Source organism: Conger conger, chromosome 6 (genome assembly GCF_963514075.1).
Source record: "Conger conger chromosome 6, fConCon1.1, whole genome shotgun sequence".
NCBI lineage: Eukaryota > Metazoa > Chordata > Actinopteri > Anguilliformes > Congridae > Conger > Conger conger.
In genome coordinates, this window is record NC_083765.1 from 60,083,498 (window position 1) to 60,287,168 (window position 203,671).

A 203,671-nucleotide genomic window follows, 5' to 3' on the forward strand; every position below is an offset into this window, starting at 1 on the left:
AGGTCAATCCATATCCGACCCATGGCAACGGACCCAGTATATTCTTAAATGTTATTCTGCTCTGTTCTTGTACGGAGGATAATAATGAACCCTACTAATGTTCTCCCAGCAACGCCAGAAGGACAAGCACGCAAAACCCCCTTCGGCCCCCGCTAAATTCCGTCATTGGGTTAGCGTGGGGTTTTACATTTTCAAACACTGAGATGTTTTCAAGTTGGGTTTTTTCATTATTCTAGTCATTAATTTACAATAATACTAATAATACTTAAATCAATTATACTGATAACCAATTTTTACAGTCACACATATGAGCAGATGTCTATGTTTATTTGTACTTAAAAAACAAATGTAAAATAATGTTTTAATGTCTTCATCAGTGTAGGACTCAAACAGGCAGAACTGTTCATAGCTGTGAGAATATGCATGTGTAGGAATAATAAGTCTGAACATTATTCATGTATGCAACATGGTTAATTTGGTATTTCCATTTAAAAAGAAACACCATAAAAACCAATGAAAGTACAGTATATGTAATAATGTGCATATGCCATTTCTGAGATAACTTGCGTTTGCTTTGTGCACATAACATACAAATAAATATTTTTTGTCACTCCTGCTGTGCGACCAATCTGTAGATTTCTGTTGGCATATGTTGCCTTACAAAGTGTAATCTAGTGTTGCTTGGAAACAGGGATTACACCATTCATTGGCAGATAAGAAATCAATATGTGTTTTTGTATGAAATGTTGTATTCGGGTATTCATTTGTGGGGTACGATAATAAGTAGGTCCTACTACTGACAAATTAAGATTACATTAAATATTCACATTAGCAATCTCTGGCTGTCAGAATGAGGAGTTGCATGTTTGAAATAGCTTGCAAACAAACATTTATTTGAATATATATTATAATATAGCTAACTGTACAGATCTCATTGTGGGTAGTTATAAAGCTTTTAGTTGGGCACTTATTCCTGTGTTAATGTTTGTGCCTGTTCATTGCAGGGAATAACTGCCTCTTTGCTATGGAGCAATGGTATATAAATATACACTCTGTGATCACTTTATTAAGTATACCTCTACTCCAGCTTGTTACTGCAAATATTTAATTAGCAATCATGTGGCAGCAACTAAATGCACAGAAGCATGAAGACATGGTCAAGAGGTTCAGCTGTTTTTCAGACCAAATGTCACAATGGGGAAGAAATGTGATCAAAGTGACTTTGGCCATGGAATGATTGTTGGTGCCAGGCAGGGTGGTTTGAGTATCTCAGAAATACACCATGCTGGAAAAATTCCTTTGGGATGTTGGTCCATGCTGACCTGCAAGCATCCTGCAGGTCCTTCAGATCTTTTGGCCACACATTCATGCTGCTCACCTCCCATTGTCAGTGTCATGTTCAGGGAACCAGCTGAGATAATGTGTGCTTTATCCTGCTGGAAGTATCCATTTGAAAAAGGCTGTAGACTGTGGCCATAAATGGATACAGATGGTCTTGCAACAATAAGAGAAGATTTTATTGAACCCTGTGGGATGATTTGTTCTTTGCCTTTGACTCATCCTAGTTACTTAGGGGGCAGCCTCAAAGCAGTGCCCGGGTGGCAATACGGGGTTAAAGGCCTTGCTCAACAGCTGTGCAGATCTTACTGTGGCTACCTCGGGGCTTGAGCCTCCAACCTCCTGGGTCACAGTCATGTACCTTAGCCAATGGGTCATTCTACGAAAACGTGCCATTTTATGTCCCTGGCACAAAAACTACCTCATAAAGCTATATTAACAACAAAACATTTAAAAATTTAGTTGGTATCATTTGGTAAATAAATAGTCTTCATTTTAAAAATGTATACATTGATTTATTTCATGAATTTTAAAGACTTTTTGTATTGTATATCTTGTAAAAATAGCTAAAAATGGCTTGTCCCTGGGTAAAATATTTATATTACAACAGGCTTTTAAGGAGGATGAAATCAAATTATCTGAAAACAAATTATACTTATGAAAAGCTTCAATTGTCAGTTTACCTATAATGCATGTATTTCATTCTTCACCTTTTTGGAATATTGAAAAAAATAACATTTTAGTGCTGTCCCTGCGTTTTGCATCAACCCTGTTACTTTGGATAAACACCCCCCTCAGGGACAATGGACTATCCCAAAAGTGACATAATTTTCAGGAAGTGATATCCTCTGCCTTTTATGAAGATGATGCCAAGCAGACAAGTAAGTGCTCCTCTCTTTTGATGGATTTTCATTGAGTTATGTTTAGTCTGACAGAAGGGGACAGTCATAGTGTGTCAATCTTGTTACCATGATATCATGTATTAAAAAGTTATTTCATGGAAAATTTAAATGTACATATAAACAAGAATATTAGCCTCTCTAGAATGCACATCATGTGGTGTCATTGTGTTAACCACAAGGCTAGTAATGGCTGCCAAAAACATATTTCGTCAACCCTGTTACCATCAACCCTGTTACTATTAACCCTTTCCCTGCCATGTCCCAATGTTTACTGTGTGTTCAAAACCAGAATTATTTATACAATACATCATTTTAAATAATATTTATACTACAAATAGCATGTTTTGTCCCTAAATGTGTTTATTTCATTGTGTTGCAGGCAACATCGTGAGGGGCGTTTAAGATCAAAGAAGGAGAGAAAAAGGCTCTGACTTGAACTTGAGGAATCTGGCTTGGCCAGATTGTTGAACTTGCAGCTCAGTTTGTTAATGGGGAGGCTGCTCTGCTGTCCATTCCTGGGACAATCATTCCTGGGAGATGATTGTATTTGAGAGGATGCATCAGATAGCATCAAAAATTATTTTAGTTTTAATTCTTTCATAATGTTAATAAAATAACTGTTTTACGTATATGTCTTTAGTGTCCTCATTCATTTCCATAATGTTCTGTGCCAAATCCACTTACTACAGTCTAAAAACAAACTCGTCTCCTGAACAGGTATGCTACCGTCAATCCTGTTACTCTTATAATACTCTTATTTAATGAATAGAAATAAAAGTCAAATATACATAAACTCTTTTGATATGTTAAGTAAAATATAACAATACCCCCCTTAAGTAGTTAGGATATGATTATAAACACATTAGTTTGTTTTCATGATTTTTTCCGTAAAGATACAGTGACTGGGCAGATTGCATGTAAAAAAAATATATTCCTCATTATTTTAATTTATAAACACTCTTAATATAAACAGGGATGATGTATCTTTCATAATATACCAGATTTATTATAAGTATGACTTCAAATAATTTTAAATACAATTTGATGTGTGTAACAGGTTGACAAAACACACTTGTGCATGTTGATTATTTTAAGAAAATAAATAAATAAGTAAGATAGCCTGAGATGGCACCACATATTTTTCTGACAGGTAAGGGTCTACTTAATCCAAATAAGTCCTTAAACACAACAAAAGCAATACTTTGAAAATCTGATTTTCCGAATGCAAAATGGCACGTTTTCATAGAATGACCCCAATACGTGAGTGTTGTGTGTGTGTATGTATGAATGGGTGAATGAAAAGCATCAATTGTACAGCGCATAGGATACAGGCACTATATAAATGCAAACCATTTACCATTTAATGTGTGCTAAGAAAACATTCTCCTAATCATTACACCACTAGGCAGGAATCGACACCATTGACAAAAGGCAGGATGAATCCATGGACCCACTGTAGCCTTATCTTCCAGTTCTTAGATGGCAGGAATATAACTCGGCATGGTCTTCTGCTCCTGAAGCCCATATGCTTCAAGTTTGATGCATTGTGCATTCAGAACACAGCACTATTGTAAACCACTAATATTTTAGCATTTCTGGCCTTTCTGTTGGCTTGAACAAGTCTCCCAATTTTCACATTTACATTTTAGTTATTTTTTACCAATATAACTGCCACTCACTGGATTTTTTTATCGCACCGTGGTCTTCAAACTACAGACAGTTTTGCATGACAATCCCAGGAGGGCAGCTGTGTCTGAAGTGTGGGAACTACCACATCTGCCACCAACAATCATAGCATCATCAAAGCTGCTTGGATCACATTTCTTGCCTATTAATAATTTTTGGTCCACTACTAAACCTCTTCACTATGCTTAAATATAATTTACATCAGCCACATTAATTACTCTTCAGAGGAACAGGCTATTTGTGTTAACAAGCAGGAGTCGATAACCACTGACCACTCAGTGTATACTCTGAGGTGGCCTTATTAGACACAGTCAACTGAACGTGTTGGTGCAAAAAACATTTGTGTGCATGCTGCATTTATAACACAGCTACTCATAATGCATCTGGACATTTTTGCACTAGTTCTGCACTACACTGGAGTGGACCATTGCTGCAGCTACACAGTAGAACACAGTTCACAAACAGGTCATCTACAGTGAGAAATTCCAGAAATACCATTCATTTTTCTGGAGCCAGCGTAAGAAACAGCCAATAATCACTCATCTTTGTCTATTAGAGATTCAGTGCCCATTTGGTGGTAGTTTTGGGAGCGAATAGTGAATAGTTTGTACATGAACTCCATACCAAATAAATTGTACAAGACCATTGAGACATGATGGATTTTCATCTACTAGAGTATGGGGCAAATTAATACTATTGTATTAGGACAACCAGGAAGAACTATTGTTATGGTCAAACATATGCCGTTTCTTTAAAACGTTGTGAAATAAATCGGCTGTGTCCAAAACCGAAGTCAGTTGATTTGATTCCTCGTTGCCTCGCTGCCTGATTACTCATCTGTCCTTCAAAGGCGACTTCGGAGGTGCCTTTGCAGCACGCGATTGAGAGGCACTTTGAAAGCGGAAAGACGTCAAGCGTCATGTTATTTCAGCGTGTTAAGTAATTCAAATGTTATTCAAAAAGTATAACTAAAACAGAATATCGAGCTCCCTGTGTACTTGCAGTTGAGGACGGGCTCTTTTACAGTTCTTTGCTAACTCTGCCGCTGCTTTCAGTCGCCATTAATTTACTGGAAGAAGAAGCTTAAAGTTAATCGCATATATCCTGCATATATCGCATAGGATACATCGATGCTGCCTTCAAAATCAGTCAAATGAAGGCACCTTAGAAGGCATTTCTTACACACTTTGAAGAAGGCAGCATTTCTGCAGGTTTCAGACACAGCCACTAGTGACAGGGTCCTTAACATTATCTATTCCTAGACTACCTGGTCCACAAAGATTGTAGTGATGCCGACGTAGAAAAGAACACTAGTTATAATTTAAATCAGACATGTACAGACTTAAGTATGTCCATTAATGTTACAGTTAAGAGATATTTCACTCTTATTCTGCAAACCATTGTCTTTATTGCATTAAAATGTACATCATAATGCAAACAAAATCACAATGGTAAACATATTTAAGCAGGTTTGGTCTCTTATCACAACAATTTTACTCAACAATTATACAGCAGCTAAACTTAAGATCAATAGACAATGTTACAAACACTTCATTTAAAATCTTTTGACCTGTCACAAAGTTGTAAACATAAGCCTTTGTAGATTTATTGTGCAAGTCATTTATTGTGCAGTATATCCATAGGGGACAAAAGCCTTGATCATTTTCTTTCATATCCAATGTAGTTTTCCAATGTCTTCAGCAGCAACTCCGTATCCTGTAAGATTAAAATGACACTGTAAGGCAAGAGATATGAGCAGTGTATTATCGAAAGTGATTAATGAATGTGTGTTCACTCACACGGAATTAATGCATCAGTGTGAGGGACCCCTCACGACTAGCACCTGCTAAGGCTAGGGGAGACCGAGGATGGTTGTCACACTTTTACTCATTTATGACTCACTCAATTTCAGCACATCTTATGAGAGTCATTTCAACACCAGTGCATCCCTTTAAGTCTTAGGTTATAGTAGGCATACCGTTTATCATCTTGCATTAATATAAGATAAAATAGAAACTCACAAAGACAACCTGCTCATTGCGATATGGGGCTGGTTGTCACAAAAATAAAATCATAAATATTGTAGTCATCAAATAAGTTCTGAATTTGTAGAAATGCTAAATATATATTAGATCCAAAATGTTTATTTAGAACACACTGCCTTTTCAAATTAAATAAAAAATATGCCAAAACGCCTAGGTTATTCACCAACCTTTCATAACAAAATTGTCTCAATGAGGTAAGGTATTGCTTAGGTAAAAAGCACAAGTCTTTATGGTCCCTACCAATGTGTAGGGACAAACATTTATTTTATACTATAGATTTGTCATGAAAAATGACGTGACAACCAACCCCAAAGTAAATCTGACAACCATCCTTAAACAGTGTTTTTTTTCTAGAATTGTAGCTAGTGACCACATGTTGTAGTCTAATGAAAGAAGAAAGTATATAAATGATAACCCTCCCTTCATAGTTTTCACCGTTGATAATTGTTTGAAGATTAATTAATAGCATAGAAGTATAGAAGAAAAACATCAATGAGTTGAAATTTGAAATGACTTTGGGTGAACTATGAGCCCAAAATAGACATTTTGATTTAAAAAAATCTTTCAACGGCGCCTACTAGAGAGATATATAAGCAGTGTGACAACCAATCCGTGTGACAACCATCCCCAGTCTCCCCTACCCCAGCAGTGTTTGACAACATAATCCTAATTCCCTTTTTTTCTTTTCTTTTTTTTTGTCTTTGTAGGGTACAAAGCATGCATAAAACTAAGATATAAATTACATGAACAGATAGGCCTACTGTTCGCCCATGCTAGCCTATCACTGAAATTAGATTTTTATATACACGTTTTTAAACAAACAATGGCAGGCCTGAATTATTTTTTAATTATAATATCAGGTAACCCATCATTGTCCATAGGCTGAATTTCCACTTCATCCAGTCCCCGCGTATTTTAATCAGCTATAAAAATTAATTCGTGTTGTTTTTGTTGGTAAATATATTCCATAACCATTTTATTTTGATATGTGCGTTGGCTTACATGATTTTCCTGTCTCCTCTGAGTGTCCTGTAGCTGAGTCTGCAGCGCGAATTTCAGGACCTCTTGTGTGATCAGCTCTCTCAGCTCCTCCTGCTCATCATGTTGGTCTGAATTCAGAGCGGCTTGAATTGCGTTCAGAGACGGTTCATCTGGAGACTCCAGCAATGAGCTACCCACGACGCTCTTCTTGCCCATGAAGTGACCTTCATGATTGAATCAAGAAAAAAGAAATGATAGCAATTTCCCTCAATCAGAGAAATAGTGGAGCACAGAATCGTGCCTATACGAATATCAAGACTGAAGCAAATTGAATTACGCAAATTTGCACCTCTGGAAGTATGACCATGTAGTCTAAACATATTGATACATATATCACTGTAGTTAATATTAAGTTATACCTCCAAACAAACTATTGCGAATAATATTTAATTTTGAATGTGGAAAGAATCTACTTTAAAATGTTCATATTATACAACCAAATAAACTAAATTTCGGAGCGAACTGGGGAAACAATACGTGTACTATAAAGGCCATGCCATACAGCAAATGTCGATATAGAATACAGTCAAAATATCTCACCTGTTGCCCATAAATTTCCCCTTGGATTGACTTTAATCTTTGCTACCTTATTTCTTAGCTCGGTCAGGTCGAGACTCACTGAAGACGTCTTAGAAATGTAAGAGAAGAGTAAAAGATGTATCAGGAGCCCAAACTTGCAGATACTGCTCCAAATAACTCCAGCCATCTCCACAGAAAATATGACAAATGTTAAAAACTTCAATAATGTGCCACTTCGTCGCCTCTGACCGATGGATACTTCTGGTGAACGCAAAATAGCAGTTTATTGAGTCCGCTTCCTCGCCCTTGACTCTCTCTCTCTCTCTCTCTCTCTCTCTCTCTCTCTCTCTCTCTCTCGCTGTTGCGTTCATGCATCAGCATTTATATGACACCAGTTGGGTGGGCTTTGTTTCGGATTGGCAGGGTGTCGTTACTTTTTACGCACGGTCCCTACGTAGGTGAACACAACTTACTAGTATTCCTTATTCTATGGACTGTGTTATAACATGATGCATGAATGTTTATTAAGTGGACTGAGAGTTGTTTCCAGCAGACTCACTCTAGTTAATGTAACCAGAACGTTATGAAATTCTGGCCAAATTCAAATGAGGAAGATTAGCATAACAATTAACAAGACAATTCGAACACGGACATCCAAATACAGTAAGAGTAAACCATAAAACAAAGGCATATTCACGTGGCAATAATATGCCTGTTAAAAATATATAATTATAATCTGATTATAAACATAGTCAGTGCTAATTGCCATAAAAACACACACAACGCACGCACGCACGCCAGTAATCATGGACAAACGATTACACAACAGCATAATGTGCTTCAATCGTGGTCTCTGTCTGAAAATGTGTCACAGAGATTATTTCCACATTTCCACAACCCTGGTTATGACTCTCCTCAAGTCTTATGCACGCACTGCCCGTCAGTTAAGTTACATGAGGAAAATGCATCCCATGACAGCAGATGCTAAACTGCTCTCCGTGGAACCACGACTGTTTACACTAATTATCACGATTGACAAAAAGAATACTTGTAAAGGATCATACAGCAAACATCCATGTATATTTCTCATCCCATGATCCTCCAGGGATTGCAATTGAGTGTATTGTGCCATTTGACCAGTTGTGGTCCCGAGTCATACTTCTCCTTTGGTAATTGGCAACGTTTATCACCAGCTGGAAAACCATATGGTTAGTGATCACCTTTGTCTGTCTGTCTGTGGAAAACTGTTAATGAAAAAGTTCTGATAAAACTGGATTTTGTGAAATTATTATTTTATGAACATGGGAGAAATTAATAGGCGTAAGCATTGCCCTAACAACTGTTAAAGCTGGCAGACGCTTGCGCTTTATCAAGTGAGTCTTGATTTCATGTGACTTCCTTTATAAAATTAGAACTGTTAATAGTCTCCTTGTCACCAATCATCTACTTCAGATAAAGGTGATAAGAGTTCAGCAGGGGAGTTGCAGATTATTCTTGACCTAGCCTTGACCTTTACCATTTTAAATCAGACCAAATTTATAAAGTTGCAGTAAAAATGGCAATTATCTAAATTCTCACAGCATATAGAGAGGGGGCTCGAAGAGCTAATTATTAGTTTCTTCGGATTACACTCTACGCACCCTCAGGCTAACATTGCTAGTCAGCAAGAGATCAATGCTTATTGTACAATGTGGTTGTGCATAATTGTGTTGTGCAGCCAGATACTCCCGGATCTTTCAGAATGAACTGGACATATTTATTTCACAGGATACAGATCCAATTTTCATAGTCGCTTCCTGTGGAGTACCTGAAACATTTGTCCAATTCATTTATCCATTATTTTGTATGTATTGTTTTGTCATAGAAACGAAATTGTAATGTACTGCATAATTCCATTTTAAGGGCCACACTTGTTCTAGAATGTGGAGTCAATATGAGCTGGTCAGCCTTTCCTCGTCATCTAAAGGCTCTCATCTGTGAAGTGTGGTGGTAAAGAAGGATACATTACATTATTTAGCTGATGCTTTTATCCAAAGTGACTTACAGCTGATTGGACTAAGCAGGGGGCAATCCCCCCTTGAGCAATGTGGGGTTAAGGGCCTTGCTTGAGGGGCTTGAACCACCAACCTGCCGGGTCCCAGTCATGTACCTTTGCCACTAGGCTACAGGGTCGGCCCACTCCGTTGGTTGCTATGGTTTCCTAAACCCATGGCAGGCTGCAGGACCTTGGACACTCGCACTAGTTTCAACGTTCACGGACACAGCCTGTGTGTGGTCTGGTTCCCTTTGATGAGGCTTAAAGGGATAGTTCACCGTTTCATATTTTTAGTCTTATGCGAGATGTGTGCTCCTCTTACTGGTGCAGCTGTTGGGCCGTAGAGCAAGGCCCTTAACCCCACATTGCTTCGGGGTTGAGGGCCCCAAAGCATAACTGTAATGTTACATACTTACAATATGTTTTGATGACCAGCCAGCCTCAATGGCTAGTATTGGGTCATTTCAAGTACTCCAAAGCAACATTTACAGTGATGTTGTTTTTCAGGTACATGTGAGTATATATGAACACAAACATTTTACAGTGTCTGTTCACAATTCAGTAGGGTAACATTCTCATATACTGGGTAAGCAAAAAATGTGTTTTATTGAAGCATGCTGTACTTGCATTTGCAATTATTGATTATGAGTCTGGAAGTAGGGTCACACCTGATCGTACGACAAGGTTTCTGACCACCATGAACATCAATAAAAGGGTAAGAGGAGACAAATTAAAATATTTATTTTTTGGAGGTGAGAACATGGGTGAAACAGAAATATGATGTTTATACTTAAAAACCAAGTTAGGCAGACTTAGGTAATAGCCTGAGGGACTGTTTGAAAATTCCTCCAAAAATCAAAAAAATTGTATTTTCTCTTTAAAAAATATCCCAATTATAAATGAAAATATTGGTTTTTAGATAGCACCAGAATCTATTTATTTGATACAGCTGTCTCAGGTTGCATGCACCATAGGAAATCTAGTTCTACCGAAAGTGAGTTTGTGCATCTTCTGAATAATCAATACGCATACAGTACATAACGTTTGCAGGCGTAACTGTACAAGCATCTTTGTAGTAAGGTCAAGTGTGTTCCCTTGCTGTAGATCATCTTGACCTCCCAAATAAAGCCAGCCACTGTACACGTCTTCAGAAAGTCTGGAGCAAGTATCCAATATATCCTTCTGAGAAAATACAAATTCTCGAGGCCAATCAACTGAAAATATATTTAAAACCTGCCAAAAGTTAACCCTATCTTTGTCCTCTCTGCCTCTGGAAGAAGACTGCTGAGTGAAATAAAGTAAGTTACAATGAATATACCTTCCGATCATATGACCAAGGATGGTTGCAGAATAGAGGATAACCTTAATATAATTTTGAAGTGATTGCTTTCATTTTACTGCTCTAAACAGTCGAGCATTGCTCCAGTAGGCACCACACCAACACAGCCAATGCCCTAATGAACCATTGGGGGTTCGGGTTTAATTTAAGCCTCAAACAGGAAGCTCATTTTGAAAATTATAATTACAAAGTCATTCAATAGCTAGTAATATTGTAATGTCTCGAGCTGGTAGGTTGTGCTGGGCCACACATTACCACTTCTAACAAAGTCACTTTAGATGCAGTGCATCTGTAGCACTGTGAAATTGATGCAAAGCCACTCATTCTCATATAGAGGAACACCCTGGAGAGCAGAAAGCTCAGTGTGGCTGAGTTCTGCTATAACCTTTGTACATAGAAAGCCTCCTCCGGCCTAGTGGTTAATCTTATTTTCTGTCTTTCAGTCCCAACCTCTGAAAGATTTATGTGAAATAACCCTGCTCAGCAGGTTGATTTATCCTCGTCACCGTCTCTCTGGGTTACACTGTGTAGTGAGTCTTGGGTTCACAAGATTTGTGAACCTTTTTTAGTATAATTTTACCACCACATCTTGACCAATTTATCCATCGCAAAACAGGCAATAAAAAAAGGTTCAAAACAATTACTGCAAATATGACCGGAAAGAATCGTACTTGAAATAATGTATTATTACTTGCACACACATTGGGTTCGTTCCAGTCGCTCACTTTATCAGTCCTTGTCTCCTCTTTCCACAGAAATCTCATGCTCTCATCGTTCCCTCCTAAGGAGCGAGGAAAGGACACGAGGAAGCAATGGCAGGAGTGAAATTAAACCACTGTGATTCTGCCCAACAGGGGTGAACAGCAAGGGCTGATCCGCTTCAGGATTTTGTACCAAATTCTGCTCTTAATTATTTACTGAGCGAAATCATGTCTTGATCAGACATCTGTATATGTACCAGCTACAGCTGTAGACTGCAAGTGTACCCTAAAGATTTTACTCTGCTAAAGTACAGGAGTGAACCAACATAATTTATAGAGCTGCCAGTAAAATAAATTAAGAACAAAAAACAGCTTGCAGACTGGCCCTCCAGGACCGGAGTTGTGCACCCCTGAATTAAACAATTGTAATGAACCTGTTGTGTGAGGACATGAACAAGGTCAAGCCAGTGTCAGTTGCAGCAGGGCCAACACTGCATACAGTACATCTGTCGACATACGTCAAAATATGACTGAACATTGTTGATGTATTTTCACTTGGGGAAAGAATTCTTAACTATGTTTATTAAAGCCATTCTTGAATAAGTGAAACATCAAAATTATATTTTTACATAAGTTAAGATGACAAAACTGTGATCTTTTCTAGGTTCAGGAGTAATATCTTACCTGACTGATCAGGAGTCTTACTCCATTAAAATCTGGTTCTTTTGAAAGCAATAAGGCTGCTAAATTAATTTCATATGCTTTTGCACAAGCCATCTCTTTTGTGTAAAAAGAAATACCCCCTTTAATAAAATTGAGTTTCCAAAGCAACACAGAACATGGGAGAATTTACCACAATTCACAGCACAAAAAAACAAATCCTTCCCAAGTGGATATAGGCAGCAGACTGTAAACACAGGAGCTGTCTGGAATATTCTTCCAACAGCTTTGACTTCTGTAGAAGCACACGGCTTAAATAGTTCATTTTTTGCACACAGAAACATCACATTTTAAGGCATGAAAAATTACCTGACTGCCCGGCTGCCTATCCACATTTATAAAAAATGAAAGAAAAAAAATTATAATAACAGTAAAGCCAAAAAAAAAAAAAGATTGACAATATCTACATAAGCAGTTGATTCATGGAGAATTAAAGAATCCATTGTTTATTTACTGTAACAGATGTCCTATCCTCTCGTGTGAAATGCATTTGTCAGCTAGGCTTTCATGACACACATCACTGCCCGGTGATAAGCAGATAGAAAATGGTGCTTGATGAATGATTCCTTCCCCATCCTCAGGCAGAGTGGGACTGGCGGTTAATGGAGTTGTTGATGAAACGGCAAAGCACCGGCAATAAATGTGGTGACAGGAGAGCCATCATTCCCGATGGACCAACACGAAGAGACCCAACATGAATAGAACAGCATACTGCATAATAAAGACAAAGAAGAGACAAGGAAGAAGTATTATACCTTACAAACTTACAGGTTCTCAAAAAATGCAATTCCCACAGACAAAATGGAAAAAAAGCTCACCTTAAATTTTGGGTAGTCATTCATAAGAATTGTCACAATCCCAATGTATGGCACAAACCTAGAAGAGAGGGATAAAGTTGCTGTCTGTGACACAGTTTTTTCCGACCAATACAGCATTTTGAATATGCCCACATGGATTTCAATGTGTCAAAAAGGACAATATTAGGATAGATTAAACAGGGTTGAGCTCAAAACACTGGGACACAAGCAAGCACATTCAATAAAAGTATTCAAGACATTTTACTACAGATGTATGGCAAAGTCATTTGTAAACTAACATGCCATCTCCAGTCAATGTCAAAATTAACAAGCGAGCCCACAAACAAATTGACAAACTGACATCAAATCTAGTTCAGTCAACCACAAACAAAAACCCCCTCCGTATACAATGAGAGGAATTACATGAGGGGAATGTTGCAACAGACAAACAACAGACCAGATGGCTTACCCTCTAGCCCTGCCCACGACATCCTTCTTCTCCAGCCAATGCTGTCCCTGCTTGTACAAGCCTCGGTCATCCACTGCATTATTGTCACCCTTGGTTAAGAACTTAATGTCTCCATTTTCTCTGAAAACAAGGATTTTTCATATTTGTGACGCAGCAGGCTTTAAACAACACGAGGCATGCATGACATATATGGTGGTCGTATTGGTATCGGCAGATAATAGCTTAAAACAGTCCATAAGCTAAGATAATAGCCGGTATGATGGGCTAATGATACAAACTATGTATCAGCAAAGCTAAACTGATGCCGATGTAGAAAGAGAATATTTCATGCTCAAAAGGTTGAAGAATCAGAAGTCATCTGCGCCACATTGGCTGAAAGTTAGGCTATACCAACAGAAATAACAGTGACTCATGCTCTCTATTTGAGAATTAAGTAAGCAAATTGAAATAAATAAAATAAATTTTTTCCCCCTTCATAACTTGATGTCTGCACTCGACTTCTGCCATGAATTGGAAAGTATTTCCTTACTGTACACACCTACCAACCACTAGAAAAAACACTGATATTACATAGCAACTTTATCATAACCAATATGAAACTTTAAAACATATATACAGTACTGTGCAAAAGTCTTAGGCATCTGTATAACATTCTGTCCAGATAGGATTCTTTCAAAAATAATTCAATGAAAGGTCCTAAATAAACGTACTATACATTTTACATTACATTTTAGTAATTTGGCAGAAGAGTTAAAAACTGAATCAAATCAATATTTTTTGAGACCACCCTTTGGCGGTAAAACTGCATCATTTCTATGAGATAGCCAACGCTGTCCTGCAGTTCTATAAGACAATCAGCAAGGAGGTTGTTCCAAGCATGTTGGCGAACTTGCCACAGTTCTTCTGCAGACTTTGGTTGGCTCCTTGCTTCTGATCTCAGACAGCCTTGATCAAGTTTTTATGTAAAAAGTAGTCAATTGCTTACAGTAATGTTACTTTTTTAATTAAAAACAAAAATGTCTCTAAAATAAAATCTTTTGGAAAATGAATATTTGAAAATCTGAAATGTGTTCTTTTATACTAACACACACAAAAAATAAACATATGTATAATAAAGTCTAGGGTGCCTAAGACTTCTGCACAGTACTGTATATAAGCCTGTGGTATTTAAGAGAGCAGCATATTCCATCATTCTGTTTCAGGGAAATAATAAATACGTCTTAAGAAAATTAACCTGGTCAGGTCAATGTTATAAGTAATGTTAAAATGTGTTAAAAATGAAAGGATGTTAAAGAACTTGGAGGGGACCACTCACAGGGTAGTGCTGCCCCTTTTTATCTTCACAAATGACAGAAATTACACTAATTATATTTTAAAGGTAATGAATCACACATGTTTATATGTTCAGTTTACTCATGAACATATACAATAGTGGAACTGCTTTTCCAGCTATCTACCTACAAAATCAGGGGAAATATCCAGGGTCTTACTTCTCATGAACTTTAAGAACTCTGTGCACAATGGGGATTTCTCTTCCCTCTATCCTGAAGACCACAATCTCTCCAACCCTGATGGGATCTTCCACTCTATTGGTCAGGAAAAGAAGGTCTCCTCGGTGGAAAGCTGGCTCCATGCTCCCACTGCAACCAATGGCAGATGGGTCAACAAAATCAGAAAACACAGCGCCACCGGTAGGTTTAACCAATTGTGGCTGGAATTATTGTATGATGTACATCATCCTTATGGACCATTCTAAATAACTATTAAAAACATACAATATAACAGGTTAAAATCAGTTTACTAAATGACAGCTGTGCCCATATTGGAGCACATTAAGTGTCATCTTTCACGTTCATTACTAGCCCGTGTAACCCGCCCAAATAGGTGAATAAATCGACGTCTTACCTCAGAACGACAACAATGGGACTCTCACTTCCGGTCACAACCATTAAACCTTTCCATATCATCAAGGCCGAGGACACGATCATGCCAAAGTTCAATACCTGGTAGTACAGCTGAAAGGCAATACAATAGAGGAATTAACTAAATTAAATTACAAGTATCAAACAATTTAACGTTTTAAGGCAGTGTCTGTATCTAACGACGTCTAGCCAATGTTAACTTGCCTAATTTGCGCTAAGCTAACTAAGCTGCTTTTCAAAATAGCTAGCTTATGTTTAAACAGCTGGCTACCCTTAAGGCTTTAACGATAGTTTATTGTGAATTTAAAGAGCTGTATACTGGCAATGTACTAACCGGCTATCTAAACTGTAGACATGAATGTAGCTAGATTGTGTTCAATATTGAGCAGCAAATAGTTACACGTGTTTCTGTAACGCATTCAGTTATTAAAAGGGGGTAGTTTGCAGTACAATTAATCGCTACCTAATGCGTTAAATTATATTATTGAAATAGGCTAAACTCCTTAGCTAGTGCTAGTGCAGTAACGTTAGTTTTATGAATAACGTTAATCCACGAACATTAGCTAGTAGCCAAACGTCACCTAAAGCTAAACGTACCTGGCGCTTATTCATCCGGCGGACGTCATCAAGGAAGTCTAAAGACATCATTTTTGCAGTGTATTGATCTATTCAATTCTGCACGCTAAAAATAAAAAACATGAAAATGTTAGCTAAATGAAAAGCCTAAAGAAATCAAACTGAATGCAGCTTTTCCGGTGTTTTACCACCGGAAGTCCTGCCTTTCGAAAACTTTATTGATAACATCAAGACCTACAGTCTATCGGAAGCAGCGACATAACTGTTCCGTGGAAGCAGTTTGTGAAGGGCCCCAAGTGAATTTCAAATTTTCAGGCATGAAACGGAAGTTTTATTATTATTATTATTATTATTATTATTATCTTTTAAAATCGAGAGTACAGACCCAAGAAGGGGATTTCCTGGTATATGCTTTCTTTCTCCTGTCCCCATAACACGTGGCTTGTAAAAACATGACTGGTTTACTTCTGAATTCTCAGGGTATCATAGAAAAGTGCTAGTCAATACATTTGTATAGATTGCATTGTCCTGTTCAATCTCGATGCAGTGCAATGTAACCAAATTATGACTCACTAAACCCCCCCAAAAAAGCTTTATTAAAGCATGTATGCCCAATTGTTCTTTCTTTCTGGTATCAACGAGTCAAAAATAATTTATTCCAAGACAGTGAAGATCACATGTGGCTCATTTACTGAATGCAGTGCAGACTGAGCCCTATAGCTGACACATCAGAGCTTTACCCCACCTCATGCCTGAAGATTGAAATGTTGGAGAGGGCTCATTTTGAGTTCATCCCTCGGGATTTCTCACTGCTGCAGGTATACAACATATACATGTACACATGTACACTGTTTAAAGATTTCCTGGAAACATCACAATGTAGCCTCAGTGTTTCCGCCAGTTATGTTAGGCCTACTTTCTCATTAGTGTGCTATGATTCTGGCTTCAGGCCATCTCTGTTTTACCCCCTGTCTTCTGTCTCTGCTTCCACATTCTCTTCCCCTTTCTTCTCTTTGCCAATAAAGATGACGAGGAAAATGAAAAGCCAGCTAGGGCTGAATGTAAGAGCTCAGGTTCGAATTTCTCACATTTCAAGTTTGTCCTACAAGGGAAAACAGGTTAATTAAACACAGAATTCATTGGAAGCACTAGGAGACGAAGAAGAGGATGGTGTACTTTATTGAACCCATGAGGGAATTTGTCCTCTGTATTTGACCCATCCTAGTAATTCAGGAGCAGTGGGCAGCCACAGTGCAGTGCCCAGGGAGCAGACAGCTGTGCAGATGTTATCGTGACTTGAACCACCTGTTCCTGTCATAGACCTTAGTCGCTACACTACTGGGTGGGGTCACTGTGTGTTGGTGCTTTGTTGCCTGAATTGGCCTCTTGGGTGTGGTATGCAGCCCGGCTCATTAGGGTCAACTGTGCATGTGAAGTCATTGCTCAGTCAAGGTGTGACGAGAGGGTCTTGGCCTGTTTTGCCTCTAAGATGTCAACATGGGCGTCTCCTTGGAAACAGTGCCATTTGTGCTTCAGTTTAACACACATTGTCCTAATTTTTCCATCATACAATAACCCATATTCCACCATGCTAAAAGACAACATCTTACTCTTCTTAGTAATGTATGTAAGCATACAGCTCAGAGCAGCCTGTTTCTATAATTTAATCTTCAATTTCAAATCTTCCATGAACAATATTACATGAGCATGTCTCATCTTTTTCTGATCACAAGGGTGTTTAAAGACATGATTTGAATCCATACTAGAATCTCCCATAATTAAGGCAGACAACACATGCACATTAGTGCCACCGCTTATCCTGCATGCCGGGCACTGCAGTGTATGTGATGCTTATGTAATAATAAGTATGCATGAATCCCTGACGCCTGCTGTTCAAGCCTAAACAAAAAAACATTTCCCTTCGTATTTTGAAACATGTAACTCACCGGAGCTTGAGGATTATTTTTCCAGAGGAATGATCTGTCTGTCTGCCATGCCTCAGCTCCACTTTGACACGTGACTGAAGCAGAGGTTTTGTTCTTTGCAACTGGTACTGCGGCACAAAATCCACAAATGGCATCTTTTCATCTAAACAATACATGTATTTCAAAGGGAATGGACTGATAAAACAGCAGCAGCAGGTGTTGCAAAGTATGCAGGTGGCTGTGCGGAACATTTAATTATCCGCAACTTCAGTTAGGAAACACTGAACACTGTTTGAAATGCACAATAAATGTTGCTGAAATTATTTTTTGAAAAGCATGCCTACTTTAGAAAAAGCATGAATACCATTACAACATTCAGTAAGAGCTGTAATTCCTAAAGTGGTCACAGTCATGTTGATACTATTAATAGCAATATGAGATAAACACTGTGCCATTTTAGATAACACAGGTTGCAAAGGTGGGTTGTCATTTATAAAGGCCCATTTCCCTGAAAAACATTGAGTATGTAGTCCCACAACTTTATTCCAAAGATTAGATACAAAATGGTCATCTTTTGTATTTTCAAATGTTGGAAATATTTCTGTAAAACCATGCTGTTTCCACAAGCGCAAATATGGCACATTTTATTTCAGTGTAAATGTGTGACATAGGGACCCTCTTTCCCATTCTAATAAGACACACAAGCACTTGGCACTTCCTCACGCCAGTCCCATGGCATTCTGTGTTAAGTAGGAGTGGGAACCACAGGTATGGTTTAAAAATGTGCAATGCCATGGTTTTCTACGCTGGCTGAATGTTGGACCATATTAAAGGAAGGCTGCCATCACCCCATCCCTCTCCCTCATCTCCAGTTGACACCAATGGTTTTGTGTGACGTAACATATTGGGGCCTCGTCCGGGATTTGAACCCCAAACCTCTCGTAATATAGACACAAAGACTTAAATGCCACAAAAGCTCAAATAAATTAGCACTAGCATATCATACAAGCCACTATAATTATTGTCAAATCAACCACAAACACTTGTGTCACTAAGACACAGAACTATAGTGTTTTACTACAAGACAAAATTACTATTGGTATGTGAAAATCATAGCACATGGGCTCAGTGCTCAAACCCCAAGACTAAAGTGCAATACAACTACACTCACCAGTGCATCACACAGTGCCAAGTAGCACAAATCACAGTACCATACAAAGCTCAAAACCAGCTGAGTGGACTTTGGATTGTCATACCGTGTGAGCTTGCTCCCCCATTCCTTTACCTTCTCAGATTATTTTATGTGTATATTCCCTGTCTCTGCCTCAGTTTTCCCTGTGTGTTCCTTCAGGGCCCTGGAGGAAATGAGGAAGCGAAGGACATCAGGGCCGACGGCATACTGCCTAAATAAAGAGGATGCCTGGTTGCAGCGTGGAGATGCTGTGTAGGACTGGGTGTGTGTCAGCACTGTGCCTGAGATGATTGTGTGACTGCTGTCATTTGGTGTGTGATGATTGTGGTGACTGGTGTCTCCATTTGGTGGTGGAGGTGTTATGCAGCTCAGTTTCTGCGGGTGTGGCGTATTAATGGGCATTCTCACCCTGCTCCTTTGTCATTACCTTCTCAGGTGCTGATTGCGGGGAAGAGCACCCTCTTAACCTTTAACCCCCTCGCTCCCAATGGCTCTCTGTTTGCCAGAACGTCGAGCAGAAACCTGCAGAAGAAAAATACTTTTTGTCACTAATCCTTTTGTGTTATGGTCATCAAGAAAATTCAACAGGGAAACATAATAAAAAATGAGAAGCCATCTGGTGACTAAAAAATGTTGAGAGTCAGATAATTGACCAGTTCATGACTGTGCTTTGTTGGACTGTATACATGAATATAGCAGCCCTGCACACAGGTCCTGCATACTGTACACAGTATTTTACACGGCGCAGAATACCTGTTCCAGCATCCATTTCAGACCATGGCAGAACCTACACAACTGGCTATTAACTGGCAAGTTGCTTGGTTACAGGTATGCATTCAAATCTTCGCCTTCCTGACCAATCACATGGCCAGGACCTGCATTATTTGGCCACTGTTGCCATGCTCTTATTCCATGACTATAATGAGCTGCATGCATTGAGTTCACTAAAGATCTTCTGGCATGCTTCATTACATCTATGTCACGTTAGATCCTCAGCGTAAATGTTGATTAAAAATGAACGGAGATAATCAGTTTTTCCCAGAAAGATGGGGAAGAAGAGTAATGCCTACAGCAGTTTATATCATGGCAAACAATGAAAATATTTATATGAAAGCACAGCTCAGGCAATAGATAAGCAGACACTTCCCCAAGACTAAATGAATTCCCTTATGAAAAATTGGAATGCACACTGTGTCAGTGGCTTTCTATGTCTTTATTCCATTCAATCATGTTGCTATCATTCACAACTACTGTATCTACCTAATTACATCAAAAATAAAACACACCTGATAAGTAGAGATACTATTGAAAGTTTTTTGCACAATATGATTGGTGTTTCTCAGTAAATTGGAATCATATTAATTTATACTGTATATACATTACATATATATATTTATACCTTCAGTAAAGTATTGTATGGTATAGACGTACATTTTTATATACTTGTATTATGTATTTTCTAATTTATGTGCAAATTTCGAACCGTGATAATATACAGGATATTGTTACTGACAAATGAAAGTAAATCAGGGCACACCCGATTGTACGGCTTGTGCAGACTGCTGGGTGTGAGCCACAGCTGCCATTTTCCTGGATGGGCTAAGCTGTCAGGAGACTGCAGCTGCGTGTCCCTGCTGTTGACCCCTGAGGGCAGACGTAGTGACGTTGTGTCCTCACATCGCACCACAGTCCTCCTGTTCTTTTAAGCGCTTTCATCCATCTCAGCTTTGAAGGAGGTTCCCACTGTGAAACGCTGCCGATGAAAAGTCCTGGAAGACAGCCCAGTGGAAGAGGCATTGCAGAGAGGGCCAGCAAGGTTTACTGTGATGGACGCCCTCATGTCTTTTGAAGGCTCAAAGAAACAACAGAAATATTTGAAATTTGTGCTGCCTGAAGTTACTCTTGCGCTTGCATTGCCAAATGTGCCTTCAACACCCCCTCTCTCTTCATGTTTCCAGTCTGCCCACGGATGCTATTCATGAATTATTGAGCCAAACTGTGGGTTTGTCTCTTCAGTCAATAAGTAAACTATTAATGAACCATTCGATCCATAATCCTATTAAAACAAGCAACTACTCTGTGAATCACTCAATCCACGTGTTCAAAAATGCCTCTGTAAAAGAGTTATCATACTAAATTATACATCTCAATATCTCCTGCATCTAAACTATTTATTGTCAAATATTTTTGACAGTACTTTTTCATGTTGGGCCTGTGTATTGTAACATGTTTATGACACAGGGAATCTGAGAGACAGGGCAGTCATGTCCCTACTAACATCATGAATCATGGCCCAAGTCACTGTTCCGCCTCAAGCAATTGTCTTTGTAATGGTAATTATTAGGTTTCACTCAGTTTTCTGTTGATATTGTTCTACGTAAGTCAAAATGTGTCATATCTGTGCAAACATACCTTTTGCAAATAAACAGTGTGAGGGTGTAAAGAGCTTTCCTTTATCTGTTTTCCAAAATGATCTTTTCATACTGTACTCTCATTTCCTGACAAAACTGTGCATTTTAAGATTAAATATTGTGATAATAAATTATTGTCAGCAAGTGCACACAGAACAAACATGCCTGTTCTGTGGCACACCGTGTCAACTGACTGATAATTACTCTTTATTCCTCCCATCAGTCTAGAATGGACGGCTCTTCTGTTTGAGATGAGTAATATCCTGTCAGTCATGGGCATATGACTGTTACAGTTAATAATAACTGCAAGTAAAATGTCTTTTTTGTTTTTTTTAATTTTGTATGTTTTGTACATTTATCAATGGCTTAATCAGTGTCTGTCAAATGGGCCCAAATCGTTTTCTTTCACAATTTCTTGTACATAAACGTTCTGTACTTGTTGATTTAACATTATAATTCTCAACAATCCCTCACAAATTATTCAATCTAGCCAATCTAAATATAATATTTGAGAAAAGATCATGATAGAGAAAATAAGAAACACAAATAATAATTTATTTATAATTTGGCGAATGAGCATATAGTTGTGACATAGTTACGGAAGTCCAAACGGCTTGTTTAATGCATACTGTTGTTTCTTCAGATGGATTGTGTGGATTTATTTGGGGATTGCGCATGTTGATACTTCCGCAGTGTTCCTATTGCACCTATAACTCCTTTACATTTAATTTTCCACAATATGGGACCTTTACTTTATTTATGTATTCATTTATTTGCATCTCTTCTTTTACCAAACACATAAAATGATGATGCCTTGAACGGGGGCATTCAATTAAATTTCTGGCCTTTTTTGGAATGGTTAAATATTTGCCAGCCTTCTCATAGTACTGATCAATTGATCACACATTCAGGCCAATTCTATTGTGTTGGTGCTCACTCAGGTTTGGAAACTTAATAAACTCATACTGTAGGATGCATTCTCCTTATCTGCAAATACGTGATTTGAAGTTTCCAGCAGGAGGCCAACTGGTATCTACACAGGGTCCCGTAACTGTGACTGCAGCGAGACAGCCCTGCTCTGCCACAACCCAGTGATTTTTTTCAGGCTACACCTCATTCACATTACTGTGCTCACATTGCTGCATTTTTGGGCTCTTCTTCCCTCCAGCTACTACAATCTCTGATGTGAATTGATCCAAAACCAAGGGGCTAGGGCCAAAGCATGAAAAATGTCTTTACACATAATTGTGTGTACTGTGCAAAAGTTTTAGGCAGGTGTGAAAAATGCTGTAAAGTAAGAATGCTTTCAAAAATAGAAATGTTAATAGTTTATTTTTATCAATTAACAAAATGCAAAGTGAGTGAACAGAAGAAAAATCTAAATCAAATCAATATTTGGTGTGACCACCCTTTGCCTTCAAACCAGCGTCAATTATTCAATGCCTGAGAAGTACAGGCAGATACTTATGCATCATGCAATATCATCAGGGAGGCATTTGATTGGCGCCAAATTTATTCTGCAGCAGGACAACGACCCCAAACATACAGCCAATGTCATTAAGAACTATCTTCAGCATAAAGAAGAACAAGGAGTCCTGGAAGTGATGGTATGGCCCCCATAGAGCCCTGTTCTCAACATCATCGAGTCTGTCTGGGGTTACATGAAGAGACAGAAGCATTTGAGGCTGCCTAAATCCACAGAAGAACTGTGGCTAGTTCTCCAAGATGTTTGGAACAACCTACCTGCCAAGTTCCTTCAAAAACTGTGCAAGTATACCAAGAAGAATTGATGCTGTTTTGAAGGCAAAGGGTGGTCACACCGAATATTGATTTGATTTAGATTTTTATTCTATTCATTCACTTCTCTTCATGCATTTTGTTAGTTGATAAAAATAAACCATTAACATTTCTATTTTTGAAAGCATTCTTATTTTACAGCATTTTTTCACAACTGCCTAAACCTTTGGCACAGTACTGTATAATTCACAATTATTCACACCCCTGATGAAGATAAAGGGCTATATTGCTGACCAATAGTAAAACAAAATATTTAATCTTTTATAATAGCACATTTGCTGATAAAAAGTAGTGCCTTAGAGAGGTATGTAGGCTATCACAATATTAACAATTTTAAAAGATCTAACGAGCATTGCACTATTTTAATGAATAATGTTTATTGTTGCATGCATAACAATGACACAGTAGATCAATATTTTGCTTTATCCCACAACATTGAATATTGAAAAACGATCTTTTCTGTTCAGTAAAGACTTTGTTCTGGAAATGAAAAAAAGTGACAATACAGGCTACTGATACAAATATAATCAAATGAGCAGGCAAAAAAAATGCAAAATTCTAAGGAGAAGAGAAAGAAAACTGAAGAGATAAAAGACGTGTTTGTGAGAGAGAGAGAGAGAGAGAGAGAGAGAGAGAGAGAGAGAGAGAGAGAGAGAGAGAAAGAGGGAGAGAAAGAGTGAGGTGAAGACTTTCCTTTTAAGCTGTAATAAACAGAGAAGGTAAGGTAAAGGAGAAAGGGATTATGGGGATATCCATTACATTCCATATTGATGGTAAATTCCAATGGTTCACTTTATTTTGACAGTAACTCCAGTATGGGATAGTGGGACGGATTATTGGCAGATAATGGTAGCCGGAAAGTGACAACACATACTTGCCTTCGTCTCTGAATTAAGCCAGTCAATAACCTTTTAATTGTAGTGTTGCACTGTAAGCTGTGCACATTGTACTTTACATATTATTTATATATTCACATTTAGATATTAGGGCTCAATACGTATTAGAAAGGTTTATTCATTCTTCAGTTCCTTGATTCTGGGAGGGTAGAGAATGTGATTGTTTTAATATTTACCTTGAATTTGATCATGTCCTCAAATGCTGTATAGGGAAGTTACCATTACATTACATTACATTACGTGGCATTTAGCAGACGCTCTTATCCAGAGCGACGTACAACAAAGTGCAAATCAAACACAAGAACAAGTGCAAAAGTGGACCTGAGAGGACAGTACAGTTCTGAGTCATAGTGTAAACATACAGAAATTCAGAACCAAAAGTTATGTAAACCTCAACAGGAAAATTATTATTATCACATTTTTTAAAGTTAGACCTTTTTTTATTGAGTTCAGCAGGGGTGATGTGATTTGGAGTAGCAGCTTGTTACTGTCACATTTTTAAAAAGTTGATCCTGATATGGATATATTGTTGTAAAAAGCTCCGTTTGATGTGCATTTGTACAGTGAAATGTTTGACTTCCTGTGCTGGCTTGGATCATATACAAATGATGACTACTAGGTTATTCCTTTTTTTGCTGACTTGATCATACCTGGTTTATTTTCAAATTCAAATAGTTTATGCCCATTTTTTTTAAAAATAGTTATGGATAAGATTTAAAAGCTTTTTAAATGTAAAAAGAGTTTAGTTTTGATGGCAACTTTGTTGTTCAAAGTAACCATGTTTAATTTTGAGCTCATTTTTTAGATTTGTTTTAAAGGAAATTACAATAATTGTCTTCAGACTGTTTCATTTCTTTTTCAATGTTCTTGCATTTTTCTTCCATTCTCTTATTTTGCATTGTATATGGTTTTGTGCTCTTTGTCAAGACTTCTTAAACTGCTCCCCATAGCAATACAGTCTAATGTGCTTTTCAATAAATGTATTCCATTTCATTCATTCATTCATTCATTCATATATTCATTCATTCATTATCATAACCCGCTTTTCCTGAACAGGGTCGCAGGGGGGCTGGAGCCTATCCCAGCTTACATTGGGCGAAAGGCAGGAATACACCCTGCACAGGTCGCCAGTCCATCGCAGGGCACACACACCATTCACTCACACACTCATACCTATGGGCAATTTAGACTCTCCAATCAGCCTAACCTGCATGTCTTTGGACTGTGGGAGTACCCAGAGGAAACCCACGCAGACACGGGGAGAACATGCAAACTCCGCACAGAGAGGCCCCGGCCCACGGGGATTCGAATTTAGGACCTCCTTGCTGTGAGGCGGCCTTTGTATTCCATTTGTGTACATAATTTTTTTTTTTTTTGTCGTTTTCTAGGCAGGAAATATTAAATCATCATCTCATGGATTTTGGTAAGTCGTTTTTTATTATAAATTCAGAGTTTAAGATTACAGTTGGGTGCACATAGATGGGTCTGGGGCTTCTGAGCTCTGCGTTTTTGCCGATCAAGAAGCGAGAGAGTAAATAAGTGCTCTCTGTAATTATGGTAGAATAGATTCCTTATGGTATCTTGGCACTACAACAATGTTGGAGGGCATTTGTATATGTAATACAGAAAAAAAGAAAAATGTACTGGGCCATATATGTGACTTCATTTATATTGAAGTAAGAGACGTAAACTGGGATACATAAACTGACTTAACCTGAGCTTGAAAGCATCACTGCACATACAGTGTATCCGGAAAGTATTCACAGCGCTTCACTTTTCCCACATTTTGTTATGTTACAGCGTAATTCCAAAATGGAATAAATTCATTTTTTTCCTCAAACTTCTACACACAACACCCCATAATGACAACATGAAAGAAGTTTTTTTTTTTTTTTGCAAATTTATTAAAAATAAAAAACTAAGAAATCACATGTACATAAGTATTCACAGGCATTGTTCAATACTTTGTTGATGCACCTTTGACAGCAATTACAGCCTCAAGTCTTTTTGGATATGATGCCACAAGCTTGGCACACCTATCTTTGGGCAGTTTTGCCCATTCCTCTTTGCAGCACCTCTCAAGCTCCATCAGGTTGGATGGGGAGCATCGGTGCACAGCCATTTTCAGATCTCTCCAGAGATGTTCAATCGGATTCAAGTCTGGGCTCTGGCTGGGCCACTCAAGGACATTCACAGAGTTGTCCTGAAGCCACTCCTTTGATATCGTTGTCCTGCTGAAAGATGAACCGTCGCCCCAGTCTGAGGTCAAGAGCGCTCTGGAACATGTTTTCATCCAGGATGTCTCTGTACATTGCTGCGTTCATCTTTCCCTCAATCCTGACTAGTCTCCCAGTTCCTGCCGCTGAAAAAAAACATCCCCACAGCATGATGCTGCCACCACCATGCTTCACTGTAGGGATGGTATTGGCCAGGTGCCTGGTTTCCTCTAAACATGACGCCTGGCATTCACGCCAAAGAGTTCAATCTTTCTCAAAGTTTCTCATGGTCTGAGAGCCCTTCAGGTGCCTTTTGGCAAACTCCAGGCGGGCTGCCATGTGCCTTTTACTAAGGAGTGGCTTCCCTCTGGCCACTCTACCATAAAGGCCTGATTGGTGGATTGCTGCAGAGATGGTTGTCCTTCTGGAAGGTTCTCCTCTCTCCACAGAGGAACGCTGGAGCTCTGACAGAGTGACCATCGGGTTCTTGGTCACCTCCCTGACTAAGGCCCTTCTCCCCCGATTGCTCAGTTTAGGCCAGCTCTAGGAAGAGTCCTGGTGGTTCCAAACTTCTTCCATTTACGGATGATGGAGGCCACTGTGCTCATTGGGACCTTCAAAGCAGCTGAAATTTTTCTGTACCCTTCCCCAGATTTGCGCCTCGAGACAATCCTGTCTCTGAGGTCTACAGACAATTCCTTTGACTTCATGCTTGGTTTGTGCTCCGACATGCGCTGTCAACTGTGGGACCTTATATAGACAGGTGTATGCCTTTCCAAATCATGTCCAATCAACTGAATTTACCACAGGTGGACTCCAATTAAGCTGTAGAAACATCTCAAGGTTGATCAGTGGAAACAGGATGCACCTGAGCTCAATTTTGAGCTTCATGGCAAAGGCTGTGAATACTTATGTACATGTGATTTCTTAGTTTTTTATTTCTAATAAATTAGCAAAAATCTCAAAAAAACGTTTTTCACGTTGTCATTATGGGGTATTGTGTGTAGAATTTGGAGGAAAAAAATGAATTTATTCAATTTTGGAATAAGGCTGTAACATAACAAAATGGGGAAAAAGTGAAGCGCTGTGAATACTTTCCGGATGCACTGTATAGTGGCTACAGTAAATGAGTTGCATCCTAACTCACTGTGGCTAATAGTACACTTTTCACGGCACTGTATATACTGTATGTAGGCCAACTGCTACTAGTCTACAGGGCCAAAGCCAATTAAGTCCACAGATCAATTGCCAGCTATCAAGATGAGTAGTCATAAAAAATAAATGCAATGTGAAATGCTAGATCATGCTAGCTTGAACAGGTTGTAAAGGATGGGGATGACTAGTTATGGGAAACAAAATCTCAAAACCAGCCTGTCAATGTTCATGCATTTCTTCCGAACATCGAAAAAAAAACTTGGTTCCAAGGATTTGGAACTTGTAGGCCTAAACCTACAACGTGCTAAATGTGCTGAAGCAAATGAGTTGTAATGTCACAACTTCACTGTCCAAACACTTCGTTTCTCTGCTTATTTCTTTCTTATGGATGGTTTTTATACTTTCACAGTGTGTCAATATAGCACCTTCAACTCCTTTATAATCCACATAACCAGTCACCAGCCATTTTCATTTTACTGAAGTGCACTCTCCATTTAGCAGTGCAGAAAAATATGTGGTCTTCTCCAAAGAAAGTAATGCTAGACACTGTTTTTCATCACACTGCAGTTAAGTTGGCCTTGAGTTGGAGAAAGTGACTTCATGCACAGCTCTACAGTTTGACCTGTAGGCAGCTAACTGAGCAGTGAGCATCACTGGTGCATGATTGTTGTCCCAGCTGACTTGCATTATTCCATCCCTGTGTGATACTGGAATCAGCTGTGAATATGTATGAGGAGGACAGTGAGAACACCTTTGCCTCCACATTAGCAGGCAATTTCAGTGTCATGACCCCTGCTGCCAGAGGGGAGAGCAAGGAGCGGGGGGTTGAGAGGGATATGTAGGGGGGGGGGGGAGTAAGAACACTTTTTTCAGAAGCATTTCCAGGATTATTCCTGTAGTCAAAAGTGTTCAAGAATAGTAACCTTCTTACTTTGGGCATGTCATTTTCAACTGGTGTTAACCTAAGGTATACCCGAGTGAAAAGTCTCTTTTGGGGAGATTTTTTGGTGGGTGGGGAGTGGATTTGACTGACATTAAATGAGAAGGGGGAAGCAGAGTTGTAGCCTATGGCTCTGGGTGGAAGAATACGCACTGCTGAATGAAAGGGTGTTGAATGGAGGGGAATGGAAAATTGACAGACATTTGATCTAAATACATTATGAAGAATTGACAAAATTGAGGAAAAAATGTATTTTGATTTCAGCTTGTGCTTGGTTTACCTGAAACAACTGGTATAGAAGCACCTAAATCAGGGGTCGGCAACCCTGGTCCTGGAGAGCCGCAGGGTGTGCTGGCTTTCGTCTCCACCTTAAAATAAGCAACCGATTCAGACCCAAGAAACCAGGTGAGGTGAGTTAACTGTGTAATCAACGGCTTTCATTGATCAATTAATGTAACAACGAAAGCCAGCACACCCTGCAACTCTCCAGGACCAGGGTTGCCGACCCCTGATCTAAATGAATCACTTCAAGTTTATTTTGCGATCATTGGTTCATACATTTTATGAAACTACTTGTAGAAGCTAAATACCATAATATCTCAAAATGGACCTGTCCAGCCAAAATAACCCTTTTCACTTGTGGTACCACCCCTTAAGGGGTTAAACTGGAAAAGCCTGAAATTCTTCATCTTACAAAAGCATTTCTTCTGAGTTGTTAACATCCTACATCACTTCTCACACTTTGCTAGCAGTTTTTTCTGGTGTTTTAAGGGAATACACCTCAATACTCTTCAGCTGGGTGAACATGAACATCACTGCGGTTTCTTACACTCTTTATAATTCCAGGCACACTTTAATTGATGGTAAGTTAAAAAAGTTTTTGTATGAACAGTACTATTCATACAAAATTATTATTAATTTGCTCTTAATTCCTTTCGTTTTTTTGTTTTTTGTTTTCCTTTTGTTTTCTTTCTTGTTTTTAGTTTTCAGCATTATTACAAAAAAATTTTTTCACTGAGCACTTTATTAGGTAGACCTGCACACCAGCAAATATTTAATCAGCCAGCTAAATGCAGATAATCATGTAATCATGCAGATGTGGTCAAGAACTGCAGCTGTTTTTCAGACCAAATGTCAGAATGGGGAAGAAATGTGAATGTGAAAACAAAAATTAAAGAGGTCAGTGGAGAAGGGAGGACTGGTCAAAGCTGACAGGAAGGTGACAGCAACAGGGACAATTAGACTAAGGGGAAAAATCCCTGCAGGGTTAAGGGCCTTTCTCAAGGTCCCAACAGTTGTGCAGATCTGATCCTGGCTACACCAGGGATTAAACTACCAGCCTTCCGGGTTCCAGTCATGTGCCTTATCCACTATACAGGTTGCCCAAAATAATTTTACAGAAATGCAGTATTCCAGTACAGGTGACTGCACTCCATTTTAAGACTGAAGTCACTGGTTGCCCGTGTGCGGGCATTAGTCCTATGAATGGACAAAATAGCCCAATACTCTCATACAATAGAGTTTGGAAAGGAATCATGTTTAAAAGGTTTTTTAATATGGTTCCTTTCCAAAGAGTACTATCTGGCCTTTTAATTCCCTCTTGTTATATTTATAAAAAACAGTTTTCTAAAAGCTGGATTTGGGTTGGAAGAAATGAGTGCGATGATGATAAACCAGAATGAACATGAACACTGACGATGGCTTGAACTTCACATGCCTACGCTCAAACTTAAATCTTTTGTATTTAAGTAGCATGCATTTAAGATTGAGCTTTTTCGATGTAAGGCCTGGCCATTTTTGAAGTGTATTTGTGGAGGCAGAGAAGAGGGAAGTGCTGAGGGACTGAGGTTGTGGGCTTTAGGGGAAACATCAAGAGCAACAGGTTCCACAGAAGAAGACAGGGGAGGGAGGTGCATGCAGTCACTGAGGTTTCTGGTTGATTTGTGTCAGTTACAGATCAACCTAATGAATGTATTGATTCAATTATCCAAATATAAGAGTTGTTTTAGCAGACATAGGTATGTGTCTTTGGTTAGGCAGCCTGTAGCCTGTAGCTGCCTTGGGTTTGGTGAGGGCAGCCTGTAGCGTAACCCTACATTGCTCTGGGGGATTGACTCCTTTGTCAATTGTAAGTCACTTTGGATAAAGCGTCAGCTAAATAACATGTAATGGTTGCTAAGAACAAGTCATCTAAACTCACTGAACACAAGTAATTTGTTCCACTCAAGCCAAGATTATTTATCACAGTTACCAACCTGTAATGTTACGCGTGTGTGTAAGTGTAAACTTCCGGTCTAAAATTGACTGGAAATTTATCTGGGCAAACTTGAACATTGTCCATAAATATTCAGGAAATCATCAGGCATCCTCAGGCAATTAAAATGATAAAATAAAGGCAAATGTATGAATGCAAAACCCACTGGATCTAAACTGAACTCATACCAAACCAATTCCTCCTGATAATGAATAATATTCATGTCTGCACAGACAGCTTTGGCTCTTGAAAGCCCCTTTGATATAATGGTTTAGTAACAGTTTATTCTCTGTTAGCTGAACTTGACCGGCAGTTTTTAGTAATATTGGTTTCTGTGTGAGCTGCAATTAAACCGTAAATCACTGAAAATAAATATACAGTAATGACATTGTTAAATAGAAGACGTGGGTTGATCGTGATGAGGAGTAAGCAGTGCCAGGGCGCTGTAAGGCTTATGCATGATTTTCCGTATTTGGCCACCAGGTGTTGCTAGAGAAAGACAACAAGGTAAAGTCAGGCAACCAACCAATGGCTACCACAGCTTGAGAATTATAATATTTATTTTAAAAAATAGATTATATTAAGACACAGTAACAGATTTTTTTTTTTTCTGTGAATGTGCTTTTATATCTAATCCATAACATGGTAAATGGAGATTTGGTGCTTCACCACCCTAATATTTGAGATTCACTGAAGAATGCAGTACATAACATTTAGATTTTATTCTTATTGTTCAAATTAAATTAAATAATGTGCTCTATAAGAGGCAATGAAAACTAATTAATTTTCACTGATAAGCAATGGAACAAGTAAACAGGCTACATATTGTTTCTGGCCAGTGGTGTGCATTTCAACACATGAATTGCATTTGTTTTGGTGTATTTCGGCCCAACCATCTGTAAAATTTGACTTTTAGAATGCAGTTGGGTGCATTTCCTAAGAGCATAAGAACACGCTGTCTCTAAAATAGAAGACTGTGTAATGGTGTGAACAGGTTTGGGGCTGTAATTTTAGTTATTACCATTATTCCAGAGACAGTCATATATTAAAATTGTATTAGAATAGCATCTGATGTTTTGAGAGCAGAATATTTTACCCATTGTTTATAATTGCGACTTGTTTGTTTCCATTCATTTGTCTTGTCATTAGTTTGTTTCCATCCCTTTGTCTTGTCATTTTGTTTGCTTGCTATGGATATACTGTATGCCAGGGGGGAATTGCAAATGTACAAAAGTTTCAGAGACATTCAGGAATGAAACTGCTGAGATGCAACAAATGGCAAATGCTAGAGTATGTAAAGCAGGGGGAATGGCGCTATTTTTAATAAATACATAAGAATGCCAACACACTTGTTACAGTGGTCTCTATAGTGTCGATGAATAACTTCCCAATTGCTGAGTAATATGTCCAAGTGTGCTTCTGTCCCCGTGCTAAAGTTCAAGTATTTCTCTGCGTTCACAAGTCACTCAGTGCAATTTGTCATTAATACCCAGCCTTATCTTGGTATTCCACCTTTATACAATTTGCACTTGTATTGCAAATAAATGCTATCTCTTACAGGAAACAGATTAAATTACAGGGAAATTGAGTCTAGGTTTCTGTATCACAACAGAATCAGGGTTCTGAATTACATCTGGTTTTTCTCATTCATTGCTTACTGTCCATGATGTGACAATTTGTATACCATTTGGGTGTGTATCAGTTACTGGAAAGCAATTATATTAATATAGACATTATGTGGATTCTACAATAAAGAACAGGATAAATGAAGAAGAATCACACAGGATCACAGTGATGTGTATTAGTGGGAAAGTAGGTAATGTCCAGTTACAAAACTGTAATAGTAATAATAACAGCAGCATATGCCTGTATGTCACAGGAGCGGTATCGAGTAGATTGCCTGGAGGATCAATCAGCCTACACCAGTCTGTGCCAGACTTGTATTGTAGTGCAATGCAGCACTGTCCTCTGCTGTACAGTGCATGCAATTGTATAAATTATTTTTCATTTACTCATTTGGCTGGAAAATAAATTGATGAAGCACAGTGGCAGACCTCACCCGAATCTCTTCTCAATTGATGTACCAAACCACTTTCCCACAAAGTAGGACATTCAGGCAATTAGAGATGAATTCTTTTACCTGAAAATAAATGAACATAGACCGCATTTTACAGCCAGTTTTGAGTTTGAAACCTTATCTAACTCAAAATTATTAAGAATCCAGGACTAAAACCATAACATAATTCACAAACATATACTTCTGCAGTAAACAAAGAATTGTGACATTAAATACAAGTGTTACTGAGTTGCAGGATAACTGCAGAAGGAAAAACTTAGAGCAGCTTTTTTCAGTGCATGTTCCAGATTTATGTGGGGTCCAGGTTATCTGGCTAACTCAGTAATTCTGCTTTTTGGAACAGGCCCCTGGATAGACTAAAAGGAGGTTTGTTTGTGTGTTTCAAATAATTTTTTAACCAGTTATGTGACTTAAATTAAGGGATCATTTTAGATTAATTGAAGCGCTGAGACACAGAGAAAATGAAGAGATTTGCGAGCCTTTGAATTTTAGGTTATTGATGTAGGGGCTTCCTCGTAGACTGCTATGTAGCTGAGAGTTTAGAAATGTTGAAATTTCATTGACTAGCCAGGGTAGATTAAAAATGACAGGGGTGATGTCATGTCGTTCGTCAGTGTGTGTTATCATATGGGTCCACATAGTTCTGAACTCTTGTTAAGGTGCAGAGGGGCTTTGAAAAAAGATGTGCAATAACTTACAGTAATATGGAGGATAATGGAAAGCCACCAGAGGCAAAAGCACATCTGGGAAACAATGATGCCTTTTAGTTGTCTACAGCATCGATAAATGTAAAACACATGTCTACAGATAACCATTGCAGATTGAGAAGTTTGGCACAACTGAACACATCCCGTGTGTAGATGTCAAAGGTTGTAAGATATCTTCAAACCTATTCCCAATGCCCTCTGTACATAGCACAACCTTTACTAGCCACTTTTTCTTCTGAAAACCTTTTACATTTCAGCACTTTCTTGACATCATTAAATACTGCAGTGTACTTAAAATTACTGATTTTTTATTTTTTGTTACTAATTGTGCTGTTAAAATGTGAACACAATTTCTCTTGTGAGTTAAACTGGCCATATATAGTTCCTTGAACTGAGGCAGTAAGTTGCTCTTAGTATTTTCTCGATTATCTTGTTACCATGATATGATTGACTGACAAGTCAGTAAACATCAATGAATCTCCTGCTAGCTAGGAGATTGCTAATTACTCTGGCAACTAATTTCAGCAAAAATGTAGCCACTAGTTATTTATGTATGTTTCTAATGGATTAATCGTGATGTTTTGTTGACATGGACTCTCATATGGTACATAGACAAAGTGCAAGTGATGCATTATGCAGTTGTTAAAAAGATCTTGTTAAAAGAAAATGCTTAACTAAGTGGCACAAGGTGCAATCTTGCCTGTTTATGGTCTCCCACTTATGTGGCTTTCAAAGGTAGAGCAGTTCACAAATATGTCCATGGTTACCAACAAAATGGTGTGAATCAGCAGTAGACTGACTGTGGCATGCTCTTCCCAATAGTAGAGAACAGCACCCTGAATCAAAGTCTAAAAACGTAGCTGTTGCACATAGAAGTCTGATGGTCAAATTTCAAGTCGATTTAGGTCACGTTTGCAAACAAGAGTAGAAAATTACAATAAAAGCACTCAAATCTATGACATGTATCCCAGTCCCAGTTAAACAGTTCTGTTAGTTCATTGGCCATCTGACGCCATGTATTTTGTATTAGAAGCTAGCATACTGTATGATCTCAATAATGATGCATAGATCCACAACAATGCTGGCTTCAAGTGTGAATTATATTTACAGGCTAACAAAAAAGAGTGACTGAAAGGTAAATGTTTTGGTCAGCAACTTCTGTAGGATCCAAACTGTATATTGAACTAATTGCTGATCATGTGTTTTGGCATAAAATGAGCTTTATGAGTGATTGTATCAAGTATTAATGTGACTTTTTTTGAAAAATAAAATATAAACACTCATTTGTGAGTCAAATGTAATGTTTTGCATAATTTCATAACTTCTAAGGAAAACATGCCTCAGGTTATAGCCACAGTATCTCCTCGGCAAATGGTATTATGGCTATCTAGATAGCGACCTAATGAGGTCTAGAATAGATTGTACTTGATAACTTCTCGCTACACATTTATCTTGTAGCACCGTAATCTTTCCGTCAGGCTGGGTGATTATGTTGTCTACCAAATGCATACATACAGACCTACAGTGGGCTCCAGAATGGTGACTTTCAATGCACAAAAATGACTTCAAAAAATAGTTCCAAGTTCCACAGGACATACTCAAACACTCAACACTTTCCATAGATGATCTGTTGATGTTACTTGATGGGCCTCTTTAACTGTTCCTGTAGATGTTCAATTGGGTTCATGTCCAGTGCTACTGTGGTGAAAATGCTATCCTAATAAACTCCCCTTAATAATGTAGTCTTGAAAATAAGTGTAATTGGAGTATCATAATTGCATTCGTCTGTGATAAACAATGAAAAAAACTAAGACTCTACTATTTTGGATCATTCTCCTGTCTGTACATACTGTACACCATGCTTTGAATTAATCTCATTTGCATGAGGGTTTTTTTAACTTATCATGCTAAAAATAATGAGCTATTTCTACAAACACAACAGGCAGATACTCTATATACGTACTTTCTAACTTTACATTTTTGGAATAAAGTCTGTCAGCTTTCTGTCTCCAGGTAATTATTGTTAATTTTTAACCCTGTGAGAAATACTTAGAAAAATGCTCTTAAAACAGGAAAAATTATGCATACTTACTTGTTAAACCATAGATGTGTGGTTGGTTTTCAGGAGCTCAAAGGTTATTCAATAGTAGACTGTGGCAGATAGAATGTTAATGTACATTCATATTTATGCGACAGAATCAAAGGACTGATAACATAAGTAGAAATAGAGAGTGTGTGTGCATACGTGCGTGCGTCCGTGTGTGCGCATGCAGTACGTGTGTCTGTACATGTGCCTTTGGGGGTGGCGACGAAGGGTGTGTGTCCATAATTTCTTCTCAGTAACTTTTATCAGTCTCCCAATAATATCTTCTTATCATATTGCAACACAACATTAAAACTCCAGCCAATGAATGTGCATGCTTCTGTGTTTTGCAAGTCAGTGTTTTACTCAAACTGCTGTCACAGCGCCAGCCCAGGGAAGGCAATTAAAGCAGTTCTGCGACTCTGTCCATTAATGATAAGCTTCTCCAACGTGGGCAGAGTATATTTTCCACTGGTATTTTACTCTTCCCACATTGCAGTCGGTCCCCGAGACTCAGACGCCTCACAATGAGTAAGCTATTACACTGCCTACACTTATTTTGTTGGATTGTTTAAAGGGATCCAGAGTATTTTGTTTTGTTTGGGGTTTTTTCGCACTCTACTCTCCACAATAAGAGCCTAAAGAAAATGGTGGAATGGTTTTGTGTAAAGTGCAATGCTGATTTTAAATTAATATTTTAGAATTTTCAAAGTGAATGTTAAGTTTACAAGTTTTTCTCCCTCTGTAGACAGGGAGGCGGTTGACCCCTGACTGAAAAAAACAGCTTGAACCTTTAGATGTTGGTCACCTCATTTTCACTTTGCTAATGGAAGGGTGGCATTGTGTTTCTTTCTCTTGCAGCCAGAGATGACGATATCCAGTTGAAACGTGTGTCTCATGGAAACGGTGTGGACAACCCAGCATTTGTACTGCAGGTAAGGGAGAACAAAACACAAGACAAAAGAATCGCATCAATTCAAATGCCCAAATTCATTAAATGGATGTTTTATTTGTTTCCTTCTTAGGATGACAACCTTAATGAAGACATCAAAAAAGAGCCAAAGAATGCATCAAGTAAATACATAAGGTATTGGAAAATGAACTGTCAAATAATAGTGAAAGTGCAATTCATGCTTGTAACGCTTATGACATGTTTATGAACCTTGTGTGTTACTGCGGTTTTGCATTGGTGCAACAGCTATACTTTCAAATCTAATTTAATTGTGTATGAAATGTCAGTTGTCAGTTGTGAAATTATAAATTGAGTATGTACTGTAGAACATACAGTACTGCTAGTCCACATGCACCACATTGCTTGTCAGAAATAAAATATATTATCTATGGCTATTAAAACTCCGCATTCCAAGAAATAATAATATGCTGTTATATACTCTAATCTTGGAAATTCTCTTTTAACATTTGGGATTCAAATGAAGGATAGCACCACGATATGTCACACATTCCTAAATCGTGTGTGAACTCAAAGTTAAAGTTTTTCTTTTCTTCTTCTGTTTCAGCAAGGTCTCAAAGTCTGCCTCCGAAGTGGAGGATTTCTTTAAATCTCATACCAAGACCATCAAGTACATTGTACTAGTTTTGCTGGGTGCAGGTAGGTTCAGGTGATCTTTCTCAGTCTTTGTAGAATATGTGGAATGGACAAATAACTTCCTACCAAACAACCAAACCTGTTTGATTCATTAGTTGTGGCAAATTCATTTCAACATTTTACTTTCCGGGGCTCCCTGGCGAAACTGCTAGCTAAAGCTCTCATTTTCAGAGCAGTGGGCTCCCAGTATTCCCCACATTGTTGTGCAATACCGGCTTGTGTGTCCAGTCAGGCACCTGCTTTCTACCTGTGCAAGCATAATGCGCTGTGCTGCGGTACTATGGCTGTGCAGCTGAGCTAGTGGGCTATGGAGTGACAAGAGCTGCTGTTTGGTCACCCAGTTAGACTGAGTCTAACACTTACAATCATTCCAAAATGGCTTCCACTTCCATTCCAAATGGGATAATTAATAATAATAAAATCCAATAAAAATATCACAGGTTTATTTAAACACCAGGAAGGATTACTGTTATGTGTAGTTTTAGGTAGATGCCAAAGCTAGCCAGGAACATTTGTTGCTTGTCGTATAGTTATATAACAGTGTTTTATAGAGTTATTGACTGCTGATGGGCCCTAATCTTGTCAGTGTATGATACCGGCTGTTTGTGTTTTAATTCAAAGGCTATGTGGCGTATTTCGTTGCTGCCTGCGTGCTGGACTTTGACAGAGCCCTCGCTCTGGTCATCCTCACTAGCGTGGCAGTTTTCTTCACCATCTATGGACTCATCAAGCGGTATATGGGGGAAAGCATATCTAAGTGCTTCAAGCCAGCAGGAAGTTGCTTCAAGTCCAACTTTAGGTGGCTGAAGTGGTGAGTAGATGTTTAAAAGACATGCTAGCTAATCCTTTCACACTAGATAATTCATAGATTTTAGTAGCGTATTCTTTCCGAGCTGGCACAGATAACTAAGATTCACATAATTTATAACAAATATGTATGTGGTAGTGGTAAATCAGTTCATTACAATCTAGTTCACTGCCAGAAAAACTGCTCAAGCTAAGTTTCAAAAGTGCTGGTAGCTGGTTGGCCAGTTTAGACCAGCTCCCTGCTCAACATGGTTTGACCAGATCAAGCTGTTTTGAAATGTGAAATTTCCAGATGTAGGTCTAAAACTTTATGGCCAGATTTAGGTACGTGAAATTCGCATCTTATTAATTAACATCTTATTTATGTAGGCTACAGCTCATTATACAATCAGTGTACACGGCGTCTGGCTACAAACCGCATTTTGCTAAAGAGGCCGATCTTAAACAGTGCAGTTAAGACGTGTGTACCACTTTGAATATCTTCACTGTGTGTGGTGTATTCATTGTATCGGCTGCCATGTAAAAGCGAATCCAGTGCAGGAATGTGTACATATTGTAGTAGTGGCAGCTATTGTCGTTTGAATTAACTGCGAGATGTGACGTTACAATGAGCTTGACTATTGCCGGGGTAGAATGGGAACATTGTGTGGGCGGTTTCATGATATATTTTATTTGTCTCAGAAAGGCTATTATTTGTATAGCTGGTTGTTTGTCACAGAAGTCTTTCCCCGTTTATATTCCGTTACTGTTTTGGAGGATAACTAATACAAACAAGCACACAACTCTTTTTATTATTTTAGCAATGCCAGTTGAGCATGCCATGACTAGCGTAGATCACACGGTTACTGCGGTTCCAGCTCTGCGCCAGGTTGATACATACAACACACGTTTCCTGGACAGAATACGTCATTAGTTCGCCTGAAAATCATCGCAAAAGGCTTAGTAAATCTGGCCCTGAGTGCTGCCTTCCACAGTCTCCTATCTATCTCCCTCCAGCCGCTCACAGTTTGCTCTGAATGTCGCAGGGTGTTCATCCTGGTGGTCCTGGGGCTGCTGGTCGCGTGGCTCGTGGTGGACACCTCCAAGCGGCCCGAGCAGCTCATCTCGTTCGGGGGCGTCTGCATGTTCGTCATCCTGCTCTACATATTCTCAGCTCACCGGCGGGCGGTAAGCAGGACACGGCCCGCACCCAACGGCGTTCCCCTGAGGCGAGGCAGGGTGGTGGGGGAGCTGGGGCGAGGCAGGGTGGTGGGGGAGCTGGGGCGAGGCAGGGTGGTGGGGGAGCTGGGGTGAGGCAGGGTGGTGGGGGAGCTGGGGCGGGGGTGGGACAGAGGGAATGGAGGTTGTAGCCTTTCCTCTGGTTGTCATCATCCACAGTCATCTCCATTTTTCTTATCTGGAGGCGGTTTTGGACTTTGGAGTTCCTCTTGCCCTGAGGTCATGTACGTACATACTGTTTTATGCAGTGAGCTTTTTTTTTTTTGAGGCTTTTTACTTTTGTTCTGAGGGCGGCCTATAGCCTAGTGACTAAGGTGCTTGACTGGGTTCTGGAAGGTTGGTGGTTCAAGCCCCAGTGTGGCCACAATAAAATCAGTGCAGCTGCTGGGCCCATGTGGAAGGCCCTGAACCCCACATTCCTCTAGGGGGGATTTGCCCTGCTTAGTTTAATCAACTGTATGTCACTTTGGATAAAAGCGTCAGCTAAATCCATGTAATGATCTTCATTTTTTGGCAAATGGTTTGAAATGTGTGGGACTGTTTGTCCCATTCAGTTCCATTCAGAGAACAACACTCTGTCCAAGGTATCAAACAAAGAAGAAGAGTGTCTCTTCTCATTCTCATGTTTCTCTTGTGTGTCTGTTATCCAGGTGTCATGGCGGGCTGTGTTTTGGGGACTTGGCTTGCAGTTTATCATCGGCCTGTTTGTTATAAGAACAGAACCAGGTCTTATAGCCTTCCAGTGGCTTGGAGATCAAGTTCAGGTATCAGGATTTTGTTTTTCCAGGTTTTAAGTACCTGCTTTCAAATATCTTTATCCCTTAAAAGCTTAAAAGTTTAACTCCTGCTCAATTATAATTATTCAATTATAGTCAATGAACATTCAGTGAATTAACATATCTCTTTTCTCCACTATCAGACATTCTTGAACTACACCTTGGCAGGCTCAGCATTTGTTTTTGGGGATAAACTTGTGAAAGAAGCTTTTGCTTTCCAGGTCAGTAATGATCTATTCCTATCTATTTCATATTTTTTTAAATATGGTGTCGCTTTTCAGTCTATTTTTGGCTTAATGTTTTCTGTGAGCTTAATGTTTTCTTTTTTCACTAGGCATTGCCGATTGTGGTTTTTTTCAGCAGTGTAATGTCCGTCCTGTATTACCTGGGGATAATGCAGTGGTTGATTCTTAAGGTAAAGAATGTTCAGTTGCTGTTATTTTATACATGAGCCACTCTATTCATAGCCAGCACTGCTTGACCGGGTCTCTCTGACCACAGAGAGTCATGTTATCTTCCCTCTCTTTCAGATTGCGTGGGTCATGCAGATTACCATGGGCACCTCACCCACCGAGACCCTCAGTGTTGCGGGCAACATATTCGTCGGGCAGGTATGGCTGTGCTATTTTGTTGCTTAACACGTTTGCATTTCCAGAATAAAGACACAAAGATTGGCATGAACTGCCCGTGTTCCCGGACAATGGTATTAGGGCAACACAAGCAAGAAATAAAATATCTAACCGTGGTTTTAGTGTTTAAAAAAATACATTTAAATTTTTTTATCTGAATTTGGAAAGCCAAATTATAAGCCTTTTATAGGTTAAATATACTGTATATCACCTCAAAACAGTTCTGTATGTATTTTAAACTACCTGAAGGCCCCTTTGAAAAGCAAAAATAACCCTTCTAAGAGCAGAAGATGGTGTTGATCTTGTGCTGTCAAGCAGCCAGGGGTCTCTGTCATGAGGGCCAGCATTTCAAATGAATCCTTTCCATTAACTCATTAGTGTCCCTGTGCCATGGGTACCCCCAAAGAAAAGAAAATCCCCACCATCTCAGAAAATCCTATGTTCTAATATTTTTCGATATTTTCGTTGTTCAATTATCAAATTTCCCAAATGTACCCTGAAAGTACTGTAATGTTCCCTTTGGGTACAAATGAATACGTTCTCCACGCAAAAAAAAACCCTTTTATTTATGAATTATAATATATTGCTGGCTAGGGGAACAATTGTATGTACCTGTAGGATATCACCCCAGCGACAAGCTGCTAATTTATTTCTGTGCGCGGTTTATACCTTATCAGCTTAAGGAAAGCTGTGTCTTGCGCTGAGGGAAACAGATGGAAGATGGTGGATGCCTGGTGTTAGCCTGTTTTCCCGATGTCACTTTCCCCCTCACCAGACTGAAGCTCCTCTGCTGATCCGGCCCTACCTACCGGACATGACCAAGTCTGAGGTTCACGCTGTCATGACCGGGGGCTTCGCCACCATCGCCGGCAGTGTCATGGGGGCTTATATCTCCTTCGGGGTGAGTCCAGGAGCGCCTGCGTCTCTCCACCTCTTCAGTGTCATACCCATCCCTGCCTTTTGAATCTTGCATTAGAACTGTGCTCTCGCTTTCAAACCAAACGTGTCCATCTACATGCTGCTGACATGTGGTGTGTGTGTGTGTGTGTGTGTGTTGTCTCACTGTAAAATTAATGAATTGGTCAATATTAATCAACTTCATCTGTGACCAGGGATCTAATTGCTGTAGCAGATTTTATTGCATGTTAAATGTTGTTTGAGTCTGTTATGTAATATTTGACATTGTAATTTGGAATATCCTAATTGTAAAATGCGCAATGCATACTTTGGAAGTGATACAAATTTAAATTTGGTATGCAACCACACCAAGGACGCATGCTTGGTGTGGTTCCTAACCAAATGAAAGGAAATTGCCTTGGTATGACGTGAATAAAATAGCCACAACATCGGGCGCCAATTGACATGACACTGATACCCACATCCTGAAAATGTCATTTAAAATTGTGTTTGTTAGATAAGATATACTTTATTGAACCCTGTGGGTTCATTTGTCCTCTGCATTTGACCCATCCTAGTTAGCAGTGGGCAGCCACAGTGCAGTGCCCGGGGAGCAATGTGGGGTTAAGGGCCTTGCTCAAGGGCCCAACGGCTGTGCGGATCATTTAATGTGGCTCGACCGGGATTCGAACCACGGACGTTGTGGCTCCCAGTCATGCACCTTAACCACTACGCTACAAGCCGCCCCATGTTGTGCTGTTCCATGGTGGTGAGTACACTTCAGCATGTCTATGGAGATGTAGCTAACCCTCAGCTCGTCACCCCTCCGCAGATCGATGCTTCCTCCCTGATCTCGGCCTCTGTAATGGCCGCACCGTGTGCCCTTGCCCTTGCCAAGCTTTCCTACCCCGAGACTGAGGAGAGCAAGTTCAAGACTGAGGGAGAAATCAAAGTGGACAGTGGGTGAGTGCTCCACATCAGGCACTGTTGAGTATAGTCAGAAATTGTGGGGCAGCCAAGTGGCTAAGGTGCTTGACTGGGACCTGGAAGGCTGTTGGTTCAAATCCCAGTGTTACCGCAATGAGTTCAGTGCAGCTGCTGGGCCCTTAATCCCACATTGCTCCATTAGGGATTTGCCCCTGCTTCCTCTGATCAATGCCTAAAGTCTAAATTCTCTAAGTTGCTTTGGATAAAAGCCTCAGCTATATAACTAATGTAATGTTAAGAAAATCAATTCCTCTATTTTACCCTCTCATCTGCTCTTGTGCTTATCCAAAGGGAACTATAAAAACTTATGGCCACTGTTTTATACTTTATATTTTAATAAAAATGTTTATGGTATGGTTATGGTATTGTGGAAAGTTCACTATACTCTCACTGTTTTGCCTACTTCTTTGGCAAGTTCTGATGAAGGGTACTTTCTCATCCAATAGTGGTGAAAAGAATCTTCTGGAAGCTGCCAGCAATGGAGCGTCTGCTTCTATTGGACTGGTTGCCAACATTGCTGCTAATCTGATCGCCTTCCTTGCAATCCTGGACTTCATAAATGCTGCACTGAGGTGGCTGGGAGGCATGGTGGGATATCCTGACATCACGTTTCAGGTAAAGTTCTGTGCACCTGTCCTGGAGAAATTCAGCTGGGAACCCTTTACAGTCATTACATTACATTACATTAATGGCATTTGGCAGACGCTCTTATGCAGAGCGACATACAGTTGATTAGACTAAGCAGGAGACAATCCTCCCCTGGAGCAATGCAGGGTTAAGGGCCTTGCTCAAGGACCAAACGGCAGTGCAGATGTTATTGTGCACCGACCATGTGGGTCCCAGTCATATATCTTAACCACTACGCTACAGACCGCCCCCAGTCTGAGTGGTCATCAACAAACAGCACATTGTACACGTACTTGTGGCTAAGCTGTGTGACTGGAACCTTGAAGGCTAGTGGTTCAAGCCCCGGTGTAGCCACAATATGATCAGTGCAGCTGTTGGGCCCTTGAGCAAGGCTCTAAACCCCACATTGCTCCGGGGGGGATTAGGTCCTGCTTAGTCTAGTCAAAGTGTTAGTCACTTTGGATAGAAGCATCGGCTGAGTAACTGTAATCTAATGTGCATTTAGGGATTCAGGAGAGTATGTTTTCTTTGGCATTGTCAGTGTAATAGAGTACAATAATGGACATACGTTTGTGACATTGTGCTGTCTTTGCCCAACAGATGATCTGCTCGTACGTGTTCATGCCGGTGACATTCATGATGGGCATCCCCTATCAGGAGTCCTACATAGCGGCGGAGCTGATTGGCACAAAGCTGTTCCTCAACGAATTCCTGGCCTATGAGAGGCTCTCTGAGCTGAAGGAGAACAGGCTGAATGGTTTACCTATCATGAATGGCACAACCTTACAGAGGATATCAGTAAGTGTGCAAAGACTACTGCTCTGCTGTTCTAATTGTTAGTCTGCTGCACACAGCAAGGTGACCAAACCTTGAAGGCCTGTTTTGACAAGGTGTTCATTTTAAGACCTTCCGTCGGTTGCTTGGCACTCTTTGGCCTTGTTCTTCAAGGTGCAATGTGAAAGGTGCAAAATGGAGCCCTGTGAACACACACATACTTGTAGGCCCAGAATACTGCCATTTTAGTATTTTGTACCCTATATGGATATGAACTATTAAGTTAAATAGCGGCAGTGTATTAAGGTGGTTATGGAATGTGGCTTGTAATCAGAAGGTTGTGAGTTGTTTCACTAAATATCAACCAATTGATAAACTCAAAAAGACAGATACGTAAAGTGATCCTGGGTCAGTGTTAGCTAAACTCATACTATAAGCAGTATAATGTGTCCGTTATTATGATAAATCAAAAATGAATATAATCCAACATGCTTTGGAGTGCCGATTGCTCATCTGAAGCTCTTTTCATGGCAGGTGCGGTCAGAAAACATCTGCACGTTTGCTCTCTGTGGCTTCGCCAATTTCAGCTCGCTCGGGATCATGATCGGGGGGCTGTGTGAGTGGGGATCTGATTTTCATGTCATTTCCATTTTTTCCGTATGTTTTTATAAAACCCCATTTTGTTAATGTGAATGTTTGACAGTGATCACATCGGTCTCACGTGTGACTCTTTCTCTCTTGTTTTTCTTTCAGCCTCCATATGCCCGTCCAGGAGAGGCGACGTCTCTCAGGTGGTGATGCGAGCCCTGTTGACCGGTACCTGCGTGTCTCTGCTGAACGCTTGTGTGGCCGGTGAGCGTTTCTGTCGTTACCCTGCCCGGCGACTGCAGCGATGCCCTGGGCCTCCACAGCAATGCGCCAGCAATGCTCCCAAATTAGAGGCTCCGGACATTTTCCGTGAGACCGGCCTGTACACTATGGCTGCGGTGCGCAGTCTCGGTTGTGTCATTAGCGGACGATCCCTGCCCTTTGCGGCCTGCGATGACGGGATTTGTGGCGCTAGTGGCAGAGTGCGACACGCTGCCCAGGGATTCTCAGGTTACCGCTGCCTTAGGTTGTCCCAGCGACACGCCAGGTGCACACAGGCTATGAGTATCATCCGTAAGAGTTACACCTCCTCTCTGATCAGCACCAGCTCCCATGTAGTAACGTGAGCCTTTGAGTGTGGAAAATAGTCCCTGGCTTTCAGGAAAGCACAGTGGAGGAATGTATGCACTTTAGCTGCAGCCATGTGATATAACGTGTATTCTCTTTGATGTACCTAAATAAAACTGGGACAAGCTCAGTTCCTTGTGTCAATGTAATTTTAGTCCCGCCTGTGTATTGTAAGGGGATTGAGAAGCCTGGCTATATTCCATTCTGAAGGAGAAATGTAAAAAGTGAATAATTTATTTGCTGAATTAATTTCGGACATAAATATTCTTAATTTTCATATTCATTAATTATGTAAGGATAAGTTATGAACCTGACCTACTTCGTGTGTCGAAGCTATAAAATAACTGGCCGACTGAGATTTGAAACATGCAAAAAACAAGTACAAAACCATGTCTTTGACAGGAATCCTGTTTGTCCCCCCACTTGACTGTGTGGAGGTGTTCAGAAACACAGCCTTCAACGGTACGATTCCAGAGATCTCTAACTGCTGCTCAGACCTCTTTAAAAGGTAAGAATGCAGTGTATTGGTCCTGTTCAGGGGTCAGAAACCCTGGTCCTGGAGAGCCACAGGGTGTGCTGGCTTTCGTTGTTACACAACAGTTAATTGATCAAAGAAATCAGTTTATTAAACAGTTACCTCACCTCACCTGGTTTCTTGGGTCTGAATCGGTTGCCGATTTTAAGCTGAAAACAAAAACCAGCACACCCTGCGACTCTCTAGAACCAGGCTGCTGACATCTGGCCCAGTTAAAGTAAATCCTCCTGAGGAGTAGTGAAGAGACCAGATTTGTCCCTCAATTGTAAGGCCAGTAAATGTATTGTTAAACATTACAAATATGTGTATGACTCTTCAGCAATCTAGTTGTACACTCACAGAAATAAAGGTACAGTGAAGGTCCATTTTTGTGCTTTATAGAATACATTTCTAAAATGTACCCTAAAAGTACAACAATGTTGTCTTTAAGGACTACTGCATACCATTACCAAGCCTTTTGGGCACTTTTCATACCTTTCTTTCTGAGTGTGTAAACATCTTTGGCCACACCCTTTTGCTTGTGTGCCTTTCATAACATCTGCCCAGTGTAGGGGGAGGGGGCAAAGCAGGAAATGAAAACTATCCAGGAAAGTTTTCAGCTATATCATTACACCCCTTGAAAACATTGCCGTGCTAGCGGTCAGGGAAAATAATCTGGTATTGTGATAGTATCACAGTAAGGAAATTCCTTGAAGAATGCTTTTGTTTCAACAACATTGTATCCTGAAATCCTTGTTGTTCTACAGCACCTCCTGGGACAATGGAACCGCCATTTTTGAGGGAACTTGGAGCTCAGTCCAGAACGCCACGTTGTACTTCAACAACTGCTGTGGTCTTTACAACAATACACTGTGTCAGTAGGCCTTCCTCATGATCATCGCTCAAAAAACTGGGAGAAAATTTTTGAATTAAATTATTATATGATTTCAGGGTTTTCTACTTTATAAAATGTTATTTTTCTAGCAATTTTGATTAATGAAGGGATATCAAATATGTTATATGATATCAGACATGTTGAAAACACTGATTTATGTTTGTAAGTACTCATGTTCTTAACTTGTGGAGTAGTGCAGGTCACTGACTGTCTCTGAAGATAAAAATATGTTCAGATTGAAGCATATTTGTTGAAAGGCCCATGAATTGCTGCAGTTGCAGCCATCATGAACAGAGATTATTGTTATTTAAAAATTCTCATTTTTATTTTAAATTTACCTTTCATTCAGAAAGGGAATTTCTTTGTGTATATTTCTAAAAATATTGTGAAATGTTTCACACATCAGTAAAGTGCATAAAATAATTTCCCTTGGCTCATTTATTATTATTATAATTATTGTTATTGTTGTTATTATTATTTATATTATTGACTGTCATGAACTTGAAAGGCAACTTTGACCATGGTCAGTGTTTGGAACAATTAGGTCCCATAAATTATCTGTAAAATGTGGCATATGTTTTAATTGACTTTCAGGTAAGACAGTTAACATCTAATGGCTTTAATGTCTACTTTGTGGGAAAGTGGACATTATTATAATAATTTTTATTATTACTAGTAGTACTATTGCATTTATGGGCAACCTCCTCAAAATGCAGCATAATATTGTGACAAGTTGATATGTACATTTTTATTTTACAAAAAATACAAGCACCGCATTACTAGTCACTGTATAACAGTGCCATGGACTACAGTAAACACAGCCTCCTTCAACACACGTGCTGGCACACATGCACCCATGTGCGTGCACACACATAAATGCAAACAAAAACTGTTTCATTCGGTTTGGTTTCATTGTTCCGGTACAGCAATATCTGTCCAAACATAAAACAACAGACATTACTCTTGATCATATTTTCTACACGTAAATGCAGTGATACAATTTAACAAGTGAAACTCGTGGACCAGTGACAGCACAACAGTAGCCAAAATTAACAAACAATATCTACATTTAATCCTAAAACTGCTTTCAGCATGAACCAAAAAATGTTTTGATAAAATTATTTGTTCTTTTTAGTTTTACAATGATGACATTATGAATATCCAATTTTTTCTGTTTAATACTATGAAATATTGGCACTTGAGAGTATATTGATGTCATGCTGTTCTGTCGTATGTCTAGCCTGAACAGAAGCAGTGGTAATATTAAGTTCTGAAACTGGTGGGTCAAGCCTACAGAGCTACAAGTGGCCACCCAAATACTCCACATGTCCAAGAACAATCCAGCCAAGTAATTTTTTTCCAGAACACAAAACAAAAATAATAAACTTCAAAATACATGCAATGGTGTGCATTAGGCAGTACAGTAACACACACTTAGTAAAAGAGCACCTATGGCTGTTCTCTCAGAGATAACTAGTTTTACATCTCAATTGTTTCAACGATTGTTATATGTAACACAAGATATTTTGTATGAAAAATAATTCCTGTGTTTAAGTGTTTAGACAAACGTAGTGTACCAAACACTGGACAAATCAGCTGGCCTTAAAAGGGCTGATTTGGGATGGCATGGTACGGTACGCCGAACCAAACAGTTCTTGCTGGATTTATTTTTACATAGAAAACCCCCTTGGTGCCTTTTTAAGTACAGCTGCCTTTGTTTGCATACAACAGGAGACACATGTTCATCCTAGTAGCAGGCAAAGCAGGTTTCACAGTAACAGTGTAGTGTGCAGTATCTATGTAACAACAATTGAGCTGCATCACAAAAAGGCAGTTTGCTCCAGCAATATATCCTTCAGGAAAAAGAAGAAAGGAAATCAGAGGGGGGACCAAATAATCAGACTCCCGACTTCAAGCAATGCACCTAGGAATGGTTGTTGTCTTTGTTTTTTTTTTGCTGAGGATTCAGAAATTCACCTATTGTGAATGCAGTCCTGAACACAGAACTGCCATTATAAGGAAGCACAGACCAATCTAATTGAAAGAGTAGCCAGGTACGAAGTAAAATGCGCAACAGACATACATTAAAATGAAAAAGCCTCACATTTCAGCCATGTAGCGAAAGAATGGGAACGTCCACCTTCTGAATATATTTTTCTACCTTTTTCTTTCTCGATACTATGTTCCTGCAGCATTTAACAGGGAGATAAAGTTTCATCCACAGGCATTGCCTGTGGGAATACTTTGATCAATAAAGTGTCAAAACCCCTCTACTCCATTCTCTGAAGTCTCCTCACAGATCTCAGATCATTTCTGGAACCCTGGGTTTGGATTCAAATCCGGGTGAGGGAACAAATTTGAACATACAAGAATAATTATTTTTAAAGCGATGACTCATAGACTGCAAGTTTACAACCTGTTCACTACTAACTCAGTATCTGTTTGATAACTACAGTACTTACCTACTCTATATGTTATACATATTTAATAGGTAACCAAGTCCTGCTCTGATGATTAACAGTACAAGTAGGTTCATTAAAATAAAGTGCGAGAATAAAGTTACCTTGGTAGCTCCTATGACAATTCAGCTATATATATTTATTAACCTTTATTTAACCAGGAATGTCCCATTGAGATTGATGTCTTTTTCAAGAGAGACCTGGCAAATATATTTTAGAACTTGCGAGCCATTTAATAAAATGCTTGCAGCAAAAGAAGAAGGAAGTGGGAGAAAGGGAGATGAGAGAGACATTAATCATCTGCACAGTAATACACCCTAAAATGTCTGAATTTCCAGTAAATCTAGGGTGGGTACTGTGTGACTTAATGTCTGTGCTGACTAAGTCGGTTGTGTCTGTGCAATATTCGTGCAGCCAAACACACCACAAAATGGACACTTAGCAAATAAATGATAGTTTTCAGCCACTACTGCAAAATATGACCAGTGTAATCAATCACTTCACTCCTCTACTGAGAACATCCGACTGCTGACACAGGAGGTTGTGCTGTGCCATTCCAGCCCATGCTCAGGTAACCATGGTAACAGAGCACGCCAACGATGTGGAAAAACTACTCCAGTCAGCGGAGTGGATAAAAGAGAGATAGAATTGTCTTACAATTGTTCGTTTTCCTGTCTTTGACATCGGCTTGTTGTACAGACTCCCGTTCCACCTCGGCCCTCAGGCTTTTGGCGCCTCTCCGGCTTTGGCTTTGCCGTTGTCCCCCGACTCGCCCTTCCTGGGCACCTTGGGGCTGGAGCCGGCCTTGCGGGTGGATTGTGGGCTGTGCACCCCTTTTTTGGGCAGCTGGGGGCTGGAGCTGGGCCCGGCCCTGCGGTTGAGCAGTGGACTCCTGGAGGCCTTGATCTTGGCAGGCTGTGACAGGGGGTCTATGGGCTTCAGGGTCCTCAGCCCCAGGAGGCCACAGTAGTAGTTGCACTGGTGAAGCAGCACAAACTGCTCAAACACCTGCGGGTTCCAGCAGTCTGGGAGACCTTGGTACCTGCAACACAGAGAGTCTCCACTTAGTACATACTGTACAGGCCTAGCTGGGTATGAGCTGGTCATAAAGCTGGGCTAGCAGGGTATGAGCTGGTCAACCAGCATGGCCAAGCTGGTCATAAGCTGGTCTAGCTGGGTATGAGGTGGTCAACCAGCATGGCCAAGATGGTCATAAGCTGGTCTAGCTGGGTATGAGGTGGTCAACCAGCATGGCCAAGATGGTCATTAGCTGGTCTAGCTGGGTATGAGGTGGTCAACCAGCATGGCCAAGATGGTCATAAAGCTGGTCTAGCTGGGTATAAGCTGGTCAACTAGCATGACAAAGCTGGTCACAAAACTGGTCTAGCTGAGTATGAGCTGGTAGCTGGTTTCAAAACATATCCTGAGCTGGTCAACTAGCTAAACCAAGTTGATCTGGGAGCTAGTCAGAACTAGATACCAGCTGTTTCAAGACCAAACTTGAGCTGTTTTTTCAGCAGGGATGACATCATGCTGTGGCTTGCCCGAGGGAGGCTTATATGGAACAGTGCATGTCATGAGTGTTGTGCGTAGTTAGGGCCTGCAGATATTCCTGACCTTGTGACTAGACAGACATGTGACCCTTATCCTTATGGCCTCACTGTAGGCGCTGTAATCTCGAAAGTGATTAGATAGGGCGCTGCTACATGAACAATCACACCATCAAGAACCAATTAGAATAGGATTTTCAGCACAGGTGTCTGGTATAGAGGCAGTCAGAATATGCAACAGCATCCACCCTTTTCACTGCACACGGGTGCGTAATATGTTCTGCGCAACACACACTGAAGAAGCACTGCACCCACTTCTCAGAACTAAATACATGTGTTTTAAATAGTATCCTCACAGTGTAAACAAAACCTTTATTATTTTTACATTAGTCTATAAATAGTTCTCAATTTCTTCTTGAATTTAAATGGGTGAATTCCTGTTGAGTTGAGTCGATCAGTCAAAGACAAAATGTTGCACACATTTCCTCCACATGCTTAGAAGCTGCACTTGTCATAATTAGATGAAGAATTGAGATTAACTGGATGACTGATTAAATTACTGAGGCATGAGAACACACACCCAATTATGGGCCATAATTACAGTTCCTCACTGCTTCATAAGTATGGTAAAAGGAAGTAAAATATGTTAAAAATATTACCCTTTTGACTTTGTGGCAACGGCAATGTTTGTGATCCTCATGCCGACACCTGCAACACACAGAACAAATGACCATGCGGAGACAGAATTTACTCCAGGGTGACGTACAATGCAGTGATTTCAGTGGTAAGTACTATGAAACAAAGTCAGTAAGTACCATATGTAATTACTATGTAAATATGTTTTACAGCCCGTTTCATAGTACTTAGCTATCTCTGAAATATAGACAGTTACCTAATAAGTACCTGGTACTTATCCAGCAAATACTAGGTAATTAAGGGGCAGTAAAATAAAGCATTACCACTCATCCCCCTCCCAACGTCTCTCTCTGATTGTACCTTCCAGCTGAGTGACCAGCAGGTTGCCACTGGTCCACTGGTGGATCCAGTGCTGGAAGGCACAGCATTTCTGCTCCACCTCCGATGAGCTCCTCATGATCAGCCTTCCCGTGGCGTCCATCATGCAGTACTTCTGGAAGAGCCCTGGAGCGTTGGTTTCGACCGTGGCATACGGGATCGTGTTGGCTGGCCTATACATCAGGTAACGAGGAAGCATTCTGCATTGACCAAAGAAAAAAACAAAAAGAGAGGGGGAGAGAGAAAAGGAAAAGAGATGGAAGAGTGAAACAAAGAATGAACAGAAAACCAAAAAAACTAAATGAATTGATAAAGAAAAAGCAAGAAACTACAAATACTGTATAAAACCAATCTGCTCCCCTCCAGTACACACACTACTCCTAATATGCAATATTTTTTGTTCTTGTTTAAGTTTAAGAATCCTTGCCTCTTGATGGCAATTTCATGGAAATGAACTGGCAATTTTAAGGTTCCATATTGTGGACATTTCCTTTACTATGTGGATTATAAAGAAGTTGTAGGTTCTATAAAAACACTCATTACATTACATTACATTAATGGCATTTGGCAGACGCTCTTAGCCAAAGAGACGTACAACAAAGTGCAAAGTGCATACCCATAACCAGGGATAAGTGCGCTGAAAGACCCTAGAGGGAAGACAGTCACTAAAACAGCCTGTTCTTGGTAAAGCTCATGGGAGGTGCTGGAGAACAGACATGTAAAACTGGATAGAGTGCCGGACAATATGGCACTTTTAATGAGGTCTATGCTTTAAGACATAGTGGATTAGTTGTCTTGTGAACTCACTCCAGTGGTGTGCCAAAGTTTTCTATCGTCCGTGCCTCAGCAGCAAAGACTTTGCAGTACTCGCGAGCTGTGTTCTGGATTTTACACTCCTGGAAAAGAAATGGACATTCCTTCAAAAGTGATACAGTAAATCCATCACGGCTTACTTTTAGCCTGGGATTGTTTCATAATGACAGGTGACGACACTTCATTATTTTCCCACGCTGCTGCACATGGTAATTATGAGCGATAGAAAGTTTACCTTTCAACTGATCATTGGACCAAACTAAAACAGGACAAGAGCAACTAGCCTATCCCTGAATAAAGTTGTAGGTTTAGAATATGGATTATATATATAATGAATAATGTACCACATGAGGCTGGACAGCTGGGAAAATAATAAAATAGGACCACCTTCTCTCTGGTACAGAAATATATATTTAACAAATTAAAATGTAGTGTTATTTAAAGCCTCCATTTGTTTAATGAACTTAAATCATCTTTCTCCCTCTCTCCCCTTCGGTGAGATAGCACACGTTGTCACTTCATCTCTCTCTCCCTTTCTCTATCTTGACCTTATCCCTCATTAGCAAGATAGTGCCCAATATGCATAAGGTTCTCACTCCATATCTCTCTCTCTCTTGCTCTCTCTCTCTGTTTATAAAGACAGTATTACAGTTTTTGGAAATCATAATATCACTCCCTGACACACTCACTCATTCAGTCTCTTTCAGATTATAGACCATTCAAGACTTCTCCATTATGGTGGTGTCTGATGGACTGACAAACCAACAACAGATACGAGGCCACAAGATTTATTGATCAATTTCCCCTTTTTTGGCAGGACATTCCCCTCATGGTGCTTGCCTGCTTTGTGATCTCCAAGTTTCTTTCAGCCAGACTGCTCTCATCTTTGGAGCTGTAGGCGATGGGGTTTCGCACTTTTATGATACAGGTGCTGCCGGATTCAAAGACAGGCTCCAGGCCATAGATGACCTTCACCCGGCAGGCTTTGTGGACGCACCCCTCCCCAATGTGCGCCTCCTCGATCATGATGCGCCCAAAAAACTTGTCTCCCCAGCAGCCAGGGTCTGCCAGACCTTTGGTGAAGACCATCGGGGTCATCTCAATCTCCTCGCCCACTACACAAGACAAGACAAAAAAAATTAAAATAGTACGACCTGTATCTCTGGGCGGCAATGGAACTCTGATTAATGCACCATTGTATAATCGATAGATGAAATCAGAATGTTTGTGAACAAAGGTCGCTAAGTTACTTCCAAGTGGCCGTGGAACAAAGTAACATACTTCAAAATCAACTGAACTTGAGCTGTGTAGAAACAGTTAGCTAGTTAACGATGCCGAAATCGTGCTGTGTTTTTGACTGTAATGCAAAATGTAATCAGGCACAATAGATCTGTCTTTTTCCGATTCTTAAAAAGGAGCATAACCCAGAGCCTACAGTCCGTTTACAGGGCGGTCTCAGTTTTGACAGGTGCTTGGCACAGTGAATGACAGCTGACACAGAGACGCCCAACATAAGTTTCAAAGTGTCAGAAACATGGGGGAAAAACAAAAAACTAAACCAGAACTTCTGATTGTATAGCTGATGTCCTTCACAAACACTGTCGGCAGTTAACATTAGCTAATAAACACCAGACGCTCATCAGCAACCGTATAGAGAAGCACTGGGACGAAAACTTTACAAACATGAAACGTTAAATCTGACCTTGCCTGTTGCAAAACTAGTTAGCTAGCTAGCTAACTAATTTTAATGGTAACATTACAGTAATACGGTTTCCAATGACACTAGCTAGCCAGTTTGCACTGGTTATTCATGTTAATGATGTTGGCAAGCTAATGTTAGCTACAATGTTAGGGGATGCTGACAGCTAACATTAATGTTTCATTAGGTAGCTAGAGCACATTGTATAAATCATATAAATAAAAAAAAGTGTTTGGTTTTCCTCAATTATTTTTATATTCAAACATTGAGTTGGTTAAATGACACGGAAAACACTGCCTCCTCCTCAATGGCAGTAGGTAGCAGACCCCGAGCTGTTATCCACCCGGAAGTAAGTTATTTGCCGTTGTGACGTCAGGCTGATTTAATCTATATAAAAAACAGCAGAATATGTTTCATTTTACCTTCTAAATCCTCCCTCAGTAGGAAATTGGACAGTACTGAGGAAGAAAGTGGGAGAAAGGGAGTTGAGAGAGACAAATGAATCATCTGCACAGTACTTACACCCTAAAATGTCTCAATATGCAGTAAATTTCAGGTAGGTACAGTGTGACCTACTGTCTGCGCTGAGTAAGAAGTCGGTTGTGTCTGTCCCATACTCGTTCTTGATGGTGCAGCCATACACACCACAGTCCCTGCTTGATGTCTGAACAATGGCAAGCGCCACTTGGCTCTCGTCTCCCGCACTGGAAAAATAAACATTAATTGGGGGTAATTGGGACACGCAGAACACACTTTCATACCATCCGACCAAAGACCTGGACAGTGTTGAGATAGCTAACATATATCTTGTGGCATTGTTCGACCACAAGGGGTCTCCAAAGTGCACACACCTGCTTGTACAGTACTTGCATGGCTATTCGGCTGATGCAATAATTGATAAAGCAGATGTAGGTTCAAATGAAAGTGTCCAAGCAGCAAAGGGAGTAAATCATCCAGAGTTTATACGGCCCCTGCCAGCCTTCAGTGACAATGTAATCCAACCTTTCTGTGTCCATGCTGTGGGCCTGAAAATGTCATGGGCATCCAACAGCATTAGAATGGCAATCAGCAAATGAAGCTGCTAGGAGTTGCATGCTTGCAGCCATTCATTTTCGCTACTTTATCATATATTAACAGCATGGTGTATTTCTTATAACACCATCATGAAACACCATCATGTTGTCCAAATTTCATACATGTCACGAATATAAATTTGAATAACAAGTTACTGATGTATAAAAGCTGTATAACACAATGGTAATATCAGTATTGAAACTGCTCGGTTACCTCCTTTTAACCTCGACAATCTCCACTTCATCTCGGTACCACTTGATCGTGGAGTCGCTCAGTACATTGAAGAACTGGCACCACAGCTTCAAGTGTCCAAGGGCATCAGGGAAGGGCTCTCCCCGAATCTTTCTTATAACCTGAGGTGCTGGTGGAAAAGAAAGAGGAAGAGAGAGGCACAACAATTTAAGGATGCATAGTTCCTAATATTTAACCACCATCCTCTTTTTTGTCAACTTTGGCACAAGCACACCACATTTCCTAGTTTGTTGTTTACAAGTCTACCTGGGTAAGACACTTACCTTTAAAGGGGTCTAGGGTCTCCTTCTCTGCTGGCTTCACATCTGTCTTGGTGGCGTCCGTCTCTTCTACCACCTCCTCGGGACGTTTAGGGACCTCCAGGGTGGCCTTCTTGCGCCCAATGAGGGGAGAGCGTCTCTCGGTGGGTGGGGTCTGTTGACCCGTGGGGGTCTGGAGGAACGCCGACTTCCTCGACTGGCTGGGTGACATGTAGGGCTGCTCCTGCTCCTGGGGGAGCGACTTCTTCCTCGGCAACTCCTCCTTCTCTGCCCCCTCGCTCGATTTGGAGACAAAGATTTTGCGACGGGCCCCGGAGGCCAGCTCCTGGGGGGTAGCAGAGGGGATGAGGGTTGGGCTGTCCTTCCTTCTCAGCCGGGGGCTAGTCTCACAGGATGGGACGGCCGGGGGGCTGTCCCCCCCTGTCCCCTCATCAGCCTGCTTCTCTCCTGATGGGAAGTCGTCCACCTGAATGGCAGGAACCGCCATTACATTATTGGCCATTAGACCTGGAACATCCAGACTGGAGAAACCCTTGGCTGCGAACCTCCGCAGAGTTGTGGGACTCAACATGGGCTGCTCTGGGCCTGCAAGGCTAAGCTTCTCAGTGGCAGATTTGTCTTTTTGGAGTTGATCCACAAAGGTTTGAGGCTCTGTAACAGTTTGAAGCTCTTTCTGTGATTTTCCTAGATCTTCCTCAAAGCAGGTAGTGAGTGGTGGTGTTTTTCTGACTACAGTATCAGATACTCTAGTGGACAAGTCTATTGTGTCTGACTGGTTCAATGCAATGCCTTCTGATGGCACACCTATGATCAATGGCATATCAGGTGCTTTGACATCAGTAATCTTCTCACAAACAGAAGCAGGAGGGCTAAGGTCCTCCTTGTCCTCCAAAGATGGACTCTTATACTTTTTTGTCAAGTCTACATCATCATTGACTACATGAACTGAAGAAGGTATTGATTCTATTTTCTTTACCTCATCTATAGTCATATTAATGCTCTCAGGTAGGCTGTCTGCAGATGTGAGAGTAATAGGAGAAACCACAAAGGTGGGAACTTTAAATGGTTCTTCCACTGCTGGTTCGACTACAGTTGGGTACTTTACTTTGTGGGGCTCAGGGTCAAACCAAATTTCACTGTCTTCACTGAGACATACATTAATAACTGGGATTTCTTTTTCTGTCTTGTCAAGATTCCTCTGAATCTTCTTTCGTCTTTCCTTGGGCACTGGTTTTTCTTTATCTTGCTGTGAAACCTGATGTGTTAAAAGGACCTGTTTTTCCTGGATGTTCTCCACTATGGAAGCTTGATCACTTTCCACAATGGCTATGTCCAAAGCTTTTGTTGGGGGTAGCTGTGAACCAGATCTTTCATCAACAGGTTTGCGTTCAGTTGGTGATTCTAAAATATGTGTCTTTGGAATATTGATTACTGTAGCTTCTTGTTGTGGCAATTCTGGAACAACGCATTCCAGATTTGGAGATTTAAGATGTGGTATAACAGTATCTAGAACTTCAGGGATTCTTGGCTGTGGAATATTCACTTCCGGCACACCTGCCATTGGTTCTTCGAGTTGTGAAACATCTGAAAGCTTCAATTCTACAGTCAGTGGTTTGACAGTGGCCAGTTTTTCAGTGCCATCCGTCTCCCATTTCTCTTGCATGTCTGAAATCGTCTCGGCTTCCAGTTTCTGAGCCGTGCTCGGTGGGCTTTCTTTCCCCTTCATTTCAACATTATCCTCCACCATGGCAGACAAATTCACCTTACCATGACCATCTCCACTTTCCGCTCTGTTCTTCGTTACCTGCTTGTCCCCTTCTTTTACTGCATCCCTGTTGCCATCCTGGCCTCCCATGTTTTTGGGGCCCAATTTCTGTTGACCAGCCTTGGTTTCCATGGAGATGTCACCTGATCCCCTGGAATCGGGCTGCACACTGGATGTCGGCTCACCAGGGTCAGTCTGGTCATGACCATGCAGGGTATACTTTTCACCCGTATCTGTTGTGGCCTGCCCCCCAGCTGATGTAAACACTCCTGGCACTTGTATATCCGGCTCACATAGGGGTGCGACTATGTCCTGAACAACAGATGGTACATTCCACTCTGCCTGCATATGGTCCTCCCCAACCTTAAAGCAGAAACAACAAACGAACACGCCCCTTATTCACTCGCTGTCTATATATACACAGTGCTGTGTGTTAGTATTTGGACAGTGAGACAGTTTCTGTTGTTTCGACTCTGTAGACAGCACATTGGATTTGAAATAATAAAAAAACGTAATGAATATAAGGTAAAAGTATACACTGTCCACTTTAATTTGAGAATATTTACACCAATATCAGGTGATTTGTGTAGGAATTAGAGCCTCCTTTTCAAGAAGTCATAATATTTGGGACAAATGGCTTCACATGTGTTTCAGATTACGTGTTTTGTACATGCACTGTATAAACGATCTGTAAATATATACTATCAAGTCTTGCTTCTTGCTCTTTTTCATTGCCTTTGGAGTCTCTTTTTGGCATTTGTCAACATGAGGATCTGGGTTGTGTCAATGAAATTGAAGGAAGCAATTATGATGCAGAGAAATGAGAAAAAATAGTCAGAGACATAGGCTTACCAAAATAAACAGTTTAGAACAAAGATATTATATAACAAAAGATTGTTCATAGTACATACATTCTTCTCAACATTTGCAATTTCCTTTGAAAATATAGTATAGAATATGTATGCCGATTTCTGACAAGCAATGCAAGCCATCATATGGTAAATACTCATTCAAATATGTCTCTGAAATTCAACATCATTGTCAAGTTTAGTTAGGTTTGCAATTGATGTTTTTACTTGAAGCACAGGAGAACTGTTTTTGCTAATGTGCCATGATTTACTGCATGTGACAAACAATGTACATGATTTGTTGAGCAGCGTTTGACTGGGTGAACTCAGCATGTTTCCTTCTGACAGCACAACATTCTGTGCCTCTTTTAGACCAGGGAAAGTTGTTCCCGATAATAAATCAATATGAAAATAATGTTAAAAGTAGTCAATTCTAAAATAATTTCCGTGCTGGCAAACACTTCCTTTTATAGATTTAACAGTGTTTGTCCAAGCTGAATATTGTTTATGTACAGAGATAAACTCTGAAAATGATATACGTATATAACATATAACATATGCTGTACTTCTAACCATGCATACAGTAAATCATTTTCAAGCTGTACTGAAAATGTGAAAATAACTTTTAAGGCATACTATGCAAGATTTTCTCCCTTAAAATATTATTAAATAACATATGTATGATGCATTGGCAATCACTTTGGTTGACCCTGCTAGACCAGCTTTATGACTAGCTTGGCCATGCTGGTTGACCAGCTCAGACACAGCTAGACCAGTTGTGAAATCCAGTTATGTCAGCTTGACCAGCTTGAAAATTGAGATGGTCAAGCTGGTCAAGCTGACATAGCTGGATTTTACAGCAGGGACATTTGCCGAGTCCATGCTCCTCTACCTCTGTTCTTCCAAATGAGTCTGGGATGTTTCTGGGTGTGACGCACCTGGAGCATGTTGTTGGTCTGACCCTGGAAACAGTGTTACAGGAAGTGCTCAATAGATTTTCAGTGGTATAATAATTACAAATTATTTGTTTAACCCCTTAAGTGGGTTTCTTTTACATTCATTCCTTTTTTAATGGCGGAATTTTAAATCACGATGGTAACCAGATATAGAGTTTCAGAAGTCATCACGATTATGCCTGTAATCAAAAGGGTTCAAAAATACGAGCCTTATAGTAGTTTATTTTGGGTTATCTGTAATGTTCTGTTTGTTCTGTCTGTTTTTGTGTTTAGTATTGTTTATTCTTGTTATTTATTGGTCATTTATTTATTATCATTCATATGTGGTTATTGTTGCCCATTATAGTCATTACATTCGTGATCCCCTGTTATGACTGTGTCTGAATGTTTCTGAGTGGTTTCGGGAGTTTCTGGGTTTTCAACATTTCTTCCAGCCTTGCATTCCTTCCCTCATGTATTTAAACCTCAGTCTCCTCAGTACCCATTGTCAGAACGTTGATCATGTTCAGTGCCGGGATTTAAGTACGCCTGTTTATTTACATTCTTATGACACCCTTTTGTTTTGATTTCCGCGTTTGCCTTGCCCTTGCCATAAAATGTCCACTTAGAATTTCTCTGGAGGAATTATTGTTGTCCGTTTTGCCGTTGCATACTTCTACAAAAGTACTTCAGCTAAGCCTAGAACCGGCAAGTGGTATGGCATTGAAGTAACAACTGAGAAGCATTTTTGCTAATGACGGTGTATAGTTTGTTAGGCTTTCATAAAACAACACAGCATTGTTTTGTCGTAGCATTTTCAATACACATGCTGAGGCTGATATGCTTCGGCAAAAACAGTTTTTTGGTCAAAAAGGTTGCCGTTTTACCAGAAATTTTCAAGGAATGCGTCAAAATAGAGGTCTTCCTCAGGGGGACTTCCAATGAATCTCTCACCTCTCTAGCCTCTCTAGTTTTCTACGGTAATTTTCTGAGGAAGACAGTGAAAAAAATCTTCCGCTTCCACTGTGTTTGAGCTTCTGTAGATTTAGTAATACTAAGAGTAATTCTGACTCTTGGAAAACAAACCCAGATGACTCCAGGATTATGCCTGTAGTAAATATGGAACAAGAAGAGTAGCCATTTTATTTTTGGTATGTAATAAAACATGTGTAAAGAAAAGGGGCGATACTTAAAAGGTTAAGTGCATGATCTAGCTTAAGTTCTTTATTTTCTGAGATCTCCCTAACTGCATTGTGCCAGCACTATAAACTCGCTGCTGTCCATTTTTATTCAGCTCTGTCTGCACAGATGTAGGCTAATGCATAAGCATTCCTTATTTGATCCACAGCCACGCCTAAGCCACATGTAGGCAGAGGTCTAGATACTTTAATGACAAACTGAAAGATATGGAGAAGAGTCTAAATATAGTGGCATGACTCTCCTTTTCCAGCTTGGTGTCTTGCTTTGAATGCTGGGCTAGTGGTGGCAGTGTGCTTCCTTCCCCTCCCCAGTCCCAGCTGCATATCTGAATCATCTCTCAATCGTTAACGTAACAACAGAACAATGGGCTGATGTGGTGGAGGGAGGGGGGGGGGTTCCATTCTCCACGTTTATATGCCATATGATACAGTAGCTTTTCGCCCTCAGCTCCTGGTCTAAGCCAAATGAAACAGATACAGTACTGGAGTGGAGTGGAGACCTGGTACTGTAACAGCAACTGCATTCTATTATATTCATGTTATCTGGGTTCTACTGTTTCTATCTACAGACCCAACTTAAAAATCTGGCAAGCTGGAATTCTGTTTTTTGGCATATTGACAGTTAGCTAGTTTGATGGAATGTTACACTGTATTTCCCACTTTGGAGTGACAAATTATGCTCATGCTGTGTTGGACCAATGTCAATAATAAATTAATGAATAATTTTGTTATTTACTGTAGCTCACATTTTTATCCAAAGCAACTTACAGCTGATTAGACTAAGCAGGGGACAATCCCCCCTGGCGCAATGTGGCCTTGCTTGAACCACCAGCCTTATGGGTCCCAGTCATGTATCTTAACCACTAGGATATTGTGCTTGCCCAGACAATAACCAGATCGATCAGCTGCGGTTGCTGCTGGGTGATGAGACATTGGCTGAAACGCTCCCTCCCTAGACTAATATAATGGCAATAATGTGTCGTGCTGTCGTGCTGTAAACCAATCGGAATTGGTATGGTCCAGATTCGCAATCATCCATCCATCCATCCATTATCTGAACCCGCTTATCCTGAACAGGGTCGCAGGGGGGCTGGAGCCTATCCCAGCATACATTGGGCGAAAGGCAGGAATACACCCTGGACGGGTCGCCAGTCCATCACAGGGCACACACACCATTCACTCACACACTCATACCTATGGGCAATTTAGACTCTCCAATCAGCCTAACGTGCATGTCTTTGGACTGTGGGAGGAAACCGGAGTACCTGGAGGAAACCCACGCAGACACGTGGAGAACATGCAAACTCCGCACAGAGAGGCCCCGGCCGACGGGGATTCGAACCCAGGACCTCCTTGCTGTGAGGCGGCAGTGCTACCCACTGCACCATCCGTGCCGCCGATTCGCAATCATTCAACCATATTTTATTTTAAATAAACCAACTGCTAATTATAAAACAAGTTCCACAGTACCCTTCGTAAGATTACAGTTAACAATTCAAGTCACTGGGTACAGTCTAAAGTCATATATGTATAAATTGGAATTCATTTTACAAAATGGGTAGCTGAAGCTATCAATATATAAAAAACTGCAAATGAGGTTTGTCATGAAATCCTTCTTCCTACAATTGTTTTTTACATTTCTTTTATTTGAAATGTTGACACTATCAGTCTGGATCAGGATCACCACATTCAAGTGGCTCTATGAAGTAGAGCTCGACTAAAAACTGGCATTACTTTACAGCACTGTAAATCTATTAATTCAGACAATATTCAGGATGATTTATTCATCAAATTCATTTACAAAGCACATTGAATATGCTAGTTGAATGAATGAATGCTAGTTTTTTAGTCTAGGTCCACTTTATAGAGCCACTTATGCACATGTTTAGGGTGGTGACTCTGACACAAGAGTCTATAGTCTTGAGGGGAGGGCATTGGTTTCAGTCTGTCCAAAGGTCTACACTCACTGCAGGCCCCTTTCACTGCAGTGAACCCACTTTCTGCACCACCATGAAGCTGCAAGGCTGCACTTAATGTGTTCTTGTAAAGACTCCACGCTGATATGATATCTGACCGTTTAAAAGACCATTAACCCGTGTAATCTTGAGAAACCAGATAGAGATGCCCTGTTCTTAGCAGACACACAACTACAGGTATCTGATAAGGCGCCAACAGCATGAGCATATCACCTTGTAGCTCAAGCAATAAAAATATTTGAGCATCTCTCAGGTGGCGTGTCAGGATAAATGATAAGGCCTGGAATCTGGTTACGCAGCGGACATTCAGCCAGAACATGGCGGAGGGTTTCAGTCGGAAGTGAACTCTGGCTCATCATATAACAGCTGCCGCTTTCAGACAAGGAACAGGGAAACTTGCCATATTGATCTTTCTCGCAACCCTCTGAGAACCAATGACCACCTGCTACTTTAACCGGTTGATAGCGCTCACATACGTATGACAGTGCCAGGAAGTGTTGCCTGAACAGGCAACTATAAAATAGCCTCCACAAAAAGAGCTAAAACGGGACAGATCAAGAGCATTACCATGGTGCATACAGCCTGGATGAGGTGATTTCATTAACTTTGGTTTACTAACCACGACCAGAGTCACTAGCTAGACCAACTTGAAAATGTAACTAGTCACGTTGGTCTAGCTGTTTCAAAAGCCGTTTCTGCAGGGTTAATGACTCCTCTGCTTGCTAAGATGTCTGCATTCTGCCAGCACCAATTGCACAATAACTGTTGTCCTATGATGATTTCCCAAATAAGATTGCCCCATATTTAGGAAACAGCTACACTGATGTTTATTTTAAAAAACCTACACACATAATTTAAGCATTTGATCCAAATAAGCTCAACTGAAAAAAGTGTGACAGTGTTCCTTTAAGAGGTTATGCGCATGATCTAGCTCAAGTTCTTTATTTACTGAGTGGAACTCACTGTCCAGCTCCCTCAGTCAGCTGGCCAACAAATTGTGGAGTGAGAAAAGACACTGCCGTGTTAATGGGACCGCTGGAAAAACCACATCGTCCTCCAACAAATATGGGATATAGATCCACCGGACATTCCACATTGAGATGAAAAGGGAAATATGGGCCGACTGCGCTCAGATAAGCTCATGGATGACAGTCCGTTTTTTTTGTGCCCAAATCTGAAGCATTTTACTGCGATCTAATATGGTTGGTGCATATCTGATTTGCTTATTGAGCCTGGGTATCTTATGACTTTTGAGAAAAGTAGCTTCCCATACATGGGAGTACAATATAAACATTTTAAGTGACTGTAAAGGTAAATCTGTGAATGGCTTCAAACTACATGGAATGGCGTGATTATGGTATGTATTAAGCGTCAGCAAAATTAGAAAAAAAATATAAACAAATGTATCAGTGTAAACATTACCAGCTATTTCTATGTGGGGATTGACATTTTCCAGCCACTTTACAGTCACTTATGATATGATCTGCAAACGATAACTAAATGATCATTTGCAAGAGGCTACCTTTAATATTCTGAACAAACCCTTATAAGCTAACATAGTTCTCATCAATGCTTGTGGTTCCAGCAACTGATCTTCTACAGAGGCTAATGCTAACACACCACAGCGAGGCAAGCTGCAGCCCCGTATTAAACAAAAAAAAGAGGGGGCACAGGGGCAAAACATTGAGGTCAGGTGCAAAATGTGTGTGAATCTGTTTTAAGGGCGGTGAGACACTCCACTTACTTTCACTCAGTCTTTTAATCCTATGTAAACACAACAGATGGTGACTGAAACTTGTATGAAATTAACACCAGCGGGTCTAATGGAATCCCTGTGTCATATGTCACTCCAGCCGTATGGGAGGGAGAGGCCATGTGTTACAGTGACGTCAGTGAAAGGATCATTCATTCTGCCATTCACTGAGACAGGAAGTGACAGAAAGGAAGTCAACTTTTGCCCTCCCTGATGAAAAAAAAACAGCACAAGATTTTGAAATAGCTCGTAGCTGGTTGACCAGTTCAGACCAGCTCCCAGCTTAATATGGTTTAGCTGGTTGACTAGTTCAGACCAGCTCCCAGCTTTATATTTTGACTAGCTGAAGCTATGCTTTGAAACAGTTGGCTGGTTGACCAGCTCATAACTAACTTATCACCAGCTTGATTGGCTCAATTTTCAATCTGGTCAAGCAGGTAAAGCTGATGGCATAACAAGTGGCACACAAACACAAACACACACACATATTATAAATCGATACTCTTTCTTGCTTCCAACCTCTGTTGGTAAACATAATTCAAAATTAATTAGCCTGTATCTACTTCTGTAGATATAAGGTAGGATATACTTTATTGAACCTCGTGGGGTAATTTGTCCTCTGGATTTGACTCATCGATGTGACTTAGAAGCAGTGAGGAGCCACAGTGCTGCGCCCAGGGACCAACTCCAGCTTTGAGGCCAGGAGCACACCTAATCTGACATGCATGTTTTTGAGTGTGGGAGTACCAATGAGTAAACTAATGCAAATACATACAAAAAAATACAAAAGGAGGGTAGACTCCCTGGCCTTCTAAAAAAGAACTGAAGTCATCAAACTTTAAATGTGCTTCCTCCCATACAATACCGTGACAGAGCAAAATGTACATGCATGTGTATTCCAATATTTCCTAAAAACCAGGACCTGATTACACCATCCATAACCAAATTCACATATAGCACAATGTAGCTCAGATCAGATTGTTAGCCACTACAAGCATGATAACATGATGTCAGTCAAGCTGGGTAAAATGAATTGGTGTCATGTCAAAACCGATTCAATGCGTTGGGAGAATGCTCACTTTCGCATAAAGCAAACACTATTCTTGGAAGGTGCCTTTTGGTACCTTCTGTGCCTGTTATGTGATTAATCTATGCAGAAGCTATTGTGCCAAACATAACAATTAAGCAAATGCAATATGATATAATGCAGGATATTACAATGCTAGAAAAGTTGTATCTGATTCTAATGAGAATGCTTCTGGCAAGACAAAGCTGTCAGACGCCTAACTCTGAAAGGTGAAGGTAAAAGCTAACTTATGGGGGTCAGTCTGCAAGAGAACAAAACATAGCCCCCGACATGACTCTTTTTGTGTGTCCTGTGCAGACTTGAGCCAGGCCTATATGAGGAAAATGTTTATTTTAAGGCACTGCCACTGGTGAAGAATGCGGGCAATGTAAAGAGGTGCTCCCCCACTCTCAGTGCCTGCCTCAGCCCTCACCATGACGACACCACACTCTCCCGCCACAGTCCCCTTCTCGCTCAAGGGGTGTGGGACACAAAAACAATTGCCATTTCTGTCTGAGACTCAAATTCTCTCTCTCTCTCAAGTCTCTCTCTCTCTCTCCCCTTGGTATCGTGCTAAAGGAATTTTGGTTTCATGAACATAGTCACTAGGCATGGTCACAGCCCGCCGCAGGCAACAGTTCTGTTCCCACTTCATACTTCAATTTAATCTTGCTGAAAAATAAGAAAGCCCTTGCAGGTATCGATGCAATACCAGTCCGGTTCTACTTCATTATACAACCTATCCAGATACACGGCTCTTACCCTTATTGCGTGTCATATTGCAGTGTTCCCATAAGCCGATGATGGCTACACTCAAATCCACACTGTTTGTGGACAGTTTAAGCACAAACTAAATGAAACACTAGAGAGCTGTCGGGGACACTTCAGCAGTCAATACCAAGAACTATAACTATAACAATAACGACGTGAGCATCCATACTGATGAATTATAACGTTCTGTGAACTGAGAACAGGCTCTAGCCATGCCATCTGCCATTTTGAATGTGACACCCCGCAAATTCGGAAAGATTTTGATTGGATGCAAGTGTTTTATTGTTCATGCAATTGGAAAAAATTGTTTGAAAGTGATCCCAGTGATATCATTTGTCACTGTCGTTGTAGTTATAGTAGTGGTGTGGACTCCGCCATCCACTTGAGTTAGAACAATGTTTAAAACTACATATTTATAGTTTGAGCTCTTGGTGTGGACTAGCTTTTATTCAGTGTGACATCAGAAATGATTCAACCCCTGTGCTCCCATCGACTTGTGACAAAATGTTGCTCTGGTTAAAACATCTGATACCCGGGATGTGAGATGAGAGTGCGTACTAAGGCTATTCGATTTCTTCTTCACGGCGCTACCCATTTGGCACCTCTGCAACCATGGATCTGGACATTTGATATTTTAACACAGTCGAGGGTATAACGGACTTGACTTGCAGGAGTCAGCACTACCACCCTTTGTAAAAGCAGATGGTGGATTGGAGCCCCACGTTCACAAATAAACCGCAGCAAGAGCATTTTTCGACCCCGCTCTTTTCCAGGGTGTGTTACGTGCCGTCTCGACCAGGCCAGGTGTCAGCCAGCTCAAGTCTCGTCATGCCAATGCATGTTTGTAACTGTTATAAATAGCCGTCAAGTGCCTGCTACGGTGCTGGTCTCCAAACAGCGTCAAACTGCCCATGAGCCCTGAGAAAGAACCGCTGGGTACTTACCTCAGAAACCAGCGGCCCTGTAGGTAGCTGGGCAGTCTCCACAGCACCACTTGCTTCCCCTGCCTGCATCTGGCCCCCACTTGGTTTGTGCAGGAGATGGGCTGCAACCCCTGCCATCTCCACTGGTTCCTCAACCACAGGAGCAGGGCTCTTGGAAACTGTAGCTCCCCGGCCGTGGCTGTCCAAACCCAGCTGTTTGCCTTTTGCAGCATCGTCCCAAACCTCTCGAGTGATGTGTTGCGGGGAAGCACTCCTTACGCCTGCTCCCCCTGAGGGGGGCTCCACCTGTTCTTCTGTATCCATCGGTGTTAGCTCCCCTGCTGATGTTTTAAAGTCCTCGGTCTGACCACCCAGTTCTGGCACAGGCACTTTTGAGTCAGGTTGTAATGGGACAGAAGGGGGTTCTTTCTCTGCAGTGGCAACATGGTTGTGCTGTGGGACATCATCGGCTGTTTTGCTCACTTCGTTATTCTTACTCCCAAAGAACATGTCTCTGATGGAGAAGAAGACTGAGGAGAGAGGTCCTTGGCTATGAGGAGGCTCTGGTTGCTTACTTGCGGGAGTATGGGTGTCTGAATTCACCTCTTTTGGAGGCTCTGTCCGTACAGCCTTCTCTTTATCCTTATCTTTCTCAGGGGACACTACAACATCTACTTCCATCGTGTCCTGTTCCGAGTTCTGCTTATTCTCGTATTCCTGCGACTTCAAGGACTCTGCAAGATACTGGGCCAGGCTCATTCCTCCCTCCTCAACTTCATCCCTCTTGCTTCCTCCCACCTCACCCTCATTCCTCTGACTCGTTCCCTTCCCCTGTTCCGATCCACCGCTAACCTCCCTGCCTGCCACCCCGTTGGCTATCTTTGGTCTCTTCATGGCTAAGGGCTCCTTGGTTGGGCGCCTGGAGGTGGTGGTGACTATCTCCACTGTCTCATAGACGTACGCGAGGTCCGGGTTGTCATTCGTGTTCTCTGCCCCCTTCGTCAGGTCTGAGATGGGCGTCACCCTGGCGTCGGCGGGGAACCCGTTGGGAATCTCCACGGCGGCTGCCGGCTGCCCAAACACATCCCCTCTAGCCCTCTCGTGCAGACGAGCATCAGCCTGGGAGCGTGTCTTGGGCTCAGGCTCCTTGTCCCGCAAGGCAGAAGGTGCCTGGATTCCCGGCACGCTGGGTGACCTGCGCTTCCTGGGAGGCCGCTCTGGGCTGATGGTGTGCTGCTGCTGGGGGACTGTGGCCTGCACATTCTCCTTGCCCCTCTCCCGCCGCCGGCTCTCCTCGATCTCCTTCCGCTTGGTGTCGGCCTTGTGCTTCAGCTTGTTGAAGAACTGCTGGTGGATCTTAAACTCGTTCATCAAGCCGACCTCCAGTACGCCCGAGCAGGAGACGATGCCTTTGTTGTTCCGGGCTGATGCCTGGTAGATGGCTGCATCTTCGATCGTGCAACTGCAGAAAACAGATGTCAAAAGCACACCTTGAGTGGACATGTCACAAGTTCCAAGGAAACAAATTACGTCACTGGTTCTGATTCTAAACTTTTTAAATTTACACAGGAATGCTGCTTAAATTGTCCTTTAGATACAGTAAGTATGTGAAATAACTTTTTGAAGCCTTCCAAAATTAGCTAAATAATTCTATCAATACTGACATTTCAAAAACTTGATTTCGCGACCAGTATTGCTCCCCCTTGAAGTCCATAAAAAGAAGTCACTTTGACCAATAAGTAGAATATCGCTCACTTCTTGTTTGACATCTCAAAACTAACCTTCATGCAGACAAAACCTCCCTTTCATTCCCACCTCCTCAAGTGAGAGTAATGTGTGAGTTTAACTGTATTAAAATGCATACAAAGGGATGTACTGGAGCATTACAATTAGACCTTTTTATCTCCTACAGTACGTACTTGTAAATGTGGAGTGTATGGACTTTTCCACTGCGGAATATTTCATATTTTGGAAGGCCACAGTATCGGTCCATCTGCATGTCATCTTTGTACCAGGTCAGTTCAGGAACGGGGTAACCTGAAGGGAAAGACGGCGGTTTGAAAATCTGACTCAGCACTTCAGAATGTATCTAAGCCTGTTTGAGAAACATAAATAATCTTATAAAAATGAGGAAGGCCTTTGGGGTGGTCGAGTTAGCCTTTATCTGACAGCACATTTTGGTTCTCAAAAGGTTACATCATCATTTCAAGTGTGAACAGCCAGTCAGTGAAATGTATCCCACCTCTCTGCTTCACTGCCAGTGGATTTCTGGGCTTAAAGATGGATCACTCCATCACTAAAAAAAACCTGGGTAACCAACAGCCTGATCAGACTACCCCCTCAGTGACTGAAGGGCTTCTATATACCCTCTCTGCTTTCTCCCCATCCAGAAATATATAAAGGGATGGTAGGCTTTAAAAATAGAGTGCTTTTGTCCTATCTTTCAGGATATATTCACACAAATTCACACTAATTCAATGATTAAATGAGTCCAACTTCTTGGGAAATTTCCTTTTTGGCTATATATTTGGCTAGATCCTCCCTGTGCATCCAGTACAAAAACATATCTACAGGCTGCATGCAAATTGTGCTACCTCTATAAATGGCTGCAGACTGAAGCAATGTGAGCTTTGCCAAATGAAGTGACAGAAATCCAACATCCAGAGTTATTGACAGTAAGCTGAGTTAACTGTATCTTGTGCACATATAAAAACTAAGCGAGTAAAATAAAAACAGCTTAGTTGTTTTAGAAGCAACTAAATTCAGAACTGCTATTACCATGTACCAATCCACTGGGCGTAGTAGTTGTGCAGTGCCATTTGAAGCATGAGTTTGGGGTTGCCAGGTATGCAGTACTATTGGTTGCAGTGGGGGTGGCAGTGGGAGTGCAGGTTTATAGTCAGTGACCCGCATACCTGGCAACCCCCAACTCACACTTGGATTTCTGTCACTTCACTGAGTAGCTAACGTTGACTCCTTCTGCAGCCATTCATAGAGGGAGCAATGTTAGCATTCAACATGTAGATGTTGTCTAACATCGTTGTACTGGACGCACAGGGATGACTCTGGTATCAATCTCATCATGTGTAAGATTGCCAAAAAGCAAATCTACCAAAAGTTGGACGATTCCTATTCCTTAGAGTTTTCCTTCAATGTAATTTTGGCCAATTTAAAGGCAAGTTAACATTTTTTAACATTCCATTTTAATGGAAAGAATTGTGAGGTGGCACGGGTGGTGCAGTGGGTAGCACTGCTGCCTCACAGCCAGGAGGTCCTGGGTTTGAATCCCCATCGGTCGGGGCCTCTCTGTGTGGAGTTTGCATGTTCTCCCCGTGTTTGCGTGGGTTTCCTCTGGGTACTCCTGTTTCCTCCCACAGTCCAAAGACATGCAGGTTAGGCTGATTGGAGAGTCTAAATTGCCTGTAGGTATGAGTGTGTGAGCCCTGTGATGGACTGGTGACCTGTCCAGGGTGTATTCCTTACTCCTTTAATAAAACTATTGTATACTCTCATGAAGTACAAACTATTATATTATATATTACCAGACAGATAGTACTGTAGTCAAACCCAAGATATTCCAGTGCTTCAGGAATGGGGATAATGCTGACCTCCTGAAATGTTTGTAACTTTGAAAATGAAGCCATACCCATTTGTACACACACACACACACACACACACATAGTTGAGCTATGGAAATGACTTCTGTACCTGAAACCTCGCAGGAGAACTTGACGTTACTGTCCTCGGACACAGCCCTGGATTTCAGGGTAGTATCGAATGACGGCTGCGTCTCCTCAGTCAGCTGTGCCATCACACTACACAGCGTGCTCCTGGAAAACAGAGAGGTCTTCAAAGAGACTGCCCAGAAAGCTTGTCAAATAACACACGTCAGATTCAAACTCAGGAATATCACAGTTAAGGAAGTCAAACTCAGGAATATCACAGGAAGTTTGCCCTCTACTTTTCCAGATCAGTCATCAATTCAGCAAAATCATATGGGGATGGGGGAGGAAATCGATTTTGGGAAATTCAATAATCAAAATCAAATATGGAATATGTCAAAATAATAGTCATTGTTATTTTCGTGAATCGTTATGGGAGAAATGTGCAGTTGTTAATTCGGAAAAGACACAAATACTTCTTGCAGAGAGCTTGCTCATCAGAAAAGTAAAACTGTAAAAATGTAAATTTGGTTTAAAATGGTTCCTTGTTGGCACAAGAGAGACAAAGAAACAAAGAATAGGTAAACATGCACTCTGTGAAGCCTTGAGTGTAAAGAATTTGGAGAGATATTGTGTTGATGCAGACATTTTTATATTTTATTCCCCAAATAATGGAAAATAATTATTTACAGCTTTAAACAATAGGCAGCAGTTATTTTTTTCCATTGCTTTATCAGAGCTTCAGCCCCGTCCACTAGGCAATTTCAACCATTTGCAGAAATATTTTAATCCTCATGAATGCTATTACAGTACCTTGTTCAAAAAAGGTGTAATTCTTGATTTCCTATGAATTACCTCTTGGCACAGAGAAGAAATATATATTAGCACAGGGGTCAAACAGATGCTTCCTTGTTAGGTCAGACGTTAGACGTTAGTTTAAATAAAACGTTTAAAAAGCGTGGATTACCTCGATGGCTTGTAGCAAGAATACCTGTGACTTGTGTAGCTATGCAGGAAGAAGGCAGACAGAAGCAGTTTATCAGGCACAGACACATTAAGCCCTTAATTTCAATTAACTCTTATTATGTGGGCCACCATCTACAGAGCATCACAAATTATTTCTGTTGCATTCTTGGCTGTTGACTGACAGCATTTCCCAGCTTGTCTGTCTCAGATGACAAATCAGATCCTATAAGGCGCTGGCCATATTATTTCAAAACTGCTTTGCAGTGTTACACTGAAGTCAATATCTTCAGAACAGTTTGTTTTTGCACTGTAATTGAGCTGATGTTGAGCAAACTCTTCATAACCCCCAATGAATTCATTACCAGCCATGTGCAACAAAGATACTTATGACACTCTAAAGACCAGTTTATAGACCAATTTAAAGTTTATAATTTGCAGGACATTCGGAAAAAAGTTATATTATCGCTGGGTCAAATGTGATCATTGTCCAGCAAGAATATTGCCCAGAGCATAGACCAGATGCAGCGGTGATGCAACAATTAAGCCAAAATATTGCCCAGAGTATAGACCAAAAGTAGCGTTGATGCAACATGTAAGCCAAAATATCGCCAAGAATATAGACCAAATGTTGCTGCGATGCGGTCACTGGACTATAAACTGGCTTTTAAGCTGACAGTAAAATCACTTTTGCCCCATATGAAATATTAATCTTTTTAAAAAGAGGACCCATTTAATGCATGAAAGCTCCTACACAAGTCTACAACATGCAGGTGCATTACTAAAGCCCCACCTTAAAATGTAATATACACTCAGTGAGCACTTAATTAGCTAATATACTACTCATTTTTTAGACTTTGTCAGCTCCGTGCCTTTTTCCTGTATATTCTGTCTGGTTTGCTCTGTTCCCCAGTGCGTGTTTATTTGCGTTACTGTCACCTTCCTGTCAGCCTCGACCAGTCTGGCCATTCTCCATTGACCTCTCTTGTCAACAAGGAGCTTCCATCTGCAGAAGTGCCGCTCACTGGATGTTTTTTGTTTTTCACACCATTCAGATTAAACTCTACAGAAATTCCAGGATACTCAAACCAGCCAATCTGGTACCAACAATCATGCCACGGTTGAAATAACTGAGATCACATTTTTCCCCCATTCTGATGGTTGATGTGAACATTAACTGAAGCTCCTAACCCTTATCTGCCTGACTTTATGCATTGCACTGATGCCACATGATAGGCTGATTGGAGCATCACATGAATACGTAGGTGTACTGTGCTCAGTGAGTGTATATCAAGCCTTCCCATTCACATTCACTGTAGTATGTGCCAAATCTGTTTATCTGCAAGCGAACACCCCTGCACAGAAAATGGGCTGGTAAACATATTGCTGATCACGAGTAAATGTGTGTCAATAAACCTTGCTGCTTAAGGGAATGCTTTTTTTGGGGGGTTTTTTCATTATACTTTGAAGAAAATGATTTAACACATTCTGTTATTCAAATTCAGCATAATAATTGGCCGCATTTTTTAAAATGCAAAATAATTAGAATTGACCATTTATAGGTTTGTCACAATAGTTTTGCCTATTGTTTTGCATTGACTGCCATGAAGTCACTCTTCTACCCCAAAATAAATGTCACTGGATTGTATGCCTAACTAATTTAACTAACTCATGTGTATTTTACCAAATGCTAAAAGAGTGTGCTGTATGGAGCTTGTGTTTGTCTGTCTAATGTCCTTTTCCCATTTGTCACCCGTTTGCACATTTCAAGACATCCCATGTACCAGTGAGCAGATGCTGAAATGTTATATTCATATGAATATGAAGCTGGATGAAATGGCCACCAATGGCCATGCAAGCCTTTGACATAGAGGAGTACTAAGTGGGCAGCCACCTGTATATGAACAACATTCAAATACATTTCCTGTATTCAGTAGAATGCAATAGTCTTTTCATCAACAGGGACAGACCTTGTGTAGGGCCAACCTAGGCCATTCCCCTATTGTTGTTGCCACAACACAACACATTGAAGATATTTAACAACAATCAATAGCTAGTAACACACCAATATAATGAAACTTTTAAAAGACAGCATGGTAATTTGGGTAATGAATTACTCAGGAATTTATACAAAGCACAGATTCACAACGGTGTCATTTTATAATGTAGTATCTGAACTCTTTACCACCAATACTTTCAGTTAGATGTAGGCCTAGTTCTACACGTCATTTATTCACAACATGAATCTGTTACAGGCACAAATCATACAAATCACAAAACAATCAAGTTTAATAAATGTGTGGAACAGATCAGAAATTACGTTTGTGTTTTCTTGTGAGTTTATTTAGGCCTACCGACGACAAGAACTGATTAACGATGTTTATGACGTGTGTGGTTTCGCTTCACTTGTGAGTCTCGCTTAGGCCTTAAGGTGTGTTTTACACTGGAACATCCAAGCAACCACATCGTTGCTGTTGTTAATGTTCTGTTTCAACATTACCAGAAGCTTATGCTGTGAGATGAAGTTTATTTTTAAACAGCTGACCTTCGCAGGGCTGCTTCATTGCAAGCCACGTAAGTGTCCTCTGTCAACTGCTGTCCTGTGAATTGCATTTGAATCGAAGGCACATACGTCCAGCGCGGAGAAGCAATTATGGCTAAGTAACAACATTATTTGTAAGGGACTCCCTGAGATCATTTTATCCGTCTTTTCAATTAATCTATGTCTCTCCAGTAAATACTCGTAGGACATAGGCTACACTATGTGAGCCAGCACGTAGCAACTCCATCACTCGACTACAGAAGGGAATGAGTGCTAGCTACCTGTTCTCCGGCCGGACGTTCAGCAGGTAGTTTCGGGAATCGGGTCTGCCGGTGGGTACGGGCAGATCATCCTCGCTTATACCACCCAACCGCCCGTTTGCAGAAAAAGCACGAGTCATCGGCCTTCTGGAACTCATTTTCACGGCTCAGCTGCTCCCACACGTCGCAGAATCCCAACTGAAGCAAAAAAACGTAGTGAGGTGTCTTTACCCTCAATAAAAAGTAATGCCTTTTCTTGAGTAGGTACGTTCAGCTGAGGTGCAGCGCCTCTTGTTGTACAGACAGCAACTATAAGAGAAAAGTCAACAAGTTTGGAAAAGTATTTTTAAAAGTCAATTTAAGATCATTTAAGTAATATTTAAAAACTGTGCACGGCGTAGGCTATATTACTATGTTTCATGAAATATCAAAGTAACCGAACGCAGAAATTGCAGTTTTTCTTGACTGGGTTGAGCAGGCTACATGAAGATATTAATAGGCTACACGTTGATCTCCGAGAGAAATTTACTTTTTTACACGTATGTCCATCTGCTAATTATTTTTTACCACAATATATTTGTGGTGAATATAACTACGTTTGATGAATGTTCATTAATATACATTTTAACCAGTAATAGCTAAATAAACTTACCATTCATATGTTTCTGGTTGTCCCTTTTGAGTGAGCCTGCTGTCCCAGCGCAAGGCTCTGCAACTGTCAATCAAACATGAGCACGCGCTACTGGGGGACACTATTTATAGTAGGCCTAGAAATAGGTACAAGTCCCCATCACAGTTTCCAAAAACTAGCCTTCAGGCCCCTGTCTACAACCAGGAAAAACATACAGTGAGCAACCCAATGAAAAGAACGAATGAATGGTCCCAAAATCTACATTTAACATAAAAAGTATCAACTTCAGAGATATCGGTGGTTATTTAAGATAATACTGTTAAATTTAGGAACAGCAAGAAGTTTCTCTCGTATAACCCTTCTATGTGTTTACCGTTAGGAGCTTGGTTAAGGCTGTGTATTTCAAAATGTGTGCACATGTTTCAGCAAAACGATCACGAGGGCTGATGTTTAACTCTGATTTGGATGACAAGCAAGCTCTGTCAATAATGACGAAAGCTAACATCTCATATGATGCTGTCAATCAGAATTCGGACGCCAGCCTTGAAGGACCATTAATGTGAGTCATAAATTCTGGGCACATTGGTTTATTTTCCGAGAATAAAAGTGCTTTGGTTACACTGACCTGACACAGAAGGCAACTACTGATAAATATTAATATTTGTGTGTGGGGCTCTTCGTTGAGGTTTTAGGAAGCTCCATATACAGTCATGATTTGGCTTTCCATTTATACTGCATGTCAAAAGGTGAGGAATGTCCCATTTAGTCAACTAACCAAGAAAGTTATGATGCTAAAGATTTTCTAAATCTTTGAGCTCAGGGCCCATGTCTGTGACTTGGTGAAAAATAAATAGGCTACCACCAATGCTAAAATTAATATAAGTGGTCGCACATTCATTCATGAAGTACCGCAGTATTTCATACATTTGTTGAAATACTGCGTTTCTTTTTTTGCATGTGTCCATAAACTCTGTGGACTAAATTAGTGTTATTCAACTCTTCGATAGAAAAGCCTAAAGACTTACTTTTGGTCCTTTGATCGTTGAAAGTAAAAACATCTTTTGCGTTATTAACTAAGTCGAATTAGTTATCTGTGTTGTGACCGCACTGAATCGTAAATATCGATCCTGCGGGCATACAGGACTATGAATACATTTTGTCTTTCCAAAGCGGACAAACGTGACGCACTAATTTCGTCGTTCAGGATACTAAAGTTGCGACGTTCCCTGTGTCATGGTAGACAGATACACTTTGTGTGTCAGGAAGGACCTAAGAAATATGGATTAATTCTAAAAGTAATTAAACATTGCTCCAAGCTTCCTGAAATTATATAGAGCTGCGGGATTTTGTGCCTATGTAGCTCGCCGTGATCGTATAGTGGTTAGTACTCTGCGTTGTGGCCGCAGCAACCCCGGTTCGAATCCGGGTCACGGCATTGTGGTACAATGTCACGGCAATGGGCATCCTTTTTGACAGGTCAAGTCAGAAGTAAAAGTGAGTGTTGACTAAGTTAAATACAATTACCCTCGCCCAATTTCACTTACAAATATGCTGTAGGCTATAACAGGGCCAGAGGCATCTGTGAATCTGTTCTTTTATTAACTAATATTGGTGAAATTATTTTACTGTATGACGTCCTGGTAAATGGGTGTTATTTTAGCCGATGCTCCTGATGCTGATGTGGATTAGATACCATGAAATTGCTTTCTTCCGTATTGTAGTCTTGCGGTGGAGTAGTCAATCTAGTATGCTACATCAATATTTGTATTGACATAGGTGTGAGATGCTGTGATAGGCTTCATAGCATAGCATCCCTGCACCCCTATCAGTGGTACATTAACAATACCTTGAAGGGGACATTGAGACATTGCAGGCAAGGCTGCAGTTGATGCATCTCTGTGATGTAGTGCTTAGAAACATGCATCTTTGGATATTCAGAATATTCAACCTGAGTTCTTTTTGTCTCATTATTATTATTATTATTATTATTATTATTATTATTATTTGTGTCCACTGCTTACTGTTTATTTTGTAGTCACTCATCAGTTACTTCTTTTGTGTCCATGTGCTGACACAGCACAAATATTAGCGTCCAGTTTTCACCACTTTATTCCACACGCCACACCAGAATGGTATTTATGAATGAACCTTTCCTTCTTTGTCCGCTTGTGTGTTTTGCGAGTGTGTCATCCTGGTGTAATTTCTATAGCCATATTTTGTCAGTTCATTTGTTTAGATTTTTGGATTCAAATCAAGTCAAATGTTGACTGGTCTCCTTTCCAGTTCATGGTTACCATATGGATATTATTCTGCAGTATATTTTGCCCATTCTTATATGACAGGGCTGAAAAAGTATTTAGAAATAGTTCCCCTCAATGACACTTACACAGTAGATATACAAATCCAGTTTACCAGCAGCCAGGAATATGTAACTTCATAATCTGTTCAATTGCTAATTTTATTTGACTTCCTGCCATAAGAAATTCAAAGTAATTGTAACCTTTTAATGTACTTTATGAGGTAATTATTCTGTTGCGTGTCATCTATGTCAGGAGCTCTATGATTGGTTACTTGCCTCCTGTTTAATCAGTGTCTGGCTTAGATGGATAAGTGGTGGAAAGAAGTGTGGTTCTTTAATGTTACGAGGCTGCATGCCTTGCTATGTATAGCCATTTCTATAGCCCTGCAACATTTCTGGTCGACAGATTTATTGAGCACCTTCAAATGGTGTTTAGCAACACTGTCGAGACCGACTTTACAGCATGTTAGACCTGAATAGTTACAGTATGTGTGAGTACTGTTATTGTGACTATTACAGGACCCAACGCATATGTACGCTGATTTTGAATTCATTTCAAGACAGGGTGGATATTTCTGTTGAATATTTGACACACAGCTTCACTCTACACATAGTGCAGGTAACACTCCGTACAAAGTGGTAAAGAGTAATAATGTGTCTCTTGTCTCCAGATTCCACAACTTCAGCGGGGTATCTGTACAGCATAGTTCTTTCTGGAACTATGCAGAGAATCCAACGCGGGTGTCGTATGGATATCATGCACTCTGGATCTTTATACAGTACTTAAACAGTACTCGAGCTGGTCCTATTCGATTAAGCCCTTGTTGGAGTATGGCATGTTCTAAGAGGGCTTGTGCAAGTAAGAACTTTATCCAATCTGTGGCCGCAGGCCCCTGGAGCCAAACTGCGTCACTGCTGCGTGGTCCCCAACCTCTTCTTTGAAAAAGCAGAACACTGTGCTCCTGTAACTCTAACCCACCCTTTCTTTCCATCACAGTTTATGAGGACACCATAAACTGTGGAGGACACCTGGGTCAATTACGTAATTGTTTTGGATTCAGATACTTTTCTTGATTGATCTTGCCTACTGCCACTGAGCCAACCAAGAGGAACAGAATGTCTTTGAATCCAAAACAATTACGTAATTGACCCAAGTCTGGATGGCGCTAATGATAGGAAACTTAAGTGAGAAACCATTAATAATTAATATCTATATACTTTCCTTCAACAGGAACAGAATGATTAAAGCTTAGTTTTCACAGAACAGAAGAACATCAGGACACTAGCAGGAGAGAACAGTGGGACACCAGCACGTGTAGGCTAAGTGGATGCTGTCACTGAGTGAGGAGAACTCCGTGTTTGGTAACACATGGGGAGCCAGATCAGTTATATAGGCATTTATGTCATATAGTATAAAAAAGTATTTGATCTGAAATGTTCTGTTACATTAGTTAAGGAAATCAATGTATTTCAATTACACACCATGGACGACATCACCAGTCTTCACCACAAATCAGTCATAAAAGTATTTATTGTTCCTTGTGGAAAAAATAGCATATTATTTCATACATAAAGAAATGAATGTTTAAATATTACAATTCCAGCCCATTCCAGCATGCATGGGGCAAGAGGCAGGAACACACCCTGGACAGGTCACCATGCAGGGCGCATACACTCGTCACTCACGCACTCATACCTACGGGCAATTTCCAGCCTCCAAACAGCTTAACCTGCAAGCCTTTGGATTGCAGGAGGAAATCCAAAGTGGAGAACATGCACACAGAAAGGCCCTGGCCGAGATTCAAACTCAGGCTGGTTTGCTGTGAGGGGAGAGTGTTCCCCACTGCATGACCGTGCCACCCTTGTGTATATTTTGGCAGTGCTAATCCACCACTGATTGCTTTTGCTTTGGTAACATTTTTGAGAAGGATCTGTTGTCATGATATTTAATATATATAAGCCACTCACTATAATGTATAAATGTATAAAGTAGAATTTGTTCTGGTACAATCGTAAGTGTCCAGACTCCCGACTTCTTTGGTCCAGTGTTGGTAATTTTAGAGTGTCCTTGAGGTTTGTCTCTCTGTGTCTCCGTATTTATATGCCCTAATATGTTTTTTGCTGATCTGTGGTATCTGAGCCCATGAATAGAAATGAGTGCTGATGTCTCTTCCCGCCCACCCCCTACAGCCTTCTACTTCTACTGTACTGGTGCTGAGTGAGCTTGGAACTACCTGGTTGTTGTTGACCCTCCCTAGAACTGTGCACCACTCAATGCATACTGGCAAAGTATGCAGGAGAAGCGGGCTGCACAGAATATTGTTCTGCTGGACACCCACACAAAGCAGTATTATTTTTGTTTCATTTTATTTATTTTTGTGTACCACTGTCAAGAATGTATCTTTGAGTATACAGACCCATGTACACAGACATGCATACATATGCATACATACAACAGCACCCAAACAAATACACAGATTTTATGAAAAATTACAGATATGTTATTGTGAGTTGTCACTTCTGAATTTGTGTTTGTGTGTGTGTATTTCTCACAACTAGATTCTCCAATTAGCCAAATGCAAAAAAAACAGTCTGTATGATATAAATATAAGGCGATGATTGTGATATATAATAATGGGCCTTGGTTATGTACCTGTTTGTACTTGGTCTCCATGGGAAACACGGTTTATGAACATGCTTTATACAGTGCTGTGATAAAGCATTTGCATTTCTACCAAAACTTCAGTGAGCAGGCAGGCAAAAGGATAAGTTCTGCCCTTGCTGTCTTCCGGGACTACTCTCTCTCTGGGGAATGACTGTACTTCGATCTGCCACCTTTGCACTTGTGTTTGCATTGTAAGTCACTTTGGAAATGAGAATTTGCTAAATGCCACAACATTAAGCCAAAGGCTCTCTAACCTTCACACCTGTTGCAGGTGTGAAGTTCTCATGCCTTTGAAGTGCTGGATGGGGAAAAGGGACATGGGAATTTCACCACAGTACCTCAGCAAGCATATCGTTCAGCTGGAGATGTCCACCCTTGTCTTGGAGCAGGTGTCTGAAGCTGAGGCTCTGGTCAGATCCCTGGATCCCCATCGCCCCCTAGAGGCACTCAGCAGCACAGCACATCAGCTCAGCTGAGAGACCACATCAATTGGCAGTCGCGAAAGGGGAATAGTATTACACTGTCTCGATTCTGAGCTGTCCTCAGCCTCTACGTCATTCAGTTCTTGGTTCAGTTCTTGATTTAGATTCAGTGATTTTTGGGAGAGAACGGATGGAGAGTAGATCTATACCATAAAAAAGCTAAAACCTAAAATGATTTTAACCTTTTAACAGTTAAGGACAATCTACATTTACATTTGGCACAGTTTGTATTCATTGAAAGCACTTTTTGCTAACTATTACTATATGTTTCGAAGGAGCTTGGCCAAGAGCACCCAGACAGGTGGGGTGGGTTCTGTCCTGTAAATATGCACAGCTGACTTGCTGCTGCGAGGGGTGGGGCATATATTTGGATTCCTGTTGTTTCTCAGGAGCACATTAACACAGCCTCACTGGAGGACAGATATGTTCACGTCTGTCTGCTGCCCGATGGTCATTGGCCTCCCCTGGGGCGTATGTGCGCAAGTAGGCGTGGGCTCAGCTTATTTTGTCAGAGGCCATGGCTGCCTTGAGCTGTTACTTGTGTCTTCATGGGCCGTGTTGCTGGACAGGCCCGGTCAGGTGACTTGGCTCTGTGAAATCAGGGTGTGTAAGGTCTGAGCTCACCCTTGGAATATGCAAGCCAGCATAGGTCACTGATCGGGTGAAACCAGAGAACACTTGCCTAAGCAGACAGCTGGCATGTGTAGGAGTAAGGACCAGATTTGACTTCTTCTTTCTTCCTCTTCATCTTGCCGGCAATCTCTTGATTTATATCCAAGTACAAAATTACAAACTGTGTGTGACAGTTTGTTGTCGGTCACCACAGTGATTTTACATACACCTGTCATTATGAGAAGCAGTCAAATCCCTTGTTGTTAAACAGGTTGTGCTGTATGTAAAATCACCATGCTGACCAACAACAGCAAAGCCTGTTTCACAACAAGGTGTAACACCCAGTTCACATAGCAGTCTGGAATCTGACTATTTATTATAATGGCAGTGATGGCAGAGGCTTTTTGTGAGTGAGACAGATGAAGTAACAGCTATGAAGTAATAGCTATGAATAACCGCTAAGCCCCGCCTGCCTGCACTGCCTTTGTGGAAGCCATCGCAGCACCTGTCTCGTAGAGACACTGTTTGCCTGTTTGTTTGTTTGTTGTGTGGAGATGGGGCAGCCAGCCAATGAGGGGATTCAGATGCCACGAATAGCTGCCATGGCACCTGCCATGTAATCTCTTCAGAAAACATAATCGCGGATGTGTGGACAACGGTCATGCAGGGGCGACAAGCGAGCTCTGAGGGACTTGTTTTGATGAGTGAAACGTTTGTTTGTGGAGCAGATTCAAGTTAAAATGGAAAGTATGTGCAAGTTCTGTTCAGTTTTAGACTGTGTTGAGCCTTTTTTGGATGGATTCAAGTAATCAGAGACCAGAATAATCACCAAGATCTGGAATTGTGTGTGTGTGTGTGTGAGTGTGTGTGAGAGAGTGTGTGTGTGTGTGTGTGAGTGTGTGTGTGTGAGAGTGTGTGTGTGTGTGTGTGTGTTCATCTGCAACCACAACTATATTTAACTCAGGATGACACATTTCCAATAGTTTATCTTACACCTTATTGCATCTAATTTCACTTTCTCTGCTTTTTGTATAATTATTTTAAAAGGTTTGATATTTTTCTTGATCGGAATATTTACTCAATGTCTATGTCTTACAATAATGTGATGGTAATACACAGTTAGCGCTCATACATTTGACACAATGAAGGTAATGAAACTCAGATGTTGATAGGTGATCCTTACTGAAACTGGGGTCTGTTAATCAGGAAGAACTGGTTTGGGACCATCCGTTTGAAGAACCTCTGCCTCCACTATTTGTAGCTCACTAGCTGCCAGGGATCTCATGAAGCACTTGGATTCCTTTGATGATCCTCCGCTGACATTAAAAGATCGATGTCCAGTTTGTCACAGAATGATTTATGAATGGAAAGATGACGCCTTCATCTGATGAATACAAAGAGAGGACAATTTATTTAAAATATTAAGGGTGCTTATGTTCAATACTGGGAAAAATGTAGTGCAGGCTTGCCTGTTAAAATAAGCCGGTATAATGTTTCCTGATTTAACCCTAAAAGCGTTTAGATTTCCCATGCCAGCAGTGCTCTCTGGCCTCTGAAAAAGCTGCCATGAAATCACATTATGATATTCACCTCAATTAATTAATACATAAATACATATTGTACATAGAGTACAGGCACAACACTACATTGATGAAAAGATTTTGATGATTAAAGGTACAATAGGGAAGATTTTTGTGTTAAGACTTTGTTACAAGACCATTGTAAATCCCTTCCTATCATTATCAACGTCAGCTCGTTCATTCAGTGTTGTGGTTTGAAGGTGTTTGTTGCTGCAATTTCTCTGTTGACCGTTAGAAGTCTGAAATTACCAATTGTACCCTTAATGTAATATTTAGCTAAAATTCAGTTTTTGGTGTAATAAATGTTATATGTTACATGGAATATCAACCATTTGAGTTAAACAATTAAAAATCATTGCACCTATCTATATACAGTATATAATGCGAAACGGAACGGAAGAGAGAAATGTGTTATTTGGATTTGAGATCAAAAGATTAATTTAAGACAAAGGTATATACAATCCAATTTAATTTAATTTACGATATTCTCCCATTATAGAGAAAGGACATGGACAACAAACTTTTCCAGTACTTATGACATCCTCTGACTAACAGTATGTATGTTTTCCACAGCGTATTTACAAATTTACATGACGACATACCATGTATTCCACACCTTTCTCAGCCTTGATTATATTATTGACGGACACCATAACCTCCCGTCCATCAGTGTATTCAGTCAAACAAAAATCACAATAACATCTGATTAAGCTGCCTTACATAAAACATTGACATGGATGTTTTTTAGAAGGTGGTTCTGCTCAGATAAGATTCAGAGAGCAGTGTTAGAGAAACAGTTTAATTCCACAGTCATCCCCAATACAAGAATATTTGCAGTGTACCAAATGCAAGCAGTGGAGTAGCTATCCTGGCATACATATGGGTGCGAGGCAAGATGAGATGCCTGTTACAATGTGACAACAAGTTTTATATGGAGTCAGAATGTCTAGGTTATGATCATATGCCAATAGGTGACTGCTCCGTCTCATAATAATAAAATATATCAGTTGCATTCGGCTACCAGCAGGTAAAAAACTTTTTATTGTTACAGCACAGTAACAAATTATATGAGGTGTTCAAATGAATTATGGTCTTTCCATTGGACTGCCTGAGTGACAGACATGCAAGATAATATCTACACCACGTGTAGTGACAGCATCCCAGAGGTGTCATGACTGGCTCTCTGGATGTGATTGTGACTGTGTGCTCTGTTCTGCCTCCTGATACATAGTGGCTGGCGAAGTGGTGCTTCCATAAGGCATGGAGGCAGGTCCCACATTTCATGGTTGTCTTCACCACAGTGAGGCCCCCAGGCCCTGGACTGGAGCTCCGGGTGCATCCCCCTGCCCCTCTGAACTGCATACTTTATATCCCTCCATGCGCACCTTATACTTTACCTGCTAATTTAACTGCTACCAACTCAACCTATAGGCCAGTGGAGGATGGGCATCTCCCCTATATCTCCCCTATGAGATTTCTTCCCATTGGGGAGGTTTATCTTGCTACTATTTGAGGTTTTCCTTCTGTTACTCTGTAAAGTGTCTTTGTGACAGACCTCTGTGAAAAGCACTATACAAATAAAATTGAATTGAATTGATTGCAGTGTCATTAAATTCCATTACAGGCATTGAGCAACAGATGCTCTTATCCAGAGTGACAAGTGTAACTCTGTGTTTCCCAGACATGCTCTGGGCAGGCACTAGTATCAAGTAAAGTTTATAATATCTCTCACTGGATTCACTCAAGCGGTATCTTATCTAAGATTCGTACAGGAGGATTGCAGTAGTGCTTAATAATATTAAGAATTTCACCCAAACCCACAATAACAACAGCAGACCAATCAGCTCATGTGTCAAAGATAAGATTGTATTAACAGTATTGACACATCAAATCAGTGTATTAGAAAAAAAATGTTGAATATGAATATGAACATGTATGTGTGTATGTTGTATATGAAATATCAATGTGAATCTCAGAGTACCACGAGTAGAACGTGTGGTGTACAATATGAAATATCAATGTGAATCTCAGAATACCATTAGTAGAACGTGTGGTGTATAATGTGAAATAGCAATACAGATCATAAAGTTCAACCTTATCTTGTAGCACACAAAAGTTCAACCTTATCTTGTAGCACACATATAATGAACAACATGAAATATCAATTCAGATCATATAAATCACCCTATGTTGGATCCAACAACCCCAAAAAATATATATAAATGTCTTGATATGAGATCTCATTTAAGAAAAATGGAGAAAAAAATATATATAGCTCGAGCTGAGATGAGTAGTAAGGGGGAAAGTTTTGCGTGTTTCAATACGAAAGTTCTGATCATACAGTCCCGATTAGAACATGTCCCGTCCTACCACACTCTTGTGGGGGGGGAAAATCAGTCCATGGGATGACATCCTACTCTCGAGGGAAACCTCTCAGTCCATCGAACGCAGGCAGGCTAATAGTAGACGGACGACACTTCGAATCCACTTCGATGCACGGCACTCGGGGGGGGGGGGGGGGGGGGGGGACCAGCCAGGATAAGTTCAAAATAAACCAAAACAGCTCTTCTTATAAATCTTCAAGATGTCAGTCAACTTCTACTTTACTCTATGAGTTCTGTGTTGTATTAACCTAAGTGATTATAAGCTATTTGTCATAAATCTTATCAAATGTCTCTGTCTAATCTCTGTATCTGGGTGGATGGTGTCAGTCTGGGAAAAAGAAAAAAAGATTGTTTTTTTAGGGTCTTAGGGAGTGTCTACAAATACCCAACTACTAATACTAGTGCTAAAGTGAGGGACTATTCACTTTAAGTAGGTGAAACTAATGAGGGTTACACATACAACACATAGTGCATAAGCACAAGCAGGTACAAGCATGCTGAAAACCCTTAGAGAGAAGTATAGTTCCGGTGCCAAAAAGACCACATAGATACGCACTTGGACCCTGTTGAGTAACCAGTTGAGAAAAACCCAAACAAAACAAACAAAAGCAGGAGTGTGTCACTCTGAGGAGCATTTCTGTGGGTTTTCTATACATCAATTCTTCAGCTTTCTGGACTTTTCCCTCTATTAAGGTTACAACAGGCAAAGGCTAGAGATTGGACCACGGTCCGTTTTGTCATTCAAAGTTGTGCTCTCCCTAGATTGTCTTTTGAAGTATGAACTTTAACTGCAATGACTGCAATGTCTCATGTGATTGAAACTTGTGAAATCTATTCGTCAGACGTGAAAGTTATATTTTAAAGTCCATTTTGGATGGTTCCTCTCGGTTTCTTTTTTCAGTCGCTGTTGCTGGCAATGTTATCTGGCATTTTCCTATACTGCAAAGTTGGCAATTTGTTCCAGAAATAAAAGCCTAACCCCTCAATAACCTGTGTTTTTACGGCTCATAAAGTATTATATGAGCGTTTTTTATGAAACAGGCACTTTCAACCTCAGCAAAAGTCACATTTTCTACAAAAGACACAAAGTTTCCCCACCTGACCCTGCGGAATTTGCAGTCAGCTACACAATATTTGCACAGTGATCTCTGCCACAGTGCGTTGAGACCACACTAACACATCTCATCCAATAAATATGTTGTTTGCTTCAGTTGAGCCATGAAGACAAGAACTCCCAGCAGCGGGCAAATGGGCAATCTAAAGGGCAATCTAAGATGGGTGTTTGAATCTGTCGTGTCAAGCGAGCGTACAGGAGCAAGTATTACTTTGGAAATGGCGACCTCTAGAGGTGGAAAGCAGTTAGTTACAAGAGAAAAACTACACGTCTTTGTCTGTCGTTACCAGATATTTTAATCTGAAACACAGATACAGAAAAGTTGAAAATGACCCAACACTGAAAGGTTCACATACTGTCAAACTAATACCTTCAAGACCTTCCAGTCAGATATACGGAAAAATGGCAGCTCTGTGAAATGTGATGGTTAAACTTCATACAACTTTCATAGTTGCCTTTCTTAGTGGTCAGACTTTTTATGAACACGGCCACATTACTTTTATAATCTGCATTCCAATTTATGGCAATTGTAAAAAGTGAATTTGTGGGTTCAATGTTTCATTATAAAAAGACAAAAAACAAAAAAACAAAGCCTTGTTCAAGCTTTGCGTCAGCCTAAATGTGCACGTGGCCTTACCTTAAAAGCCGGAATAGATCTGGCTAATTTTGTGAGCTCTCCCAATTTTATTAGGCTTTCACCTTGTGCCCAACTTATGGTCTGAAACAATTGGTAGCAGGTAATTTCTGGATTTTACATCAGGGTACATCGCCTCACGTAATTGCGAACCATATGCAGCACTTTAGCTAGTGTTAGCTAATTGTCACTCCATTGAGAATGCAACGACTTAACTTAGCAAACAGGTAGCCTAGCGCTTACTAACGCTTCTAAATCGACGTAGCACTACGAACTTTTCCCGCGTTCTTTTTTGAGCTCTCGTCGGGTTCTGTTCAACCGCCTAGTTCGTAGCAGTGGGTCGTGCTACTGTTTTAGCCTAGTTTACCACAACAGGTTTTTCAGAATTTCTGATTTTCTTAGCGTCACGTTGTGCCAATTTAGTGTGGAGTGTTCGCAGTTATTTACAAGAATTTGTGATAATTATATTAGTTGTTCGATTTAATTTACTTTACTTTAAAAATGGCAAACGTAATTTTTGCTGAAATGGGCTTTGGTGATATATACTCCCTTCCTATGGCAAATGCTGAAAACCAAGCACTGGAGAAAGAGGTGAGTTGGCATCTCCCTGAGGTTCCTTTAGTGAACGTTAACCTTTCCTTACGAGATTAATTTGACATCTCAAATTCCCCTAAATGACAATACTGGCTAAGAACCAAACCTCACGAAGATGGTGCATATTTGACGCCTTTTTTCCGTTCACAGGTCTGGCTGCAATCGCTGTGTAACGTTAATGTTACGAGAGAACATGTATAAATTGTGTCGTGCATCAGTGTGAATATGTAGCTACTTAATACAGTGTAAATATAAAATAATTAACGTCTCAATTATCACAATAATGCCAAGGATGTACTTTTTTTGTTGTTGCTATTTTGTTTCCGTAAGTGTAAGGAACACAGTTGATAATTATTCAATTAGCAAATCTATTTTTTGACCACCTCATTTATGATTCTAAAGATGATTCAAAACTTTTGAAGTGCATTTATTAGATCTATTTTTACCACATGATTCCAATGCTCTGTAAATACATACTCTGTATACTCTGTATTATGTACCGTCTGCTCTGACCTAACCCTCGTCTCTGCTCTCTAGCTTCAAATGAAGCGAAAAGAGAAATCTAACTTGCAGAATAAAATCAGCCAGCACCGAGAGACAGTCCAGGCCTTATCAGACTTTCTGAAAAACGTCAAACAGGAGCTACTTCACACACAGGTGCAGTAACTTCGTTGTCCAACACAAATAATCACGTGGGTGTGGTGTTGAAAACGAACGAACTGAACTGTGGCTGACTTGTGAAAAACAGAACTGGAACTGAATTGGGTAGTGTACAGTTAAAGACAAGCTGAAACAGAAGTTACAGCAGCACTTTTGCATCCACCTCCTGAAAAACTATTTTAATTTAGGTACATACACGCCCCACGTGTACCAATGGGGCGTGTATGTTGATCACGTCTCGATTTTCCGTTCCCCTCCGGCAGCTGTGCGCATCCTTATTTGACACCCCCCCCCCCCTCAATTGACTTCAGTCAAATCAACTCCCCGCCTTTCAAAAACTCGACCTGAAAGATCTGTTTCACTTCTGAATATATCACCGTTTCATCTTGTCAAACATTGGACACTAATGTTTTTAGTTTAGCTAAATGGCCAATAAAATACTAAATAGGGAACTAAAAGTTTAACTGAATGAAACTGACCATCCCACAGGTCTGTTCCTTTGTGTCTTTTTGTGTGTCTGTAAACTTTCCACATATGCATGTGTTGTGTGTGTTTATTTTTGTGTGTTGGTGTGTGCTTGTGGCTGTGCTCATGAATTTGTGTGTATATTTGTGTATGTGTACATGTTCATGTGCTTGTCTATGTGTCTGTGTGACCATGTGAGTGTCTCTGCGTGTGTGTTTGTGTGTGTTTACGCAGGCGCTCTCTAAGGCTGTGGAGAAGGAGGTAGAGTCTGAGGTGCATTTCCGAATCCTGGCTGACAGAGAGGTGGGCTGTCTGCAGCAGGAAACCACTCAGCTGGACAAGGAGCTGTGTCTTCTGCGGCAGAAAAAGAACACACTGGAGGTGAATTCACACCCAGTAAAGACCATTAAAGACTGAGGCTGAAACGCAAGTGAGAGCAGCACTGGCTCCCATCATATGACATATACACAAGTGAAACAGATCTTTCAGGGTGAATTTCTGAAGTTGATTTGACTGATGTCAATTGAGGATGGGGATTATCTGGAGAGCCAGAAGCAACTGAGGCAAGTCCTCCAATATGTTTGGAACAGCCTACCGGCCAATGTCTGAGAATGTTTGCATTTTAAAGGTGAAGGGTAGTTAGAAACTTGCCTAATTCTGTATCTGACATTCCTTAGTGAAATAGGACATTCTAATGGAACAGCCTTTCCATTGCTAATTTTATTAGGATTTTAAAGAACGCAAGTAGGTAATGCACACTGTCAACATTAGCTCAGGATGCAAGCGGTTGTCTGGCGATCGGAGAGTTGCTGGTTCTATCCCCCACTCTGGGTGTGTCAAAGTGTCCCTGAGCAAGATAGCTAACCCCAAATTGCTCCTGACAAGCTGGTTGGCACCTAACGTGGCAGCCTTTTGCTACTGGTGTGTGCGTGCGTGTATGAGGGAATATGTGAATAACATGCATTGATTTTAAAGTGCTTTGTGTAGCCCTATTTGCTGGAAAAAAGGCTATATAAATGTAGTCCATTTGCCATTCCGTGGCGATTCGTGACATGTCTCTTGGCATCTTGCCACAGAGTGAGATCCTCAAAGGCTCTCAGAAGCTGGAGAAGATGAAGACCCAGATTAACTGGGATCAGCAGACTCTGGATGACCGGCTGGAGGAATTTGCGCGGGAGGACGAGGACACGATGGTGCTGGCCAAATACTGCCGTCAGGACGAGGCCAGGATAAAGGTCAGACGCCGACAGTCCCACCGTTTAACCGTAGATTATAATCCTTTCAGGGAATGGACTGTGAAGCTCATAACAATCTGATATCCAGGGCTTCACTACATAGCGCTGTTTCAAAGTGACTTACTTTGGCAGTACGCTTAATGTGCATTTCCCATTGCTGCAGGAACTGACACTGAGCATTGACAAAACGACCGCGGAGATCAACCAGAAGCACAAGGCTCTGGACAAGGAGTGGACCAACACGATGGCCGCACAGGTTGAAAGCACCGATTCCTGCCTGTCTCAATGTCTTTGCACTGTTTTCTCAATGTCTGAACAAAATTACTGCCACCATCTGCCAATCAGAAGCACTGTACATGACAGAATGTCTTTTGAATATATTTGTAGTGTGCAGTCCTCACTCACTGTTACTCACCGCTGTGCGTTGCTTAAACTACTCCTTGTGCTTCTTTTTTCACCGTGTGTTATGTTTTGAGTGCAGGTGGCGCTGGACCGGACCACAGAGAACTTTCAGAGTGCCCACAGGGAGCGGCAGGAGCTCATCCACCAGTGGGAGAACGCCATCGAGCAGATGCGCAAGAGAGACTGCGGCATAGAGCAGTGCATCATGGTAACCAGTAGACGGTGCTAGCTAGGATGTATCACTGAGTGTGAATCAAGCAATTTGCTGTTGAGTCTGCCCGTTACCGCATTTTATATGGGAACCCTGTAGTTATAAAATGCAGTCAGCTTGCAGTTATAAAATGCAGTCAGTCTACTTGCAGGAAAAATGATATCTTGGGGCAGTGGTGCTGTTTCCATTGTGAGTTGACACTGGATAAGCATGTCTGCTTAATGCTAGTAAAGAAACTGTGCTAACAAAGACTGCTCGCTCAAATCCCAAGCGGGCTGATGTTGTCAGTAAAAAATCTGTTACGTTAATTCACGTAATTTTAAAGGTCCCACATTGTGGAAAATTATACATAGCAAGAAAATGTCATGGAGTTGAAGGTGCTATAAAAGCACTGTGAAAGCATCAAAATGCACGGTCCCCAAATACATCTACACAATCTACATGAAGAAAATGTGCATTTAAACGAGTCGTTTGGACTGTAAAGTTGAGATCACAGCGATACACTAATTTCCTTCAGCATGGTGCCATTGGAGCTGGAACAAATTCAAGCGCTTGGCACAGACTGCCTTCAGTTTGTTGGAACTAGCCAGCCAATCAGGACAGAGAGGTTCATTGATATCAATGCGCCTTCAATACACAGTCACTAAAATAGCCTGTTCTGGGTAAGGCTCAGGATAGGTGCTGGAGGGTTTTGAAACCATACAAACGTCTTATGGATTTCTGGACCTAAAATAAAATGCCGGAATGACGTACAATGTGGGACCTTTAATAGATTATGACATTGGCTCAGGAGGTAAGAGCAGTCATCTGGCAGTCGGAGGGTTGCAGGTTTGATCCTGCCCTGGGTGTGTCGAAGTGTCCCTGAGCAAGAGCAAGTATAGTGATGATCTAATGTAACGCTAACATGCTTAACCGTGTCCTCTGTCCAGTCTCTGTCCCAGGCGAATCAGGAGGTGCGGGAGCGTCAGGACATGCTTGCGGAGAAGAAGATGCAGCTGGAAAACCAGAAGAGTAACAACCAGGAGTACGAGAAGAAGGTCGTTGCCACCAAGAAGCTGGCGAGCCAACTGAGGGTGGAGTTTCAGGACAACGAGAGCCTCTGTGGTGAGCTGAAGAGCGAGGTGAGAGCCCCTTTACAGACCAAAGTGACACACTGCACAGCCACAACTGCCCTTTTACAGACCAAAGTGACACACTGCACAGCCACAACTGCCCCTTTACAGACCAAAGTGACACACTGCACAGCCACAACTGCCCCTTTACAGACCAAAGTGACACACTGCACAGCCACAACTGCCCTTTTACAGACCAAAGTGACACTGCACAGCCACAACTGCCCCTTTACAGACCAAAGTGACACACTGCACAGCCACAACTGCCCCTTTACAGACCAGCTGAGACCAAAGTGATACACTGCAAAGTATCTTAGTGTTATATTTAGATTTATTACTTTTTTGCTAAATGAGACAAAAAAGCTGCCAATGGGGTGAGAGAACTTCACATGTCAAGCAGACAGTAACTTAAAACAATCTAATATTTTCCATTTCAGAGAAAGAAATATGTTCTTAAGTCTTATTACAAGACTAAAAACACTTAAGGCAGCCATTGTATGATGCACACACAAGTGAAACGGCTCTTTCGGGAGGAGGTTTTGAAGGGCGTTTTGTTGATTCGACTGATGTCAAATGAGGAAGGGGGACGTCAAATATGAATGCGCACCGCTGCGTGAAACGGATATTGTTTGGAGGGGAACATAAAATTGACAGACGTTTGACCGACATACACTGGTGCACGATGACGTAAAATCTAAATTCTAACAGTTTTCCGGGAAGTAGATGGAAAAGCGCAGCTCCAACTGTTTCAGCTTGTCTTTGAAATATCCACCCAGATACGGACTGTTCCATTCATGTCTGATAGGGGGAACTTTCTCTTTTTTTGTTCAGTTTGAAGGCTTGCGGTGCACCGTGGAACAGGTGGCTACCAAAGTGGAAACTATGAGGTCACAGCTGACGAGCCTGAATAATGACAAGAAGGATAAAAGCTTCAAGTAAGCAGATTTCCACACGTTTCCAGAACATGCCAATCTCGTGCCCCTTCTCTGTTCACACAGGACTGCCATACAAGACAGAGAAACAAGGCAAGGGGTCTGCACTCATGTACAACGTTTTCATGTTCTGACTGCAGTACAGTCTTGAATTCTTATTCGTTTACTTTTTTGCTAAAGGCAATCTATAGCCAAGTGGCTAATTTGCTTGGTTGGTGGTTGAAACCCATGTAACTACAATGAGAACAGTGCAGCTGTGGGCCCTTGAGCAAGAGCCATAACCCCACATTTCTGGAGGGGGAACTGGCCCCTGCTTTCTCTAATCAATGGATGAAGTGACTGTAATGTAATATGTATTGTGCGCAGGCTGAAAAATGCCAAGCTCCTCATCGCGGTTCTGGGACAGAAGATGAAGGACGTGACCGAATCGGCCATTGGCGTGGAGGGGGTGGCTTCCATGATGGAGCGAATGGTGGAGGAGGAGGATCTGGCCAATATGGTGAGTTTTCTGGAAACGTGAAAACTTTTTCTCCAAACAGGGCTCCTTTTTTCAATTGATGTTCAATTGAATTAAAACCTTTATCCTAGTAGAGATGCTTTTCCTTTATCAAACGAGAACAATTTAGTGATTCCAAGCAACTAATTCACGTAAGGTCACGACAATAAATGGTTGGCATTTATATAGCGCCTTTATCCAAAGCGCTGTACAATTGATGCTTCTCATTCACCCATTCATACACACACTGACAGCAATTGGCTGCCATGCAAGGCACCAACCAGCTCATCAGGAGCATTTGGGGGTTAGGTGTCTTGCTCAGGGATACTTTGACTCAGCCCGGGCGGGGGATTGAACCGGCAACCCTCCGACTGCCAGACGACTGCTCTTACTGCCTGAGCCATGTCGCCCCACAGTACAGTTTTAATATTACCCTTCAATATTGCTTTGTCCCTCTAAACATTTGAAATTTGGCAGTTGACTAAACAGTTTTACTGTATATGCTGAGATTTCACAATCCATCATAATTCTTCTCCATTGTGTGTTTTCTCACCCCTGTGCTGTTATTGGCCTGCTTTTGCAACACCATTCTGTCTCTTTTGTTTTGTTGTGCAGGAGCTGGAGTCTATGACACATCACCAACGCAGGGTGCTGTCGCAGAAAGCCAAGGACTTGCAGGCCCTGAAAGCCAAGGAGGAGAACTTAATGGCCGAGATCTTCAGGACTCGAGATGTCCTCCGCAACCTGCTTCGCCACCTCAGGAATGTGGAGGACGATTACGTCAGAAACCAGGAGCTGATTGAAAGCCAGGTTAGGGACTCCAATTGCTTATGTTTCACCTCCTTCCTCCTTGTTCCTTACCTGATCCGGAAATCAATCGAGGTCCGCCATCTTTAAGAAAATTCCAACCCGATAAAGAGCTAGAAGCCGAGGTTAGGAGGCTCCCAAAGATTTATTGAGTGCATCCTTTGCAGAAGTATTTTTCTTTAATGAGTGACGCATAAATAATCAACCTGTGGATCCACCTCTCCCCATCTGCCATGCATCTGCTACGTCTGTGACGGAAGTGGCTTCAAAGAAGCAGAGACATCCCATTTTGCCTAATTCACATTTTCACATTTGAAACGGAGCATGGAAAGGAAGCAGGAGGTGAAAAATAAGCGATTGAAAGGAGCCCAAGGTCTTATTTCTACCCTTCTTACACTTGCTTTGACTTTGATTAACTCCGGACCGGTGTTTGAAGGGAGAAAAATGTTTCCTGTTTCCGAGAGCATCGGCCATGTTGGTGATCTCCATGACACAGTCAGATGCTGATACATATACGCTGCTGTAGAATAAATAGACATAGAGGAGTGTTGTGAGGTGCGCTCTACTGACCGTTGTTTATGTTTTCGACAGGACTGCCAGATCAAAGTGGTGAAAGAGAAGCAGAGGCGTCTAAAAGGTGGTCAGAATTCTCAGAAGGACCACGCCTTCAGACTGGAGCTGGCCGAATTGACCAAGAACTTCGAGGAGAAAAAGAGGACCACCATAATGCTGTCACAGCAGCTGAGAAGCTTGGAGGTACTATTATGATTCTAAATATTACTTTTGGAGGTACTATTAATATTAATAGGTACTGGGGCAGCCTGTAGCCTCGTAGCTAAGGTACATGACTGGGTCCTGGAAGTTTGGTCGTTCAAGTCCCAAGGCTTCTAGCAAACTTTTGCTTACCCATGTGGTGTTTTGGTCTTTTGTGAAAGCTACCCTGGGTTTCAGGTGGAGACTCGCTGTGTGAAGAAAACCGTTGAGAAGGTTGAAACACAGAAGGCGGACCTGTCCTCTAAGCTTGTGGAAATGGAGCTCTGTAATGAGGTTGCTGAAAGGGAATTTAAGAAGCTTATTCTAAAAACTCAGGTAAAGAAAACAAACATAAGTGGAACACCCTCCCCATTCTCCACCAGACAGGGTGGCACAATGCAAAAATACTTTCTAGTCCTGGATTCAATCAATATTTATCCTTTAAATCTAAATTTGTGTACATTTTCTATCAACATTTTCTTTTAAATTTTGTGAATCTGGGCTGTGGTGGTGCAACAGGCTTAGATGCAGCAGACTTGCGCTTCAGTTGCACACCGAGGACCGGGGTTCGATTCCCGGTCCTGCCAAAAGCCAAGTTTGGCCAGCTCACGTGGAGCCACATATTTGGCTCACTGCTCCAGTGGGAGGGTGTTGGCAGGGTTAGCTGATCGCCGCACAATAAGCACCTTGGACGCCTCGGAATCACGGACACGATTAGACAGATGAGACATCTTGAAGAAGGCGTGTCACTCTTCCTCAGCCCGCCAGGGGGCGGGGTGCCGGCGGTGTATCTAACACCAACTCTAATTGGAATAGAGGGGGATACAATTGGCTACTAAATTGGGAGAAAAATGGAAAAATCTGAAATAAAAATCGCCCCCCCACCCCCACACCACTCTGGGCTATGGAACATTGTTAAGAGACAATTCAAATCAATTACGTGAAATCATAACAAAATGAATGCTTGATGTTTCCGTGTAAATAATTTGGAGAAAGCTACAGTATTTACCCAATGAGACCAGGACAGAGAGTTGTGCAAGCATCTTTTAGCTGCAGTGAGGACTGCCATCCATGCACACAACAATGAGAGAATTTTATTAACAAATGACGCTTGAATGTACTTACAATTTGAATAAAATAAAGCCTAAACCCTGGGTCAAGCATGCTTGCTTCATGCTGTACATCCAACCAGGCATTTTCCTGGGATGCATTTCCAGACGCTTACTTACTATAGAAAAAACCTGTTAAATGATAATGGAACTAGTCATTGACACTAAAGGTCTCTTGTATGAGAACAGCTGAGGGTGCCCTTTAACTAGCGGTATGTGATGTCTTCTGTCAGGAATCCCTGCTGGAGGACAACATCCTGACGCTGGACACAAAGCGAGTCCGAGATCGCCTGCAGATTGAGACTGAGCGGGTGCTCTTTCTCGAGAAACAGAGGATGACCCTGGAGGCAGCGATGAGGGAGAAAGACCTGGAGGTGGACTTTAACAGAGACATGCTCCAAACGCAGGTCCGGATAAACAGCCAGAAGAATCAGCGTCTCAGGTACATTTCTCTGCTCTTTTTATACAATATCAGCTGTAGAGGTCTGTCTTCAAGCAGTCATAGCATGCAAAGGATATGCGACTAAGTACTAAACATGACTACTGTCTTTTACATAACATTAATATATCCCAAACGGAATGAAATATGTGTAAAAGGTGCTGTAAGTAACCAAGTGAAACACAAATGTCCTATACAGGAGAAAAAGGGCAAAAGCATGAACAACAATTAACAAACAAAAAATATTTCCCCAGTATAGGACATTTGAAGTCAGTGAATTTTGTTCCCAGATGATACTTTGCCAGCAGGTCACTGGCAGTGTCTACGAATGTTAAAGAATCAGTATTTTATGACGCCATTACTTTCCACTACTGCAATCACAAATCAGAATGGAGATGAATGAAAACCTGAGTAAAATCGACAAGATGAAGGTGAAATATGAGACCATTGCAGTGCCCATCATGCCTCCCGATGGAGAAGGAGGGCACTCACTGGAATATTACATGGTCCAGGTGAGTGTGGTCATCTCAGGTGTCCATTTCCTTTCCACGGTTTTGGCGGAACTCTGTTTGTTGTCTAAGATGGTTCACTTCTTCACCAGGCTGCGCAGGAGAAGGAGGAGCTCAAACGCAAGGGCGACAAACTCGACAAAAAAGTCAGCAAGAAGGAGACTGAGGTTGAGGCCCTGGAAAACACCCTGCACGCCATCAGCCACAGGACTGAGCACCGCAAGGTTTCCGGCCTGCTCAGCCAGTCCAGTGCGTTTATGACCAATGTTTATGACCACTGTTTCAGCATGCACAGCCAGTCCAGTGCGTTTATGACCATCGTTTCAGCATGCACAGCCAGTCCAGTGTGTTTATGAGCATTGTTTCAGCATGCACAGCCAGTCCAGTGTGTTTATGACCACTGTTTCAGCATGCACAGCCAGTCCAGTGCGTTTATGACCATCGTTTCAGCATGCACAGCCAGTCCAGTGTGTTTATGAGCATTGTTTCAGCATGCACAGCCAGTCCAGTGCGTTTATGAGCATTGTTTCAGCATGCACAGCCAGTCCAGTGCGTTTATGAGCATTGTTTCAGCATGCACAGCCAGTCCAGTGTGTTTATGAGCATTGTTTCAGCATGCACAGCCAGTCCAGTGTGTTTATGAGCATTGTTTCAGCATGCACAGCCAGTCCAGTGCGTTTATGAGCATTGTTTCAGCATGCACAGCCAGTCCAGTGTGTTTATGAGCATTGTTTCAGTATGCACAGCCAGTCCAGTGCGTTTATGAGCATTGTTTCAGCATGCACAGCCAGTCCAGTGTGTTTATGAGCATTGTTTCAGTATGCACAGCCAGTCCAGTGCGTTTATGACCAATGTTTATGACCACTGTTTCAGTATGCTCAGCCAGTCCAGTGTGTTTATGACCAATGTTTATGACCATCGTTTCAGCATGCTCAGCCAGTCCAGTGCGTTTATGAGCATTGTTTCAGCATGCACAGCCAGTCCAGTGCGTTTATGAGCATTGTTTCAGCATGCTCAGCCAGTCTAGTGAGTTTATGAGCATTGTTTCAGCATGCACAGCCAGTCCAGTGTGTTTATGAGCATTGTTTCAGCATGCACAGCCAGTCCAGTGCGTTTATGAGCATTGTTTCAGCATGCTCAGCCAGTCTAGTGAGTTTATGAGCATTGTTTCAGCATGCACAGCCAGTCCAGTGTGTTTATGAGCATTGTTTCAGCATGCACAGCCAGTCCAGTGCGTTTATGAGCATCGTTTCAGCATGCTCAGCCAGTCCAGTGCGTTTATGACCAATGTTTATGACCATCGTTTCAGCATGCTCAGCCAGTCCAGTGCGTTTATGACCAATGTTTATGACCATCGTTTCAGCATGCTCAGCCAGTCCAGTGCGTTTATGACCAATGTTTATGACCACTGTTTCAGTATGCTCAGCCAGTCCAGTGCGTTTATGAGCATTGTTTCAGTATGCTCAGGCAGTCCAGTGCGTTTATGACCACCGTTTCAGCATGCACAGCCAGTCCAGTGCGTTTATGAGCATTGTTTCAGCATGCACAGCCAGTCCAGTGCGTTTATGAGCATTGTTTCAGCATGCACAGCTAGTCCAGTGCGTTTATGACCAATGTTTATGACCACTGTTTCAGTATGCTCAGCCAGTCCAGTGCGTTTATGAGCATTGTTTCAGCATGCACAGCCAGTCCAGTGCGTTTATGAGCATTGTTTCAGCATGCACAGCCAGTCCAGTGCGTTTATGACCAATGTTTATGACCACTGTTTCAGTATGCTCAGCCAGTCCAGTGCGTTTATGAGCATCGTTTCAGCATGCTCAGCCAGTCCAGTGCGTTTATGACCAATGTTTATGACCATCGTTTCAGCATGCTCAGCCAGTCCAGTGCGTTTATGACCAATGTTTATGACCACCGTTTCAGCATGCTCAGCCAGTCCAGTGCGTTTATGAGCATTGTTTCAGCAGGCTCAGCCAGTCCAGTGCATTTATGAGCATTGTTTCAGCATGCTCAGGCAGTCCAGTGCGTTTATGACCACCGTTTCAGCATGCTCAGCCAGTCCAGTGCATTTATGAGCATTGTTTCAGCATGCACAGCCAGTCCAGTGCGTTTATGACCATCTTTTTAGGATGTTGCCCCAACTTTCTAGGCCTGCCATCCTTTTTTCACATTTAGCATTTGTACAAAATATACTCCCCTACCAACTGTTTCTTAAGAGTAAACTCTTAAATTGAATCATGAAAACCATTACTCGACTGAATAAACATGATCCCTAGATTCCTGTTTGTGGTGGCTGTGATGACGATATGAACAGCGGGAATGCTGTTACTGTACATACTGTATATCATTCTCTGTTACAGCTGAGGAATATGGAAAACATCTAGAGCTCGAGGACCAGAAGAGGGCTCTGGAGGGGAAGTGCAGATTCAAAATGAGGCAGATCAGAGAACTCCAACAAGACATTGCTGTGCGTCTGATTTAGCAATGTATCCATCACACGATTTTTAACGATTGCTACATCTATCTAAAACAGCACTTTTGCATAGTAAATCACAGGGACTGAATAGACACTGGATGCAATATGAATATCTGAGCAGAAAGGGCCAGAGCATGTCATGGAATATAGTGTAAATCTATGTGGCACCCTTTGGGACTGTTGCAAAAATGAGACGGGCACTGTTCAAGATGGATTTGCTGTCTGTGAGAAAGCGAGGGAGTGTTTATTTTCTTGCATAGTGCCAGAGCACAGACGTGGTTGATCCAAGTGTAAAGATTTGGCTATTGGAGGTTATTGTCCTTCGTAAACAAACGGCTCTATGATGTTTGCCGATTTTAAGAGCAGAGTGTATATACAATCACACCTCAAAAATCTCACACAGGTTGCAGATAAAAGGCACACAGGATTGTTCTGTTAGAAATCAAATACATTGTACTTACAACTAAACTTGACTCACAATGGGGAACCTTTGGGGAACCTTTATTAGCGCACTCAAAATTATTATCGCCGTTAGTGAATATAACTAATTTCACATGGTAAGAATTCACTTTAGTAATGGCACAGTAGCTTCTTGTTTGCACCTTGCTACTGACGGGACTGAGCTAAATGTGTCTGCCTCGATCAGGATTAAATGTGGTAAAATCTCACCCACAGGGCGTGAACAACTCACTTGATGACCTCCATCAAGAGGAAGTCACATTGAAGGAACAAAGGAATGAGAATTGCACTAAGATCCTGACCCTAAACAAAGAACTGGAATCTCAGAAAGAAAGGCTTGATCGAGTCGCAAAGCAGGTTTGTCAGTTCAAGATCATGATGAGGATCCAAACCTTTTACATTCGTTAAGCCTCATCGCCATCACTTCATCGCTGTCCTTCTCGACAGATTCCCTAAACGCAGATCTGTTTGGACTGACGCGGGTTTTTACCTGTACCGTTCTTTATATTTAATTTTGACGACAACAACATAGTGAAAACAACATACAGTGACAGTATGTTTATTGCATTCGGTGACATTTTGTTCTGATTTTGTTCCATCCTATATTTTGTTTTATCCTATATGTTGTCAGTTGCTCAGGGAGAGGGCTAAATAAATTATTATAAGGTACACAGACATATACAAATGGAACGGCTGACTTCTCACCTCTGATCACAGTGCTCAAGACTGACTGGAGACATTCGCTCATCCCAGAAGACCAAGAGCAAGACCAGAGAGGAATATGAAATAGACCTGTGTCAGCTGAAGGACTTTGAAAAAATAGTGGAGAGGATGCTGCTCGAGGCTATGGACGAGGACCCAGACCTGAGATCTGTCCTGCAGACTCATTTTCAGGAGGTCAGGTTTGCTTTCAGTGCAGAACCCATCTAGTGAGACAAAAATATGATGATCCAGTGATATCTAGGTAGCTAATGCCAGGAAAAAACGTGACGCATAATTGGCCAGTGTCAAGTGTTTTTCTCCTTTTTTATTTTCCTTGCTCAACCCATTGGAAGAGGCTAGAAAAACAAGTGAAGATGGGGAAATCAGTATTGCAAAATTGCAAGAAGATAGGAGTATTTGTTTAAAAAGCTGATAGTGTGAAAATGGCCATTTTGTTCAAAATTATCAGTTCTCAAATTGACAGAATCGCTATGGGGGAAATTATACTCAACATGTAAACCCTGCAGTCTTGCGTCTTGTTATTTGGTGAAACTTATATTTTCTCCGGCTTTATTTCCACAGAATAACCTGCCTTTGCCTGAATCTGTGTTCCCAATAGCCATTCATCTGACCCCTGGTTCCAGGTCTTCTGGGTATGCACTAACAATGCTAGCATCAGAGTGTATTGACTTAGCAAATGCACTTGTTCAGGGCAAGTCACATGGCTATCTGCTTCTATGTAATATATGCGGAGCAAACAGCTTTATATTTACAGACACAATCGGAAACAAGGGCTAGGGTCCAGGGTAGTGCCACACCCAGGGTTTTAATCTAATGCAGTATGTTACACTATAACAAGTTTAAGACCTCTTTTCAAAAGGCACTGTATCATTGAGATAATACTGTGCACTTGTGGGACAAGTGTAAGGGGCAGCCTGTAGCTATAAACAGATCTATGGGCCCTTGAGCAAGGCCCTTAAACCCACATTGGTCCCCGGGCGCTGCACACTGCTCCTCAGTAACTAGGATGGGGTCAAACGAGGGGACAAATTACCCCACGGAGTTCAAAAGTATATCTTCTTATGTTCTTAATTGTATTTAATTTCATTTCCAGCAGTAGCAGCATCAGGGCTGACTCCCCTCCACCACGGCTATCTAAACCAGGCAGTCGCGTTAGCTCTGCTTCCAGCGCCACGTCTCCTGTGAGAGTCAGGTAAGGGGCACAGCTAGCTCTCGTGACCCAGGACCTTCAGAAAAGGCTTGTCCACAGTGACAGCCCCACACAGAGAACACAAGCAGCTGAAGCAATTTTTCCCTTTGGAATTGTTTTTTTAACATGTCTTCAATGACTTAGATTCAATACTCTAAACCATCTGTTTGTTTTTTTTTAAAGACAGACATATAAGTTTGAATATCATTTCTGTTTTCAGATTGAATGCCTTTCTCAATGCATAACTTGTTGGCGTGCATTTTTTTTTGAGGAGTGGTGATGTTTTGACGATTTTAAGAATTGAGTAATTTAATGGAAATAAATGTTATATCCGATAATAGATGTAAATTGAAATCAGTTACATTTACACAACCAAATGATTTTATCAGCTGGCTTGATTTCTTCCAAGTCAGTTCTGAATGACTGGGTGGAGCCGCTCTAAATAATAGCCTGTTAATTGTTTTATTTTCATTGTATTTTAGTTTTGGAGAATCTCATTCGATGTTTGAGTGCATTTGCTGTGCTAGGTCTGCCGGCAGTGTCCGCTTTCGGGCCGAGTCTCCTGCCCTGCACGTGCCCAAACCCGGCAGCCGCCTCAGCTCCGCCCGCAGCTCTCTGTCCTCCCTCAGGTGAGACTCAAAATACTCTCACCTTCAAAAGTCATGAAAAAAGGGCTGTGTTTACCTTTCCCCACTCTTATTAACCCTTATTCAGTCCCAAGAGTGCCATCTGGCACTCAAGCATAACTTGGTACTGGTTACCAAGAGCCCCCAAAAGCTAGTTTCATGGTTATTTCACTATTTCTACAATACAGCTTTTAATATTATGTTTTTCATAGGGTTGTCAAATTTAACATGTTATTTTTTCTTTCCAGCAAGTGTACATGTTGTCAGTATTCCCTGTAGCACAGGAAGGTATCAAACCAAGGGCTACTATAAGATGACTTTCTGATTCTGGTACTGCAATGAAAACATGAATTCATTTAAATAATTTGGTTTGCAAACATTGTTTTCATATTGCGGCAGCTGCAATAAGTTCTTCACCAGGACAACCATTGTTATTTTCAGGTTTCGTGTGTGTGTGTGTGTGTGTGTGTGTGATGTCTGCTAAAATGTTGGACTCCTAAATGGGTTGTTATTTCATTTGAACTTCATGACTTAAAGCCATTTAGCCAACGAATATGTTCCATACTGTATCAGCATAATTTACGGCTGAATCTAATTTCCGATAGAGATCCATTCAAAAGAGTTATAGTATTGCCTGTGGACAACCAGAAGATAAGATATCCAGACTCTGATGATGGTGATAGGTCACAGATATCAGGAAGTCATGGCCTGCAAATGATATGCAACAAAATGCTAAATGCAAAAGACTAAACATTGATGTGTCCCAAACATTTTGGTGCCCTGAAATGGGGGGAGTAATTTGTACACGGTGAGACCAAAATGTATAAAAAGCCCTTCATTAACATCTGACAATGTGCGGTTTAACTGCATGATTTTTCAAATTTAAAATCTCAAATTATGGAGGACAGGGGCAAGTCATTATATACGATCCTCTGCCCTTGTTACATTTGTGGTGTGTGCGTATGTATGTGTGCATTTGTGTCTCTGCAGTGGATGTCCCAGAACTTCTGGCCCACGATCCCCCCATGTAAAGAAGGTTGACCTGGGGCTGCAGCTGATGGTGAGCAGTGCCTTTTCTGCCACCACCCCACGGGGAAGCAGGCCTGGGGGCTCGGGAACCAGCAGGAGCACCCCAAAGAAGAAGTCCCAGAGGAAATCCACTTAGTGCCGCCACTGTCTCTGTATAATATATATAATATAAAGACGCAGCCATTGAAAGCCCTGTGCAGGAAGAATGTTTTTTCAATTTTCACCTGAATGCGTTTTTAATGAATCCAGTGGAACTGTTGCCACTTGATAAATTAGTTCTCCCAGGAATCATTAAATGTTTCAAATAAATACAACCCATTGTTACAAAATGTGTAAAATAACAACTCGCACTCCTATAATTATTAGACGAAGAATGTAAAATTTGACAGAAATTGAACCTACCGCCAGGAGCAAGGTGTTGTAGTTGAATTTAAGACATTTGAAAGGTTCAATGTTTCTTTGAAATGTTAAAATGCCCTCCGTATACGCTCATTCTTACAGTATGTTCAGTATACATTGAGGAAAATGGTCCGTCGGCGCCATGCGTCCTGGTAGCTCGCCGTGATCGTATAGTGGTTAGTACTCTGCGTTGTGGCCGCAGCAACCTCGGTTCGAATCCGAGTCACGGCATTGTGGTACAATGTCACGGCAATGGACGTTCTTTTTATGAAAGACCAGTTCGTCTTGATAAATTGCATTAAATAAAGCCTTATTTCGCTCATCGAATTAAATAATTTCTGAAAAAATATATGCCTGACTTTTTCAATTATGTGTGCTTGTTTTATCCTTTGACAGCACGGATGCAATCCTAAATTTCTTCGCACCGATTTTTTTCGGAGTCGCACAGAAGAAGTTAAAAGAAAACCACATAGTTGTGTAGGAAAAAAAGTATTGTATAGTATAGTATAATAGACCCACCGTTGATGACATTTCCTGCACCATCAGTGAACCACCAGGGGGAGCTAGTTCCTTTTTTGGAGCAAGCCTTCATATGATTCAGGTAAATTAACGTTATTCGTATTCTCTATCTGATCTGTACTCAGTTCTTAGATTATTTCACCCACCCTTTCAGTGTGTTTGGCATTACCCACTAGATTTTAGTTGTAAGATTTTATTTTTCTTCCTTTTTTTTTACCGAGCGGCAGACTTGAACAGTAGCTAATTATGGACAGCAGTCTACAACGAGTCCACTCTTGGACCATGCATCAGACAACAGACCACCAGCTGCAACGGCCTGACAGTGATATAGTATTCAGACTCCCCCTAGCGAAGCAAGTAACAAATTGCATTAGTTCGTTTGCATAATGTAAAATGTACACTATGTACGTTTATGTAGCTAATCTGTAGCTACCAACAGAATGTCACGTAGGTTTTTTCAAGTATATTACTTTTAAGATATTACTGCATTTAAGGTTTTTATGTGGTAATCTAATGATTTCATCCTAAAATATGGTTATTCATGCAGCCTCGTATTTTTAATCTGCTTAATAGTTATAGCCCATTCATAACGGCAAATTCAATTTGAACTATTTGAGCGCTAAATTATGTAAATAGTTGCTATATTTCACTCATCCGTATTTATGCTACTTCGAGATTAGTCAATTGCAAATTAGTTTCACTTTAAATATAGACTGCTCGAACAATTTTAAATGAATTAAGTTTTAGTTTTTGTGTCAGGCATTGCACCTTGTGCACCCGGTGTGACTAAACGTCATCAAAATCTGTGGCACACACGGCACAACACCGCAGAAAAGGCTACCACAGTTCCACTATGCTCAGAAGGGTATCCAAAAGCGAGAGACAGGGATTCCAAATTTGCTCTTCGCCCTACTGCAATTGGAAAGAAACGTTTTTCTGTTGTCAGATGCGAATGCCACTTACTAAAACTGGCAAGCCCCATTGGTTTTCGGTGACGCCACTCTATACCGCTAGACCCGCCCCATATCTCAAGTAGCAATCGGCGAATGGTGAATCGTTCAGAGTTCTGATTACACCACACCAGAGCAGTGATTCTAGCAGCGGAATTGACCGCGTTTCAATGGTTGCACACAGTCGCGGACTTGCCAGCGTGCTTGCATCAACCAAGTAACGATGCTTAAATCTTGCGTCTTGGCTGCAGACTTATACTCCTATTCAGCTGGGTGACCGGACCGAAGAAAGCGTAAATGTGACATTACTTCTATGTTGTGCTCAGTTTATTGTTCTGGTCCCAGTCGTAGACCAGCAATTGTGTAAGAAGATGTTGAGTCGACTGATGAGCGGAAGCATCAGAAATCTGGAGAGAGAATACAATTGCACCGTCAGGCTTCTGGATGATACGGAATATACATGCACTATCCAGGTTAGTGTAAATAGCCTACTGGTAAAAACAGCTACCATAATGGAAGGTACATCCTCCCTGCGCAGATTGAACAACGATCACGACTGGTAGCACCAAAGCTTTGTTTGGTGGTCAGGGAAGAAACGTGCTGGTACTGTGATAACTGCTGCAGGTTCCTGCATCCCGCGGGTCCGGCGTCTCCATCCGTAGTATTTGTCTGAGGTCGCCAATGATCAATAGCGATTTCCTTCTCATCCGCGACATTGTGCAGCCTAACTGATCAATGCTGTAGGGGTTTGGGGCTAATATCTTTTTGTAATGCATTTGTGGAGGGTGATATGTGTTTTAACGGCGGATTGGAGTGGTATATAACGCATTATAGTAGGAGCTAGCTGTCTACATTCTTGTTTCGAATACCGTGCCACAAATCGACCAAACTAGAATAAGGTCATCGTCACTGTTGCAACCTGTGTAACTTTACCAAAATACTGTGATGAGCTATTCAATGTTTTGTTTCTGTCGTCGTGTCGCGATGCACGAAGGACAGGTTCGTTCAAAGAACGAAGAGCACACGTTCGGCCCTTTTGAGATAGTCTTCAGTGCTCGATATACCCAATATGTGTCAGTATTAGTATCTTTATGTTCCTGATATTTAAACAGAAGTTGTGCATAAAACGAGGATCTAACTGGACATACAAACATTACAGTCTGCCTTTCGTGAACTGCAGCTATATGACGACAGCTGATACGTGAAGTGGAAACTTATTAGCTATGCTCTGCCTTTAGAATAGGCTACAGGTAAATGGTTCTCATTAATATGTATAGATCAGTTAAAAGGCATCGTGTGTACGCTTATTTGACCTTGCAAAGTATCCTAGGCTGCGATAAAAGCGCATTGTGAAGAATGTTGTGATTCGTATTTCTATTCCATAGCCTGCCTTGCCTACTATGCAGTGAGGAGTGTTCGGGATGTTTGGAATTAGATTTATTGTTCTGCGTTATTATATTATCACAGTGCCATTTTAAGAGGCTACGGGGCAGAGGGGTAACGCAAGGATAAGTACGCTCTACTGGCCTCTTTTGACAACTGAACGGGCATTCCGATGTGCTTCCGTAATAAAGAAATATGGAATTCCAAAGGCTTTTGCAAACGGCAATGAAACCCGCGCAATGAGAATATGTTGCATTGATATTCGCTAGCCTTTTTCTTAAATTCTGCATCCTATTCTGAAATTGTGTCAAGTAAACCGAATTGCACGACTGAAGGATTTAATACCCAGTCGTAAAAACTATATTAACTGTGTATGCTACAGCTATAAAACCTTTATCCGTAACGTTTAACCTAGGATATTGAAAACTGGTGCTCACCAAAAGTCTTAAACAACTCGTTATTGATCACGAATCACTCCTATTTTCTCGTATACCCCCATAGAGCATGAATAGCCTAACTACCAAGTAGAGGCAATGTGTAGGCCTACAGTCATCTCCAATCTCAAACGCATGGCGCTATGTAGCTATAAAATGACAATTTTCGACGCTTCAGCCTGGAAGATAATTGAGACTCAGGGGCATTGCATGCTGTTTTCAGCCTTAGATGATCTGAGACTAATACCTGGAGAAGAAACGGTCGTCACAGTGAGAGGTCTCTAGTGATGCCGGATTATTGCTGCGTTTGGCGCAAGTTAAATCCCTTTCAGAATAAATTGACCCTTTCCAGAAACACTTTGTGCCAGCGTCTGTGTATATGACGGAGGGACAGTTAAGACTGATTGGTATGTGGTGAGCCTGTGTATGCATTAGAAATGTCTCAAGAGTCAGATGCATCCAGTTCTAGACTAATATTGCATTATAGATACATATTTCAGCACAATGTAGGAATGCATCACAATGTTGCTGTAAGAGTTTTGCCCGTTTGAATAGAGATATAAATCATTTATTAGTGAAAATCGATTTATTTTAAAACTCTGTGGCAGTGTTATGATATGAAATTATGTTGGTGGGCTTTGTACTGCAGGTCATACCGTGTGTTGATATATCCTGCCTTTGCCATTGGTCCTGCTGTGAAAGGTGTATGTAATCGTTTCTCTTCCATTCATTGGTTACCTGGCTCTTCAGAGACTGGCAGGGGGCTCCCTGGTCTGATCTTACCTCAGGGGGATTGTTGCATCCTTCCAGTACATCAAATGCAACCTCAAAGCGCTCATCATTTCTATGCTGCAGTAATCTTGACAGAACTGATATTGAAATGTTGAAGGCCACCTTTGAGAGAGACATAAAAAATACCATATCCGATGTCATTGTGAAGAAGGGATTTCCTCTTTCATTGAGAGGGATCAATCGCTAACCCTTTCTGGGTCAACATTTCTCCTCTTTTTGATATTAAGAGACAAATCTCAACAAAAGCTTGACAGACTTTTATTTAATCTGGGAGTCGGTGTGAGTACAGGAAGTGAAATAAGATTACATCCGCGGTGAATGAAAGTTGGTTTGGCGAGATGGAAAGAGGGCCAGCTGTATGAGAACACATCTTGTGGTAGAAAAATATACAACTGTGCTGCTGAGAGCTGTTCGGAGGCCATTGGCGGCGGCGGTCAGGTGGGCTGCCGGGCCCTGCAGGTGTGCGCGGAGCAGCGGCAGGAACGTTCTGGAAGGAGAGTGTCACGGGGGGAGAGGCGGAGCAGAGTGCTCCAGGTCTCCTCTCCGGCGGGAGTCAGGTGAGACGGCAGTCAGGTCCCACCCTGAGGTCAGTCCATTAAAGTGTGTCTGTTACCGTTCTGATCAACAAAGTGTTGATTAGACCAAACAGTTAATTAGAATAAGCAGGGGCCAATCCCCCCTGGAGCAATACGGGGTTAAGGCCCAACAGCTGCACTGATATTATTGTGGCTACACTGGGGTTGAACCACCAGTCTTCCAGGTTCCAGTCATGTACCGTAGCCACTAGGCTGTAGGCTGCCCCCAATGTTCCCCCCTCCTCTGACCCTGTAAGCCATGGGGGAAGGGGCCGGACCCCTCCCTGATCTGTACCTAACCCATCTGAAGCATCAGGAGGCAGCCCAGGGATTCAGGTGGGACACCTAGGCGGGATGTGCAGCTTGATTTGAATAACTAGGTCACCCTTTTTCTCTCGCTGAGGTATGTATTACACAAAAAACTGGGAACCAATCCCTCCTGGATTTTTAAAAATGTTTTTTCCCTTCCTGCTGCACCCGGATGTTTTTCTGAACTGCTGGAGCAGCTGTTGTGTCTGGCCCGTGGTGATGCTCTGCTTACCCTGCTGTAGAGTGAATCAGAGCAGGTGAATCAGAGCAGGTGAATCAGAGCAGGTGAGTCAGTGCAGGTGAATCAGAGCAGGTGAGTCAGTGCAGGTTTGGATCCTGCCAAAGCTGCCCTGTGTGGCATTGGCTGCTGTGCTTCACTATGCCACACACAGCATGGTGAAGCAGGGCAGCCAATGCCACACACAGCATGGTGAAGCAGGGCAGCCAATGCCACACACAGCATAGTGAAGCAGGGCAGCCAATGCCACACACAGCATAGTGAAGCAGGGCAGCCAATGCCACACACAGCATGGTGAAGCAGGGCAGCCAATGCCACACACAGCATGGTGAAGCAGGGCAGCCAATGCCACACACAGCATAGTGAAGCAGGGCAGCCAATGCCACACACAGCATAGTGAAGCAGGGCAGCTAATGCCACACACAGCATAGTGAAGCAGGGCAGCTAATGCCACACACAGCATGGTGAGACACAGCAGCCAGTGCCACACACAGCATGGTGAAGCAGGGCAGCTAATGCCACACACAGCATGGTGAAGCAGGGCAGCCAATGCCACACACAGCATAGTGAAGCAGGGCAGCCAATGCCACACACAGCATAGTGAAGCAGGGCAGCTAATGCCACACACAGCATGGTGAAGCACAGCAGCCAGTGCCACACACAGCATTGTGAAAACGTTTTTCTATTTGGTTTTGCAAAAAGGTCACTTGAAAGGTCAATATTTATTGGTGGCATAGCTGATTTTACTCTGATGAATTGGGGATATTTTGCTGGGGCAGCATGGGGCCTTGTGGCCAAGTTGCATCACTGAGATCTGGAAGGTTGGTGGGTTCAGGCCCCAGCGTAGCCACAGGAAGATCAGTGCAGCTGTTGGGCCTTGAGCAAGGCATTTAACCCTACATTGCTCCAGGGCTAGTTGTCTTCTGCTTAGTCTGATCGATTGTAAGTTGCTTTGGATAAATAACTGTGTACAAGAAGTATGGAGAGGGGTGTGTGCATTCAGGGGACTCGGAAACAGAAGTGCCGTCATTCACTCCACCAGGCCCTGCGGTTTCACTCCACCAGATCTTCAGCGCCTGAGCATTGAGAGGCTCCTCACATCTGGGGGTCACCCATGAACAGTGGACAGGCTGCCGTAGCGTGGTGGAGGGAGCGAGTGTCCGACAGCGTACGGGTGAAAGCTGGGGACACAGGAATCCTCTAAGCATCAAATCATCCAGTGACTGGAACTTCTCCCCCAGCACGAGAAGTGCCATGGCGCACAGAACAGTCAGCCTGGCTCCCCAGAGTCAACAATAATAAATGAGTGAAGAAGATTTTCTTCTTTTCTCATTGACATTATCAAGGGTAAATACGCTTAAGTCAGATTTTCTCAACATTGCGTAGTCTGCATATAACAGATGTGAGAGCAAAATTAGGGAAAGTAAAGTTGGTGCTGGAGATCTTTAGCTAGAATATAATTAGTGATAATACTGTAATTTAATATAGGAGTAAACCAGGCCCCGTGTTTCAGTGTCTGTATTATGCTGTAGAATTTAGCTTTAATTATCAGCAATATTTATGCTTGGGTCCATTTTTTTAATTTTTTAATTTTTTAATTTTTTAATTTTTTAATTTTTTAATTTTTTAATTTAGTAATTTAGTAATGTTTTCATTATTCATGCAGAACCTCAAGTTGTCCTCAGCCCACAGCTTGCTGGTCCGTGATTGGCTTAGTGGATAGGGACCCTTCGCTGGAGGCCAATCAGGATTTGAACTGTAGCAATTAATTGAGGGTGATGACTCAAATCACATCAATTTCCAATCAACGGCCATTGCCAACTTGGTAGTTTAGATGATTTCTCACCAGTTATAACAAGAATCTGCACTTAGCCTTGCAAAGCATTATTATGAGTTGGAGCTGATTGTTTTATGTGAAGTGCATGAACCGGCATTCGGTCTGAACGAATGGGGCATGATAAGAGATGGGAATCATGCTGTGAGTTGCCCTTCATGCCAACTCGCTCAGAGCCTGAGAGGAACGCACAGGTTTGTGTGTCATTTAGAATGGTTGAAGTGCTGTTTGTCGCAGTGCATTGTGGGAGACGTGCTTTGTGTCTTCAGACAGTGTTGGTTCCTGCTGGCAGCCCTCCTCGTCCTGGCAGCCTGCCTCGCTGGGGTCAGTATTACTGCACTGCAGCGTGGGTCAAGAGCTCTGCTGAGCTGTGTCTTCAACCTCAAAACCTGCGCTCCAGCATAATTTTAATGTGGTCCTATAAAACCTGTTATTGAAGATGGGCTGCTGTCTCGGAGCAGCAGGCCTTTTTGTACACCAAGGTGTGTGTGTCTGTGTGCGTATGTGTGTGTATGTGTGGGCATCTGTGTGTGTGTGCATTTCTGTCTGCTGTCAGACGGGGTATTTTTGCACATAGCATCATCCTGCACTGTAGGCTTTAAAGGGGGCTTGAAACAATGGAATTTGCTATTGCTGGATTTGAAAAACAACCCATATTAAAAACAGGAAATTCTTACATTTGTTTACTTATAACAAGACTTTGAAACCTTTTTTTGCTTCAACAGTCTTCATCTGTCCTCTGCAGACTGTATACTGTGAGCTAAAGCAGTTTTTGCAGAACAGCGCTATACACACATTTCTCCTGATACCAGAGGAGTTGAGCTCTTTTCATTTGAAATGCAAATTAAAATCCCATAACATTGTGACTGTAGACTGATGCTCTTACAGTTCACCATTGGTCGGAAACCCTGGTCCTGGAGAGCCGCAGGGTGTGCTGGTTTTTGTTTTCACCTTAGAATCAGCAACCAATTCAGACCCAAGAAACAAGGTGAGTTGAGTTGTAATCAACTGCTTTCATTGATCAATTAAGTGCTGAGTAACAATGAAAGCCAGCACACCCTGCGGCTCTCCAGGGCCAGGGTTGCCGACCCCTGTCTTACACAGACATTGAGTGATTCACATGATTCACATATGATGCATACATAAATAAATAAAATTCTGTCTTTTGTGCATGCTGCGTAGGTTAGCAATGCCTCTGGGGAAATATCATCCATAGTGTTCCTCCAGGCTGCTTGCGCTGGCCCTTTAAGGAGATTTTATTTCCAATCGCTCAGGCCCAATATAGCATTAAAGTAGGATGTGTCTGAGACAGGGCTTCTGGGTATCTGCATCAGCAGCAGTTCACCACCGCTCACTTTCTGAAAGCCATGTCTTTTTTTTATTTTAAGGCATCCTGCGAAAACATGTTAATCCACACCGCAGAGCAGCGCTATGCTAAGCCCCTGGCAGGTGTACACTGGTGCCAGAGATTAGATTACAGTGGCAATATCTCAGCCATGTCGACGGTTAAGCCGTTTCTAGTGATTCTAGTGTATTCCTTTTATTGGAATGAAATCCCTCGCCCCCCCCTGGTGAATGAGATGACTGTCATGCACATTTCAACTTCCATAAGTTGACATGTCGCGTGAGTGCGGAGGCGGACTTCAGAGGAACTCGGGGAGAGTGCTCACGTGGCCACCAGAAATGACATCCCCGGTTTCAAAGGAATGGACAATCTAATTTCAGGGGGGTTTTGAACATACCCTTGTCTGTCCTTCTAATGTATTTTTTGATTTAGGACATTATTGCAGTGGTATTGGGGTCACCATTAGTCTTCCCATAATACTGATTCACATCTGAATATAGAAGCCTGGATTCTGTCCCCTTTCTTCAAAGTCAAAAGGATAAACAGTGACTGAATCCAGGCCAGGGTATGAGAGGAGCTGTAAATGTTCAGCTGAGACAGTTCTAATAGGGCCTTTGGTAGCCATGCAGATGATGGGTTTATTTTGCTTCATTACACTTCTGAAGGATATGTGAGAAAGTCTGAAATGGAGGATATCATTTTGTCTCCTTTGTAAATGAAGACATGTCACCGATTAAATAATTGAATTAGTTTTTCAACTGAATTTAATCGTGTCTGTGTTATATGGATACATTTTCGCATCGTTTTTGGACTTTGAATCAAGCATTTTTGCAATCATTCATCTGAACACTCCTCTATTAAAAATGCAGTTCTTCATTCAGGCAAAGTCTGATACTACTCTCTCACATGTTAAATTAATGGATATACTAGTCTAGCAGTACTGTGTTTTAGCCAGTGTTCTTAGGCTGTTATTCAAAAGATAAAATAAACGTTCTTTCTGTGGATTTGAATCCTCTTGGCAGAGACGTTAATATGGTAACTATGTAATATGGAAACTTAAACACAAGTTCTTGGGCATATCAGTCGGATTCCATGGTGGCAGAATGTGGTTGTAAAGGCGGACATCTTTCGATTTGTTCTGCAGATCAAAAAGGTGCACAACAAGAATTAGTCACTTTGCGTCAGTGAGTTGGGTGGTCGGGTGCTGCCACTGCACTTTCCTAAAAACGGAAAACCCCGGAATTTAGAAGATTGGGCATGTGAACCGCATGAAGAGAGGCTACACTCCCGTCGACCCGGAGGGCGTCTCCTTGGTGACAGTGGGGGTCCGGGGGGGGGGTGCTGGTCGGTGGTGGGGGTATTACATCTGAGCACAGTGCCAGGGTTTTTGCCTGTTACCACGGCGATTCCCCAGCAGCACCTCCCAACATGCGGGCTTGCTCACATTCGGACATCCCTCGGCACAAAGGACAACAATGGGCGGACCATTCCGACTCCGATAGCCACGGTGGCGGCAGGGGACAGATGTACTCCGAAGGGCTCCGTTTCAGTTTTAGGGGCCCTTCGGACCGGGGCTGCTCCACTGTGCTCTTTAGCTTGAACCCACTGGTCATCAGGTGATTGTGAGCCATGCCCCCCCGCCATGACCCCAACTTCTCTCCCTGACCTGGTTTCCTGTTCCCCAAGACCGGTTTCCATGGCAGCCTGCCATTGTGCACTGGCTTCCCCGTGAGCGCGCTCTTTGATTAATGAGCCGTCCCTCCTCCGCGAAGAGCCAGGAATGCATTTCACACTGTCATGCTCGTGCTTAATATGATTAAACATGAAACATATTATCTCCCCCTCCCTCGTGCAACTGCGTGTCTGCACTCTGTCAACTGCCGCGAAAAGGGTTTGGTCCTTCTCAATAGGTTTGATGAATGGAATTCCCCTTCCACCAAAGCAGTTGACACTTTCAGTGCTAGCATTTTGATTGGGCCTTCAGTTGGAGTTTTAAGATTGGACCCTTGTGATTGGAGCTTGTGTAAAGCAGGAGTTCTGCTTTGTGGTTAGTTCATCTGATTGTTCTTTGTAGCCATGAATGGCCATTGTGTAAATGCTTCACAGAAGCTTTTCGCTGGTCTCTGGGTGTCAGATGTTAACTTTCCTGTGTCTACGAAGTTTGACACCGCGAATCAATGGTCAGTTTAGCTTTGTATCTGATATTGTCTTCATGTAGTGTTTTGTAATGTGTGTGTTCAGTTGATGTTTCATACATTTTCTGTCAAAGTTACAAATGCAAGCCTACTGCTGTAATTGGATCTGCATGATGGTTTTATTTAGATTTTATATGGGGTTTGATTTGTCCGGTGAGAGCATTATGAGTGAGTGCAGCATTGTGACTGCAAAGCCCTGCCGGGTGGAGTTTGAATCAACTGCTGTTTGCTCAGCTGGATGGCACCGTGCTTATGCACACGCACGCACGCACACACACGCACACACACACACACTCGCATACACACACGCACAAACACACAAACACACAGTAGTGCCATTGGGTTCATCTGCGGTTGGTCTCTGCTTTATGAATGCTTATTCGGCCATTTTGGAAGTGTCCCAGTGTTTCTCTGGTGGTTTACCACTGCAGGCTGAACACTTATTCAGGTTGCAGAGCTGTTGTTCTTTTATGCAACAATGAGTTGATCATTACCACTGCAAGGAATTTTCCGCTGGTGTTTCATTTAAATTGCGTTGAGCATTACATCAATTACTGACTCTCTGTACATGGCATCCTGAGGTGAATTTGTGACTGGTCTCTGATGACTCCGATGGTCACTGCACACAGAGCAGTGACGGGCGGCTCAGTCAGGGTGCAGCGTGGCCCGGCGGTGTCGCGGTTAGCCCTGTTTCCTCGCAAGAAGGAGGTTCTTGGTTCGAATGGCCAGATTCTCTCTGTGTGGATTTTGGATGTTCTCCCTGTGTATGCATGGGTTTACTCTGGGTACTTCGGTTTCCTCCCGTACCCATACCCATACCCATACATGAATGACAGGTTAGGTGTGCTCCTGCCATTGCCCTTGACCAAGAGACTGACCCCTGGTGCTGCACTGTGGCTGCCCACTGCTCCTATGGACCTGGGAAGGGTCAAATGAAGAGTACGGGGTTCAACAAAGTATGGCTTCTCTACGGCCCAAGGGCCAGAGGAGAGAAATCCTAAAGTGGGGGAACTTTTCCTGTGCCCACAGCGACCCACTTTGTCTGAGCCGGTCACAACGTAACGTGTTCAACAGAGAGTCTTCTGACTGGTTCATAGGAGTTGAGTGACAGCAAACCGCAGCTCCTCCCGCTGTCCTGTTGCCTTTCTATCTTTATCTCTCACAGAGAGTTCAGGCTGGTTTGTTTCATGGACGGCGGCAGAGATATCACAGATTAAAATGTGTGCTACGCTTGAATATTTTATGAGTTTAGCGCAGGCCGGGTGGTCTGTGTTTACCCTTGTTAGACAGTACATCAGGGCTGTGGTATCCTGTCACCGCAGTGTGGGAGTTGCATTACAGTAGGGTGCAGAAAAACTACAACTCCCACAGTCCCTGTGGAATGCGTGCCTTCCAGAACTTGTTTGCCAGAGTCCCACACGTTGAACTGCAAGTCTTTGTCGAAGTGTTGGATTTCGGAGGGCGGTAAACAAGGACAGCCGTTATATTTAACAGCAAGGCACTCAAAAGACCGAGTTCATGTTGTTATTGCTCAATTCGGTTATTATAATTGCTTGCTCTGGTGATAAAAAATTAACTTCTTCATTCCATTAAGCAATGTTGATTGAATTGCTTGTGTTTGAGAGAGAGAGAGCGAGAGAAAGAAAAAGGGAGAGAGAGAGAGAGAGAGAGTGAGAGAGACGTGATCCCAGCATGCACTTCAGCTGTGAGGGGACAGGAAAGGGCAGCGTTTGAGAGAGAGAGAGATGATATTCCTGAAAGTGAAAGGCAGTACTGTTGGTGGTTGCTGCTCCTGCAGGTCTCTGAGTTGGAGCACTTATCTGCTCCGGTGGCGTCGCACCCCTCTCGGCGAGGCGTGTGTAGCGTGTGTGGTGTGTATGGCGTGTGCGGCGTGTGTGTGGTGTGTGTGTGTCGAGCCGGGCGCTCCGGGGACTCAGGCGGCGGGGGGTAATGAGGTGTGCCGAGCGTGGGTAAACAAGGCGAGGCGTTTACAGCTCTGCGCCTGCACAGGTCGCCCTGTGCTGCGTGGGCCCTAATGTGTGTGTGTGTGTGAGAGAGAGAGAGAGAGAGAGAGAGAGGCTCTAGGACAGCGGTTCTGTCTGGTCCTCGCCCCCCCCGTGCTCTCCTCGTGTGAGCGGCGCGGACAGTGACACGGACACAGGTGTACGAGGGTTTCGGCTCGTTCGCGCCGACAGGGCATGACCGAGGAGCCTCGCGTTGTGAGCGGCTGTGCCCAAAACAACCGCCCCCCCCCTGCCTCGCCCCCCCACTGCCTCGCCCCCCCACTGCCTCGCAGCTCCAGAGAATCCAGCCTTTGTTCTGGTCCCCATCTCTCAGCTCTCAGCAGATTAATGAGGAAACGAGGCAATGACCCGACGCCACTGTACACGGCACCATTGATGGGAGGAACACCCTGCTCTCTTAATTATTATCATTATAAATAATGGGCTCCACTAAAGAGACTAATGGGGAAGGAGTGTGTGTGTGTTTTCTCTTGTTGTGTCTTTTGAGGGCACCTGCTGCATCCTCCTCAGTCTGTGTTTATTCCGCCATTTTGTTTTGAGCGCATATTTTGGAGCTCTCTCTGTCCAATCCAATGCACTACCTCTAATTTTTACAGACATTACATTTACTTTACAGTAATTGACAAGATGCTTTTTTATCCAAAGCGACTTACATTTGATTAGACTAAGCTGCGATCAACCTTCCAAGTACCAGTCAACACCTTATACTCTCAGAAATAAAGTGACAGTGGAGGTACATTTTTATTTTTTTATTATTTATTTTAAGGATCAAATATAATATTGTATATATTGTATTGTATATAAAAATACAGAAAGGTACAAAATAATTATATTTTGCAGGCCTGGGATTTTTATATAGGGTATATAATTTCCGTACCTTTATTTCTGACAGTGTAGCCACTATGCTACAGGATAGGCTGCCCCTACCTTTAAAGAGTGGTGAAGATCATGAAGTGCTTCATCCACAGTAGCCACAGTAGTCAGTGGGTACCATGGAGGAGGCAGGATAGGTGTTCTGAAAGCAGCCTGCTGTTGATGTCACCGTGGCTCTGTTCTTGCACAGTACAAGTGGTGTGTGGCCTAATAGGGACCCGGTGAGAGTGGTGTGCTATAAGACACACATCAGCCACGATCCTTTCACAGAACAGATAAAATGAATACCGCCTCCCATTGGCTGCATGATTTCATGTGCTATACGCTGGGGTGGCACCCCTTTCTAACGGACTGCCATTTGGGCTCTTTGGTATCAGGTAGGGAAGCATTGAAGTTCAGGCATGTTATGCTCTTATGCTGCCACATGATTGGCTGATCAAATATTTGCATTAACAAGCTGGTGTACAGGTCTACCTAATGAAGTGCTCAGTGAGTGTAACGGCAAACACTTGTACATTTAACAAGCTCATGTAGATACATGAACTAATACAGTAGATATCAGATGAATGATGCTATAATGGTGAAAAAACAAACTGTCTCTCCTCTTGCTCACTTGCCCTCTCCCTCCCTCCCTCCCTCCCTCCCCTTGTTCCTGCCCATGGTGTGTTTTTCCGTATGGCTTTTAGCAGGATGAGTGTGTGCCTGTATGCCTGGCAGCACTTGTAAGGGATTAATATTACCAGCACAGAGAAGGGAAGAACGAAAAAGATAAATAATCCCAGCATGCACTTCTCCCTGGCCCCTCATTTGTGTTTCTGTCCTCAGGGGAGCGTGTTGGACCCCACTGGTAATGAGAAGTACCTGATCACTCCCTCTCTCTCCCTCTTTTATTTCTTCACATCTGTCGAATGTGAGGCCTGGGCCCACCCCTCCTCTTCACGGGTGTCCGTCTGTCCTGGGTGCTGTGTGGGGGCGGGGCCAGGGGCTTCCCTGGGGACAGGCAGTATTGCTTGAAAGACTTGTTGCCCAAAGGTCACTGGTGTATAGTTGAAGCTCCATGTGAGGGGCCATTCACCTAAAAATGAAATTAAAGTAGGTTTCCACAGAGTACAATCTGCACTTGGCTTGCATATCGAAACATGAAACTGTACGAAAGTACCAGTTGAACTTTAGTTAGTGAAATTGTGGCAAGACAGTAGGCCTATAGGAACTACATTATCTCGCAATGTCGAACAATGAAGAAGACATGGTCGCTTTGGCCAAGAATACTGGTTTGTTTCGGCCAAATTCCTGTGGGGAATTCCTGTTGTTCCCACAGCAAAATAAATAGTTCTGGGTTAAAATGAATTTTAATTTTCTGAGCTCTGTTGATGTTTGAGAGTATTCTATTTGGAAATAGACTGTTGTTGCTGTTTTTTGAATGTACATTTTTGGTGGATTCATTACCAGAGGGAAAAGGGTTGGTAACGCTTTATTTTACAGCCTGTTAATGACCTTGTATGTACTGGGTAAGTACACACTTACTTGGGTAATTATTAGGTAACTATTGATTTCAGTGGTAAGTCAGTAAGTACCATATGTAAGTACAATGTAAATATGTTTTACAGCCCGTTTTATTTTACTTACCTCTGTAATCAAATAGTTACCAAATAAGTATGTGGTATTTACACCGTAATTAGTAGGTAATTAACAGGCTGTAAAATAAGGCATTACCCAAGTGTAGAGGTCCATTATATCACAACTAGATTTTCTGAATGGTCTGTCCAAGAGGAACGCTCTCTTTCTGGGTTGCCTGCTTTTGATGGGAATGACGTTTGGTCAGGCGACTGAAGGTTAACGGTGGGATTTTCGAGGGTCCGTCCAGTTGCGTCAAGGAGACGCAAAAAGAGCCAGCGGTGAGAAGCGGGAGGTCCCTGAGAAATTCCATCTGCCATTTGTACACTCAAAGTGCAGCTCTTGGATGCTGGCCGGCAATCTGGAGATGGGATGAGAAACACTTTCGTCGGGTGCTGTAAGAGCTCGGATATTCTCGCCCCTCTTCTTTCCTCGAAAGGCGGGCCCAATTTCGGTGTTTCACGGCTTTGTATTCAGGTAGTTGCCCGACTTATGTGTAGCGCTTCAATTGAATTTTGCTTTAGATTTCTATTCATTTCTCGAGGAAATAAATCTCTTCATGTTTAATTCATCTAGGCACACTTTACTGCTCCCATCTGCTGGAAATGCATCTGCATGTAAATAGTTTTTAGACGGATGGATTGAGGAACGTGCGCGTGTTCATTTGTATGCGCGCCGAAGACCGTTACAGTGAGCCGAGGCCAGCATGGGGGGGGGGCAGTATTTATACATCCCTGGCGCATTCGCATGAAGCCCCCACTTCGGGGGGATGTGAATGGGCCTCTCCTGCCTTGGTGTGCCTTCCAGAGCCCGGCCTGTTCTGACAGAAGCCCTTTCACACCATCTGCAGCAGTCTCAGTGAGAGCACGTGTGGGGGAACCAGAGGAGGGGGAGGACAGAGCACGAGTCTGCTGTCATTTTACGGTCATGTTGCCCAACAAAAGAAGACACACAAGCGGAGGCCGTTAACCCTTCCAGGACACGGTCATAAAACCAACACGCCAGCCTGTCACACAATAAAGGTTGTCTGTCTGAGCGTGCTTCGCTGCGGCTACTGGGCGGATGATCGCAGTTCATCACTCCCGAGAGACCCACACACTTCGGCTGACAGACCGAGCCTCCCCCCCCCCCCCCCCTCCGAGGGCAGCGTGGCCCTGGGGGCAGACGGGCGTGAAGGGGGGATTCAGGGGTGTCCCAGCTGAAGGTTGTCTAAATGTCACGGAGCAAGGACAGCAGTGTAGCGCATGGACCTGGGTTTTAAAGCATAATAACCTTGCCTAAATAAGGTACTTTTAATATTTATTTAAACTTTATTTTGCGGGGAGTATTCCCACTGAGATTAAAAGAGTCCTGGCCAAAACAGCAGCACAACAAGTTTCACATCCAGTATAATCGACATTAAAATACAAATTAAGAGAAATAATAATGGTCAAATACTTAAGTAACAATCATAAACATTCAATGTCCAAGAGTACTTTAATCTTATTTTTTAAATCCTCTTGTAAGAAGGGAGGCTACTCTGAGATGAATCTGCACATCATTCCATGACCAGGGTGCAAAGACTTAAAAAAGTACTGAAAATGTAAAACTTTGTCAGTGTAACTGAAAATATCTCCAGGTTCAGATTCCAACATTTTGGACCTGCTTTGTGTGCCTCTCATGTCTCCTAGCCCAACAACTAATAAAATGGGTTGAAACCCCCATGGAAGTAATGCTATCCTTGTAAACATAAAAAGTGCTTTAAAATGTTTTTTGAAAACATCTTGGACAATTTTAGAAAGCTATACAAAGATTCAGCACTGTAGCTGTCTAGAGCAGGTATTCTCAAATCTGGCCCTGGGGAGCTGTATTACTGCTGGTTTTGTACCTGGGAGCTCATTGATTAACACCACTGATTGGCCGGATAATTAAGTCACCTGGCATTTAAATCAGTCCTGATTGGAGGGGAAGAATGAAAACCAGCAGTGTTATTGGGCCCTGGAGCCATATTTGAGTTTCCCTGCTGTCGACCCAAGCTGCCTGTCTGGACATTACTTCTAATCTGCTTCTTCCATGTGGAAACTTGGTATTTGTTTGCATTTAATATCAAATATAATTTATTGTTATGTGCCACAGAATGCAGAATTTACATGTGACCCCTGTGTACAATTTAAGCTACTTAAACTATTATCCAGGTAAAATGACATAGCTAAGCGAGTTAAAGGCGATTTACTTATGCCTAGCCAATAGATTTAATATGAACAATAATATCTCACCCTGCATTTACATACCCACCCCATCTGTCTGTGCCCACTTTGCTGTCTGCCCTCAGAGAGAGAGAGAGAGAGCGAGAGAGAGAGAGGTATCAGTAAAGTGCTATTCTTGCAGTGTGCTGAGGCACATGATGGTAAATGAAGGTCCAGAGACACTGAACACATCCTTTTTTGCTAAATTCATGCACTCGAAAACACCTCATAGATAAATCTAACTGTCAGTATTTTCTGTGGCGTGCTGTCTGTGTAGAGCGCACAGTTCATGGGTAAATGCACAGATTGAATGGAGTTGAGCTCGATGTTCAGAGCAAACTTGACAGGTGGGCTTGTGTATGTGTTTGTGATTGTCCATATGCAAGTGTGAGTGTGTGTGTCTGCTTGTGTGTATCTGCGCGTGTCTGAGTGCACATGTGTGTGTGAGTGTGTGCGTGTGTACGCAAGTGCGTGTGTGTGCATACGCGAGTGCGGGTGTGTGTGTGTCTGTGCGCGTAGTCAGGTCGGCTCAGACTGAACAGATGTGTAGTGAAAAGGTCAGAAGAGGCAGGCTGTCGTGTCTGTGTGTGTCCCAGAGGGGCGGGGTGTGGAGAGGGAGTGTGCTTAGCATCACGCTGCCGCTATCGCATCTGTGCGTCTGTCTGCCTCCCCGTCGGTCTATCCCAGCCTCGGTATCGGGCCGAGAGATATCGAGCAGCTTGTGCCGCCTGCAGCTCTGAAAAGCCGAGCTGCTCAGCTTCTTTGGTGAAAGTGTACGTGTTGCTTTCTATTCATAGCCCTGGCTCAGATATCCTCATACTACTGGCTTCATATATTTATTCATATTGTTGGTTGGTGCCTTTTTCTGCCTGTAGTTTGTGGAGTTGGGGGAGGGGATGTGTGTATGTGGACTGGAGACCCGTGAGGAAGGTGCTTCGAGGAGCACGGCTGCTGGGATTCCTCTGTCCCAGACCCTGATCTTATTCCTGAGAGAGAGAGAGAGAGAGAGAGAGAGAGAGAGAGAGAGAGAGATACAAACATATCATCCACACTGACATGTTACTGATATACACACACACAGACATAGTATATTAATATTTTTTTGTTTGTCTGTTGATGTTCATCCAACAAGCTTTGGCAGTACAAGTGTACTCATTTCTTGAGAGAGTGAGAAAGAGTGACAGAGGGAGGGAAAGCGCAAGAGAGAGAGACCGTCGGTTCATTCCAATCCCTTATCTTTCTCCTCTTTTATCTTTTACTTTCTCCTTGTCTTGCCCCTAACTCCACACATTGGGAGAGGCTAGGAAAAGGTGAAAGAAAAATAAGTGAAGTGATCGGGCAAATGGAATGTCCTTGCTCCTTCAAACGTCAGTTGAAAGCCACGTCAGTTACAGGCGTGGCAGATGGGGAGAGGTGGATCCACAGGTCGATCATTTTTACGCCACGCTTTATGGAAAAAAAAATACTAGAAGAAGAAACATTTAATAGGGTGGAATATCCTTAAAGATGGCAGACCTCAATCGATTTCCAGTTCAGGAGCAAGTAAAAGAGAAAAGATGAGACAAGGAATCGGAATGAGCACCTGGATTTTGTCTTTCCATCTTTTGATCCCAACATGCACTGCAGCTGTGAAGGGGAAACCAATGGCAAGGATGTTTGGGAGGTTGCTCTGCTGGGCAGGATTCAAGAGCTCACTGAAGCTGGCACAGCCATAGAAGCCTGAATCATTTATCATCAGTCTGCACGGCAGTTCTCATCATTTGAATATATGTTTGGAGTAATCCTGACATTTGGGGGGTCTAAATAATGTAACATAATAAAGGATGACAAATGTTGCAACAATTGTAATTACTTGAATGCGCTCTATAACAGTGCCATAGAGCCCAGAATCTTCTCGTTTTGCTTAACCTCCTAAGACCCGCACTCTTTTTTGGTATGCATTTTTAATTTCTCTTTGCTATTTGGGCTTATTGGGACCTGATAAGGGCGGCACGGATGGTGCAGTGGGTAGCACTGCCGCCTCACAGCAAGGAGGTCCTGGGTTCGAATCCCCGTCGGCCGGGGCCTCTCTGTGCGGAGTTTGCATGTTCTCCCCGTGTCTGCGTGGGATTCCTCCGGGTCCTCCCACAGTCCAAAGACATGCAGGTTAGGCTGATTGGAGAGTCTAAATTGCCTGTAGGTATGAGTGTGTGAGTGAATGGTGTGTGTGCCCTGCGATGGACTGGCGACCTGTCCAGGGTGTATTCCTGCCTTTCGACCAATGTATGCTGGGATAGGCTCCAGCCCCCCTGCGACCCTGTTCAGGATAAGCGGGTTCAGATAATGGATGGATGGATGGATGGTATTTGGCAGACGCTCTTATCCAGAGTGACGTACAGTTAATTAGACTAAGCAGGAGACAGTCCTCCCCTGGAGCAATGCAGGGTTAAGGGCCTTGCTCAAGGGCCCAACGGCTGTGCAGATCTTATTGTGGCTACATCGGGATTTTTATTTATGTTTTTTTTATGTTTTTTTAAATGTTTTTATTCATGTTTTTTTATTTATTGAAGGTATACAGCACTTTAGTCAATGTCGGTTTAAATGTGCTTGTGACTTGACTAAGAGTCCTGTATGGAGAAGCCAGTGTCAGTATGACATAAGGGGTAGCACTCTGTGATATTTCACTGCTCGTGGCTGTCTGTGAAATAGAGACGTGATGAGGAGAGTGTTGATGTGTGCAGAAGTGTGCAGTTGAGGGAGGACACTCTCTGCAGACCTTGGTCTACAGAAGCCTTCATGAAATGGTCAAGACAAGGTTTCCATGACTGACCACTGGAGGTTTGTCCCAGAGGAGCTAGAGGCAGACATCAGAAGAAGATGAAAAGAATAACGCTCTCTGTTTCACCCAGAGTAATCCCTAGCAGAATTCTGTGTATGTGCGTGAGTGTGTGTGAGTATTTCTGTGTGTCAGATTGGTGTGTGTGTGTGTGCACGTGTGAGTGCATGTTTGAATGTGTGCACATGCACATGCGCTCACACATGCATAATGTATATACTGTGTCAAGAACACCATTATTAATTCTTTCTCTGCAGAAAGCATGCTTGTACATGAGAAAGTGAAAACACAAATTAATTATGTATGTTGTTTGCATTCCAAAATTATCACAGTTGTTTCAGTCGGCTGTATCTGCAATGTTGAAATTATTCATGAATGAATTTATTTTGTAAAAGTGTAAAACATTGCCAACTCTTCATTGCACACTTGATTAGCACAGTTCCACTTTGCTCCAGGAATTATCTGGTTGTTGTAAATGACACTCCTGGTCAGGCTAAATATCTTGTGCTCCTGTCCCTATAAACATGGCTGTAACAGTAACTCTGCCAAGTTTAGCATAGTGGCTAAGGTGCTTGGTTGGGACCTGGAAGGTTAAATCAATGTACCGTTGTGGCCCCACGTTGCTCCAGTGGGGATTGGCCCCTGCTTCATGTAATCAATTGTAAGTCGCTTTGGATAAGAGTTAAACACCTGTAATGTAATGTAACTCAAAGTGTTGAACATGCACACGTTTTCTAAGCATGTGCATCTTGTTTCATGCGTTGTTTCATCTTGACCACTCTTAAAATGGCCGACAACATCTGAGCTCTGGGGCCGCAGTAAGAGCTGAGCGGTTGAGCGAGAGCTGTGCTATTGATATGTGTCCCATTCATGGCCTCTGGTCTCCGTATCCGTGAGACAGAAACTCATACCGTCTTGACTCTACCTGCCAGCTCATTCATTCCAATCAGGCTTTCCATTGCTCAATGAATTATTGAGGTTCTTGCTTCCACAGTATGAATTATAGATCTGGAAGTCAAAATAAATCTAACAGTATTAGCTTTATTAGATTGCTGGTGAGTCATTTCCACAGTGATTCATGTTTTGGACTCGGGCTGAGTGTTTTTGCAGTTTTGTGAACAAGCACACTGCAGCTAAAAATGTTACAGGTGTTTGTGCATTTGTGTATGGGGATACTCTGAATGCAGGTGTATCTGTCTTAATCACTGTCAGTGAACTGGCACTCCCTGTGTGTGTGTGCGTGTGTGTGCGTGTGCATGTGCGTGCGTGTGTGTGCGTGTGTGTGCGTGTGCATGTGCGTGCGTGTGTGTGCGCGTGTGTGTGTGTGTAAGAAATTAAATACAATACTTGCATGTATAAACGTGTATAAAAAAACAGTAAAACCTTGTATTCTTATAGTTTAAAAATGTGTCAACCGTTTATAAATGAACAGCTCTAGTAGACAGAAATGTATTTTACTCAAATAGATGTAGTGTGTTTGTGGTATTGTATACACCCACCTTCTGCAGATGGTTAATGAGGTAATTACATAGTAATTACCACACTGCAGTAATGAGAGTGTTTGGAAGTGAGTGTTTTGAGTAACAGTGGCAGTGCAGGAAGAGAAGGTACCAAGAAATTCCAGAGAGGAATGCATTTTACTATAACACAGCCTAATATTTGCTTAATAAACTTTGACACGCAGGGTGGCTGCACATTTCACTGCAGTCTTACACACTAAACTGACAGGGAAGTGCCTTGTCTGGAATATGAACAGGCAAGCTTCTTTTTCTTTTTTTTTATAATTTGTTTCAGATTTTTTTCCCCCTTTTTAAATTTAAATCACCTGTGTGAAATGAGGAAACACTGCTACAACCCCGTTTCCCGGTGGGCGGAAAGAGAACGACACGCCTCCTTCGAGCTGCATCGTCTTGTGATCCGGACCGTGCCTCCGAGGCGATCGGGGCGCTGTTGCGTGCGGCGATCCTCCCTGCCGAGTCGCACCCTCGGAGCGGTGGTCCAGTTATGCCCCTCGTGTGCCGACCGTACTCGGCTTTTGTCTGGACTGGGATGTGAACCGGTCCTCAGTGTGCGACTGCATCAGACTGATGCTTACGTCAAGGTCTGAGGCCTTGACCTTGTGCCACTGTGCCGCCATTTTAAAGACGGAAGGAAGCGGATGATACACCTTCCTTGCATTCCTTTACTGTATATTTTCTTTGCTTTATTCAGATGGGGAAAACAGCGAGGGTGACAGGTAGAGAGGAGTTAGACTAACTGTACAGAAATAGCCACTGCAGGGAATAAAACTCCCAGCCCTAGAGGGGAATTAGTATATAAACAGAATTTGAGTACAATCATATGCAGTATTTTATACAGTATATTCAGATTTCATACGAGAATATTAGTATAGAATATGAGTAAAGATCAATCACCATATGGATTGTGCCACACAATCTCTCAAATCTGCAGTGTTTTGTTTTTAACCGAGCTACACAGACAGGCCGATTTTTTTTCCACAGAGAAGAGAGTAGTCATCTATCAGTGCTATAGCCTTTTCAATAAAGATGAAAATTGTGCATTCCTTTTGCATTTGTGCACAAACCTTGAATGTAAGTCTCCCATTTATAAAAGCAGAGAGAGCTCCCACTTTCCTTTCTTTCACTTGAAGCTCATCTGATGTTGAGTGGCATCGATCTGTTTTTGTGTTTGACGTGAAGCTGAATCTGATATCTGACGGCTGCTCAGTCCCAATGGTTTGTCTTCAATGCGGTTTCAGCGGCGTGAGCACACACCTCAAATTCCATTATCCTGAGTACTCTTGCCCTTGGCTATTGGAGTTTATATTCCTGCTCTTTTCAGTGTTTCACCTTGTCCACTTCAGGTGTGCTGTAGTGGAAAGACTCTGGGCAGTGTTTCATGATGAATGCCAGTTTAGTGTGCGGAAAATAACTGGGCTAGCATTAATCAGGAAACTGTTGAGATTAGCAGTGATTGTGTGATGACTAAGGTTAAAGATGGGGTTTTCACGATTCTGTATTCAGCATTTTGTCTGTAAAGGGGCATTTTAAAGGGCAGCTCATTTTTTCATTGTCCGGGACGTATCTGAGTCGTAATGCTTGCTTGTCATGTTTTTGGAATGGTGCTTAACAAGTATAATGAAGGCCATTAACACAGAACCCAGTCAGTTATTATGTACAGAACCTTAAAGTGAAGAACCAAACTTTCTGTAGTATTTGTACAAGTACTTTAGCAGTCATTAGTTGCAAATGAGAGTTAAGCACTTAGTTATTTGGTGTAGAAAACCAACACTTTGATTATATTATCATGTATGTGCAAAGATTTTTGTAAAATTAGTTCTCAGTCTTGAATCCTAAATACTCCTATGCCCTCACATAGCTTTATATTGCTGCGTTTTGATGCACAGCAAGACTCATGCCAGAGAAGAGAGTCATAAGAGAAGGGCAGCGCTGCAGTCGGAATGTATGGAGTTGCTGGTCTGCTTCAAGAGATTTCGGCTAATTCTAGCCCCCGGGGTGCTAGCAGGGATGGGACAAATGTGCCAAACATTTCCAATTACAGACGCACAACAGACAACAGAGCTGGGATTAATTTTCTTCAGAATTATCCGAGGCGGCCATTTTAATTAAGGCAGTTCTGCAAATGTCCGCTCCCAGGTGGCTGAGGTCCTGAGATTGGACAGCACCCATGAGTGTTGGACCCCTGGGTGCCAGGGACACAGGGAGTGGAGAGGCCAGGCAGGGAAACAGGAAAACTAGCCTCTACTGCACATGTTGAGTGCAAAAGAGCTGCCCATTCATTTCAATTAAACAACAAAAGAAAATCTCATCTGTCAATTCTTTGTCAATTTTTGACATGTGCAGCAGTTTGTGAAAAAATGGTTGTATTGGTCCAGAGTTTTAGGAAAATATTTATTAAGATTTACATATTTATTTCCCATTTTGAAGCCATAGTTTTGAATGGACTTTTGTTGGACATGAGCTTTTTTGTAAACTGCAATAGTAGCCACTAGAGTTTGTGAGCTTCTGGGTGAATGTCAATCCCTGGTCCCCTGTACCTCCATTGGCTCTGTGACCGTCAGCCCCCTGTGCAGTAGGCCACTACTACACTGTGATCCAGCATCTGGGCCAGCTGAGCTCCCTCGCAGTACCGTTCAACGTCTCCTGTTGAATGGAACAGTCCGTCCTCGTCTATTGGTTTATTGGTTGCTGTTTCTGTGGATTCATTTGCACAAAAACACTCTGCAAATCGGTTGTCTAAATCAGGATTCCCACGAGTCATGTTGCTATGTCAGCCTCGGATGACGAGCTGCTCCTTCTGATCTGCACATAATGTTCCAAGATTACATGCTGAGATTTACTGATTGCATTGTACACTGATACTGGTGAGACCTGCTCACCGTGGACTGATACCTGGTGAGAAGTCTCCCTTTCAATGTACACATTTATTCCCTGCTACATAAAATATTGGACTGGAAGAATCCATGTAGAGAATTTGGCTTCTGTTAGGTGAGGATTAGAAGTTTGTTATGTGAGAGTGGTCGTTATGATGTTTCCAGTACTTTGGACATCAGTTCTGTATGAACTCAGGAACTATAATATATTTACTATACCTTTTAGCTCTGCAGTCCAAAAATATTTCAGTTGTCTGAGTAGTGAATCTTAAACTGACAGGATTGCATCTGCCACTGAATTGTATAAAAACAATAGTGTTTGTGTGTGCATTTATGAAGAAAAAAATATCAGTGCACTTCTGTTGTATCGCTGCTGAAACAGCTGGTAGCTGGTTGACCAGTTCAGACCAGCTCCCAGCTCAACATTGTTTAGCTGGTTGACCAGTTAGCTCCCAGCTTGACATGGTTTAGCTGGTTGACCAGGTCAGACCAGCTTCTAGCTCAACATGGACAGCTTGGTTTGAAACAGCTACCAGCTCAGACAAGTTACCAGCACTAGCTGGTAGACCAGCACATACCTAGCTAGACCAGTTTTATGACCAGCTTGACCAGCTCAGTTTTCAAGCTGGAATAGCTGGATTTTCCAGGGATGTTATCCAGTTACACTGAGGTTCACCTGTGATCGGCTCTGTTTGCCTGTCTGGGGTTAACCGCAGTCGGTCGTGTGTCCTCAGAAAGAGTATCGGCAGACCGAAGAGGGGCTGGGATGTGAACCAGGCGACGTCTGCCCTGACCACGGCTCACTGCGGTTCACCATCTGACTCGCTCAGCAAAACCTGCACTCAGGCTAAAACCCGGTGTCAGACACACCAGTCTCCCACCACAGGACTGACTGACATCTCACCCCCGTAAAAGGTCTCGGAGAGGTGGTGTCTTGTTGCACACAATGAATAATGTTTAGAGAAGGCCGCTGCCATGTTGCCATGTTATCAGTGCTGTACAGCCAGTGACCTTCTCATGGGTGGTAAAATTGTTTGCACACAAAAAAGTGTATAGTGCACTTTTGTGTAGCTTAACATCATTTTTTTTTTACTGTGTGTGTACGATCATTTTGTATTGACAAACATAGGGAGACCTAGTACAAATGTAAAATCTTTGAACACCTGCAAAATGGAGACAAAAGTGTTTGTCCTTGAATTGTTTGCAGACTTCTGGTCAGCCGCAGACCATTGCTTCTTGAACTTTAAAACGGTAAAAGCACAATACCTTTCCCGTGCTATTTGCGATGGAGCCCCCGAGACACCCTTGGTAAAAAAACATATGTATATAATGAAACACAAAAGTCTGTACTCCGGTGTTTGCAAACCGTGCGTTTCGTTTGCTAGGACTCTTTGGGGCCTTCTGTGCCCATCTCTTGACTGTATATGTACTTAGAAGGCGCTGTGGATTGTTTACAGATTGGTTGTTTTGCAGTTCACAAAGGTGAGCAGGTCTCTCTAGTGTAGATAATCATTAGTATAAACACAGTAAAAGTGCTTCTCACTGCTAATCTGAGAGCAGCAAGAAAAGAGGGAAGGGAAGAGGATCTGTGGACATGGTTTAAATGTGGAAAGAGCTGAGAAATGCACTTCAAGTGCGCGTAAAACAGCCTAGCTGGCAGTTATCACTAGTAATTAATCATCATAAAAGCTTATCGGGTGACAGCTACTCCCTTTTTCTCCCCACGTAAGGAGCTAAGTGTGCTAAGAACTGTTCGGGATGAGCACTGCTACTTTTCGGTCATGTGGAGACTTTACATTACATTACATTATTGGCATTTGGCAGACGCTCTTATCCAGAGCGACGTACAACAAAGTGCATACCCATAACCAGGGATAAGTGCGCTGAAAGACCCTAGAGGGAAGTACAATTACAATTTTTAAACAAACGAATAAACAAACAAACAACAAAGTGACCGAACTTAACTATCCAGATACTGCTTACCTAGCCAACTAAAAATACCAAAACACAAAGTAAATCACAAAGACAACAATTAAGGTTCGCAGGGAGGTAGGGAGGGATGGGGAGAGGTACCACTTTAGCTGAAGGAGGAAGAGGAGGAGAGTTAAGGGTGGCATCTCAGAGGCACAGATATTGTTGTTACCCCAGTTTTGTTCTAGCCTAGGGGAAGGTTAGGTCTGAAATAATCTGCCTTTTAATCACTGTCACTGAACTGGCACTCTCTACACAAGCTGTGTGTGTGTGTGTGTGTGTGTGTGTGGTGTGTGTCTGCGTGTGTGTGTGTATGTGTGTGTGTCTGTGTCTGTGTGTGTGTGTGTGTGTGTGTGCGTGTGTGTGTGTGTGTGCTCCAGTTTATTTTGCCCTGACACCCTTGGTTCCTGTTAGAATGGTGAAATGACCGCCATGGCTATGCAGAAAATCTACATTATAGTAGAGCGTGTATACTTCTGAATGTTTGTTTAAAACAAATGCATAAAGGTTTTCAGAAGAGCATCATTTTAAAAAGTAGGTAAATTGAACATTTTAATTATGCATTTGGATATTGTTATACTGCAGTTAGGAGTAACTACCATTAATAAGCATCAAATAATCAAGAGTTCCATGAAAATAAAAATACATTTCTTGAGCATTGCTTTCTTATGTTTGTCTAGAATAAACCTAACAAGCATGTTGAAAGGCTCTGTGCTGTTGCTTACCTGTCAGGTGTTAAAAAGAGGTATGCAGTGTTGTGACAACATTGTTTAATTACAGCTCCAATTTCCATAAGGCCTGTGTGCTTACCATTGATGAATAACTAAAATGCAGCACTATCTTCTTGCTCACTTCTGGGAAAAAATAAATAAATCTTGACCTGGACTTGCTTTCACCATATTACTCATAGAGCGGTACATAAAAAAAAAAACACTAAAATAAAATGTAAAGAAATGTACAGTTGTAGCTTTTACTACTGTTTTTTACAGCCTACAAGCTGTCACAGTGATTAACTGGACCATTCGTTTGTAGGAGAAAGGGTAAATGAAACGCCGTGGCCATTTTTTCAGGGTCTTTTATCATGGCAAACATAATGTATGTTCATTTTCGGTTAGCAATGCTCCAGAGAAATTAAACAGGAATGAAATGGACTCCTGGTGGGGTGTGGGTCTGGGGGGTGCCTGTGGCAGAATTGGTTCCCAGCCTTACGTGACTTTGGTGATTGATATGTCACCTCCCTGTTGTAAAATGCTACTATGCCAGCTTAACCAGCTTGAAAATTGAGCTGGTTAAGCTGGTCTGGGCTAGCCTAGCAATAAACCTTCCCCATATAAGAGCAAAGATGTTCTCGGGATCCTTCCCTTCTTCCCATCCCTTCTTCGATGCACCCTCTTCTTTTCACTTCATCTGCTCCGAGACTTGGACAGGGGCTGACAGTGGCCTATAGCGAGTGGAAACTGGTGTACGCGGAATGCACACACACACACATACCCTACTAACATACCCTCCTAACTTCCTGTTAGTTCATCTGTTCGTTTGTTTAATAAAAATTTTTTATTAAACCTGGTGTCTGTTTTGGAGTCACATAGACATGAGAGCCGAGTTAAAGCAGTCTTACAAAGAACTTCCAACCTTCAGGTTATCGGTATGTTTAATCATTGATAATGGTTATTTTAATTATTCATTAAAATACTCAATATGTGGTTAGATATTTCTGATAACAGTAATTTTATGAGACTGATTACTTTTTGCAGTTATACTGCTACATAACATTAATTGGCGCCCCGGTTTCATAGGGAGTAAAATCCCTACGTTTTAGCGACATACGTAGTTGGTCAAACTACGTCAAGCCACTGTAGGAGCTGTTCTGAACTGGTCAATCAGCTACCAGCTGTTTCAAAACCTAGCTTGCGCTGTGTTTTTCAGCAGGGCTCACACTACCTCAGTGTGTCGGCATGCTCCACCACACAGGAGCAGGAAATACTGGCATTGGTTGCATACTGAACCTCCACTGCTTCCCCTACGTGACAACCTCAACTGGGGCTTGATTCTGGGGTGGCTGTTCTTCATGGAATCCCTGAAGGAAATGGTGGAATCCCTGAAGGAAATGGTGGAATCCCTGAAGGAAATGGTGCTATGCAAACAAGCATACGGAGCTGCTGTATCTCGAGCTATATATGAAGCCATTTTAAAAAATTGACTGAGGCACAAGAATAGCATGGCACGGAAACAGCCGGAAGCCTGTCAGACGCATTCGCCCACTGAGAGCCGTTGTAGGGGTGTTGGAGCGAGAGGGAGAGGACAAGTATGCTCATGTGCTGGGGAGTGGACTCAATGAGATATCAGAACAAGCAAATACCATGAGCAGACTTTGCTCATTTAATTTTTGTATAAATATGGTCAATGCTACATGGCTGCTTCCAGACAACGGTTCTTCTGAGATAAGCTGCGCTTGGCCAGGGTCCACCTTGAGCCTAAATGTAACTCTGGTCTTCAATCCCTTTTTCAGTGTGTTGAATTCTGTAGGGGTGACGTTAGCTCTGGTAGTGCGGTCGTCTGGCAGTCTGAGAGTTGTCGGTTCGATCCCCAGCTCGGGGTGCGTCAAAGTGTCCTTGAGTGTCCGAATTCCTCCAGACAAGCTGGTTTCTGCCTTGCATGGCAGCCTTTCACTATTGTGTGTGAATGGGTGAATGAGAGGCATTTGAGTGAATGAGAGTGAATGAGAGCACAATATATACCGTACTGTGCAAAAGTCTTAGGCACCTGTATAACATTCTGTACAGATAAGATTCTTTCAAAAATAATTCAATGAAAGGTCCTAAATAAACGTACTATACATTTTACACTACATTTGAGTAATTTGGCAGAATAGTTCAAAACTGAATCAAATCAATATTTTTTGTGACCACCCTTTGGTGTTAAAACTGCATCACTTCTCCGAGATAGCCAACACTGTCCTGCAGTTCTATAAGACAATCAGCCGGGAGGTTGTTGCCGGGATGTTGGAGAACTTGCCACAGTTCTTCTGCAGACTTTGGTTGGCTCCTTGCTTCTGATCTCAGACAACCTTGATCAAGTTTTTATGTAAAAAGTAGTCGGTTGCTTACAGTAATATGTTTTTTAAATTAAATACAAAAATGTCTCTGTAAAATGAAATCTTTTGGAAAATGAATATTTTGAATTCTCAAATGTGTTCTTTTATACTAACACACACAAAAAATAAACATATAATAAAGTCTAGGGTGCCTAAGACTTCTGCCCAGTACTATATACAGTACTGGGCAGGGGTTGCCTCACAGTGCTAGTGCATAAGGCTGGAGTGTTTCCCTAGGAGGGAGGGAGGGCTTCAGAACTCGTGGCTGGCAGAAGGTTATCTTCAAGAGCACATGATTGTGTGCACTCTTCAAAGCAATGAGATCTGGAAAGAGAATCCCAGTTCATAGATTTGCAAAAAATGAAATGTCTTAATGTAACAGCGGGAATGCAAACCTGTTCGCTGCAATCAATTGAAAGGGGTAGCAACTGCAGATGAGTAATCCTCATTTAAATGTATGGGGTTTTGAATAAGGTAATGCAGGTTAGAAAGTATGAAGGTACAGTTTTACCAGCCTGTTGTTCAAGTTTACATTTACATTTACATTTTAGTCATTTGGCAGACGCTTTTAATCCAAAGCGATTTACAAGTGCATAGGTTCTACCATAAGTCAGAGCATCACATCCAGAAACTAGCAAAATACACAGGAAATGCTGTTCTAAACATAGTTGTCATCAGAAGTGCCTTTTTTTTCTTCTTTTTTTTTGGGGGGGGGGTTATCAAAAAGGAGGGGCAGGGGAAATCAGGAGGGAGGACTAAGGTAGAGTTTGAAAAGGTGGGTTTTGAGTCTGCATCGAAATAGGGGGAGGGATTCTGCTGTTCTGACAGTGGTAGGCAAGTCATTCCACCACTGAGGAACCAGAACGGAAAACAAACAAGTTTGGAAGCCACAGCTAATGAAACGGACCATAGAGCACATATCTGCTACGGAGGTGCTTTTTTCATATTGGCAGTGGCGACACCTCACTAGAGTAATAATTGTAAAGAGGAGGACTTGCTGATCTGAGTGTTCTGAAATGACCCCTTCCTTACACAGTGGAGTTGTAGTTGTGTTATTGTCCACTGGAGTCATCCCAGCTCCACAACCAGCTACAGGTCAGAGCCTCAACCTCGGCTATGACATCATCAGATAATGACCAGTAGTCTGCAGCAGAGCACAGCTGGTCTTGTCCCACTTGGTGTGGAACTGATTAAAGTCTGCAAGGATTTACTGCCACATTAGTGCCGTCTAATTACATGCCAGGTACCCTCACTCCACTGGCTGTAAGGCTTGCCAACAATTTGTATTTCCCAATTGCGGAAAATATTGTGTTGTTTCTTTCTTTTCTTTTCTTTTTTTTACTGCTTTCAGCAGTACAATATCAGAAAGTCGGCTTCTCGCCCATTCAGCTACATGGATTGAGTGAATGCAAAAGCAATCCAAATACATCAGGGCACACTTTCAACGAAGGTGCTAAGGTGCTAGAAACACATATTCGGTACGTATGAATACATACGTATGCAGGAGGGCTGTGGCCAGCTTAGTCTTTCATTTTGGATTGCAATCTTTTTAGTTGCAGTTATGGGGTCTCTTCAATTTTCTTCACAATTTCAGATTTCAGCAGAAATCAGAGGAAATGAACAGTGCGCACACATTGTACAGTGCACTCTAGTCTGAAAAATCTCCCAGCATGCCGCTCTGCCTTAAGAGGCTGTTTGTTGATAAAGGCTTGTGCCTTTATTGTTATTTTCTGCGTCTTCCTACACATCAAGAGTCAGCGGTGGAGGCTGTAAGAAGCAGTAATAACAGCGTGACAGAAAGTCACTCAACCAGCACTCCATTATCCTCAAGTTTGTCCAGTCAGTACAGCTGAAATACGGCTCTCCATATAGCTAACACCCAACCCCCGACCCACAGGCAGCATTACTCCAAATGATGTTCAAAATGCTTCTGGATTGTAAATAGGTATGATTCCTGTACTCCTGTACATTCATTCATTATCCTAACCTGCTTATCCTGAACAGGGTCGCAGGGGGGCTGGAGCCTATCCCAGCATACATTGGGCAAAAGGCAGGAATACACTCTGGACAGGTCGCCAGTCCATCGCAGGGCACACACACCATTCACTCACACACTCATACCTATGGGCAATTTGGACTCTCCAATCAGCCTAACCTGCATGTCTTTGGACTGTGGGAGGAAACCGGAGTGAAAACACACAAACACGGGGAGAACATGCAAACTCCACCGAGTGAGGCCCCGGCCGACGGGGATTCGAACCCAGGACCTCCTTGCTGTGAAGCGGCAGTGCTACCCACTGCACCATCCGTGCCACCCTGTTCCTGTACAAACATCTTTATATGGCTTGTTTGCGTTTTTGATTGGCTCGTCTCTGTACTGTATTCTATGATTGCTACTATACTCCTTTCAGCTGGCGGAAGGACATTCAGCGTACTTTCGGATGAGACGTTAAACCAAGGACCATGACAAATTTCCAACCTGTTTCTCTCAACCTGCCACCTAATAATTCCCTGATTTAATTAGCTGAAATAGTTTTCTCCCTCTCCACCTCACTTGAGCATCTGGTGGACAAATGGCTCCTGTGCATCATCCATCACTCTAAAGCACTTTGAGTCATCAGCTGGTGAGAAAAGCTCTATATAAATGCACTATGTAGTATACCTACACTAGATTCAGGGTTTCTGCTTGTGTCAGGGACTGTTCAGGGGGTGGAATGGTTGTTTTAAGGGTTCAGAAGGCCAGGAGATCACTGTGAATCACACTCTGTGAATGGCTTCGCTCCCATGATTTAAGAAGCTTGTCTAATGACTGTCCTAATGAAGGACTGCCCTCATTAGCTAAACTCATCTTCAGTGATGTATGCAGTGGCCTGGTGGTGATGCGTGAGTATTGACTGATCTAGAGTCGACCCGTAATTATCTATGATTGTACACTGGTCTGCTCTGGCAGAATGGCTAACGATCCACCCGCAACATACTTATTTTCACTGAAAGCCCTTATTTACAGTTTTTTTCCTACATTTATTGACATCATTATAGACAAGTGGAGGAGTGAGAACAGAGAGAAAATGATATTTCTTTCTCCAAAAATCCATATGATCCTTGCTCTGCCTCTTCTGTGAGAGAACTGCTGGGTGCTCTGATATTATTGGTGCTGATTACCCACGCACTGTGCTGCGTTTTTGGCTCATGGTGTGGATTCCCCCACCATTTCTGTCCAGGCACCTGGGTATGCTGCTGTGGAACAGGCTCTCCACTCGGGTCCAAAGGGTTTACTTGACGTTCAGCCAAACAGCCAGATCTTTCAGCCATGTCCATCTGTAGTCAATGGGTTCTTCAATTTTGGTTATTTTGGTTCTTGCTATTGCTTCACATACAGTACTGTAAACATACAGGATAACACAAAACTGGATAGAAAAATATAGTAGTAGCAATGGTAGTTGACAATACCATTATTGTCTGAACTGGTAATGCCAAATGCCCGTGTTCAGAGCCAAAATGGGGCACAGGAGTGTGGCTAGAGGTGTTCTATTTCTAGGAGAGAAAAAAGCCCACTTGTGTCTAAATGCAGCACTTTGCCTTAGTTTTCAAATTTGCCAACACTTGATGTTCTCTTTTGTGGATATATCCATCAATGCAAGCACTTGATGATACACAAGGCACAAATAATAACAGCATGGTGAGGTATGCAAGGTTTACTTACACAAGGTGTAAAAGAGACCAGTAAACACATTTCTGAAGTTTAGATTGATGGGACTTTTAATAGGAGAGTTGTTCCTTGGTGCACAGAAAGGAGAACAGTGAGATGGGTATCCATGCAAGCAGAAGTGAATGGAAACATGGGAAAAGTCTGGACTGTGATTTGTGGTCAGGCTGAACTGTGGCCAGAAAAGACTGAGTCGTGATTCCTTGTTTGCTTCTGCACTCCTGTCAATTAGATGAGTATTTTTCTTACTGAGGCAGTCAGCCAATCAGAATGCCTTGTGTCTTTGCAGCCCCCTTACCCTTCCCTGTCGTGGTGGGTTTGTATTTGCACTTAATTTGAAGGCTCCTACACAACAGCTATATAACCCCTTCATAGCACATTCATAAGCACTACATAAACAATCACATACTTATTGAGTCACTTGCTGCATCAATATTGACATAACACACCTATTTACAGTTATTGACATAAGCGCTTATGAATGTCTATGTAGTGATAGAAAAGAGTTATATAGCTCTTTTGTAGGAGCCGTGAAATAATGTGTTTCCCAGATCAGTATAATATGTGTGTCAGCAGATAAGAGTGTAATCAAGGAGTAGGATATCATGAATATTTAAAACTCAGTGTAGTTGTGCAGCAGCAGCACTGATGAGCAATCCTTTAGCCTCGTTTGAACAGATTACCTCAGATGGCAGAAAGGCAAATAAAGGCCAAAGTCTGTATACTGTGCGCAGAGTGCCTGTAATTTACTGTTGTGTGCGTAGACCGTCCTGGATTGACTGAGGACTGCTGGAATGATGGGAAAGCTGTACTAATGAGACTGGGAATTCCGAAGAGGTAATAAATAAAAATGGGCGCATGATGTTGTTCTTAGAAGTTAGTTATTTAGTATTCGGTTGGACCTGAAATTCATGAATTAAGCAGGCCGATCATCTTTTATCAGTCCTGTCCAAGTACACACATTACGAGGGTTTTTTTGAATTTAATCTGGACTTGCTAGTTTTACACTTCAGTTTCATTTCAAATTCCAGTTGAATGTATGGAATTACATTACATTACATGGCATTTAGCAGAATGAGTTTAAGGTAGTCCCTTTAACTTTGTCCGAGCAAATAAACGTGGTCTGTAGACCATAAGTAGACTGTTTGCCATTCAAGTATTCTGGGCAAAATGTTGAAAGAGTATAGATAATTGCCTTACGTGTGGGTGGCATTTACTGTATGACTCGGGCCCTGAATGTATCATCAATGTGGTGTTCCACAGGGCAGCTGATGTCATCCCTCTCTCTCCATCCTATTGGCTGAGAGTTACTTTTCTCTTTCTCAGGAAGCATGAAGAAGTACCTGACTTGCTTGTGCTTGAATTTTTTGCTGAGTATTAATAATGATAAGATGATGCAATTTAGAGTGGTGAAAACCAGGACAGGAAGTTTTAAATGAGTTATGGCTTTATAAGTGGAGTGGATGGCTGCAGTGGTTTTCAGGCTGCAGTGGGTTGTTTCTTTGTGTAATGAACACAGACTTTGCAGTTGGTTCCTCCTCTCTGATTATAGGAAAAACCAGAGAATAAATGGGGGGGAAAAAATCATATATGCAAGTAGCTAATATTTCATATTAAAACATTCAAGGGCTTTTGCTATTCTTTGAGGCAAGAGCACTGAACACAATTGCTACTGTCTAGATGCTAATATACAGACATGGGCCCATACATGCACACGGATTTTGTACCACTATTGCTGGTGTCACCCCGATCACAGTTTACAGGACAGTAATATACAAGAATGAACCAATACTCAAAATAAAGAATATTTCAATAAAAAATAAAATAAAAACATTGTTAGGTCCATAATATCCATAATCCATGTTTGGACAATGACAGTTTTAAAGGGCTGTAATTTCTACACGGTTCACTCCATATGGATGTAAATACTTATGGACCTCACTGTAGATCCATTTGAAAGGTGTCACAATGACTCCCATTTCAGATGTTTTATTTATTTATTGAAATATTTATTGCATTTTGAGAATTTAGACCTTCGTTTATCCATTGCAGCTCCCTGACCTGCACGACATTTCAGCGAGTTATTACCCTGCCGCTCTGAGTTAGGGTGAAGAGGTGTTTATGAGAAAACCATAGCAACCAGAAGACAGCATCGGAGGGAAAGCCAGATCTCTCGCAGGAAGACCTGATAAGTGCAATCTCTGAGACAGAGGTAGAAGTGAATTTTCTCACCAGGGGCAATCGGCCCTGGCTTGGAGCAGTCCACTTGACGAAAGAATACTGTGTTTCTGGGATCAGTCTGACCTGGAGCAGGTCTCCACAGTGATGGCAGTGGACATTAAACTCAGGGCCAGCATTCGGCTCAGGGATAACAGCAATGCGTTTGAGTTTGGAACCTGCGTATAACACTGCTGTCGAATCATTGAGCGACCTCACTTGCTTCAGTAAAAACCATGTTATACATATATAGTATGATAACGTAATATATGCAAGTGTTGTTAAATTTAATCCCGTGTTACGGTAAATGTGTAACTGTATTACAGAATGTGTCATGATTTAGTAAAACAAGGTTTCCGGTCTACGATAAGAGAATGTATAATTATAATGATGTTTGGAGGGCTGCCTTTCGCCACGCTGCTTGACGTGTTTTTAAACGACGGGCACTGGAGGAAGACGCAGCGAGTCATCAGTGGAAGGTTTAGAGAGACCCGCAGAAGCAGAGGCGCTCGGGGAAATGGGCTCGGAGCCAGAGACTGCTGGAGCGATGCTGCAGAGATGAGTGGCGATCGATAAGGGAGCAGAGCCACTGCGTGTTGCGCTTTTCCGGCATTTTGCCAGCCACTCATTAAACTGTAATATCTTCCATCGATGTTAAAATTAATGAACATTTCCCATTTAATCAATGTAAATGTTTAAAAGTGTTTTGTATTTTTTTGTTGTATGAAGTATCGCTGTTTGGGGGAAGGGGGTTTGATGCGGAATTAAATCGTATGCATCGACAGAGACTGAATTTCACTTTTTAAAACTTTTTACTCTTTAATATGGTTTCCCTTTCATTGTAAGCGGAAGCTTCTGTTTTCCAACAGACAGTCTCATCTTGTCTTATCAACAGAGTGTGAAGATTGCAGTCTTTATCATAAAAGGGTGCAGTGGGAAATCTCTTGCCTTTTAGCTAGTGGAAATACATTTTAAAATTAAAAATACATTATAACGGTGCATAAACCCAGAGACCATGAATGCAAATTGATCATTTTAACATTTTTGTGGAAAGGATATTTATTTTCCTTTCCCATCTAAAGGAAGGTTTAGTGCAGGAAATGGCAGGCTCCAGAGGAGCTGCGTTATGTAAACTGTGTGGGATGCCATTGCAGGTGTCTCAGAGCCTCCATAGCCGTGGGCAACGCATGGACAGGCATCATGTGTGTTTTAAAAGCGCGCAGTGTGTGCAGTGAGTCGGGATGTAACCGGATACGATTACATTACTGGGACCGAGCAGATACGGATACAGGTATAATCTCAGCAGAAGCCTCACTGACTGGCTTAATACTATTTATAAAATGATTATTATCAGTTAATTGTAATTCTAATTACTAGTGAAATGCATATATATATTTGTAATATTTTATCTAATCTATACATTGGCTCAGGCCGTAAGTCGTCTGGTAGTCAGAGGGTTGCCGGTTCGATCCCACCCTGGGTGTATCAAAGTGTCCCTGAGCAAGACGCCTAACCCACAAATGCTCCGGACAAGCTGGTTGGTGCCTTGCATGGCAGCCAATTTCCGTTGATGTGTGAGTGTGTGTGTGAATGGGTGAATGACAAGCATCAATTGTACAGCGCTTTGGATAAAGGTGCTATATAAATGCCAACCATTTACCAATACTGAATACTGAATGTAGCTATTAGGAACGTGCGCATTAGCAATAGCCAATTCATTTCCAGCCGCTAATGAGAACTAAGTGCTTATTTAAAATGTATTGTATTTCCATGAATACAAACATTATTGTATTGTTTATATTTTCTTACTAATTATTAATTGGTATTCAGGGGGTTTAAATTAATTGGTATAATTTATAACTTGTATAATTGGTAGAATTGTATTGTGATGGCAGTCACATTTTATGCTTTGGCAGTATTTTTTTAACATCACGCCAGTGAAGAATTTGAAATGAAGTGAGAGAGAGATGTCGGGGTTCTGGGGTCGTCTGAATGAGTCCTCGGATCGCTGCTCTGTTTGAAGGCCTAGGATTCGGCAGGCTTCCAGCCGCTGTAGCTCCGGTTCCTGCCCTCTCTGTGCCCCAAGCTCCCCCTCACTGTAGTGTCACCCCTCCCCCCACCCCCCATGTCACCCTCTATCTGCTTCCAAATGTGCCTGGTGGGGGTTTGGATGGGGGTGGGGGTGGGGGTGGTGGGAGGTCTGAGTGACAAGCTGGTAAAGCATTTGTCATGTGCTAAAGGCCATTCGCGGTGAGAGAGCGGAGCGATGCGATGTTCATTTGCACACACGCGACCAAAGCAGCACACTGTACTCTCTCCCACACTGACATCTCGGGCTGGAATGCACCAACATGTCCCCTCTTTCACTGTAAATCCACCGTTCAGTCACAGTTATTCCAGCTCGATGTTTCATGGTTTGTTGACCATCGCTGACTACAAAGCCTTGAACATAAGCCACCGTGTTGTAAAAAAGGGGAGATTTACTGTGAGTTACTGTGATTACTCTCTGTGTACAAGTGGTAAAACAATGTGGCAGGCTGACGTTTGACCTCAGCTATTGAAAAGCCACTTAAAATGAGGAGCATGCAGTGAAACCTTTTTGGTTTCTATATTTTCGGGTTCTGTCCTTTACGAAGCACAGTATAAATAAAATGTTTTCACAAATGCTACAGAAATAGGCATGCAATCTTTTTTACTTTGACCCCTTCACACAAAAGTTTGGAGTTCTCTCTTTGGCCTCAGAGAAGCAGTTTTTCAACAGTTGGCAAAATGCCCTTAGTTGTATTTGGTTGTTGCCAAACTAAAATGAAAATATCTAAGAATAAGGTAATAGTATAAGTAGATCATGGTGGCTGGAATGCACGCTCACACATACTGTACATTACCTCGCTTTAATACCTCCCCTATATGTGTGTGAATCTGAGTGTAGGTGTATGTTCTTGCCGTAGACAGACAGAGCAATCGTGTGTTGAATGCTGGACACAGGAACATTGTGTGTTGCTACAAGCAGGCTTAATTCCAACAATAGCCTAAATTCCAGTTTTTGCATCTTTGTTTTTGCGCACACAGTGGAAATTGTGGAGCAGTCAGTTGCCCGCAGCCTTTAGTCTCTGCAGTTAAAGCATCACTTCTTTATTTGCCAGCATGGCCTCCCAATGCGAGTTGGACACTAACTTTGAGGGTCAGAGATCAGAAGGGATTTATTTATCAGGATAATCCTCAGTCTTGGTACAGCTTATATCCCTGTGGGGAAATTAAATATAATTTGAGGGCAGTAAATTTTATCCCAGGGGCGGGAGAGGGGCATGTCATTGCCATCCTCTGGAGAAGAGAAACGTCCCAGAAAGAAAATTAAAGACTGTTAAAATTCATTTTCGGCGATGCATTGGAATCTATTTTTACTGCCCTTTTTGTCTATTTTCGCTTCAATCGTGTCAACAGGTCCATTATCAGATAGGTCTTTAAAAATACCACCATTTAATTACGTGTACAAACCAATTAACGTAATTTATCCTCCAGCAGTCTACTTACCCCCACCAGCACGGACACTTGGAAGGTAAACGCCATGCCTTGACATCATAGCAGTTCTCCAGTTGCATGGCTCTCTCTGTACCGTTTGTACCAGCAGATTGGTACAGCGTGCTCTCTGTTTTAATCTTGCTGTGGATTGTGTTTTCATCCTGCCGAAAACGTCCGTCCGCATCTCTGTTTATAGTACTCTGTCCGACGACCGTCACTCGACTGAAATCGCAGAATGTTCATCTACATTCCCTGCTATAAAATGCCAGCTTGACCAGGTAGTGCCATAAGCTGGTCTAGCTGGGTATGAGCTCATCAACCAGGTAGTGCTGGGAGCTTGTCTGAGCTGGTAGATGGTCAACCAGCTACCAGCTGTTTCAAAACCTAGCTTGAGCTGTTTTTTCTTTTTTCAGCAGGGTTCGAATGCCTCCCAAATGTAGGTTGTGGTCATTGTCCTTACCAAAAAGTATAAACGCACTCCAGTGATATTCCAGCAAGAAATGACAGTTGAGGGATGATGGAGGAAGAAGCATGTCTTGAGCAGTTGAGCTGGGCAGGGCACCCAGTACAGATGCCCAGGTAGAATGACCCACACAGTACAGGCTCTGAATGGCCTGTACTGGGTGCACTACGGAGAGCAACATCCTTGGGTGAGCTGGTTGTAGCTATTGTGGTACCCATTTTCTTGGGTACAGCTTGTTGCCATTAGCTGTGGCCTTGCTGCCATTGCTTACATAGTCATATCATATAAGCCAGGGGTCGGCAACCCTGGTCCTGGAGAGCCACAGGGTGTGCTGGCTTTCGTTGTTGCTTGGCATTAATTGATCAATGAAAGCCGTTGATTACACAGTTAACTCACCTCACCTGGTTTCTTGGGTCTGAGTCGCTTGCTTATTTTAAGGTGGAGACGAAAGCCAGCACACCCTGCGGCTCTCCAGGACCAGGGTTGCCGACCCCTGATATAAGCAATGTGTTAATGTGTTCTAATGAGTCTGACATTACTCCTTGTCCTTTGCCCCCTTCTTCACTGGTGGCTATACATTTGGCATGCAGAAATAAAATGTCAGTGGAGGTACAGTTTTGTTCTTCAAGGTTCAAATTTCCCAAATGTACCCTAAAAGTAGAGATTGTTCTTTTTGGGTACAGATTGGTATTTTTTCCAAACAAAAAAGGCACAAATGAATTGTATTCTGCTGGCGAGGAGTACAATTTTATGTACCTGTACAGTGCCTTTATTTCTGAGAGTGTGGTCACTGTTCTGAAACCTGCTCTGCCTTTGTGTCCTTGCACAGTTCCACTGCTCATCTTCTGTAAATGACAAACAATTCATTCATCATTGACTCGCCTCAGCTTACAGTCGCAGGTTTGTACCCCTGGGACCAGACACAGGCGAACAGGAGGCTCCAGTGGCAACAGGCATCTTTTATGGAGATGCAGGATAGCAGAGTCTCTCTAACATTATTCCCCTATATTACTGTGAAGCGGTCGTTCAGCATGTTTCAGATACTCAGGCTGAAGTAAGTTATCTCTGGGACTCCTGTCAGTGGGGTCCTAGCTACTGTATGAAAGGGGAAGCATGACAACTTTTCCCTGCCTCTTTATTCAGTTTGTCAGATGTAGCCAGAGAGATACAGATTGTGAGAGACCATAGGAAGGACAGTGCGTAGATGATAAATCTCCATTGTCAGACTTGGTTTTAAGGGACCCATTGTAGTTTTTGTTAAGCTCGTAGTCAGAAACCCAAACGCAGACCACAGTATTCCAAAAACATTGTCTTTATTCAGTCCAAGGGTCAAAGCCATGTAATCCAATAGACACAGTGCCAAATCGAGGGAAGGGAAGTCACAAAAACTGTCCACAGGTCAAAATCCAGGAGATCAGAAAGGTAGAGGTATGGAGGACTAGGCACAGGGAGAGCACCAAAACAGAAGGGAATAGGCAAACCAGTCAGCCCAGGTCGGCTCATGTCACCCCGCTTCTCATTGGCCTCCACTGGCTTCCTATTGCCGCACGCATCCGATTCAAGGCCCTAGTGTTAGCATTTCAGGCTGCTAAGGGGACTGTCCCACCTTACATACAATCCTTGATCACTCCCTACTCCCCAGCTAGACCACTCCGGTCTGCCAGCTCTGGTCGCCTTATGGTTCCCTCTCTACGTGCACCTGGCGGTCGAGCTGCATGTTCACGCCTGTTTTCCGTTCTGGTTCCTCAGTGGTGGAATGACTTGCCTACCACTGTCAGGACAGCAGAATCCCTCCCCCTATTTCGACGCACACTCAAAACACACCTTTTCAAACTCTACCTTAGTCCTCCCTCCTGATCTCCCCCGCCCCCCATTTCTGATATCCCTATCCTCCTTGTCTACCCCAAAAAAATAAAAAATAAAAAAATTATGATGACTATATGTTTAGATCAGCATTCCATGTGTATTTTCCTAGTTATGGATGTGATGCTTTGACTTGTGGTAGAACCTATGCACTTGTAAATCGCTTTGGATTAAAAGCGTCTGCCAAATGACAAAAATGTAAAATGTAAATGAAAGTCAGGCAAAAGGGATCTCAACAATAACTGGCTTACACACAATCGGCACTGAAATTATGATCAATGTTATGACAAAGGTGAAGACTCAGACTGGGGTTTAAGTACACAGAGGAATGAGACAACCTCATCGGGGCATGGGAGTGAGGGCGGTCTAACAAATAGACATCAGGTGAGACACATGAAAGGGCAATAATACAATAATGAGGGAGGAAAGAAGACGTGGGACTGGATTCACATAGACTCACATGTAATACAAACAGCTCCAGACTGTAAGACAAACGGCACTTTGCGGAATTAAGGCAGGCAAGCAGAGATAGAACAGGGAGGTGGAGCTACAGAGCAGTGCAGAAATAGGGAGAATGTTAATATGTTAGTTACGTGATTAAACTATAAATACCCAAAACTAGTGAATGTTATTTAGCTAGACAAATATATTAGTGTGTTAATCTAATTAGTACTGTACAAGTTCTATGTTAGTCGGGATTAGTAGATTAGTGCTATCTACAAACATGAATGGAGAGAAAGCGGGAAGCAAGTAAAGCGAGACGGAGAAGGAAGTAAAAAATAATAAAGTTACAAAAACACAGAATAAACTAAAAGACAGAATACAGGATGTTACAGTTATACAGAACACCCTTGTTTAAGATGTTAAGTAAATATACAGTGCATCACACAATTCTTATTTTCTGCTTCTTGTCATTTTATAATTCGCACAGCAAGCTGATTCTCGGCAGGAAAGTGCCACAATTAACTTCAGCTTATTTTGATTACAAAATGCTGGTGCACCACCATGCTTCAGTGGTTATTAAATGAAAAGCACTTGAGCTTCGAGTGTTATGTTATTAAATAGGAATGTGATTTCCCTCGTGACCAAATACCCAAACCTTTGAGGTTTACACTCATTTCAGGACAATATCGTCAGAAAATGTCCTCCCTGAGCATTAGCTTTCAGGTCTAGAGATGGAAATGTCTTGTTCCGAAACATTCCCTCTGAAGCCCTTTCAAGTTGTAAATTGGGTTATTTTTCCGATCTTGGTGTGGCGTAAAGAGTGACGGGTGCAGACTACACCATGAAGATGTGTCAGTCTCAACGCTGAGGATTACCGCCGTCTCCAGCCACCAGCTCTTCCACAACTGTGCCTCTGAATATCTGCACAACTGACGAGGCAAGCTGTGAAGCAATTTATTAACTCCCGGCTAGAGAGGATTTCTCCAGTGCGGAGAGATGGCTCTTGGGGAAATTTAGAACAGTCTTTGACTTTTAGATCCAAGCTCATTACATACCTCAGCAAGCATGGATACTTTGCATTTGTGTTTGTTTTCATTCTAATTGCCTCATAAAATTGCTTTTTTACAGCTCTTGTTTCATTTTGTTGGATCCTCACACAATAAGTTTAAAAAGCTTTTTATGTCTCATTCCATTTAGACTAGGAAAAAGAAAATGGAAAAACCTTTACACAAAGTTTGCAGAGTAACATCGTTAGTAAACTAATGGAGGCTGTTCAGCCTCTTCACTGCCATTAATGGTCATTAACAAAGCTGGTTTACAAACCCAATGGGTGAACTGCGGTTTATATCTGCTGTCTTTATTAATTTCTTCACTTCATATGTCCTCGCTGTTGCTCTCCGACATCCTTTTCTGGTGTGGTGGAGTGGTGGAGTGGTGTTTTCAGGCCAGCCTCAGGAAGACCTGCCCAAATTGTATGTCTGAAAGCTTGTGAAAAATCAGCCTTCTGCTCTATACTTGCTGTGCTTTCTGAAATAATACATTTGGCTGTCGGGTTTTCGGAATTGTCATTCTGAACAGACTGTAGTTTCCCTGGAGACCCAAATTTGCTGGTCCAAGCCTGAGGCCATAGAGGCTTTGCCTCGAAGTGGAGACTGCGATCTTTAACCTTATACCCACCCTATGGGGTAACGTCATTCCATAATGTCTCATCAGAAAGACTGTTTCCCAGCGTGTGGCCAGAGCATACCTATTGAGTCAGCAAAATGTGCACAAACTACACAATTCTGGATTATTAATCAGGACACCCCCATCTATGTAGTTAGTGTATGTATTCATATTTTCATATTGCTGGCAGACTAGATTTGTTTATTCTTTTTCAAGAGGAACCTGGCCATATCAACAGTACTACAAGGACAGTGCCAGAAATTTATTAATAAAATAACCTTGCTCTCAATATTACTGAATTATATTTTAAGTTCTAGTTTTTGATTAAAGATATGAAATGCATGTCTTGTTACTGGAAGCTGGTCCTGGAATGCCTTTTCCTTTAAAATACACTGCATGGTAAAGGTTTCATTCTTATGTCAAATGAAATGCTGGGGTATAAACCAAATTGTGAACTCAGAGAGCTAGCAGTCATACTTTCATGTCCTGTATGTCATGCATCTCCCACTTAAAGCTTTTCCTGTAATTAAAGTTGCTACTGGCTACAAAAGAAAGCTGCTTATGTTTGTTTTCCTAACTAGACTTGTTCTGGGTTTGTTTTAATTGCTGTATTTGAATTTTATTGCCCTACGGAAGCGAAGGTGTCCATGATTAGAGATCCCACTGCGGGGGTCAGCTGAAGGGTTTTAACGGTGCCAGCTGAATTGTTTTTGTTTTGTTTTTTATTTAAAGGAACCCTTGAGCGTTTGAAAATGAGGCAGACGGGTACCACGCTTCTTAAGTACGCCGCCTCTGCGCCCCTGCGTTTGAGCAGTCGGTTAATCCACCAAAGTCCTTGACCGATGGTGAAAGTCTTGTGAGACTTCCAGAGATTTTGCTGCTGCATGTAAGCGCCCTCCTCCGCCCCACCCCTGCTAAAGGACAGGGGAGAAAGGACAACACCCAGTGTTCCCGCTAATCCAAATGAATAAACACCCAGAGCCCTCTGATGCCGGAGCGCTCATTTCACAGACGGCAGCGGCGAATGCGATTTAGGATTTTTGGATTAGATAAATCTGCCACTCTTTGAGGGCTTACATAACCAGGGACGATCCCAAGTGTATATTTGACAGGCTGCTCTGACAAACAGGGTGTAGCTTGTCGGTTCCGATGTGTTCAGTCCGTCAGTCTCGGCTGAAGCACGTTTAATGCTGCCTTTTGCCGTGCCTCTGGTTCACAGTTTATTTGTAAGTGGCTCGGTGGCGTAGTGCTTAGCAGAAGGAGGTCCTGCGTTCGAATCCCAGCCCACCAGATCCTCTTGTGTGGAGTTTGCATGTTCTTCCTGTGTTCCTGTGGGTTTGCTCCAGGTACTTCAGTTTCCTCACGGTGAAAGACAGGCATGTCAGGTTAGGTGCACTCCTGACATTGTCCTTGACCGAGACACTGGCCTCAGGACTGGAGTTGGTCCCCAGATGACACATTACCCGACAGGGTTCAATGAAGTATATCTTATCTGATTGTCGTCATGAAGTCGCAGCGTCTGGAGCTCTGCTTGCTGTCCTGTTTGTCCACTATGGGCCACCTCTGGAAGTGTGGCTGTGGGTGACTGATGTCTTCATGTTATCTAGAATTGAATCATGCTTTTATAGGTCAGAAGTGAGCATTCTGGACATCTGTTGGTGATAGCTGATAGGCAACAGAAGAGGCTTAAGAAATAGACTCGATAAGGTTGTTTGTGAGAGACACGATCCTTTCTGCTGATAGCATAAAATATGTGTAAACCCTTGTCACATGTCTTAATGTAGCTGGCAGGTACTGTGTATGTGACGCCAATGGGCTTTTTCTGGTTTTGCCGAGTTCAACCCATTGAAGCATACTTACTCTTCAGTCTGAATATTTCTTCACGCACAACAGAGAGAAACCGGAGGTTATCTATTATTCTTTTGTGTTTTTGTCACATTCTTCAATCCATTCCCACAGCAGGATATTACTGAAGCAATTCAGACTAACTGTCTTTCTGAGGAGCGTGACAGCAGTCCTCCTACTCTCAAATTGAAATGTGCCGTATCTGGGCTGCCAGCCCAACTGCTTAACTACACCAGCACTCAGCCGCTTGGCAGACCAATCAGATTGCAGATCTGGGCAACCAATCACTTTTTATTTGTTTGAAAGGCAAAAAAACCCATTCATTTTCGAGCCAGGCAGACAACCTTTAGTGTTTGAAAGCACAATGAATATGCTGTTATCATACCGTTGTTAGCAGGTGAGCACATAAAAATTGCAGACCAGTACTGGTTGACATGTCATCATCAAGGCATTAGCAGCTATTTTAAATATGAAGTGATTCTATCGGTTATTATTGATGTTTAGGAAATCAAATAGGCGGTTTATTGTAACTTTATTGAAAATAAAGATTACTGAGAAGTCTTATCAGACTTTTGTATAAATATGTATGCGGTACTGGGTAGTTTTGGCCTTGGTGAGCTGTGCAACTGTACCTGTCTCACGTAATGCTCTTGTGATAGTGAATCTTAAGCAGACTGAATCGTGATAAGAGGGAAGCTTAATGTTATGAAACAAGACAAGTCCTGTTGCATTTCCACTGCTTGGCCTTGTCTGTTAGGACGTATTGACTCCACACAAATGTCCCTCAGCCATTTTCAAAGGGGCCATAGTTTCAGGAAGGCGGGGGAGGGAATGTCATCATTGAAATGGCTCTTTGTTTCTTTGCACCAACAAACTTTTGGATGTGACCTAAGAGATATTGGCATACTGTTCCAGGTCATTTTGTTGAAGAAATGACTCCCAGAAAAAAAAAAAGAATTCCTCTTTGTTGTTATTTTGGCAGCGCAATATGCATACCAAGCTCGAAATGTCAAGTGGTTTCAGTGCAAGAGAGTCCAGGGAGACATTAGGAACTATGCTGAATACATGAACCACATTTCACCTTGAAGTCAGTCGCCCTCTTTATTTGCCAGTACTTTAATCGAGGTATAGGTCTTTCTTCTGTTACTGAATGATGGATGAGATCTGCTTTGTAAATCTCAAAATTACATAAATATTGCAAATAACAAATAAATAGCCTCAGTACCTGTCTAGTCAGTCATTCAAAAGCCAGAGCTTTTAGAGAATCTTTTAATAGCTTATATATTCCTATTGTAATGCGTTTTGGGGTGGAGGCATGTCCTAGAGAAGACCTCCAGCCTACCTACCGACCAGAGTGTACACAGGTGTACTTTTGAATATACACTCAGTGAGCACTTAATTAGATATTTATTAGACCTATTTTTAGATGTATTAAGTCTTCTGCTGTTGTAACCTATCCTCTTTGAGGTTTGACACGTTGTGCTTTTAAAGATGCTCTTCTGCATATCACTGCTATAATGTTTGGTTATTTGTGTTACTGTCACCTTCCTGTCAGCTTCGACCAGTCTGGCCCTTCTCCTCTGACCTCTCATTAACGGCATTTCTGCTGCAGAACTGCTGCTCACTGGATGTTTTTTAGTTTTTGCATCATTCTCTGCAAACTCAAAAGACTGTTGTGTGTGAAAATCCCAGGAGATCAGCATTTTGTAGATACTCAAACCACCCTGTCTGGCACCAACAATACTTCAAAGTCACTTAGTTCACATTTCTTCCCCATTCTGACATTTGGTCTGGAAAACAGCTGAACCTCTTAACCACGTCTTCATGCTTTTATGCATTTAGTTGCTGCCACATGATTGGCTGGTTAAGTATTTGTATTAACAAGCTGGTGTACAGGTTTACCAAATAAAGCGGTCACTGAGCGTATAAATATCTATATACTTTATAGCTTTTGTAGTGTACATACATATATTATATACTGTATATTGCTTATATACCAATAGAATTTTCCAAGCATTGCATGATATAAAAGGTATTAAAGACTGGTCTGACATTCTCACAGTATATTAGGAATTTAATGTGGACAGTACAGTATTAAATATTTTGCCTGTGTATGTGATTTATGTTTATGGATACTGAAATGTAAAATTATACTATATTAATACTAGAATATAAGAGTGAGAATAAGAATATTTAGTAGTTTCTCAGTATATTTTCAGTATTCTTAAATATACAGTAGATCATGGACAGTATAATGCTCCTTGCAATGAAACGTAATGTATGATATGTTGTATAGTATTGCCATGTTGGTTGTTGTGTTTTTGTTAAGGAGAGCAAATTTATTAGCATCCTCCTGCATTGCCACCCTTGCTCATTATTTTCAGCAATGCTCTCTGCCATTTTGTTTTGCACTGTTTGAGTGACGGCCGGGGCTGTTATCAGAATCTGTTGGGATGGCGAGGCCTATAATCATCAACTCAGTTCATTCATCCATGTCTGCAGAGTATTTGGAAATTGAATAAACTGAATGTGCAATTTGAAACGGACCTCCTGGGTAATAAATTGATCACTGTTGTGTTCACAGTTTTGTGTACATGTCCGTTATTTAGCTCTGCTCCTCCGAGCGAGGGTCTGACACCTCCCTCCCAAGGGGACAGTGTGAAAATGCCATTCATGTCACCATGTCCATCAACATGATTGACAGATACTCTTATTACAGAGACATCCTGCCAACACAACTGGTAGCTTTTCCGACTTGCTGCTGCACATTGGGAGCTTTGATACTTCAGGGCTTTATCTTGGACAAGTGTCTTTGCTAGTTTCAGACAGACACAGTTGTCATTTTCCCATCCATTGCCAACAGTATGGTATTAAAATTGCAAGTACACTTGTGTCCATGTGGACAGGTTGGCCTTAAAATGAGGTTTGGTCAGTGTAACTGTCTGCATTGCTATTTTGATCTAGCTGAAAGTGTCTGAGTTATGACCAATGAAAATCTGGTCTGAAGTCATATATTTGTTATTGTACTTTAAGGTGCAATATTAAGATGGCAATGTGCCCACTGCCTACATAGGTGGGTGTGTGTAACATACACCATCCAGTTTCCAGCAAACTGTCTCTTACCTTTAACTTTTGACTTGTTGGGTTAGCAAGTATGGAATTCTACTTAGCCAAAAGAATCCAAAAGAAGCCAAAACTCCCATTGGCTTTCCATGTTGTGAAAAGATTAACTTCCTGTTCTTTTTATCTACATGTTCCACAGATAAATATGGTACATGATGAGTCACTGGTCACATCTATTTTACAAACCCTGGTCAGCAATTGTATCTCTAAAAATGGGTGGTTCAGACAAACTCGCTATCCCTTTCAAATAGGCCTACTGGAACAGGCACCATCTGTGACACACTGATTCTTGCTAGCAAGCTAACAATAGCCCTCATGAAGATTTCACAGCCAACCTGTCAGCTCAGTTCTAACTGAAAGGATTTTCACGTGTACCATTAATATTCTACTTAAAACGAGGAAATGGTAATTGTGTAGTTTTGAACTACAGAGCCACTGTATACTTTTGCAGTGCTTGTTTGCTCAGTTAAGCCCAGGTTATTACATGCAACTACACTGGTAGAGTCATTTAGCATGTGCATTTCTCTGGCTTTTCATTGCCTTAATTTGATTAACCCCCTTTTGTCCTATTACTGGGCTCCTACAGATAATATAGATGCCAGAGACATGGTCCTGTGGTCTTTAGCATAAGGGCAAGTGTGGCAAATGTGCTCAGCACAAACCTCCTTTCAGTACGACCGCGTAATTTGGAGGATTTGCATAGAAACAATGGCTGATTCTGCGGCATCTGCGGTGCTCTGATAGGGTTTTGCAGACAACACTTCATTTAGAGCAACGAAATAAGGCGATAACTCCATATCTGTGGCTTAAGCTGTCTTTTTTTTGGCTCACTGATATTGTTCGCCTTTCGTTCTGTCTGGGTAAGTGCAGCTGGCAGAAATTGTCTTGTTCTTTGTCACATTGACTACAGATTTCCATTTTTATCTGCCGATAAAGATAGACCATCTTCAAATGGCTTAGTGCTGTCTTATGTATTTTTTCTTTAAACAAGAAGCCAAAATAATTTATACAATTCTCTCTACCACTGCCACGAAGGCAATGGAAGCAAGTTTACTCTTGCCATTGCTCTTGACCAAGGCACTGGCCTCAGAACAGGAGCCGTACTGTGGCTGCCCACTGCTCCTAGTTACTCGGATGGGCCGAACGTAGAAGACGCATTTCATTGCCTTAGAAGCCAATGATAATAAAATTGAATCTGAATCCATAATTACAGCTGTCCAGGCTCAGAGATAGCCATTCTTGATTTATTCAGTGAGCAGGTATGATTTTCAAATTCCTCATCTCATTTCATTACGCGGAGTTTGAATGTTCTCCCCGTGCTTGCGTGGGTTTCCTCCGGGTACTCCGGTTTCCTCCCACAGTCCAAAGACATGCAGGTTAGGCTGATTGGAGAGTCTAAATTGCCCGTGGGTATGAGTGTGTGAGTGAATGGTGTGTGTGCCCTTAAGTTCCATGACACGCTCCAGAAAACAGCATCTCAGGTTCTGTTCTTACTGTGCGCATCATGGGAACATGTAATTGAAGTACACGTACACACTTTTGTTACATTACGATTTCCTAAATAAACACTGCATTAAGTGAATGGGCCGTGTTCTTCACAGTGTCTGAATGCTTGAACATTGGATAATGTGCAGTCCTACAGACCTGCAGCGGAATACACATTTAATTTATTGCATCTTACACCTTGTCTGTCCAATAACTGGGTTAGTGTTGTAGGGTCCTTGCGCGGGCCGCCAAATAAAGTCAAGATTTGACACTCTACGAAGTAGTGAGGATGATTATTTGAAACGTATACGTCTCAGTCCTCGCATGGGGTGCGCAAATTGTGTGGGATATGCCCCTCCCTACACGCTATGTGTAGATTGCAAGGATTGATACATACAACGTTTTGTGCTAATAATCCTCATCTATGGTGCCAATTAACGTTATACTGCAAAAAGTAATCAGTCCCATTAAATTACCGTTATCTGAAATATCTAACCACAAATTTAGTTTTAATTAATAATTAAAATAACCAATATCAATGTTTAAACAATCTAATGGAGCTCCAGGAATCTGGTGAAATATACACAGGCAGACTGCGTGAGTTAATTTGACCTGTTACTGTACATATAACCTTTCGTTTGGCTTGATTTACAACTTTTACTCTTTAGAGAATACAACAGCTATGAGAGCTATGAGCTGCTGTTGCAGTATGTGTGTTTAGCTCATTCACTCCATTTGTTTTCCCTGCTCAGACTGTCTGAACTCCAAGCATGTTGTTTTTCTTGGTCAGTTGGATATTCCTCCATATATCTTTGTCAGTTGGATATTCCTCCGTAGATATTTGTTGGCTGGACGCTGTTCATTCTGTCTCTAAGTGTCTGCTTGACTACTGCATTGAAATTGCACTTAAAACAGGTGGGAAATGTGCTGTAGGCCTCATTCAATATAACCCTGCAAAGCGAAGAAATGGGGGAGGGGGGTGGTGGTTCAAAAATGTTCTTTTTGAAGAAGCCATTGTCTGGGAAATAGTTACCTTTTTGGCAAGTGTAATTGCAAAAATGTAACTGGAACTTACAAATAGTTCTAGTTTAACAGATGCTTTGAGCATTTTGTAAAATTTGCAGGAGTTTGAGAATGTTGCATAAATCTGTGCTTTTGAAGAGGAGACTTTTGTGAGCGAGAAGGAAGAAACAAGCCTGCACTTTGTTCAAATATGAGCTGCTTCAGAGGTAAAGTCAGTGTGGGGCTGATGGGCTCGTTATGTGGACTGTGAACATCAATGGCTAATCCCCCTGCTTCATTTGAAATACTCATGTTCCCACATGTGCGCTAGTCAGCAATTGTTCTGGTTGGACATCTGTGCACTTTGCTCTTCATTTCAGCTTCAAACAGAATCTGCTGCACTGTAATGCCTTCACAACCAGGAGAGCTGACCTCTGAGCTTCACTGAATATGCCTTGCTTTTTCTGACACCAAAAGGGAATTGTTTCAAGAACTCGCTGATTGCAGAGGTCAATGGACAGTGTAGGAATTTGGATGACATTGCTCTTGTTATATGTCTGTAAAACTATGTGGTAACCTTTTTATATAAATTTGCCCTTTCAGACCTGGGAGGTGATATGTCCACGGGCATGCCAAACAACAAACTGTGCCCTAGAACTGCCGACGTTAATACACAAAAGCCTTTCTATATTTTATCTTGACAGTACAGGGTAGCACACCAACTATTACTCTGTCACATCCTATGACCTTTAAAAGTACTGTATACTTTGCTTCTTTCGGATAAAATAATTGTGTCAGGAAAAATGAAATAATAAATAAAGTGCTGGTTAAAGAGACACTTGATTTTAAAAGGCTGCAGTGGGGCTTAATTAAATGAGGTTACACACTGCAGATTTGCATTGGAGTGGCAGTTTTCAGTAACAGTTGAATATCATGACGTGGTTGTTAATGAAAATGACCTTTCGGTTGTAAAATGTCCTTTTTTTGTTCCCGAATGAAAAGTGCCACTATAGATGAAAGCTGCAAAGCTTTGCATGTGACATTAGTACTTGTGAGGACTAATCACTGATAAAATGTACAGTGTCATTGTGTAGCGTGTGTGGCATAACTGCTAAGTATTTAGAGCTGTAATCAACGTTTGGGCTCCAATGTAATTAATTGATGACAAAGTAATAATGGGGTCCCAGAAACAATGATTGTATTGTAATTACAGTAATTACTCTGATGAAGCAGGCATGTGAAGTTGTGTTAGATGATACAAGGAAATGAAGTCCAAGGAAAGGAAAGTACAGCACAAGCATTTGCATGTGATTTTTTTCCAACGACACCACGTGATGTTTCTGCTTGTGAAATACGGCAGCGAAACCGACCTTGCACTCGCCATCAACACGCATGTCCGTCCCACAACACCCTCCCCATCACATGTCCTTCCCACAACACCCTCCCCATCACATTGCCTTCCCGCTGTCACACGGGATTACTGACTGTCTTCACAAACAGAAAGAGAATAGGCCACAGCCACCACTGGCCTGGGTTTTCTTGGGGGAGAGAAAGGGATGGCTTCTGACAGATGCCTACAGAAGAGCATGCAGGGCCAGCGCTGAAACCAGAGCAGCAGTTTGCCTCACTGCGCTTTCCACTTTCTCTGAGAAAACCGAGAAAAATTCACTTCCCGATTCGTAAAACCCTTTCCAGGGCACTGGATATTGGTGTGACAGGTTGAATGTTTTCTCATTTGTCCATCTCTCTCTCTCTCTCTCTCTCTCTCTCTCTTTCTCTGTATGTGTGTGTGCACATATTCTTGAAGGGAAGTTCAGTATTATCAGTTTTTTGACAAAACAGGAACTGGCCAAAGTGGACATGGCTAAGCTAACATAGATTCACTGTTTTTGGCGTGCTGTACATGCTGTAAATCATTGAATGATGTCGGTGTAAATTATGAATATAAGCTAACACAAAACATTCTTGCAATGTTGCTGCCATGTAGTGCCGATGTTATAACATTGGCAGAACTGGGGGTCCTACTTCCTGCATTTTGAAATGACAAATTTTGGGTAAAGTAGCCAATAAACATCATAGAGATTGTACAGATACTATATATAAATATATATATATATATATATATATATATATATATATATATCTGGGTGCATTAAAATGGTGATGGCGTCTTCTTTAATTCTGATCAGGGAGAGTAGCAATTGTACTCTTAATGTCCATTGCATGGGTTGTACACTCTACTTTCTGACATATTTAAGAGGCTATTTAAATCTCAGGCTATTTAAATACCCTAGCAACTGTGACAGAGTGTCCCAGACTCCCAGAGTGGACTTTAATTCTCTGTCATCATCCATATGCATGGGGTAATCTCCCAATAGCAGGCCTTCGCTCTTTGTGTGTAGTAGCACTTGCCCACATACAGTACTGTACTTATACATGTAATACAGTGCTATATGTACAGTACATAAAGAACATCAGTCTCTCAGAAACACACACACAGTCACCCAGCACATATACATGAGGACGCAGGGATGCATGTACATGCACACACAAAAACGCATATACACGTGTGCGCATGTGTGTGTGATATGCAAATGAATGCATAAATACATACTTTAGAGTTCCTATGTACAGTATGCAGATTAAATACCTGTCTGTCAATCAGGATGAGAGTTCAGGATATCCATCCCTCTAGTTTCCACTTCCTGCTCACAGTATAGACTGTGGATTTGAGCTCTTTCTCCACCCTTAAAGTGTCGGCTTGTCACACGGAACGTCCTGTTGGAATGCCACGTGATGCCTGCCATTGTAGCGGGCAAGAAAGAGGGATCCCTCCATGCACCCCCCACCCCCCTCCATCTCTCCCTCTCTTTGTCTCACACTCTTGCTTTTTCTCTCTCCCTCATCACTTATTGGGTGCCCCAGAGAGCATCTGTGTCCAGAGGATGAAAGATGAAAGATGAAAGATTTAGAGACCCAGGCTATGGCAGCGTGGGACAAGGCTTCAGGGGCAAATCTGGCCAAGTTTTGTCTCTGGCTCTTCTCTTATACAGAAAGAGGTATTATTTTTTCATATGGAAAATTACAGACACTCACTATTTTTGTTTTGGAATTTCCAAACGGAGGCTGCATAGAGAAAGCCTTCTCGAGCCAGTTTGATGCCGATTTTACATATGAGTTGGTGATGGACAGGCAAAAATACACAATACCAGGTTGTTTGCCATTACTGAGTTCTCCAGTGCCTCGCTTCTGAACAATGTACCATACATTTTGACATGCCTCATTTTTAGCTATGTCTCTTCTTAGTCCTCATGTTGAGAGACAGCAACTCCAAATACAGATGGTACTAGAATCACCGCGCAAGTAGACCTGTTGCTGGGTCTTATATGCATGAGCTAATGATTCAAAGAAACATTTGAGCAGCCAATTACTTTTGGTCCCCCAAAATTGGAGGAACTATGTATGAGAACAGCTACAATTCCTACACTGTTCGCCAAATATGGATGTAAAAAAACCTTCAATTAAAGCTAAAAGTCTGCACTTTAACTTCATAATCATTATTATATTTTTAATTCAATGACAATAAAATGTTTTGTTGCTAGGTTAACGTGACATTTATAGATTATAAGTATCTTGGTGATACCATAGTTTTGCATTCCTGAGACTAACACTGATATTCTCTCCTTCGGAGAGTGGCGTGCTAATTTAAAGTTGCAAAATTGAGCAGGCATGTTGTATGCTGTTTGAAATGAATCTATCATAAATACACATGTTACACAGCTATATGGTAATTATTCATCGGTCCTCATGGATCTGCATTTAAGTTATCATAATCCACGAGCATTTAAATTTAGATCATCTCGTTCTCTTACGTACTTGACGGATAAACGATCTTGGATTTACTGCACATACATTTCCATTCCCAGTAACTACAGTGTATATAAGCTTTTAAAACCAAAGGGTGCTGGTATATTATTAACATGATGTGTCAGTCAGATTAGCAGCAGTTAGCTTACAGATGCCGTACTTGACACATTTAGTGTAGTAACACCTGCTTGGCTTGATGAAGCTAGAAAAGCTTAGCCCCACATTTCTGGGGCGAATCCGTACTCTGTTCATTTCAGGCCCTCTGTAGATGACCCAGTTAATGTTTGGCAAGTGCAGCCAGCTCCCAGTTTTGCTAGTATGATCGTATTTGTGGGGATTCTCTGTGCTCATGGGAAATGTAGTGCCACAAAGCTGTGTCTTTCTACAGTGGAGCTGTGTTTTACTACAATGGAGGGAAGCCAGGAGTGATTTTGTGCCAATGACAAACCATGAAGAGTATTACTCTGTGATGCTCTTATTTTTTGAGGGATACTCCTCAGATAATTCACTTTAAAAAAATGTATTTAAGTGAATATTTTAAAAGATGTTTTTCCTTTAAATGCTTATTTATTAAATTAATTTAAACCAAAAATATGAATGTGTGGATGCACATGTATACAGATACACTTGTGTCCCCCATGCACATGCTAGTAGAATTAAATCAGAGATATTGTATATAAAGTATTTATTTCTCAGTTTAGAAGCTGAATATTTAATATATACAGTGGGCTCCAGAATTATTGCCACCCTTAATAAAAATGGAGAAAAAAGGCTGCATATAATAAGAAACATGGATACTCACTTAGCACTTTATTAATACACCTACTTATTCATGCAATTATCTAATCAGCCAATCATGTGGCAGCAGTGCAATGCATAAATTAAGATACCGGTCAGGAGATCAACCATCAGAATGGGGAAAAAAATGTGATCTCAGTGATTTTGGACCGTGGGATTATTGTTGGTCTCAGACAGACAATAATTTGATGATTTGACTATCTCAGAAACTGTTTATCTCCTAAATCTACAAAAACATTTTTTATAAACGTGTTGGAGTGTCTCAGCTTTGGTTAATGTACTGTTAACTTCAACTGCTAGGGGCAGATTTTCAGATTTCAGAACACAGAGGCTAATTTCAATGGTCAGAACATTCGGTCACCTGTCACTGAATTAGTGTGAGACCAGGTTTGTTTGTACATGCTCAATCAAAAAAACCAGGTTAAAATTACATTTTTCATTGCTGAGGCTACAGGTACCCACAGTGGTTATGTTGTGCATTGTTGCTGTACATATGCTTGTTGTTGCTTTTGTGTGGATGTTCGCCAATGCTATGCCAATAAAGCTTATTTGAATTGAATTGCACATAAGAAATAAAGGTATAGGACAGATATGGGATATAAACATAGGACACATAGAGGAAATAAAGATTGATTTGAATTTGCCATCAACATTAAGTGGCAATTATAAGCCATGGGTTTCATGGTTTAGAGTGTGCCTCCCCCAGAGTTTTAAAAGCGGAAGCAGTGTGTATGGAGAATAAAATATTTACTTGATGAGCTTTGATTAGATGCAGGTGTGCACTGCTGAGTGTAGGTCTCAGTACATTGGTGTGTGTGTGTGTGTGTGTGTGTGTGTGTGTGTGTGTGTGTGTGTGTGTATGTATGTGTGTCTGTGTTTGTGCATTTGTGTGATTGTGTGTGTGTGTGTGTCTGTGTCTGTGTCTGTGTTTGTGCATTTGTATGATTGTGTTCGTGTGTGTGTGTGTGTATGTGTATGTATGTGTGTCTGTGTTTGTGCATTTGTGTGTATGTGTGTGTATGTGTGTGTGTGTGTATGTGTGTCTGTGTTTGTGCATTTGTGTGATTGTGTGTATGTGTGTTTGTGTGTATGTATGTGTGTGTGTGTTTGCGCATTTGTGTGATTGTGTGTGTGCATGTTTCTGTATTCTCCAGTACAATGACTGCACAGCTCAGCTACAGAATGAAGAGAGCTGAATGAGACAAACGAAACTGATGGAGGCTGGTGTACTGATACACAAAGCTACAAATATACATGGGCGTTCCTTATTGTGGAGATAATACAAAATGGGATAAAGTTAGGTTAGTGGTAAGAAAGCCTTTCTGTGTGTTTGTAGTTGCGTTAGCTGATGCGTCCCGTGGGCAGGAGGAGAAGTCGAGGAGAAGTCGAGGATGGGCTCTGACGGGTCCAGTAGACTGGAAAACAGATCAGGATAGTCAGGAAACAGATCCCTCGACCCAAACATCAGGAACTAGAGCTCTATACCCCACCATTGCATTACATTACATTACATTACATTACATTAAACTTACAGTTATTTAGCAGACACTTTTATCCAAAGTAACTTCCAGTTGATTTGACTAAGCAGGGGCCTATACCCCCTGGACCAATGTGGGATTAAGGGCTTATTGTGGCTACAGCGGGGCTTGAACTACCAACCAGCCAGGTCCCAGTTAGGCACCTTAGCCGCTAACATCACAGAACAGACCTCTCTACACCAAGATCAGGGATCAATAAGCTGTTAACTCCCTGACGAATACGATTTACCTTTATTAGTAACTATGGTAAATCAATGCCGTAATAATATTTTCCCTCCTGTCTTGAGAGGTTCTGTTCAAGAGGAAATATTAATATCTTATATGTATAATAATGACTTGCAGCGGTGCTGGTTTTCATTTGAAGAAATCTTTAAAGCTATTTTTCCTACTTTGACCACCTCCACACCTCCTCCTCCAATTATGTTCAAAAGCCTTCAGGCCCAGGAAGTATCCGACAATTCGTTCTTAGCTGTGCCTAGCTTCCTGTCTGTGGAACTAAGTACCTACTCAATTCACATTCGGACACAATAATTTCCAGCTGTGTTTACATTTGTCTAAAAATGACATTTCTAAGGCCTGCTTTTTTAGTTAAAATGTGCCTTTCTGTACATTTTCTGTGCCTTTCTGTGCATTTTTATTATTATTATTATTATTATTATTATTATTATCCATCCATCCATTATCTTAACCCACTTATCCTGAACAGGGTCGCAGGGGGGCTGGAGCCTATCCCAGCATACATTGGGCAAAAGGCAGGAATACACCCTGGACAGGTCGCCAGTCCATCACAGGGTACACATACCATTCACTCACACACTCATGCCTAAGGGCAATTTAGACTCTCCAATCAGCCTAACCTGTCTTTGGACTGTGGGAGGAAACCGGAGTACCCGGAGGAAACCCACGCAAACATTACATTACATTACTGGCGTTTGGCAGACGCTCTTATCCAGAGCGACGTACAGTTGATTTTGACTAAGCAGGGGACAATCCTCCCCTGGAGCAATGCGAGGTTAAGGGCCTTGCTCAAAGGCCCAACGGCTGTGCGGATCTTATTGTGGCTACACCGGGGATCGAACCGCCGACCTTGCAGGTCCCAGTCATGTACCTTAACCACTACGCTACAGGCCGCCCCAAACACAGGGAGAACATGCAAACTCTGCACAGAGAGGCCCCGGCCGACGGGGATTCGAACCCATCCATCCATCCATTATCTGAACCCGCTTATCCTGAACAGGGTCGCAGGGGGGCTGGAGCCTATCCCAGCATACATTGGGCGAAAGGCAGGAATACACCCTGGACAGGTCGCCAGCCCATCGCAGGGCAGGGATTCAAACCCAATTATTATTATTATTATTATAACAGCTCTTGGATAGTATTAAGCCATGTGGTTAATATCCAAGTTCATTACAGATCCACAAGACAGCAGAGGCAACTATATTAAATACACAATTTCATGAAAATTGTATTTGCTAAAACTGTGTTTGATGAACTAGAATTGTCATAGAGCATATTCAGATCGCAACAAATAAGACTTTAAGGAACAGCAGGGATGCAGTAGCACCAGCAGCATAAAATATAGCACCTAGATGGAGGCTAATATAATCAAGGAGGCTAATCTACTCCTGATTTGATTCAGACGGATGAGTGGTTTATTGTTCTGATGAAACCCCTTAGAGTTATACGTGTTATGTAAACCATTATCTCAAAAATAAAAATAAACCAAGCAAACAAACAAAGAAATAACAAAACCCAAGAGCATGTCTACATTGTACATTTTTAATAACCATAAAAAAATAAAATAATAATTGTGTTAACTTGATTGGAACTTGGGCTGCAGCAGATATGCGCTGTGATTTCTCTGATTTCTCCGAGGGAGGAAAATAAGCTACCAGCCCGTGTACACAAACATTACCTCTGGGACCTGAGCACTTTATACCGTTTGTGCGTGGTCCATGTTAACAGCATTCTCTTCCTTCACCTTAAAATGACACCATCATTTATTGATGCCGTGTTTTCCTGGCTGATATTGAGCCTGTTTAAATTATTAATCTTAAGTGAAGCCTGGAGACTGGGACTGCCTGTAGGGCGGAGCCAAAGCCAGTAGGCCAAGCTGTATTCCAGCGTTCCTGCTTCAGGCTATTGCTAACACACCGTATGCCCAATCTGAACACAGTAATGTGAAAGCTTTGCTGTGTTCAGATTGGACTGAAATTTCTACACACTCCCAGAAATATAGTGGCAGTGGAGGTACGTTTTGTCCTTCCAGATTAAAATTTCCCAAATGTACCCTGAAAGTACAGTAATGTTCTCTTTGGTTACAAATGAGTAAATTTTCCAAGCAAAAAAGGTATAAATTAATAGTATATTGCTGTATATGTACCTACAGGGTACCACCCCAACGACAAACATTTGTACCTTTTTAGGTACTTTTTTTTTAGTGTACTAAACATACAATGACCTTTTCTCTGAAATTCATACAATGTTCTGGTCTGAACACAATGATAACACAAACCAGAAATGGGTCTCATTACATGTCAACTTGCCTCAGTAGCATCGCATGCTTTGTATGACAGTCTGTCGCTTAAGGTAAAACCTGGCTAGAATGCCAGTTCAAAAAAGTTAATTCCCTGAACTCTGTAAGACATGAGAGCTCACACCGAATACATCTCCCATAACAAGCCTAGGGTTAAACCTAGATAATGACTCTCCTTCTCCTCCCATAGCAGAAATTGGGTGTGCAGATTATTCTGATGTTGTAGAGAAGCAATCTGCCCTTTCCTCACAACCTGCTCTAGGTGTCTCTTTGCCCTGACCCTGGTGTTTTCACAGCTGGAATAGTTCAGTTTCCTTCCTTCCAGTAGCTCTGCCCATGCAGAATACAGAATCCATACTGTACTGTACTTGCACTTATGTACTAGTTCAGGTTATGGTATTTCATTTTTTATCATAGGGCTGGATTGTACGGATGTAATCTTGTGTATTCGGAATTAGTTTCAGTTAATTTTTAACCTAGTTAATCTGCATTAGTGCTTTAGTGATGTTGCGTAATGTATTTGCTGATCTAAGCAGGCAGTCCTAGCACTATTGTTTGTAAATCACCCTTCTCTCTTCAACATAACAGTGAGGTTGACTCTAATGGGAGTCATTGGATGTGGTTCATCATTTGGTTTGCCAGTGTTTTGTTTTTTCTTCAGTGATCAAACGTCAGTGTGGTTCAGTTATACACTAATGGTTCTGCTGAATGTTAAGTTATTCCTCTTGTTTAGTTGTTTATTTTCCTGAACTCACAGCACTCATTAACCGGAGGTCCACCTTCCCCATTGGAATCTGCTTTGATACACCACACACGGAGGCAGATCCTGGGGGAAGGGTGTGATCGTTTGTGCAAGTCAGAGAGGCTGGTAGTATGGAGAATTAAACTGTACCAGTGTTTTAAATAACAACCAGCTACCTCAGAAGACACCGATAAATTCACATTACACCTCCCAAAGAACCCAGCATCGCCCTGTGTGATCTAAACAGTGTGTCTGTGAGCAGGTTTTCAGGTCCAGTTAATGTCGGCACTGAGAAAGATTATCCAGACAGCTTTCCGTGGAGGGGACAATGAAATCCCAGAATTATCCTTTTTTTTATTCTCTTGTTTTTCCTGCGTGTTGCCATTTTAAATACCAAATTGTGATTGTTGTCCCGCACCTTAGCCGTAACATGCTCCGTTGGCTCAGGAGGACGCACTGCTGCGGTCATTAAACTTCCTCTGTGGCACATTTAGCCAGCCGCCGCGTTTTCCCGCGGTGCACTCTGCTCAATGAGCCGCACGGTTAGCGTGCCGCGGGACTGCAGCAGTGCTGCCCCTGGCGCAGGCAGATCGCGGCTGATTGGCCAGAGGGGTCTCGACTGAGTGTTGAAATTTGGGCTTCCGTTCCACGTGACACCCCTCCCTCCTGGGGTGACTTGGGCCAATGATGAGCTGCTGCTGGGGACTCCCGGCGACAGGGCGCCCCGGTTAGCCGGGATTCAGTTCCAGATTGTGGGACACATCCAGGCGCGTAGCCAGGAATTCTGAACCACCTGAAAGAATTTTGTTCTGGCCTCCCCAATTCCTACTGGAATTTCTGTGGACCCTCTCCACAAGCAGTTGGCCCCTTCAGTCGTCACCACCTTTTGCCCCACAAACGACGGACCTGGTCACATCCCTGGGCCTGTGTTTTTAGCAAGTTTCCCCTGAATGCCAGGACAACGTTTCAGACAAAGTCACCGCCAGTTAACATAACTGGCATGAGCTACAAAATCCCCAATTTCCCGTCACATGACCCACTGGCCCCTGACTTGGGCCTGTGATGTTTAACTTCCTGGGGTGTCCCAAGATTTTTCTATCTTAAGCACCGACTTGTAGCATAAGGCCCGTGCTCATCCCATTATGCTGTATATGCTGTATATTCTAAGAGTATGGGATTCCCTGGTGCGCAGGTCAGATTCCCCATCATCCCTCATCTTCCTCAGTGAAGCCCTCCCGCTCTACCACAGATTATATATAGAGTTCTAGCACAAAATGGCTGCTATGTATCACCAAGGTAGCTTTGGGTATTATTTGAAGTCAATTATTTTCCTTTCACTGCAAAGCTCTTTGAGCTCCCTGAATGGCACATATTAAGTGCAACCCATTATTAGGAACCTTTATTGTAAGTACAGTCTCCAGAAATGGCTATGCATCATGTTGGTGGATTTGCTATTCAAATTAGGATCCTCAATGGTGCTGAGTTTTCCCTTGCATTATAATGTTGCAGCAAATTTTGTGGGCTGGTGGATGTTTATGATATCATTGATCTGGTGTGCGTTCATGCACTGCTGGGCACTTCCTGCTCAGCTCTAGAGAAGACAAGCTGCCATTAGTTTTAATTAGAATCTCATCAGGCTCATTCATTACATTTATAACAGTGCAATAATGCTGCCAGAGAACAGCAGGTATGCCCTTAAACTACCCCCTTCCTTTTGTACTCTCCCAAGTGCCAGTGTGAGAAGGTTACAGTCAGAAGGCAGGTACTTCACTTCACAATGCAAGTTCAGACCGGCCATTCAATCAACGGCACCAACACTTGGCTGGAATTGGCTGCAGTGCAGTGTGGCTGTGCGGGCTGTTATTCAACATTATTAGACAGGAAGATTGCTGTGGATGAACAAGTCGAGGTGACATAAAATGTATTGTTACATTTTTTTGCTTTTTTTTAGCTTGACTCTTTGTTGTCTTTGTGTAAATTGCCTTTCAAATGTGGCTCATGAATAACAATTTACACCCAGCTGTCTGTGATTAATCTCAGTCTCGTGCTTTTGCATTTATGCAATAATTGGTTGTTACATTTTTTACGGATTTGGAGGAATGGCCGTGGTCAGGAGGGATGTGGGGCTTGTTGAAGCAAAGCTGAAGAAAATGAGTGGGCATTGCAGGCCCTGCATAGGTCTTCCTGTGTGTCTGGGAACAGATAGGTGGCCTTTGTTCTATTGTATTTTTCTGTAAACCAGGGAACTGCAGTTTCTTTTATTAAATTATCATTGGTCTTATAAAATAATGTACAGAAATGTGTGTGGGTCTATGCATGTGCGTGTGTGTGTGTCTGCGTGCGTGCGTGTGTCTGTGTGTCTGCATGTGCGTGCGTGTGTCTGTGTGTCTGCATGTGCGTGCGTGTGTCTGCATGCGTGCGTGTGTGTGCGTGCGTGCGTGTGTGTGTGTGTGTCTGTGTGTTTGTGTGAGTGTGCGTGCATGCGTGTGTGTGCGTGTGTCTGTGTGTCTGCATGTGCGTGCGTGTGTCTGCGTGCGTGCGTGTGTGTGCGTGTGAGCGTGCGTGTGTGTGCGTGTGTCTGTGTGTCTGCGTGCGTGTGTGTGTGAGCGTGCGTGTGTGTGTCTGTGTGTGTGTGTGTGTGTGAGTGTGCGTGTGTGTGTGTCTGAGCGTGCGTGTGTGTGTGTCTGTGTGTTTGTGTGAGCGTGCGTGTGTGTGCGTGTGTGTGTGTGCGTGTGAGCGTGCGTGTGTGATCGTGCGTGTGAGCGTGCGTGTGTGTGTGTGTGAGCGTGCGTGTGTGTCTGTGTGTTTGTGTGAGCGTGCGTGTGTGTGTGTGTGTATGTGCACACGCCGTGGGACCATGTGCCTGTAATAGAGGTTTGATTCCCATGTGAGGCCCTATGTTATCCTCCATTGCATTGTGCTCACCTTGAATTGCTGCAGCAGTTATCCAGCTGTATAAGTGGGAATAATGATTTAAGATGCCCTGGATAAGGGCGTATGCTGCCGCAGTTATCCAACTGTATAAGTGGGAATAATGATTTAAGATGCCCTGGATAAGGGCGTATGCTGCCGCAGTTATCCAGCTGTATAAGTGGGAATAATGATTTAAGATGCCCTGGATAAGGGCATATGCTGCAGCAGCACACGGATAAATGTCTGTATGTACGCTCCGGCATACTCCGGCGTGCTGAACGTCTATTTTTACTCGGGGCCGGTGAGCAAACGTGTCAGAGAGGATTGTGGTATAGCTGTGAGCAGTCCTGCCCAGAAGTGACAGGGCCCTGGCTCTATCAGAGAAGGTCAGAGGAGTGGAGCGGTCGCAGCGAACAGCCGCGCCACTTCATCCAGAGCTTAATAAAGCGTTTGCTTGTTGTTAGAAAACCTCCTAATGTAGAGAGGGAGACAGGACCTCTGTAATTACTGTTTTACTGAGGCATGGGTGTCCAGGCCGTCGCCTGACGACAGGCACTGAAGGTGGTCAGCCATGCACTCTCATCGCCGGGGAAACACGGTCCTTGCCTGCGCAAAACACCTACTGCCAGGGTGTCTCGGTGGCGCAGCCTGTAGAGCACTGACTGCATGCTCATTGCGAGCCGCGACGTCGGCGGTTCGAATCCGACCGTCTGACATTTGTCGCGTGTCTTCCCCTCTCTCTCGCTCCCATTCTTCCTGTCTCTCTATACTATATAATGTCCAATAAAGCTGCAAAAGGCCTAAGAAATATCTAAAAAAAAAAAAAAAAACACCTACTACCAGCAAGCAACGGTCCTGTATGCACATGCTTGCTTGCTAACCAGCATGAGATCCATGTTTTAGTGTTCAAAGGAATACTCAAGGATATTATGTGGTCTTTTTCTTTGACTAACCTGCTAACATTTGTGTGTGGTAACTGCCCAATATAATTTATTGCTCAAAGTCGTTCTATTTGCTGTAAAATACCTAATGCATGCCGGTAGGTGAAGCGTGTAGAATGTAGAATGATAGGGGTCTCCACAGTGCACCCCCTCATGTTACTGGTCACTATGCACTGAGACTCATTAACAGACATGCATGGGGCGTGGTTCTGTGATGGAGAGTGACGTTCTCGCTTGGTGAAGAAGACAACAGTGGTAAACTAGTCATGCGTCACTCAAAGCAAGCTCCCACGGCAACGAGCATGGCAACTGCAGTGATCCTTCTTGTGCTTTTTATGTTTGAGTCTTTTTTGAAAGAGATTGAAAGGGAGCAGATTGATTGTGAAAGACTGCTGTTGGGGTTCTGCTGGTGTTAATAAGAAGATGAGTAGTTGCTTAACATTTTTGCCCTTGAAACAAATTGAGCTATCCCAAACTTAATTAGTCATTAATGTAACGCAAAAGTGGGTTAGTTTATTAAAGTTGGATACCTGTGAGTATTAATTATTTAAGAGGCATGAAATAACACAGAAACACTTTACCTGAACCCCTTGCCATAAGGCTGATGAAGCACTGTCAGACACGTGACATAACCTGACATCAACCTGTTATGTCAAATGATGTAAAAATGTCATACTGTTATCTGTAAATTGTATGACAGTAACTTCTATGACAGTGTTATATAATTTAACGACCAAGAACACCTTTAACTGTAGTTATCCATTGGAGCAAACGGGTACGGTCAGTATTCAATTAAAAGCTCAATAAGTTTAATTTGGAGCTTGGTTTCAAAGAACCGAAAAATATGCAGCCATCTCCTGGGCCCAGGGTTGAGGAATAATGTCCTACACCACAACGACCAAGAGCGTTGCATGGCGAGATGACCCTCCAAGGTGCTTCGCTTGGGTCTTCAGTGTCATTTTGAGAAGCGTGACTGCTGACAGAACTCATTATCTGACCTTAATTAAAGATGCCCTGTCGCTCCCCCCATCCTGCCATTTCCACAGATGTGACACACAAGCGTCAGACGCCCCTGAAAACAGAAGAGTAAGGGCAGCGTTCTAGTGAAACCTTCATTAATCCCAGCCGTTTATCTCACCGTGATTTATGATTGTCCTTCTGGCTGTCCTGTAGATTTATAGGTCAGAATGGAAGCCGTGGTTGGTTAGCAGCTTCTCAGATTTAGGCCACATTACACATGATTCCAGAAGGTTTTTCAGCAGGTCTGTTAATTCGCTGCTGCCTGTCTCTGAGAACTGCTGGAGTATAGTAATAAACCTTTATTTACCAGTGAGAGAGGAGCAGAAGATGACATTTGACCTCCGTTGAAGGTTTATTGTGTTTAATGAAGCTTGGCAGGCCGTCAGCACCAAGGACAGAGGAGCTTCACCTCCGCCTGACCGAGCGATCGATTGGTGCTCTGATTGTTTTTCATTACCGTTTGTCAAGCATGTTTAAAAAGGTTCAGTTCATTGTGTAAGGAAAGGGGACCCAGGAGCAATCTACTCATTTTATTTTCTATTATTCCTATTTTAACGTATTCAAAAAGACCCTGTTTTAAGACTAGATTGACCTATGTTTGGACTACAACACCGGCACCTAGTCACATTTGCAATCTTCCAAAGTCTCCGAAGTGAGTGTGTTTTGCACTATTGCTGGCTCATGTAGTATGTGACAGTGACACACATCTCATGATCTGCTAATCCCTGCTCGCCAAAAGGTTGCCGCTCATTGCGATGAAATGACAAGCACTGCAAGTTTTTATCATTTGCCAAAAGAAAAATAATAAGCCTGGGGGTTGAGGATAATTGTGTAGGGAGTTTCACGTTCAAATCGGGGTTTAGGTCTGGTGAGCCTTACGGTGATCTATCAGGGGCCCGGCCCTCCTCCCTCACCTTCTCTTTCATCTCTAAATCCCCTTTTTCATTAGTGTTCTGCAGTCTAAGGCAGAGGGAATTTAGACCGCAGCGGTGCATTGTGGGTATTGTAATGACCAACCAGGACATTTTTGCTTTAACGTTTTTCACCAGCTTGCGTTATCGGATTGGTTGTATAAACGGCAGTGCCCGCCCACTCCAGGGTCCTCCTCTGAATCTTCTCCGGCCTCACTGGCCCTCGAATCCGTATCAGTATAAAAAGATTGAAAAAAATTGAATTACGTGCATTGAGCCCTGTGGTATTTTTCATTAACCTCCTGAACAAAACCTCTCAGAAATGTGTTACTGGTTTCATAGCAGTATTGAAGAGAAAGGTATCAAGGGGAAGCTGTGTCTGTGTGTATGATTGTGTGTGCATGTGTGTGTGGGTGTGCATGTGTGCCTGCCTGCTGCATGAAGTGTGGGTTGAGTGGGTTGTTTCATTCAAAACAATGAAAAATCTATAATGCTGGGTAAGCTAGTATCCTCAGAAAGCAGTTGGGTTTGCCAGGTTGTGCTGTTGTCCCACCTGTTGCTCTCTGTTTCTTGGGCAGGGTACTCAAACTGCCTGTCACCCACCAACACATACTCCAGTCCTGGCAGGTCACCCCCGTTCAGTTTGAGTCCCTCTTTGACTTCATCTTAGGGATACTGTTTCATGGTTTCCCTGCTGCCAGCAATGAATGTGTCGATGTCACAAGAAGTTTGTATATTTTCTCATTTTCATAGACCCCCCAATCCCCCTACCACCCTCCCCGTTTACACTGTCAGGACCTTTCCGAGGTATTGCATTAATATACAATAAACAATATACCTCTTCCGAAGTCGTGTGAAATATTTACCGCATTCTGGCCATGATAGGCAGAATTTACAATACTTGTCTTCAGGTCCGATATAAATTTCTGATTCACTGACCCAAGAAAAACTTGATGTGAGTTTTTGCCAACCCCTGGGCTAGGGTAACTAGGGTGGGTTTCCCCACACCTGGGAATTGGATGATGTATTCACACTGTGTTTTTCTCATCTTGCAGCGCGATGCGAAGGGCCAGTATCTGTTTGACCTCATTTGCCATCACCTCAACCTGCTGGAGAAGGACTACTTCGGCATCAGATATGTGGACCCCGACAAGCAGAGGGTGAGTTATGCTTTGGCCTTCACCTGTCGCCTGTTTGTGCAATGTCTCGCGTTTTTACTTTGACATAGGTCGGCGACGAGAGTCCTATTGTCTCTTTGGTAACGAGATGTCAAACTCCTGGCAGCTTGACAGCTCCCGACAGCCAAACTCCTGACAGTTTGTTTATATATTTTGAAAACAAGACATTGTCCTCGACAGTGACTTTCACTGTCTGCCCGATCCTGTCCAAAGAACGCTGCGTGACAGAGTGCGACGTTGTTATTTCTGTTATTCGACACTTGTCGCAAGGGTTGTGTGACGAAGTACAAATAAGGCTTTTGAGGAAGAGGTTTGTTTGTTTGTGAGGGGAAGGCTTTCCTTTCTTTCTCAGTGCAGAGCAGGACCCGTTCCATTGGACTTAACAGATAGGAGTTATAATTGTACTGCCTTTGGATTGGCTGTCAGATACACTTGATTCATGAGTAATTCACGTGCACTCCTCGGGTGTATTTTCGTCTCCGCAGAGACGGCTTACTCAGCAGTTCTGATTCCGCAGTCCCCAGCTCTGTTAGATGTGGATGCTGCTGCTGCTGTTGCTTTGAGGAGCCTCAAAATAGATTGTAAATAAAATGGATTTGATGGACTAAACCATCTTAAAACGATGGGGGGACACCCCTCCCCTGCTGTCTCGCTGGTTTGACAGACTGCTGATCTTTTCTCTGTTCCTTATCTGAGAATTGATATCAATACATTTGGAAATTTACCAATCTGTAGCCTAGTTTCTGAGCATTTTAGGATGAATTGTATGCTAAAGATGGGTAGGCGCTATGCAGTAACACTTAAAACCGGCTTGGTGCCAAGGCAAAGAATTGCACTTGGCTGTCAAGACAAGGTGGGAACGCCGACCCCTTGCCCTACTCCACCCCTCACACCTTCCACTTTTAGCTGAGGGCTGTGTAAGGGATGGTGAGACTCAGCGATTGGTGCAATGGGTGCCGGCCCAGTACCTTAACTTCCCCTGGCCTACTGCCCTCCTCACACCTCAACAGTAAAACTGGCTTTTTCCTGAGCGCTCTCATATTTGTTTCCCAGTCCCCTTTGGGTTGCTGTTCTGAGGTGCCATAAATTAGCACCATGGCAACGCAGTTAAAGCCCACCGCTAATGCCCTGCAGCCAGGCATTATGCTACTTAAACCCAGACTGATGACCAGAGTGTGGCTGGGATTGATTTTCTCCATCTGTGCGTGTGCATCTGTGTGTCTGTGTGCTTGTGTGCGTGCGTGTGTGTGCGTGTGTGTGTGTGTGCGTGTGTCTGCGTGCTTGTGTGTGTGTGTGTGTGTGTTTTTAATTAATGGGAACTCTAAACCTGATGTCCCCTGTTTTCGTAAGAATACAGTTTCATGTTTACCTCTGAAGCATCAGCTGTTTTCATTAGACTAGACTAAATTATGTGGATAGAATTATTGTGTTTTGATCCATTTCTCCAGCATTGTCTTACTTTCTCCCCAGTGACTGGCTGCTCATCATGATTACAGTACACTAATTGGTCTTTTAAAATATTTTTTCATTTGTCATTGCAGCATTGGTTGGAGTTTACAAAGTCAATTGCCAAACAAATGAAATGTAAGTATTAGGTTGTTCTTGTGCTCTAATCTATGCATGATAATTATGACGTAACATATGTACTACTCTTAGAAAACATTTATTGCATATTTATAATCCCAAGTGCAATATATACCCAAAAACCAGTTTATACAATCTAACCAAATCTAATTTAGAATATTTCAAATGTATGTAACACCTGTCTCAAGGGGACTGCAAACAAAACTTTAATACTAGAATTTATAACAGAAAGAAATAATAAATTCTAGTATTAAAGTTAATTCTTACCTAGATGGAAAATGAGACTCTAATATGAATTAAGATCCTTTCTCTCACGGAGAAAATATGAGCTTGTTTTATGATAATGTTTGCTTGACAAGTTACATTTTCTTGTTCCATTGGTAAGTCTTGAAATGAGTCAAACTGTCTTACCTCATTGGCAATATTGTTATTTTTCTTTTTTTGCATAAAGGAAATAAAACACTAAAATACTTTTTTTGCAGTCCTGTTTTATCTAATTGATACTTTTTGTTTTATTGAGCAAAAACATATGATTTCAAAGTCTGAACTAGATTTTGATGAGTAAACTGTGTTTTGAGCTGGTCGCCACTCATGTTCCGACCCGTGGTTCTGTTTCACAGCCCAGCCGCCTTTCACCATGTGTTTACGGGTCAAGTTCTACCCCCCGGACCCAGCAGCCCTCAAAGAGGAAATCACCAGGTGAGATTTTCCCGCGGGCATAACCAAGGCAGCCCGCTCCGCCTGAGTCACACACACACAATGCTGTGGCACATATTGTTCAGAATATCATCACACATCTGCATCTGCTGTCCTTTGCGCTCAGAAATAAAGTGGAGGTACATTTTTCCATGGAGCGCATGTACCCTGAAAGTAATGTTCTCTTCGGGTTCAGTTGAGTATGTTTCCTCAGCAAAAATGGTACTGATTAATTATAACCCTATAGGTACATAAGATTGTACGCCTAGCCAAAAAAGCTGCCAATGTGGTGAGAAGGTTTGAGTCATTTCAAGATTTGCTAATGGAATAAGCTATTTTTGTTGAGCAAACATTGGTTTAAAACAGGCTAATAAGATCTTGTTTTTTTATCGCACATAGAACATAAGTCTTATTACAAGACTAAAATGCGTGTTCAGACCGTCACTTTTTGCAGTGTCGTGATTTTTAAAAGAGCTCATCACTAGAATGTAGGAGAGCAAATGGAATGGAATATGGGATTTTAAGAAAGTAAAGATATATTACAGTATGGTTGGTGGGCCTTATTATTCTGCTCTGTGTGGCTGACTGTCTCCCTCTTTAATTGCCCGTAGACGGGGAGACTGGGGGTTTGGGGGAGGGGGGCTGCTAGTAATGGTGGGACATTGACCGCTGGAGTCCTGCTCTAAATGGTACGTGATTATCCCCGTTAGCTCTGAGCTACAGCACACGCTTCGCTGCGTCCGTATCCCACTTTCCGTCTGCAATCAGGTGACCCAGAAAATCTTCCTGTCCCGCGCCGGTAGCATCGCTAACACATTCTCATAACCCAAGGAGACGATGGCTACTGAGGTGTGCACAGTGATATTAAAGGATTTTAGGGACATTTCTCTCTGGGAATTGACTTCTGCATTCTTGTGCTACAGGTAGAGCTATCAAAGCTGCTGTTTGGTCATGTTAATAGTGGCTTACATAAGGACTTCACGTTGATGTTGAAACACATTAAGGTTTAACGTGGTCTTATTTCCTTTTTTTCTGTTCGTTTGGAATATTCTAGTTAGTTTAATAAGTTCAGTTCAAGGTTCAGGTGCTGTCTATAGCTATGGACATTCAGTCTTCATTCACACCTTTATTAATATTCACAAGCAAGTTAGGACATGTAAGCTTCAACAATAGCAGAGGTACAACTTCTGATATGCTGCACAGAGCTGAATGGACAATCTGTGACATTATGAGGATCAGCCACCTCTTTGAGGAAGATAGGGAGGAATATTTATACGTGTTTATTCATGTTTGCATAATTTTCTTGGCTAATTTATTTTACATCATGGAAGTGATGAAATGCAGGCAGTCTCTCGTACAGCTTACACAGTGTACACCAGTGGGATCATGTGGGCTGTCTTTCACTCTTCAATTATCCATTTGACTTTGTGAAGTTAAATCTGTACATGCAGAATCAGGGGTCTGTGATATAAAAGGGATGGGAAATGTAGGACAGAATTTGACTGGTGGGAACAGCAACAGCTGTTTCACCCGCCTCACCTAGAGAACAGAACGTAATTGCTTTTTTTTTTTTTTTTTTTAAACCAAATATGGAACCTTAAGTGATATGCTATTAACTCTGTTAGCGGCCTAGTTTTGAAGTTGAAGATAAGACGAGCATGTCTCCCACATGCAAGCAAGAACAGGCACACTGAGAACTCAAGGCCTCCAACAGAGGGCACATGTAGAGTATTAACTCTCCTCTGTGGTGTTACAGTAAAATGTCCAGTCTTGAATATATTATTATATATTTTCTGTTCTGGATTGAGGCTGGAAACTTCAGCCATAATCAGTTACTTTGATATGGATATTTCTCTGTTGAGACTGGTGGCTTCTTCCACAGTGGACAGTGAGAGCAGTATTTCGGAGGCCTCTGCCGTGTGTTACATACAGTCGAGGACAGCAGTAGCAGCTTGGCATTGTGGGAGGTCTGTGATATCATGGAAGTAACCCGAGATGATACACCTGAAGCTCACAGCTCAGAGTTGGATCTGTTATTGTGCCTTTAGATAGTGAAAATAATGCACCAATTAACGAAAATGAAAGAGCCCCAGTACTGTATCTGTGTGTGTGGGATGTCACAGTAGAATGCGCTCATGTTGTATCTGGCACACACACACACACACACACACACACACACACACACACATAGAGTGGGCATGTAATTCATGCTGATATAATTTAATGGGCCTGTAAATATGATTTGCCATTCCGAAGTGAGAGAAAAACATTGTAAAAATATGAAATAATAATGAAAGAAAATAATTGCATGCATGATCTTTCTCACTAAAGTTGACGTCACTGGTTTTAAAAGCCAGTCCAGATGATGGGATGCTCTTTTCCCTTTTCTGTCACCACCGCAGGTATCTTGTCTTCCTGCAGATCAAGAGAGATCTGTACCACGGTCGCCTCCTGTGCAAGACATCTGACGCTGCCCTGCTGGCTGCATACATCCTGCAAGGTAGCGTGATTTCCCCTGCTGAAAAGTACTGCCAAGACCAGCTTAGACCAGGTTTAAGCTGGTTTGAGCTGTATTACTGACACTTCGAACTGGTCGTAGCTGGTCTAAGCCTGGACAAAGCTGGTCATAGCTGGCCTGTGCCTGGACAAAGCTGATCAAAGCTGGTCTCTAGCTGGACAAAGCTGGTCAAAGCTGGTCTCTAGCTGGACAAAACTGGTCAAAGCTGGTCTCTAGCTGGACAAAGCTGGTCTCTAGCTGGACAAAGCTGGTCTCTAGCTGGACAAATTTGATCAAAGCTGGTCATAGCTGATCAAAGCTGGTCTCTAGCTGGACAAAGCTGGTCAAAGCAGGTCTCTAGCTGGTCAAAGCTGGTCAAAGCTGGACAAAGCTTGAAAAGGTGGTCGAAGCTGGTCCCGAGCTGGACAAAGCTGGAAAAGGTGGTCGAAGCTGGTCCCGAGCTGGACAGCTGGTCAAGCAGGTCGAGTAAACTGGCGGGAAATTGGTGGACTGGCTGACTACATAGGCCGGTCAGCTGGTGAACAGCTGGTTGACCCGCTAGAAGTGCCGAAAACACAGCTTACACCAGCTTGACCAGCTTGGGCTGGGTACAGAGACAAATGCACTCTGAGCAGAAACTAGCTTTTTCTCGTGTCCCACTAGCACAATTAGCATCGCCTCAGTGATAGATGCATGATAGATGCATGACACTGTGATATTCACCGCATTCCCTGAAGATGAAAGCCTTGATTTATTCATTATGTTCATTAAGGCCCCGGCATTGTGCTTAAGCTGTCTGTTCATCATGTAATCAAGGTAGGCAAAAAGCTGAGAGCTAGGCACATTGTTCCACGGTAGCTGTGCTGAGTGGGGCATTCACAAGCAGGCGAACAGCTTGTGAAATATGAAGACTGCTTTAATTGTGGCCTGGATGTTGGTAGGGGACATGGCGGAATTAGATGCGTTGCCTCAATGCCGCATTGGAGGAAATGACCATGTGACTGGCCTTATTGGTGTACCATGACATTACAAATAATCAGATAGACAGATAGATTGATAATTACATTTATATAGTGCTTTTCTAGACACTCAAAGCACTTACAGTGATGAGGGGGAAACTCGCCTCAACCACCACCCACCTGGGTGATCCACCGTTGCTATTTTGTGCCTGAATGCTCACCACACACCAGCTGAGGTAGAGAGGGAAAGAACAGTGTTTTTGCCAATAAAATCAGGGGATGATTAGGTGGCAGGTTTAAAGAGCCAGGGTTGGGAATTTAGCCAGGACAACTTGGAACCCCCTACTCTTTCAGGTAAGCAGGACACAGGAACAGGTAACAGGAGAAAATGCTGTAGAGTATGGCAAACACAAAGTAGGGCACCTAACAATCTTGCAAGCAACAGATGAAAACAGACAGACTATGTACACAGAACAAGACAGAATGGGATTCAGGTGAGTACTATAACACATTATGACAGGTGTGGGGGGCGTTACTAGAAAACAGGTTCAGGGAAAATGTAGAAACACGAAACGGAGCACGGACTGAGAAAAGGCATAGATATGGAGGAACAAGGAAACAAACTAAGCAACGGACACAGGACGTGACATCGCTATTGGTGGGCGGCCTGTCGCGTAGTGGTTAAGGTACATGATTGGGACCTGCGAGGTCGGTGGTGTAGCCACAGTAAGATCCACACAGCTGTTGGGCCCTTGAGCAAGGCCCTTAACCCTGCATTGCTCCAGGGGGTATTGTCTCCTGCTTAGTCTAATCAACTGTACATCACTCTGGATAAGAGCATCTGCCAAATGCCATTAATGTAATGTACTGTAATGTAATGTAATATTGGCGAGCGCTGTCTCTTTATCAAACCTTGTTGACTGTGTATCAGCATGGTTTCCTTTGGGCCTCCCATCTGTAAACCACCATACCATACTGTGTAACACTGAGCTCCCTGAACGGGTGGCAGCTGAGTGTCCTGTGTGGTCCCTGTGGAGAATATAGCTATGTGCTGAAGCTGTGTTGATCCACGATTCTCCCCTTCTCTGTTTCAGCTGAGATTGGCGACTACGACCCAGGCAAGCACCCGGAGGGGTACAGCTCCAAGTTCCAGTTCTTCCCCAAACACTCGGAGAAGCTGGAAAGGAGGATTGCTGAGATCCACAAAACAGAACTGATGTAAGGAGCCGTGCCCCACTAGACCTTCAGTCAAAGACACGAGGGCTTATTAAAATATGGAAATGTCGGATTGCAATTTTATGGAGTATTAGTCAGATTTTTCCCCTGGGAAATTAACAAGCTTTGAGATTGCAAAAATTGTAATTTATTATTTTTGTAAGAATATCCTAGGAACTTTGGATATTGTTTTGCAGGCTTTAAGCAAAACAATGACAAATAAATTATTGGTAAATTCACAAAGGTAAAACCTGCTCGCAACTAGATCACTTGGTAAATGGGAAACGGACTGCATTTATATACCATTTATTTACCATCGATGCCACTAATTCACCCAATCATACACGCACTCATTCACTCACACACCAACGGCGACTGGCTGCCAGGCAAGGCACCAACCAGCTTGTTGGGATCAATTGGGTGTTTGGTGTCTTGCTCAGGGACATTTCGACACTTAAGGCGAGGTTGGAAAAAAATCCTATTCGTTCCAATTCAGTAAATTACATTACATCACATTACATGAGATTACATTACATTACATTACGGCCTGTAGGAATGCATTTTATGACTGGCTTTGCAGCAGGCAAGAAACTGGGAAATCCCCATCCCCTCCCTCTTTGTTCTCTCTCTCCCCCTCTCTCTCTCTCTCCCTCTCTCTCCCCCTCTCTCCCTCTCTCTCTCTCCTCATTGATCGGTGTGATAATTACTCCATTGCTTGCTTGCTCAGTGCTTGAGACGGAGATCATTAATAAAACACCGGCTCTGACTGATTCAACAGGAATGCCTCCTCATGGTGTCTAAGTGAGGGTGTTACAGCACCGCTAAAGTAATAGTAATTAGTAATACCGTACAGTGTGGTCCATCTTCACGACTCCCCAAACCTAGCGCAGAATCATACAACTGGTGTCCTGGGAAGGCGAAATGAAGAGGAAATGTAATAACCTGTGCAGTTTATTTTGGGGAGATTAAATAAAATGAAGGTTAAATTAAATTAAGGTCCATAAAAATATAAGTTGCTGGAGTTTGTCTTGTTGAGGCACTGTTTTAGTGCATGGATGGGCTCCACAGTCTGGCATCAAATGGATTCTGTTAGCATCTCCGCAGTTAGCTGTGGAGTTGCTCTGGCATGGGAGGGTCTCAGTCAGCATTGCATAGCACATCAGGTCCTGCGTGTTCGTCTGCTGTTATGCTCATGAAGTGTCTTCCTCCAACTTGTGTGCGTGACCTCTCCTTGTGAACTTAGGTCTGATAAGATACAGCAGTGGCATTGCATCTTGGGAGATTGCAACCTTGTCTGCACTCAGAATCAACAGTGGAGGTTGGGATGAATGCAGAAGCTTACCACAAGCTTCCACTCAGTGTATTGAGCTGGGCTGTAGTGGAAATGATGTGGTCTAACATGTAATGCTCATAGCTATCATGGAATATCATAGCTTCATTTCCTCATGTCTTCCTTTATTTCCACAATCTTAAAGGCTGCTCTCTGGTCAGCCCATCTGATTGTCTAATGGTTTATGTGGGGCTCGTTGCATCATTCTTTGAGAACTAGTGATTTAGCCTCGCCCTGAGCCATGGGGTGTGCTGGCTTTTGTTGCTACTCAGCACTCAACTGATCAATGAAAGCAGTTGATTACACAGTTGACTCACATCACCTTGTTTCTTGGGTCTGAATCGGTAGCTGTTTTTAAGGTGAAAACAAAAACCAGCACAACCTGCGGCTCCCCAGGACCAGGGTTACTGACCCCGGGCCTAACCCATAATGTTTTTGCTCGCTGGTTGATATGACATCATGATTTATTATTAGCTCTCCTTAAGAGATATTTCAGTGGAATAATTCAGTGAGCTATATTGGCCAAACAAAATAGCTTGGCTCTTTTGAGAAGCTTGCGCAGCGAACCCTGTCAGTCACTTGTTCAAGGCAGAGAAACACAGAAAGCAGACAGGTTGATTTGGCAGGATTTAGCAGATGCTGGACAATTTGCAGTAGCCTGTGTTCTTTTTTTGGAGTCAATCCTCTGCTGCCCCCTGGTGGCCATGCATTCCTACTGCATCCTGGTGTGGCTTTCCCAGCAGGTGTCATGTGAGGTTGCACTGTACACCCAGCTGTCCTTACTAAAGTAAATCTGAATGGAATAAAGTAATCCCATATGGCGGACTAGTTAGCTTACCTTACTAAACTCAACCTGCTTACAGTACCTGTCTAGTATTACAGGTGAATACCAAGGGCAAGGACTGAAGCACCGCATGACTGTATAATGAGACAAAAAAATGCACACCAAAAACGTCTATGTGAGGTGCTGGGTTACAGGAGCAATTGCAAGTCTGACAAGAAAGGACTCACTCAGTGCTCCAAAAAACAAATAATGTGATTTATTGAGCCATGAAAATGGTTGATGTTTCGACCTCAACGGTTTTCATCAGAAGACCAATATTGATGTTCCGATGAAGACCGTCGAGGTCGAAACGGTCATGGCTCATTTTCATGGCTCATTTATTCATTTTTTTCAGGACTACATTATAAACCGTAGTTTGAATTCAGTTCAGTTCACCGTGATGTTTTTCATTTTTAGGTGTTTCTGTCAAGCAGACACTTGATGAGGGCTTTTATTGTGCAAACACATCTTGATGTCGCTCTCACAGAGGCCAGACGCCCGAGACGTCGGAGCTGAACTTCCTCCAGAAGGCGCAGATGCTGGAGACGTATGGTGTTGACCCTCACCCATGCAAGGTCAGGAGACCCGCTCACACCACCTCCACATCACCCTCACGTTCCCTACGGTCTGTCCTTAATAACCTCTGTCATTGCTGTGAAGTGATTTCATCTGGTCATGTGATAGGGGGTTTAGGGGGTAGGGGGGTGGGAGAGCTCCTCTGGTCACCCTCAAATTATCGGGCAGTGTTCCACCCATCCGTCTGCAGTGTGGCGTAAATCTTCCCAACAGGATGTGTCCGGAAACCCCGCCTTCCTTGCCTTCACCCCATTCGGATTTGTCGTGCTTCAGGGAAACAAGAGAGTCCACTTCCTGAAGTGGTGAGTGGAGCTTCTCGAACAGCAGAGAATAATGCTCTTGCCCCGGGCATTGACCTTTGCCCTGTACTCTCATTGGTGGATGAATGGAGGTAGCACAAAAACCGACCAATGAGAAATGTCAGGCATCATGCATGATGTCAGTTATAGTAACAGCTGGTTGTCACAATTGCCAGTGATGGCCATCTACCAGTGCCAAGCTACGATTTGGCTGGCCTGCACTGCCAAAAATAAAAGGGCCTTCTCATGGGCATGTCTCTGCCCCTCTCAGGACCGGAAAGGCACACTGAGTCTCAGAGGAGGGTCTGAAATGCAGACCCCGCCCGTGTTTGTAAAACTACACTGTAGACCAGTGTTTCTTCAACACACTATGGAAGTGTGTGAGGTGGGTCCCGGAATGAGTCTGTAGTCCACTAAGCTTTGCTAATATCTGTATTTGTATCCCTGAAAGGTACTTTTCAGGGAAATTTCAAATTTGGGTTTCGATGTTATGACCAGTGCTAGACTTTTCCTCAACTCAGTGTAAACCAGTACTGTCAGAGTGTGATCACACCATAGTGCACCACCTTATGACATGTATCACTGCTGTGTCATACAGACTGATATCTCTGCTGGTTCACGGGCATGCTGTCCGGTGATGGGAGAGTGGGACTGCAGTGGGGGGGGGGGGGGCTGCTGTGTGTCACCATTTACCTTTAAATTATTATTTCAGGTTCAGGACATGCCATTGTCTTAAAACTGGCATTGTTGTACTGTGAATGCACAACCTAAAGAAAACTAAGCAATCTAAGCAATCTTCCAGTTGCTTAGTTGACATTAGCTGGAATTGGTGTGCTGTTGTTTGTGAAAGTAAGTGGTTGTGATTAATATTTTAAAACTTCATTCTAGCAGTACAGTGCCATCTAAGTTAACACCCCACTCTCCTTGTGGGCAGGAACGAAGTTACGAAGTTGAAGTTTGAGGGGAAGACATTCCATGTATATGCAAATCAGAAGGAGGTAAGGGAATGAATTGCTGAAAGATTGCCAAGGTGTCAGCTCAATTGAGTCTGTTCTTACTTAACTACATTACCCACGATCTACAGAGGAATAAACACACACCGCAGTTTAGTGTACTGTAAGGTGCTGGTGGTTGCTGTTATATATTAAAAGAAACTGCACTCTTAAGCTGCATATATTTAGTAAGTCAGTATTATGTATCGCCAACAATTCGACCCTCAAGTCTTTTTCGGCGCAAAAGGGAATTCATTTCCTGATGAATACCTGAAGGTTGAAACGTTGGTAATAGCACATTAAATATATGGAGCTTGAGTGAGCGGTGTTAATTCTTTTCATTGAATAAGTATAATAGTAACCCTAATGATTTAGTGTTTTTCCATGTAATGTCCTGCTTATAAGACTGGTGACTCGTAGACTCCTGCCAGACGCAGTGGCAGAGATATTCTGTTTCTGGTGTGGTTTTAATTGGCCCGTTGGTGAAAACATGACCGCTGTCCTGTATCCGCTGTGGACAGGATAAGAAGATCATTCTGACGTACTTTGCACCAACACCTGAAGCCTGTAAACACCTATGGAAGTGTGGGGTGGAAAACCAGGCCTTCTACAAGTGAGTACCACCAAAACCATACCTGTTACGGCGGGGTGGACAGAGGAACCAGAAGCAGACACAGGGGTGTGGAAAATGGCAAGTTTACTCACAGGTGATGGGGCAGACAGAGCGTAGTCACAAAACAAGCCAAGGACAAAATCCAGGGGGTCAGTCCAAACAGGCAGAGGTACAGAAATCCACAAAACACAAAGAATAGTCCAGGGAAGCAGGCAGGGGTCAAAACAGGAAAACCAGATAAGCAGATAACCAATGGCAAGGACTCAAGGACTCAAGGGCAAGGGCAAGGGCAAGGGCAAGGAAACAAGGAGGCTAGAACTTGGGGAAGGAATCAAGGGCTCGGGAACAGAAACAGGATAAGACGAACTAGCAGCGTGCAACTGAAAAGGACAGGGGTAAATACATCGGGGAATGAGACAAACTAGGCGGGGCATGGGAGTGAGGGCGGTCTAACAAATAAACATCAGGTGAGACACATGAAAGGGTAATGGGACAATAACGAGGGGGGAAAACAAAAACGCGGACTGGATTCACAAAGACACACATGTAAAACAAACGGCTCTGGACTAGAGAGTAGACAACGCATAGATTGAAGACGTAGTGATAGTTAAGAGACAGGTGCGAACACTTCGCTGAAACAAACGAGTAATAAGGGATAGCATAGGAAGGCGGAGTTATAGAACAGCGCAGAAATGCTAAGAGATGCGTTAGTGAGTTAGTAACGTGAATATTTCTAAACTACCCAATAAAAGTGATTGTTAGTTAGTTAGACAGACAGTAAGTGTATTAATCGGATTAGTACTGTACAAAACCTAGATTAGTAGTAGTTAGTAAGAATCGTGCTTTACAACATTTAACTATCAAGAAAAAGCAGGACGTAAGAATCGCGTGTTTGGAAAAAATGTTGAACCCCGAAAACTACCGTAACCACCCGAATAGTGGGGCACGCAGACAGGGGAGTGACTAGACTGATAAACATTCAGACGTAGACATAACAGGGGAGGACGAGTGCAAAGACTAATGAAAATAAACAGAACCAGACATGAAATATGAAAAATAATAAATTACAAGAATAAATAATACTAAACAATGATACACTAACACACAGAACACAGGAACATAACAATACCACACACATTCACTGATTGACAACATCGAATCAGGCCTTCTACAAGTCAGTACCACCAAATGCATACCACACACATTCACTGACCAACTACACTGATTCAGGCCTTCTACAAGTCAGTACCACCAAGCCCATACCACACACATTCTCTCACTAACTGCACTGAATCTGTGTAGTATCTTACAGTACCTGCAAAATCAAATGACCTGCCAAGATATATGAATAGTTTCTTCGAAAAATGCTCCAAAACATCCCCCAAAAAAAAAGAAAATGCTCATAAATGGTAAATTTCATAAATACACAATAAATAATTGAAAATTATATGGCAAAACAATTTTTCTGAATTCTTTGGAAAAAATACAATACAGTAAAAAAATGTTATTTGCATCCTGATGGCTCCTTCAATTGTAGATGTTTTGACACTTATCAAAATTGTTTTGGATTTAGTGTTTATTGCGTAGATGAAACTACATATGCAGGTGCACACACAAGCACACATAGACTTGCAAATACACATAGAAGGACATACACACACACATACTGTACGCAGGTGCATTCAAGCACCCATACACACAGATCCACACACTTATGTCACCTATCCTTGAGAAGTGGTTGGAGGAGAGAACATTGGGCATACAGTTTGCCGGATCTCTAGAGGGTGACCGCACCAAGTGGGAGATGTGTGTTAGGGGGGTGACCTTTCCCAACATCTCCCATGGTCCAGTGGGACCCGTCTAAATGCCCTTGTTATCGCATGACACTTTTTCTGGAGCAGCGCTGCCAATCCCTTGCCCTCTGTCCCTGGGGGGAAGCCCCCGACCTGGATAACTGGAGGAATCTCCCTGACAACCAGCCTGAGAAGTACTTTCAGTCCCAGCCTGTCACCTGCCTCTGTGGGCTGATGGATCAGTGAGCGTGCTGGAACTCTATCCCTGGGATATTGCAATTCTGTAATATATCTGTATACAGTAATATATCCCTCAAATGTAACTCAATAATGCAGTTCTGCCCTTCTTGCACACATGTAAAGTCTCACTCTGTCTCTCTTTTTCTCTATTTTGCTCTCACTCTCCACACACACATACATGTGCGCACACAATATACACACAAGCACACACACAGTCACACCCACACACACACACACACACACACAGTCACACATACATGCATTCACACATACATAAGCAGACACACATACATACATACACACACATAAGCAGGCACACATACATAAATACACACACACAGACACACACAAGCAGACAGACATACATGTGCTTGCGCGCGCACACACACACACACACACACACACATACACACACACACTCGCACTCACATAACCTCGGTCAACAAGGGGTGGCTATTACAGCAGAAAATGGATTGTTTATGCGTGAGGACATACAAATAATGTCCAGACCCACACATAATACCCAGGAGCCCCTGCTTCAGCCTGTTATTAGTGCTGTTGTTATTCCTGCTGCGTGTGTGATTGACAGGAATGCACTGGGGGTGAATATGAAGGAAACTGTGTGCTGATTGACTGTGCCAATTAAGTGTTTATTTTACTGCCACCAGGATTTATTCTTATCCAGCTCTATTTATTTTCTGGTATTAACAAGTTTACAGGGTGAGAACCACAGAATAGCGACCCCGTGCAACCTCACACATACACAAACAGATCCATGCACACATTCACACACACACACACATACACACACACACACACACACATTATTTTGTGTTATTTGTACTGAATGTTAGTGCAGTAGTGATGGCCAATGCCATGGAGAGAAAAACACAGAAATCCAATGAGGACACACAGATGTACACAGATAATTTATTAAAGTACCAAATCAATGTGACTCCTGGAATCTGATGAACTGTATTAATAATGTATGTATAAATAATCACAGGGCTCTGTATTCATGTGTCTGGGGGTATGAGCACCAGAACGCCTGAAATCTGTTTTTACTGTCCACTCCAACATCCACTGTAAAGAGGTGAAGTTCACCCCTCTCTCTCTCTCTCTCTCTCTCTCTCTCTCTCTCTCTCTCCTTCCTTCCTTCCCTCCTTCTGTGTTTTGGTAGGCTGGAAAAATCCAGTCAGGTGCGAACTGTGTCCAGCAGTAACCTGTTCTTTAAGGGGAGTCGCTTCCGATACAGGTAAACAACGGCAATAAGTACAGATTTCTGCTGATATTAAAAGATAAATATCCTGCTCACAGTTCAATAATCATTAATTAAGTGAAATGTACTGCCTGTGTGATAGTAAAAGGGCTGAAAGGTCTGTTGCCATCACTATATACAGCGAAATAAAGTGCTGTGTAGGTCCTGGATATTATTTGAGGTGTGTGGAATTAGGCCTGCAGTAAGAGACATTTATAAACAAAATGTGTGAACAATTAAAAAAAGAAACACTTTTGAGTCTCAACGCACAGTATACACATTCTACATATACAGTCTCACCTCCTTGCATTACAAACAACATACAGCTACAGTATGGGGCAGCCTGGAAACAGTATCCATGATCTTTTGGATGTGTGTGTTACATACCTCCATGTTAACCTGCAGATGTCTCACAGCTCAACAAGAATTATCCCCTTTAGTGAAGATAACCCTACTTCCATCTCCTGCTCTCCTGTGAGCCTACAGCACATTGCAGTTCAGTGCAGTTACTGGTGCTTCTAGTGCCTTGGGTAGTGCCTAAATCTAGCATAAGCCCACAGTATGAGCTAGCACAGGGTTATTACCTACATAGAGCACAAATCCTGTAAAATGATCAAATAATGCAGAAATGCTGGAGTTTTTTCCCCAGGCAAAATTCAATAATGCGGCCTTGGCATTATGAAAACGCTTCTTTGGAGCTTTTAATTTCGTTAGAGCTCAGCCCGGGCCAGATTCAAGGGAGAAACACTATAAATCAAAGCTACTTACGAATAGCTCCACAGACACTGTGTATCAGTGCCTGATACACTGTCCCCCAAAGGCAATGAAATTGGACAAAGTGCGGTTGAAAAGGTTAATCTTATCATACTTGTCATGGACGGACCTTATGAGTGTATTGTCCCTGCAGTGTAGCATTCGATCATTTTATGGATGTCCACAGCGCAATTATACAAAACCTGAGCAGCCATGCTAAACTCTGTGACCGTGGACTGTGGGTTTTCTCTCTGTATTCTTGCGCAGTGGCAGAGTGGCGAAAGAAGTGATGGAGCAAAGTGCAAAAATTAAAAGAGAACCTCCAGAAATCCACAGGTGAGATTTGTCAAATATTTCCGCTTCATAAAACACTGTTTTATGAAGAAGTCAAATGGTGTGGAATCCTGAATTTAAAGACAAGCTGAAATTATTATCAACTTTTTCCTCAATTTAGTCAATTCCTCTTAACCATATGAATGTATTAAAATATACACTCACCGAGCACTTTATTTGAAACATTTTTACTTTATTACACCTACTTATTCATGCAATTATCTAATCAGCCAATTGTGTGGTAGCAGTGCAATGCGTACAATCATGTATATATGGGTCAGGAGCTTTAGTTAATGTTCTCATCAACCATCAGAATGGGGAGAAAATGTTATCTAAGTGACTTTGACCGTGGAATGATTGTTGGTGGCAGACAGGGTGGTTTGAGTATCTCAGAAACTGCTGATCTCCTGGGATTTTCATGTACACTAGTGTCTAGAGTTTGCAAAGAATGGTGCAAAAAAACTCAAAAATCCAGTGAGCAGCAGTTCTGCAGACAGAAACTCCTTGTTAATGAGAGATGTCAGAGGAGAATGGCCAGACTGGTCACATCTGACAGGAAGGTAACAGTAACGCAAATAACAACACATTACAACAGTGGTATGCAGAAGAGCATCTCTGAACACATAACGCATCATAACTCTTAAGTGGATAGGCTACAGCAGTAGTCTAAAAAATAAGTAATAAATACCTAATAAAGTGCTCACTGAGTGTATATTCTATAATATATTAATAAAATTGAAATATTGAAATACTTCAATAATTTCACACTGAAGCTTTTTTCTACTTCCTGGAAAATTATTTGGATTTAGATTTTATGTCACCTTGTACCAGTGGGCATGTACTGTATGTTGATTAAATGTACATTTTCTGTTCCCCTCCAATCAATGTCCGTTCACCTTACCCCTCTAGACTCTCCTGTGTGCAGTCTGTTGCTACTCATATCGTTTTGTGCTCTAAAGCAAAGCACTCTCCCTGTATCTGTTGTGCTTACAGCGCCCCCTTGTGCTGTCTGTTGGTGCTATACTCTCCTGTTCGCCTCCTTTGACCTGTGCTGTATGTGAGCATTAGTGCCCTCTACTGTTCCCTGTTGGCGCTGTGGTCCTCCCTGCTTCTATTCAGATTTGTGTTGTATTTAGACACTGGCCTCATTCCAATCGCTTATTTTTCATCTCTGTTCTCCTTGTTCCTTGCCTGACATGGAAATCTATTTTTCAGGAAATTTCAATCCTTTAAATGCTCATTCTAGGAGCTAGAAGCTGAATTTAGGAGTCCTGATGGTCAATTGAGCAAGAAAACATGAGCACATCCTTTGCAGAAGTATTGTTTTGGATCCACCTCTCCCCATCTGCCACACATATGCCACATCTGTAGCTGACGTGGCTTCGAACTGACATTTGACGGACGCTTTCTCAATTCCCCCGTCGTCACCTCCTTTTTTTCGCTTCCTTTTCTTGCCTCCCTCAATGGGTGGAGCTAGGAGTAAGGAAATGAGCAAGGAAGGGAAGAAGGAGGTGAAAAATAAGCCATTGGAAAGAGTACGGCCATTGTCTCCTGTTTCTCTTCATATTCATACAGTGTGCTGGTGCTGGTGCCCCTGTGTGTTCTGGGTAAAGATGCTGTACTCTGGTCTGACTGCCTGCTGTGTGTTCTGGGTAAAGGTGCTGTAGGCCTGACTGTGCACTGTGTGTTCTGGGTAAAGGTGCTGTACTCAGGCCTGACTGTGCACTGTGTTCTGGGTAAAGGTGCTGTACTCAGGCCTGACTGTGCGCTGTGTGTTCTGGGTTAAGGTACTGTAGGCCTGACTGTGCGCTGTGTTCTGGGTAGAGGTGCTGTACTCCGGCCTGACTGTGCGCTGTGTGTTCTGGGTTAAGGTACTGTAGGCCTGACTGTGCACTGTGTTCTGGGTAGAGGTGCTGTACTCCGGCCTGACTGTGCGCTGTGTGTTCTGGGTTAAGGTACTGTAGACCTGACTGTGCGCTGTGTGTTCTGGGTTAAGGTACTGTAGGCCTGACTGCGTGCTGTGTGTTCTGGGTAAAGGTGCTGTACTCAGGCCTGACTGCGTGCTGTGTGTCCCCTGTAGGGCTGGCCTGGTGCCCAGTCGGAGCTGTCCGTCCATCACCCACGGCCCACGGCTCACCAGTGTCCCGCGCACACGGCGGAGAGCAGTGCACATATCAATAATGGAGGGTAAGACTGCACATCCTCTCATCTGACCTTTCACCCTGACAGTCTCTGTGTCAGCCATGCTGTGGAACAATCACATTCCTAGATATGCTTTACACTGCAAAAATAATCTTAACAAGCATTTTAGTCTTGTAATAATTTAAGACAAAACTTAAGACTTATGTTTTTTTGTTCTCTCATGTAGAAAATATTAGCTTGTTTTAAGTTAATGTTTGTTTAACAAGTTGAATTTTCTTATTCCATTGCAATATCTTGAAATTTTCATCTTATTTTGCAAAAAAGTCAAAGAAGTAAGAATTTCAGTCTCAATATAAGACTAAAATGCTTGTTATTTTCGGGCTTTTGCAGTGTACATTTGCGCTGAAACTCTTAGCACATACCTATCAGAGTTACAATGGGGTGTTATTTGGGCATTTTAAAATGTGCTGAAGCTCTGAAACTTAGCGAGTCACACAAATGCCTCTGCTCGTCCTGAGGAGCTATAACGGTGTCGAGGGCTTGCAGGCCCAGGTGTCGCGTGTGCCCATGTGGATTAAGGCCCTGCTCATATTCTGACGCCGGGCCATTTTGCTGCGTGTGGTAACCCGAGCGTTGGCCACAGCTCCGGAGCGGAGCGGCAGGTGTGCGTGTCAGTCCAGCTGCTCTATTTCGGGATCCAGCTCCTCTGCGCTCTCCGTCTGGGAGGGGTCTGTATGACCCCACGGGTGGCCCAGCCAATCAGCACCGGGTTCTCAGGTGGCTCCACCTCCCTCTCACTTCCAGAAGCATAGCCGGTGTTTCACTCCGATGGATCGAGTGGTCTGCACAGGGGACCAGGATGGACATACGAGCTCTGGCTCTTTTCGTAGCTCTTTTCACAGCCGAACAGTAGTTCCTACGGACTGGTTTGGCAGGAGCTCCAGGGCAAGAAGGCTGGGGAACTCTCCGGTTAACCTCACCCCCTCTCTCTCAGGGAACAGAAATACACCGCCCCTCCCAAACACCCCCCCACCGTCCACCCCTGCTGACTGCGCCCCAGCTGTCCTGCAGCGCGGAGGGAGTATTAATATCCCTTCCGAAAATAACCGCCCCCTCAGGACCCCCCCTTCTGCCGTCCTTCCTCTCCATGTATGTCATTGGCAGGGCTGAGGGGGACAGCCCCCTCTGAGGATTTTCCTCCGCCCCCCTTTCCGTCTCGCGCTGCCCCCGTCAGACTACACAGGGGGCAGGGGAGCGCGGATCAGCTCCGAAAAGCCACGACAGGGACCCTGAGACAGCGCCGGGGGGACGCGCAGACACAAGCACAAACGAACACGGATACAGGGAGCGCTCGGCCCGAAACGCAGCCATGGTGAAGTGTCTGGTCAGGATCAAGACCAAGGTGAACGTCCACCTGCGCATGATCAACCACTGCTACCGGGACGTGAAGGTCCGGGTGCTCAGCCTCGGCCCCCGGCTCCTGGGGAAGGCCCTGGGGGTCCTGCCCCTCTACCCAGCCCTGCCGGGACAGCCAGACCAGGCCTCGTCCTCCCTGGGGGACCCGTATGGCTATGCCCAGCCTGGCACCTCAGCAGGTAACCGCGGTGGCATCTCGCAGCACTTCAGGCAGAATCTTCACTGTGCCACTCGAAGGCCACTGCTGCTAAAATCACCTTGTGAACTCGTGAACTCGCGTGTTATTTGTGGCAGGCATTTTGAGGAGATCGCCCCTCCAGATGCGTGTGCACTCTGAAACAAGTTGTCAGCTAAAAACATCCAACCTAAACCTTGTCTCTTTACTCTTTACTGTACTTTGCTGATACTTTGCTGATTCTGTCAGTTTTCTAAGTCAGGTGTAATTTTGTCTATTTCATAAGTATGAACCAGAAACCATTCTCAAAGCGATTTCTTTGATTTTCTTTGAATTATTTACTTATTCAAACCCTAAATGACTGCCTGTTTGTGATGCTTGAATCCTAAATTGCTCACTGTGTCGATGTATATAAGAGAACACACTGCTTTGGCATCGCTACTGAATCAAATATATAAGTGCCTAAAATCAGGATTTTGCAGCTAAATGTACTTGTATATGTATATACACTCAGTGAGCACTTTATTAGGTATTTATTATACTTATTTTTCAGATGTATAAAGTCTTTTGCTGCTGTAGCCTATCCACACACGTTGTGTGTTCAGAGATACTCTTCTGCATACCACTGTTGTAATGCATGGTTATTTGTATTACTCGCCTTCCTGTCAGCTTTGACCAGTCTGGCCCCTCTCCTCTGACCTCTCTCATTAACAACACGTTTTTAGACCTGCTGCTCACTGAGTGTTTTTTGTTTTTCGCACCATTCTCTGCAAACTCTTGAGACTGTTGTGCATGAAAATCCCTAGAGATCATCAGTTTCTGAGATACTCAATCCACACTGCCTGGCACCACATTACATTACATTAATGGCATTTGGCAGACGCTCTTATCCAGAGCGACGTACAGTTGATTAGACTAAGCAGGAGACAATCCTCTCCTAGAGCAATGCAGGGTTAAGGGCCCAACGGCTGTGCAGATCTTATTGTGGCTAAACCGGGGATCGAACCACCAACCTTGTGTGTCCCAGTCATTTACCTTAACCGCTACGCCACGTCTGCAAGCTTTTATGCCACATGATTTGCTGATTACATATTTGCATTAACAATCTTGTGTGCAGGTCTACCTAATAAAGTGATCACTGAGTGTATATATGTATGTGTATAGACACACAAACAGTAAATAATATACATTTCTTCATTCAAAGGCAAATTTTGTCAATCTTTTCCAGTTTGAATGAGAGTGCAATGCGTACTGCTGCAGGGATATTGAAGCTCAATAGCTTCATTGCTGGAGAAAGAAAAATAATAATAATTAAGGAGGAATTATGGACATATCGTCACTAGAATGAAGGGAACTGCTTCTTGCATCGATAACTACTTTGAATGCCGAAGCATTCTCCAACAGAAAATAGGCTGTGTGGATGGCTGATTTATAGGACAATCGATTCTTTTTCTGAAAGTGCCCTTCAAGCATACCCATGGACGATACATTTAAACTAATGGTAATAAAGTGGCAACTGAGCATTAATAGAACAAAAATCAATGCAATTTATTGCGCTTTCCCTCTATTTCATGCATCATGACTTCATATTTTCATATTATTGACTCAGCCATTACTTTTCTTAAATAAAATATTATTCTGTTGCATTTATTTATTTAGACTACAAAAACAACATGTTGGAGTTTTTATAAATTAGGGGATGGTATAAATATAATGCAAAATCTTCTACATTTACTTGAGTCCTGTGCTCAGTTTTAATGTGATTGCATTGTCGCAGACATTTTCCCTGATTTTCCACTGTACTCTCAGTTTAATCAAAATGACGGAGGAATGAAGTGTGAGGATCACTTAATTAAAATGCATAAAATTAAATAGTTTGAAGACTGGGGGGATTGAGTGCTCTTCATGTGGTTTATTGTGGTTTAAGTGGGCTGTGCCATTTGAATGGGTGTGAAGATTTTAACATATGATAACAGAACATAGTGACCAGGACAAGCCATTCAGCCCAGCAATGCCCACCTTTTCCGACCACTAAAGTGTGCCTACGACTTTGTTTGCCTAGAAGCTAAATAGGATCTAGCACCATATGAAGCTTGTATCTCAAAATACAATCAAAGTGCCCTTACTCTCAAGCAAGGTTACCAGCAGTGTTACCATCACAACTCTGTTGGCCAAAAGGCATACTGCATACGTACTGTACTGATGAGTGTGCCTTGATGGGACACCTCTTGGGAAAACTTAGTTCCAGCTGGAAGTGGTGTTAGTGGACTAGTAGAGGTGCTATCTTTCCTCTGGTCAAATTACCACCAATGTAGTGATGGGGACGCTGTGCTGTTAAAGAAGCCGTGTTTCAGATGTGACATTAAACCAAGGTTTAGCTGCTTCTAGAAAAGTGCTATATAAAATGCAGTGATCTGTCTGCTGGAATATATGCAACAGCTTTCAATTTTAAATATTTTGAAACAATTTTTTAAGATTAGTTTAAACATTTCACCACGGCATAACATTGTGAGCACTGATGTAGCAAACCTTTCAAGGAGGTGAGGGGAGATATTAATAGCATTAATGCTATTAATATATTAACATACAGCTTGCCTAGGTACTGCGATTAGTCGTAATTAATTTGCTGTGGACTTGTAGCGACTCCTTCCTTGTTGAAGACTAGGAGCATAGTGTAGGAGCTGTCACATTATTGCTACCGGTATAAAGCATGCTCACCTCCTTATTGGAGTCTATTTCCACTGGGGGATAATGTGTTATAATTTTCTGGTCCCTGTCCATTGAGTTGTCCCTTACCAGACCCTCAGGGAGACACCAAAATCTGGTTCCCCAGAGTAACTAGGACCTGGCTAACAGACACTGGGATCCCCATCACCTCTGCGCCCCAAATCCCTCCACCCCTCCCCCTCATGCCTCTATTTTCTGCCTCAATTATGTCCGCCTGTTTGCAGTTCACAGAGAACGACGAGTGAGTGACACCTCTCGGCTCTGTTTACACTGTGAAACCTTACTCCGTGTTTACACCGGGCACACATTCAGCAGTGTTCCAACTTAGCCACAGATTTTGTTGCATTTACACCGTCCTCAAGTATACCTCAGACCTGAGACAAGAACGGTCTCTCCCCGATCAGTTCTTCAACACTGCAAAAATGACTCTTAACAAGCTTTTAGTCTGGAGTATTCGTAAGAAGGCTTAAGATTGTGTCTTTTTTAGCAAAAAAGTAAAAGAAATAAGATTTTAAGTCTCTCAATGTAAGTGTGATGTGGGCATACCTGCCTTTTATACCATAACTTGTTTTGCAAGAATCTTTAATTGAATTGTGAATGTGCTGCTGTGCTGCTTTCTAGAGCTGAACAGGAAAGAAGTGAATGCCATCGAATGAACGTGGAGTACATTCTCCCACAACCACCGGCGTAGTCCTAATGTGCAACTGAATAATTGTCAGGAAACACACTGTTTCTTTAGGCGAGCAGATTTAAATCACTGAAATAAATCAAGAGAACTAATGCAATGTGTGTGCATAACCAGTGATGCTTACATTAAATAGGGTATCTGAGGTTGATGGCTTTTCTGTGAATAATGAAACAAACATGGTGATACAGACTCTCTCGGGCCATGGATAATGGATATTGAAACATGTACTGTAAATTCAGTTTCCAGGGCTCTCCTGTTTACTGTCCTCAGTGAGAAATGCAAACGTTGGTTGTTCTGAGACCAGTGGAACGGCGAGTCTGTCCGTGTTGATTAACTCATTTAAAATAGCTTCATGAATATAGGGAACATATGCGTCATCCCTCACCTATGCTTCTATCTGAAAGTCATAAGGATTACATTAAGTACTTATGACTACCATAGAAGTTCAAGAGCATGATATAAATGAAAAAGCATTGCTATAGATTTAGCGAGCAACACACTGGTTAGCCAAGGGATTTGTGAAAAAGCTAGCTAGCTGTTTACATCAATCCAAGGTTTTTATTTCATTTTATATATTTCTTCCAATAATCATGTAACTACGTAAATAAATCCAATATAGGTCGCCGTGTAATGTATATATATACGGCAAATTGATGCATACACATTCTTTTTTAGTCACCATAAATCGCTGTTTTATCTTTACGTTGCTATTAGGTATGCATCCATTCAATGGCCCGCTAGGCTTTGTTTGGAACTATTTGAAGCCTACATTAACCAGGTTACTGCCCCAAACCAGGTTGGCCGTGCAGCAAATGTTGCCTCGGCAATAAACACCAATATAAAAGTAACTGAACCTTGTAGTACAGAAAACCCAGTGTTAGTGCATAGGCTAGCTTGCCAACCCTGTAATCTCGCTTCTCAGTAAACCCCCCAGCTCTAGACATGGTTTGACCAGCTGAAGTTATATTTTGAAACAGATGGTACCTGCATAGCAAGTCGGCCAGTGGAGGGGCTGGTATTTTCCCTTTTCTTCCCTTCTGGCAGTCTTCTGTGAAAAGCCCTGTATGAATGAAATTGATTTGAATTTAATTTAATTCTCTTGCCTTTCTGACATGTATTTGTGCTGTGCCCAGGGCTGAGGGATCAGGAAGGAGTCAAAAAATGTCAGTACCATTTGAGTGTCATTGTTATGCCAGCAATCTTGGTGCCTGTCACATGCCTTGTGACACCCTTGGGAGGGAGATGTGACACTTCCTGGATATTCACCATTGTTTGCCACATGGAGGCCGAGAGCACTAATAAATTCTTCGCCCTTCCCCCCTTGGGACAAAAACTGGCTCCCTCTGAGTGTGCTCCCAGTCTCGGCCCTGTGCTGTGGATGGGCTGATTTGTTGTCGTGTGACCTCTCTTTGCCAGTAGCTGTGGCCGAGACAATCCGGTTCCCCGCCGGACCGATCGTCACCGAGCCATTTTTACCTTTGTAACTCGAGTTGAAAGAATTTTTCCATGAACCCTCTGCCCTTGTCTGTTCCTCCCTGTGCAGGCCTGGAGTCCCTCCGCGACAGCGCCCACTCCACCCCGGTGCGGTCGGTCTCCCACGGCGACTCCTTCCTGCCCCGCTTGCGGGCCCACGCGGCGGCGGACGCGGGCGAGGGGCCGGCCGTGATCTCGGACGAGGCCTACAGCCCCTCAGACAGCGTGCTGCCCACCCCCGTGGTGGAGCGCAACCTCGAGCTCGCCATCGCCCGCCAGAACAACGGCGCCCCCTGCAGCATCGAGGAGGAGTCCGAGGCGGGCACGCCCTCCGTGGGGGACGTGCCGGATTTGGCCCCCACCAGTACAGACCTGAGCCCCTCCTCGCCTACGGAGGTGGCGCAGGTCAACAAGTTTGTCCTGAGCGTCCTCCGACTCCTCCTGGTGACGGTCGGACTCCTCTTCGCCCTGCTCGTCCTCCTCATCGTCCTCACAGAGTCGGACCTTGACGTGGCGTTTCTGCGCGACATCCGCCAGACCCCGGAGTTTGAGCAGTTCCACTACGAGTACTTCTGCCCGCTGAGGAGGTGGGTCTCCTGTAAGTTGCGCTGGTTCGGTGGGCTGCTCATCAAGTGAAGTGGAGGCGACTAGGCGTGGAGCGCCATGCCCCTCCCCTCCTTCCCATAACCCCCTGGTGCTAAGTCGGGGGGTTCGATAAGACACCGCGAGCAAGCAATTGGAGGGCGGTCCCATCCCATCATGCACCATCCGCAGGACTCAGGCCACGGACTCAGCTGGGCATGCTCCTGGGAGAAGGCCCCTCATCCTGGGTCTCCCGCGTCCCTCCCTTTTTTACAAAGCAAGAGGAGGACATTTTACTTTCTTTATTTTCTTCTCTGGAATTTCAGGTCATTTCAGGTATTTTATTTTTACAAAAAAAAAAAAAAAATGTGAAAAACAAACAAACAAAAAAATATGACATGTAACCGACATCAAAGCAATGAAAAACGAAACAGGATTAAAACTTTGTTACAACCCAAGGAAAATGATGCCTTTATTTTCTATTTATTAATTTCCATGTAAATCTTACTTGGGACGGAAGGAAGTAAAGCAAGATGGGCAGAAAGTGGTTGAGATACCATATAAAAAGAAATGAGTGGGGTCTTTTAAGAGAGGCAGACAGACATTACCTGTTTTATTATTATTTCAGTGCAGATTGCGAAATGTCCATGATAACCATTACAAGGCTTTTTCTGGGCTGCCTTGGTGATTTCACTGCAGATTTTGTGAGGACATTTGGTTTTGTGAGGACTGGATTTGCTTTGTGGATTTGAGGGAGTCTTGTATTCAAAGACAACAGGGTTCATTGTCGGGAAAGAGGAAGGTATTGTGGGGAAGCAACTTTTATTAAGAACCTCAGTGTTGAAAACACATGACGAGTGGTTAAGGTGTTTTATTTATAAAAAGGTCATGAATTAGCTGGCTTATTTCAAAAAGCGTCTGCTATACTTTCCTAGAATTTCAATTATGTGTAAGCATTAGAAAGCTGTGTAGAAGAGTTCAGATTTTTTAATAATTCATTTTTTAAAATAATGAAACTAGATACAATGGTGTAATGTTATGTGACCTAGCAATGTCAGTAGCTGGTAGAGACGTGTTCATGCTCAACCTCTTGAAAGCACTCACTAGCTCCCATAGATCCAGTCTAAATAGATGTGCAATATTTTACATTTCCTGGTTTTAAAACAAAACAAACGGCATACCTTAAAGGCCTTTTGTAAAGAGTGCATTTGTTTTGCTTGATTTGGTTTTGAGTAATATATTATCCTGGTTTTATTCCAAGTACCACTCTAAGAACATTGAATTTGGTGGGTTTTCTCAATGTAAAATGAAATAATGATTTGGGCTTTCAACTTCGTGTCGACTATGCTCTTGCATTTATGATTGTGGGAATAATACCATGATTAATTACTAGTGCAGTAATGATAATGCTGTACTTTTTTGTACAAAGTAGTTTATTTCATAAGATATTGACAGCTTTTCCATGTATATTTTAACAGAATTGAAATGTTATTTTGTTATTGAAAATTAAATTATACCTTTTTTAGCTCTATGGTTGAGGTGAGACTTAGTGTCTATTTGGAAAATGGGAATGGAAGGCCCTGAAAGCAGGTATTTATCCAGTTTTGCTGACTGCCCATGTCCGTGTCACCTCACCCTGAAAGAACTGAACCCACATTTCTATTCAAACACACGTTCAGTTATTGACATGTTTACCAAAGATACCTCTATGTATTCAGAGGCTTGGCAGACTCCATTGACGGACATGGGGAATGATTCACTCAGAAGCTCAGAACAGTGCTTGTGCGGTCCAGCTTTAGGAACTTAAGATTCTGGATAAACACCTTGTTTACTTTTTGTTGACTCCCTTTCCCCCCTGGATGTGTCATGTGCGAATGTGTGTGTGCTTGTGCGTGTGCGTGTACATAAACAAACCTGAAATCAAAGCGGCAATGTGAATCCCTATAAAATACTGAGATTATTTTTTCAGATCAAGAGAGGGTATGAGAGGGTTGTAAGAATAGAGGAGGGCTGGAACTTGCTGATATGGCTGGAGCTTCGGATGATGGGGTTGGCCATAAGGAACTGGATAGGTTGAGCTTAAGGTTTAGACCAGGACAGGTCATCTTGGTGCACAGTCTTAGTTAAACCCACAAGACTTCCTGAGCCAGAATCATCAGAATGAGAATGAGCTGAGCCTTGCTGCCTTCAGTGAACAGTATAGCTATAGAGCCCCAGTAATCTGAGTTTTACAGTCACAGTCAATATGGATAGCCTGGTAAAAGAATACAAAATGTCCATTTCTATTGGGCATTCAGGGCCCCTGTAATGTGTGACATGATTCATGCCTAACCTGATTGACTGTTTGTCTAGCACATTGATGAGATATTAAAGTTAACATCTTGTTGGCATTAACATCACTGATGGCAGAGAGGTACTGGCAGCCGGGAGCTGGGTTCATTACTGCTTCATGCAAATTGCCGTTTGGGCATAATAAAAAGGACTGATGGATTGCCCCCTTCAACACAGAACCCCTCATTCAGCTCTCAGAGTAGGCATTGCCCACTTTTCTGTGGGATGGTGGGAGACAAGTGGACATTTGTATGCAGGTGATGTTTGAGTGACATGGTTTTTGAATCGGGATTTTGGTGTCTGACATGGAACTGGTGATTTTTTTTTGAATGGGTCTTTGCCCTTTGGGCGGTAAACACCCAGTTATTCCTGAAATTATAGTTTTGGAATCTTGGAATCTATGAGAATAATGCATGCTAGGTCTTCTACAGGCTTGTGCATGCACTTGTGCAAAACATCTTCAAGGAGTTATAATGTACCAAAACATTGACAGACTCTTTCTTTTATTTTCTCATCAGTTGAAGAACAATGCACCCTATAAATATATTATAAGACAGAATAATTGCAGTGAAGTGTTTTTTGTTTGTTCATTCTTTTTGGCATAGCTGTGTGCACTGGAAACAGTTGACAGAAGAGCAGGGTGGATCCTGACTGGTTTTGTTTCTTTTAAGTGGTGGTGATGGTGATTGGTAATAGATTGGACGGACGTGAATAATTAGTGTTGAATTGATGGTCTGCGTTGTACTCATTTACATTGTAACAGCATTATGTAGCTTCAGCATAAAAAACACGGTCTATCAACAACTGTGCAACATTTTGGCTGCAATACTCAACAAGCAATAAGAAATCAATTTAACAACAAAAAAATTTGATATGGGTTGCCTCAGGCCATAAACTGTTGGATATGGTTTTCTAAAAATGGAGGTTGTGATGTGGTGATTATTGAATGTCAAGAGTAGTAAGAACATTCTAAAATGCTGTCTGTTGAATTAGGCATACTCTTATTGTGTTATTCATAAAATGACTGAACTCAATATAGCTGCTGAATTATTATTATTATTATTATTATTATTATTATTATTATTATTATTTACAGGTAGTATTCTGATTGTAAGGTGTATTTGAAGGTTCATACTTTGTGGAAATAATCTGCAAATGTAGGTTTTCTATCGTTGTTTGACAAATACCTTTGGTATGGTTCTGTTTACACGGGACTGAAGCAGCATTTCCCATGCCACTTAGGCTTTTCATCTACACAACCCTCTATACCAGGGATCATCAAATCTGGCCCTCAAATCCTAATCCAGCCCTGGGCTTCTTTTCTCCCTGGTAATTCATTGAATAGTTTCTGCTACTGATTGGCCAGACTGTCTTCACACCTGACTTCCAGGTAAAGGGAGGGTGGAAAGCCAGCAGTTCTATGCCTTTGAGGACCACAATTTGATGATTTCTGCTCTATACTCATCACCCAGACAAGTGAGAGCTGAAAAGGGCAACAAAAGGAGTCATAGTGTTTCCAGTGTCCCTTTTTTAAATTTGTGCAATCATTGTTGTTTGTTGTGGATGTAGGCTTACAGGACATGGGGCAGGGAACTTGAAGGCCGGTCCTTCTGGCTGTGGTCACTGGCTGCACACACATTGTGAGTCCTAACCCTCATACAACACTCACTCCAGTCCAGCATCTTATAGTTGGGTATATTTGGAAGTATTCATGGAGTAAATAAACAGTGAGTGCAGAGTTTCAAATACATTTGCTCAGTGCTTGACAGACTGCAAAGTAGTAAACACTGATCGACATAGAATACTCAAAATAACAGCAATGCAGACAGCAACTGTATACCATCAATATGGACAATACAAGCGTAAATCAAAGAAATAAACCTTTAGTATAATACTTTGGCTCCAGCTATGATTGATCATTCAGTCAGGTTATTTTGATTGTCGTAGACTTTTGAACAAATTACACAAATAATAATGAGCTTTCCTGTGAAGTGTTGAGCCAAGCTGTAGATAGCCAGCTTGGCTTAGCCAGAGTGGATTTTGAATCCCGTACCATGAGAAGGATGGGAAGTTTAGTCTGCTGATATTCTCCCTGCAGATAAGTCCCTGCAGAGATCCCAATTGTTCAGGATGCCATTTTGAGGTACATCTCTGGCTGTGGGAGATAGAAGGCTACATTCATAGACCGAAAGCTGTGCTGTCAGTTGGAAAAGGTGAAAGTCACTCAAAAGACAGATGTCTCTTTTAAATCACAGCAGAACTGGAACATTGTTTCCCATCAACTGTGTTGCTGAGATTTATCCTCCAGGTGGCGCCGCTTCACAGAAAGCTCTCGACATAGGAACAGAATCTGCTCTGCAAGAACATTACTGGTTTTGATGAAATGGAGAATTAGTTCCTTGAAAATTACATGGCATTACAGTTTGCAGACATTCAGTGTTATTCAGTGGATGGAAGAAATATCTTGTGTTTATACCACATTTTCTGACTAAATGTGCTGCGCTTCTGTCACTTTTTCACTTCCCACTGTCTCCCACAGCAGTGCATACACACGGATACGCGTATGCGTGTACAAGTGTCTCTGTAGGCGTTTCCTGTATTTATCTCAGTCTGATTCATGACTGCGTCTTTTTGAAATGCATTTGGAGATTGCTGTTAATTTATTTAATATATAAATATAAATATATATACAAATTTATGTGCCAAATCCAGCTCCTGTTCAGTCTTACTCATTCCAAAACCATATCTGTACTGTAGGAAACCTTCCATTTGAAACAGTATGAGATATTGTTTCTTTCTGATAGTCCCTTTGTAACTGGTGCCATGGAAAACTTGAAATAAACATTAAAAAATGTTTAAAGTTGCCTTGGTGATGTTTTTGCAGTTAACTGAGATAGCAATTTATTACACCACATTGTCATCTGGAGGAAACGGACTTGCACTGTGACTGCAAGTGTATTTCAGTGTATGTCAAGGTATGGATACTTGCTGTATATTTCAGATACTGAATTCCACAGTTGAGATGTGTGACAAACAAAATATGGCCAATTGAAAACAATCTCCGGTCCAGCAGCAAGCCAAACTGCCTCCTGCTCTCAGCCACTTCAGGCATCATCAGAGTTTCCTGCAGCAGTCTGCAGCTCAGGCAGAAGTGAAGTTTCATGATTTGCATTATCCTGCCGCTAATTGATTGATTGAATAGACACAAATTAAGGAATCAAAAAATGCAGGGGAATCCCCCTTGATTGCATAATTTGAAATACCATACTTGAGTTTCTTGTAGTTTGATGTAGAAATGTTGGAGAAAGTGCTGCCTCAGTGTTGTGTATTGGTTGTGAAAGATCCTACTGACCCCGTAACACAGGAGTTAACATTGGATGAAGGGAACTTACCAGGAAATCCTGTGGCATTTCCAGCCTTTGTCTGGGACAGGGGATAATCCAAGTGATTAATGTTGGCGCTTCAGTTAAGTGTCAGGATCCACACATATGCATTGCACATTTACACCTAGCTGAGAATAGCTGTTGCAGAAGAGTCCAAGGCAGTGTCAATTCAAGAGGTATGACTTGTGGAAGTACAGGTATTGTAAGCTTATTATGGACCGAACTTTCCCCAAAATGGGCTGTAACTTCAACTAAAAAGCCTCCAAACCAAAGTAAAAATCACAATACGAAGAAAACATATGGTACAAAAACATCATGATAATTTAGTTTTTCCTTTTTGATTCTGAGTAAAAAAGGAAAAACTAAATTACTATGATTAAGCTGGCGGGATGATCCAGGCGCCAAACAGAGGGCAGCTTAACTCTACTCATAAAACACAAAAACAAACATCTCTAACTTCCCAAGAAACAAAAAGGAGTAAGTCTTCCTTTATTAAGCTTCCCTACTCTGACCAAAACTGTCTATAATGGTGTGCAAACAAAAAGAGAACATGCCTGGCCATCTGCTAACTACAAATGAAACACTAATCATAACAGTTAAATGTTAAACAAACCACACAAAAAAACACTTAAACACTTAAAAGGATGCCTCCCATGTCAGTGCCCTCCCTCCTAGCCGGTCTCCCAGCGTGCGCCATCAAGCCCCTCCAGCTGGTCCAGAATGCTGCAGCCCGCTTGATCACCAGTCAGCCCAGGTCGGCTCATGTCACCCTGCTTCTCATTGGCCTCCACTGGCTTCCTATTGCCGCACGCATCCGATTCAAGGCCCTAGTGTTGGCATTTCAGGCTGCTAAGGGGACTGCCCCACATTACATACAATCCCTGATCACTCCCTACTCCCCAGCTAGACCACTCCGGTCTGCCAGCTCTGGTCGCCTTACGGTTCCCTCTCTATGGGCACCTGGCGGTCGAGCTGCACGTTCACGCCTGTTTTCCGTTCTGATTCCTCAGTGGTGGAATGACTTGCCTACCACTGTCAGGACAGCAGAATCCCTCCCCCTATTTCGACGCAGACTCAAAACACACCTCTTCAAACTCTACCTTAGTCCTCCCTCCTGATTTACCCCGCCCCCCCCCTTCTGATACCCCTATCCCTGTCTAACCCCCCCCCCCCCCCCAAATAAAAAAAAAAAAAAAAAAAAAATTGCACTTATGATGACGACTATATGTTTAGAACAGCAGTCCAGGTGTATTTTCCTAGTTCTGGATGTGATGCTTTGACTTGTGGTAGAACCTATGCACTTGTAAGTCGCTTTGGATTAAAAGCGTCTGCCAAATGACTAAAATGTAAATGTAAAAATGTAAAGTGCGAGGTGGTAAAAGCCCTCGTCAAGCAGCTTCTTGAGCAGGGTGTCATGAGCAAGAGCTCCGGCCCTGACCCTGACAGTGTGTACCGACTACCAGTAAATGTAGTCGCAATTTGTGTTTTTCCTTCATCTAATGCATCCCCATTTGACAATTTTATTACTTGTATTAGTTTTTATGAATAACACAAAGTTATTGGGTTATGAGGAATATACAGCAATACTTTGTGGAAGAATCAAGGACAGATCACATCACTCTCTTACAGGCTTTGTGCAGGAGCTGCACTCGGCTTCCCTACTGCGCAGACTCGGGCAGTGCCGGTAAACTTGACTTTCTGGGCTTCAAAACGCCTTTCACATGCCCATGGGTGACGTAACAGGCGCTTAGTCTATATTTGTCTACAGTTTATGATTTAACGAGTGGCTACAACAAGGTGTGGGTGCTGGACAGCAGCACTCCTAAACTCCACGTCCTGTGGGCCGCAGTGTCGGCCGGTATTTGCTCCTACCGTATGCTACACCACCTGATTTCATTATTCTTTTACCTGCTTGGTTAAGATAATAAGCTAATTAGTT

At 42.3% G+C, this 203,671-nt stretch overlaps 6 protein-coding genes and 2 non-coding genes across 11 annotated transcripts; 5 read left to right on the plus strand and 3 right to left on the minus strand.

Annotated features, from left to right (window-relative positions):
* Positions 1–5,273: 5,273 nt before the first annotated feature.
* nmbb (neuromedin Bb) lies at positions 5,274–7,821 on the minus strand. The gene is made up of 3 exons (XM_061244255.1): positions 7,553–7,821; positions 6,974–7,176; positions 5,274–5,642 (listed from the first exon to the last, which is right to left on the minus strand). Exons 1-3 carry the CDS (start codon positions 7,716–7,718, stop codon positions 5,586–5,588), a joined length of 426 nt encoding a protein of 141 aa, XP_061100239.1. The 5' UTR covers positions 7,719–7,821; the 3' UTR covers positions 5,274–5,585.
* A 4,347-nt stretch (positions 7,822–12,168) lies between these two features.
* LOC133130654 (signal peptidase complex catalytic subunit SEC11A-like) lies at positions 12,169–16,306 on the minus strand. The gene is made up of 6 exons (XM_061245381.1): positions 16,112–16,306; positions 15,498–15,607; positions 15,083–15,232; positions 13,593–13,712; positions 13,145–13,202; positions 12,169–13,037 (listed from the first exon to the last, which is right to left on the minus strand). The coding sequence occupies exons 1-6, from the start codon at positions 16,160–16,162 to the stop codon at positions 12,987–12,989; spliced, it is 540 nt and encodes a 179-aa protein (XP_061101365.1). The 5' UTR covers positions 16,163–16,306; the 3' UTR covers positions 12,169–12,986.
* A 20,334-nt stretch (positions 16,307–36,640) lies between these two features.
* Positions 36,641–46,974, plus strand: slc28a1 (solute carrier family 28 member 1). Its single transcript, XM_061246991.1, has 16 exons — positions 36,641–36,678; positions 37,261–37,352; positions 37,971–38,160; positions 39,182–39,323; positions 40,025–40,138; positions 40,294–40,371; positions 40,485–40,565; positions 40,681–40,761; positions 41,555–41,680; positions 42,509–42,639; positions 43,110–43,278; positions 43,891–44,088; positions 44,599–44,680; positions 44,818–44,916; positions 45,682–45,787; positions 46,561–46,974. Exons 1-16 carry the CDS (start codon positions 36,641–36,643, stop codon positions 46,673–46,675), a joined length of 1,842 nt encoding a protein of 613 aa, XP_061102975.1. The 3' UTR covers positions 46,676–46,974.
* Positions 46,975–47,411: 437 nt separating this feature from the next.
* On the minus strand, positions 47,412–75,219 carry LOC133131289 (alpha-protein kinase 3-like). Of its 2 annotated transcripts, none has more exons than XM_061246579.1 (14): positions 75,125–75,219; positions 74,494–74,781; positions 70,754–70,875; positions 68,965–69,082; positions 67,067–68,507; positions 55,813–57,937; positions 55,511–55,658; positions 54,800–54,927; positions 54,646–54,681; positions 53,365–53,639; positions 52,519–52,607; positions 51,694–51,911; positions 51,357–51,405; positions 47,412–50,189 (listed from the first exon to the last, which is right to left on the minus strand). In XM_061246579.1, the coding sequence occupies exons 2-14, from the start codon at positions 74,628–74,630 to the stop codon at positions 49,868–49,870; spliced, it is 5,208 nt and encodes a 1,735-aa protein (XP_061102563.1). In that variant the 5' UTR covers positions 74,631–74,781; positions 75,125–75,219; the 3' UTR covers positions 47,412–49,867. The 2 variants fall into 2 exon arrangements, with proteins under 2 accessions (XP_061102563.1, XP_061102564.1); XM_061246580.1 differs by having other exon boundaries at positions 74,494–74,670; positions 75,125–75,188.
* Positions 75,220–76,466: 1,247 nt separating this feature from the next.
* On the plus strand, positions 76,467–76,538 carry trnah-gug (transfer RNA histidin (anticodon GUG)). Its single transcript has one exon. It is a non-coding gene; the product is annotated as a tRNA-His (tRNA).
* A 10,776-nt stretch (positions 76,539–87,314) lies between these two features.
* LOC133131641 (coiled-coil domain-containing protein 39-like) lies at positions 87,315–103,361 on the plus strand. 3 transcript variants are annotated; one of them, XM_061247025.1, is made up of 22 exons: positions 87,315–87,464; positions 88,005–88,124; positions 88,827–88,973; positions 89,669–89,827; positions 89,991–90,083; positions 90,309–90,437; positions 91,370–91,561; positions 92,384–92,487; positions 92,851–92,983; positions 93,596–93,790; positions 94,379–94,543; positions 94,739–94,876; positions 95,883–96,091; positions 96,477–96,600; positions 96,690–96,846; positions 98,955–99,061; positions 99,746–99,886; positions 100,247–100,426; positions 100,814–100,884; positions 101,346–101,444; positions 101,969–102,070; positions 103,058–103,361. In XM_061247025.1, exons 1-22 carry the CDS (start codon positions 87,375–87,377, stop codon positions 103,230–103,232), a joined length of 3,030 nt encoding a protein of 1,009 aa, XP_061103009.1. In that variant the 5' UTR covers positions 87,315–87,374; the 3' UTR covers positions 103,233–103,361. The 3 variants fall into 3 exon arrangements, with proteins under 3 accessions (XP_061103009.1, XP_061103010.1, XP_061103011.1); XM_061247026.1 differs by having other exon boundaries at positions 101,349–101,444; XM_061247027.1 differs by lacking the exons at positions 87,315–87,464; positions 88,005–88,124 and adding an exon at positions 88,483–88,616.
* A 293-nt stretch (positions 103,362–103,654) lies between these two features.
* Positions 103,655–103,726, plus strand: trnah-gug (transfer RNA histidin (anticodon GUG)). The gene has a single exon. It is a non-coding gene; the product is annotated as a tRNA-His (tRNA).
* Positions 103,727–105,121: 1,395 nt separating this feature from the next.
* LOC133131080 (FERM domain-containing protein 5-like) lies at positions 105,122–199,343 on the plus strand. Its single transcript, XM_061246204.1, has 14 exons — positions 105,122–105,437; positions 170,732–170,836; positions 172,396–172,438; positions 173,059–173,137; positions 175,537–175,634; positions 177,685–177,808; positions 180,446–180,533; positions 180,748–180,836; positions 181,768–181,831; positions 182,347–182,438; positions 185,652–185,726; positions 186,750–186,818; positions 188,896–189,002; positions 195,507–199,343. The coding sequence occupies exons 1-14, from the start codon at positions 105,336–105,338 to the stop codon at positions 196,070–196,072; spliced, it is 1,701 nt and encodes a 566-aa protein (XP_061102188.1). The 5' UTR covers positions 105,122–105,335; the 3' UTR covers positions 196,073–199,343.
* Positions 199,344–203,671: the final 4,328 nt, after the last annotated feature.

Excerpts from the sequence above, each read along its gene's own strand:
- nmbb (XM_061244255.1), bottom strand. The coding sequence starts at position 7,718 with ATGGCTGGAGTTATTTGGAGCAGTATCTGCAAGTTTGGGCTCCTGATA. Across the intron at positions 7,177-7,552 it reads GGGAAATTTATGGGCAACAG|GTCACTTCATGGGCAAGAAG; the intron begins GTGAGATATTTT and ends TCAATCATGAAG. Across the intron at positions 5,643-6,973 it reads AGAGGAGACAGGAAAATCAT|GATACGGAGTTGCTGCTGAA; the intron begins GTAAGCCAACGC and ends TTAATCTTACAG.
- LOC133130654 (XM_061245381.1), bottom strand. The coding sequence starts at position 16,162 with ATGATGTCTTTAGACTTCCTTGATGACGTCCGCCGGATGAATAAGCGC. Across the intron at positions 15,233-15,497 it reads CCCATTGTTGTCGTTCTGAG|TGGGAGCATGGAGCCAGCTT; the intron begins GTAAGACGTCGA and ends CATTGGTTGCAG. Across the intron at positions 13,713-15,082 it reads GTTCTTAAAGTTCATGAGAA|AGAAAATGGAGACATTAAGT; the intron begins GTAAGACCCTGG and ends CCTTGTTTTCAG.
- LOC133131289 (XM_061246579.1), bottom strand. The coding sequence starts at position 74,630 with ATGAGTTCCAGAAGGCCGATGACTCGTGCTTTTTCTGCAAACGGGCGG. Across the intron at positions 68,508-68,964 it reads CATACACTCCACATTTACAA|TTGCACGATCGAAGATGCAG; the intron begins GTACGTACTGTA and ends TGTTTTCTGCAG. Across the intron at positions 51,912-52,518 it reads AACTTTGGCACACCACTGGA|AATGCTTCCTCGTTACCTGA; the intron begins GTGAGTTCACAA and ends TGGTCAATGCAG.
- LOC133131080 (XM_061246204.1), top strand. The coding sequence starts at position 105,336 with ATGTTGAGTCGACTGATGAGCGGAAGCATCAGAAATCTGGAGAGAGAA. Across the intron at positions 105,438-170,731 it reads AATATACATGCACTATCCAG|CGCGATGCGAAGGGCCAGTA; the intron begins GTTAGTGTAAAT and ends CTCATCTTGCAG. Across the intron at positions 181,832-182,346 it reads TATATGCAAATCAGAAGGAG|GATAAGAAGATCATTCTGAC; the intron begins GTAAGGGAATGA and ends CGCTGTGGACAG.
- slc28a1 (XM_061246991.1), top strand. The coding sequence starts at position 36,641 with ATGGAAACGGTGTGGACAACCCAGCATTTGTACTGCAG. Across the intron at positions 40,139-40,293 it reads GGCTTGGAGATCAAGTTCAG|ACATTCTTGAACTACACCTT; the intron begins GTATCAGGATTT and ends CTCCACTATCAG. Across the intron at positions 44,681-44,817 it reads GATCATGATCGGGGGGCTGT|CCTCCATATGCCCGTCCAGG; the intron begins GTGAGTGGGGAT and ends TTTTTCTTTCAG.
- LOC133131641 (XM_061247025.1), top strand. The coding sequence starts at position 87,375 with ATGGCAAACGTAATTTTTGCTGAAATGGGCTTTGGTGATATATACTCC. Across the intron at positions 88,974-89,668 it reads AGAAAAAGAACACACTGGAG|AGTGAGATCCTCAAAGGCTC; the intron begins GTGAATTCACAC and ends ATCTTGCCACAG. Across the intron at positions 96,847-98,954 it reads CGGCCTGCTCAGCCAGTCCA|CTGAGGAATATGGAAAACAT; the intron begins GTGCGTTTATGA and ends TCTCTGTTACAG.